The sequence below is a fragment of the Amphiura filiformis genome, chromosome 18, assembly GCF_039555335.1.
Source record: "Amphiura filiformis chromosome 18, Afil_fr2py, whole genome shotgun sequence".
In the NCBI taxonomy this organism is placed as follows: domain Eukaryota; kingdom Metazoa; phylum Echinodermata; class Ophiuroidea; order Amphilepidida; family Amphiuridae; genus Amphiura; species Amphiura filiformis.
In genome coordinates this window covers 35,265,961-35,532,440 of record NC_092645.1, presented here as the reverse complement: position 1 = coordinate 35,532,440, position 266,480 = coordinate 35,265,961, and the positions used below count along the sequence as shown (strand labels likewise).

General features: G+C 36.6%; 7 protein-coding genes across 10 annotated transcripts in view; 1 reads left to right on the top strand and 6 right to left on the bottom strand.

Annotated features, from left to right (window-relative positions):
- LOC140139116 (uncharacterized) overlaps positions 1–1,016 on the bottom strand; it is a 19,280-nt gene extending 18,264 nt beyond the window's left edge. Inside the window, exon 1 of the mRNA XM_072160898.1 lies at positions 719–1,016. Coding sequence (XP_072016999.1) covers positions 719–1,016 — 298 coding nt within the window. The remainder of the gene's footprint in view (positions 1–718) is intronic.
- Positions 1,017–42,492: 41,476 nt separating this feature from the next.
- Positions 42,493–149,377, bottom strand: LOC140140159 (3'-5' exoribonuclease HELZ2-like). Of its 2 annotated transcripts, none has more exons than XM_072162017.1 (40): positions 149,230–149,377; positions 128,662–128,711; positions 116,083–116,367; positions 113,730–113,795; positions 110,188–110,319; positions 96,203–96,433; positions 94,769–95,089; positions 94,346–94,428; positions 93,955–94,045; positions 93,061–93,139; positions 90,172–90,205; positions 89,418–89,681; positions 88,311–88,383; positions 85,904–86,043; positions 84,076–84,183; positions 81,588–81,728; positions 81,003–81,045; positions 79,180–79,411; positions 77,507–77,533; positions 77,124–77,331; positions 75,190–75,327; positions 74,136–74,620; positions 73,356–73,787; positions 72,161–72,376; positions 71,134–71,503; positions 70,627–70,776; positions 70,282–70,422; positions 69,739–69,834; positions 68,623–68,698; positions 64,105–67,639; positions 62,370–62,458; positions 61,458–61,619; positions 60,841–60,960; positions 60,384–60,700; positions 59,211–59,404; positions 57,647–57,749; positions 56,577–56,807; positions 56,157–56,310; positions 46,638–46,805; positions 42,493–45,490 (listed from the first exon to the last, which is right to left on the bottom strand). In XM_072162017.1, exons 2-40 carry the CDS (start codon positions 128,690–128,692, stop codon positions 45,387–45,389), a joined length of 9,870 nt encoding a protein of 3,289 aa, XP_072018118.1. In that variant the 5' UTR covers positions 128,693–128,711; positions 149,230–149,377; the 3' UTR covers positions 42,493–45,386. The 2 variants fall into 2 exon arrangements, with proteins under 2 accessions (XP_072018118.1, XP_072018120.1); XM_072162019.1 differs by having other exon boundaries at positions 81,588–81,725.
- LOC140140160 (serine/threonine-protein kinase Nek6-like) lies at positions 149,204–164,975 on the top strand. 3 transcript variants are annotated; one of them, XM_072162020.1, is made up of 6 exons: positions 149,204–149,315; positions 149,699–149,762; positions 157,174–157,499; positions 158,139–158,426; positions 161,097–161,324; positions 162,379–164,974. In XM_072162020.1, the coding sequence occupies exons 3-6, from the start codon at positions 157,184–157,186 to the stop codon at positions 163,182–163,184; spliced, it is 1,638 nt and encodes a 545-aa protein (XP_072018121.1). In that variant the 5' UTR covers positions 149,204–149,315; positions 149,699–149,762; positions 157,174–157,183; the 3' UTR covers positions 163,185–164,974. The 3 variants fall into 3 exon arrangements, with proteins under 3 accessions (XP_072018121.1, XP_072018123.1, XP_072018122.1); XM_072162022.1 differs by lacking the exon at positions 149,204–149,315 and having other exon boundaries at positions 149,438–149,762; positions 157,274–157,499; positions 162,379–164,975; XM_072162021.1 differs by lacking the exon at positions 149,204–149,315 and having other exon boundaries at positions 149,438–149,762; positions 157,179–157,499; positions 162,379–164,975.
- A 32,331-nt stretch (positions 164,976–197,306) lies between these two features.
- Positions 197,307–197,825, bottom strand: LOC140139115 (uncharacterized). Its single transcript, XM_072160897.1, has one exon. The coding sequence runs from the start codon at positions 197,823–197,825 to the stop codon at positions 197,307–197,309; it is 519 nt and encodes a 172-aa protein (XP_072016998.1).
- Positions 197,826–198,874: 1,049 nt separating this feature from the next.
- On the bottom strand, positions 198,875–199,642 carry LOC140139114 (uncharacterized). The gene has a single exon (XM_072160895.1). The coding sequence runs from the start codon at positions 199,640–199,642 to the stop codon at positions 198,875–198,877; it is 768 nt and encodes a 255-aa protein (XP_072016996.1).
- Positions 199,643–199,690: 48 nt separating this feature from the next.
- On the bottom strand, positions 199,691–200,215 carry LOC140139113 (craniofacial development protein 2-like). Its single transcript, XM_072160894.1, has one exon. It carries the CDS (start codon positions 200,213–200,215, stop codon positions 199,691–199,693), a length of 525 nt encoding a protein of 174 aa, XP_072016995.1.
- A 26,212-nt stretch (positions 200,216–226,427) lies between these two features.
- LOC140139112 (uncharacterized) lies at positions 226,428–253,797 on the bottom strand. The gene is made up of 11 exons (XM_072160893.1): positions 253,680–253,797; positions 249,808–250,116; positions 247,190–247,546; positions 245,849–246,142; positions 243,624–243,788; positions 240,504–240,833; positions 239,476–239,729; positions 235,880–236,026; positions 234,207–234,384; positions 233,717–233,758; positions 226,428–229,339 (listed from the first exon to the last, which is right to left on the bottom strand). The coding sequence occupies exons 2-11, from the start codon at positions 250,112–250,114 to the stop codon at positions 229,167–229,169; spliced, it is 2,247 nt and encodes a 748-aa protein (XP_072016994.1). The 5' UTR covers positions 250,115–250,116; positions 253,680–253,797; the 3' UTR covers positions 226,428–229,166.
- Between the last annotated feature and the right edge of the window lie 12,683 nt (positions 253,798–266,480).

The window sequence follows — 266,480 nt, the reverse complement described above, 5'->3', positions numbered from 1 at the left end:
AGAATTGCCAAAATTGTATAGATGAGTTGACCTCAATGTTTATCAACAAAGGCAGGGGACTAGTATATCGATATGCTTGAGTGAACCCCATGCAACCACTGTTCAATAGCCTTATTGTGATGTGGCGAGAGTTTTAAAAACACGAGCCCTGAACAAAATATGATGCTCGCGCATACTGCCAGGCAAAAAACAATAGAAATTGTGATGATGCACGCGCATACTGCCAGGCATTGACGTCAGAAGTCATACATTATTTCAGTATAGAACGAGTTTCAATCAGGATGCTTCGTCTATATTTATAAATAAGCACGTGACCACCTCCGCGCTGCCATAAACAGCTTGCAGATATAGTAATTCTCGAAGTGACGTTCTACATAGCGGGTGGTTTTGTTGTACATTTGAATGCAAAGGCGGTAAACAACACGAGACTACTGTACTGTGCAGCAAAATTATCTATTTTGTGATTATATATTTAACGTTTCCGTCGATAAATATTTTCCCGTCCGCAAATACTTTTAAAATGTTGTTTTTGATAACATATTACAAATTCGGAATCCACATGTGTAATAATTTTGCTATTCAATTAATACTTAAATTTGATTTGATTTGATTTGGTATGTCGTATGGGTCAAGTGCGTATTTATAAATACGTGTTTATAAACATAGTCGAAGTGTATTGACAATACACCTATCGCACATGTCAATGAATAATTATTACCTCGAGAAGTACGAGTCCATTTTTTCTCTAGTATCTCTTTCGCCTCGATGAAGCCACAACTCTTCAAAGCATCAATAATTGCTTGTCTCGTGGCTCTCAATCCATTTATTTGTCGCCAGAGTTGCAACACAGAAATTGCCTGGAGTTTGAAATCTCGGGTGTCTGCTCTACGATAGGCATTCTCAATATCTGTCTCTACTAAACCAAGCTTTTGAAAGAGATGTCGTAATTGGTCACGTGAAAGTTTGGCATTGCTTGCCAAATTATATATGTCATCATCAGACACCTTAATATCCATGCCACTGGAAAAGATTGTAAAATACGTACGTTTATTAAAGGGGGGGGGTAACCCTAGTACGAGGAACCCATACCGTAGTAGCTCTGCACAACGGTATGGGATGAAGTGTATACAAAAAGCTAGTGCAACGTTGCACTAAAAAATACAAGGCTCCTGTAGCTAAAATAGTTGCATGTTTGTCATAATATTAATTACACAGCTTCTTTTACTTCTTGTCTAAACTCTCATGCTTGTAATTGTAATTAATACCTCTTTATTTATCCAGAATATATGTCATCATCAGACACCTTAATATCCATGCCACTGGAAAAGATTGTAAAATACGTACGTTTATTAAAGGGGGGGGGTAACCCTAGTACGAGGAACCCATACCGTAGTAGCTCTGCACAACGGTATGGGATGAAGTGTATACAAAAAGCTAGTGCAACGTTGCACTAAAAAATACAAGGCTCCTGTAGCTAAAATAGTTGCATGTTTGTCATAATATTAATTACACAGCTTCTTTTACTTCTTGTCTAAACTCTCATGCTTGTAATTGTAATTAATACCTCTTTATTTATCCAGAATAAATAAAAAATTCATTAACACATGATCCACATCGGCGCACCAAAACTGAGATGGCACTTCAGTGCAAACTTAGATAGGGCAGCACCAATACGAAAATGTCATACCGTACCGATAAATGATGTGTCTGTTTTGCCCGTTATTTAAGTTTGTGTTGCGAACTAGGGGTAACCCTATCGGTTTAGGATATGGATTCTCTTCAAACTTACATACAATGTCAAATATTGTCCCCTTTATCCATCTATATGAGAAAACGGGAACAATTTAAGCATAAATGTGAATAATTAGCATATTAGCAAGCCAATACACTGGTACGCGTGAATTGCATTCTGGTCAGGCATCCCGAAACAACGGCCGAGTGCATGTCCCGGTTGAAACAGGAAGTGTTCGCCTTGGCACTGAAAACCGGCTCGCCCCTGTACACTTTTATACCCTCTATTCATACTGATTAATCATTACATATCACTGCGCTCATTATCATTCTTGACAAGATAGCCCATGCTGTATTTACTTCGCTTAATTATTTCTTTATTTTTAGCTATATCATGCACATTTTCACATATTTATGATTTTTCTTTGTTTTATTTTTAACTAATTTTTTAATGGGGGGGGGGGGTGCTCTCATAATTTTTTTTTCATTTCATATTCCTCGTATCATGCTTGACAATATAGGTCATGTTTCCTTATTTATTTCGCCTCTTATGTATTTCTTTATTTTTGTTCTTTGTTTTATATCATTATAGCGCCATCTATAGTTTGACATTAGGGGGCCTATTTGATGTATTTTTGGGGACGATTTGGTACTGGGGTGAAGTCTTCCGAATATATTCCGATTTCATTCTATGACTACCCAAAACTCCCGTGTCGTGTAAAATGCGACCAACTGGTAGCCTGTAACAAGATGGTTTTTTCAAGATTTCTTCGGAAATACATCGATTTGAAGTGTCAAATTGCAGGATGGTAATGAGAAAAATACGATTCATTTTATGATATCAAAAACTCATCAACAATGAGAAAAATCGGGGGGATGATGCTGTTGATCGGGCTACGGACCTTTAAAACGGGAGTAGACAAAATAAAGTCTGCTCATATATGAACTATAGCCTTCAAAAGTATATTATACGGATCAAATTTGCCCATTTTAGCCCCAAGAGTGCAAATTTTTGCGCGCTTCGCGCGAATTTCTTCCACTTTTGCACCATATTTTAACAGTTTAGCTTCAAAATGGCAAAATTTTTGGTACCATAAACTTATTCTTTCTCCAAAAGGTGCTGGATTCACTATACTTCAAGACATTTTTTTCATCCCCCCCCCCCAGTCAAAAAGAAATCTACGCCACTGTTTGGAGCAGTGGCGGATCTAGAGCAGTCAGAAGGGGGTGGGGGCAATTTTAGAAGAAAATAATAATATTTAAAAATGCCCCCTGAGAACATGGAGAAGTAAGAAACTTTTGCAAACTGAAGACCTAATTGAAGCAATTTGGTGGATCATTTTGGCACTATTAATGTGTAAAATTTTAGTTTAAAAAAGCCGAACATTTGTGAAATGAGCAGTCCATGGATTATTTCGTGGACGGCAAGTTTTCCCTATTATGGTAGGCCTATAAATTGTGTTACACATAAATTTGCAAATGTCGAAAGCAGAAGTGAAAGTGGCCATTTGTTTATCAACTACGCAGGGTGATGCCCCCCCCCCTTAGAACTTGGAAAATCTTGCAAAATGAAGACCTAATTGAAGCGATTTGGTGGACCATTTTGGCACTATTACTGTGTAAAATTTAAGTTTGAACAGTTGAAAAGCCGAACTTGTAAATGACGGTCCATAAAGCCTTCGTTGTCACGTTTCCCCATTAGACCTATTGTGTTAAACATAGGGCCTAAATTGGCAAATGTCGAAAGCAGAAGCGAAAATGGTCACTTGTTTATCCACTACGCATGTGGGTGTCTCATGTTCCCCCTGAGAGGGAAAATTTTGCACAACTAAAGTCCAATTGAAGACATATTTGGTGCATCATTTAAACAGAAAAAAGGACCCGAACTCAATTTGCAAGATTTCAAACTGACACTATACAATTTTAGAGACTCGCAATCACATGGATCGATGCTGACAAAATGTAATGGGCCCTACATACTGGGAGTAGATCCTAAATGGCAAAAGCCGAGAATAAATGCACAATATCGGGTGTTTCTCTATTCAAATCTTGCAATATCTGAACGCGTACGTTTTAAAGATTTTGTACGCATTGGACTTTGGGACTTTGGATTTGAAGGAGTCAGAAAAGTGCCTGAACGCGTAAATACGCGTGTTTTGTGCGTTAAAGTAAACCCTGGTGGCGGCGCCTGGGGAGGGGGTGGGTGGGTGATGTTCATGGGGGAAATGCCTCCAGTCATAACTCCCCCCCAATTTCCTCTAGGACAAACTCAAAATTACGAAATTTTCCACTTTTTTCGGCAATTTTGCGTTTGCCCCCCCTGAAATTCACTTTTGGGGGAAATGCCTCCAGTCATGCTCACAATCATAGACGGCACAGTTTCTTTTCTTTTAACATGATGCAGTCATGTCTACAGTAGAATTCATCTCGACCTTTGCAGGACTTAACCCCATTAAAAGCTATTAAACCAAGATAACACTCATTGAAACAGCTCAACTGATTAAATCGGATCTTCTCTGGTTGTGCACAAGTGACTGTTTTCATGTGCGATATCGCAATAAAGCTGGTATTCATAGCTTCAGTTGGGTAACCGATTATAAAGGAAACGAAAGGAAACAATGTTATGTGTGGCTTTGTTCACGAAATCAGACAATGGCGTGCTTTTTGTAAACCAGCATTCTTGAAAATGAGCAACATAATGATTTTTGACTAACACGGTTTGGAAATAATTTCTTCATATTTTTGGTGTTATCTGTCGTTTACATGTCCTTCCTAAAACACAAAAGTACGACCCTCTCCAAACACCTAAATTAGCTAAAAATTTAGGACATGTTACAAAACTATATTGTCTAGAATTTTAGAAGAGTACTTTTAATATTGGCCGGTTATTTTTCACACAGCGACGTTAACTAGGCAATGTACTATTACCTATAACATTAACTAAAACACCAAAGTACGAATATTTCCAAACATCTAAATTAGCTAAAAATTTAGGACATGTTAAAAACTATATTTTCTAGAACTTTAGAAGAGTACTTTTTATATTGGCCGGTTATTTTCACACAGCGACGTTAACTAGTCATATCCCCATACTGTTAACGTAGGGCTATTTGTAAAGGTCACGCGTCAATGGGAAAGAGCACTGTGTATTGTGTATAGGAAAACGGACAGTAACTGCAGTATGATCGTGTTTGCATACCGAACAATTTGGCACAATTTTTGGTAAAAACATTTTTGCTTATAATTTGAGAACGGTGTACCTGAAACAGTTTACAGATTTTTGCCGCATGTGAAAATGGTTTTAACAGCGGTTTTTTTAATTACTTGGCAATATAAAACGACAAAACTGACAAAAACAGGTTTTTGCATGTTTTCAAAAACCGAGATTTATTTAGGGCGCTTTTATAAACTTTTTACGGAAGCAGTTTTCAATTAGCATGCTAATTGTTTGCAGTGGCGGTGGAAGCATTAAAATTTAGGGGAGGGGACGAGCATATTTTGTTGGGACATTCAGACTATTTTAGCCCAAAACGAAGGTGGATTTTAGTATTAGATGGACCAGTACCCTATTGCAAAATGGCTAACTTCATAATTTTGCATAAACGAGAAATTGATTTCCCCTTTTCATAGTGGCGTCACTTCATGCAAGTAATCATTTATCATTGTCTAGTAAACATAATGATGATATGACTGAATAGTTTGAGTTTATTTATAAAAACGAACAGTAGTATGCGACACGATAATGATCAAGTCAAGTCAAAGTTCATTAATAATTTGTTCAGTAGGCCTATCTAAGCTGAGATCGCTATCCCCTGGTATACTTTGTTGCACAGTCATGGTTATGAAGAGGTTTTTTTTTTTTATATGTCCATATGAATTTTCTTATACTTTTCTTCTTACTTGGGTCTATTTCTCAATGACAATGCAAGAAATGTATATACCCCGGTTGTACAAAAAACATAAAATATGACTCTTTTATGCGCCATGTAGCTGGTAGCATTCAATATGTAATTATCATGATTTTGTATGAAGCATACTCAGGACATTGAAGGTAGATCTATCAAAATTATATTAATAAACTGAATTTTGGACAGGTGTAGTTTCGGCAATGGTCTAGTCAGGGAGGTCTAGTTAACTGCCATCAACCAACCACCAGGCAGGAAATACAGCATTGGGTTCGTAATGGTGTAGACATTGTCAGAGATCTATCATGCAATGTTTGTACTAAAGTATTATATTCAGAACTGAAGTCAGGGGCGTTAATCCGTACTGAACATGAATTGCTGTAGTTTGTTTAGCTCTCTTAATAAAACTAGGTCGCGAAAATATAACTTTTTAGGGATTGGTCTTTAAAAAAAACGTGGAAAGTTTGTATGTTTGCCCCCTCATCATGGCATATAGATCATCAAATCCTATAGAAAAAGGAAGAGCATAATCTCAGTTACAACATGGTTCATATTTTGTTACATACAGTTCGTCCAGATTTTTCACAAATGTAGTGTATCAGAACAGCTCTATCCCATGACCCCGCTCCATAATGCTGTATTAATATTCATCGACTTCTAAAAGGCATTTGATACCATTCACCGTTGAAAAATGTTCGACATAGAGAGAGCATATGGAGTCCCAGGGAAGCTAATGGCTGTACTACACATACAGCTTACCATAGCTCATGTCACATTACCTGATGGTGTCAGCAAGGATTTTGTGATCCAAGCATGGGTTCTGCAGGGAGATACTCTGGCGCCATTCTTATTTATTAAAGTCCTTGACTATGTTCTGTAAGGAAGGCCATGAGGAGTGGCTTTGCACCACTCTTGAACCCAGGAAGAGTTAGACTTCTCCGTAGTCCACTTGCCAATTGTGCACTACTCTGGCTATTACATTTAAGCTTAAAACTCTGATTTAATTAATGAGTGCACAATTGATAGATTTTCGCAACTGATCTTTTCAGTCACCGTACGCCCTCTGTTTGTTAGCTTCCCAAGTGGACTACTGACTTTGCCTTGAGAGTTGGCTAAAATTGGTGATGATGTAATGCATCTTTAAAAATGAATCTGGCTTGTGATTGGTCGCCCAGATCTCGTTATTGTTTAAATCCTCCCGACGCGTACTGGTACCATTATAACTATACATTGTACACAACTATCTAGGGAATGCGGCGCTTTTGTGCTGGTGGATGAACGTATGCATCTAGCGCGTATTGTACCACCATGCTTAGTCTTGTGGTTAGATTTTATTGATAAACAAGTATGATTGACAGTGTGTGAGTCCCGGGGTAAAGTTCTGCTTAAAAGTGAAAGTCCATAGTCGGTTTTTCGGATAATAAACTGGCAGATTCTAAAATTAGAATTGTTCAGTATTGAAGTGTCATTATAATTATGCCATTATGATATGTTGCATTCAATAATATAACCCTACGTAGGGCCTATACTTTACTTTTACTGTCACAAATATAATTATATAGCATAAACTTTTTCATAACCATTTTATACTAGTATTTTGATGTAGGCCTACTAAATATCAGTATAATTTCGAGTTCAACTGAATGCGTTCATCATGATTAATAATATTTTTATTTATCAAAAATCGACTATGGCATAGTCTAAGGAAGGGTATGCGAATAGTTCCGCTCACAATCACAGACATTGTATCACATTGCATCACAACCACAATATTGCAGATGATATTGCTCGTAATAGCCAATAACCTCAAAGATGCAGGAAGATGTATGAATGCAAAGAAGACCATGCAAGGCGATGCTTTATAAGGAAAACAAATCCTCAATCAAAACACTGGATGGGAGTGACTGTTTTCGGGTTTTAACATCAGAAACGCACTTAGCGGTAAGCACCATGGCAAACTAACACCACTAACAAGGACCTGGGAAAATGTTGCCAAAACTAACTAAGGAACAGAAGGCTTAGGTTTGTAGGTAACTGTGCCTGGACTTAACAAGAATCTGACTTACGACCAGGCTTTTAGTCATGTAGCAGCCCCACGGGAAACAATCATGAGGTCCCATAAAAAGGTTACATCAAGATGGCAGAGGATACAGGATAACAGTACTGGACCTGACATCATGCAGTGTACGCTTAAGTAAGCAAGTAAGCGCATAAGTAAGTAAGCGCATCTGTTATTAGACTGACCCACAGTCTCGGTTCGGTTCCATCTCTGGATAATGTGACAATTAATAATTACATAATTATAATTGCCCTGTAAAAAATATTGCCTTAGTCCTGTAACCCCCCCTTAGTTTTCTCCAAATACTCAGTACCAAAACCCCATTCCTCTTCCTCCACAAATCGACGCCACTGATTACACACACAGGTGAACCACTCATGCAGCAATATAGTGTGATGTGCCCTGAGTAATTTAATTTGATGATTTATCTTTGTTTACAAAGTTACATGAGTGATGACATTTTGGGGGAATTCCCCTCTCAAATTGAGCAAAACAAATTGAATCATATCTAATTTGGAATATTTGGAAACCCCCCCTGAGGTTGTAAAGTGAAGATGACATCACGGGATTCCTCTCAGGAAATTATGTCATGTGAAAGGTTAATGTTATAATTAAGGCTTGGAAATTTCCAAGATCACATTTGGCTATTAATATTTGGGATTTCCCACTGCTTGATATATAAGAAAATGTAAACACAATTATTCACAGTTTGTAGTGTTGATCTGGGCTTACTAGCTAATAAGCTTACAGTCCAATTCCTTCAAAGAAAGGAAATTGCGAACCAGAATTAATTTAAGTAGTCAATGCACTACTACCTGCCAGTGTTGTCGGAGAAGACCTAGAATACGTCAAAGAACGTACTTCATCCAAGAAAGGTACATAAATTCTTCTGTCGACTCGCTGAAGTCTGGTTCATGCATAGATTATCCAAATATATATGATGATCTATGGTTTTTGATACAACACAGCTGTCAAAATAAGTGGGGACAACTGCATCGCAGTCCTGCTTCCTGAAGATATTGTGTGAAAGGTGGAAATAGCACCAAGTTGGGAGAAAGCAGCGCAAGGAGTTAAGTTTAGAGAAAGCAGCAAAAGGAGATAACGGTTTGGAGAAAGCAATGTCATTTTTGTGTGAGGATTTCATACGCAAGGATATTTATAAACTCAAGTGTACACTGGACTTCGGATATTTTCGCAGGACAAGTGAATAAGGATATATTACATCAGTCGTCCAGAACATTGCAAGAACTTTATGATCACCAAGAAGAAGAATGCTGGCTAAGTACTAAATAGTTAAAGAGTGATTATATTTGATTATTGTGTATGTGCATTTGTTGTCATATAGTGTACCAATCATAACGTGCTTTCAATTAAAGACTTAGATTTTGTTAGCTTAAGAGCCAATCTCCCTTATTATGTACGGATTTGCGATACAAAAAAAAAATAGAATTGTCTCTAAAAAATAATTTTGGTACATATTAGCACCAACAACTCACATGTAAAATATGAGCGTGCACAGCGCCCTCGTTCAGCAAAAAAAAATTCTTGAAATTTCAGCCTCTCTGAGCCTTACTTGCAAATGGTAAACTTTGGAGGTGCATAACATCGTGCGCCATCATCATCCCAACCTGCATTTTGCATTTTTTTAAAGTACCAAATGGTTACATTACAAAAATCAAGAAAAAAAATTGGGATCTTGATGGCGCACAAAATCAGCAAATCCAATGATTTGATGAAAAGCGCCCTCGTGCAAACTTCAAAGCATCATAACGGGCTGCGCCATCAAGATCCCAAGTCCGAAGAAGTTTGAAATTAAAGACCTCCATGGCAAGTTTCATTTTTCAGCAAAAATTTTTTGGGATTTCGTTGGCGCACAGAGTTAACAGAGGTCAAAGGTCAAAATTTCCTATTTTTGCACATTTTTGCACGCCTGTATTATTGCGCGCCAACGTCACCTGACTCTCCGAATAGGATTTCATCAAAGAAGAGGTAATTCTCTGCAAGAACTGAAAAAAATAGCTTGGGATCTCTTGATCTTCATATTTTTCTGATTTTTGAAAATGGACTTAGCCTCATTTTGGAGGTCAATTTGACCTCTTTTTTCCCACTCGCTGCACAATGTGGGCTTTTACTGCATCACAAAAGATGCGCCAACAAGATCCCAATTTTATTTTTCATCGTCTAGCTTCTTTGGCGACCAGTAGACAAAGAACAAGCAACAGCTAATTGGGATCATGTGGGCGCACTAATATAAAAGAGGTCGAAGGTCACGCTTTGTGCCAAAGTGATGCATATTTGCCTATGTGCAGCACGAAAGTGGAACTTTGACCCACAATAAAATTGTGCGCCAACAAGATCCCATCTTACTTTTTGGATGATTGGATAAAGGGGCTTATGTATAACTGATAACAAGTAAAAAAAAAGTGGGATCATGTGGGCGCACTAATTCAATAGAGGTCCAAGTTCATACTTTGTGCTGAATTGGCATTACTTTGCCTATGTGCAGCACAAAAGTAGAACTTTGACCCGCAATAAAAATGTGCGCCAACAAGATCCCATCTTACTTTTTGGATGATTGGATAAAGGGGCTTATGTATAGCTGATAACAAGTAAAAAAAAGTGGGATCATGTGGGCGCACTAATTCAATAGAGGTCAAAGTTCATACTTCATACAAAATTAACCAATTTTTAGCCTAAAGTTGCCAAATTCAGCAACCTTTCACTCAAATTTTGACACTCAAGTATTTTGACAAAATTTTTTTTTACTCTCACCAACTACCATGATGGAATCGGCATCATCTGAAATGCACTCACACAAGTTTCTATGAGACATTGTCTGGTGATCCCCATTGAAAAAAAAATTCGGCACAAAGTATGAACTTTGACCTCTATTGAATTAGTGCGCCCACATGATCCCACTTTTTTTTACTTTTTATTAGTTATACATAAGCCCCTTTATCCAATCATCCAAAAAGTAAGATGGGATCTTGTTGGCGCACATTTTTATTGCGGGTCAAAGTTCCACTTTTGTGCTGCACATAGGCAAAATAATGCCAATTCGGCACAAAGTATGAACTTTGACCTCTATTGAATTAGTGCGCCCACATGATCCCACTTTTTTACTTGTTATCAGTTATACATAAGCCCCTTTATCCAATCATCCAAAAAGTAAGATGGGATCTTGTTGGCGCACATTTTTATTATGGGTCAAAGTTCCACTTTCGTGCTGCACATAGGCAAATATGCATCACTTTGGCACAAAGCTTGACCTTTGACCTCTTTTATATTAGTGCGCCCACATGATCCCAATTAGCTGTTGCTTGTGTTTTATCTACTGGTCGCCAAAGAAGCTAGACGATGACTAATAAAATTGGGATCTTGTTGGCGCATCTTTTGTGATGCAGTAAAAAGCCCACATTGTGCAGCGAGTGGGAAAAAGAGGTCAAATTGACCTCCAAAATGAGGCTAAGTCCATTTTCAAAAAATCAGAAAAATATGAAGATCAAGAGATCCCAAGCTAATTTTTTCAGTTCTTGCAGAGAATTACCTCTTCTTTGATGAAATGCTATTCGGAGAGTCAGGTGACGTTGGCGCGCAATAATACAGGCGTGCAAATATGTGCGAAAATAGGAAATTTTGACCTTTGACCTCTGTTAACATGGTTAACTCGGTGCGCCAACGAAATCCCAAAAATTTTTTGCTGAAAAATGAAACTTGCCATGGAGGTCTTTAATTTCAAAATTGTTCGGACTTGGGATCTTGATGGCGCAGCCCGTTATGATGCTTTGAAGTTTGCACGAGGGCGCTTTTCATCAAATCATTGGATTTGCTGATTTTGTGCGCCATCAAGATCCCAATTTTTTTTCTTGGTTTTTGTAATGTAACCATTTGGTACTTAAAAAAAATGCAAAATGCAGGTTGGGATGATGATGGCGCACGATGTTATGCACCTCCAAAGTTTACCATTTGCAAGTAAGGCTCAGAGAGGCTGAAATTTCAAGAATTATTTTAAGCTGAACGAGGGCGCTGTGCACGCTCATATTTTACATGTGAGTTGTTGGTGCTAATATGTACCAAAATTATTTTTTAGAGACAATTCTATTTTTTTTTGTATCACAACCCCCCTTATTCATGTACATAATAAGGGAGACTGGCTCTTAATCAAACAGTGTATTTGTGTTGTGCATTCATGTGAGTTCGGGTAAAAGGTGATTTTGGACTTGAGTCAAGTACGACTCGTAACAATAGAAAATTCAGTGAGCGCTCCCATTCCGTATTGGGTTGATTTTTTAATGTTGTATAGTCTACATTACCAGTCGTTATACATGGACCCGAGGGAGGGTCTAATCAGTTATACACACGGTCAATTTATAGAGATGGTTTTTATACGGATTCGTTTCCAAAATACTTCCCATTCCCAAATATTCTGAGCTTGATCTGCTTTTTGACTGGTAACTTCGAAAGTGTCAGTTCAATTAAAACAAAGATTGCAGTGCATCAAAGCAAGCATAGGCTTATTCACAATGTCCACCATTAAAATGAACAGATATTTGACAAAATCATGAAATCACATTTGTAAACAAAACAAGTGTAACTGGCCTTACCTTTATCGTCTTCCTTCCCTTTCAAAGAAAACTTTCAGCTTTTCAATTCATTCTTTTCTTCCTCCTTAATCAAATGAATTAGTTGTTTTCTTGGGTTTTTTCCCAGTTGCTGCAAAAACGGCAAGATTTTTTTCTGCTGGTGTGGGATTTCTACGGCTGCGCACTAACGTATATTGAATTAATGATTGATTTTGTGTGACGCGTAAAATTTATTATAATAACCACGCGAACTGCGATGAAACAGTGAACTTTGTACTGAAATATGCGATTCATAGCATTATTGCATGAATGATGTGGCAACAATAGATTCATTACAAGACATGACGTATAGTGATCACGATCACGATACCGCGGTTGAGGTTGAATTGAATCTGAGCATAGCTAGTGATCTGAGAAATTGAATTACTTTGATACACGGATTCAAAATTCATGTTTCAATAGGCCTACATTTACATTAATCATTGGAGTTAACGTAACCGACAATCTCAATAGTCAATATTCAAGTCAGGCGCAAATGGCGGACAATGGACATGAAGGACACTACTCCAACCGGAACGTGTAGGTAAGTTAAGTTGACTTGTTCTATCTACCCTTAGCTCTCGTGCACTTCATTTATGACAACTTCAACTTTAAATCTATTTGATGTCATACTACAATGTTTTCTTTTTACATATTTTGATAATTCTGTCTGTCAATCAAACGTTGACATTATCTTATTTTGTGCAGCTTGTAATCATTGACTTTCACATGAAAACGCACCTCTTTCAACATCTCCATCCAACTAAGAAATAGTCGGTGTCTTTGTAGTCAGTTTCTTGTCACATGCCTTTCGCCTATGAAACTATTAAAAATGAAAATTAGTGTATGTACATGAATCTCTCAAGTTCTACTTCTGGATCTTCACCCAGGGGGTCACTCACAATGTGGCCTGTACACCATCCGCGATAATCAACTTTTGAAAAGCACCCTAAACAAGGATTTAACCCTTGGCTAAAACGATACCCTAAACAGGGATTTTATTCCTTGCATCAAAGTTCATACCCTAAATTTCATTTTCGCGTAATAGTATTAGCAATTGCAATTTTGCTACCCTTTTTTTTTCTTCCAATTTTTCATGTTTTTGACACCCTAAACACGATACGCGCGTATCGTGCCTACCCACGAAAAACTACCCTTTTACGCGTTTTCATTATCGCGGATGGTGTACAGGCCACAATGGGAGTGAACCCCGGGGATCTTCATCTTGCCCTGTATTCCCTATATCTGTACTTCGTCAACTTACAATGATATGGTCTTCTCTAACATCTACTCCTGGATACAGGGCCGTCATTTTTTCGGGGTGGGTTTTGATTTCATCCCTTAATAATGTGTCGAGCGTGAAGCGCGGGTAATGTCCAGGAGCCTGCTTTTGGTCCCTCACGGTCGGGTCCAGGGGCATGGGCAACCGAGCCAGGTGAGGGGGGAATTTCCAAATCGTCCCACTAACCCGCTACTACAATGACTTCATCGGAACGAAGCGCGCAAAAGTTTGCCATTTCAATATATTAAATGGGATCAAGTGTGTCATAAAACCAGGTCAAAGGAAGATACACAATGAACATTTAATTGGTCAATATGGTCAAGTTATAAGTTAGAAAGGATGGAATTATAGCTCTCATGATTGACTGAGTTCAAGATGAAAAAAGAATTTCCAAAGGGGCCAAAATTGCAAAGCCACCTCGCTGATCTGCTGCTTTCAGAATGGCTTTACCGGTATAAAAGCACACTGCCGCCAAACAGCACACCATATCCACATTATTTTGAAAGAGCACAAGACATTAGAAGATAAGGTAATTAGAAAATAGGAGTTGAAAGTAAACACTTCCGGTAAAGCAAAAGAAAAACAGAAAAAGAATAAATGCAAGCCGGTAAGGGGCTGTGCAATAATTATGTGTACCCCGGGGTGGTGAATTTTCAAAATGGTCTGCCAAAAATCGCTTGCCCCCCCCCCCTTTGGCCGTGCCAAAATCCTTTCCCTCCTTTCGACATGTCAAAAATTCCTTGACCCCCTTACACATGCAAGATTTTGGGGAACCTGAATTTAAAACCATAAATTGTCTTATCATATAATGCGAGCGCAGCGATCAGGAAAATTTGCATATTTGAATGTGTTCCTAACGTTTTACTACACCTTTTTAGGGCGTAATATAGAAATGGTGCCCAAAATATCTGTGCCAAAAATCGCTTGCCGCCCCCCTTTCGACCTGCCAAAATCGCTTGCCGCCCCCCTTTCGACCTGCCAAAATCGCTTGACCACCCCCTTTCGACGTGCCAAAATGCTTGCCCACCTTTTGGCCTGTCAACATGCCCCCCTATAATTCACAAGACCGGGGGTACACATAATTATTGCACCACCCCTTACGTCCTCTGGTAACTCAGAACCTGCTGGTAATACCAGCAGAAAAGGATGTTGCGACCTCGTGCAAGAACTAGACAGGGATGAACCCACATAAGAAGAAAATACGTTTGAATTTCAATATCAAGTTATTAATGGATTACAATCAAACTTCTCAATGGGTTGTGGATTTACCCGATGTTCACGAAAAACAAAAGTTGTCGCGTTTTCCTATGAGCTTCGATCGAAGTGCCAAATGTGACCACTTTTAACTTCGATTATTTCCATGTTCAATTTCTCGGTGTAGGTTCACCATATAGGTTCACCATAACTCAGCATCTATGGGTAAGCAATTATGCTAATCAGAAAAGGATTTCACATTTTTTTAATTTTTTGGTCTATTTCCGATTTTAGGCATCATTTTTGTGCAGATCGGCGTGTGTGAATTTTAACTTCACTTTGAGGCCTTATATGGTCAATATCGCAAAAAATAAGACCAATAAAACAAAATAATTTTTTTCTGGAATGGAGTCTCAAGATCAAGATAAAACGAAACAAACTTTTTTGGAAAGAGTTTTTCTTTTTTTGTTATGATATACCCCAAAAATTGCCAAAAATTCCCTTTTTTGTGATTTTCTCCAAAATTGCCGTTTTTAAATTTAGATTTCGTGATGGAATAGATCTTTTCACTATCTTAGAAGAACTTAACTTTGGATCACACGTTATCAATTGCGTGAAGACAATTTACAAGGCATACGTCAAGGCTGTCCCGTTTCTGCACAATTGTTTATATTATCTCATTTTTTGATAATCTACTGCTCAGCAAACAAAAATGATTTACAGAAAATGTTTAAATGTCGGGTATTATAAAGGGTATAAAAACGTTTTAAAAACATTCCAAAAACATTTTTGAAAACTTGATACAAAACATTCTAAACAGAATGTTATTTTGGGGTTGAAAAAATATTTTGCGAAAAATGTTGCCCAAAATATTTTCAATAACGTTTTAAAACGTTTTCATGACCTTTATATAACCCGACATTTAAATGTTATTAAAAGGTTTTGAAAAAACCCCATTTTAAGAACATTTCTGTGTTTGCTAGGTTCAAACATTTTAACATAATGTTATTTAAGTATTGACGCAATATTTGGCAAAAATGTTTCCAAAAATAGTTTACAATAACATTTTTTGAAAACATTTAAAAATATTGTTGTAGTGTGTTTTCATACGAAACGTTTTAAAACGTTATCATGACCTTTATATAACCCGACATTTTAATGTTATTAAAACGTTTTAACCTAAACCAAAAGCCAAAATATAACTTTTTAAAAACGTTTTTGTGTTTGCTGGGTAGTCATCAGCACCCTTAAGTAGTCTAAAATAATGCGAGCGTAGTGAACAAGAACATTGGGTATGGCCTAGCTAAATATTTTCCCATATACCCGGAGGCATAATAGCTGTAACATCAGTGGTACATCAAAGGTTGCGAGCAGTGTCAACACATTAATCTCAAATAAGGAGTCAGTATTTGCTTTCATATCGATTTAGCTATATTAGTTTAAAATGCACCTTGATAAAAAGGTCAAATGTTCGATTTCATATCAATATTAGGGTAATCAAAATAAAAAATCATTCACCACTAATTGCAACAGAATGCATTTCGCATGCACCCTTCTTCCAAAAGCTAACATATAAACATATCAAAAGTCCCCACAATTCCAAGTAGTGGAACAGTGCCTAATTTGCATAAATCCAAAATGGCCGTTTATGCAGGGATGAAATTTCAAATTTGATCAAATCTTGCTAAAAATCATACCAATGTATTTCTCTCGTCATAAGGATTCAGAAAAAGTAAAGTTTGACATACCTCCAATGTACATTTCGTGAGTTATAAGGGAAAAGGTCATGTGTCAAAATTTGGACTCTACAGGGGGCAAAAAATGGAAAATTCTCCAATTTCGATAAAAAAAATGGTCCCATATTGTTCCGCTTGCAAAAGCATTTAATATAAAGAATAATTTACCATATCTCAGGTGGTTTGTTACCCTGGTAACATGACAAAGAAGATTAAATTCCATAGCGCCGTATTGACCTTGACCTATTTTGTGATGTTACCTATGTAACAAAACATTCAAAACAATGCCACTTTTCTCATTTTGATTTATTTTTGCCAAAGGAACAATTTGAGACTAGTTGGATTAAAATTGGAGCATAATTCCATTGTAAACGACTATGCACCCTTTGACCTTTTTGCTCAAGAACTATATGTCGGAGACTGGTCAAATTATACTTCTTCTGTATCCTTATGATGAGAGCAATACATTGGTATGGTTTTTAACAAGATTTAACCAACTTTGAAATTTCACCCCTGCATAAGCGGCCACTTTGGATTTATGCAAATTAGGCACTATTCCATTACTTGGACTTTTGGGGACTTTAATATACTTTTCTGAAATGAATGGTGATTAAATGGTTTTTGTTGCAATTAGTAGTGGGTTAAGCCCCGTTTTTCCTTAATTTGATTGGCCTATATTGATTTAAAATGTGTCATATCTGAATCATGACAAGTGGTACGAGCATACTCGAAAAGGACATTCGTTTTCATGGCAGATATTCTGTGTAGCCAGGAGTCATTCCCTTGTCAAATAATCGCACTCTAAAGCGTATACTTTTAAGTATACGCTTTAGAGTGCGATTATTATTAAAAACACATCAAAGTGTTATAAACGTTTAAACATTGTTAGTGTTTAGAGTTAATCTAAAAGTGGTTACCTTAAACACTAAAAATATTTAAAAAAAAATTAAACAGGTTGTTTAAGGAAGCGTTTATATCGTTAGTGTTTATAACCGTTCATAACACTTTGGAGCGTTTAAGTATAAACTTTTGAGTGCAATTATTTCAAAATGTTAGGTTTTATTTTGTATTTGTAATATGTATGAGTAGAGATTTTTGAAAATACCAGTAATTTCTAGATAATGTAGATATTAAATATTTTCAGTTGTTAATAAATACGTTCGTGTGTTTTAAAAGTGTTACAGAAACCTAAACATTTTTATTTACAGTGTAGTATTTAAGTAATGAATTTCCAGGCTACTAAAGTAACCGCACTCTCAATGTAGTACAGGGCACTATGGGTTTGGGATTTTCTTTTGATACATTAGTGGAACCAATGCTTTTTGGCATCCTTAAACCTGAAAGGATAAACATTTGATTGGTTCCATTTTTTCTATGCCCACTGTGGTTCCCACAAGGGGTCGAAGGTCACAGTGGGGCCAAAACTAGTCCCATCATGTTGTAATGTATCTTAAATTGTTTCTCTTATAACAGGGAATAAATAAGTCAATTGTCATATTTTTCTCCGGTGCTTAGTTCAGGAGTTAAAAGGTCGAATAAGTCAAATGTCAAAACTTTCATTATACTGAGGTCAAAATTTGAAAATGGTCCGATTTTATCGAAACTGGTGTCAAATTACTCCATTTAACATAAGAAATCTCAAACATTTATACTTAATTTACAATTTTGGTGCAATTTGTATTGCCATGGCCCCCTTCAGTGTTAATGCAGCCAAGGTCCAATAGAAATATGTACATGCATAACCTTTGACCCATGATATCATCGATTCCGAGGTTATACATTTCTCAAACAAATTGTTTTCCTATTTCGTTTGTCGAGAGGAGTAATTTGAGACAAGATGCGTTTTTAGTCGGTCACATTTTGAAAATTTGACCTCTATGCATGAGATATTTGACAGTTGACCTAATTTACTCTATAACCCTTGTGCAATATTACAATTGATTATTTTTTATTCATAGCAATGAGAAGAACAATTTGAGGTATATTACAACATAATAGAACATATTTTACATTTTGGCCCCCATTATGAGAGTTTGATTTTTGTTTGTCTGCTATGTGCACAGTGATTTTCATCACTTCCAGTGTACTTTTGTAATGTTTTCCTGGCACTTTTGTGGACTCTGGAATGGGCAATTTTTAGCCATCGAACTTCACCTGTTTTTGTGCCTACACTGCACACTCATAGAAATGACTTGTTCGCCTTGTTGGCGCAATTCAAAAGGAGTAAGTTTGGACAACTCAAAAATAGTGTAAAAGTTGCCAAAACAAAATTCATTTTAGTTGTCCGAACTTAAAAAATGCTGAAAAAGCTCAAAAAGTTCCGGCAACTAATCAACTTTGTTGGCATTACTTAAAAAGCTGATGTAAGTCGTTGCGTCAACTTTTTAAGTAATGTCAACTTCTGAATTCAAGTTCAGGGAACTTAGAAAAATAAACAAGGTTCAAAGAACCAATTAGTTGAGTTATTGTAACTCAACATGTAAGTTGATGTAACTTGTTCATATTAAGTTACTGGTACTTATTGTTTTGAGTTATTCCAATTTGGTACTTTGTTACTTAATTCACGTAATTGGATCATTTTCTGCACAATAAACAGTATTCAAATATTTATTTTTGTAATCAGTGCAAAATTGTGTATATACTATAGCACACCTCTAGAAAATTATGCTAACCTAGTTTCATTTTCTGAGTTGTAACAACTCAATAAAGTAAGTGCAAATGAGTGCGACCAACATAATGATATCGAGTCAGCGTTACTCAAAATTGTATTGGCAAAACACCAAAATAAATTAGGTCTTTTTTGAGAAAAAATCCATATCTTCAATATGAAAGGTCAAAATTTTCAATTGATCGTCGGCTTTTCCTCCCAGAATATATCATTAGATTTATAAAATTTACTTCGAGGACTGTTATATATCAAAAATGTGAAAAATATCAAATTTTAATAATTTGTCATAAAATTTGTATTATATCGTGCATTTCAAAAAATGAAAATTATTTGATATCAGAAAGACTTTCTTCGTATTCAGAATGCAATTCGATATGTCTGATGTGCCCTCATGTCCCACATTGGTTCTGTTCAAAACGTTTTAATAATCTATAAATGTCGGGCTTTATAAAGGTTATGGAAACAGTATGAAAATGTGATTATAAATCATTTTTGACATACATTTTTGCAAAATATTTTGTCAACCCTTGGATAACATTATCACATATATTTTGCAGCAAGTTTTCATAAACGTTTTGTGTTTGCTGGGCCCAGCAAACACAACAATGTGTTTAAAACGTTATAAACCCGTTTAGGTGTTGATCAAAACGTTTTTATAACATTTAGATGTTGATATAATGTTTTAAAACAAAACACTTCAACTTATTAAAATTTTGTCAGAATATTTTTGTAAAATATTTGTTGAAAACCGTTTTTGTAAGACTTTCACGGTAATATTATATCAAAATGTTGTGCAGCAAGGGTTCAAAAATGTTTTTGAATGTTATTAAAATGTTTTAAACTCTTTATGTGTTTATATGTTTGCTGGCGAATGTAGGAAGCCTAAAATAATTTTCAAACGCTATCTACCATTAAACTATCACATATCTAGCTCGCTCATAGGAGAATATGACATCCAGAAAGCTTACTTGGAGCCTAGCTTCATGCTTGGAACAAAGAGGAGAAAATAACCAAACAGAAACGGACTTTAGTTAACAAGGCCATGTTTTTGAAATTACTACAGGTACGGATTGCCAAGAAGCTTGTTGAGAAAGGTGTTGAGAAAGAAAATATCGCCATTCTCACGCAATACCAACAACAGTGTAAGAAAATTTTTGAAGCAATACGGATGGAGGACTTAGAAGGGGTAGTTGTCTCAACAGTGATTCGAAGTCAAGGTAATAAACTGACGGAGGAATATGCTGCCATTTATATTGTATATGTAGCGATGATATTGTCAGTGGCGTAGCCAGGTTTTCGGAACGGGGGAGAGGGTTTGGGCACAACTTGTAAATGTACCGACGGAATTTTTTCCCGACGGAGGTTGTGAGTTGTTGACCCAATTTCTTTTTGTCAGTGCGGCGCTCGAGAATCTAAAAAAAAGGGGGGGTATGATAGGGTGTAATTTTTCCAAAAACTTTCAGCAGGCAAAAAGGGTCACATCCAATATGGGAAGTATTTGCGTTACATGTATTCATTATTTTTGCACTCTAATTTGTCTATCTGTTGTTTATCTAATTTTTATTAATCCAACACCCTTCGTGTACCGACGGTCTTAGATGAATCGACAGCCATGACGGGGGGGGGGGGTACGCCAGTGGGAGAGGTACAAACTTTGGCCATCCAAAAGGGCGGAGGAGGGAAACAATTGTTGGCAGGTTAGGCCAAAAAAAAAGATGTTTGCGTTCCCTCAACCGACCGACCCTAATTTTGGAAAAAAGGTTTTTTTTTTCTATTTACTGTACAAAAGAATACCGACCCTATTTTTGGAAATTCCTGAAAAAGTTTTTTTTTCTTTTCAAATTTTTGCATTATGAAAAATGTATTTTAGAGCTTGTGTTCAACATTTTAGTTGTTTTGTAATGTTAGTTGAATCAGTTGACACCAAAATTGTCTGATTTTTCATACTTTGAGCCTTAATTAATACAAACATTAGAGTTTCCTAGTAATTAAAAAAAAAAAAAAAAAAAAAAAAAAAGAAATCCCGACCGACCGACCCATTGTTAAAATTCAATTGAGGGCAAACAAACAATTTTTTTTCTTGGCCTTAAAAGGAAAAATAAAATATGAATGAATGAACGAATGAAAGGAGGCAAAATTGGCACACATTTTATGTACATTTTAAATGAAATACATTAAAAGGCTTTAAAACAATACGCAAACGTTTAAGAATGCAAATTTTCCTGCTTGCTATCTATGTTCGCATCATATAATCTAGATCAATTTTGTCACAATGTTTGGAAATGTTTACCTCGTATCAACTCTCGTCTGAGGCATTTTTGGAACACATCTAATGAACGGGTGGGACTAGGGGTAGTTGCAACCCCTCTAGTTTTTCGCTATGTATAAAACGTGCGATGTCTATGATGCACTGGAGAAGAATTCACAACAGTGAATAGAAATGAGCACTAGAAGTATATGAGTCATTCATATGTGCCTTGATCTGCATCCTCGTATTCAAAATGGTCAAAAAAGTCTATCTAAAACATCTAAAATATCACGGCGGCCAGCATCCTACAAGGAGGAGGGAAAGATGTTCCATAGGCCTGATCCATTGTGCATAGTTATTTGAGAATAAGGTAAATAAATGTTATGCAAATAAATCATAAGTAAACAAATTGTTTTATCGTTGCTACTGTTCTCAATAAAAACCGTTTATCTTTTTTTTTGCAAAACCCGACAGGAGGAGAATGGGATTTTGTTATCCTGTCAACTGTGCGAACATTGCCTTGGTATAAAATTGAAGAACGACCAACAAGAGGCTGGAAAAGGGCTAATCTGGGATGTATCACAGATGAAAACGAAATGAATGTTGCATTGACACGGGCAAGAGAAGGAATGATTATCGTTGGTAAGTAATAGTCGACTTAAATACAATGGCGGATTATGCTACTTAGAATATTATTTGATGTCGAATACTTTTGCTGACGTCAAAAAGTATTTTACATTGAATAAATATACACTAAAAGTATCCGCACATTTAAAAGGGTATTTCGTGATCCACAGCCTCATCCCCCACTTTACTCAAAAAAAGTTGAGATTTTTATACCACTGGAAACCTCTGGCTACATAATGTTTATGTATCAAACATTTCTTGCAGATTAATTCGTTTAGCAAAGATATTGTGAAATTTGAATTTCGTTCTGGTGTACCAGAACGAAATATTATTACAACAAATTGCCTATGGAACAGTGTAATACACATAATCATGCATAACTCGCTAACGTAAAATCGGAATCAATATCAATATCTACTGAAAAATGTCATAAAAAGAGGATGCTAGGATCACGAAATACTCCTTTAAAACAAAAGCAATATCATAAAGACACTAAACTTAATTTACCAAATGAAGTAATCAATAGATGGAAAATCGTATCATGCACATAAAGAAGTTGAAGGTCTCTCAAGCTCCCAAGAAGAAACAGGTATAAAGCTAATTCTACATTGTGTTTAATGCCACAGCAAATGGTGTCCAGATTTATTCGCCAGATACAGATGTAATTGTCCTCGTCATATAGCCAATAGACTCTAATTAAACGTCTGTAAAGATACGTCTTTTGTGACAAGAGTTGCAGATACATGTAGGATAATCCACTTGTACCTATCTAAAAATGCTTTGGGCGCTTTCTAGATTCCACGCACTATCGGGGCAGACGTCATTGGATTGGTTGACAAGACAAAGCTGAAGTTTTGGCAGACGCTAAAAGAACTTGACTCAGACGATGACATAGCGTATACACTTTCACAGTTTGGTGTAGCAGAAAGACCATCTGATACAGTCGTGTATGCCATTGAAGCATTTAGTTGCAAGTTGTATTTGCCTCACACCGATTTAGCAACCTATGTGAGGCAAATGTTAGGATGTGCCTCTTGAAGAAGAGGAACATGATGCAGTCATGTCTACAGTAGAATTCACCACGACCTTTGCAGGACTTAAACCCCATTAAAAGCTATTAAACCAAGATAACACTAATTGAAAACAGCTCAACTATGTTAAATCAGATCTTCTCTGGTTAAATCCACACTACACATGTTTCTGTTTTACCTGTGCAATGAGCTGGTATTATAGTTTCAGTTGGGTGAACGATTATAAAGCAAACGAAAAGTAACAATACTGTGCGAGCCTTTGTTTACTAAATGAGACCATAGTCTGCTTATTTTTAACCAGCATTCTTGAAAATGAGAAACATAATGGTTGCAGACTTAACACGGTTTGGAAATAATTTCTTCATATTTTTTGGTGTTATCTGTCGTTTACATATCCTTCCTAAAACACCAAAGTGCGAATACTTCCAAACACCTAAATTAGCTAAACATTTAGGACTATATTTTCTAGAATTTCAGAGAGAACTTTCAATATTGGCGGGTTATTTTTCACATAGTGACGTTAACTAGGCAATGCCCTATTACCTATAACATACACTAATACACCAAAGTGCGAGTATTTCCAAACACCTAAATTAGCTAAAAATTTAGGACATGTTACAAAACTATATTTTCTAGAATCAATCAATCAATCAATCACTTACCGTCAAAAACCAAACAAAAATTGCACCAAGGCGCTATGAACGAGGCACAAAAAGTAAACAATTAACAATGATTATACAATGAAGGTGATACCTGTGATACAAGCAAAATAATATGCTACAACTACTACTGATCCATTCGGTGATGTATGAATGTGTCGAGTGACCATGTGACAGCAATCGCTGCAAGTGCCAAAGGAATGTACTGAACTGCACCAAACGTTATGTCTGTTCTATTGAGTCAAACGAATGCCAGATGGCAGTTAATCTCATTGTACCCTAGCAATCTGGCATCATGTCTTTTGGATTCGGTGGTATTGGAAATGTGGGTATTGCCACCAAATTTAGCCCCATATGATATTCACATCTCATGTTATAGTAGAAATAAATATCAAAACGGCGGTCATTTTGAAAAAACAAGATGGTCCGCCATCTGCCACACCTCAGATTTTTCCATTAAGACTTCTTGCTCTTTGGGACTTTAATATATAAGATATCTAGATAGGTGGGATGTTTATATAATTGAAATCCCACGGCTGACCACAGTCCCCATCAATATGTTTACAAAGTGTTATCCGTCATTTTTCAGCGTAGGCATAATTAATAAATATATATATAAAATAGAAATAACTAATAACTAAGTAGGTATTTATATCGATAAATAAGTAAACAAATAAATAAATATAATTAATTAATTAAAATTAGTTAATTGATTAATTAATTAATAAAAAACCCATAAAATGTGTCACTATTATTATTATAATCATAATTATTATTGCTTTTAAAACTTGCCCGTGGATTTATCTGGCCCGCGGGCCGCTTAATGAATACCTCTGATTTACACCTTTGAGGTATAGTGATACTATGCATTAAACATTATACAAAAAAGTAAAGCGACAAAAAAAACCTGCGCAATTTCTGTATTACGTTCCTGAAATAAATCCAATTCAGTGTTATTGTGTTATTGATGCAAGAAAAACAACAGTTGTATTTGATGACATATTAATATATATATAATTAAAAAAATAATGGAGCGACCAGATTTTAAATTCAAACTTGAGTCCGTGTTTCAGTGCATGGACTCTGATTTAATTATGGACTTGGTTTTCAAGTTGTGACTGCAATGAAAGTGGTAACGAACTTGTTTTAATTTTCCAGGTGACAAAATCCTACTACAAACAGACAAGCAATGGCGACGCCTTATCGATGGATACTACAAGAAAAAGGGCTGCATCATAGACGCCAAGAATTTTTTGAGTTAAATGAAACAAAATGGACGTTAGAATATAAATTTTAAGCTCCTTTATTCAGGGCCGGATTTACTATTGGGTCAGATGGGCCCAGACGGAGGACCCCCAAATTTTGAGCGCCCAAAAATGAAGATATGCGCCCCAAAATGAAGACATTTTCTTTTTTAGTTATAAGCAAATCATATTTTCAAAAAATATATTGTAGTCAAGTAAGTCCTATCACACTATCTGCTATGGGTCAAATTTGGACACCTTTTCTGCATCTCAAGCTTCTGTAAATGCACCCCATCGGGGTCTTTAAGCGGGCCCCTGGACCCCGCGCTGAAAGGCGGGCACTTTCACGCTTCAAAATCACCTCATGGTGAGTTGGGGCCTCCAAGTTTTGGCCTGGCACAGGCCCCACTCCCCAAAGGTGAATCCGAATCCGCTAAGAGATAAGGCCTATGTTATTAACAGTTGACCTTGTCAGCCATGAAATATCATTTACACCATCTACAGCCCAATTATGAATTCTCTTCATGCCCAAATTGCAGCCATTAGATCAAGGGCCAGCTTCAGCAGGGAGGTTAATCGCTTTCTGGGTGCTTCCTCGTCTGCAGCTTCTAAATGATTTTTTTTGTCTCTGCTGTTGATGCCCAGTTATGCCATGTCGTAAAAAAGTTACCTAAAACCGAAGATGAATGGATGCTCTCTTGTAAGTGCGAGTAGTGTGCTCCAATATCAGTAATATGGAAGAGAAAACGTCTTCAAACAATATTTTGATAAGACCATCTCAGGAATTATTAGTACTGTTGTTTTCAGTCGTATTATAATGCATGTATTTATGGTGTACAAGTATACTTGTTTTTCATCATGGACAGCTATTTGTAAATAGGTATTGATTGTATTGCTGTTTTAGTGTATTTGACAAATAATTTGTAAATAGGCCTATGCAAACTTATTTCGTGACTTTTAATTGCTTCAGATTAGCAACTGGAAAACGCATTGGCAAAAATCTCCAGGCTTTTATGTATTGGAATTCATATTTTCAACTTTAATGTTTAATACCTCCAACTCCAGAATTTCAAGACCTGCAGATAGGTCAAACAATATTGTATAGCTCATACATAAATTCTTGTCATGTGATTGACCAATTACTATTGATAATTATTGTTATTTTAAACGTCAGCTGCGAGAAGACCATTGCACTCTACACGTGTAGTCAATTGTCCATTGCACTCACTTGAAGCTACCATGACCACCTCGACTCATCATTTATAGGTCTGGGTGTTGCTTCTAAAATAAATATAGTTTATGGTTTTTTTTATTTGTTTTATTTATTAATATAAAATTAAGTGGAACAAAAGGAATTTATATTATGAGTTACACTAAGCCAAAAAAGAAACTTATAAAAGTTCAAGATATTACCAAAAGAAAAGTTGTGCATGGAAATGTAGTAAATTTGGATACAATATTGCTCCAATGCTTAGCTTTAATGTCAAGTAATACCAAATTGTTTCCTTTCTTGAAACAATAGAAATGTGCACTGACCCAGAACGGCGCCTTTTGTGTGAATCACAAAGTAACAAACATTATAAAGAGTCAAAATAACCTTACCAAGATGATAATGTCACATGTTTAAACAGATAATAAAGAGTCCCTAGTAACGGGTATGTCCACCGCGAGCTTCCAGACATGCTGTACATCTTCTCCGCATGCTTCCGATCAAGTTTGCGATTGTGACCTGGGGGATATTATCCCACTCCTCTTGCAATGCAGCGATGAGGGTCTGTCTGTTCACCGGTGGGTTGTCTCGTCTGGACACCCATCTACCAAGTTCATCCCAGACATGCTCGATGGGACTTAGGTCTGGTGAACGGGCGCACCATGGGAGCAGATCAATATCCTCGTCTTCAAGGAAGTTGATGGTCAGACGTGCAGTGTGAGCTCTGGCACCATCCTGTTGGAACAATATGATGTCTGGATGAGCTGCCATGAATGGTACCACCTGCGGCTGCAGAATCTCGTGTATGTAACGACGGGCATTTAGGTTTCCTTCCACAAAAACAAGGGGTGTCCTATAGTTCCGGGAGATTGCACCCCAAACCATCACATTCGGACCACCAACATTGTCGGTCTCTCTGATGCAGCAGTCTGCGTTTCGTTCGCCTTGTCTGTGCCATACCCGTTGCCGACCGTCACTTCTGTTAAGGCAGAATCTGGACTCATCGCTGAATAACACCGTGCTCCATTGACGCTGATTCCATCGTTGATGACGCCTAGACCAATCACGTCTCGTGCGGCGATGTGCTGGAGTCAATATCGGGCATCGGTTTGGACGATGAGAACCTAACCCCTGCTCGTCGAGGCGATTGCGAACAGTTTGGCCAGTTACTGGATTGTTGTGGGTACCAATTGTTTCTGATGCAGTTCTTGGAGCTGTACGAAAGCGGTCACGCAGGTGTTGCAGGAGAATGTAGCGATCTTGGCCTGGTGTGGTAACTCTTGGTCTTCCACTGCGTTCACGATCATTTACAGTTCCGGTTTCAATCCTACGGGCAATGAGCTGCGAAATTGCAGCTTGAGAGCATCCAAAGATTTCCGCTATCTCTTCTTGAGTCATACCAGCCTCAAACATTCCAACAGCCCTTCCGCGCTGGTCTTCTGATAGTCGTGGCATATCTGTTTCTTTAGCTATAGACAGACTCAGAAAGACTACTGTGTAACTCTGCAAAAAGACTTGCAAACTGAATCCCCAGTACAAACCCATACTTGCCTTACAGACCCATTCATGCGCAACAATCGTGAAGGTTAGGGGTGCCAATCTCTTTACATTTTTTGGTTTCATTCATTGATATGCATGCTACAGTAACTGCATCTTATGACTGTGAACTGTTGAAAAGAAGCTGTTCCATATCAGTGCACATTTCTCTGGTGTCAATAAAGCGAACAATTTGAAACTCAAGGACATTAAAGCTAAGCATTAGAGCAATATTGTATCCAAATTTGGTGATATCATGAACTTTTATAAGTTTCTTTTTTGGCTTAGTGTATATAAAACAAATATATGGTTTTATTCGTGCAATGGAAATACTATTTTCATTCGGTGAACTATGAGCTCGGCAAAGCCTCGTTAAGGTTATTAATTATTTTAAACTGTTGTGATTTGGTAGTTCACAGCATCTTACGAATGGTAGTGAGCTTTGGCAAAAACTGCATTGCTCAATTCATAGCGAGCGTGTAGAAGAATTAAAATATCACAGATATACTTGTATAGGTGCTGCGGTTCTTGAGTTACGTTGTAAAGAGGGCTGAAACAACAACACTTTTGTAAAACGTACATAACTCATTAACAATAATAAATTAAGCAAGTTTTCAAAGTATGCGATTTGTAGAATGAACTTTTGCAAAACATCAAGGTGTTATTCAATAATATATTGATCTAGATAATGAAAATCGATTTTTAGGTTGCTTCGACCAACAATACCTCATCTACCCTTAATGGAACAGGCATATTTCACCTCATGAAAATATTCTTACCATTGTACTCATAAACGTTCAATATTTGTATAGTATTGTTATATTTATGTTACAATTTCAAATTTTGACCTGCGATTTACTTTGAATAGTGTATTATTGTTGAGAAGATGTACTAAGTAGTTTTATTGTAAAATGCTTTGTGCCCTATACCATGTAACTGTAGAATGTAAATACCCATTATTTTGTGCAATACAACCAATTGGCTTTTATTACAATAATAAGTGTGCAATTATACCCAAGGTGCTATAGTGTATATTATATTAGTGTATGTTATATATACAAGTACTAAGAAATTATAAATAGTGTTCATCATTATTCCACGGTTTGTACATTTTGAGATATACATTTTTATAAGCGTTTGTATACCATCAAACTATTCGCCACTTGCACGGTTCCGCCATTATGCACTATATGCGGGGAGAGCCTCGAACTGGCAGCATCCATGAAAGGAAGAATTACGTAACATTACACAGAATGTTATGACTGGTTCAATTCCCATTCATGTATGCTGCCAGTTCGAGGCTCTCCCGCACATAGTGCATAATGGCGGAACGTGCAAGTGGCGAATAGCGTATGTTATAGTGTTCTTAGAAATTATAAATAGTGCTCATCATTGTTCCATGGATTGTATACCATCAAACTTGTAAAAATGTTTTGTAAATACATCATCGGAATGTTTAGAAAGTTACACAAGGATATTTTGCATGAAAGTGAATGCAACAATCGTTTATCATCTTTGCCATTCTGATATATGTCAATAATGTTATATTTTGGTACCGTTAGGCATACTGGCTTATATCGACTATGAAGGGAGGTCCGAGGGGCACTCTTGGTCATGTTGGTATGGGTCCGATTTCTAGGCGTAATTCAGTTGGATTATATTTTGGTACACTTATTACTATAGGGTCCACAACTTATAAGTCCCCCTAAATACCTTTTAAAATAAATCGATAAATATTGTGCAGCCTTATTTGTTTTACACATATGGACCAAATAATAGCGTCACATGTCATTGCGTTCATTCACAATGGTTGATTATGTAAAAAAAGAGACCGTTTTAAACAGTGTTAAAAGTTGCATCTGAGTCCATAGGAGTCAACTCTCAAACAATACAGCAGGCCAGGCATATTCATGTGTTTGTTAAAAAAACCTGACTGCTATGGACTCAGGTGCAACTTTTGAAACGGTCGCTTTTCTTACACAATTAATCATTATGACTGAACGCAATAATGCGTGACGCTATAAATTGGTCCACATGGGTAAAACAAATAGGGCTATACGTATCTTTTTACACTTTTACATTTTGTAAAATATTTTTCGACTTATTTTAAAAAGTATTAGGGGGAACTTACAAGTTGTGGACCCTATAATATCCGAAAGAATCAATTCAGTACTATTTTTATACGGGCTATTTCATCAGCTTATGCATTCCAGTATATGTAATGCGATCAAGCAAAATCAGTCTGAACTCGGAAATATTGATTTTGAAATATAGCTTAACAAAGGATATATTTCCTTTTGTTTCCTTTTGATTTGGAAACTCTTTAATTGCTCACATCTTTGGAACTGGTTGTTCAATTTTAATGGGGACGTTTTTGCGTTTGTTTTATAGTTGCGACAAAATCTACGTTTTGTATACTCCGCTGAGATTTTGCGGGTTCTCGTCGTCAATTTTGATTTGTCCATGTTGCTTTATCGGGGCTTGTTCTTCTTTTTTTGTTTGGCCAACATCAGTGGCGTAGCATGGGGGCACCGACCATGATGGGAGGGGGTGGGAGTTGGCAGTAGGCCTGATTGGAAGGCACAATCCGTTTTGTTTTGTACCATTCTACAGAAATAAAAGGTGAGATCCTTAAACTAAACGTTATAAGTAAAACTTTGGAGTTTAGAGTGTTGACTTAGTTTAACATGCTAGTTAGGCCAATTGCTACGGTCTATTCACAAGAAACGTTTAGAAAAAGTGACAAAGTGCATGGCTCAACTTACCTGCCACGCGGGGTAAGTTACAATAAAGTGCAAGTGAGTTGAGTGTAACACTGGAGCGTATGGAAAGGTTTGTCTACAAAACGATTCTCTTATGAACCATCTATGCATAGTTTCCACCTCGATACACCTGAGCACACAATTTCGTCCAAGAGCTTCCAAGCAAGCAGTAAATTGTCTCTACACAGTCTTTGATTACACTACACGGTTGAGTGTATAGCATCATAAGAGTTGTGTGAGCTTCTAGCTGGTGACTAGTGGAAAATAGGCATATGTGATTGTTCAAAACCTCAAGTGTTCCCTTCATCCAATCAGAAATTTTTATATCGAACGAAGCTAACACTTCCCCCTAAAAACACCTTTTTTTAATTACGTCAACAGATAACGCAATTCAATTCAGATTTTATATCATTAAATGAAAGAGCACACTTATATTGTCCATATACTAGTTTCATTTCAATAAGGAATGGCCTCAATTGCTTTGAGGTGCGTTGCGTTGCCGATATATTGATTACTTTTTGCCGCAACTCGTCGCATTTCCAAGTTAAAATGTATTTAACTCTATTGGGATACCGCAATGCAGAATTTTGCAGTACTATGCAGTGCGGCCAACGCACCGCATCTCACAGTATTAAAAAAAATTGCGGCGCAGTATGAATGGACCTTAAGGCGTTGGTCTTTTTCAAATTTTGGTACCAAAATTGTACAATTATTATTATAGTTATAATATTTAAAAATAGTGTCATGGTGCGCATGATGAAAGAAGGACTCATGGTGCGAATTTGTAAATACAGTTTTCTCTTTTGTTTCTTTCACTGCTACCTGAGATAGTTGACATCATGGGCTACATAAATATACATGGTAGCAATTGAACCGGAGTAGATTTTGGCGGGAAAAGGTCATCGAACTTTACACCGGGCCAAATTTCAAAGTTGCTCAAATTGTGTTAAAACCATTCCAAACCTATGGTAAAAGTGCAGCCCCCCCAAGTACACACTAAATATTGATAATGTTGAATAAAATGCGTTATGATTTTTGCATAATGCCGAATAGTTATTCGTCTGTTCAAGTGTTAAAATCATGTTACCGGGGATATGAATGTTCTTATATTACAGAACAGGCTTCAGACGGCACAGTTAACTAACACTGTGTACCTCCCTCTGTAACTCATTTACCACACTCAATAAATGAAGAGCTTATTTCCAAACCGTGTTAAGTCCACCCACCTTCAAAATTGAGATTTTGATGAAAATGGGTAGTGAGTAACTAGGGCTATCCAGCAATGTGTTTGTTTTTTCCCAAAATTAGTCAAGTTCCGAAATATTGACACACAAAGTATTGATTTTTTCCAATCCAGTTTTGTAGCAAACTGTGTTAAGTCCACGAACACTGCCCTTGTGGGCAGCTTGTAGGCAAGTAGCACGGCATAGGGCTTCCAATAGTTAATCGCCAACGTTTGGTCCTGAGACTAGTATACATGAATTTGGTTTGCATAAAAAGTTGTTGTTGTTTTTGTTTTATATTAGTAGGCTTAGTTTGTATGGGATTTCTGAAATATTTGATAGATACCTCCAGAAAGACATGAATAGGGTGGGAAGGGGGAGAGGGAGAGGCTGTGATGGTAGAATTAATGTTAGAGGATGGTGGTAGAGTTAGTTTTTGATATTATTATTTTGTATGATTATCAAAATGTGCTACTAAATTCAAGGTTAAAGGTATAAAAAAACTTAGGACTTAAAAACTTACGACTGTCAATATGAGATTAGGGTGGCAGCATGGGGGAGGGGGAAATATTTGTGATAATGTGTTAAAACAAGTGGATATTTCAGGTCATCACTTATTGTCAGTGAAATGATGTTTATTTAATTCTGAGAAATGCAATTCAACTAAGTTTTGAATTTTGAACTATTTTAAACGTCGAATTTTGGTAAAAATGGGCAGCAGGAGGGGTTCGAGATGCAAGGTGTTTTGTGGCAAAATTGTGTTTTATAGTAGAGAGAATCACATTTTGTATGTTTCTAATAAATTTGTTATCTTTTAAGACTAGTTTGAGAAAAATATGGTTAGTTCTGTGTTACAGATACTATGTTTTGTGTCAAAATGTGTTAAGTCCATGCCAGAAATTGCGTTTTGTGTCAAAACATGTTAAGTCCATGCTATTTTTAAAACAAATTAATTCATTAAAAAAAATCAAAAGTCTCTAGATTTTAACTTAACATGTTTTTATGGTCCTATATATGTCACCTTCACTTCACTGTAATTTTATAGAAATCGAACTTTTTTTCATTGCCATAAAGAAAATTCCTGATTTTCTTCAAAGTGAATCTTGTGGACTTAACACGGTTTGGAAATAAGCTCTTCAAATACATTTCACTGATTTCACTGTCAAATAATTGATATGCTGCCAACTGGCTCTGATCTTTGTTCTTTAAATTAAAGAGAAATCACACATAACATAATTTTAACAAACACTCAATAGCTATTCGACATTCTGCAAAAATCACAATGAATATGAAAGATGTTGTCATGCATTGATATATGGTATTACATAACAATCCAAAATGGAAATCCCTGTTGTTGTAGTAATGAAGTAGATATACGGTGCGCAAAAGAATTAAGGTACCAGTTATGTTCACCCTGTATATCCTAAACAAAGACAAATATGTCACATTTAAAACAAGCAACCAAAACCCGTACGCTATAGCTCTGATTTAAGAATTCATTTGTTGAAATTGGTTGAGAATTAAAGAAACGGTGATCTAAAACCTAAGGAAGGAACGAAATCAAAAGTTGCACTAATTTATGTTCTAATCAGTGATGAAAGCACGACGCTAGTTTTAATGGAAAGCGCGGCGCCAGTTAGCATGGTTAGAAAACGCTTTGTGTACAAATCAATAGGGCATGCAATTGGGCAAACTATATACAACTTTTGAATTAGCATCTTCCTTAGGTTTTTGGATCATCGTGTCTTTATTTCTTAACGATTTCAACGAATGAGGTCTTAAATCCGATTCCAATTACGACCTGTGTGTGTTTTGGATATACAGGGGCGACCAGATCCTAAAGAATGACCACAACCCCCTACATGTTCACATAGGGGGCAAAAATTAAACATGCTCCAAATTCACTAAAAAACATGTCAAATTATTTGTCTGGGCCTAAGGATCACAACAAATGTAACGCATTTTTGCGTAGGGCATTGTCGTAAATGGATGCACACTGTTCCTCAAGTTCAAGGGATTCAGGAAAAGAATAGTTTTTACTATCTGCGATGTCAAGTTCAGAAGATAGATGATAAATAAATACACATTTCATTGAATCCTGTGGAATCCTACATAATTTTGACTCTTTACTGTGTAACATGCTAACTAGACATCGCAGAGAGTGCAAATTATTCTTTTTCTGAAACCTTAACTACGCGAACAATGTCCCAACAAACACAAAAAAGTTTTAAAAACATTTTAAATAACCCAGCAAACACAAAACGTTTTCGACATCATCCGCAAAAGGTTATAAAAGGTTGTCAGAAAACGTTTAAATGTCGGGTTATATAAAGGGTATATTAAGAGTATAAAACGTTTTCATAACCTTAAAACATTTTTTGGTAATCTACTGCTCAGCAAACAAAAATGTTTTACAGAAAACGTTTAAATGTCGGGTTATATAAAGGGTATAAAGACGTTTTAATAACATTCCAAAAACATTCTTGAAAACTTGATACAAAACATTCTAAACAGAATGTTATTTTGGGGTTGAAAAAATATTTTGCGAAAAATGTTTGCCCAAAATATTTTCAATAACGTTTTCAATACGTTTTCATGACCTTTATATAACCCGACATTTAAATGTTATTACAAGGTTTTGAAAAAAAACATTTTAAGAACATTTCTGTTTTTGCTGGGTTCAAATATTTTAACATAATGTTATTTAAGTATTGACACAATATTTGGCAAAAATGTTTGCAAAAATAGTTTACAATAACATTTTTTGAAAACATTTAAAAATATTGTTGAAGTGTGTTTTCATACAAAACGTTTTAAAACGTTATCATGACCTTTATATAACCCGACATTTTAATGTTATTAAAACGTTTTACCTAAACCAAAAGCCAAAATATAACTTATTTAAAACGTTTTTAAAACGTTTTTGTGTTTGCTGGAAAGTTATGACCTCAAAAAAACCACCCACATATACATTGGGAAAAACACAATTCATGTGTGAACATACCATTACTCTCCTGTTTTTCTTGGCTGATAAATTTTTTTTGAAGATATTTCGATTTATACCGGAAGTGACCCCTTAATGACTTTGACCCCAAATCTGTGTACACCACATTGACACTGGGTAATAACAATGCATGTGTGCAAGTGGCGTCACTGTCCTACGTAATTTGTGGGAGAAGATGCATTTTAAAGGTATTTCGTTTTATACCGGAAGTGACCCTTTAATGACCTTTGACCCCAAATAAAAAAAATACCACATATACACTGGGTAACTGCAACTCATATGTGAACATACCGTTAATGTTTCCTTAGCTAATAAAAAAATTAAGTTATTTCATTTTATACCGGAGTGACGCCTTTATGACCTTTGACCCCAAATCTGTGTACACCCTATAGACACTGGGTAATTGCAATGCATGTGTGCAAGTGGCGTCACTGTCCTAGTCCCCCTTCCTTCACGAAAATCCTGCCTGCTCATCAGATATTGCTCCATTTTGTTCTTCATTCTAATGATGATTAGATGATCTTCAGAAGCACTTTACTTACATGACAAATCAGGCTGAGGGTCCGGTGATTGGCGCACTCTTTCAAATTTCTCTTCTTAGGCAGTGGAATAAATACTGCCCTTCACCAGTCTCTCGGCCGTTTCCTCTTTTTCCATATGATACAACATAGACGCCACATTAGGTCTATCCCTTCTTTCCCAGTTGCCTTCCACAACTCATTATCAATACCAGGTGACTTTCTCACTTAGCATTTTTCATTTGTTCCATAGCAAGCTCAACTTCAGATCTAAATGCTGGAGGTTCTTCCTCACTCGTTTCACACTGTACATACACCTTGTCATCTTGTGCCCCAAACAGCTGGGAACTACAGGGTGTATCAAAATTAAGTATACAGTTTGAAAAATGCCGCTAGATTAAAAAGTATGAGGTCTTTGGTCAAAATTCTCTAGTTGATAACTTAATCGACATCTTGTCCTCCTACAGCTGAAAAATCACTGGCGTGTGACCATTAATAAGGATTTGGTGGCTACTTTTGTGAACCAAGTACAAAAAGCAGTTGTGGGAAGACAATTGTACAGGTGTACAGATCATTTGTCCTCATTGTTAGGGTGCCAATCCTGTGCATGTGTGAGTTACATAACACGTGACTTTTGGTAAATCTGGGCAACTATCTCCTTACATATGCTAGGTTTTACTTGACAAGGAGAATAACAACATTAAAATGGATACTCCAGAGCAAAGGGCCTTCCTTGTTGCAGTGTACCATCGCACCCAGAGAAGTGCTTCGGAGATTCCGTCAGCAGTACCCAAATGCACGTCCCTCTTCACGTGGCGCTATTTACAAAAATATTGCGAAGTATCAGATAACTGAAACGAGTAGTAATCTGAACAGAGAACATTGTGGTCGCCCCCGAACAGGAAGATCTGCTACTAATATCCTAGCAGTCCGTAACACTCTGCATGCGGTGCAAGCAGGAGGTCAAATTAGCTGCCATCGAAATGGACTTGGAATACCGTCTGCAACCTTTAACAGAATAACTCGTTTATGAATTGCGATCTCATCCCTATCAGACGATAAAGAGACATCAACTTCGGCAAGCAGATCACGAACGTCGCACTGTGTTCTGTCAGTGGCTTCTTGCCCATCCTCTACGTTTCCTGGAAGATTTCATCATTGGCGATGAAGTAGACTTTGCAATGTTTTCACAAGTCCTTCTGCAGACCTTGATGAACTTCAGAGACTCATAATTGCACAAGTTGACATTCTCAGGCAGGACAGTGGTGTGAACGCTATGTTGAGAAGAGCCGAAATCTGCATACAGAAAAATTGTGGGCATGTGGACGACTAAGACTAAAACTTTCAATAACTGTAAACAGTAAAGAAAGTGGTGAGACTTTTTTTGTGTGTGATTTGTATGTTGTTTTGATGTTAATTGACTTCGCGCAACTGCTTTTTGTACTCGGTTAACAAAATGTAGACACCAAATCCTTATTATCGGTCACACGCCAGTGATTTTTCAGCTATAGGAGGACATGATGTTGATTAAGTTATCAACTAGAGAATTTTGACCACAGACTTCGTACTTTTTAATCTAGCGGCATTTTTCAAACTGTATACTTAATTTTGATACACCCTGTATACTGAACCCATCGCCTCTTGATGTCTTCACTTTCGGTAAGTGTGTTACCTTTCTCATCATTTATAACATCCATCCTGGGGTCCACTTCTTAGTAAGTTCTTTGGCGATACCAAAAGCTATTTTTGAGTTACCCTTACATCTTTGCATTTCCACCCACTTCCTTTCGATGTAACTTCTTTTGTCCTCCTTAACACAAGTGTGCCCATTCTTCTATTCTTCCATCTGCCTTTGCTCTCTTGTCATCAGCTAGAAACATCGGCTATGGTGTCATGCACAGATTTGGTTTAAAATGATACAGGATGTGTAGTTGGGTGAGAAAAACTTACCTGCCAAATTTGAATTTTTGCCAACAAAGCGTTTTTGAGTTATGCCACTTTTTGTCATTAGGAAACCCCATTGACTTTGTACATAAAGTGGTTTTGACACTAAGCCTCCTTCACTAAAATTGATAAAAGTTTGAAAATGGATACTATGTTTAAATATTATTTTGGTAGGATCGGTAAGATCGGGTGCTGTTTTTTTGGTTGGGCTAGTTTAGTTCCAAGGTCCCTTGCCATGAACATCAAAACTCCATCCTCATTTTCTTGAGTATTCTAAGGGGTCAAGGACGGTATTGATTCTCTTCATATTGGAGTAGCCTATCCCAATGGCTCTAAATCTTCATCATGGGACAAAGAGCGGAAGAGGAAGATTTACTTCTCAACGGTCATTAGGCTGGTGTTGAACATGTCATCATTTGTCAACCTTCCAACACTGGCCAACATGTTCCAGATCGGGGGCGAACTACTACATATTGGTAGATATCGGCTGCTGTGTGTCCAGAAATAAGCTGAAACAGGGCTGATCACCCGTAAAGCTGCTGGGACTGGACCAAAATAATTCCCAGCAAAATTCATGATTACGAAAACTACAAGCAAATCTTCGAAAATACCGAGGGTAGATGAGCGGCAGTCTACTATTGACTTCATGACGGACCAGCGGGAACTCGGCACACCATCACGAACTGTTGGCCCTGATTATTGTCGCATGTCTACCTTCAAACCTCTTGTAATATCTACTTATAATGTCCGTTCTGTAAATCAACAAGGGAAAATGCATCAGCTATTCATGGGCTGTGCTGATGCAGGTATTGACATTGCCGGAATTCAAGAACATCGTCTCATTACACCAAGCACAACCGATGATCTTTGGTCAGATGATAGGAACTGAGTTTTATTATTCAGTTCTGCTACCAAGCAAAGGCACGGAGGAGTTGGTCTGGTCATGTCCAAGCACATTCACAGATGTCTTAAGAGTGTTGAAGCTGTTTCCGAGAGGATACTATTTGTAACATTCCATGGCAACCCTCAGCTCAGCATCACTGTTGTATATGCACCCACTGAGTGCGCAACATCTTCTGACAAGGAGGAATTCTATTCATCTCTATCTGACCACCTGGATGGTATGAAAAGGCACAACATCCATCTCATCCTCGGCAATTTTAATGCCAGAATAGGAACAGACAGTCATCTTTCCCATCCTTGGGTCATTGGTCCACATTGCTACCATGATTCAACAAATGACAATGGTGAGCGTCTGGTCAACACCTGCCAGGAGTACAATCTCAGACCGGCCCAGATGAGATTCCCGCAACCCAGGAACCGTCTCTGGACTTGGACAAATCCAGCTGGATCAAACCATGCACAGTTAGATCACATACTAATAAACAGCAAGTGGGTAAATTCTCTCCGCAACTGTCGAGCATACAACTCAGTAGAAGTGGACTCCGATCATCGTATTGTGAGCATCTGTCTAGCTGCAAGTCTGCGAACTAGCAAAGGAAAACCTTGCAAGAGACCAAAATTCAACTGGAAGAAGTTGCAAGATCCTGATACAAAGGAGGAATTTCAGCTGGAGCTATCAAACAGATTCCAGGTCTTGAGCATGGATGACACCACACCCATCTCTGATAGGTATGAGACCTTCGAAACAGCGGTCCGTGAAGTTGCTGAGAAAGTTATTGGAAAGCAAGAGCCATGCGGACTACCAAGTTGGGTATCAGATGCAACCATCAGACTTAAACTTGAAAGGGATGAGGCCAAAAAGCGGTACTCCATTTCAAAGTCTCGTCAATCTAGAAAAAGATGGAGGAACTTGAACACCAGCCTTATCAAATCTGATGAGCTTGCTACCCTCAATACGCAGATGAAAGACCTGAAGCTGGCCGACGAGATGGGGAATTATACCACCACCTGGAAAATTATACACTCGCTTTCTGGGAAGAACTCAAGGAAAGGGGTGAAAATCTAATAGAGAGATGGATAAGCTCCAACCAGTGACCATGAACTGCTTGAGGAATGGAAGGAATATTTTAGCTCACTCCTTAACAACGACAGTGGCACAGCAGCTTCAGAACTTCCTGCACCAGCTGTTGAAGATCTTCCTATTATCACTGAGCCCCCAACTCGTGAAGAAGTAGTCAAAGCAATAGCAGCCATGCAGACCAACAAGGCAGCAGGATTGGACTGTGCTATAACTGCAGAAGCACTTCATGGAGGAGGGGATAGCATGATTGATATGATTCTCGAATTCTGTATGGAAGTATTCTCAACGCTGACACCGCCACGTCAATGGGTTACGAATGTAATCATTCCTCTACCGGAGAAGGGTGGCCTCTCTCTCTCGTGACAAACTACCGTGATATTTCGCTTGTGTCCATTGCCGCAAAAGTGTACAACAAGATCCTTCTGAACAGGATCCGACCCCACATTGATCCTTTACTGAGAAGCAACCAGGCTGGCTTTAGATCGGGTCGCAGCTGTGCTCAGCAAATACACATTTTGAGGAGGATCATGGAAGGCTTCAAGGAGTACCAACTTCCCTTAACAGTCACTTTTGTGGACTTCAAAAAAGCCTTCGACTCCATCAACAGGTCCGTCATGTTTTCAGTGCTGCGGCATTATGGAATACCAAAGGTTGTGGTCAATGCCATCCAGGTGCTCTACAAAGACTCCAGTAGTGCCGTTATGGTAGATGGCAGTATCTCAGAGCCTTTCCAAGTAACAACTAGAGTGCTTCAGGGTGATGTGTTGGCACCATTCCTGTTCATTCACCCATAGTGGGTAGGAGAACATGAAAACTAATATGAGATACTGTATTAAGATCACATATTAAGTATCATGTGAGAGTATACTCTTGTACTCCAGAAGACAGGATCACATATTAATGTGCGACACTATGGAATATAAAAAGCAGGATATGGATATGTTAAAAATTGAAATGAGGTATGGGGCTGGCTGGGGTGGCTACGGGCGTTATCTCAAGGACAATATTAGCACCCGATAGAGGGCAGGGCCTGAAGAATGAGGGAAATTATGGGGTAAATATTTAACGGAATAAACTGCATAATCATATTATTTAGATTTATTCCGTTAAAAATCTTATTTTAACTTATCAAATTACTAGTTTTTATATTCTATGGTGTCAAATATTTATTCACAACGTTGTAAATACGCATTAAATACGATTAATAACGACAGAGGGCGCTTTTTCATATTAATATGTGATCCTGTCTTCTGGAGTACAAGGGTATACTCTCACATGATACTTAATATGTGATCCTAATACAGTATCTCATATTAGTTTTCATGTTCTCCTACCCACTATGGGTGGTTCATTATCCTGGTAGACTACCTTCTGATGAAATCAACTTCTGGAATTGACGCTGGAATTGTTACCTACCCACGTCGGTCAAGCAGGTATCCTGCCAGGATGCTGAATGACCTGGATTTTGCTGATGATATTGCCCTGCTGGAATCTTCCATAGACCGGGCCCAGTCACAGCTTACTAGGACTGCAACTGCAGCAGCAGATCTAGGCCTTGTCATCAGCGCACCTAAGACAGAATATATGACTGCAAACTGTAACGCTCAACCAGCACTTGAAGTCTATGGTAGTACCATCAAACATGTCACAGACTTCAAGTATTTGGGTTCCAAGATGGGCTCTAGTGTTGGAGACCTAAAAAGAAGAAAATCACTAGCCTGGGTAGCTTTCTGGAAACTGGAGCGCCTTTGGAGAAGCCCGTCCCTGCCAATCGAAACAAAAATCAAGCTGTTTCAGACAACGTGTGTTGCTGTCTTTCTGTACGGGTGCGAGTCATGGGTAATTACCAAAGACATGGAAGACGGGGTCAATGCATTTGCAACATCTTGCTGCAGAGTCATGTTGAACATCAAGTGTGTGGATCGGATTCCAAATGAAACCATCTACAACCTGACCAACACCACTCCACTGGTTGCCAGAGTCAAGATTCATCAACTCAAATTTCTCGGCCATATACTGCGTCTTAAAGATGGCGAGCCTGTCAAAGAATATGCGCTTTATATTCCACCACATGGGAAGAGGAAGCCGGGACGGCCGCGCACACTATACTTACAATATGTCCAGCACCTCCTGGGAGATACTGAAGCCAAACAAAATTGTTTCGCTTGCCCAAGATCGCATTAGTTGGAGAAAGCTTGTAGTTGCCTGCTCCGCAGCCGACTGATGATGATGATAGAAATGCTTTTTGGATCTTTTTTATTACAAAAATGTTACCAAATAGTATTAGTGACTTTTTTTCCTATATATTGGCCAGTAATAAAGGGGATATTTGAAGGTAATGTTAGTACTTGCTCACATTTTCTTGATTTGATCTAGAAACACTGAAAGACCCAATTTCATAATTATTGTCTGAGCTAAACATAGGGCCAATTTTAACAAACAAGGTGTCATATGAAAGGTTATTAAATTTAGAAACTTTTCGTGCCAGCTTTTTTTTTTAATAAAGTGTTTCTATTTTAAGTTATGGGTGTTTCTAGATTTCCCTAATTTAAAAATAGAAAAAATGATTTTTCTCAAAAAAATAAACACTTTATCAAAAAAATCTGGCGAGAGAATTTAGATATTAGGCTTATTAACCACCCCACAAACTATGGAACCCATATCACATTCCCTCTAGGCTAGCAATAATTATTTGTAGAAAAAATTAGGGAATTTTCAACAAAATAAAAGGAAAACATAAGAAATGTTTAAATTTTCATGAAACATTAAAAATAAGTGGAGTAAAGACTATCTTAAATTGGTAATATATTTGATATGGATACATAATTCTGATTTGATATAGTGGCTATTTTCCGATGCTCCTACCTTACTGCTGAGAGATCCACGGCTGTTTCCGTTTCTTCTTTCTAGGGATGTACTTCTTTGCTGTGGACTGCGAAACTTTTTATCAAAACTCAGATGTCATGCAAGAAAATAGTCCTTTCCCCCAAGAACTGCCCAGCTCTAATTAGTGGTCTTTAACCTAATCTCTCACTCAGGGGCCAAGACTTCAAATGCAGCCGTTTCTGCCTATCTGCCTGCTCTGTTATGTCGTGGACAGTTAACTTCCCAGGGTGCTTCCTTTATTATGTAAAGATTGTAATTTAAAAAACTGCCATTTTTGTCGCGTTTTCGCTGGAATCGACCATATCTGTGGAGTGGGTGGGGTGCGGGTGTGAAATACACAATAAACACAGTACGCGATAGTGACGTACAAGCGCGTAAAAAAAAATACACAAATTGCAAAAGACATTACATTTGTTTTTGAAATTATTTTATTATTGTAAAGCGGGTTATAAAGATGTGTAAAATCTTTTACATTTTATGAAGTACAAAATGCTGTGATCGCTTAGTTGCTGTACGTGAAGTTTGGTTGACGTACATGACAGCGATGTCGGGTTTCATACATAATACTCTCATTATATTTCTTAGTTTGTGCTGAAAAAAGAAAAGAAAGGACGCGAGTATAGCGTAAAAAGTGGCCCAAAATGCAATTAAATAAGAAAATGCGAATTTCGCATTAGAGAATAAGAGAAAATCAACACCACTTGGTGTTTTTGGTTTCCATTTTGTTATGAAGGACAGATTCATGGGTTTGAGCAGTGGGCGAAACACTTCTCACCACCACCAACTGCGACTTGGGTTCAACTCTCCACAGTAGGCCTACTGTAACCATGATTCGGGTTCTTTGTGACTTTTTTGCCGGATTTTTGTAATTGACCGACTCCGATTATTTCAAATTTAACTGTTTTAAGGGCTTTTTGGCGACTGAAAGAGAAAGAAGGAATAGAGAGAAAAACAAACAAAGAAGTTGATTGCTCTAGGTGGGATTCGAGCCCGAGACCCCTCGTATGCCAAGCACTAGATCGGAGACACTTAGCCACGGGTCTTGCGCTGGCCGGGTCAACGGGGTGTGCTTATATATCACTTACGGTGATTGCGTCTTCACATCACGTGGGATGCACGCACGCACAGCGAAGTTGTTTGTAGTATTTTGTAGTGAAAGTTATGACGGTTCAAAAAGGTATCGAGACTTTTGGGACACCCTGTAGTAACAATAATAATAAAGGATTTTGTTATGCGCCTCTGTTAAGGTCAAAATATTATGCTCATGGCGAATTGACACAATAATGAAAAACAAACAAAATGAGTTCAAACACTGAAATGCATTCAAATAAACTTTTAAAAAAGTGTACAAGTACAATAATTTACAAACATAATACAAATCTTAAATCTACAAGTAAAATAACATGTTACAAATTAGGCCTCTATTTCATTAAATGAGTCTTTAAAAGCACATTTGAAAGCAGACAAGAAAGTTTGATGAATTCAGGAAGTTGGTACTAAAGATGTGGTGCTGTTGATGAGAAGTACTAACACGAGTATTATGTCACAATGACGTCATAACCTCAGCGGACCTTCGATTAGACAATTTTCATTACAGAGTAATATGGGCAAAAGCGACAAAACAAAAAACGTGAACCGGAATAAGAATTGCTGGGAAGAATCACAACTGAAAATAACATGCAAAAAACGTCGAATTATATTTATAATATTGCATGACTTTGAGTGTGGTAACAGAATATTTTTTTTGTATCAAGTGCAATATATTCTTGTATCACACAAAAATAAGCCATTTCAATATTATTATTATTATTTTCAGACTGACTTTTGACTGATAATTTTACATACTGAAACGGTACATGTAGTCTGATAAAAGTCCTGATAAAAGTCCTGGATAAATATAGTATTGAATACATTCTTTTCTGATTGTTATATTCGCTTTTATATACACTAGCTCGTGCGCCATTCAAATATATTTTAAAGTTTAATGGAATAGAAAATGCTCAGAAAGTAGCTCAAAGTTTACAAACCATGAACACTGTTTCAGATTTCTTTGGTACCCTAGCACATGAGGTCCTAAATTAAGCATACACTTTTTAAAATTGTAATAAGCACCAATTCATTTATGTAAAATGCACCAATTGGTTGTATTGCACAAAATAATGGGCAGACATACTTTTGTATAATACATTTTGTACAATGGGATATTGCATAGCAAGTCCAATGTTTCACACGACCACAATTTTTGTAATATAATAATATATACACATGTAAGTTATAAATATCAAAGTCAATCACATGTCAAAATCGACATTGTAACATTGAAAAATGAGGATTAAACACTATAAATAATGTCTGGGCTACCAGAAGCACTTTAGTTGGTTTCTTAAATGGTCAGGTTCAAAAGTTATGCCTGATTAACCAAAGCGTCTAGAAAATGAGTTGGCCACTTTCACCATGTTCGTGTATCTCAGTAGTTATATTACTAATAATAACTTGTTATCGTGCAGTGTGCATCAAACAGAACAAAAGAAAAGCAACGAAGTCTTTCTAATGTTTAGCCTTTTACTTTTTTTTAAATGCTGAAAATAAAAACATTACGTTTCTATATTGTCATGAACATTGCTCATATAACTGAGTGATATCGGGAAAGAAACACGTTTGCAAGGGCATATCTGGAAGTTTCCGACAACGTTTAAGAAACCGGCTTAATGTACAGAAACTGACTGAGTTTTACTTTTGTGACACCAATAATTTCTAGCATTTGTCATTAATCTATACGCCATAAATTAAAACAACTAAAAACCTACTACAAAATTTTACGTAGTACAACAAGATTGCTAAACACGAACGTGTCAAAAGTGGCCCAACGAGTTTTTGAGTGTGGTAGCAAATTTGGTATCAAATTACGACCTTATCAATCAAATTGTCATAACAAGATCAGGTTTTGGTGTAAAACGGGTTACATATAACTGCGGACTTTATGTGAGGTATTTATATTGTTCCATACCGGCTCGTAGAATGGAACAATCTATCTTTCACCTCGTAGACAGTTAGTCTACAGTTAATATTTGTATATTACCGATTGAAAGTAACTAATACTTGAAGAGCTTACAATTTATATCAAAATGTTGTTGGGAGATGTTTTTCTCTACCATATCAATATTTGGGAGACAAGAGCCCACAGATAAGAAACTCGAAGTACCATTTGTAAAGTTTCGCATTCTCTCTTCCTGCTTTTAGGTAGCTCATATACGGTATGTGAGTATAAAATTTACATTCTCACGTCCATGTTGTTTCAACCAGGGACCGTGTTTCAACTCAAAAAATGCTTGGCGTCTATGATGCAGCCCTTTTTCTTATAGTGTCCATCAATGAGGTGTCTCCATTGCTTGTCTGTTTGTAGTAGAAATTTGTCACCTGGAAAATCCAAACAAATATATATTTATCAGTTTGACTGCAGTCAGAATTAGAGCACTTTGGACCCAAGTCCTCAATTAAGTCCGAGTCCATTAGTCGCGGACAATGGCTATATGGGTGTGAAGTTGCTTACTAATGTAATCATTCTTTTTACTTTTAAGTAACAACCAGGGGTGTGTAAGTTCAGAATCCACCAGGATCCAAGAGGGCCTTGAGCAAATTGAATTATTGTATTGAGGTCAAAGGTCACACAATGGGATAAAAAATGTTAAATGCTTGAATCAAGTTATAAAATATCACAAATTACTCTTTGGGTCCTATATAGCAATCTATACCTTTTTGTATTTGTGAAGATACCCTTTTAATTCAATTTGGAGCATTTTGAAAATTTGACCCATGTACATTCCCAAACAAACACAAAAATGTTCTTAATAACGTTTAAATGTCGGGTTATATAAGGGTCGTGAATATATTTTTAAAACGTCATTGTAAAATATTTTGGGTAAACATTTTTGCAAAATATGTTGTAAACAGTTAAATAACATTGTGTTAGAATGGAGTGCATGGAGTACCAACAAAGGGACATTTACTTATTATGTTTTATATATTTCATTTCGAATTTGATTGATTGGTAGCTATTGTGGACCACGATATCAATAGCCCTGTTATGGAGTACGGACAGCTACGGAATGAACTACAAAAGGCTTTTAAAGAGCTGGGTTACCAAACATTTGAATCGGGTCATTGTCCATTACTGTTTGTAAATAACAGCCCAGCCCAATTGATTGTACACATAAATACACAGAACACAGAAATATATCCAAATCATGCTTTTCTTGGTGAAACAAGAATGCTTATATGTTCACTCTATGGATTGAACAATTAATACTTATGATTTTCATATGATTTTCAGTGGTTAAGAAGCAGTAGCGTAGCCAGAATTTTAGTGTGAGGGGGAACGCTAATTTTTTCCCATTTGCCAAATATTTTGTCCCACTGATATTTAGTCATTTTGAGGACACTTTACTCTTTGCCGTCGCCATTTTTTCATTGAAACATTCGGGGAGGGGGAGGGTAGTTAGCCCCCGGCTACGCCCCTGTCAATAAGCCATTATATACGCAATATAGTATATACGTCGACACTTACCAACGATAATCATTCCTTCTCTTGCCCGTGTTAAGGCAACATTCATTTCGTTTTCATCTGTGATACATCCAAGATTAGCCCTTTTCCAGCCTCTCGTTGGTCGTTCTTCTATTTTGTACCAAGGCAATGTTCGCACAGTTGACAGGATAACAAAGTCCCATTCTCCTCCTTTGGGCATTGAAGAAAAAATAGAAGGAAGTCACTGTTTTCATGGTTTTGTTTAATAGAATTGCAAAGACATGGCAGATTGTTTGCGTTTATTTGCTAATCATTTTTCAACAAACATCAAATTCCCCAAAGAGCTACAATACGTTATGGGATATTATCAATCTTATACTGAGAGACTACAGGAGCACGTTTCAAAAGTTTATCATTCTTATAATGTCCATTTAGAAATTACAATTTTTAAAATTTAAACATCAGAAATAATACAAGCAGAACAGAGCCGATAGCCCCGCCATTCAATAAAGCGTAATCATCTTTTAAAAACTCGCTCACTGAGTGACGGAGTCCGACAAAACGAGCTGTCACAAAATCAGTGGCGTAACGTGGGTCATCACATGGGGGGCATGGCACCGGATCTGAGGGGGGGCACTTACACCACCCCCACCCGCCCCTATGACACTACGCCACTGTAAAAAAATACTCGTTTTCTCATCTAAGAAGCAAGTTATACATGGAAAATTCAGAGAAGAACAAAAGCACATTTTTTCCTGTTAGGATTATTTTTAATTGGTCAAAAGTACATCAAAAGCTCGAAAATAATACATTATCTTAGTAAACTTGCGATATTCACAGCCACAATTGACACTTCTTGCAAAGTATTATAAAACCTATTCAGTTTGATTTGTTTGCTATGCTTGCAAAATTTCTTAGGACAGATTGATATATTCGTAGAAACTGGTGTTTTTCTATACCGCGCCATTTCATTTCCGGTGGCTGAAAATTTGCATATCCCATCATAGATTGAATCACGGCCAAACAAGTTTATGTACTGGAAGGCGCATTTTGAAAACAAATCCATTTATTAACTTATTTATTTATTTACAAAGTTACAAACCGAAACTGCCCAAAACAGAATATTTTTTGTTGCAATTATTTTGCTCTTTCCGGATGCTCTTTCCGATTGCTCTTTCAAGAGATGCAGTTGAGAGATGATGTTTATTGAGAGGTGGTAGATATCTATTGTTCATTTGGTTAATGTATTTCTCTTTGTCTATGACATCAGTAGAACGGCCTTTGTCGGCAGGAAGAACAATGACGGATTCATCACTGACAAAAATCTGCTAACTTTTGAGATTTTAATTAAAACTCTTGAACTTGAACTCTTAGCAATAACGGTAACCACACCCACTTGGCTCAAAAAGCAGTGCGCAAACAGTCGAAAAAACTTAATACTCAAAAGCGGGTAGTTGAAGGGTTCTAAGGGTCTTTTTATCTTTTCAGTTTCCGTAAGTCTTTTGTTCAGATACGAAAACGCAAGGGATTCAGTAAGTTACTGTAATCTGACTTCATTGTTAACTCTGAAGTACCAATCAGCTTATTTCAATAGAGGTGATTGCTTATGTCAATAAAATCGGGAGAGAACAGATTATGTTAACACCAGTGTTTTAATGGCCTAGCGCCCTCTCGTCTTTAACATTGGTAAATCTATATTAATTTGACAAAATGCATGCCAATCCGAATGACAAAGTCCACTTTTTTCTGTAAAAACGTTGCAAATAAGCCCTAAAATCACAAAAGGTCCGCTTATGAGCCTGTCGAACCCCAAAGCACGTATGCATGGCCACAGTGTCGCCCTTCCATCAATGTCTATCTCCCTATTTTGCTTCCTCTTGCCCCCCCCATGATCAGTCTCCCACCTCCTCCCCAGTCCCTACTCTCTCCTCTCGAGTTCTTCTCTTTCTAGTCTTTCAGTCTCTCCCTCTCCTCTCTTTCTTCCTCACCCCTCCCACTCTCACTTGTTCAGTCTCAAGTATTTCCCTCTCTCCCTCCCTCCCTCCCTCCCTCCCTCCCTCTCCGTCCCTTGCGAAATTTATCAGTATGATCCATGACTGAAAATAAGCTCTGCAAAAATAAACATTTAAAATAAACCCGAGCCTTGCATATAGACCCAACCAATTATCAGATTAGCTTGCCAGTGATACGAATGAATAGAATACATTATCTTTGCTCCAATGCAATTCTTTTGTTGTATTTCAATATAAAACATGATTACCAAATCACCACTTGTACGCGCCTCATTGGGAGATATTTGACTATTTTAGACGCTCGTTTCATCGCCAATATGAAAACCTTTTGCTTATAACTTGGCAAATGGTTAGTATATATTTCAATGCAAGACAATTTTTACGAGCCACTTACGTCTAGGCGTAAGTGCATATACACCAAACACAAGTCAATTGAACTCGTACAATTTACCGCGAATTTAGGACCGTAAAATTTAGACTCTTCTTTTGTCTAGATTAGCACCCAACCGCACATCTCAAGGTTTTATGTAAAAAATCTATATAACTTACCAAAACGAAAACTGAAATTCACGAGCTTCAAATTTTCAGTAACTAACAAAAGGCTAGAATAAAAGATTGGCCACACCTGGGAGACTACCACTTCAGAATAACAATGACTTACAAAAACTATTACGGTTACGGAAACAGAAACTGAAAAGATAAAACGACGGTAAGGGTGTGACTTTTATTCCCTATGTGAAGAGAATATCTGATAAAATTCATTGGGTGCATTACATAGTGAAGGATGTTGGTCTCCGCCAGAAAAATGTTAAGTTAGACGCGATCAAAGAGTATGCCAATTTGTGATCAACCATAGCAGAACACTAACAAGTAAAATCCTCCAAAAGTTGCTGTATTGTGAAAAACTAGTATCTAAAGTATCTTGAAACATCTATCACATGAAGAATTATTTACTATTAAATGAATAAAATGATTGCAAAGTTATACGTCAGTATGTAAAAACGTGAAAAGTTTCCTCCCAAACATCCGTCACACATCCGTCACCATGTCGTGCACGTTAATTACGGTCTCGTGCTGATCTATTAGGATCCGTCACACATCCGTCAATATGTCATGCACATGAATATCGGTTCAAGGACTTATTCTAAAACGCTTTTTTACGATAAAACCGACTCGCCACGAGTGCCCACGACATACATGACATATTGTATTTGATTATTTAATCCCGATCTTAATAGTTCTCACTCTCATGATTATAGCAAGTCACACATAATGTAACTTCTTTTTACAAAACGTCAATGATTGTATTCAGTTCACTCAAATTGGCACTTAAAAATAGCCCATTTGGGTGCTATGTGGGTCTCTTATCTTTTAATTACTTTGTTTATTACACCCAATGTTGGTGGAATTTATGTCTAATAACATCTTTAATTTGGGCTCATACTGCTATTAGGGAGTACATATCTTACTCCAAATCTCTAGCAGATCTTGAGCTGGATCCACTCCGCAGCCGGAGGGAAAAATATGCAGAGATTTTGCCACAAAGACAACTACCTCTGAGAGGTTCTCCACCTGGTTCCCGTCGGCTGAGTATAGGTCTGTCATGACCCTTAGAAACATGAGAAAATTCAAGAACTTCAAGTGCAAAACAAAAAGATTCCAGGATAGCCCCATGCCATACATGGCTGACCTTTTAAACAAATAATTTGGTGTTTTTGAGTGCAATTGTATTATTGTATTTTTTCAACTCATTTTGCTGCCAGGTTTTTGAATATTATCTTGTTTTTGAATATTATCTTGTGTTAATTTAGTTGACCCCCCCATGTTATCAGGTATTCAAACATTTTAGCAGCTGGTCTGCTCAGTGCAATTTTGTCTGTGATAGCTATTTCTTTTTCATTTTTATCTATTTTTTTTTCAAATATTTAAATCCAATTTTCTTGCAAGCAGCTGGTCTGCTCATTATGTATTCCCCCCCCCCGTTTCCAAATTAAGCCCCTTTTAAAACAGCTGGTCATGGTCTGTTCTGTGTAATCCCCCATGGTCTAATTTTTGTTTGGTATTATTAATTACATGTATTTCTAATGTGCAATATTTGATGTGTTTTTTTTATATTTTAAATGTTTCTCGTGTGCAATTTATTCTAAATGTAATTTGATGTTTTTACAATTTCTAAATGTGTCTTTAAAATATTATTTGATGTTTTTATACTATTTAAATCAAATTGTAAAATTCATGTAATTCAGCCATTTGGCTGCAAATATACTATACTATATACTACTAGAGAGATTGCGAAATTTACGTGAAACGCTATACGGGAACGCCAACTGCATGCTACATTAGTCAAAAACTAGTTAGTATGCCCTCTAGAGGGTGAAATCCATTGTAAATAAGTCAGCCGTAGAATTCCCGTAAAGCGGTTATGTTGCGGTTGGTAGCAAAAAATGACGTTCAAAATGACAAAAAAAACGCATTACAAAATGCAGAAAAAATGTTATGTTTGTCGTGTTATGAAGCGAATCAATGTATCCATATAGAACAAGTAGAGTCCGACATGTAATAAAATCCATTTTGGGGGTTACAATTTGACCTAGTATAGACAAGAAGAAGTGAATAAATTTCGATTTTTTTTCGACGCGAATTCGAACGGGCAGATTGGTTATTCATTTGTGTGTGGAGAATGCCGTCCAAAAATCATCTTACGAAGAGGCGTTTTAGGCAAGATCGTGTCGTCTTACGACATAATGCGGTATGAATGGTCTGTTTTGGACGGGGGACACCAGTTCGTGCAACGTCATTTGTCGCCATTGCTATTTAGTTGCATTAAACAGCTGTCATAGTGTTTTGCTTATGGATACTATTCAGCAAACACCAAAATGTTTTTAAAACACGATAATACATGTTTTTGGTTTTAGTTAAAACATTTTGATAACATATCAATGTCGGTTTATATAAAAATCATGAAAACTCTTTTTAAAAACGTGTTATACTGAAAAAAATAATACAACATTTTAAACAAAAATTCGAAATGTTATAGTAAAATATCATTTGCCAAACATTGTGTGTACTTAAGTCTATTATGTTAGAATGTTTTGCAGCAAGTTTTGAACAAAATGTTTTTTGAATGTTATTAAAACCTTGACCCTCACATAACCTTTAACCCGACATTTCCCGTTTTCTGTAATATACTTGTGTTTGCTGGGTAGTAATTGAACTAGGCATGTTATATTATCTATTTTCATTTTGCTTTAATAAGTAAACAGGGTACTATTTATATAATAATGGGGTTTGTTTCTTGTTGTTCGAATAATATACACCATGGCGACTTCCAAGGCATCCAACACCAAACTCTATTTAGTTTATTTAGACAAATAGCATACACGTGTGAACAATAGGCCCACTCATTTTCCAATGAGCCCGCAAAACCCAAATATCGCTAATCTGGACTGAATGCTTAGAGCAATATATACAGCCAGTCGTATTTGCATATCAATACCGAGGAAAGTGGGTTCGATGAGAGAAGATGAGAATCTATTCTCATCTTCTCTGGTTCGATGCACCCAAGGTGAATCAATGGGTGCTTCCTACATCTTTAGATATATCAGGAGGGTGAAAGTGCATAGGAACAATGCCGGGAACTACGTCACGCTATTGTTCGACTAAGGCTACATCATTTTTAACGCATGCGTGTTCGTCAATACAGCTTTAGTCTCCTCCACCTTCGCAACACGGTACGTGGAGTGACTGGAATCACACTGACGGCGGAGGAGAATACTAACTGGTCAGACAATCTAATTCTATCAAGCATATAATACCTGAACAATCACCGTCATTTGATCGATTTACTACAGAATATATTGTATACACAAAATATAATTTTAAAATTGTAAACCTGTTAACTTATATATTTGTGTACTAAAGTATAAGGACACGTGAATAAAATCATGTAGAAGACAAAATGGCCGCTAATCCGTCTATTGTCTAGACTTAGACTACATCTTCCGGTTTGTTATGTAATATTAGGATGCCTATCCCTTTGTATCGATCCCTGGATATATTTGTCTCAGCATAGTGCCACCATCAGCTTATTGCAATTGCGTTTAGATACAGTCTCCCGTCAGACTGTACGAGGCTATCACGAACATATTAGGAACGACGAGCGTTAGGACCGATACAAACTGGTTGGGTAGGAGACTAGTTTGGATGTGAACGCAGGGATCGATACAAAGGGATAGGCATCCTAATATTACATAACAAACCGGAAGATGTAGTCTAAGTCTAGACAATAGACGGATTAGCGGCCATTTTGTCTTCTACATGATTTTATTCACGTGTCCTTATACTTTAGTACACAAATATATAAGTTAACAGGTTTACAATTTTAAAATTATATTTTGTGTATACAATATATTCTGTAGTAAATCGATCAAATGACGGTGATTGTTCAGGTATTATATGCTTGATAGAATTAAATTGTCTGACCAGTTAGTATTCTCCTCCGCCGTCAGTGTGATTCCAGTCACTCCACGTACCGTGTTGCGAAGGTGGAGGAGACTAAAGCTGTATTGACGAACACGCATGCGTTAAAAATGATGTAGCCTTAGTCGAACAATAGCGTGACGTAGTTCCCGGCATTGTTCCTATGCACTTTCACCCTCCTGGTGAACGGCACTATGACGTTTTACCGCACAATGTCGTAATACGTAACCCGTATGGCGTTAGCAGTGAACGCCTCTTTGCAATATCTCTAGTGTTAGCAGATTGGCATGGGAATTTGCTTAATTTGTATATGCATGAAATTGAGTTCATGTTTGTTGACAAGCTTGGTTCCTATGTTTGTACCTATATGATTCGTCCTGAGTTCTATTTAACTACATGCATGCACTCCAGGCTATGGGATTCACTGATTATTGGGTTAAAACATAATCTGCTAGAATGCATGATGACCATGATATGGGAGATAAACATTTTTCGCCAGCAGTTTTGTAGACATAGAAGATTAGAGTATACTCCTGGCTCTATGGTGGAGTTCGTGGCCAAATCCGTTGTACTCAATCAACCATTATTTTATTGTTGTATATGTCAAGGGCTTTCAGAAAAATTTGGGTGATCAATCTGAATATGCCTAACTTTTTCTGTAGAGGGCGCTTTTCAAAATGGCCTCCAAATTAACTACTTTTGACTATATCTTAGCTCCAGAGGCTCATAAAGATATGATTTTGGTGTCTATACATATGTTTTCAGGGTCAAGGAACCCGAAAAAACTAATAGTATAGACTTAGAATATGAATAACTTTTCTATTGAGGGCGCTTTTCAAAATGGCCGCCAAATTGACTACTTTTGACTTTATCTCAGCTCTAGAGGTTCATAGAGACAGGACGTTGGTGTCTAAACATACGTTTTCAGGGTCAAGGAACCCCCAAAAAACTACTAGTGTAGATTAATAGAATATATATGATTAACTTTTCTATTGAATGTGCTTTTTCAAAATGTCCGCCAAATTGACTACTTTTGACTTTATCTTAGCATTATAGGTTCATAGACCTGACGTTGGTGTCTAAACATATGTTTTTATAGTCAAGGAACCCCAAAATACTACTATATTAGACTTGGACATTGAAGAGGGAGGGTCACCGTTCTCTGCAGAGTGCCCCACAGAGCTCCACAACATCGTCACCAAGCAGGTGATGACATAAGAAATCAGAAACGATGTACTAAATGGGTCTGAAAAAAAAATCTGTAAAACTGAGAGACACTATTCACAAAGGGAATCTCAAAACAATGGCCTTAATCAAAGACAAGCCCAAGAGGCAGAACAGTACTTGGTGCAAGTTATAGATGCTGGAAACAAGTCCAGTAATTTTCTGCAACTCAGAGTACATCAGTTTCACTTCTCAAAGTCAGCTTCACACCAGAGTCTGCCACCAACATGGTAAGGTTTGGAACCTCACATCTACCGTGCATTCTTCAATGCATATGCCACCATGCATGTTCTGGATAGGCAACTCAACGTCCAAACAGCGGATCTAAATCCACTAGACTATGATTTTCTACATGAGAATGGAAACCTTCTTTCTTCGACATCATGGAGATCATAGGAGCCATGCTGGAGTGTGGTGTGTCATTGTGGCAAATGTGCCCGTGTAACTTGTCCTTTTTGTGCAGCAATGGTAAAATGCAGTGTATTCTGCAATTGTCAGAAGACAGATAGCTGTAGAAACTGTAGAAATCTGCACAACTGACCTGATAGACAATATAATATGAACTATTATTCCGGACTATTATTGAAGATAATCACGTTCCTTACAAATCAAATGGCAAATTGGTAGGGATTTCTTTCAATCACAACCTATGTTTAACTGCCTAATGCCTAATAATGACAGTTTTGGAGGCTCCTGAGAATAATAGTCATGTGAGCTTCGGTCTGATTTGAATAGTATTGTATCATATAAAATGCATTTTAAGCATGGACAAAATCATGTATATGGATGTTAAACTTAATGAATAAGATAGTATTAATGCTCCCATTGGACACTATTAGACCTTACAAACAAAAGTATAGCCACCAAAACTATGACTCTTTGCTTATAAATAAGTTATAAATAACAATGTTAATTTTTGGCGGCCATTTTGAAATTCAAGATGGCTGCCTCAAAGGAGGTGCCAATGACTAAACAACTGGTCTTATTTGATTCCTTGGTAGTAAAAACATAGGTATAGACACCAAAATTGTGTCTCTATACACTCCAGAAACTGAGCTATTGTCAAAAGTAATAATTTTGGCGGGCATTTTGAAAAACGCCCTATATAGAAAAAGTTAGGCAAATTCAGATCAAATTCAGAAGTTTTTCTGAAAGCCCTTGACTTGGACAACAATAAAATCATGGTTGACTGAGTACAACAGAGATGGCCACAAACTCCCCCATAGATCCTAGAGTAGTAGTAGCAATGACTTTATTTATTTTACTAGAATAATTTAGGCAGATATTAAATGTGCTGGATATGTTTTTTGTTTGTGGATGAATTTTGCTATAATCAACGAAATATGATGTGTGACTCAATTTAAGTTCAGATTGACACCAAACACGTTCAAATTGTTAACATTTTGATGAAAATATGATATTTTCTTTGAAGTAATGTTTGGCATTTTGTCCTCCTATCAACAATATTTTAGTAGTATAAATAAAGACATATAACGACATACGCACAGTTTATGCGTCGATGATTTACGCATACACGAGAAATTTCAACCATCACTAATATTTCGATTCGTAAATAAAATTTCAATCAGATAGAGTCTTTGCTGTAAGTAGTAGTTAGGCTTAGTCTTTTACCTGGTGTTTTAGAAAACCATTGGGCATTACAAACGTGCAAAAAGTAGAAATTCGAGAAAGATTTTAGGGCATCGCTGTGGAAAAAAATTACTCATGGAATTAAGGAATTTTACTTGACAGGACCATTCCCTTTTAAAGGGCATTTCTATAAATCCTTATACGTACTATATCGTAAATATTGCCCTTAAGTAAAATAATATTAAGTACGGTTTACCTTGACTTATAATCACTGTTGATACGACTACCCCTTCTAAGCCCTCCTTCTCAATTGCTTTGGAGATTTTGTTACACTGTTGTCGGTATTGCGTGAGAATGGCGATATTTTCTTTCTCAACACCTTTCTCAACAAGTTGCTTGGCAATCCGTACCTGTATTATCATGAAAAACGTGGCCTTGTTAACAAAAGTATGTTATTTCTAGTTATTGTTGACGTAGTTTCATCCTCTGTTGTTACTTCATTTGTCGGCTCTTTATCTATCCTTTATTGTTTTACAGTTCCGTAACTTTACTTCTTTTTATAGAGTATGTTCCAATTTCATGTAACTTGTCTGCAGTTTGGCGAGGTCATACGCGCAGTTTTCAATTTCTACCAAAAGCTTCCAAGTTCCATTGGCAGCTATTGAACTATACTTACAGTTTGTCGTATTTCTGGCTCATTATACTTCGATTTCTCATTCCCTTCGTCAGTTTCCACATTAACAGTCTCTTCTTTACCCTTAATATGGCAGAATACTGTTGGCTGATGATCACCACCAACATCCCATGATTGAAAGACTTGCTTGTATTTGCTATTTGGAGCCCTGGGCCCAGTCTCAAGTGCCCCGTGGTAGAATTGTTGTGATGGGAATGCACATATTGCTGGGTGCTGGAAAAAATGTGACCATGATAATTATATAAAAATATTTTGCACTTTTATTATTATTCTTTCTTTGTGCATCGATATCAATATCTCTTGCTGGTGCATATCATTAACAATATCAGAAAATTATTTTACTAATTAATATAATTAGTCATTACAAATGTAATATTTATCATTCAATTAAATAATACGTCCCCGCACAGGCAGGTATGTCCGGATTTTTTTCTCTGGTTTATCTGCCTATGCATGTTATGTTTCCATTTCTAATTTCATTGTGCTAGTGTGCGATGTGTGATTCTTCTTTCCCCTTATTGTAAGTTCAAAAAATAATGAATAATGCTTCAAAAATATTACCGCGTTAATAAAAAGAACAAAAATTGTGAGTCGAGAATATAATGTAAAAACTATTGTTCTTGTTCAATATAATGGATGAGTTTGTCATTCAATTTAAATTAAAAACAATGCACGCTGAAGCAATAATGTTCTATGTGACTTAAATTGCAATGACCAGTAACACCTTAGACATAATGGTTACAAATGATTTGGTCCTATTTTTCAGTAATTTTATAGTTTGTGTTTGTGAACGATAAATCTTTAAAAATTAAAATAAAACTATTAGTTAGTCAAATAATAAACATTATTAGTCAAATAAGACACTTTCACTTTTTTCAGTGGTTAATGATTATATTATGGATCTAAAACATCTAAAAAGTAATTGAAAGAAGAATAATATCTTGTGTTCCCTGATATGTTAGGGTATAGGTGATAACCTTTAACATCTACTCTTTACGATATCAACTTCAACGCATTCATACAAATCCAATCGTCGATATCATGTTACTTACCATTCTGTACTGGATATTCAGCATATTAACATCTTCGTAGTACTGTTCAAGAAGTGATTTATCCAAACCCAATTGTTTTGCTGTTTGTTCCTGGATGATAGGTCTGTTGAAACAATAAGAACACAAATACTAATAATAGACTAGTCAATTTAAGTACAAAAATAGGTGCACTTACACAAAAATGAAACACCAATGCTTGCTAGTGACTCTAAACACCCTCCTGAACAACATATTCAAAAAGGAGAAAAAATGAAAGAGGCGAAAATGCTAATTTGCATGTATCCAAAATGGCTGCTAATGCAGGGCTCAAATTTCAAAATTGGGCGAATATGGATTAAAAAACAAAACAAAAAACCACATCTAATTGTATTCCTCTCATTATTAGGATTCAGAAAAAGTATAGATTGACCTATATCCGATGTGCAGCTTTTGAGTTATAAGGGCATAAAGGTCAATCTTTGGTCTCCATCATTGTAATGAATAGGGGACTAAATAAATGAATGAATAAATAAATAAATAAATAACAAAAAAAAAACTGAATGGGTTTTTTCGAGGTTTTGTCCACTCTGGCAGATCATACTTGACCTCCGTCTAAGATGGATTTTCATTGGTCACAATTAATTTCGGCGCGGTGAAATTCAATCCAATCAGACCTCGTCTTATAGACACCGTTGGCTTGACTTGCGTATAAGATGAACTCTCATTGGTTATAATTTGAGCTAGTTCAATTTCATCGCGGTGAAATACAGAATTTCAGCTCGTCAAAATTGATGTTCAAACTTTGAGCATGTCTTTCTATTGGTCACAGTGTGTAATCCACTGATTGGCTGGAAATTTCAGCGTGGCGAAATTAATTTCGGCATGGAGAAATTAATTTTAGCGCGGTGAAATTAATTTCGGCGCGGCAAAATTGAGCTATAGTTATGACTCTAATGACCAGGTCAATTACACCGCGGTGAAATTCAGAATTTCGCCGCGGCAAAATTCAGAACTTCAGCGTGCCAAAATTAATTTCAGCGTGGTGAAATTCAGAACTTCAGCTCTGCCAAATGAATTTTCAAAGTTTGGGTGTGTTTTTTATTGGTTACAACATAAAATATACTTTTTTGATTGGTTGAGAATTTCTCCACGCCGAAATTAATTTGGGCGCGGAGAAATTATTTTCAGCGCGGGGAAATTAATTTCGGCGAGGTGAAATTAATTTCAGCGCAGTGAAATTGAGCTAGTTAAGACTCTTATGGCCAAAGATCAGCCTTATTCAACCCACTATAATGCAATATTTGATTAATTTGATAATTTAATATCATTTAAGAAAAAACTGATTTGATTATACATGAAAACTACTGGAAAATGTAAACAAGCAATCACGGCTTTAATATGTTTGGTTCTTAGAAAAGTTTGGAACTTGAGAACTTGTTTACAGTGATTTAGTACTCCACCTACGATTTTGTATTTATTAGCTGAGATTGAGATACCGGGGAAATACATAAATCGTGTCAGGTTACTAGTTTGGAATCTACAATATTGCATTTGAACAATAATATCGAACATATAGGCTACATACCTTAACTGTTTATGATCACCTATAAGGACCACACGTCTTGGCTTTGTGGCTACTAGTGGTATCAGTGTTTCTGGTTCTGAGCACATCCCTGCTTCATCCACAATAACTTCAGCTATACTGCATTCACTGATTCGCAAACTCCATGCAGAGTTACATGTGCACAAAATGATATTGTACTTTTGCAGTTCTGCTTTCTGAAGATGACAAGAAATTTAAATTAATAAAACGAATGATTTTTATTTTTGATGTTGCTGTTGATAATAATTGTTATTGTTGTTTTGTAACAACAACAATAAACTAATGAGTACGATGATGGTAATGTTGCTTGTCGATGATGATGATGTTCACTAGCGGGATGCCAGAGCTCCGCGTCGGCCCGCGCTAGAGCGTTTACTAAAACAGGAGGAATCACTGAACAGGTAGAACCACTGAACAGGTAGAACCACTGAAAAGGTAACTTTTATTCATCTAAATCCGTCCTTTCTTACATTTCCATTTTAGCTTCTGTCTTTCTTTTTTCTTCTTATTTTATTCCCATTTTTGTATTGTTTTGATTTTCCGTTTCTATGTTATTTATTTATCTAATCCAGTTCCCATTAATTTTGAATGTCTTTTTTACATTTCCTTTTGATCTTCTTTCTTTCTTCCTTTTGCATATTTTGTTCCCATTTTTATATTAGCTGTGTAGCTTTTGAATTTCTTTAGTTTTCATGTTATTAATTTATCTAATCCTGTTCCCAGAAGTTTTAGCTTCCTTCCCTTTTCTTACATTTCTTGATTAGCTTATTTCTTACCTTATTCATTTTGTTCCCGTTTTCATTTTGTTACTGTTCAATTTGTTTTCATTTTTGTCATTTTTGCACTTGTCATCCCATACCCTTAACCATAACCCCGTAGTTGTAACCATCAGCGTGTACCCGTAACATTTTTCTCCCTCTTTATCATTTTCCTGGGGGGCTTGCATTCTGACCGGTTACCCATGCTCGATCCGAAAAAATGACTCTCTGTAGAGATATCATATTCCAAAAATCTCTTCTCTTCTAGTCCCGCTATACTTAGAAAAGTAAACCACGTTAAGAGTGATATAGTTTGCGTGTTAAAGAAATTAGACAAAGTATAGGACTTCAGTTGGTTTCGGTTTATAGAGTAAGCTGTATATAAAAAATAACTAACCTCCGCTTCATGTATTGCTTTTTTGTACTCAGCAATCTGTCTTTCTGTCGGAAATCTCTTGGTAGTAGGGTGGAACGTAGATTCGAACCATAGAATATTCTGTACATTCCGACCATTTCGTTTTCGAATTTTGTCATGGAGAGCATATTTCTCTAATTCGACATCGATTTTGTCAAGTTTTGCTTTGTCGACCTTACTGTCCATTCCATTGTAAGGATATCGTTGTGCTTCAAGTCCTTCACTATATACTCTTACAAATTTCAGGTGGCTTTGTACGTTGTCTTGCTTCATCTTAGTTTTAAATCGCGCTAAGTAATCTGATAAAACATAACAAAATAGAGCAATCATAATTACCGAATGGAATTATCAAAAACGTAAAAACGTTATATTATGTTACACATTGTTACCGTGAGTAACCAAAACGTATTGGATGATGATGGAAACTTCCTATACTTACGACTGACAATATCTACTGATTTGTTTGATGGTCCACAATATAGTAATTGTTGCTTCATAACATCGTTTATCTCAGTGAAGAAATACACCATGTATGTTCCAGTTACAGACTTCCCAGTGCCTATATGCGGAAATAAAACGTATTGACAGAAAATAATATTTAAAAAAATACTACTTTCCCTTAAATACACATGTACAATTAAGTTAATTTCTTCGTATTCTCTCGATATTTCTGAAAAGAACATGTGTTAAGGCACCGTTCAATATTTACGCTAGGGGGGATGGGAGTTTAACGGGGAAGCGGTTCTAATTGTTTCAGTGCTCAAGGGGGGAGGAAAACATAGGGTTTTTTTTTATCAGCAACTATCTTTCCATCTTTCACACCAACATTTACATATTTTGGACATTGCGGCTTTAAAAATTACGATTTTTCCATTTGAGAAAGTTTTCCATTTGAACGGTAATTGTGAAAGAAATTAAAAGTAAAAGTGATTTAAATGCTTCTGTAACCACCCGCTTCTGTCTGAATATATGTTACACAACGTCTTCTTAACCTCGCATCTTCCTCTTGATATCTGTTGGGTATGTTAAATAAAATGCACCCTTAGTTTTCCTTACCAGGTGGACCCTGAACAACGGTGAATGGTTTGGTGATAGCACTTTTGATAACTTCCTTCTGCTTCTCATTTGGCTTAGGGAACGGTGATCCTAGAACCTTTGCACCAAAATCGATCTTATCTGCTATTTCCATCATTTGTTTCTCAACTTCATCCAGTTCATCTACATTTAATAATATTTATTGTAAAGACAATTTGCTAAGAGTGATTAATAATATGCACGGTTAAGAGGAAGCTATTATCATGGTAATGTGATGCAAACATTACAGTATTTTCAGCGAATTCCTTTATTTGATTTTCTAAATTGCCTGTATTAAAGACCTTTTAATTGATTTGCTCATCCGGAGGATCGTACAAATCATCAAAATTCATTCATTAATTTCGGTACATTAAGGTTATTTGAAAGCCATGTATTAAAGACAATGAGCGACATACATTTGAATCGGGCTTCAACTTTGGCAATATTGCCGTTTTCCTCGTTTTTTAATTAAAAAAATATCTAATACCTTCATTTATTAATACAAGTATATTTGAAAACGTGAATATTTGCAACCTATTCCAAATATTAAAAGATTGGACTATCTCATTTTGGACCGTCTCATTAACCCGAGGTGGTTCACAATTTCCATACAGGAATATGTTGCAGAATAAACACAATATGGTTAGTATAGAATCATTTTATATAAATGGTAAATATGCAGGCAGCTTAATATTTTTGAAAAATAGTTTTATTTGCTTCTCCTGCGTTGTATCTAGTAATATACACCGCATGCCTACACGTAAAACATGCCATGTGAGAATCTAGTTTATTGCAGGAAATTAAAAGCAATGTTTTGAAGTTAGAATTTGGGCAAAATGCATACTTGAAATGCTGAAAGTAGTGACAAATGACCAAACGTTTGTTTTTGCATACCCTTTGTATCGTGAAACGGGTCTCCAACACATATATCCTGGATGAGCATCGGGGCTGTGATGATGTGCTCGAGGGCTTCTTCTTCTCGACTATAAAGATAATAAAATAAATAAAAGTAATATCAACATCAAACATATAAAATTATAAACCGTACTGTGGTGGAAAATAAATGAACTACACTCGTTTCATCAATCGGTTTTTCTTGTATTGCATTTGATCTATGAATTCAAATCAAGCTTGGACAAAGACAGGCATTGGGCTTCTGTGGGCAAATCATCATCATCATCATAAACGCTTCTCGTCAGCAGTTTGACATAGCGCCATCAATAAAGTTACTCGAAGTAGGTCTCTCTCTCTCGAAAGTTCAGTCGCTTTCTTTATGGTTAAGTCTTCTTTGATTTCTTTCAGCTCGGAGTGTATTAATGGAATTCCAGGCAAATATTAAAATAAGCTAATATTTATAAATATACACATAACTTATAGACATATACCATACACACGCTGCAGAGTGGATTAATGATTTTGCTTCCGCCCAGCGAACACCCGTACCTCTGCACCATAACACAAGCCCCACATAACAGTGTTGTGGGGCCAACAATTAAGAAATTCGAGCATTATTATGATTCACCCTGTATCCATCTAAATTTGTTCTACATCCGAAATAGTCTATGTTGCAGTGAAATTTCGTGCAGAATATTTGTTAAAATCAAAATTCTACTTTGGTGTGTAAAAGTGTTTAAAAAAATTAGGGTGCATTTTTTCATAACGGGCTAAGGGTGCTAAATCCAAGATGGCGACAAGTTAGATATAAAAAAAATCAACATGATTAAGTTGTACAATACCTCAAATTCTTCCTCTAATAAAAAAAAACAATGGTCGCATATTTCTAGGATGATTGGTTTATGATTTACATGATAAAACTGGCAAAAGGTTAACGACCCTTTGTACGTGGTAACATTTTCAAAATCCTCTGATTCAGGCAAAATTCAGATTCAGGCAAATTATTGTTCGTGTCATAACGAATAAAAAAATCATATACATTGGCATATTTACAATATAAATAAAACTGCAGGTTAAAGATCTACATCCATGACCCTGAGTAGCCCTGACCCTATAGCATTAATATTTGGCACCATAGTGATGTGAAACTATATTTTTGTTCCATGTATCAAGGTAAATAATTTGAAACCATTTTCGCTTGAATCACAGAATATGGGGAATTTTGAAAATCTGATCACTGTAAAAAAGGCCGTTGACCATTTGCCTATTTTAACCTCTACATCATTAACCATCATCATAGAGCTATGCGATTATTGTTATTGACTTATTTGTTCTTTATGATTAGAGGAAGAATTTGAGATAAAGTACATAACTTGATCAGATCATGTTGGAATTTTTACATTTGTATTAGCCGCCACCTTGGATTTGACTCCTTTATTCCCTCGGAAAAAATGGCGCCCTGTTTTTTCCAACGCTTAACAACCCAAAAGATACAGAATCAAGGAGAAATTTGCTTTTAATAGACACTCTCCACAAATTATTGTATTCACAACCCACCAGTCAACACTGAAATTAATAATGGCATAATGTATAGAACACATTGGCCCACTCTTCAAACAAGCCAAAATAAAGATGACATAGTTTGGCCTTATAACAATTATTGTTTACCGTGTATTCGTTTTATTTATCTAGGCATATCCTGCCACAGATACTTCAGTCACATAAAATAACTCACCAACTTGGAGAAGGCTTCTTTATGAACTCCACTGTGCACTTTGATATTCTTCCGGCTGTACATAATCTAGTCCATGGTGTAGGTTTGTGCACTCTGAAAGACACTTTGACTCGTTTAACTGGTTTAATTTGCGTGTCTTCTGCCATTGAGCTACTGAGAGGTGAAATACCTGGTGGGTTGTCGAGTAGAGTGACCTCTTCAATAAACGCGTGGGTTACCAGGGTGAATTCCACGTCATCGTAAGTATCGCCACGATAAGAAGAAGCGTGACAACGTATGCAAAGATACCATCTCTTCACACGAGATTCTGTTTTTGAAGAGAAACCAATTTTGTATGGGCTACACACTGATTGGCTGAAGACAAATGAACCTTCCTTGGTGTTCTGCCACATCACATCAATATCATTGATGATGATCGTGTCGTTGTTCTGTACGGCTTGGTATGCTGTTTCCATCTCAACGATTGGAATCCAAGAATCCTGGTAAGCTTTAATATCGCCTCTATCCGGCATTTCATCAACTAATCTTGTAAAGCACGACACGGGTGATTCTCGATGTTCGATACAGAATTCAAGTTCAGGTGAGATGCTTATCAGACCTATTGACGAAGAAAGAATTCCTTTGTTCAACCCAGCCTGAAGTTGAACTTGCAACACGTCTCCTTGGGAAAATCTGCGATTGAAGGTAATACTTCTTTCTTTAATGCAACGAAGTTCTGGGCCATGCTGAGGTTTTGCCGCAAGTTTTCTTGTCTGGTTAACTGTCCGTTTAAGCCCTTCTAAGTCGTTTTCTCTGATGCATTTAAGCATTTCAATCCATTTCGAACCGGGGATACCTACTGTAAATTGATCTGAACTAAGTGCTAGTTCTTCGTTTCTTCTGGTATGTTTTCTGCTTTGGACCAAAGGTTTTGTTGAATACACTCTCTCATTCCATGTCATTGTAACCGTGGCCTTGTCTTTATCGAATGTTGGCGGCTTGCATGGTTTCAGACAATTGAATTCAATACTGTTTCTCTGCTGTGCCAAAAGAATTGATGGGTGGAACGAATAACCTACCATCATATCATCTTCACTGATGCTCTCAATAAAAGAAAGTGTTTTGAATGGAAAACTCTGAACATCCAAAGCAAACTTATGCAACCGCGTTCTCCGTTCAAACTCTTTGGCTTTTGCTGATCTACTGTCACAATAAAGACAAATATCCCGTATCTCAGACTCGCTATATGGGGGCTTCACGTCTGAAATGGCTGCATGTATAAGCCGTTGTACTACCACGTCAATAAAAAGTCGAAATGGTGAGGTATAATGCGTGTACACATCTAGACCTAATTCAGCATGGCTAACTCTCTGCCCAAGAGAGCTTTCATCACTAACACGATGCTCACTTTTTCGCATTATTTGTCGCAATTGACGTAAAGCCGCTGCATGTTTCGGATGTTTACTATCACAACACAGTATGTTTGCTAATCCGTCCACTGTTCTAGCTTGTAGCAGGTCTTCCCAAGTTTGCTTTAATACAGGGACGATTTCCTTGTCAGCGTTTTGGTCATCATATGCGTCAGAAGTAGGTATTTCACAGTTTAACCACGTGGCTTCTGAACCCAGATAAAAACTGTACTTGAACATTTCCATGTTTGCTTGACACCAACCATAAAATTCTTTTAGAATCGGTGGTGGTTGGATTCTAAGGGGCGTACATTGCCTGAACTCTTTTAAGTTCGTTAGATATTTAGCAGCCTCATGGTTAGCAATGACCATCAATTCTTCTACAATCAAACACGCATGTGCACATGTGACTGAATTAGCAGTTTGTATATAGTTGTCGGTGTATTGTCTCAAACCAAGCCTTTGTCGGCGATGGGCAATTGCAACATTATGTAGTTGCAGAATCTTTTCTTCCTCGCGCGTACTAGGTGCCCCGCGATTTATCACTTCCTGGACGTCTTCGTAACAGAAATTGTGAGTACACTCAGTGACCGTTTTCCGAATTTTGTCCACCTTGATAACTTTGCCGTTCTTGTCAAATGTCACAAATAGGGAAAGAGTCAGTCGCTGTTCCCCTTGAACTAGACTGCAGAGATTTACAATCAAATCACGAGGAAGCATATAAACTGGCTCGTTATCACGCGGGTAGAACGACATAGCACGGTCTCTAGCCTTCCTATCACATGTGGTATTTTTCGCAAAGAAACTAGTAACATCGGCAATATGTATGCCAACAATGTATTTCTCGTCGGAAATTTCCTCGATGCTGAAGGCGTCATCAAAATCATGTGTGTCAGAAGGATCGATTGTGAATATTATATCTTGGTGTACAGGGTCGCGCCTGCATATTTCCCTCTTGAGGATATGTGCTGGATTATATGTTTCGTATATTTCTAGGGGAATTGCATACGCGCGTTTCAGAATTTGTAACGTATCGTTTCCGCTAAACCCTTGAGGCAGCTCGTCGATTACCATGCCAAGTGGAAATGTGCGATTTTCATTCCACTTAAACCACTGCACAAGAAACAGCTTATTTGGCCGTTCCTCGTTTGTCACTTGGACACTCTTAACAAATACAGGAGACGGACGTTGTTGCTTACGTTTCTGCGGATCTTTTGTGTACTGAGGAAGTCTATATATAGGTACCAACAATATCGATTTTCCTTTTCTTTCCTCTCCTTCCTCCTTTTTGACAAGAATATTGATCTTTGGCAGGGTATGATCCAAAGGCACCATTAGTCCATCCGAGTACGGGTCCGGGTGACAAACTATCTCTCGTTTTTCCATGTTGACCGCTCGGTTTTGAATACTCCGAACTACACCGTATGCACAACCAGTATCATCATCTATTCCCTTTTTGTCAACAATCACCTCGTCCCCATCCAGTGCCGTTTTTCGCTGAGTGTTTGTGTTGATTGAGATCATTTCGTTGACTTTTAAATTATCAACGCGAATAGCGTACATTTGCCGATCATAATTAACTCGAAATATGCACCGCGTTGGCGGTGTTTGCTCTAAGTCATCATCTTCCGGAACGAGGAAGAAGTCTTCTTCCTCTCCAGGGTTAGATTCCATGTCTTTCAGAACCGCTTTATCAAACCACCCATGTATAGGATCATAATTTCCTTCATCCGCTGTTTCATTTAACAGCTGGGCAGCCACAGCCAACTGATCTGACATGTCACTGTTGGAAAGAGGTTGTGACAGTTTGTCGTATTTTCTTATGCTTTTGACACCTGAGTGCAAGCTATGAGACTGAGCCAGAGTTTCTTCTAATGAGTAATCAGCTGGGTAGAGACTATCATGTGCCCGACAATGCATCAGAAACTTTTCCCAAAACCTGCGACAATTGCCAAAACTACAGAGAGAGACTGGGTCACCGACAACAATTAAAAGCGACTGTGTCCGGGTAAATGATGTGTATATCTGTCTAAAATCTGAAAGTAAGCCCAGATAATGGGTGGAACTTGATTCTACATCATCCTCATTCCGAACCAGGGTATTTCGACCTCTTACAGTGCTGATAATGACGACTCTATATTCCTTTCCTGTGCAAAATATATAAGAAAATAGACAGTAGTAAGTTTACCAGTATACAAAATAAGATATATACACAACAACGCATTCACCATACCCCCAAAAGCGGATTCTGAAAAAATTAATTTATTTGGCAATTTATCCATGTTTATTCGTATGTCATTGTTTCCATGGATAGAAGCATCTATTGGCAGAAGCGTTGTCATTCGGTGGAACCACATTGCCTCAGTATACACAAAAATGGTTCTTTTCTGTTTTTTGCTCGTTACGTCAGCTGACCTCTTGTTCCAATGTCCTCCGGACTTAATTTGATTTAGACGGTGGCAGTTTCCCATTATTTGTCCCCTCTTTTTAAGTTGACCACAATTATTTATGTGAATTAATATTGTCATTTTGGTTTGCATTTCGGCATTGTGTAATATGTTTCACCCATTACAAATTCTCATTGTTTTAAGATTTTAATTTATATTTTTCTGTTATACATTGTTTACCCAATTATTTATTTATTTATTTATTTATTTATTTATTTATTTATTTATTTATTATTTCTGCATAATTATTATGTTGCTTAAAATCATACATATTACATTGTTATATTACTATGCTGCCATCCTGTATCTGGGTTTAATTACTTTGTTTTATTTTGCAATTTTCCATGTTTCCCTTATGTTATTGTTTCCCTATCCTATTCAGCTAAATAAAAGCATGGATTATGTAGGATAACATTGCCCCTGTATACACCAAAATGGCTCTTTACTGTTTGTATGTTTTTTGCTCGTTTCATCAGCTGCTATCCTATTCCAATGGTCTTCAGACTTGATATGAAGTACACAGTTGCAGGTTCCCTATTTCCTTGCCAATTTTGGGGCTTTTCACCAAAAAATAACAATATATTTGCTATGATTCACAATTCTGCAGCACTATATAGCAACATTTCAAAGTTAAATACTGATTTTTTAATCACTGTCAACATAACTGATTATTCTTTACTTACCTTGCACATTTTGAACTCTTTCCACAGTCACATCACCCAATCCTCGTTTTCGAAGTTGTTTCCGTATTTTTCGTACCTGTTACAAATGGTACATATAATACAGCAGTTTAATAATAATAATAATAATAATAATAAAAAAAACTATCAGAATCATATATAGGCTAAGTTTTGGCTCCCTGTTACCTAAAATTTTATGTAAGAGCAAAAACTTACAAAAATATCATTGGTGGCCTTTACCATGGCTTGATTTCATTTAATTTTATTCGCCAATAAACATATAAAATACATATATTGCACATTCAAAAACACTACGTCAAAAGTACATTCAAATATTTAAAAACATTTGTTAAATACAGCATGGTTGAGCCATGATTCCAAGCATGTAATAGTCCCACGATAATAGTCGTAAGTTATTTGGTGGTACATTTGAGTGTGTAAGTACACCGGGTGTACCGACCACATTACCCAAAAGTTTTGCCCGCTTAAAATGGCCGCTTTACTGTTGCACACAAACCTGTGCTTTATATCAGACAACAGACCAAGAATCGCTCAAATTGGCTTGCTACAAGCTACACAAGATAATATGTCGAGGCAGAATGTCACTTGAAACTAATTGCAACATAATTTATACATTTATGCATTTATACATGATTACCAGAACACCCTACTAAAAGTCCTAAGAAAAAATCTCTGTAGAGGTAAGATGCCTACTTTGCAAAAACCTAAAATGGTTGCCGATTATAAATATTTTGCCATATCTTGGCTCTTGGATAACCTATTGAGGTGTTTTGCAAGTTTAGGACACAAGGAGTCATTTAGGATGGCTAAAAGTTTAATAAATGATAGCTCATTAAATTCATATAGTTTTAATCCTGCTAACCCGACCAGATCCGAGAGAAACAAGGCTAGAAGTAAACGACAGAGTCTGATTCTTCAACCAAAACATCCTACATGTATGTAGAATTGTAACTCCCGGGTCCGAATAAAATGCACACGAGCTTCCTCAATCATTGTCAATAGAGGATGTGTGGGATCTCTTATCACTTCCTCTTTATACAAGAAACAAGAATATAACTGCAAACAGAAAGGCAGTGATTAGAGAGTGGAAAGAAATACCTGTAACATGTACGGAGAAAATACGCCAATTTCTTCCATTTTCAAAGCTGGCCATTCCTCGATAAGTGATTCTACTCTCCAACAAACTTGCGACACCTTAAACATACAAATGTCAGTATCAAATTTTCAAATTAACAACCTATTTAAGAAGGTAGTGAGATCAGATATGCGTGAATTACTTAAAATGATCCCCGTTTATAACGGTATAAACAAACTTCCAAAATGTATAATTCAGGAGACCTATAACCAAATGTTTCATGCTTTCTGTATGACACCAGCTTTATCATGTTTAAATAAATTTCATGGGTAGATGTACAGGGTGTATCAAAATGATTGGTACCCATCAATTTTAATGTTTATTGAAAAGCCTGCCTCTTCCAAATACAACACTGGATACTCTTGAAATGTCCAGAATGTAATAGTTTATGAGTTGTTTTACAAGTTCAAGTTATTTGGATATTATGTTCAATTTTGATGTGTCAGGCTCATCGATTATCAATGAAAACTGATGGGTACCAAACATTTTGATACAACTTGTATTACCTCGGCCTCGTTCTCATAAGACGCATACGTTGCCTTGTCCCATCCTGATACAACACAAAACTCTAGCGGATAACGATAAGGTGGACTTGGCTGACCTCTGACATGTCCAACAGATATTGGAACTCGCTTTGATCCGAACATCTGATAATTTGAATTTAAAAAATAAAATTAGAGATTGTAATATCCTTTAATGGAAATGAATAATCATGACTGAGCTGTCTGATGTCGCTAATTAATCATCATTTTATTGTGTTTATTCAGCGTTATATTAATTCTATTTACCACAACTATTAATTTACTCGTGACTTAATATAGACCTATTCAAAACTAATTAAATCTACACACCTTTGATACGAAGTCCAGTATTTCTTTGTTATTTCTGTAATTCCTTGTTAACATAACACATCGTCTACATTCGTTTATGCCATTGTATAAAATGAGTCTTTGCAATAAGGAATGATGGAATTTCATTTGTCGCGCCGTATTGGAATAAACCTAGTATTACGATAAAAAAAAAGACACCGTGAAGTAACCAATTAAAGACACACGTTATAGTAGGTAGGCACAATAGCATTAGAAACGAATGTACAGACTCATCGTCAGGTACAATTTCAATATGAGTGTGTCATAATACATTTATAGTATTGTTAAAGCATTAATTCATTTGATTCATTGACGTAACCAGCCTTCAGCAATCGTTGTGTCTGCAAGGGGGCACTATTTTGACGTTTTTCATAGATATCCCTATAAAACTGTTTTTAAAATGTTTTGGAGGATCAAGGGAAGGGTTCTGACTGAGGGTGTAATGTCCCCACTTCTAATTACGCCACTTATTTGAATGCAACTTCTTACCGTAGGACCCATTTGTCTATGATCACCTGTCATAACAACACATGTTCCTGGTGTAGCTAAGGCGAGTGGAATGACGGCTTCCGTTTCCAACATTTGTGCTGCTTCGTCAATGAGGATGTGGGTGAACATGTATTTATCCAGAGGAATGTGAAAAGCGGTTGACGTTGTTGTGATTAGAAGCTGGCAAGCTGCTATCTCTTTTGGCAGGATTTTTAGTTGATTGTTTGAATCCAAATTCATGTATCGTGTGCATTCGTTGGGAATGTTTCTTCTGTCGTGTGATGGTGCGTAAAGTCTGTGCATTTTTATTTTCCCATCAGATTTCTTCACAAACTTATCAAAGTATTCAGTAACATAGAGGTCGGCGGCACTAGAATTAAATATATTGCAAAAAATATGCACAATACTTGGGTTATGAAATATGACTCTGAATAATAAAGGCATATAAATTATATCCATTTTGTATATAACCCTGTTTAGAATCGTATTTTAATAAAAACATGGTGAGCCAATCATAACTTGCACAATTTACAATTATAACTCTTATAAATCAAATATTTCAATAATTATAAATAAAGAAATTTGTTAAAATACGTTCAAGAACAGTAGTATTGAAAATGCAGTATGTTAATTTATGTCCTTTATCAAAATAAATTGGCAAAGTGAATCCCAGTACTGTTTCTGTGAAGTTTGATACCTAATTTGCGTCAATAGCCCATTGTTGTTGCAATGGTGAACATGTGAATGAAAACACATCGATGCAGATTCCAAAGATACACTGAAAAAAATACTCAACCATATTCAAGATGACATTTATATGGTTATGAGTGAAAATGTATTCCAAACAAACCAACTATTTCAATTTAATTTGTTTAAAGTGGAAGTTTTTAATATGCCAGTGTAGGTTGTTGTTGGTTGTTATAAGTGATTTAATTAGCATGATAGCGAAATATGTGAGACGCCCTGTATTTTTCTAACCAAATGGATGTAATAAATGTGATATACGATAGGTAAAAATGAATGTTACCTGTTTGAATGTGTGCATATTAGAATCTTGGAATCCTCTCTGTCAACTTCAAGGATATCCATTGCAGTGGTTGCAAAAGTATGAGTTTTACCAGAACCAAATGGTCCGTAAAGTAACAGTAACGGAGTTGTGTCGTCAGTACCACCTTTGTTTTGCATGAATCTTGCAGCACATGCTTGCCACTTGTCTAGACTCTTTGATTTTTCTTGAGGGTTCCTATTTGAGAAGGATTAAACATTAAATTTTAAACTATCACATAACTTACACCAGAAAGTAGAACATTGACTGTAAAAAGATGATGACGAAGATGACAATGATGACGACGATCACGATAACTGTTCTTGAAAGTTCCTATTCATATGGATTAAACAACATTTGCAACTACAGTTTTGTATCACGTGACATATAATACGAACTACGAACATAAAATCAAAATCAATACAAAATTAAGGAGTAAAGTAAAGGAGCAAAAAAAAAATCAAAATGATTCTAAAATAGATCGCAAATAAAAATAACAAAAACAACATAAATTCTTCTGTATGTCTATAAATTAACTTAGAAACTCGGTTTTGATTATTTACTTTTAAACACAATGGGCGAGAAAAAAGTCATAAAAGAAATAGTGGAACTCGGACCTAACCAGATTTTTTTGGTACCATTTTGAAAATGTTTTTCTTCATGTCGACTTTTATTAAATTTTGACTACATTTCGACAATAACTCAAAAAATTATGTCGGATATTGGTCAAACTATACTTTTTCTGAATCCTTATGATGATAGCACTACTTTGGTATGGTTGTTAACAAGATTTGACTAACATTGAAATTTTACCCCTGCATAAGCGGCCATTTTGGATTTATGCAAATTAGGCACTGCTTTTTTGGGATTTTTGATGTGTTTTTAAATGTTTCTCTGAAATGAATGGTGACTTTTCTTTTCTTACTTGACTAGCCTATGAGCATTGTGCGTGTTTAATCAACCAGTACGGTGCGACTTGTAATCAACAGAAAATTTGAAATTTTATATTGCAACCATTTATACATCCGTGATCATATCCTAAAACACGAAATTAGCTCCTCTAAAGAGTGCTTGAAAACACATTTTAAAATATCACAATATTCCTTGATATCTGCTTTTCATGAGACACCCTGTACAATACATAAAGATAATATAAAAATTATATATAATATCTCACATAATATCTGGATTTGGGTTTTCTGGAGGGAATAGCCACTTAACGTCCTTCAAGCGTTTAACAGCTTTGCGCATGGTGTCAAAGAGCTGGCGGTTCAAGACAAAATCAATGTCGATCTCGACTGTCTCTCCAATAGATAACCCGCCTTCCTCGACCCATTTTTTGTTAAGTTCTACGTATATCTCATCTGGATGTATTTGATACTCGTATTCTTTACTGGTGTAGATTCTAGCACTCCAATTGTGAGATCCATATTGAATAGATATTGAATTGGTGCAAGTCAGCACAAGTTGACTCCCCATGGAATCGTCTAATGGAGCTTTCTGAAGCTCAATGTGTCCAAAGTAACAATTACGTTGGTGTGGGTAGAGATAGGTTGATGGTGATGCGGTTATCTTTTGAAGAAGTTTCAGTGAAGTACGAATTTGAAACCTGCATTAAAGATATAAATGAAAACGAAATCGACAAGGACAAAGAGTGAAGATGGAGAAAGAAATATAGATGAAAAGAAAGGAAATGCCGATGGCAACGATGATTAAACATGTTGAAGAAAATTGCACATCAAATACACTTGTTTCAACAAAATAACAATATATCAGTCCAGCAAAATTTCTTTTATTTCATAAAGGTTAAATTAACAGATGAAAAGCTAATAGCTATTTGGCGAGTAAGATCTTAAAATCAGGATTTTGGTCACTTCTCAGCCACTTATTCTGACATATTCTCTCTTTAACATTGAAGCCTATAGCTTGCTAGTTAAATGCAAATATGAAAACATACCTTTTTAGTAGACGGAGTCGACTTTGTTCCTCCAGTTCAATCATTCGTAGCATATATTCACGGTAGTTTTTTTTATCTAATGTTCCATAGGTCTCCTGTATTTCTTTCAATGTGGTCGATACATTGGAAGTAGATTCTTTGAATTCTCTTTCAGATTTTGCAAAGGTTGTTGCTTCAAATGAGGGCAGGGATCGCGATGAGGTGCGAGAATCATATACATCCTCTGATACTACATGTACCTCAAGTTTTCTGATTAATTTGGGATTTTCGCCAAAGTCAAACACGATCCACTGCCTGTAATCTCCCAAGGTGTGGCGGTCAAACAAAACTTTGAATTTGTACTTTTTTGTACCCATTTCATCTTTCACGACATTGTCAAGATTTTTCTTTGTAAAAATCTGATGCTTGTATTTGAGTTGCTCGTCATAAAGATGAAAGTATCGACCATCATCGTCCAGTAACAGACCAATTGTTTGCAGTGTCTTCTGCAAAAAATATTATGCATTGAACAATATTCTTTAACTATATTTATACTATATTTTTTCATTAGCACATAATTAAATGCAACTTAAAGCAATAGTTGAATGTGATTGAAAAATGCATTGTACAGACTTGACATAAAGTTCGGATAATTTTTTACGAAGTGCCAAGACTAGATTGAAAAGGGTTTGCATAAACCGGAGGGCTAGTTATTGTTTGGTTTGTGCCGGAAGATGGTGGCAAATAATTTTGATAGAAAATGTGCTTTTCATGGGTTTACTTGATGGGTTTCATAATGTAATGAATTTCGGCATTTTTACAACAGTTGTAATCAATTTATTTAGGTTTGTATATAGGTATAGTTTTGCATTTCTTATGTCATAGTTTTGTAGGTCACAGGTCTTAGTTTTTCTCAGGGGTTTATGCTCTTGGATCTCATTAGGCCCTGGCCCGAGGCGGGCAATGTTGGTAACACCCCATCCACATCCCACCTCAAAATAAAAAATAAAAAAACACGTAAAATTCTGCGTCGAAATGTACTGTAATGATTTTTGTGTGTGTGGCATACACCTACCGTACTCGGTACTTCAATTTCAAATTCCCAGTCAACACTTCTGAGGTCTTTGTTCTCTTTGTTGGACATAGTGATGACTTTGATAACTTTGTCATCTAGTACGTGCACCTTTACTCCGGGTGGATCATTTTCGGTGAGCTATAATCAAAATGAAAAGAGCGTTCAAAACGTTAGTGTACCGTAAAGATTCATTTAGAAGCAGGGATGCTAAGCGTCTATAAGGCTAAAAGAAAACGTGTTTGTTTGTCCTCCACCTCTTTGAAAGAGGAGGATTTAAAAATTTTTTATCCCCTTCGGGCTTCACCAGTGGAAGTTCTATGTGACCACGGTTTCGTTTGGGTCAATGTCACTTCATTGAAAATGGATACAAAATGCAATGTATTTTGAAAACCATAACTTTCATATTAAAGACACAAACTGTTTTATTTTTTGTCACCCATTTTTATCCAAGCATTTAGCTCTAGGTGCAGGGATACTCAAAATCCCCCCAAAAAACTTATAAAAGATAATTTTTATAATTTTTTCGGAAAAAAAAGTAGAAAAAAATAAGGGGGAAGGTACTAGATCTGACGAGGGGGCGGTCGAGGGCAAACAAACATTTTTTTGGCCTAACGTTCGAAACTTGTGCCATTTGTGTGTCTCCCACATTACATTGCGGTGACTCAGAAGACGTAGTCTCTGTCACAGCCGGTTTGTGCTCATTCATCACTAAACAACAACCTGGCGGTAACCTCAAAATAACAATCGCTGATTGACATTTGCTTAAAAAGTTACCTTTTCCAGAGTCTTGGTTAGCAGCGACGTAGCTTGCGACCCGGCGGGGGGGGAGGCACTCAACATAAATGACCATACGGGTATGCTCCCCCGGAAAGGTTTCCCTTTTGGGGTTTCGCAGCTCCGAAAGACCCCCTAAATTTGACCAAAATGATAATTTCAGCTCTAAAAGACCCAAAAATTGCTCATTCCTCATATTTCTTGTTTTTTCAGGCGATTTTCAACCAAAAAGCCAAGAAAGACCCTTGATTTTGACTTTTCGCAGCTCCAAAAGACCCCATTTTACTTGTTCACAGCCCGGTTCGCAGCTCCGAAAGACCCCTTTTACCGGTACGCCGTCAGCTCCCAAAGACCCACCACCTCAAAATTCCGGGGGAGCATACCCACCAATTTTTTTTTGATGTGCCCCCGGGGCTTGCGATCGCTGATTGGTTTATGAATTTTCATATAAAAAGTTTTCAATTGGCTATGGAACCACGTGATGTCGGAATTAGGACGTGACTTATGTAAAAGTGACCCTAAACATTATGCCGTCCAGAGTTGTAGCTAACTGCAAGCACAAAATGTACAATATTCACAATATGTACAATAGGACTAGACTAGGCTGCGGCCACTAAGGTGCCAATCATCCAATCGCCTTTCATGACAGAGTAGCCGCAGTGAGTACTCACGTGCATTGTGTAAATTTATTATCACCGCATGGCTGTCCATCAACCACTAAAACCCAGTGATTGATTGATTGACAGCAGATTCAACCGAACACGTTGAGGGCAATCATCACTTTTTTACTTTTTGACAAATTGTGCATGCAGTTAATTAGTGTGTATACAAAGTTTCAGACCTCTCTCTCTTTATAAAGAAGGTACAGACTCCCAAAGATGAAATTTATTTAAAGGGCAACTTTTGGGTCCAAATTTAGACCCCCCTACTCAAACTTTAAATGGCTGCCACAGAAAATCCGTAAGAGCTACAGACCTCAAATTTGCAGGTCGTTAATATTTTTACAGGTACAACATATAAATAAAATATAAAGCAAATCTGAGAGGGTCAGGCGGGGGCCTCCTTTATATGATATGGAGTGACCCAATACTGACTGGTCGCCATAACGGAAAAGTGGCATTCCACTCTTATCATATAGGCCTATGCCTTTAGATACTTACCAAACTATCTTTGCAATCCGACAGGTAGTATTCGGCAAGGAGGTTTTCCAGTCTTGAATACAACTGAAGATCGTACACGTCAGCCATTTTTGCCACATGTTCTCTGTATCTCCCATTCCATTCTTCCAATTCTTCTTTACTATGAGCTTTGGGGCATGTGTTGTCCAATGGATGGTTGTTTGAAAAAGTGCAACTAATTTTGATGCCTCTGCAATGGAAAAAATAATATCAAACTTATTCAACTTTACAACCTGGGCAAACCAAAGATAATGTGATACATGTATTTCATACGCGATAAAGAACCTAATGAACTAAATATGCGACGAAATTGAAAAAGTGAGAATGTTTAGTTCCACGTAGCTGTTTTATATAGTATTCTTTACCTGTTGTGTTCACTCTCTGCCATAATACTGTAATAACAAATGTTGAAAATAATAATTATAATTAATAATGATAATAATAATAAAATAATAATCCCAGCAAACACAAAACGTTTTCGACATCATTCGCAAAAGGTTATAAAAGGTTGTCAGAAAACGTTTAAATGTCGGGTTATATAAAGGGTATATTAAGGGCTGGGGTATGAACGTTTGGACAGTATTTATTGTGGGACATTAGAGCACATCGAATTGCATTCTGAATACGAAGAATGTCCTTCTGATATCAAATAATTTTGATTTTTTAAAATTCGCAATGTAATACATTTTATGGCAAATCATTAAAATTGATATTTTGATATTTAACAGTACTTGAAGTAAACTTTATAAATCTGATGATTTATACTTAAAGTGTATGTAGGTGGGAAGAAAAAGCCGACGATCAATTGAAAATTTTGACCATTCGTATTGAAGATATGGATTTTTTTCCCAAAACACCAAAATAAAATAGGTCTTTTGGGAAAAAAATCCATATCTTCAATATAAAAGGTCAAAATTTTCAATTGATCGTCGGCTTTTCCTCCCAGCTACATACACTTTAAGAATATATCAATAGATTTATATAATTTACTTCGAGGACTGTTATATATCAAAAATTTGAAAAATATCAAATTTGAATAATTTGTCATAAAATTTGTATTATATCGCGAATTTAAAAAAATGAAAATTATTTGATATCAGAAAGACATGCTTCGTATTCAGAATGCAATTCGATACGTCTGAGGTGCTCTCATGCCCCACAAAAAATACTGTCGAAACGCCATAAACGCTCATTCTGGATCCCTTAAGGGGGTACTACACCCCTGTGGTAAATTTGTGACTATTTTTGCATTTTTCTCAAAAAAATAATAACACACTGGTAACAAAAGTTATGTATATTATTGGGGCAAGGAAAGCAATTACTACACTGAAATTTCAGTGACTCAAGACAAGCGGTTCAGTATATATGATAGGAAATGAGGTACATCCTAGCGGTACCTCATTTCTTATCATAAATAACGAACCGCTTGTCTTGGGTCACTTAAATTCCAGTGTAGTAATTGGATTCCTTGCCCCTATAATATACATAACTTTTGTTACCACTGTGTTATTAGTTTTTGAGAAAATGCACAAATAGACACAACTTTAACGAGGGGTGTAGTACCCCCTTAAGAGTGTAAAACGTTTTCATAACCTTAAAAAACATTTTTTGAGAATCTACTGTGTAGCAAACAAAAACGTTTTAGAGAAGACGTTTAATTGTCGGGTTATATAAAGGGTATAAAAACGTTTTAATAACATTCCAAAAACATTCTTGAAAAATTGATACAAAACATTCTAAACAGAATGTTATTTTGGGGTTGAAAAAATATTTTGCGAAAAATGTTTGCCCAAAATATTTTCAATAACGTTTTCATGATAAAACAACATTTAAATGTTATTAAAAGGTTTTGAAAAAAAAAAAACATTTTAAGAACATTTCTGTGTTTGCTGGGTTCAAATATTTTAACATAATGTTATTTAAGTATTGACACAATAGTTGGCAAAAATCAATTGTGTTGTTTGATTATTTGCGATATCTAAAAGTGCTTTGATAAAATGATGAAATATATGAAAGACAAAAAATATTTATATCTTACCTTTCACAATATTCATACTTCCCACCAACATTCGATGGCGGTTGTCTATACTTCCAAGTTCGTTCTGTGTCCATCGTTCTAATCTTATTTCTATGCTCCAAGTGCTCGCAGTGTTGCTGTATGTCCTCTAAATCATTGAAATATGCATTGCAATACGGACAATATAATTCTGGGGCAAAGGTTTCTGGTTCTTGGTGGATCTCACGAGCAATCCGCTTCCGATTCTTGGTTCCTATTTCAAAACAAGATGATATTTATGCATTTGATAGCCAATCTGAGGATGATTCGTGTATAAAGGAGTGTTATTGCTTTTGGATTTAGGATGTGGGGCTGGGATCTAGTAAACTTACCCTTAAAATATATACAATTGGTCAAAAAAGAGATCACAAAACATACAGAATTTTTATTTACGTTTAAAATTAAGGTAAAGTTGCTAAATTCTTGATAATTTGTACAAATGTTGCTAAAAAACAATGCCAAATTAGAATTTCCCCAGATTTCTTGAGTACATTATTTTGAAAAAGCTCTGTTTTTCTAAACCAGTTATAATCGATATTAAATGTTGGCCCTTGTATAACATTCAACCTTTCTAGTTTTATCCTTTGAGGTGTAAGGATGCAAAAAAAAAAGTTGGTTCCACTAATGCAGGAAAACTAGATGCTAACTCAAAAATCACCCTTTAGCGCCATGCACTAAATATTGGCGCGGCGTCTTTTCTTTACTAGGCGTTAAGTTAGTGTTAATCCCGTTTTAATTGTATAAAATGTAATTAGTGGACAAACTTTGGGTAGGAAGATTTTCGTACAGCATTTTTTGACAAACCTTCTTATGTATGATGTTAAAATGTATCTACACACTCTGATCTTTTCGGGTTGAAAAATAGCTAGGAAAGTAGATCTACCATATCCATGTTGAGCGGTGAGCCCAACTTTGACAAGCAAAAACATGGTAACACCTCAAATTTTTCTGGTGAATTTATTTGAGTCATTTAAAAAAAATCATATTTCCCCCTCCCAGGGGACAAAAACATGAATCGGGACATACGAATGTATTCTCTAGATCACGTATACGACTCAAACAAACACCACAATGTGGGACTAACAAGTCCGGGGGAAGTGCAGTGACTCTGGACATCTGATCAATATGGCAAACCTGTCAGAAAAATGGGAAAATATTTTATTTGCCAAACAAAACAGGGGATTTGCCATTTGGTCTAATACCATTTTGTCTAATACGGTATCCATTTCGTCTTCATACATGTCGTCTAAACCCATAGGTCCGTATGCACAAAAGAGTTAGACCGAGTCTAAAGTTAGACCTGGTCTAAGTGGAATTTAGTACTAGGAGAAAGGACATTTTCCTTTGTATTTTCTTTAGTTAATTTGTATTATTTTTGAACTTTGCATTTAAATATTTAGAATTTGCTAGCTAATCTAGGAAGGAAATAGGAGTAAGTGACCATTCCTGATGGAACTAAATTCCAGTTACACCAGGTCTAACTTTAGACCTGGTCTAACTCTTTTGCATACGGACCATTAGGTGTATACCCACTACGTTCAATAATCGTTTGATCCTATAACCATTTGGTCCGGTAACCATGTGGTCCGATAACCATTTATATAGTTTAACAAATACCAACGCCAGGGGCGGGACCCAAGTAGCAAATAATCCAAAACACTGCACTGAGAGTTTTGAATAGGGGTTGCCTGATTTGCATTTGATTAGAATATTTAATTTATAATTCTCTGTAATTTATTTGCTCAGAAAATGCAAACCACATGACCATTGATATATGTGAGCACAAAAAAGTAATTTTTATTTACCCTGCTTCATCATATCACCTGAGTCTCCACTCAATGTTCGACTCTGAAAAAAAGAAGACACATAATTATAATAATAATAATAACAACAACAACAACAACAACAACAACAACAACAACAACAACAACAACAACAACAACAACAACATAATAATAATAATAATAATAATAATAATACTAATACTAATAATAATAATAATAATAATAATAATAATAATAATAATAATAATAATAATAATAATAAAAATAATATTTAATAATAATAATAATGTCAAAAATGTTTTTTGTATGGAACTAACATATTAGCTCTCTTAAAGAAGTATTTCGTGATCCTAGCAAAAGAAAAAGCTTATTCCCAAAATTCCAGTTGATTCCGATTTTGCGTTCTCGAGTTATGCATGATCACGCCATATGCCACTGTTGTAATTTCGTTCTGGTACACCTGTGGTATAAAAATCTCAATAGTTTTTGAGAAAAGTGGGGGATGAGGTTCTGGATCACGAAATGCCCTTATAAGGGGTTAATAAGCGTTGTGATTTGATGATCTATTCACAACAATATGCGAGGGTCATTTAAAAACAATATTACCACTTCAGTTGCTGATGGGTGCTCACTGGTTGATGAAACACTTCCATCCATGTCACTGCAAAGTGATGCCGTCGCACGACTGCTTCCAATACCTGAATCTGATGACCCGGGTTTGTCAGGCTTTTCTTGTGAAGCCTGCTGCTGCAAAAATTAAAGAAGAAATGGCTTGTCTCAAGAGAGCTAGAAAGTACAAATTGTCCATGCCTTGTGTGTGAAAGTGATAATTGTGAGATATTTTCACAAAAGATGAAAGCTTAATAATAAAAGAAGCTGTTACGACCAACTAGGGCAGACACATTATGTGTTGTTTCAGAAAGTTACCGGCGCCAGACAGTTATTTCATCTTGGGAGAATATAAAATTACATCACACACTATTATATACTATATGCTTTTGCCTATTGTGCAAACATAATTATAAAGACAACTCTTTCTTATTTTGTGTACATTAACGGCGATGTTCCTGAAGGTACTAAGATAGGACCACGGGGGGTCACTCCCATTGTGACCTGTACACCATCCGTGATAATCAACTTTTGAAAAGCACCCTAAACAAGGATTTAACCCTTGGCTAAAACGATACCCTAAACAGGTAACACGCACCTGTTTTCACACCCTAAACAGGGATTTTATTCCTTGCATCAAATTTCATACCCTAAATTTCATTTCCGCGTATTAGCAATTGCAATTTTGCTACCCTTTTCCCCAATATTTCATGTTTTTGACACCCTAAACACGATACGTGCGTATCGTGCCTACCCACGAAAAACTATCCTTTGTACGCGTTTTCATTATTGCGGATGGTGTACAGGCACAATGGGAGTGACCCCCGGGATAGGACCCCTGCGGTTTCAAATTATTATCAATGATGCTGCAGTTGATGATGACTCAAGCTATATTGGAAACATGTTGCCATTTTGACTGAAAATTTAAATAGTCAAGGAAGTGGTAGTTTTCAAGATGATTTGGATATCTTTAAACATGTTAAAGGGCATATATTGCTCGGACAACATCACGTCATTGGAAAACTAATATTATGAGGACAATGAAAATTACTGGTTTTTGAGAAAATAAGTTGTTCAAAATTGATATTCCCCAAAAACCAATTGTAAGCGAGTGAGTTTCTTCGAACGAGACAGGTTTGTCATTGAAACTACAGTGACGTCATGATATGAACACGTACGGCCAACGTTGTGAGAAAAGTGTCATCAAAGTGTAAGCAGTAGCTGGTCAGTGTGTGGCTCAATTTCGGTAAAAATTGCGGCGTTTCTCGCTTCACTTGAAGTCACGTTTTTCATTGTCATTTTTTAGTGTGCGTGACCTTTTTTTTTAAACCTTGACCTAGTCGGGTCAAGTTCAAATTGGGCGCTATTTTTCGATCAATCATGGACATTTTATATTCGCAGATTGGCAACGTAGGCAGCTAGCATATATCATGCTGTAAATTACGAGGCAGTGAAGTGCGTTTTCTACACGATCATATCAATAGCAGGATTCAGTTCCTACGCAACTATAAGTAGGTTTGTCGATTGACTGCGGTACTTGTTCAATTGCATTATATTTCTTACGTGGCTTCCAAAATTTATTGATAAACATTTATTCATTTATTTGAGCTTGACACTTGTCAAGTTGACTTGTTAGTTATTGGACTGTGCAATTTACGCCTAATTCTCTATCCCCATTCTGTGACAGTGTGAGTGTGTATACACATAGCAACTTTCTTTAACGGGCAGCGATACAACCACTTCCGTTCAGATAATGATGTCATCAGTCTGTGTTAATGTTTCGCTTCGACGCTGAAAAGAGCCGTACGAGCCAGAATTTTACCAACACAATTGGTCTTTTTTCAGAAAAATACGAATAAAAAAATTGCAACAAGTGTCAACTTTTAGTGTAATGATCATTTTCTTTCAATGGAGTTAAACTTTTTCGGCAATATATATCCAAGGGATATTGCCGAACAAAAAGGCTGTGCAGAGGCTAACTAAAAAGGAAATGCCAAGCTATGCAAGTGCCAATTTGTTTCAATAAGAATGTACCTCTCACAGGCGTACAGACCGAGGGGCATTCTATTTCAATCAAATATTACAAAAACTCATAGTAATAATTTAGTAGTGGGACAAATTATATATTTATTTGGCTGCAAAGTCTAGAAATTGAGATTTTAAGGTTGAAAAACATTGTGACTGTATAATAGCAGTTTTATCTAAAATGAACATTCCGTATCAAAAAAGCATCATATTGTTAACATTGAAACCGGGGGATCAGTGATTATACTTCAGACTAATAAATGACTTCCCAACAAAAGCTCCACCACTGATTACATAGAATGGTTTTGAACGCAGAATTTTAGGTATTGATGCTTATCCAAGGGATGTGGGATGGGGACGTGGTATTGGCAGCATTGCTTGCATCGGTTCTTGGGCTAACGTTTAAATATCCTATTTTAATAACAGTTAGATTATAAGCTTATAGTTGCTTTGTACTTACTGGCTCGACTGGCTGTGGTAAAGGCTCTGCATATTCTTGCCACTTTTCACTTGGAATCTCTAGCTTTAGTATTGCAAGGACTGTACATATGACTGGATTTTTCTGTAACTAGCATGCAAGAGAGGAAACAAAACAAGATAAAAAAGTTATTTAAAGTTATTTTATACCGCATTACATTGCACATAAAACACCATATGTGTGTTGCAAAATTGGAACCTTGAACAGGCACATTATACACAAATCAAATAAAAGATAAACAAAACATGAATACGAATACAATTCAACACAGAAAAAAGAAGACCACACTTGTTTGAGTGGTCATACCTTTGAGCACAATTATTGATATGAAAGTTTGGCCAATTGTGCCAATAGCTGCACATGGTACCAGGGTAATATCACTGTGTCAAAGGATACGTTTCAACCATGAATAATGATCTCCAAATTAAAAAAAAACGCAATCAACCAGGAGGATGCGAGTTCATAAGGGCAATGTCGGGGACCGTAAGGTCATGACGTCACAGTCGATGCGAAGAGATAAGGTCCGACCAACAGCCATTTTGTTCATTATAACGAATGGTTCATGTTCTAACTAATTCCAGCGGACGGTCTGTGGCTAGTAAGGAATCGTCTTTGATCATGCGCAGATCTGGCTGGTCAGTTAGATATTTAATATCCCGAATTTATAATTTCCATCGTATAACCGATTTGCTAGAGAATATTTGTTACCATGTTTAATAAATTCGTATTTATCGTACAATAAAATGTGGCCAAATGTATATATACATAGTGTGTGGATCACAAGAATAATAATCTTCTGGACACTTGGCTACTAAGCATGTCGGGAAGGATATTGACCTATGTCAGTTATTATGTTAGAGATGAGGTCCGACCAATGCCTGTTTCATACTTTTGTCGCTGAGCGGCGTGGCGCACGCGCATTGCAGACAAACGGGCAATCGAAGCTTGTCATTGGTTGATACGTCTTGCCGCTTGCCGTAGCGGCATGGAAGTATGACGGGGCATTGTGGCCCACGTCACTGTGTGCGATCATGCGTGACAGGCAATTCCCGATATTTAATCAACGCTGGATCTCGTTGATCGATGACACACACTAGAGAGTTTGAGGAATGCAGTTCAAAAGCGCAAACTTCAACGTCTAGAGGACATCTATTCAAAAACAGTCTGCCATGAAAGCCCCCAAAAGTCTAAGTGAACGCAAAAATCTATAGTCAGCAGTAAATTATGATGAAAATTTGAGAGTTCGGATAGCAACGTTTGCACAGTATTTTTGTTGGACATGAGAGCACATCAGACATATCGAATTCCTTTCTAAATACGAAGAATGTCCTTCTGATTTCAAATGATCAAAAATTGATATTTTTGACATTTAACAGTCCTCGAAGTAAAATTTATAAATAATGATTGTATAATGATATTTAATTAAAGTGTATGTAGCTGGGAGGAAAAAGCATAAACAATTATGTAAATTTTGACCTTTCGTATTAAAAAATGTATTTTTAATACGAAAGGTAAACAATTTGACATAATTGTTTTTCTTTCCCAGCTACATACTTTAATTAAATATCAGACGTTCGCGTTGAAGTAAATCTGAGCAAGAAATCCAATCGATATATGTGAAGTTGTCGTAAAAGTTGAAGTAAATTTTCAAACTTCATTTCGCAAACTCTCTACTGACTGCCACACACTTCAGGTGAGTGGAACATGTTAGGCTATGCAATTTTACACCATGTAATCTGTTTAAATTTGCAACTTTTCAAATTGCACCAAATTTCGTGTAATTGGAAAAACAAAAACATTTTCAAATCACCTGTTCAGGATGACTGTTGATGCGTTTCAAAAGACCACCCATCGCCCGCTCTCTAAGTACTGGATTTGGAGTCGTTGTAATAAAACGTACTAGATATGACATAATTATGGCTGGTTCGTTGGTTCCCTGACTTCTTCTTACTGTAAACATGAAAATTATATTATTAATTATAAGCAATATAAAACATAAGTTATAGTAATTATCGTTACCATTACCAAAGTCATTGCACCATTATCATCAATAGTTTAAAACGTGTTCCTGGAGTGCTCAAATTAATAGTAGGCTTAAGAGCTCTCCCACCTTTGCAGAGTATTTTTGTGGGACCTGAGAGCACATCAGGCATATCGATTTGCATTCTGAATACGAAGAATGTCTTTCTGATATCAAAATTTTGATTTTTTTTTTAATTCGCGATATAATACAAATTTTATGGCAAATTATTAAAAATTGATATTTTAAACATTTGACAGTCCTCGAAGTAAAATTTATAAATCGAATGATAATATACTTAAAACTGTATGTAGCTGGCAGGAAAAGCCGATGTTCATTTGACATTTTTGACCTTTTGTATTAAAGATACACATTTCAAAGGTCAAAATTTTCAAATGATCGTCGGCTTTTCCTCCCAGCTACATACATTTTAAGTACATATCATTACATTTATAAATTTTACTTCAAGGACTGTTAAATATGAAAAGTAAAAAAAACACATACATTTTTAATAATTTGCCACAAAATTTGTATTATGTTGCCAATTTCAACATATCAAAATTATTTCATATCAGAAGGACATTCCTCGTATTCAGGATACAATTCAATATGGCTGATGTGCTCCATATCTCACAAAAAATACTGTGCAAATGTAGTTATCCGATTCCTTAAGGTACCAAAAAGAGTTCAATTTCATTACTAAAAGTAGCCCAATTTAATCGCAAAAGGAGACAGGATTTTATGGTTGGAAATTGCCCCTTCCCCCTATAATTCCAAGTCATTGATCGATCCATGGTTTCCGGGTCATGTGGGTCACGGATTTCTAAATTTAAAAGAGTTATCACGAATGGTTGTAAGCCCTATGAATATATTTAACCTTCACAAAATAATTGAGGCAATCCCAAGAACTTGGAAGTTACAAATTAAGGAAAAAAGGTTACGTTCTTGTGAGAGAATTCCCAGTTCATTAGTTGAGTTAAAAAACAAGAAAGTTAAACATATTTCCTTACTCAAAACAAAAGAAATATATAACATTTTAAGTAGGCCTACATGTTTCGAGAAACCAGTTTGCATCCAATACTGGGATAAACAATTAAATGTTGTAGACAAGCCGTGGAATAAAATCTTTCTATTTAAAATCCGAAATAGACTGATTAATAAATTAGGGCATTTTCAATTCAATGTTCTTTATAATCTCATTCCATGTAGAAGAAATCTCCACAAATGGAAACTTAGTGACATTGATATTTGTGACTTTTGTAATTGTAACTATGAACATTTCTTCATAACATGTTCAAAAAATAAATCGTTTTGGAAGCAATTTTCCGCCTTTATATGCCACATTCAAAATATTAGAGTGTTTAAATAAATATATGTTTAGAAAAAGTTATTTGTGGATGGCATATTGACAAATCTGAATACAATTTATCAAATATTTTGATTATTTTAGGCGCTTATTCAATTTATAAATCAAAAATCATATATAATGATACGAAAAAAATCATTCCAATTTCGAGTTTATTTATTCAAGAAATTAAAAACATTGACCAAATAATTTCAAACACGAAAAGAAAGTTAAAAATCGACATTGATTCAAATGGTTGGCAGTACGGTAAAGTGTACTGGAATGTTATGTAATCTTGTCTTAAACTATGATGTAATGATTATGTAATCCCAATCACAAAAAAAGGGATAATAATACATGTAAGCCCATTATGTATAGGCCTGTAAGATGATAACATGTTGTACATATTGAACATGAAATCCCAATCAAAAAAATATTGTATAATAATAATACATGTAGGCCCAATATGTAGAGGCCTGTAAAATGATAACATAATGTATTGAACATGAAATCCCAATCAAAAAATATTGTATGATAATAATACATATAGGCCCAATATGTATAGGCCTGTAAAATGATAACATGATGTATTGAATATGAAATCACAAATCAAAAATATTGTATGATAATAATATGAGTAATGTCAAATCAAGTGAAGCATGATATTATGTAATAATTATGTTATAATAATGATATAGAAAAGAGATAATAACAAGGAAATAAAGGCAATTTGCCTCACCTCTTTGAGGTTAAAGATAAAAAAAAATGTGGGTCACGTAGTTTTTACTTTTTGCTGTATTGTTCCTAAACTTGTATTACATATACATGTAGGTAATAAAATTATGTATTTACCTGTTTCAGTACGGTTTGTAGCTATGTGGTATAGTCTTTCTTCTTCTTCTGTGTTCATACTTGTGTAGTAAGCCTGCCAAAGAAACAACATTTGTAATTGGTACCCGACAAAATATAAAATAAAAATAAAATCATACAAACGAAATGAAGAATAAGAAGACTATAAAAAACGCTATAAGTATGATAAGATTGAACTGTGCGTGTTAAATCATATAACACTTTTTAACACTTTTATCATTGTATTCTTTTCATAAAACTTTCGGTAATTTTTCCATAAAGTGGGTAAAACGCATATTGATTTTCGTCTCAGCTCTTCTCTACCAACTTTGTTTTTTAACACTAAAAATACTCAAATACTCGTACAATTATAGCCATATACGTGTTTTCTATACAATTGTACAAAATCGCTGTATTAACAAAAAATATTGAAAGTGAGAATATAAACACCATTAAAATATAGCCTATATCCCAAGAGCTTCTCATAGAAGATGAAAACATGGGAGAGAAAGGGAGAGATAGAGAATCATGAAATCTACATGGATAAAGACTTCACAAAAGTAAAGCCGCCCATAGCTTCAGAACAGATGACTATTGATGATCTCACACCACCAAATCAGAGTCCCATATCATACCGGGTGTCCCAAAAAAGGTTACATGTAGATTTTGAAAATAATCTAAGTTAAGGTTAACAAATATAAATATCCTTTTCATGACATAATCTATGTACCTTCTACCCCTGCGAATGTCAAGTTCACAACCTACGTTCTTAGCCCCATTCCAGGCATTCCTGACCAAGCTCATTACGTGACAGAATGCAACACGAGGTTTATTATACCACCGTCACAGCCACCGTGCATTTGGCGGGACACTTGAGTAGGCCCAGCCATAGCATGGCAGATGCAGTAATTTATTCTGATAAACAAAGAATAAAACTTGCTCAGTTTTATTGCAAGAGTTCAGTCAGAAATGTATAAACAAAAAGCAGCGATTTCAAGTCGACAAAATCCAACCCTGTGCAATATCATCCTCCTGCTTTAAAACGCTCATTTGAGGTGTGAAATCAAATAGCAGGAACGCTGAATACAGCAACACAAGAATTTGACTTACTAGAATAAGAGCACACTCAGCGATCGCGAGAAGCAACTTCACTACCAGTCCAGTATTAAGACGGAATCGAAAGGACAGCTCGATGTTCTTATCATGTAATCTAATTGCCAGGTGAAGTTGTGCTCTGGCGTTTTCTTTTGCAACAATTAAGTGTTCCTTATCACCAGAGATTAACGTATGTTGTAAAGACGCCAGGCTTCTTTTCTTCAGATGATATGCCGTCGATTTCATGTCATCTTGTAATTTTTTTATCGTTTTTCTGATCTGTAGAAAAAAAAGATTTCAGAATATCGCACATCTTAATTTCATTGAAAATACACAATAATACATTATTCTTTTGTCGAACAGAGTTGATGACTAAAGATCGGATGTAAAAAAATAAAGTCAGTAAGGGGACGAAAAACTAACAACACTGTTCTTCGTGGCTGACTGTTTTGGGATTTTGTTTAGATCTGCTGCTTTAGAATCTGCTTGTTTGGGCCAAAATTGAATATATCTTGACTAAAAAAAACCAAACAAACAAAACCAAAACCAAAAAAAAAAAAACACGAAAAAACCAAAAAAAAACCCCAAAATAAATAACCTCCTTTAATTAAACCTAAATAATAAAGTCTATTTGTGGATTATATTGAACCATAAAAGAGGATGCTAAATTCACAAAATACCACTTAATTACACCTTTCGTAATTCGTTTCTCGACCTGTAGATTTATTATATTATTCTATCATGTTACACCCAATAATCAAATACTTACTGCTGGTAGCCGGTTTCGCAATTCACCAACGGAACTAATTTGAAAAGAAGGAAAAATAATTCAATAAGTTTCTGTTATGAAGTTTGCTCGTCGCTACACAAAAAGAGTTTTAAAGCCATAATATACGATTTTATAATATGTAATTCTTTTTTGGTTTTATTTTTCAAACCTGATTTTTGTTATATATTTTGTGATGTTTACACATGTCACAATTTAAACCTAAATTGAATCACCAAAATTCGTTGGTCAACAGTGTAATTTCGACATACGCAAAATAGTAAGTGGGAATTCTTTCATTTTACCTCGTTATTTCGGCATAAAATTGACAAAACACTTCCTGGCAGTTATATTACTTCAGAATATTCAAATTAAAATATGAAGGCGACCGTACACTATAGCTTTAAGCTTCTTTGGTAAATACTCATCTAAAGCTAAAAAAGCCGATACTTTGGAATTAGTAACTTCAGCAAGCAGAAAAACATTTAAAATCTCTCTGTTACAGAGACATCTTGTTTGGATTTTGTGAAGAAAGCGAGGAGAACCAGTTCATATTGTTAAGGGATGAAATCAAAACTGGTTCCCATTGTTTAGAACAATAGAAACCGGGCGGAACAGAACGGAACCGGCGGTCAAGCGTCGGTCGAATTTTGATTTCATGCCCAAGCTATGTATCATCAAATAAAAATATGGAAAGCATCCCAATCTGTTTCACTTAAAAAGAATTGCATATGAGAAAGTTGGTGTAAAAGAAGACGTTTAAATTGCACGGCAAATTTCTTTGGTAGGCAGCATCACATTCCCTTGTCCTGATTTCGTACATGCAGTTATGGTTATAAAAGAAATTTCCATTGAATAAATTAGGGGTTCATTCATATATTTTCATGACTAAACGATTGTTTATGCCCGCTTATCTGCGTGCTGTTGTTTTCTGCGTGCTGTTATTTTCCTCCACAACTAAAAAATATCGTCACTTTAGACTAAAAACTACCAATTTCTTATCCTTTTTAAAAGTTTTTCCATTGCTAATTGTAAGAAAACGTTTACTTGCTCAGTCCACCCTGATTGGACGCGCGAGAACATCGCGTACATCATTCGCGCTTTGCGTAAATAGCTCGCGAGCATACTCGCGTATATCCTACTCGCGAGCGTTCATCGGTTCTGACGCGGCTTGTTTACGACCAGAAAGCAGGGCATAAACGTTGTTTATGCCCGCTTATCGACCAATCATATATGCTGTTATATAACGCGTATGTATGAACACATCTACCAATAGCTGTACGCGATTCAACCGCGATCGTATATCGCGTAATTCCAACTACAACGCGAACGCACAACCTTGGTTACAATAATTAAAATACTAACCAATCACGAGTGAGTTGGCATGGTTCGAATCACGTCCGCGTTATGCATGCACAGCCGCACACGCTGGTGTACATCGCGCTGGGTACGCGAAGTATCGTCACACTATGACAGGCTGTCTTCATTCAATTTAAATTTCTTGTATAGTAATAGTAAACAGGGTGTCCCATAAAAAGCGCGCGGGCTCCAATGTGATGATATCTTAAAATGTGTTTTCAACCATCATTCAGTAGTTACATAATGTGAAACTGAAAGCTATATGTTAGCTATAATTAGCTGAAAACCAGAACTCATTAATTTTGATAGCATTGTTTTAAAGATACAAAGATCCTTGGAAGATATGATCTCGGATGTAAAAATAGTTGCAGGAAACACTATGTTATTTTCTGTTGACTTCAAGTTGAATCATACTGGTTGCTGCTCACTAAATGGAGAGTTTTTTGAGACTTGCGTGTACGTTCGTGGCTCAATCTGTCTCACTGGTCTCAAAATTGTTTTTGTACGTTAAATGTGATAAAAAATTCTTAGAGGAATTTTTTTTTTTGCGAATGTCAAAAACGACATAAACATTTTAGTAGGTTTTACCGTTTTTGAGATAAAAATTTAAAAAGTGCAAGTTTTCTTTTATTTTGACCATTAATTTACGAACTAACAGACCAATCAAAATTTGAAAGTCATTTATGAAATTCTCAAAAAAAAAAGTTATACAATACATAATCACTATTTTACAAAATGTTCGCGATTTTTGATACAAAATAAAACATTGATACATAGATGTAAGTGAAGTGGCCTGCATGCACCCGCACAAAAACTGAAAAAGTAGTCCCACAATCATCTTTACATTCAAGGACACTTTATTTAAAACTGTTTTATCAATGAACTCTGGTTTCAAGCAAAGTATACCTTAAATATGGGGCTTTCACGTGCAAACAGTGACTGAATAATGGTTGAAAACATGTGTTTTGCAGGGTACATGGCACCGTACTTCGGAACATGCATTTTTTACAGAGTGGAAAAGGACTTGAATTAAGTTTACAAAAGTATTCGTTTTGATATACTTATTACTAGCTAATAGGGAAAAGCGTTTGGATTTTAGAAAATCAGAAGAGATAAAAATCTCTGCACATGTTGGAATTCCGTAGGCTTTACTGTAATAGAGTGTGTCTCTGAAATGTTGGTACCGGAGATTTGGGTTCCTTTGTACTTGGAAGAATAATCTCCAAATTGAAACTCAAAAAACACAAAGTATGGGGTTTTGCCAATAGTATCTTCAAATTTACAAAGTTGTTTAGGAAATATTTTTTTAAACTCATTTTTGTCTACGAATGACGACGTTAGTTAGTCGTAATGTGTGTGTACCAATTGATTATCAGTGGACACAATTTGTTTTCATCAAATGATTTGAAAAGGAAAATATTGATAATGCATGATTCTGAGTTCCATTTTTTATTTATCCTTGCAAGTAAGCAAAGGAACCCAAACTATCACCAGTACCAATCTTTCAGAGATGTGAACTATATGGCCTCTTACTCAATCATATCAATTCTTCGAAATATATCTTCTATGTCGTGGATGGTTTCTTGGTCATCGTTAAATGGGTCATCGAAAACTGTGATGTGCAAGAAAAAACATGTGGAGTTTATGACTGTTTTCTTTGTGGATGTCAGTATTGTGATTTTGGTAAAGAAAGGAACATTTTTCTGACCAGGGAGTTACAATTCTACATAGGGATATTTTGGTTGAAGAATCAGACTCTGTTCTTTACTTCTAGCCTTGTTTCTCCCGGATCTGGTCGGGTTAGCAGGATTAAAACTATATGAATTTAATGAGCTATCATTTATTAAACTTTTAGCCATCCTAAATGACTCCTTGTGTCCTAAACTTGCAAAAACACCTCAATAGGTCATCCAAGAGCCAAGATATGGCAAAATATTTATACTCGGCAACCATTTTAGGTTTTTGCAAAGTAGGCATCTTACCTCTACATAACAGGGATTTTTTCTTAGGACTTTTAATAAGGTGTTCCGGTGACCATGTATAAATGACCATGTTAGAACATTTAGTTAAGCAAAAGAAAACAAAATGCCATAACAATCGCTTTTGCAGGTGATCTCCATGTACATTACCGCATGATTGCATGCATGATCACATCATAATGTTAGAATATCGTAAGAACCTCATTCGATCTTTTTGCATTCCGGGTTTACTTTATATGCATGGTTCACAATTTTTTTTTCACTGAATAAATTACTAAAATGCCCAAGATGCCTTCCTATACCAGGCCCCATGTAAAATGCTGACTTTCATCAAAATATGTCACCTATCATGCTCATGACGTTCATGCATTCTGAGGACGATCTGAATTTGAAACCAAAACAATTAATAACTGAATAAAGAGCAATTATCTACAAGAAAACAACTCACCTTCTTGTTCATCTGGACGCTCATCAATTGGATCCTCCATACGATGTTGAGTTTGTTCAGTGTCAGAGGCAAGTTGTTTATCCTCCTTTTGCTATTTGAAACAGAAGAGGGTGTACGCTTCAATATTATGAGCATTCGTAACCAAATATTTATAATAATAATAATAATAATAATAATAATAATAATAATAATAATAATAATAATAATAATAATAATAATAATAATAATAATAATAATAATAATCAGTATCTGGTAATTTAGAATGTAGTTAAGAATTTGTGAGCGAGGAAACAAGTTACGTTCAAGGTGAACATAATAATTATTATATAATGAGCAGGAAAACGTTGATCAGAGATGATACCTAACAAAATAATAATAATTTTTTTAATACTTGATCTTGCACATTCCGCAGCGGGAGAGAGATGTCATTGGCGCCTTCATCGTCGTCGTCAATATTGACTTTGGTGTGCGTCTCTGTAAAATATAGGAGTAAGATAATCGTATCTTAACGGCACTGGTTATCTTATATTATCATGACTTTGTAAATGTTAATCGGGTGATAGAAATCTCAGCTTTATTGCAAATGATGTAATATTGCGTCACAATTTGATGTTAACAAATTATATTAATTTAACTTATTTTCAATAGCATAGCATATAGCGTTACAGATATCCACATATTTACTGACTTGAAACATTTGATAAAAATCTGTTTAATAGTTTGAATAACTTGAAACCGATGGTCATATCAGCGGCCTAGGTATACTATGTGCAAAATAAATAGATACATAAACAAACCTTAATATTTTTCCTACCTTTATTTGTGCCAACCAATGAAATATATTCGTCATCTTGAATATGTATACCCAAGACGCTTGCATCTGTGAGCCAATGAGCTTTCTTAATGGCAGCTGACCGTAATTTATCTTTAACCTCATCTGGTAAAAGGAAAACGATAATGAAGCTTCCCTCTCCGACAGCCTCAAATCGTATATTATGCTTCTCGATCCCTAGGTTCATGGCTAACTGTGTACGAAATTCTTCGATCAAGTCGATATCACACTTATTACTTAGCTCGCTGGGATGATGTCGTATGTCTCCTCTGATTTTGACCTCTACTAAATACATGGACTCCGCTGTCGGTATGTAACAAACACCATTTAAAGCTGTTAACAATGCACATCGCCAGTCATTTGCTTCGGAAGGGGGTTGCATAAAATGTGGGGGTCAATGTTCTTTACACCATAATATAGGGGGCTCAAGTTTTTTAAATTTCATATGAGGGTTTTACACGTTAAATAATAAAATAGTGTAAACAGAAGTAAATTAGCTGATCATTCCCTTTAATACGAAGTACTGAAAATAAACTAATATCAACAAGAGGTCATAAAAAGTGCAGCTATACCATTTTCACCGTGATTTGGCAGTGACGTGTTTCGCTTTGAGCGAAGCGAGCAATTTGACGCTGCGCTCAATGAAATGCGCACTGACGTCACTGCCACATCAAGGTGAAAATGTACACCAGACAGTGGGATCATAAAAATAGTGTGGCCTAGTACTATCCCTCTTTTATGGATGCCCTTTCCAAAGAAATGACCACATTCAAATAAAATCAAATAAAGAGAAATTTTGAGTATATTATGTATCCTATAAAAAGGTTGATTGTATATATGTTACAATTTTAATTTCTCTAAAATGAAGCAAAATGCAATGTATTTTATGGCCTTATACCTGTAAAAGGTAAACAGAAGAGTACGAGGACAAGTCAAATTTTAGGGTTATAGTTACTAAAAAGTTTTAAAGGGTTAACACTCATGTCGTACTCTCCCCGGTCTTGTCCCTGGGACCCAAGGAGTTGGTGGTTCAAAACCGGGGTGGAGACAACTTTTCTCGTCAACTTCTTCCTTCCTTCTCTCCGTCCACTTAGGCAAAGAACAGAAGTTGAGTTGGGGTTAACTGTTGTATGTGTTTTCCTATATGAAGTTTTCTGCCACTTGAGTAATTTTTTGTTATAGGTTGTCGGCTTCAAAATATTCAAAAAATAAGGAGGCTAAGTTGTGATAGTACAATGTGTCATACAAATGTTAAATTTATATTATTCTCTATAAATCTCTCATTTTCTTCTAGTTCTTTTAGAAAGCTTAATATAGGTTAAAGCACAAAGAAGCAACGTTTCCAATTTTCATTGCATGCGCTCTGATGAAGAAAGTATCTCAAAAACTTAAATGTAAGTTAGTAACAGTACTCACGAGTTTTTGTGACTTCGTACAGATGTAAAGGATTGTTATGGCGAGTCAAATTTGCGTACTCATCAACATATTTTTTAAGATCATTACGTTCGACGAGATTAAGTAATATGGGGATAAATATTAGATTCATTGGGTCCAGAAGACGAACTCTTTCCAGACATTCAAGTAAGTCTGCTGTTGTCTCAATATCCTCAATGGTTCTATCAGGAATTCCTACTTGCAAACCAGGATCTGCAATTAAAAGAGCATCGGTTGTTACATTATGTGATTTTATTTATATGTTCGTTTCAACAGTCAGTGGTCGCATATTTGTAGGATCATTGGTTAATGAGATATAAGAGCAAAAAAGCAAACTAAAACAGTACCAACTGACCAGCAGGGAAACTTTGAATGGATCTTAAAAAGATTCAAGTAGTGTACATAACCAAGGAAAATAAATGTTAAAACTGTTTAATATATACAACAACATCAAAATTTAGGGTTAAAAAGACAAAACAACCGACGTTTCGGGAGCATAAAAACATCCCTTTTACAAGGTTAAAAAAAGTAGCACTTTTTTTTAATCTCTTGCAGTGCTAGCTACTAGTGCTACTTGTTTTAACCTTGCAAAAGGGATGTTTTTATGCTCCCGAAACGTCGGTTGTTTTGTCTTTTTAACCCTAAATTTTGGATGTTGTTGTACATATAACATATTAAACAGTTTTTAACATTTAATGAGATATAGTCATTTTTTCTACTTTGTGCACTTAACCCTCTATCTTTTTAACCAAATATCCTAGAGAGTCGTGCGATATGGCGAACTTTTCCTCTGGTCATAAGGAACAAAAAGGTCAGCGGTCGTATATCTGTAGGACCATTGGTTAATGAGATATAGTCACTTTTTTAATTTTGTGCACTTAATCCTCTATCTTTTAACCAAATATCCTAGAGAGTCGTGCTGTATGTCAAACGTTTCCTCTGGTCATAAGGAACAAAAAAAGTCAGTGGTTTCGTATCTGTACGATCATTGGTTAATGAGATATAGTCACTTATTGTACTTTGTGCACGTATCTTTGTATCTTTTTAACAAAATATCCTAGAGAGTCGTGCGATATGTCGAACTTTTCCTCCGGTCGTAAGGAACAAAAAGGTCAGTGGCCGCATATCTGTAGGATCATTGGTTAATGAGATATATTCACTTTTTGTACTTAGTGCACCTAACCCTGTATCTTTTAACCAAATATCCTAAAGAGTCGTGGAACACGAATCGATTGGCGCGAGGTTCATATTGGTGCGTATGCACCAAATATGTATCTTGTTACATAAAGTCTTCTAATTTGATAATGGAATGACCTTTCGCAAAAGTAATGTCGAAATTAGGAATTGGTGTTAATAATACGACGCACACCGACATCGCCCGGTTAATAATTACATTATACATCAGAGACACTGAAATGAATACCCGGGATCAATACACTTGAATGTGCTATGCACGATTTGATATTCAGCCGATAAATCTTTGGATACCGGGGTAGAAAATGATGAATATCTCCCGTAATTGATTTAGTCTAAAGAAGCCAGATTTTGTTCCTTGCACTTGAATATATGTGTTCAACGGATATGATAGTCGTTTGCTAGCGTCTTGAGAAAGAAGCGTGCGCCTTGAACTCAAAAACTGACAAAAATATTCTGATTTTATATGTGCCGAACTATAGCGCAGCGTAGGCTAGCTGCACTCACTCCCGTGGTGGCAGTCTAAAAGTAGATGACCATTGACCTCATCATGGCGTATACATGCTCACTCACACACAGAGAGGTCAATTACCAGGTTATTGTCAGTAGCCTTAGTCGGATATCCCTCAGCTTATTATGCGTCTCAAAGGTCGGAACAAAATGGACATGCGTGGCTGTGGATTCAACCTACCATGGCGATTTCTGCCATGAAGATATCGGGGCGATGACACTGTGCGACGGTAGTGTATCACTGATTTAGCGATTAAAAACCTTTGACCACTGACCTGACCTGCAGCACGTGAAACGCCATATTCATTTGTTTTTATTTCCTCGTGTGATAATAAAAATCATTCAATCTATAGTTATCGGACGTACACGTTGTTTATTACTGGCCTAAGCAGTTTGTTTTAAAACTACGTCTACGGCGATTTCGCCGTAGAAGTGATGTAATAATAGGATTAACTAGCATAGTAATTCGCTGTAGAAGTGACGTAAGGCTACCATACCAATAGATGAATACATTTTTTTGACTATTTCGCCCTGCACTACAACATTCACGCTGATCATGCTGATCACTCGAACCTGTAAGATTAGTATCCTTGAAAAGAGCGGTATTGTATTCAATCTATTATTGCAGACATACACAGGTGATGAGTGCAACCTGCTTGTAGTGCAGGGCGATATAGTCAAAAATTGTATTCATATATTGCTATGGTAGTTAATCCGATTATGACGTCACTTCTATAGCGAATAATTTAAAACAATTTTTGAATATATCGTACTGCACTGGTACATTCACGCGGTACCTCTGCATTGAACCTAGATGTCAAAGAACAGGGATAAAGACCTGGACCGTAATTCTATAGAATATTCATATCATGCTGATCACTCGCACCTGTAAAATTAGTATCTTTGAAAAGAGCGGTATTGTGTTTAATCTATGATTGCAGACATACACAGGTGATGAGTGCAACCTGCTTGTAGTGCAGGGCGATATAGTTTTAATTGTTTTAACCTTTTGCTGTGGTAGTTAATCATGTTACATCATCACTTCTACGGCGAATAGGTATTGGATGGGTTATCAATGAAGTGTTTCTCCGTTGGCTAAACCAGGAAAGTTGAAAAAGAAGGAGGGAGAACGGAATTATATCCTTGAGATAATCCCGTAGGTAATCCTGTCGCACATATTCATAGTCCTTTATTCTCAAGTAGTTACACATCTACGAGCGTGTTTATAGTGAGCCAGATTATCCGGTATTTAGCGTATAAGTACATCTTATACGGTATTGGTCGCCACTATAAACAGACCAATAGCGCTATTTGCCGCACATATTATACGGAACTGATATCCTTCGATATCGATGGATATTGCAGTACATTCATTCCGTATACGGCCACTATAAACAGACAGGGATTAACGATACCGTTATTCAAGGAAGTGGAGCAGGGTTATATAGCTCTCCGAGCTCAAATTTGTCACTGTAATAACACATCACCTACAAAATGGTACGGTACTGTAGCAATTATGTTTAAAAAATAGGCCGGTATCGTTTCCACGGCAAACTATTTGAAACTGGCATCATATTTGTGTCTCCCACATTGCATTGCGGTGACCTCGAACACGCTGAGTTCAACCACCTCGGATTCAGAATAGCGCTATTGAGCTCTATTGATTGCCACTATAAACAGTCGAGATAACGGATAAGTCACATTCCATTCTAATCCCGTATGCGTATAAGAATACCGTATAAATACCGTACACCACTATAAACACGCTCTACTTGAAAGTAGCCTTTGATGGTTTTGATGTGATGTGGGTTGCCGACTACGGTTGATTAATTTTCACTCCAGAATTGAAACCATATCCAATGTTTCTATAGAGAATCCCTTGAAAGTATGACACGTGTGTGTTAAGTACCTGATGTTGCTCTGAAGGGATGCCACACGTGGATACTATAAGAAAGAAATGTAGTTTTGTAAAGATTCCAAAAAAAATCCGCCCATTTTGGAACATATATTAATTATTTAAAAGAGTGTTTTAGGATTTTGTTAGAAAAGGGATGATTTTTGATCATCTATATTTTATTGTTTTATGTATTTTCCTGTCATTTCCTGCAAACCTAATAAAGATATTTTGATAATTGAAAATAGGCTGTATCATAAATCGTAGAGGTTGAAAGCGTAACCAAGCGTGCAAAATTATTATTTGCCATGGAACTTCGGTCATATTTTATTTGAAATAAACTGGATGTTAGGATCTGCATGCATGGTATGCATAGTATTGATGGTATACAGGCACTGACCTTTCCCTAAAACTAGTAAGCAGCAACTTGTGTATCACACCCGTCATGGGTTCGAACCCTTTTGTTGTATTTTATTGTTAAACCTAAATAGCGTGATTGCTTTTGAATGAGCGGCAACACACATATTTTGTTTGAGGATAGCTGGATCTATCTCCTTTCTTTACATCTTCTCTGGCTAAACATAATATCTTTTAAACTCAAGGACATTTGGCGCGGACTGGGAGGACCATTGTTGATTCGCCACGCCGTTGTGCTTCTTTCACTGGTTATAAGGTATCGGCAACACTGACCAGAGAAGATGTAAGAAAAGGAGGGAGAACGGAATTACATCCTTGAGATAATCCCGTAGGTAATCCTGTCGCACCTATTCATAGTCCTTTATTCTCAAGTAGTTACACATCTACTTGAAAGTAGCCTTTGATCATGTTGATGTGGTGTGTGTTGCCGACCACGGTTGATTAATTTTCACTCCAGAATTGGAAATATTTCCAATGTTTCTATAGAGAATTCCTTGAAAATATAACACGTGTGTGTTAAGTTTCTGTTGCTCTGATGGGATAACACACGTGGATACTATAAGAAAGAAATGTAGTTTTGTAAAAATTCCCACAAAATCCGCTCATTTTGGAACATATATTAATTATTTAGGAAGAGCGTTTTAGGATTTTGTTAGAAAAGGTATGATTGTTGATCAACTTTATTTTATTGTTTTATGTATTTTCCTGTCATTTCCTGCAAACCTAATACAGATATTTTGATAATTGAAAATTGTCTGTATCATAAATCGTAAAGAGGTTGAGAGAGTCAACAAGCGTCAGAAATTGTAATTTGCCAGAACTTCGGTCATATTTTATTTGAAATATAACTGGATGTTAGGGTCTGCATGCATGGTATGCATGGTATGCATAGTATGATGATATACAGACACCGACCTTTCCCTAAAACTAGTAAGCAGCAAATTGTGTATCACACCCATCATGGGTTCGAACCCCTTTGTTGTATTTTATTGTTAAACCTGAATAGCGTGATTACTTTTGAATGAGCGGCAGCACACATATTTTGTTTGAGGATAGCTGGATATATCTCCTTTTCTTTACATCTTCTCTGCACTGACTGAGCGAGATGGGTTCAATTGATGTTTTCTTTGCAAAACATTTTAGACTATAAAAAGGGGGATCAAAAAAATCAATTTTTGTTTTTCAGGAAATAAAAGATTAATGTAATTTTTACATAGAATTTTCAACGTTCAATTAAAAAAATATTTTGGCGTATATAAAATTGAAAATTAATTCTCTACCTCTTAAACGACATCAAATGTGCCACAATTGGGTATCACGAATCGTTATATATGATGTGCAGTAAATATTCATAATTATATTCTTTTATACATAGGATGCTTCAATTTAGACACAAACAATATTTCATTGAATACCCTCTCACTCTGCTATTTAAAAAAGGTAAGCATTAAAAGTGTTCTTATTTTAGGCAGCATTCCAGAAACACTTGGCGTTTGGCGAAAAGAGGAGTACATCGAAATATTTGCATTCGACATTACAAAAGGGGCGATTCAGGTGTTATAAACAAAATTGATTCATGTCCTTAATCCCATGTACCAGAATCGATGGAAGGCCATTATATGACTTTCAATATAAGCTAATGACTTTTACTGAAGCAATTTTTACTGGAAAACAAATGAGAAGATAGAGGGGGAAAGAGATTGTGTGTGTGGAGAAAGATAGTGTGGGGGTATGTGGGAGGGGGGAAGTAAGGGCAGGGAGAAAGTGAAACAGATGGGAGAGAGAGAGAGAGAGAGAGAGCATTGGAAGTGAAAAGGGAAGGGGGGGAGGAGAGCTTGAGATAGAGGAGATATCGTATGTAGGGGAAGCGAGGAGGGGGTAGGAGACACTTAAGGAAGAGGAGGTTATATTGGTGGGTGAGAGGGGAGCCTAGGTAAGAGGTATGGGTGGTGCTTACCGGGCATAATAAACTAATTCATAATGAAATCATCTCCATGCATCGTTTTTGTTTCATACAAACAAACAAAGCCCCACTCCACCCCTCAATATACGCGCATGTTTATGATTTCTAGGCCTAGAACTCGGGTGTAATATGCCATCTTCGACAGAGAGCATCAATTGTCGTCCGCGGGGATAGGATTTCCGATAATCATGATACAGGCTGAACGCTAGTCAGTCGATGCCTATTGTTCAACAAGACCCACTCAGTCACTTAGGCGCTTGAAACGATCGAATTCGGTGTTGAAATAAGCAAATTTTTTAGTTACACCTTTTCACGCAATAATTAATTTTCTCGGTCAAATGAAAAACAATAATTTTCATTTCTTCGGTAAATGTTAGAAGAAAACTATAATGCTTGGTACTGTATATTTTTTTCAAACCCTGGTGTTAAACTTAGGTGTGAAATTTAGGCTTCTAGTGTAAGATTTTTGATTTTCACAGGCTTTATTTTGCCCTGCGAGCTTTTTCTGGGGTTAACGTTTTTGCTTTTCAAAGTAACATAATTCGCTGACGAAAGATATTTCCCAACTTTCTAAAGCACATCATAATGGGCTATATGTCAAAGGTTTGTCAGAATTTCGGTTTTGATTGCATCATTTTTCAATTCCGACTACCAATTTTGTCAAAATCAACTCGCGAATGTACCCATGGATGGATGATTTTGCAAGCCACAATAGAAATATCGATTATTTCTGCTGGTTATATTAGAAATGAAGCACTGGTTGGACATTTTGGGAGTCGCAAGTGGAATAAGGTGAAATCAAAACGGATATTCTGACAAAACTATAATATATAGACCCACACGATGTGCCTTACAGAGGTGGGAAATATCTTTTTTTAGCGAATTATATTAGTTTGAAACACTAAAACATGAATTCCGCAAAAAGCTCGCGGGCGAAATTAAGGTCTATAAAAATCAAAAATCTTACAGTAAAAGACACAATTTCATGCCTAATTTTAACATCAGGATTTAAACAAAATGTATATCCAAGCACTATGTTTTTAACTGACATTACTGAAGGAAAAAAATTATTGCTTTATATTTGACCGAGAAAATTAATTTCAAAGCAAAAAGGTGTATTTCTGAATTATGCTGATTTCAACATGTATCGATCGACTTTTTGCGCGACTATGCATAACAAAAGAAGCTGTGACCAGCGTTCAGAGTTATAGAGGCCTTGCATGTGACGTATCATCCCGTAAATATGGCGGACTACTCAAATGCATTCAAAAGCATGATTGCAATCTACTGTGACAATTCGTCTGACACACATAACCCTGCACTAGGATCAAATAGGTTGATGACAACATTTGATTGAATGAACTGCACTCCCCCATAACTACGGTGAAGGACACCGGTTCAAATCCTTTGTTTGGAGCCAATCGATAAACTGATGCAGGGCCTCTATTGTATACTTATGGTTATATACCCTATAGAGGCCTTGCATGTGACGTATCATCCCGTAAATATGGCGGACTACTCAAATGCATTCAACAAAAGCATGATTGCAATCTACCGTGACAGTTCATCTCACACACATAACCCTGCACTACGATCAAATAGGTTGATGACAACATTTGATTGAATGGACTGCACTCCGCCATAACTACGGTGAAGGACACTGGTTCAAATCCTTTGGAGCCAATCAATAATTTCATGCAGGGCCTCTATACTGTGTCCTCCCAGCATAATAGTGTTATGATTGCAGACCAGATCTGCTCTACTTTTTAATACCTTGATTTTTGGTTTCTGAACAAAAGAGAAACCAAAACTTATGATTTGAAATGAGGGAGAGTCATCCTCATCATGTTCATTTAAATAAATTTTGACATGATTCGCATGATAATACAGGTAAAAACAGGTGATAGGTATGAATGGTTTTGGAATCGAACTACACAACTGTGCCTCTATCACCTTTAAGCTGTCCCATGTCTCATATCCCTGAATAAACCAATCGTAACGGTGTAACAATTGATATGGCAGTCGTGTGTTGGGCCTATAGAAATCAGTTCCAATGTTTTAATTTGGACACACCTCAGTGACCTGAATACATTAGTGTCCATTTTTGTGGAATATAGTATTGGCGAGTTGTGATTTACTTTGCACAGTTTTTAAACTACGTTTGATGATACTGCGGCATTCTGTGTGCGGTAGCATGTATAGTGTGGCGTAACATGATTGTGATCGGTGTCGGGACGGGTTGCTTGTTTTAGGGTGCGCTCATCTTTTCACATGGATTTGTGTCATATTAAAAATTGATCCGTTGTCCTATACTAAAACAATTTGGGGCTGATTCCAATTTGGTGGCAACTGGGGCATGTGTAAAAATTAGGGTTTGAAATGTTGTTTAAATTTCACGTTAAAACGTCATCAATTATGCCTTCCGAATAATGTACATTTTCCCGATTTTTGCCTTTGCCTTGTGATATTATTATCGTAAGGTGATTGAGGTTAAATGTATGAATGAATGAAATATTCATGTAATATGAAGGTATATGCTGGAATGTATCATTTGTATTGTTTTTCGTTCTTTCTTTTTGTTCACAATTCATGATAAGACACCCAAAATACCCAAGACAGTGTCAGTAAGTTATGGGTTACAGGTCGATAGTCTTAAGGTCATTAGTCCAAAAACCTAGTAATTTTGTTCTATACCCTAAACCTAAACCTAAACCTAACCCCAACCATAACCCTAACTTCGCTCTAACCTATAACCTAAGCTTTAATCCTAAACCTAAACCTAAACCGTCCTTCGGAGGGGACGTTAAGCCGTCGGTACCGTGTGCAGAGAGCCATACCTGTACATGTATCTCACATCCAGTTTCGAAAAGAGTAGGGTCTTAACCCCTAACTCTTCCCAACCCGTCCCGGTATATTCAAATGGACCCCAATGGAAATAAGCTTCAATAGAGGCTTTCTTGGGTTATCCAGGTTTGTCAAAACCCGATCAAATCAAAACCTAGCCCTATAACCCCAAACCTTATCTAACCCCTGACTCTCTGAATCCTAATTCTGACTTCCAACTCCTCAGCCATGCACACATTCCACCCCGCAACCCTTAATACTCCCACACGCAACCCCCCCCTCCCACACACACAGCACCCACATCCATAAATCTACACTCCATCGACTTCAAACACACTCCTATCCCCCGGGCTATCCCCAAATACCCCATTCTGCTAATAACTCGTCACTAAATTTTACTAATAACTCGTCACTAAAAACTCAAAAAATAATTATACAATGCTTCCAGAATATAGAATATTAGTTGTCGTTTCATTACTCGTCGATGGTCGATAGACGTCCCAATAAAGCGGACTAACTATGGAAACCAGAGAAGATGATAAAAGAGGAGGTCGCTCGCTGCCCACATCAAATAAATAATGTGTGCATCCGCCTATTGATGGAAACAATGATCTAATCCGATTGATCAACTAATACGATAAGTGGCTTTGCGAGTCACGACTGTCTAGCTCTAAACAGCGCATGCCCGGATATCAATTTGTTACGTCAGTTGACCGCGAAATATAATTTCTGTATTGTTTGGCATGGCCGACTGCTAAGGTTGACCCGAGATCCCTGTGAAGAAGACCCTCATTTTGGATCCAAATAGCATTTTTGGACACGTTTGGACACAAAACGGGAGTATATGGAGAAACTGACACGAGTTTGAATAACTGATTGCACTAGTTTTAAGTTTCCGTAAACTGCCGCAAATATTCAAATGCTTATCATTTAAATTTCTTTTCCTTTGACCTTATATTAATTTTACTGGAAAATTAATTATGCTTGACTTTCCATAACTTAACAAAACTTTTGATTTTTTTAATGGGAGTTGCGTTATATATGATGCTTTTTCACTTGTTTAAAAATCATGGTCACCCTGGTTAGTATTATTTGTTTTTAAAGAAAAAAAGCATGATTTGACTGCGAAACTGGGAATTTAACGATGTACTTCCGTGTGTGGAATATTTTCTCCACTAAGAGAACTACCGAATCAGTCGAGCGTGTGTCGGATGAACAGATTACCACAAAGGAAGCTTCAAGTGGTATTTTAAGTACCCATAACAAAGAAAAGTGAATGGAGGTTAACTGTGGGTAATCGGATTATATGTTCGAGCGATCTCCTCTTTTCTCATCTTCTCTGTGGAAACATGTTAAAGGACATCAAGAAAATTTTCTAATTTATTTATTTTGAGCTCTTTCGAGTATCGACGAGTAATGGATATATTCTGTGACTGCTAATGTGAGGCCGTCGTAGGTCGTACGGGGCTCAGACTCGGTGGGTGGGTGTAGTTCTGTCCTGGCAAGAATAAGTTTATGTTCGTTAAGTCATCCGACCCCGGGGCCCCCCTCCCAGGGGTCATTTGAGGTCAAATGACTAAAAACTGTCATATGGGCATGAAACTAGGTCCTACGGGGCTCAAACTCGGTTGGTGGGTGTAGTTCTGTCCTGGCAAGAATATGTTTATGTTCGTTAAGTCATCCGACCCAGGACCCCCTCCCAGGGGTCATTTGAGGTCAAATGACTAAAAACTGTCATATGGGCATGAAACTAGGTCGTACGAGGCTCAAACTCGGTGGGTGGGTGTAGTTCTGTCCTGGCAAGAAGAAGTTTATGTTCGTTAAATCATCCGACCCGGGGCCCCCTCCCAGGGGTCATTTGAGGTCAAATGACTAAAAACTGTCATATGGGCATGAAACTAGGTCATACGGGGCTCAAACTCGGTTGGTGGGTGTAGTTCTGTCCTGGCAAGAAGATGTTTATGTTCGTTAAATCATCCGACCCCGGGGCCTCCTCCCAGGGGTCATTCGAGGTCAAATGACTAAAAACTGTCATATGGGCATGAAACTAGGTCTTACGGGGCTCAAACTCGGTCAACATTTAGAGTTATAAGTTTAGGTCATTTTGGGTCATCCAAGGTCACCCAGGGGGTCATCTGACATTACTCGGTGATCGTCGATAGTGGGTCATAGAGCGTGTTTATAGTGGGAGCAGATGTGCGGTACATTGCGGTACAATTTCTACCCGGTTAGAGATTATCCGGATAATTGCCCACTATAAACACTAGCAGTATATGCATGTACGGTACATCGATATCCTTCTCAACCGAAGGATATTGTGGCGAGATATTCCCACTATAAACACATCAGTATAAATTGTGTGCGGTATTACCGGAAGTAGGAGCTTCTTCATGATGCGTAGGATGCGCGCAGGACATTCGGAACGATTCTCACCCCGAAGAGTTATCAAAACAGAAGCTACATGTTCACCGCCATGATCATATTGTTGAATGGGCTGTTTATAGCTCGTGCCACAATATTTACACATTCCCCGTGTGACCTTGGGGTCATTGCAAATGTGCGGTAATGTTAGTTGGTATATAATTTGTGCGGTAACTGTGTCCCACTATAAACAGCAAGAGTAATGGTACATATACAAGGATTATCGTGTACGGTATACTCAAAATGCGGTATGAGATATATCTTACAGGTGCGAGTGATCAACCTGTTGATACACACAAATTTGGTTTTCTTCGCTAACGTAGTGGATGTAGAAGTCTTTTTCGTTACAAAAGTGGGATAACTTTTTAATTTTGATGGACAAAATAGCAAGTAGAATGAATTGTCGGCATTGACACGATTCATTAAGGCATTCCGTTGTCCGGAATGCCTTAATGAAAAGTTGGAAGTAAGTACCGTAATTATTTATTTAGAGTGTTCAACATATCAAGGCGAAGTTGTAGCGAAATCATGAAATCTTCTTTGCCACTAAAAAGTGCGTGAGCTGAAATACAACATCAAATATACAAGCCAATTTACATAATTTTCTAAACCCTTACACAAGTGATGATGCTCAAATATAAAACTAGAGAGTTTGGCCATTAATATGCTCCATCAATTTTGAACCTATGATCAATATTGCTAGGCCAAAATTCACAGCAAACATGGCAGATTCCTCCCATTTCTGAGCAATTTGACAAAAGATTGCTCCAGCCCTTAAGGGCGTGTATCATTATGCACAACGTCAACCACCCAAATAATTTCATGAAATTTTCAGGCAAGCTAATGTTAGGCAATGTTTATCATTACAGAAAATTATGTGTCCGCCCTTTACTATTTATTTCATGATTATGAACATAGCAAATAGATGCATGTCATGTATTTCTTCTACACAAGTTAAAATGTGAATAAAAAAACACACCCAGAAACGGACAACAATATTGACAATATACCATTATCATTATTTTCCATGTGCAAAGGGGGAAGGCAAATATTTTTTGGCAGGCCGAGGGGGCGGGTGGCAAGCGAATTATGGCTGGCCGAGAGGAAGGGGGGAGAAGTATTTTTTTTGCTACAAAATGCGCGCCGTTGGGAAATTTTACCCCCGGGGCTCATAATTATTGCAGAGCCCCTTATTTGATAATAAATTCCAAATCGCTTAATTACTGGAGCAATGATGAAATACACACTTGCGATAAACCCTACGTCTACTATGACTATACGTAGGATTAATCGGAAGTCAGGTCTGCTCTAATAATCAAGTCAATGTATGGAAAAACCAGGATTAACCGACCACCATTTGCAACAGAATCCATATCACATTCATCCATCTCGCAAAAGCTCACAGAAAAACATATCAAAAACATATCAAAATCAAGGAAATTCCAAGTAGTGAAACAGTGCCTATATTTTAAGTCGGAAGTTCGCGTTTGACGATTCTCGCAGTCATGTCAAACGCTAACACATCCCTGAGTTGGTTAGTATTGCATACCTAAGACAGTGCCTTTGTTAGTTACGCGAAATGACGCAAAATTTGATTGAAAGGATCGTCAGACGCGGACTAGTTTCTTTATGTCTGGTTTTTATTTAGACCCTCCTTAAGGTCCGTGGATAACGACTGGTAAAATAGACTATACCATTATTAATCAACCCAATACACGGACCCTCCGAGTCTGTAGACATGTTGCCTTCCACTTCCCATGAATTTATGGGAAGTTCTCTTTTACCGACCCTGGGTCAGGCGAGCTTTCTATATATCACGTCCGTGGTCTCACTGCCTTGCCGTTTGTGTAAGCGGCTACTTAGCCTGACCAATCAATGCAGCTCTCAGCAAGCGAGGCGGTATATGAAGTGGTTATCATTAATAGTCTATTGATCATAATCAACGCGCGCGCAAATTGACAAGAGGACTGGCTCATACATGTTATGTGCTACCATATTTGAATTGATAATGGGGCGGGGCTATCATAATTGACACAAATTATCACCCGTACATAGTTTGAAAAAAAAGGACTTTTCTAACAAAATCAAACAGACTCGATGTCAGAGCAATAATCAGTTTTCGCGTACAACAAAACGAGTAGATTAATTGAGCCATCGTCAATACATAGTATTCCAGGCGCATTGTGGTTCGGGTCACATGTTGAGAGGAAGGTAGTTTAACTCTGAATATTTAGTAACGGATTTTGGAGAGAACTGGGGGGGGGGGCTTACATTACTTAAAGTATTGTAGTAATGTATTGCTCCGTTACCTGCCCAGAGACGGAATCGAGCTTAAATCCAAAATAGTCGCTTTATAAAAGGGTAACATTTCAAAGTTGATCAAATCTGGTCTAAAAAGTATGCAGAAAAAAGTGGAGTTTGACCTGTCTCGGACATACAGTTCTTGAGTTATAGGCAATAAGGTCAAAGCTCCAATTTTGAACCCCGCAGGGGTCAATAATTGAGATATGCTCCAATTTGAATCACAGTGGACAAACATTGAAATTCGGTACTGTTCCACTACTTGGAATTTCCTACACTCTTGGATGCATGTGAAATGGATTATGTTGCAATTAGTGGTATTTCATAGTTTAATAATTTTCATCACAATGCACCCCCTCTTCAGGACTGTGCAAGAATTTGCGGTGAGCGGTTTATACTCTTTTTTATACACCAATATATTACCTTGTTTAAGAAAATATTTTGCATTAACCAGATCTTCAGCTGTAAGTTTGGTCAGTAAGTGCTTTTTCATTATTTTGTACTGGATATTTCCATATAGATTCATAGACCCGTCTTCTTCTTTTACAGCTGGTACTGAAAATATAAGAAGTGGCAAATAACATACCATAATACCGGTTGTCATTTTATGTCATTTCAACCTACGTACCAACATGTGTACGTAAGAACAAATTCGATTTTGTATGACAAAAACAGGGGGATAACTTTTTATTAATAATTTAAGAACCACTAGACCTAGGAAATTTTAAATGAAATTCATACATTTTATATAAAAACTACTTTTCACTTTAAAGTTGTAAGTTATTGTTCAGAAAAACAAAGTTTAAATTGTAAGCCACACACGGACACATATCAAATACTCCAAAAAACCTCTATACTCAGTTCACACATCTTTGTGGGTACTTTTACCAAACACTCAATAGGTTCGATCTATACTGTTAATAATATATAATATATTAGGGTAAATACATTGTATCAACTAATGTTGTTGTTGTTGGTTTTTTTTTTTTTTGGGGGGGCACCGGGTCTGATGGGGGGGGACAAGGCATTTTGGGGCAAATTTCCTATGGGATGGGACGCTACGCCACTGAGTACCCTTGTCTTTGAAGCAACACATGTAAAACTTATATCACACACATGATTATGTAACAGCATTAGCATAAAATCAATGGTCTAGAGTCACCTGCTGAAATTGAGTCGTTTTTGTTAAGGGAAATAAGAGCCTGAAATGAGGTATTGTTGTATTTTTTATATTTTCTCGGGAATTAAAGTATGGAGAATGCTGCCTTTTGGAACAGTAATAGAACATAAACTATACCAGTTCATTAAACCATGTTTGTTGGGCTGTAAAGGTTTTAGTTTACTTAAAATGCGTGGTCAAATATGTCTTATTTTTGACAAAAACAAGGCTTTTCTTTCTATAAAAAGATATTGCCCAAAATAGCAAACGTGGAAATTTGACGTTTTTTTGCCAGTTCTGTTGACTAATCTCCAAACATTAAAACGGGAGTCTCCCTAGAAAATATTTTAATCCGTGATTAAAATATAACTGTTATTCTACTATTGTTACATTTATTCAAAAGTAGTGGAACAGAGAGAGAGAGAGAGAGAGAGAGAGGGCATCGTTTGAATGAGAAATTTATTTTTAAAACTTTTCTGTTCATTTCAGGTTGAGATCATTCATAAAAATTCATATGAATATTTAAATTAAAATTTTCATAGCATTTTGTAATATTTTAGGCCCTATTTATATGGAATTTTGCAATTTTCGTGCATTTCCAGCGTTTTGTATCGGTCATCCTACCTACGCATGCGCAGATTATTGTTTGATTTGCACCAGTTATCATCGCACTGAGTACCAGCTCTCACACGTGGCCAGTCATTATATTTTAATCTGTTTCATTTTGGAGATACTTAATGTCATTTGTAATAACTGCTTTTTCATTTTTCATATTCAAGCAATATTGCTTCTATTCAAGCATAATAATATTGCTTCTATTCAAGCCCTAAATTTGTTGAAGTTTCCAGACGTCCCATTTCCACCCAAGTTTAATGGGAAGTCTCATATTTTATCAAAAGCAAACTGAGGACCTAGTATTTATTCCTGCCCAAAACTAGCCATATGCACCATGTACTTTTGCTGTTCTCACGTTTCATTTCAAACACGTGTCTTTGCTGTAATTTAAAAGGCCTGCCTTTTTGCGTGATTTGGCAGTGTCCCTAGTCTATTGATGTTATGCTAATATTGCGACGTAATCATGTGTGTGATATAATTTTTACATGTGTTGTTTGGAAGATAAAGGTACAGTGTTTATGTAATCATTGAGAAATGCCATGAAAACAATCCACATATGACGTCACGAGTCAACTCTTATTACATACTGACTGACCCTTGTAGTTTTTACCACGGCGAATTTGGACAAATATTACCAAAGTTTGATTGCTTCGTATCATTTAAGTAGGTTTTTTTTTCAGCAATCGGGTATGTTTTTAGTGTAAAGTTGAGGGTCGTATTTTACTTTTGGTGCCAAATTCAGCCGACAGCAAGTGATCTATGTGATACAGCACTATCGATATGCATGGGAAAAATTGTTGTTGTGATACGATGGTAAAACGTATTGTGTGAGACATTCTGCACGTGGGCGAAGCTCATTAGCTATGCAAATTTTAAAGTGCGCATGTCTAGACTGCCAATCGAAATTCAGTACAGTGTCAATGGAGCAGTTTTGTTTGTGCCTGCGGAGTCGTGCACGACGCGGTAGTTATTTGGTACTGACTCTCAAAAAGAGCCAGACCTGATTTTCACTACAGAGTCAATTGACTTTACATTCAGAGTCGTCGACGCGGCATCCCTAGTATCGACCCATAATTCCACAGTGTATTGCTAAGGTAGCAGCCATTTTGCATTTATGCTGCTGCTGTCTGCTACTGTTCAGCATGCTGGTCATTCGCACGGTGTATCATGTATGGGTGTTTGGAATGTGTGTTTGGTTATTTTCATGCTGTAGGCTAACTTAGTCTTGAGCTGGATTCCACATGAGAATTTTAACTGACGGTGAGGTAAAGCTTAATAGTAAGCTTAAATTTATGTAACTGTGATGATCGTTCACACCATGTTCGCATTACTGGCCTGGGAATTATGACATATGTAGGCCTAGGCCTATTCAACTTTTTCAAATTGTTAATTCTAAATAAATTACCTACTGGAGTTCATAATGGAAATTTATATCTTGATGTACATGTACATGTATGTGTATCATATTTTGCGCTTTCCTACCAGGTCAGAGTGACCCTGTAATAGAGTCAGGGTGACTCTATAAACGGAGTCTGGGTACTCTAGAAGCAGAGTCCAGCCACTGCGCGACTCTATGTCTAAAATGACTCCATAATGGGAGTATGACTCATGTGTAGAGTCATCAACGGTGACTCTTCAGCGGAGTCAACAAATGACTCTTCAAGGGAGTCAGATGACTCCCAATATGAAGTCATTTTAGACATAGAGTCGCAGAGTGGCTGGACTTTGCTTTAAGAGTCACCCTGACTCCAGTTTGGCTTTGAGTGTAGTAGTGAATGGAGTTCATCATGTATTCTTGTTCCCAAGCCTGGTGGTTCATACAGGTTAGTCGCGGAAATGCGGGCTGCAAATGTTCATTCAAAGACAGACTCGTATCATATTCCAAGAATTGATGATTGCATGTATTTTGTATTCTTTCCTTATAAAATAATGTTAAGTCAATACAAATTGACTCATTTGTCTTCATGCGTTAAAAGGAAATGCACGGTAAGAAAAAATATTTATCCAAAGATCTAACAAATATGCATGATCGCCTGCACTGATAATCGTATTTGCCAAGTTGGTATATTTATGTATTTTCCACTTGTGAACAGAGGATTGACCTTTTATCTTCTATGAATATTCATAAGTAAAAATGGACTCAGTATTCACATATAATTTATTTGCTTCCTGGATTAATAACCAAAATTACCATTTTCCATGTTTTTAGGCAGATGCATGCAAATCCCATTCCTACCGCCACGATGATAGCGTATACCTGTGGATTTGAAGGAAAAAAGATTAGTTTGATAGTAACTCGATATAGTAGGGGGATCTAACTATAAAGCTAAGACCCTAAGTTGGGGTCATTTCAGGGGGTCTTCGTTTTATAGTTAGACCCCCTGCGCTATAAAACTAAGACCCTGAGCATGCTACGTTGGGGTCATTCCAAGGGGTTTAGTTTTATAGTTAGGCACCTTAAAACCCTCCTATAAATATATAAAACTAAGATCCTAAGTTGAGGTCATTCACGGAGTTTTAGTTTTATATTTAGACCCCTTAGCTATAAAACTATGACCCTAAGTTTGAAAGCCATTGGAGGTAATTTGCGGTCATTTAAAAGTGGGTCTTAGTTTTATATATAAAAACGGGGAAAATCTGTTGATGGATCCACGAGGATTTAACTATGTCACACTAGCAGAGCATAAAAGTAAAAACAAGGTAAATGTGACACAACATCCAATTGGGAGAATGACGCATTAGGTAAAGATAAAAACCCGACGTTTCGAAAAGAAAAACTTTTCTTTTTCTGGGGATATAAGAGTAGACATTTTTGTTGTTATAACGCACTGAACCGTAACGGCCTTAAAACTGCAGTACGCCCTCGATTTCTGAGAGCAGCGCAGATAAGCTATACTAGTGTTATAATCCCACCGGTTTTCTGACACGATCAGAAGAAATCGGGAGGCGCAGTAGAAAACGATGGTACGTCTCTGGTCGAAGTTCACTTTTCAAAGGGCGAACTGTTGTTACAAAAACTAAACGACTGGTAAAAAGTCTACTAAATGACCTCAAAAGGTCAAGTCGTTTGTAAAATAAAAATGGCGAAATTGCGGCAAATAATTGATAGTTTGTTACACCCGCACTTTACACAGGAAAAGAATTTTGAACTCAAGACAAAAAGTATATAAAATTTTTATTTTGCTGATATTTTCTTATGTTCTTCTGATGCTTTACATTAACAAGATTGCACTTACATTACAAAATCTTAAATCAAATACATACTTAGTTGTTTGAATGATTTGACATAATTAGTCCAGATCATAAAATCCAACAAAGTATTATTTTCCAAAGAAAATAAGTCATTTCAGAGGTGATTAATCCTTATGCTTGATCTTGCTTGATCTCGCAAGTTATGTAATGTACAGGGTGTCCCAAAAAAAGAGGCCCCTCATTACGCCCTCTTTACATCCTATTTCTGACAAGTTGATCATTTTGGTGTGTAAACAAACCTTAAGTCGTTAGTTTTAATAAACCAAAACAATTATATCAATCGGCTCACAACTTTTGAAGATATGCTCTTTTAAAGAAATGTACGGGTCCGTTTTTCGCTCTGTCCACGGAGAAGGTTGGGCTACCTCAAAGATTGAAAAGGAGTACACATACCATGCATGAATATCAAACATTAGTCAATGATAACTTTATAAAATAACTTTATTTATGGAATGGGCTTTACCGGTGGGTTTATGGGCAATGGATTTTGTTAATAGTGTCATTAATTTGTGGGTAAAATGGATGCCGAATGGGACTTATTTTGCTTTACTTGCAATTACTTATTTTTTCTTGGTTATTTATGCCTTTTTGTTTTATTATGTTTCTTACTTTCATACTTTGTTGTTTCTTGCTTTCTTTTTTTAATTTACAACATACGTCATTTCTCTTTTTAGGATAAAAGGTAGCCCTAAAAGGCTGTTTGGTTTGTCTTTGGTTCTTCTGACGTGACTTTACTGTGCTGCTCTGCCCTCTACCTGGTTGCCTCCTTGGCGAATCAGTTTCAGCCCTGGTCCTCATTGCATCAATTGCGTTGCGTACCATCCTTGTGCGCCGGATACTTGCGAATGCATTCAGTAATACCTTTGCGAAGTACTTGGATTTGGCAACAAAGGAAAACAAATCAAGTGGTGTGAGGTCTGGTGATCGTGCAGGCCACTCCACAGCATGAGTCATCCCAACCACTCTATTTGCTATCCGTGGACAGAGTGAAAAACGATTACTTTTATTCAAAAGAGTATATCTTCAAAAGTTGTGAGCCTATTGAAATAATTGTTTTAGTTTATTAAAGCTAACGATTGAAGGTCTCTTTACATACCAAAATATATTTAATCAATTTTTCATAAATAGGAGAAAAGAGGGCGCAATGAGGGCCTTTTTTTTTTTTGGGTGGGGGGACACCCTGTATTAGGAATCAATATCAGCCGTTTCAGACTAACCCGTCGAGCTCCCCTGACTAAAAATGTCTGTTGTAAATACTTATCGGCGAGCCTGATCTTCAGAACTAAGCTTACCTTTTAAGCGCCATTTCTTCGCAACTTTATGACAGGCGTTTCTGAATCCACATTCGTCTAACGCTTCCAGAACTGCTTGAAGGGTTGCATCTAATCCCTTGATTTCAAGCCAAAATCCCAAGACCACTGTTGCTTGTATGATGATATTGTTAGAACCAGAGTTTAATTTTCCCTTTTCAATTTCTGCATACGTAAGGCCTAACTTAAGGAAAAATATAGTTAGCTGGTCTGAAGATAGCTGTTCTATGACATCAAAGAACTGTCGTGGTTCTATCTGTGCCATGTCTGAAAGCAAAAATAAAAATGGTGGGAAAATATTGGGGCATGTAATCTTCAGAATAGTTACATTTGTACTTAAAAGTACAATTCCTGACCCCTGGGGACCACTGTAGACATTTAAGGTATGAGGGCACAAATAGGCTGCGCTATATAGCGGGCGGCTCCGCTTTGGCCTAGCTGGTACCCTTTTTAATATCCCAGGTTGGTTGCAACTGGGTGGTAAATGTCAATGCTTGGGTAAATAATGTGGTTTCCATTTGCTTTACAATACTAACCATTATCATAATTATTCAGTGCCGCCGAGAGCCATCAACGCACGGACCCCCTTTGATCAGAGATGACATGAAGGACTTCATACGTGTGTGTGTGTGTGGGGGGCATGTTAACCAGCAGTGGCGTATTTTTTTGACATTGGGGGATGGATGTTGGTGTAAAATCCTTGAACACATGTTGAACATGTTGAAGCGGAGCGAATGTAGCGCGTTATATGAACATTGAAGGGGACAAATGCACGTGAAGCTCGCAAAAAATGTGCAATTTGAAAGGCGAGATACCTTAAGGGATCTAAAATGAGCGTTTATTGCGTTTCGATAGTATTTTTTGTGGCACATGAGAGCACCTCAGACCTATCGAATTGTATTTCTGATATCAAAGCATGTCTTTCTGAATATCAAATAATTTTCATTTTTTGAAAATCACAAATTATAAAAATTTGATATTTTTCGAATTTTTGATATATAACAGTCCTCGAAGTAAATTATATAAATCTAATGATATATTCTTAAAGTGTATGTAGCAGGGAGGAAAAGCCGACGGTCAATTGAAAAAGACCTAATTTTTTTTGGTGTTTTGGGAAAAAAAATCCATATCTTCATTTTCAATTGATCGTCGGCTTTTCAACCCACCTATATACACTTTAAGTATAAATAAGATTTATAAAGTTTACTTCAAGTACTGTTAAATATCAAAAATATCAATTTTTAATGATTTGCCATAAAATGTGTATTAAATTGCGAATTTCAAAAATTCAAAATTATTTGATATCAGAATGACATTCTTCGTATTCAGAATGCAATTCGATATGTCTGATGTGCTCTAATGTCCCAAAATAAATACTGTACAAACGTTCATACCCCAGCCCTTAATGGGCCCACAAAAAGCAAAGAAAGGAGACCATAGTTGGCCCGTATAATAAAGCAAAGAAAATATGCCATAATTACAAGGAATCTTTTCTTTACTTTTTTACTGGCCCCCGAGGTCCCCTTTCTTTGATTTTATGTGCCAATTAAAGTATGTATGACAAATATTTTTAGTACCGTAAAATGGGGTAACTTTGGGCACTTTTCAAACCACTGCTTCCAAACAAAGCCAAATATATTCTAATTAACTCTTTTTTATGACATTAGGGTTCCTTCTACACCTTGAAGTTGAAAAAGATTTTTTAATAATTTTGTAAGGGTGTCCTAGGGGTTAAAAATAGCCCGACCAAAGTTACCCAGCATTTGGGGCAACTTTGGTCAGAGTATTACATTCCATGAAGAAAAAAAATTGATCTTCGCTGTATATGGGCAAGTTGTTGTTTTTTGTGACATTTGACCCCTTGTAAAATTAATCAAGCACACATCCTTGTTCACAAATATCGATTTTTCTTTTTTCTAAAAAAAATGTACAAAAATGATCATTTTTAGTCAAAAATCCCGATTTTTTCGTAAATTTCGAGGAAATTGGACATGAGCGACTATCATTTCTTCGAAATATATTTCTTAACAAATTGACACCAAATATGACTAAAAACAATATTGCTGTACGAAAATATGACAATTTAAAAAAATATATTTGACCGACCAAAGTTACCTCGCTGACCGAAGTTACCCCATTTTACGGTACATGACAAATTAAATGACTAAGTAGCCATTATAAATTAGTCATTTATTAACCATTTTAGTGCATGACAAATTGATGATGGATTGTGAATTAAAAATTAGTCATTTAATTCGTCATTTCATTTGTCATGCACTAAAAATATTTGTCATACTACATATTTGTCATTTATTAAGGGATCTGGAATGAGCGTTTCGACAGTATTTTTTTGTGGGACATGAGAGCACATCAGACATATCGAATTCCATTCTGAATACGAAGAATGTCTTTCTGATATCAAATAATTTTCATTTTTTGAAGTTCATGATATAATACTAATTTTATGACAAATTATTAAAATTTGATATTTTTCACATTTTTGATATAACAGTCCTCGAAGTAAATTTTATAAATCTAATGATATATTCTTAAAGTGTATGTAGCTGGGAGGAAAAGCCGAAGATCAATTGAAAATTTTGACCTTTCATATTGAAGATATGGATTTTTTTCCCCAAAAGACCTAATTTTTTTTGGTGTTTTGGGGAAAAAAATCCATATCTTCAATACGAAAGGTCAAAATTTTCAATTGATCGTCGGCTTTTCATTCCACCTACATACACTTTAAGTATAAATCATCAGATTTATAAAGTTTACTTCGAGTACTGTTAAATATCGAAAATATAAATTTTTGAATTTGAAATTGCGAATTTCAAAAAATCAAAATTATTTGATATCAGAAGGACATTCAGAATGGATTTCGATATGTCTGAAGTGCTCTAATGTCCCACAATAAATACTGTCCAAACGTTCATATCCCTTAATTTGTCATTTTACAGATTATTCATTAATTCGTCATTAAGAAATGAATATTTATAAGTGGTGAAAATATTTGTAATGATGAAAAATTAAAATGCTATAAATTGCTTCTTTTATATCCCAAGAACATTTTCATCATTTTTATCTTGAATGATCAAATATTTCGTACAATGACTAACTTTTAATTTGTCAAATTAAACCACTTTTTTGACGAATTAATCTTTTCAGTGTATAAACTAAGCAACTGTAGTGGTTTATATGATCTCGACCGGTAATCGAGTGACTGGGGTTCAAGTCCTGAATTGAACTTCCATCCCAGTACTAGGGATATCCACTGTCAACACATTTGCTGCTAGAACAGTTTCCCACTCATTGTGTGTGGGTGTGCACTCACCCATGTATTGTCTTATGCAAACACAGCTCCATGCACTAAGTCCCAAACCTGATAAATGGTGTACAGTACAATGCTGTTCCCCGATTAGGCCTAAAACAGATTGTTTCAAGAAATTCCTTATTCCAAAAGAAAACATCAACCAAACTCTTTCCTGATTGGTCAGTAAATAGAGAGGACCTCCATTTATCAAGGGATCAACTTTTTTTAAAGAAAAAATCATTGAGATGAGAACTACAACAGGTTGAAGTGTCAGCATTCTGTGCATCAGGTGTTGAAATGCAATTATCGCCGAATTTGGAATGATTCAGACAAGCAAACTTACATACTTATAAAATTTAACTATTTTTGAAGACAAAATGTGCAGATGTAAAGAAATTGGAGAATGTTTAAGCCTACCAAAACCCATCTCAAATTATGCACTTCTGACCACCATGTCCATTTCAGATAAGAGGGCCGGTCAAAAAGTTCGTAGAACTCGGTATGCTACTTTGTCGCACGGTATTGAATTTGGTCTCATTTGAAAGCTTGTTCCTTCAAAACATTACTGCAAAGATATTATAGTTTTGCATCACTGTATATGGGCAGGACACTCTTCAGAGGAAGCCTACCTCCATGAATTCACAGGTACTACCAGAAGTGAATACAGGGTCATCATGGAAATTACTCCCGACGGTGGTGAAAACTCAAATAAACTTTAACAATGTAGAGTTGTTGTAAATGGTAATGAATTCCTTGGTATTCAACAGCAACGAAATGGTTCTTAGAGTTCAAGAATGGAATGAGCGTCCTTGAAAATCATCCAAAAGACTTGCTGACGTCACCACTAATGATATATGCGCTGGTATATACAGTGGCATTAATAATGAATAAAGAGCCAAATAAGAAAGATGAGGTAGCCACAAAATATGACAACTCTGATGAATGTGTTTTCAATATTAATCCATTACAATTGGGTATTCCAGGGTGTCTTCTAGATGGGGTCCCGGAATCTTTATGCACAAAATTGATACCAGTTGACATATTCAGGTCCACACCTTCTATATACTTAGAATGAGGACCAAGGCAAGTTTAATCTATATGTGGCTAAAGGTGATAAGGCATACATTAATCACTGGAATTATGAGTGAATTTAGTGGAAGCACCTGGATCTCACACCCCTAAGAAGATCATCACTCGGTCACCGTAGTGCAAGGTCTTCATCGCTGTTTCTGAGATCCAAGGATAGTCTTGATGACAGATCATTTACCAAATGAAAGTACAATCATAGGCATATATCATATAATTTCGATAGCAAAATTGAGGCAAGCCATCATGTGAAGAAGGTTGATGGTAGGAATGTGGCTATTCTCGGATTGTGTCCTGTACGCTATTCTTAGTTTGTCAAGCTGCCATTAACGACAGAGGGGTCAGTTAATTAAAGTAACCATATTGTGGTTCAGGCGTGTCCTCCAGTTAGTGAAACCTATTTTAGAATTTTAAGTCCTAACTTCATAATATCAGGTTTGCTGGTGATCAATGCTGGTGAGCCTTCACTGAAGAGTGGCTCAAGGAGCTTTCGGAAGACTTCCATTTTGTTGACATAGAAGGTTTCAAGAAAAATTGCGATGGGTACATTAAGGTATGTAGTGACCATGCTAAAGAGAGAGATAGAAAGAATTTGGCTAGTACTCTTTCAAGTACCTTGTTCTACGAACTGATTGACCGCCCCTCGTATGATACCCTGCCCATCATGGCTTCCATGCACACACGGTCTATTGCTCAGTGTAGTAAAAATAACTTTTGAGTTGGAGGAAATTTCTCAAAATTAGTAGTGATTAATGTTACCAAACTTATGTCATGATGAAATATAATCATTTTTGATATTGATGTTAATATAAATTTTTTGATTATTATTGATATTGATATTTTTGAGTGGACGACCAGAACGTTGTGAAGAGTGGGAACACCAAAGTGGACTATACGACCCGCATGCTTTGATGTCGGCCGCCGAGTCACGTCATAAAATAAAATAAATAAATGTTGATATTTATACAGCACCTTTCACATGTATCAAAGCGCTTTACATTTATTCCGCTGTCATTAGAACATGTCAGCTGCCATACAATGCCTAATGCATGCTCATACCTTTGGAGGGCGCTTAATGGACAATATTCCTAACAGCTCCCCCATTTCACCCCTGGGTAGAGAGAGGCAAGTGAGGTAAAGCGCCGTGCCCAAGTGCACAACACGATGGCACCGCCGGGGCTCGTACTCGCAACACTCCGTTTGCGAGGTAGAGCATGTACCGCTTCGCCACCGTGCCCGCATCATCATCGCCGCAATCCACCGTCAGCTGCCGTTCCTTGCCGCAAGCAAATCCGCTGCCAGCCGTCTGACCTCGTTGCTTGTTGTCAGGCTCCGTCGAAACATCGTCACTCGCCGCCTAGACAACGTCCGGTTTTGGTCGCTAGTCTCCGTTTCCTGCAGCAGCCTTTCGTCCCTTACCGTCGTGTTGTCGCTCAAGGTCGTTCCCACTCGTCAGCGAATCTTGTTTTTCCTCTTTTTGTCGTCGCTTTGCCGTCAACATTTTGTGATTTTCACGTTCGTCACCTTTCGTTGGTTATCGTCCGTCATAGTGTGACCGGGCCTTAAGCTGCGAATTGCAATTTTGAATTTACCGTCACTCATCGTGAGTTGCCGTTAGTTGTTGCTGACGAATCCGTTAGCGACCGCAGACGGCCGAAATTATTCGTCGCGTTCGTCGGCAAATTTTCAACATGTTGAAAATTTTGTGGCGGCAAAAGAAGTAGTTGAGCAACCCTCATTTCTTTGAAGTTTCCATACCGTGCGAAGCCGTCTTTAGTCGTTTTGAGGTCGTCATAATTTCTTTGGTAATCGTTGTCAACGACCATTGACGAAAAAACAACGGCAAGTGACGTTACATCTCGAACCCTGACGACACATTGTGGCAAGTAACGAAATTGTAACGATCTTGATGCGACAATGACTTGCGAATTTTGTCCGGAGGGTGACGGATGTTGACCGTTGATGGCGGGTCGTTTGCGAGTACCTGCGGCATTGAAACGGTGGTCTGCGATGGGTTACGATTTTTAAACGATGGTCCACGATTTTAAACTTTTTGTGCGATTTTTGACATCTTTTGACGTCAGTTCGATTTCAATAGAATGTCCGGAACGATGCAATTTTCGTATAAAGAAATATCAATAATAATCAAAAATATTAATATTTTTGATTATTATTGATATTGATATAATAGTTTGGATTATTATTGATATTGATTTTAATATTTTGATTATTATTATTGATATTTTTATTAATTTTTTATATTAATATTGATATGTGTAATATTTTGATTATTATTGATATTGATATTAATATCTTTGATTATAATAATTGATATTGATGTTAATATTTTTGATTATTATTGATATAGATATTAATAGTTTAGATTACTATTGATATTGATTTTACTATTTTTGATTATTATTGATATTTATATTATTACTTTTTATTATTATTATTGATATGTGTGATATTTTTGATTATTATTGATATCGATGTTAATATTTTTGATTATTATTGATATCGATGTTAATATTTTTGATTATTATTGATATCGATGTTAATATTTTTGATTATTATTGATATCGATGTTAATATTTTTGATTATTATTGAAATAGATATTAATAGTTTGGATTATTATTGATATTGATTTTAATATTTTGATTATTATTGATATTTATATTAATTTTTTTATATTATTATTGATATGTATAATAATTTTGATTATTATTGATATTGATATTAATATCTTTGATTATAATAATTGATATTGATGTTAATATTTTTGATTATTATTGATATAGATAGTAATAGTTTCGACTTTTACTTTTTTTGATTATTACTGATATTTATGTTAATTTTTTGATTATTATTGATATGTGTAATATTTTTGATTATTATTGATATTGATGTTAATATTTTGGATTATTAATGATATAGATATTAATAGTTTGGATTATTATTGATATTGATTTTAACATTTTTGGTTATTGTTGATATTGATGTTAATATTTTTGATTATTATTGATATTGATGTTAATTTTCGAATGGATGACCAGAACGTTGTGAAGAGTGGGAACCTCAAAGTGGACACAGGCTTTGATGTCGGCCGCTGAGTCACGTCATCATCGCCGCAATCCACCGTCAGCTGCCGTTCCTTGCCGCAAGCAAATCCGCTGCCAGCCGTCTGACCTTGTTGCTTCTGGTCGGGCTCCGTCGAGACATCTTCACTCGCCGCCCAGACAACGTCCGGTTTTGGTCGCTAGTCTCCGTTTCCGGCCGCAGCCATTCGCCCCTTGCGGCCGTGTTGTCGCTGAAGGTCGTTCCCACTCGTCAGCGAATCTTGTTTTTCCTCTTTTTGCCGTCGCTTTGCCGTCAACATTTTGTGATTTTCACGTTCGTCACCTTTCGTTGGTTATCGTCCGTCTTAGTGTGACCGGGCCTTAAAGGATGCGGCGCAAACCCTCTAGGGTTGTGTCTGGCCAGTAATAATAGAAATGGGATGGGCATCTGAAATGACGTAACCAAACCGGAAGATGTAGCCTAGGTCTAGACAATAGGCGGATTAGCGGCCATTTTCTTTCCTAGATGATGTTATTCACGCGTCGTTATACTTTAGTACACAAATATAGAAGTTAACAGGTTTACAATTTTTGAATGATATTTTGAGTATACAATATATTCTGTTGTAAATCAATCAAATGACGGTGATTGTTCAGGTATTGTATGCTTGATAGAATTAAACTGTCTGACCATGGAGGTAGTAGAGAAGGAGTGAGCTCGCGTTAAGCTCATTACGTAAATCCTATTGTAAACACAATAGAGACAGATATACCTTTGATCTAATGATCATCGCCGATAATTTCTGCAATGACTCCGTCTCATGGGGGGTTCATATTTAGTGACAAGTAAATCACGTATGCGCAAAACATGTATTATGGATGCGCATACTGTTACGAGTCGTACTTGACTCAAGGCCAAAATCACCTTTTACCCAAATTCACACGAATGCACAACACAAATACACTGTTTGATTAAGCTAATAAAATCTAAGTCTTTAATTGAAAGCCAGTTATGATTGGTACAATATATGACAACAAATGCACATACATAATATTCAAATGTAATCACTCTTTAACTACTTAGTACTTAGCCAGCATTCTTCTTCTTGGTGATCATAAAGTTCTTGCAATGTTCTGGACGACTGATGTAATACATCCTTATTCACTTGTCCTGCGAAAATCAGTGAAGTCCTTTGTACACTTGCATTGATAATTAAATCCTTGCGTATAAAATCCTTATACGAAAATGGTGTTCTCCAAACACGTTTATAACTTCTTGCGCAGTTCTCCTATACTAAACTCCTTGCGCTGTTCTCCTATGCTAAACTCCTTGCGCAGTTCTCCAAATTTAACTCCTTGCGCTGCTTTCTCCAAACTTGGTGCTATTTCCACCTTTCACACAATATCTTCAGGAAGCAGGACTGCGATGCAGTTGTCCCCACTTATTTTGACAGTTGTGTTGCTCCTTTAACCAGACTTCAGCAAATCGGCAGAAGAATATATATTCCTTTCTTGGAAGAATAACGTTCTTTGACGTATTCTAGATCTTTTCCGACAACACTGGTAGATAGTAGTACTTTGACTACATAAAATATTTCTGGTTTGCAATTTCCTTTCTTTGAAGGAATTGGACTGTAAGCATAGCCCAGATCAACACTATCCACTGTGAAGAAATATGTTTACCTTTTCTTATATATCAGGCCCTGGGAAATCCCCAGTATTAATACACATGATGAGAACTTGGAAATTCCCAAGCCTTAATTATGGTATTAACCTTTCTCATTACATCACTTCCTGAGGGGAAATCCCATTACATCACTTCCTGAGGGAAATCCCATTACATCATTTTCAGGGGTTTCCAAATATTCCAAATTAGATATGATTCAACTTGTTTTGCTCAATTTGAGAGGGGAATTCCCCCAAAATGTCATCACTCATGTAATTTTGTAAACAAAGATAAATCATCAAATTAAATTATTCAGGGCACATCACAATACATTCACTTAGCTGTTGAAGTTGAATATTCCTATTTCATTTTTTCATTTAACATCAGATATATGATGTTTTTTAGATTAATATGTTGAAACATGTTGTTCCAGAATGTTTCTAAACAGTTTATTATGGAATGGTGCCAGGGGCGTAGCAAGAGCATCAGGGGCCCATGGACAAGGAGCAGTACGGGCCCTTTTAATCAGGGCGGGATTTACCTTATGGGGGGCCCTGGGCCAGGCCAAAATTTTGATGCCCCGAACCCCACGTGCCGAGGAAGGCATGTGCATTCAAGTCAGTGGCCATGTTTTGGTTTATATAATATAGAGGGGGACTAACATATTTTGTTCCGATGTTACTAGGACATTTGCGCACAAAGCACTCGAAAAAATTCAATTTTAGACTATTTCAGCCCCATATCAACATGAATTTTGCTATTTGAATGTGCGGGAAGCGCGGAAAATTTACAATTTTGCCCTATTTTGGCCAAAAACATGCTGTTATTGGGGTTAAAAGAAAGATGCAAAGGGCAATTTGGGGGCCCTGGACCCGGGCCCATCTACCTCAATGAAAAATACGGCCCTGCTCTACATTATCAGCCCTTATTTAATGTTCGCTTTTGTGCTCGGGGCCTCTGAATCCTCGGGGCCCATGGACTTCCTCCACCCTGTCCCCCCGCTTGCTACGCGCCTGAATGGTGCAGTTCACAACATTTTAAGGGGGTATAATACCCTGATTTTCATCAGTACCCCTCTTCTTTTTTTGTTGCAAATTTATGAAGTATATAAATATGTTCATCACCTCATGTCCTGATCTTATAAAATATCTCTACATACAAAGTGCTTTTAAACCATTTTAGAAAATCATTTTAGCCCTATATTATTTACTGTATCCTAGTAACTCAGATGTGTGTTTCATAACAAACCATAATGTATTCTAATCAACATGTTCAAGTAGAGTACATGAATAGAATACATTAAATCCTTTGTTATACTATCTATAGAAATGTACTCACTGATTATCATGATTATAACACTGAATAAATTAAATAAGCTCTTCCACATAGACAATTTAATACTACACCATGTATGTATGTTCTATAATGTGTTGTTAGGAAAAGAGATTAAAAAAGGCTATAAGGTCATCAATGGTCAGGTTATAGGTCACTTGGTTCAGGTCAAATTCAGGCATCCATTTTGAATACATGTGATAGTCTGTGATATCATACATGTCATAATGAGGCATCAATTTTGATATTTTGTCTGTTACTGGATATATAATGGAAATGTGTGAGGATGATATACTAAAATACCTTCGGATGTAAATGGTGAGTACAATTTAAATTGCCTAGTTGAGATGGATTGGGCAAATAAATATAAAATAGTTACCAAAATAAAAAAAATGAAGCTTACGGAAAACTACCTAATATGGTGGTATAGGTGACAAAAATACAATCTTTTTCAACATTGCTGTAGCGTGGTTGTGGTAACCTGTTACCTATGGCTTAATTAAGTTTCAGTGAAATAGTGTCGCAAGTTAAAAATACAAAATATAGCTCAACATTGAAAATAAAAGCATTTTAACCAGTTCGTTTTTTTATAGTTGTGGAGAAACAAGTACATTAAGTCATAAAAGAAATCAGGAACCACTTATTCCCATTTTACATATCAACTTTATTTCCCTAATGTGTTAGCAACACATATCCAGAATTGTAACGAAATCTGTTGATAGTAAGCTTTCCAAAATGAAGTGAATTTAAAACATCAGTGATGTACCACCTTTTGGCTTATACCATTAGAAGCATGTACGCTTCATTGATACCGATGCCACCAATTGAACGAGAAGATTTGCCCCTTCATTTTGCATACTACTTTGTCCAATTTTGTTCTCATTTCTTCACAAAATGCAAAAAAATGCAAAAAAAAAAAATGCAATGGGTGTAGTACCCCCTTAAGGACGGGTAAAATTGTTTCAAGCACTGTTTTAAAAATACGAAGATCTTATTCAAATAAATTGCGCATTGTAAGTTGAGGAATTCTCCCATCAAGCGAGATGTATCTCAGTGTTGCCCGGGTTGGTCCGATTTTATTTGTTTACCCAAAACTTTAATAATTGTTCCTCCCCGAGGTTTCTATATAAACCGCGTCCTGAGCCCTCCTTTTTAACTAGCCAATGAAAGAGATATAAAGCATAATGTGCATCATTTTCATAAAATTAGAATGACTTATGCTGTTTCATCATATTTATAGCGCACACAAGTGTGCGACCATGCATGTATACAACACAAAAGATTAGTGATAATCGTGTTACATAATCAAAACGTTGATCTGGAAACCTCAAAGGGCGGCAATTATGATTGTACATAATGCGTGCGAGCTTTCTCCTTCTCTACTACCTCCATGGTCTGACCAGCTAGTATTCTCCTCCGCCGTCAGTGTGATTCCAGTCACTCCACGTACCGTGTTGCGAAGGAGGAGGAGGCTAAAGCTGTATTGGCGAACACGCATGCGTTAAAAATGATGTAGCCTAGGTCGAACAATAGCGTGACGTAGTTCCCGACATTGCCTCTATGAACAGGCACCATCCTGGTCTGGCTTGATGGACTTGTTATAGCCATCTTCTTCAGATTCGTTTTTCTTTTATTATCGATTAATCAACCATGCGAGAAACATAATGTTTTAAATTTGAATGAAAATGGCGCGCACAATCAAGCATCATGCACATCCAGTAATCTATGGAGAATCCTTTGTATAGGTACTTTTGCAACTTTTGAAATCCGACCCTTTACCATTAAAATGCTTCTAACTTTTATCAACAAGATTGCAGAGCAACAAATGACTGAGGAGGTGTCAAAATTCGCAGTATTAAATGTGCTGCAAACAGCGAGTTTATCAATTTGCTCAATACACTGGTTTTTAAATCATGGCGACTTTTTGAAGTGTAACGATCTTCTTCTTTTTTTAGCAGTGTATTTTGTATTTTTAGGGGGGAAGGACGTCCCATTATAGGAAAAATTAGGGAGGACGTGCATCCCCCTGCTTCCGCAACTTATGCTTTCACATAGAAAGATTATAATATTATTGATTATCGCACATTATTTTGTCATAACAACTTACCTCGATCATTGTCATCATCATTAGTAGCCATCTTTTAACTTTAGATCTACCTGCCATAATAAAAGAGAAAGCAAACAAAATAGTGATGAATTAACTCAATATAAGGATCACTAAAATGCAAACAATCTATCATTTTTACAGTTCATACCAAAATACATAAAAATGTTGGTTCAAATATGTTTTAAAAGCATTTGTTGATAGAATTATGTTATTAACACTCAAAAGTTAGTGAAAATATTTCATTTTGTGTATAAGGTTTAAGAGTTCCGAAATCCGAACATCTCAAGCTTATTTTGAGTCGAGGGGAAAATAAAACAAAAAGGGGGGAAATGGCATTCCGTATTGGATTTTTAAATCTTTAAGGCAGGCTATTTTGGGGGCTCGACTTGGGCTTTTACTTGACTCGTCCATGAATGCATGGTGGAATGTCCGTTTCGAGTACATGCTTGCCATGATTATGCAGGCCTTAAATCAATAAATGATATCAATAATTGAACCTTTGACCTTGTTTATCGTACAATTTTAACAAAAACATTATCAAGTTGATACCAAATTAACGCTGACACTGCTTGCAACCTTTCCTTTTGTATACCATTGAAGCTTGTTATGTGCAATTAGGCCCTATAATTAGATTCGCTTGTAAAAAGTGGAAAATGAAACCAACACGTAAATCATGCACAACCATGAGTTTGCGTCAAAAGTATATCTACCAAAAAACGTTTCAAAACGTAAAAAGCGGCCAAAGTTTAAAAAATCTTTCCTGTGTGGCTTTTCACCCTTTTTTAAACTTGGTCCCATTTAGGGGCCGTCCATAATTTTCGCCATTTTCACTTACGTACAAAGCGTGAGAAGAGGGAGGGAGGGGGTAAAAATCCTGGGCATGTGTACGTAAGAAAAATGGCGATTTGTTTGAGCAATAAAAAAAATGAAAGTGAAAAATTATGGTATTTTCCAATATTTTATTCATAAGTTATAACCAATTGTTCAATTCGTTTGAACAATTTCTTTAACATGCCATGCAAACAATGATTTTCGCTTTAAGTTTGACATACTGCAGTTACTGTCCGTTTTCTTATACAAAATACACAGTGCTCTTTCCCATTGACGCGTGAACTCTACAAATAGCCTACGTTAAAAGTATGGGGATATGCCTAGTTAACGTCGCTGTGTGAAAAATAACAGGCCAATATTAAAAGTACTCTTCTAAAGTTCTAGAAAATATAGTTTTGTAACATATCCTAAATTTTAGCTAATTTAGATGTTTGGAAATACTCGTACTTTGGTGTTTTAGTTAATGTTATAGGTAATAGTACATTGCCTAGTTAACGTCGCTGTGTGAAAAATAACCGGCCAATATTAAAAGTACTCTTCTAAAATTCTAGACAATATAGTTTTGTAACATGTCCTAAATTTTTAGCTAATTTAGATGTTTGGAAATACTCGTACTTTGGTGTTTTAGGAAGGATATGTAAACGACAGATAACACCAAAAAATATGAAGAAATTATTTCCAACCCGTGTTAAGTCTGCAAACCACCATATTTCTCATTTTCAAGAACGCTGGTTAACAATAAGCACGTATTGTCTCATTTCGTAAACAAAGACCACACACAATTGTTCTCTATAGCGCTCGCTTTATAATCGTTCACCCAACTGAAAGTATAATCCCAGCTCATTGCTCCATTGTACGTTTAAAGCAGACACATATGTTGTGTGTATTTAACCAGAGAAGATATGATTTAATCAGTTGAGCTGTTTTCAATCAGTGTTATCTTGGTTTAATAGCTTTTAATGGGGTTTAAGTCCTGCAAAGGTCGAATTGAATTCTACTGCAGACATGACTGCATCATGAGTCTAATATGCAGCAGCACAGTGGTCCTATTTCACATTATGCTTAATTTATTTCATACCAAAATGCTTTAAAAAGTAGCTAGGATCGATGTGTGGATTGTCAATGTTGCGACAAAAGACATGGAACCTAAGTCCTAATTTTTACATGCAACAATGTGCTCTTATAGGTTTAAGACTGTTCGAAAGCGGTGCAATATGACGTAGGCTACCGTATGTATTATCAAAAACATGTCAAGGTTTATGTTTTATTATATTGTGTGATCATAAAGAGTAGTAGAGTATTATATATACTTAGCAAATTGACTGTGTGTCAACCTGCTACATATAGGCCCTACATCTGTACATAAGGCGCAGAATCGCACATGACGATGAAGAATTTAACAAAGTGAGTATTTGCTACAAAATACATTATAACGTCTATACGGAAAAAACTTCAATTACGCACGAACATTAATTCATTTGCTCTACAAAATAAACACTGACAACTAAGAAAACCAACAAGTAGCCTATAGATGACTTCGTATGGGTCTTTAGAAACTTTCATAAATGGGACCAAGTTTAAACAAATTTGGTGTCAAAATAATTGCACGAGTTTTTACTGTTCACCGACACCTTGTAGCCCCCTATATGTTTGTTGTAGGTTGTTGTATACTAGAGCTATGAACGTTTAAAATTGCTATCGATACTTTTGGGACACCCTGTACTTTATATGCAAATGACAAATAAGTTATATTGCATACTACACTCTGAGCCAAATTATGGATTGAAACACAATCTCTCTTTCATAATCTATGTGAGTGATATAATATTGAAGTTTGCTTGCAAGCTAGGGGGGGGGGGCGTGTGTAGGGGTGTTGGTGTGTGTATGGGGGTTATGTAATTTTGTTTGATTCAATTAGGGGTTACGTAAAATTGATTAATCAAAATAGGTGGTTAGGTATTTTTTCCTCTAAACCTCAACATTCTCCCGGCCCCGGCATTAATAATGAACGGTCCTTTAGATATCTAAAATAAAGCACCAAAATGATAATATTATTACCCCCCCCTCTTGGCCTCTCTTTGCCCCCCCTTGCACATGCCAAATTTTTGGGATCCGAATTCGCATATAAGCGTTTCCGTACTCTTTTCCTAAGCCTTTTTAGAGCGTTTTATTTAAAAGGCGCCCATGAATGTGTGACAAAAATTGCTTGCACCTCCCCCTTTTTGGCTCGCAAAAAAATTCTTGACCCTCCCCCCCCAATTTTACCCTTTCACCGGCACCAGGGCTCATATTTATTGCACAGCCCCTTAAAGATCCATTCAGTGATCCCAGCGCAAGCGTAAATAAAAATTCCTTTAAAAAGGAACAGGGCGAGCAAATGAGGAAGTGTCAAGATAAAAGGTGTATTTATTTTATTGTTTGAACTGTTTCTATAATTCGCATCGATCATAATGAGTAGGCCTATGGTTTTACGTACCTCAAATGACAAGGACTACAGTACTTAGCCCATGATCTTCCAATGAGACTGTACTCAGTGTATGGACAGTGTAGCCTATTTGTCTAATCATTGTGATTAAAACAGGCTTTCAGATTGGTGAGCTAGTGTGTACCAAGTGATAAGACCGGGCACGTATAATAAAAATACACTGGATAATTCATGATAGCCTATTTACTGGCAAAAGGTGGGCCAAATAAATCTTAGTTGATTCTTGAACACAATTTAAGCAGGAACCTTGAGGCAGAATTTGAATACTGTAACGTTTACTTAGCCTAACAGTCAATGAACGTTCATTGTTAGCATAATAAGTAGCTTTGGGTATCCTATGTTATGAAAAAAAGTGTTTACAAACGAATAACATCTGTTATACATATACATCTACTTGCTAATACACTGAAAGTCTAATAGAAATGAAGGATAATGAACAATTACAGAACATTTATTGTTGATTAAAGTAGCTATGGGTATACAATGTTTACAAAATAAGAGCGTTAATGTTTTGTACATGAAGTTAACGTCTTTGCTACATAGCTAGTTGTTAATACATCGAAAATGTGACTAGAGATTTACAATTTGATGACATTCAAAATAATTTAGTATTGAAGAATTTGTGATTAAAACAGGCTTTCAGATTGGTGAGCTATTGTGTACCAAGTGATAAGACCGGGCACGTATAATAAAAATACACTGGATAATTCATGATAGCCTATTTACTGGCAAAAGGTGGGCCAAATAAATCTTAGTTGATTCTTGAACACAATTTAAGCAGGAACCTTGAGGCAGAATTTGAATACTGTAACGTTTACTTAGCCTAACAGTCAATGAACGTTCATTGTTAGCATAATAAGTAGCTTTGGGTATCCTATGTTATGAAAAAAAGTGTTTACAAACGAATAACATCTGTTATACATATATACATCTACTTGCTAATACACTGAAAGTCTAATAGAAATGAAGGATAATGAACAATTACAGAACATTTATTGTTGATTAAAGTAGCTATGGGTATACAATGTTTACAAAATAAGAGCGTTAATGTTTTGTACATGAAGTTAACGTCTTTGCTACATAGCTAGTTGTTAATACATCGAAAATGTGACTAGAGATTTACAATTATGATGACATTCAAAATAATTTAGTATTGAAGAATTTCAACAAATTACAGAACTTTCATTTGTTGACATACTAGCAATATTGTTAACAATGTGAAAATCATGTTCATAAGCGTAACATCCTCTATATACATCTATTTATTAATGTTCATAAACGTATAACAATTTGATACATCTATGTCTTAATGCTCATAAACGTAACATCCTCGATACATCTATTTATTAATGTTCATAAACGTCCTTGATACATCTATTTCTATTTCAATGCTATTTTATCTCCGTGTTCTGACAATAAATTTGACCCGAATAACATTTGTAAGAGGTAGAAACCTATCAGGCGGCGAGTGGCATGATAGAGCCGGCAACTTGTGACACCGCCCAGCCGTATGGCATTTTCCAATATTTATACTCTGTTAATTTTGTGGGGTTCATTATCGAACCCCAACGGTTTTAGCTTGTATTTATATTATTTATTAACATAGGCCTATTTATTTGTGATATTTCAAGCGTTTTAAAATTTCAAAATAATCCCACTCAATTACACGGTTGACGATGGAAATTTACTGAATTTAGAGAATGCACTGCGACCTGTTCAAATATTTATAATATGTGACCGTACACCACGAATGAGCCGTAAATGTCCTCAATTGTATTCTGAGTTACAGTGTAAAATGGGCATGAAGGTCATATTCATAGGTATTTCAATTTGGTGCTACGTGTATCTCATTAAATGAGGTACACGTAGCACCAAATTGAGGTACCTATGAATACGACCTTCATGCCCATTTTACACTGTAACTCAGAATACAATTGAGGACATTTACGGCTCATTCGTGGTGTACGGTCACATATCATTATGTTAACATGTTTTAATGTCAACAACAGCCCTCACTTAACAGACATTAATTCTCAATCAGAATGATCCATAAGTGCTAAAGTAAATATATTTTCTCTTATCTTCTGCCTAAGTTTCCCCATTTAAGGGGTGGGGTATGAACGTATGGACAGTATTTATTGTGGGACATTAGAGCACATCAAACATGTCAAATTGCATTCTGAATACGAAGAATGTCCTTTGATATAAAATAATTTAGATTTTTGAAATTCGCAAATGATGATTTTTACTTAACGTGTATGTAGGTGGGATGAAAAAAGCCGACGATCAATTGAAAATTTTGACCTTTCGTATTGAAGATATGGATCTTTTCCCAAAACACACAAAATTAGGTCATTTTTGGAAAAAAATCCATATCTTCAATATGAAATGTCAAACTTTTTCAATTGATCGGCTTTTCCTCCCAGCTACATACACTTTAAGAATATGTCATTAGATTTATAAAATTTACTTCGAGGACTGTTATATATCAAAATATGAAAAATATCAAATTTTAATAATTTGTCATAAAATTTGTATTACATCGTGATTTTCAAAAATTGAAAATTATTTGATATCAAAAAGACATTCTTCGTATTAGGTATGCAATTCGATATGTCTGATGTGCTCTCATGTCCCACAAAAAATACCATCGAAACGCTCATTCCAGATCCCTTAAGTACTCTCTTTAATTTACTCAAGGTTGTGTTTGTATAGCAGAACAACAAGCACATACAGGCAAGTATTTGTCCAGTATCAATAAAACTATAATGAGGCTATTAATGTAGCCCAACTGTACGTACAATCTGGCAATACCGCTAAATCTTAAAGAAATGAAAAATATCCGTTGCAATTTTCGGATTTGCATAAAAGTAATTCTAGTTCATCCAAGTTGTAAAACAATTATTTCTTTTAATACAAACACATTCCTTGGTAAGACAACTTTATAGCACTGTTTGAATATCAACATGAAGTAGTAGTGACAAATTTAAATGTACACTATCGCCTCTGTAGTTTCCTGATTACATAGGCAGCACGATTATTTTATTTTTATTCTGCAACGCTGTGAGGAAATAAGTATGCCAAAACCCATCGCAATAAGAGGAAAATTGTTTATAAATTCAGTATATACAGATTCATGTAAAATCTATCATTTTGTCTTAAATACACGGCTTTTGGCTCAACCACTCGCTGGCTATGTTAGCACATCTATGACAAAGACAAAGGTACCAAAATCTGAATTTTTATGTTTTTTACAATCGTTCGGATAAGCAAATCACTGAATGGGCCTTTAATTGCTGAGAAAACATAATTGGGTTCCATGATACCATGACCACGGATGAGATATCAAATACAAATAACTCGAAAATCCGAACAAAATTACATGTAACGATCACGATATCCTCAAGCAAGAAAAAGTGCCAAGCTCAAAAATGGGTCATGGTAAAAACATAATGTGTGATTTGCATTAGAATAGATTTCTATCTAAATGTTAGTTTTCACTGATCATATTGTCCTCTTTTAATATCGAGCCAAACAAATCATGTAAAACAAAGAAAATTCAATTTCAATCCAGCGCCTACATTGCGTGTATTAGCTCGCCGATCGTTTTATTAACATGAATATTCAAGTTGGCTTAGCTTCACACAGCTAGGACGAACAAACAAGACGTCAGACGAATAGAGATATGCACACAGTTTATACGTCAAGACGTAAGACGAATAGCGATATGCACATATTTTATACGTCACTGATTCAATGATTCAATAATACACACGCACGCGATGTATTTAGCCACCACTCGATCAGTGAACTCTGAATAAAACCGGAGATCTCCGGTTTTATTATAAAAACTTAAATTTTACTGTAATAAATTTTTTTACTGTAATTAAAGTCATAATTATGGTATTTTAGTACAACATTGGGCATGACAATCATGCAAAAAATAGAAATTCAACAAAAATTGAGGGCGTCGCTGTGGAGCAAATCATACATTATGCCTTTGAACAGAAACCAAAATTAGTTGGTCTTAAAATTACATGAAATTTGGTTAGTTTATCTTTTTGTGCGTGAGATGTATTATACGGCTGATTTTGTCAGTTCATTGTCAATTTTCTATTTTTGGCTAATTATCCCAACATTGTAAAGTCAGCATAAAGGTTGGTATTATTTGGATGATGATAATTCATTCCAGAAATACAGCTCAACTGATCATACTTTTCCTACATTCGACCTTGCATGATTTTTGAGTTGACACAGTCATGAAAATAACTATTGATACTTGACAGACCATTAGTAGCCCAGTTCTGAACCTTTTCATTTATCATTCATAACAATAGGTATCTGATAGATCAGTGAAGATAAGAAGGGATTATAATATATCCGTAACCTTGATATTATAGTACATCTCGAGGAAAAAGTGCAATGGACATGTTTTCATTTTATGTTTCAAATATCCGCGCATGAAAATTGAGTATTTAACCCAAAATGGAAAATGGAACAATTTATTGGAAATCTGTTTTAACAGATTTTTTGACATCTTTTTCTGCACTGTATTATACCTAAATTAAGAAATTTGATAAATATTCAAAGAAAATAAAGGTCATCCAAAAAATGTTGATTTTTACACATTTTGGGGCAAAAAAGGAAAAATAAGCAAAAATATCAAAATCTGTTTTAACAGCTTCATTCATCAAGTCATAACAAACGGCCTACATGCTTAATTTCTAATAAAATATTGAAATTGTGAAAAATATAGGTATTTATTGATTTTCATGTTTTTCTTGCAAATATGCTAATAATATGCAAATTATGAAATTGCAAAATAAAGTTTCTATATAGCATACATCTTTCAAGTGTGATGTTCAAAATGACAGACATCAAAAAGAGATTCGATGAAATGTAAATGTGTAGTAACAATTTTGGCATGGACTGTCTGGTTAGGCAAAGTACGGTATAGGCCAGTAAATCTAGCACTTTTGGAGGCCAACTAAGGAACTAATTGCAACAGAATTTTTTTCACCACAATGCATTTCCTTGAGGTCCCCAATGTACCATATTAAAAGTCCCAAAATATCCAAGTATGGGAAAGGTGCCGAATTTGCATAAATCCAAAATGGCTGCTAAAATTTCAGAAAAATCTAAATTTTGACATACCTTTACTTCTAGATGGCCTATTACAATGATTTAACATTCTAGGAAGGTTTTTTTGGACACATCGAGTCTAATGGGATATGTTACAAAATGTTTACACAGCAGCATCATTAGCATATTTTCAAAATGGCCGCCAAAATGTAAATTATCTGTAATTTTACACAGGAAACACATCATTTCGTATTGTAGAATAGCTTGGAACAACTGCAACATTTTTTTCACCACAATAATCATTTGAGAACCCTTGAATACTATACTAATAGTACCAAAGTATCCAAGTATCAAAAAAGATGATTAATTTGCATAAATCCAAGATGGCCGCCTGCCAAAATTCAGAAAATGTAGATTTTGACATACCTTCACTTCTAAACATGCTAAATGGACTATTACAATGATTTACCTTTCTAGGAATGGGTTTGTGGACACAACCATTCTTATGGAACTGACCATTGAGAACACTTTGAACAAATCAACTGTTTCTTTCAGCTTAATACAATGTATTTGAGTTCCCCTGAACAACATTCTAAAAGTTCTTACATATATATATATAGAAAAGTATGGGAAAGATTTATTTGCATAAATCCAATAAATGTACCAAGATGGCCACCAAATTTACACAATCACAAAGAACACAATCTCATTGTTGGATCGTTACTCTTCACACACAAGAAAATCCATAAGTTAACTTGGAATGGAAGGACAGTCAACCAAATTGACCATACCTTAATCAATCGGAAACTCCTTAAAATACGTTAGAGTGTACAGAAGAGCTGATGTTGGAAGTGACCATAACCTGGCAATTACTACCACCTACGTAAAATATGACACCAGTAAACTGCTAGAGAATGATGTTTTGACATGCTTTAATGCTAAAATCGGTGGAAGGTTCCATGCATTGGCTGAATTAGATGATAATACTGATGTTGATGAAGAGTGGAATGTATTTGTTGAAACCGTAAATAGAGCATCAGTAGAACACCCTGGATTCAGAATGAAGAAGGCAGACTGGATCTCAACCGAGACAAAGGAGCTTATTGACAAGAGAAAGGTAGCCAAACCAGCAATGGATAGTGACTACCGTGAACTCAACACGCACACAAGAATTGCTTAAGAATGACAAAAAGACCTGGATGAGCAAGATCGCTGATGACTTGGAAGTAGCCTAAGTAAAAACAACATGAGAGAGAAGTCTACCAGCTGAAGAATGTTCTCATTGGTAAAACCAGCAGAAAGGCCTCGCAGATACAAGATGCCAAAGGAGAAAGACTTAAGGATGAGGCTGCTCGACTGCAGAGATGGGCTGAATCTGTTGAACACCTGCTCAACGCTGAAGAGCCTAGTGAGTTATTAAACTTCTCAAGGTTCAATCCTTGCGAAGAACTGAAAATTGATATAGAACCACCAACCAGAGAAGAACTTGACAAGGCACTTAGCCTGCTCAAACGAAACAAAGCACCGGGCATTGATAACATCCTCCCCCTCACTTCTCAAGAATGGTGGCGACAACATCAAAGAATGGTTGCTGATAATTTGTAAACCGATAAAGGCGAACCGAGAAAACACCAAGAGAATGGGGACAAGGCATAATCCTTCCATTACCAAAGAAGGGAGACCTTTCTCACTGTAGCAATAACTGTGGTATCACTCTACTGGACATTGCAGGCAAAGTTTTCTCCACAATCGTACTAAGAGTGAAGGATGACGTTGATGTACGTTTACAAGAATGAGGGAAAACCAAGCTGGTTTTAGGGACGCTCATTCCAGGATTAAATATTCGGCCTGAACCAAATCATGAACCAACCGCTACCAAGCTTTAATTAACTTCATCGTCGACTTTAAGGCTGCATTTGGCTCACCAACCATCTCTATGGGAAATCCTGCACATCTATGGCATCCCAAGGAAGATCATCAACATCATAATTAACTTTTATCATGCCACAACATGTGCGGTCAAATCAGAGAACTCCCTTTCCAAATTCTTCAGTATAGTCACTGGCGTAAGACAGACAGGGTGATATTTGGTCACCACAACGTTTTGGTCTTGCCATCGACTTCGTATAGAAAGCAAGAAAAGAATAACCCTCCTACCTAGGCGAAGCTTGAGGTACCCGGAGATAAAACTGGTTGATCTAGACTATGCTGACATAGCCCTCCTAGAAGATTCTGATGCCAAAATGACAGATACAACTGAAGCCATCGATTGGTCGTTCGAGCTCAGCACCTTTGGTTCCAGTGGGAGATGAAGGCCTCATCAAGGTTATGGATCACTTTAAGTATCTAGAAGCATACTTTAGTGCTGATGGATCATAATATACTAAGGAGCTCAATCATAGGAGTGGCAATGTATCTGGTGCTTTTATAGAACTTGAGAAGGTGTGGAAGGACCGGTATATCAACTTAGACACCAAGATGAAATTCTATAGTGCATGCGTTCTCTCTGCCCTTCTATATGCCTTCTGAATACTGAAACATCACTGAAAGAGATGAGAGTCCGGACTAGATGCATTTGATATGAGATGCCAAAGGAAAATTCTCCGCATCAAATGGACCCAGCATATCACCAACAACTTCATAAGATCATCAGTGACGAAACAACAGAAGCTCACTACCATCATAAGAAAGCGATGCTTTACAGTGGTTTGGCCATCTGCAGAGAATGGATGAGAGTCGCATCCGGCCCCAGAAAGCTCTACTTCTGGAATCCCTCCCATGGACAGAGTGTTATTCAGAGGGACTTGGATAGACTTGGCAACAGGTGGTCTGTTGAAGAAGCTGAAATTGCTACGGGCCACATGGTAGATTTTCCTACGTAAGGCAGCAGGTGCAGAAATGCACAATGCTGACTGGTAGGTAGGTATAGGTATTTCCAAAATTCAACACCGTCACCCATTAATAGTTTCATTACAATAGCTGAACTTTATATAATGTAGTTTGTGGATTCAAGGAATGTCTTGGGAGACATGTCAGGTCAGAAAACGATTTTCAGATTATCGCTGCCATGACATATGAATATTTCGTAATGTAAATGCTTTACATCACACAAGTAGGCTTTTTTATTTTCAAGTCAAAAATGTTAATGTATTGCATTTTGAAAAAGTATAGCAGTCTTCTTGGCATTATTCTTTCCCCACACTGATCACACTGCTTTCTGAGAAATGCAGGAGGATTCTACATTCTACAGGCTCATACAAATATTATAATTATATACTTCCTTGACAATAAAACCATCATACTGGTCATCATCGTCATTAGGAAGTAAAGATATTTCAAAGTTTATATTTTTTATTGATTTCGGCAGGTGGCCATTTTGGATTCATGCAAATTAGGCACCTTTTGCAACACTTGAATATTGTGGAACTGTTCATGATCCATTTGTGTAATCATTTTCCAACCTATCCCATAAGACCCGAATCATTGTGTTAGGTCATTTAGAAGTGAAGATATATGTCAAAGTTGACATTTTCTGAATTTTGACAGGCAGCCATCTTGGATTTATGCAAATTAGGCATCTTTTCTATACTTGGATACTTTGGGACTTTTAGTCTAGTGTCAAGAAACGTCAAGTTAATGTGTTGTGGTGACAAAAATAGGTTTCAATTTGTTCCAAGCAGAATATTGCTCTTCTATCATTCAAAAATAATGTGTTACATATGTAAAAAGATTTTGGCGGCCATTTTGAAAATATAACGATGATCTGTTTATGTAATCAATTTTTAACCTATCTCATGATACTTGTTGTGTCCAAAACCCCCTTCCTAGAAAGTTAAGGCATTGTAATAGGCCATTTAGAAGTGAAAATATATCAAAATCTAGATTTTTCTGAAATTTTGGTGGCCATTTTGGATTTATGCAAATTAGGCACCTTTCCCATACTTGGATATTTTGGGACTTTTAGTATGGTACTTTGGGGACCTCAAGGAAATGCATTGTGGTGAAAAAAATTCTGTTGCAATTAGTTCCTTAGAAAATGCTAGATTTACTGGCCTAGTAAGTTGAGCTGTAGCACACGCAAGTGAAGCAGTGAGTGAGAAATAACACTGAAACTATCTGACTACACGCATGGCTTAATACCGGTAAATCTTTGGACGCCCAAACAATACACACGGTAGAGCAATATATTAATACTTTTGATTTTATTTTAACTCGATTTTTACTTTTAAAAATGTTTTTATTAAAGCCATAATATACGATTTCGGTCAGATATCAGTCTGGTTATTTTTTGTCAAAAAATATGAAAATATTTATGATAATTATTAGTAAACAACTGTCAGGAATGGTTTATCATTTGAAGCAGAAATAATGAGGTAAAATGGTAAAATGAAAGAAAACACTTATTGTATCTTGTATCTTGTTCTATGGGAGATTTTAATGTCTTAATAAGACACCAAAGTTGCTTCAGACAATTAATTTGGCTAATTCCAATTATGTGTTCGTTGTGGCATGTTTACAAATCACAAATGCCAAAATATCCAGTCTGTGTTTAAACCAGACATGCAAAAAAAATCAGATTAAACAATAATTCGTGCTCGTAACCATGGTAACTTCTCACACGGAGGATGTTATTTATACACAGCCCCGTAGCATGACCAGAATACATGTACATTTTCATCCTTCATGTAAAATAATTATTGGAAACATGTTTCTCTTGTGACAAATCAATGTGTACGTACATGTACGCACTCAATAATATTAAAATTGTCGCATGCCATTAAGCGTGTGAAGGTCAAATTTATTTATATCACAGCATTATACTCTCAACATAAATTTTGCTTTGTATTCAACCTGTGTATTCATTTAAAGGAGGATTTCGTGATCCTATCATCCTCTTTTTATGACATTTTTTTCAGTAGATATCCACGAAAAAAGCTTATTTCCAAAATTTCAGTTGATTCCGATTTTGCGTTTGCGAGTTATGCATGATTATGTGTATTACACTGCTCCATAGACAATGTGTTGTAATTTCGTTCTGGTGCACCAGAACGAAATTCAAATTTGGCGCTATTTTTGCTAAACGAATTAATCTGCAAGAAATATTTGGTACATAAACATTATGTAGCCAGAGGTATCCAGTGGTGTAAAAATCTCAACTTTTTTGGGAAAAGTGGGGGATGAGGCTGTGGATCACGAAATGCCCCTTTAAGAAATAAAGGGTAATGCATTATCCTTTACACGCAAATAATGTGTCCGAGGTAGTAAAAACGTAAATAATGGGTGAGGCGCAGCCGAACCCATTATTTAAACGTTTACTGCTGAGGACACATTATTTGCGTGTAAAGGATAATGCTGCACCCTTTATTTCTATTCTATTACCAGAATATATCATATTTTTTCCCCAAATATTAAAGTTGTTTTCCTCAATGTGGAGTGAGAAAGTGAGAAAGGTCGTTGCCCTGTCCACTTTATTACTAATTAATGGTCTTTCACGTGACGCGTTTCAACAAATCACAGTGCGTGATTTTGAATAATGGGTCGTGGGGGTAATAGAATTTGAAATAATGTGCTCATTTAAGCGTCAAGCGGCAAGTTCGCGTATTGGCTGCCAACCAAATTATTTTTGTTAATTCGGGTATGCTGAATTCAAATAATTATTATGTCTGCCAAGCAGTATTTTGAGACCGTGACCGGCGCGTGACCCTCAAAAACACCCCCAAAACGACACCATAGGCCGGGCCCATATGATCGTGGGGGATTTGATTCGTCTTGTCGCGTGGATCCCAGAAATGTAAAGTTTGTACACACGTCAGACCAACCTGGCCTGCTTAGTAATGTAGACTATACTATTTATTAATCCATCCAAAACATGGAACCTCCGAATCTGAATGAAGGCAACCTTTTAATATTCGACAGAAAATTATTACGGGTTGTGATCACGGTGTTACGTAACAAAATGTTGAAAATTTAGCTAGTAAACGTCTTTGAGCAACATAGCTCCAGAAATGGAAGAAATGGATCTTTTCCTGCTTAAATTACGTACCATGACCACGGATAAAATATCAAACATTTGTGTAAAGCAACAAATAACTCGAATCACGGGCTCGAATCTATCTCATGATTTGATATGTACGCATAAAGAAAGACACTGTTGGGAAGACTGTGGTGAAACAAACGTGTGGCATAGATATTGCCAAATAACTATAAATGACCGACCTACACACACACACACCCACCCCCACACACCCACACACCCCACCCTCATAACAATTCCAAAAGCTACGGTAGGGGTTCGAACCTTCAACCTCTCGTACAAATAAACAAGGTTAACCACTACTGCTATGTATATTCGCTGTAGAAGTGATGTAATAATCGGATTAACTACCATTATTCGCTGTCGTAGTGCACGTTACAATATGACCGTTGCTAGGCCAACTGGATCACGCTTTCTTTGTTTCTCGAACCACTGATCGAAATGATCACAACACAAAGCCTATGGCATATCAAAATTCGGAACAGGTGTATGAGCCCTGGCTTGGAGCAGTAACCAATGGTTACTAACGTGCACTACGACAGCGAATAGCAAACACTTTTTGATTATATCGCGCTGCACTAAAAGCAACTTGCACTAATCACATGTGTATGTCTGCAATCATAGAGTGAATGCAATACCGCTCTTTTCAATGGTACTAATCTTACAATATGCAAGATTTTCGATTTTCACAGGCTTTAAATAGCCCAATGAGTTTTTTTTTTTTTGGTCAACGTTTTTGCTTTTCAAAGTAACACAATTTCGCTAATTTCCCAACTTTCTAAAGCTTATCATATATAGGGCTATATATCATATAGTTTTGTCAGAATTTCGGTTTTGATTGCACCATTTGTTTAATTCCGACTACCAATTTTGTCAAAATCAACTCGCGAATGTACCCATGGTTGGATGATTTGCAAGCCACAATAGAAATATCGATTATTCTGACAAAATTCTGGTGAATTCTACTCATGATGCAGTCATGTCTACAGTAGAATTAACCACGACCTTTGCAGGACTTAAACCCCATTAAAAGCTATTAAACCAAGATAACACTCATTGAAAACAGCTCAACTGATTAAATCATATCTTCTCTGGTTAAATACACAAAACATATGTTTCTGCTTTACACGTACAATGGAGCAATGAGCTGGTATTACAGTTTCAGTTGGGTGAACGATTATAAAGCGAACGCTTGAGAACAATTCTGTGTGGGCTTTTGTTTACGAAATGAGATAATACGTGCTTATTGTTAACCAGCGTTCTTGAAAATGAGAAGCATGGTGGTTTGCAGACTTAACACGGTTTGGAAATAATTTCTTCATATTTTTGGTGTTATCTGTCGTTTACATATCCTTCCTAAAACACCATAGTACGAATATTTCCAAACATCTAAATTAGCTAAAAATTTAGGACATGTTACAAAACTATATTTTCTAGAATTGTAGAAGAGTACTTTTAATACTGGCCGGTTATTTTTCACACAGCGACGTTAACTAGGCAATGTACTATTACCTATAACATACACTAAAAACACCAAAGTACGAATATTTCCAAACACCTAAATTAGCTAAAAATTTAGGACATGTTACAAAACTATATTTTCTAGAATTTTAAAAGAATACTTTTAATATTGGCCGGTTATTTTTCACACAGGGACGTTAACTAGGCAAATCCCCATACTTCTAACGTACGCTATTTGTAGAGGTCACGCGTCAATGGTAAGAGCACTGTGTATTGTGTATAGGAAAACGGACAGTAACTGCAGTATGTGTAGACATGACTGCATCATGGGCTATAATTATGATATTAGCATTCATTTAGCAACTTTCAAGGAAAGTATCAGGCTTTTTGAGCCCAAGTTGGGAGATTAATTTACAAGTGTGACAGTAAATGGCCAACCCTGAATTATGTTGACTTTTTCTCAACTATAATTAAAAGTTTTATTTTGCCAATTCTTATATTAAAGGAAATACATAATATTCCAATTCTGCACATAATAACAGAGGTCCATTTAGAATTACAGTCGAAAGGTGTAAAAAGTAACAACCAAACAAAGCAGACAATTAATTTGTTCAACATCTGTGTAAATTGATTATCGGCCAGTATTAATACTATTTATATATACTCAAAGACTAATCTATCAAATGCATATGGATTTCAAATCATGTTCAAATATATTTAAAAAAGGCTGAATGAATGCTATCAGGTTTTGTGTGGAAATAATAGCTCAAAATAGTTTTAATAAATTTAGCTTCCTATACCACTGTGTTATGTGTGATATCTATTCCTGCTCCGAAGGTGTTTTAACTGAATAAATTGGTACGTGTTATGAAACGACACATCGCTTTCAACATTACTTTTAGATAGCAACAACTGATTACAAGAGATATCATCATCGTACTACAAATTATAGAGGCCCTGCATGCTTTTATCGATTGGCTCCAAACAAAGGATTTGAACCGGTGTCCTTCACCGTATTTATGGCGCAGTGCAGTCCATTCAAATGTTGTCATCAATCTATTTGATCGTAGTGCATTTGTTATGTGTGTGAGACGAACTGTCGCGGTAGATTGCAATCATGCTTTTGTTGAATGTATTTGAGTATAGTCCGCCATATTTAAGGTATGATACGTCATATGCACAACCTCTAATATGGTGCTCATTTTTTGTGGGCAAAATAATTACTAGGTGAGCATTGTTGAGCAGGTTTAATTTACTGGTTGCTGGTTGGGCAACACAATTTATTGTTAAATTTCACGATTGACCGACTCAGAATCGATTACACCATCTAGAGGGCACACTAAGTTAGTTTGGACTATTGTAAAATGCGGTTGCAGTTCAAGTTTCCAGTTTCACGTAACTCTTTATGCCTACACGGCATTATGTATACTTATATACAACATTTTGTATACCGGGTAATACAGCTATGTAGCATGAAAAGAAAACGGGAAGCAGAAAATGGAAGTGAAATCGTCATGATAATGAGAGAACGGAAATATGATAAAGAAGCAGGTGTTTTTATAGCTTAGATAAGAAAGTACAGGGTGTCCCAAAAATTGCGCTACGAGTTTGAACACTCATAAATTTAGTATTATGCAACCGATAGTAAAAATATCAAAATGAAAACATAAAGTTCCAAAATATAACGAATAAACTACATTGACACAAATGACATGTTTAAAAGCACAAAAATATACATTCATTTTGTGATCTGACACATCACAAGATCCCTGATGTCACTGTTGATGTCCACTACTCTTCTCAACATCTCCCCAATTACACTGAAGTTCAATCTTAAGGTTAGCAACTATTCTAAACTGTTGCGATTTGGTATTGCACATTATCTTGCGAATGGTAGTGAGCTTTGGAAAAAATTGCATTGATCACTTCATAGCGAATGTGTAGAAAAATTCAAATATCACAGATATACTTTTATAGGTCCTGTGGTTCTTGAGTTTATATGTTGCAAAGAGGTCTGAAACAACAACACTTTTCTTAAACGTACATAACTCATAAACAACCAAATCAAGCAAGTTTTCAAAGTATATGATTTGTAGAATGAACTTTTGCAAAACATCAAAGTGTTATTTGTCAATAATATATTAATTTAGATAATAAAAATCGATATTTGACTGCTTCGACCAACAATACCTCGTCTACCCTTAACATGATTAATCAATAGGCAATTTATTGTAGACATTTCAACATGTCATATTACATTACAACACATATGGTAGTTTGTGTGCATAAATCAAGTCAAGTTATCTTATCAGACGTTTAGGCCCACACCGTCCAAAGCCTGGTTCTCTGGTTTGTAAAAATATTTTTTAGGACTGGACATGAAAGTCAGTGAGGTCAGTATAGAACAAAAGGTACGTGTGCATAAACGCACACTCAAGAAATGTCCCAGTCTCTATGCCCAGGTAACAGTCTAATGATTAAAGTCAGGTTTGTTTTTCAGTTGGCGCTTCATTTAGCAACTAGGGCAGGGCCAAGTTTAAATTGGGTTTGCATGGACATTGTTAGATTGAAATTTCCGTGAAGTAAAGCTAAAGAATATATCTTGCATGACTATAGGGTGGGGCGAAAAAACGCTTTTTTTCTCTCGAATCGACTTGGAACTCTTGGAGAATTTTACTAGGGTACATATTACTACTGTGCTGAGATATCAGTAGATCGAAGACTGTTTCGTCCAGGCAGTAGATTTTCACAAAATCCCTACTTATTTGCTATTTCTTACAGTTTAACTCTATAATAGGGAAATCGATAAAAGTAGGCATTCAGATGACAATATTTAGCACATTGGGGTACTTTGTTTTGACCCTCTAGAACATCACCAGATAGCAATCTGTCTCAAATTGGTTACCATTATTTTTTTGCTAAAGACAGGTATGTAGTTAAATATTATTGATATTTGAGTTGCTAAATTTTAATAAGGCGTACGGGTAGCATTATGGAGCATTTCCTCAGTTTTACTCTGTCAAATTTCATAATTGTTGGTCTTGTTGCATATGTATGAACTGCCGCATTACCTAAAATAAACGATAAATGATTTTCGAGTAGCCATGTCTTGATCAGAGGTCAAAGGTCAGATGGCCTTAAAAATTATGGCCAATCAGTTGTACATGACCTTTTAACCCCTGGTCAAGTCAGTGCTCCTCTAAAATCATATCTCATTATAATTTTGTGCCTCTACAGTTGATATCTATGTAAAAATACCAAACCTATGGCAAACTGGGGAAATACTCCATAAAGGTACCCCTACCACTTACTTTAGCAATTCTAATACCATGGATATTTACACACATATCTGTCTGTAGCGAACAATAATTGTAGCCATGTTTAGACTTTTTACTACCTAATGATGTTCAAGAGGGTCAAAACAAACTACCCAAAGTGTTTAATGTTGGCTATGTTGTCATCTGAATGCCTACTTTTCCCAGGTTGTTCTTACCAAGTTCTCTACATAGAGTTTTACAGTAAATAATAGCAAAGAAGTAGGGATTATGTGAACATCTACTGCCTGGGTGAAACATGCTTCGATCTTACTGATATTTCAGAACGGTATAAGTTCTTCGAGAGTTCCAAGTCGATCCGAGAAAAAAAAGCGTTTTGCGCCACACCCTAGTGTACATTATTTTAGAGAAGCAGTGAAGCCTATGGGGTATCTTAAGAATTATTATTTTGGGACAACCTGTATGTACATGACACTTATTTTGATGAGTTTCACAAGGAAGCGTAAGGTCTGTTTGGAAGAAAATGACTAATTGAAGCTTCAAGAGAAGTGTAAATGAAACAAGACGAAACAATATCACAAGAAAGGAATCGCCCCAAAGATAAGGGTAACATAATGAGATGTAAGAGAATGAGCTCATCAACAGTTATTTGAAAGCCTAATGAAAATGGTTACAGTTGAAAAATCGGATGAATCAATCAGATTAAGATTATTCAAGATTATCAAGATTATTTCGGGACAACCTGTATGTACATGACACTCATTTTGATGAGTTTCACAAGGAAGCGAAAGTTATTTGAAAGTCTGATGAAAAATGTTACAGTTTCAATACCGGATGGATCAATCAGTTTCATATGGAACACGCCGGTCTGTGGATGAACATGCTGAAGAAGATTAAAATCCATATTGTTCTGGGGAGTTGCCATGCAAGGATGCATGTTATCACCCAGCTGCCCGCCCATTGCTTATCTCAATATTATATTAAAATGCAGGTGATTTGAAGATACTGGAAAGAGTCGAAGAACCATCAATTGGAAGGGATTTGTTGAAACATCGATGTACGTACGTTTTTGATTTCATATGACAAGCACATAAACATAAAATTATATCAACGTTTAATGCACAAGATTGTCAGTATAGTAGGAATATGCCATAGAGATATATTTAAAAGGTGATAAGGCTGTTAAGAATGGTCGTTGAAGGTTTAAACATGATCACCATGAGAGCTGAAAGTACCGAAACATGTAACTCACACACATTTCTATATTAGAGTAGTGCATGTACACACCCCGACGCGTCGGAAGATGAATACATGTACATGTACACATGAATAAAATGATCCGCCATTAACCATATCATTTGTGGCGCGATCTGCCAGCTCAACGCCGTTAAATTACTTACCTACCGAAGCCGCATCTTGAACAATATTGACTTGAATCGAGCCTCGGAAAAGACTTCACAGTTACTTTCGATGATAGATTTAAAATGTAGACCTACTTTGTTTCAGACAGTGGAATAACTCGTAAAATGAAACCTAAATGGCATAGTTGGAAATGGAATCATTCGATTTATTTCAATCCAACTCAACCACGGACCGAAGTATAGTGATCACTACGTCATGTCTGACTCTATTGTTGCCACGGCGTTCATGCAATAATGCAAAGTCGCACCATATTTCAGTACAAAGTTCACGGTTTCAACGTGGTTCAGTGGTTATGAATCAAATTTTACGTGTCACATATTTTTAATAATAATGATAATAATAATTAATGCATGTTAATGCGCAGCCGTAGAAATCCCACACCAGTAAACAAAGAATCTTGTTGTTTTGGCAGCAACTCTAAAAAAAGATCTCATTTATTTGATTTAGGTGGAAGTAAAGAATCAACTGAAAAGCTGAAAGTTGTCTTCGAAAGGGAAAGAAGACGATAAAGGTAAGACCAGTTACACTTTTGTTGTTTAAAAAGCACAATTTCATGATTTCTATCCATTGATGTTAATCTGCATTTCAATGGTGGACATTGCGTTATCATGTTATGCATAATATGCCTGCGGTCTCTGTCACAATAATCTGCAGCCAACTTCAGTCTTCTGATCTAGTGTTTTCCGCAAGATAATCTAAGCTCTCCTCATTTTGGATGTTTACGTCCACGTTGCTACACCGCATGCTAACAGAGACTCTGGTGGTAATTAGCTTGATCTTTGAGTCTCTTGGCAGCTTGCTTTTCTAAACCTTGTCCAAGCTGTTGAATAAATTTCAAGCCAGTTTCTTATAGACGAATCCAACGAGCCTAGTCATGGTCAGGATTTGGTTGGCCATATTTGGGTACCCGCATGCACCAAACAGGTGTTGGGAGTACCCAATTGGGTGGATTAAACCCGCTTAAAATTCGACGTTAGATTCTTTTGTGTTGTAAACTGTCATCATTCTTTTGTCTACGTGTAACACGGGTGATAGAATGCAGTTTATAATACCCTTCAAGGCTGCATCATCCCACATTTTAGGTGGGATAGTTGGGTACCAGGGTCAAAAGGGGGGGTCAAGCGATTTTGGCAGGTCGAAAGGGGGGGGCAAGCAATTTTGGCACAGATATTTTGGGTACCATTTTATATTACGCCCTAAAAAGGCGTAGGAAAACGTTAGGAACACGATATGCAAAATTTCCGGCTCGCTGCGCTCGCATTATATGATAAGACAATTTAAGGTTTTAAATTCGGGTTCCCCAAAATCTTGCATGTGTAAGGGGGGGCAAAGATTTTTTGGCACGTCAAAAGGGGGGGAGGGGCAAAGGTTTTTTGGCACGTCGAAAGGGGGGCAAGCGATTTTGGCAGACCATTTTGGGTACACATAATTATTGCACCACCCCTAATGGCTGCCATTGAGAAGCAGGAATGCGTGAAATTGGATTCGTTTATAATGTTAATATCCTCCTTACTACTGGCAGTCAATGTACCTATTTAGTAATTCCATCCAGTGTTAAATCGAAGATCGAGTTTCCTTATACATCATTGTCTTAACTCTTCTTGGAATTCATATCTAGTCAAACTTTCTGTGAAGCAATTTCAATAAGATGTAATAGCTCTTCTTCATCTTTGAGGTTGTTGGCTAGGAGAGCAATATCATCAAGGTCTGTGATTGGGAGCGGACATGATTTGCCTAATTTCCTAGGTGAAATTAGGCCGCTCCTTATTGCCATTTATACAGCCTTCCTTAGGAAATTGTGATAATGGTACACAGAGCATCTCTCTGTCTAACCCCTGATTGACTCCGTTAAGGTTAGCAACTATTGTAAACTGTTGCGATTTGGTAGTTCACAGCATCTTGCTAATGGTAGTGAGCTTTGGCAAAAATTGCATTGATCATTTCATAGCGAGTGTATAGAAGAATTCAAATATCACAGATATAGTTTTGTAGGTCATGTGATTTTTGAGTTATGTTATAAAGAGGGCTGAAACAACAACACTTTTGTAAAACGTATATAACTCATTAACAACAAGAAATCAAGCAAGTTTTCAAAGTATGTGATTTGTAGAATGAACTATTGCAAAATATCGAAGTGTTATTTTTCAATAATATGTTGATTAAGATAATAATATCGACTTTGTGGCTGCTTCGACCAACAATACATCGTGTACCCTTAAGTGAGCTTTGGTATTCTGGTTCTGTGCATGTATCCTATGTCAGGCAGTCTCTCTGGGACTCCATTATGCTCTAAATTGTGTCAAACTTTTTTTATCCACCTTACATGGTGTCAAATGCCTTTTTGAAATCGATAAATATTGTTGTTCTTGCTCTCGTCAATTATCCTCCTTAGAGATATAAAAAATGTCTCAGGTCGAAAACCACTTCGACTAAATATCAGATAATGGTGAATTCAAATTAGTAGAAGTTTGCTGAATGTTACAATGGATGACAAACATATTTCCATGTAACTCGTTCATTCTCTCATTTTATGAGATTGGTATAAGGTTTAGAAGTGACCCCTGGTCATGTTTCTTCCCAAATCATGAATGCCTCATTGCAGAAGTTGAGGACTATGTCATCAAGATGACTACGTTTTAGGACTTGTGGTGGAATTTCGTCTTTACATGTGCTTTTCGCTAATGTCCTCTTTGGCAGCTTCATACGAACTCATTCTGACCAGTGTGAATAATATTCTCTTGGTATACTTCGATGGGTCTGTTCAAGAATAATATAAAATAGTACTATCTAGAATGTTTCGTTTAGGTAATGCAACAGATTATGTCAATGTCAATGTGCTTTGATGGGTGTTGGCATGTTTGGCTGAGTTACCTGGCAATGTAACAGCCTTTTGTTACGAGTCGTTAATGACTCATGGCCAAAAACACATCTTTCCCAAATTCACTTCAGAATGCACAACAAAACACACTGTTTGATTAAGTAAACAATATCTGATTCTTTTAATCAAACGAAAGGTATACAATACTTTTGTGAGTCAACATAAACACGTACAATTAATCATATACACTCTTTAGCAAAATTACTTACCCAGCAGCCTTCTTCTTGTTGTTTATTGTAAAGTTCTATTTCTCAAGGTTCTTGATGCTTATACTGATTCACTTGGCCTGCGAAAATCACTGTTCAGCGAAGTCCACCTTTGCATAAAATCCTTGCACAGTTGACTATCTCCAAAATGGTGCTCTTTTCACCTTTCACACAAGGTTTCCCCCTGTTTCCACTTACATAAACCAGACTTCAGCAAGTCCACAGAAGAATATATATTCCTTTCCTGGAGGAGGTACGCACTTTGACGTATTCTAGATCTTCTCTGATATCACTGGCTAAATAGTTGTAACTTGACTACTGTTACGAGTTGTACTTGACTCAAGGCCAAAACCACCTTTTACCCGAACTCACACGAATGCACAACACAAATACACTGTTTGATTAAGCTAACAAAATCTAAGTCTTTAATTGAAAGCAAGTTATGATTGGTACAATATATGACAACAAATGCACATACACAGTAATCAAATATAATCACTCTTTAATCATTTAGTACTTAGCCAGCATTCTTCTTCTTGGTGATCATAAAGTTCTTGCAATGTTCTGGACGACTGATGTAATATATCCTTATTCACTTGTCCTGCGAAAATCAGTGAAGTCCAGTGAACACTTGCGTTTATAAATATCCTTGCGCATGAAATCCTCACACAAAAATGGCGTTGCTTTCTCCAAACCGTTATCGCCTTGCGCTGCTTTCTCCAAACTTAACTCCTTGCGCTGCTTTCTCCAAACTTAACTCCTTGCGCTGCTATGGTGCTATTTCCACCTTTCACACAATATCTTCAGGAAGCAGGACTGCGATGTAGTTGTCCCCACTTATATTGACAGTTGTCATGTTGTGTTGAATAAAAAAAAAAAACAGACTTCAGCAAGTCGACCGAAGATTATATTTTCCTTTCTTGGAAGAAGTAGGCAGGTAGTAGTACATTGACTACTTAAAATAATTCTGGTTTGCAATTTCCTTTCTTTGAAGGAATTGGACTGTAAGCATATTAGCTAGCTAGCCCAGATCAACACTATAAACTATGTCAATGATAAAGGCTATTGCAGCCTGTCAGATCTGTATGCAGATGATAATAATTGTAACCTTTTCCATAAAGTCCGACACAATCCGCAGTAGACCCTATGTCTTACTTTGGTCCATTTCCGTAGCTCCGAAATAATAACCATAATTTCAGCATGTCGTTGAGGACAAAACAATTGCCGTGTGGGCAAACAATGGTATCCGCACTTGACGAGATCCATCTACATAATCTTCATCGCTCAAAGGCTGAACTTGTAGCACTGTAGGAATTCTCCATGGCCACACTTTGTAATACTCTCTGAGTACCCAGCTTAATTATTATTGCTCTCATTTTTGAGACATAACTACATCAACCACATATTACAATCACATCGATACAGGTCTGCCTAGAATTATTACTAACATTGTGTTTTATCCCCCATCTGGGATTTTCCAAATGTTCTATTAATAGACATTGCCATCATTGTTCACTATTACAACATACTGATATCAGGGGATTTTCCCCTTGACATAAATAGTCTTGATTACTGATGTTGTTATTGCATTCATCTGGGTTTTGCATGATTATAAAGGCAACTTCCCCTATTTCATGATACACCGTTATACAGGGTACATCACACTACATAAAATATTTCTGGTTCGGAATTTCCTTTCTTTGAAGGAAATGGACTGTACGCGCACTAGCTTGTCCACAACAACACTGAACTGTGTCAAATTGTGTTAACCATTGTCTTATACCAAACAAAAAGTCCCATTCTATTAATAGCCAATTACTTCATTCACATCTTCACAATACAATGTAATCTGGGAAATTCCTAAGAATAATTATAAACATTGACCTTTCACATTACATCACTTCCTGTGGGTTTTCCCAACATGATGTAATTTTCACTTAACAATCGTGGGTATTGTGCAACACAATAAACATTCTAGAAGATGGGATTCCTAAATATCCAAAATTAGATATGATTCAATTTGGTTTTTTATCAACTTGACGAATAAGAAGAAATTCCGAAAAAGTGTCATATCTCATGAAATAGCTCTTATATTAATTTTGTAATCAAAGATAAATAATCAAATTAAATTACTTAGGGCACATCACAAGCTATACATACACTTTACATATTATAGGATTTATTAAGTTGACTTAAATGTCAAAAATATCAATTTTAAATATTTTGCCATAAATGTTATATTATATTGAGGACATTTCTCGTATTCAGAATGCACTTTGGTGTGTCTAATGTGCGCTCAGGTGAGGTCCCACAAGAAAATACTGTGCAAACGTTGCTATCCTAGCCATTAAACAGTTTGTAAAGTTTGGTGCCCCGTGAAAAATGTCTATCAATTAACCTGAGAAAGTGGTTACCAACAGTGGTTTCAACATTTCCGCTATACAGTTTCATATAAACAAATGTATCATCCTGTCTATATACATGTACTTGAGATCTACATGAAATACACACTCAAATTTATACAATTTATAAATAATAAAAAAACCTGAGCAAGTTACTTTAATATCAATTATGGACTTTGAACCGAGTGGGTCATATCGTGTCACATTTCATTTAGTAAAAACAAACTGAAACTATTCATCATATCCTCATTATGTTTGCTAAACAACAATAAATGTATTTGCCACTGTGAAAAAGGGGAAAACCCTTTTAATGATTGCTGACGAAATCAACTTCTCGTAAAAAACACGTTTGGATCTAATTTAAGGCCAAATAAAAAAATAAACATGTTTCACGTCCCCTCCCGTTTCCTTTTTTGAGGTTTCTTCAATTATATTTTTTTTTTTTGAAATTCAGTTATCTTTTCAAAAAATATGTCTAGGAAGTAGAGATGTTTTCTATAGCCTTGATAATATACAAGAAACACTTTTGGAAGGTTTTGTCATAATTAGAGGGGCCTATCTCTCAGAACAAAAAATAAAAAGAGGCCTCTTCCTTTTTCCAGGCATTATTGTGTACGCTAAAACAGCTCGAATTATGGGTATTTACACCAATTTTGCGATAAAAAAAATAAAAATAAAAAGCCCCCTCTTCCTCCTTTTTTGCAAAAATCCGGACGTGAAACATGTTTTTTATTTTACTTGGCCAAATGTTTTCTTGTTCTTTGAATACTTTCCACAAATATTAATACGCAGCTTCATTTACAAGTACAGAAGTTTTGAAAATAATATACAATTCTAATCAAAACGTCAGAAAACGAGCTTAACCGATTAAGTCTATCGCTTTATACATCGTTTATAAAACTCTTATATGAAGTTATACCGTCTTCTATCAAAAGTCTCATATGCATATATCATAACTGTCATATCTAGAGAATGTCTGATTTTGTATCGTATTCTATCAAACTATCAAATATATCAAAACTACATTAAGTCTATCAAAACTTTTAGATATTTGTAAAACGACGTAATTATTTTGCACCTTGGTGGGATTTTGTTGATTTCAACACAAAATGATTCAGCCCAAAGTGGCGTGATAAAACAATAAATTAACTTTCTGCGTGACCAGGCGGCAGGCGTAACTGTTATTCGGGATACGACTTTTAAACAAATTGATATTAGATGAAAGTTTGAAAACTACTTCCATCTACTTCAAGATATAAGGCGTGTCGCTAGGGAGCATGATCTGCCTGTGTTTGCACTCAAATATTGAAAAGGTGACATACAAAATGCAAGAGAAATGGTATAGACGAATCCAATTTCACGCATTCCTGCTCCCCAATGGCAGCCATTAGCCGCGACGGGTACCCAACTATCCCACCTAAAATGTGGGATGATATGATGCGGCCTTGAAGGGTTTTTATAAACTGCATTCTATCACCCGTGTAACACGTAGACAAAAGAATGATGACAGTTTACAACACAAAAGAATCTAACATCGAATTTTAAGCGGGTTTAATCCACCCAATTGGGTACTCCCAACACCTGTTTGGTACATGCGGGTAACCAAATATGGCCGACCAAATCCTGACCATGACTTGGCTCTTTGGATTCGTCTATTGGTTTATAAAAGAAGCTGCAAGGCTTGATAGAAGGGGTGTCATTTCAACCCCATGTCAATGATTATTCTCGGGAGGGGGAAAATGCGTAAAACTTTGTTTTGATATAATCATTGGCTTATAATCATTGGCGTAACTCAATAAGTTTTTGCAAAATAAAAAAGCTTACGTAGAGTTTACTAAAAAGGTCGTGGTCAACAGGACTCAAGACGATTTACACTTTCGGCCCGTTGTGTATGGCAAGCTATTCTTTGTTTTAATTGATATAAAAAAAACCACAACAATTACAAACGATACGTAACAGCGAGTATTTGCGAAATTCGTCCCAGTGGCGTACGCAAGGACTTTCGCAAAAACACGTGTACAAAGTGTTGTAAGGCAGGCCCCTGCATATATATATTCACATTTTATTTCTATAAACAATCAAAATCATTACAACAAAAGACAAATACGATACATATGGAGGAAAAGGCTGGACGACCAAAAAGGCCTGAAAGTATCCTTTGAGGGCATCCCACCAGCGTATTGTTTTGCAATTAGGTTCATTATCTAAAACCATCAAAGTGCTCTAAATTTGCAATTAACATGTTTTTTCTTGTTTCTGTGTGTGAGTTTTATGTATAAAATTATTAAAAGTTCAGCGCAATTGGCTGTTTTATTCGCATACTGATACTTAATTTAGATATGTGGCATGACTAAAATAAGTATCAGAGTATATAATATCAGAGCCTTGTATACACACGTTTTAATTCACGTATGCTATTTTCCATTTTTTTCCCAGTCCAGTGGGTATGGATAGAAAGGTTTCTGATGGTGACATAAGTGATTTGGCACGCAATGCCAAACTTTTACACAGCCAATTACAACATCTCTTTCTACAGCTTGGATTAGAGGGTCCAGATATTGAGAATGCAACTTTGAGAGCAGGCAGCAGAGATGTCAAACTCCAGTCAATTTCTGTGTTGCAATTTTGGAGACAACGAAATGGAATAAGAGCCACAAGAAAAGCAATCATTGAGGCTTTGAAGAGTTGTGACCTCATCGAAGCGAAAGAGATACTGGAGAAAAAATGGACAATAGAGAAAAAAGTGATATTCACTTCTCCAGGTAAATACTTCACTTAAGGTGGTACTAAACCCCTTGATAAATAAATTTGTGACTATTTTTGCATTTTTCTCAAAGAATAATAACACACTGGTAACAAAAGTTATGTATATTATAGGGGCAAGGAATCCAGCTACTACAATGCAATTTCAGTGACTCAAGACAAGCGGTACGTTATTTATGATATGAAAAGAGGTGGAATGTACCTCATTTCTTAACATATATAATGAACCACTTGTCTTGAATCATTGTAATTTCAGTGAAGTACTTGGATTCATTGCTTTGTTACCAGTGTGTAGTTATATTTTGAGAAAAATGCAAAATTAGTCACAAAATTTATCAGGGGGTGTATTGAAACTCGTTCTCTACTGATAATAATTGTCATGGCCTTGATAATTGCCGCAATTCTGTGCGAAACGCTTGGTTAAATCTGTGTAAATGTGTAAATGTATTTGTCCCACGTCTGTGTGTATCATTGGTATCACAATTCCACACACGTTCAGATATTTTATTGCTTTTAATTAACTGTATTCAACAGTATGACATTCGAACTAGTATAGCTACTAGTAGTAGTAGGCCTGACTTTCTTTTACTATGAGGTCTTTATACTGTGATTAACGTTTACAATTTCACCTTTTTCAGGCATGGTACAGATCCAACCACATCAATTCCATGATGTCATAGACGAGCTATCATTAGCTCAGCTAACAAAACTATTCCAGCAGTTAGGCCTCAAGGACACAGAAATTGAAAACGCGAAATTGAGTTCTGGTTCTAACGATGTCACATTACAAGCAAGAGAAGCTTTTAAATTTTGGGTTGAAATCAATGGACCAATGGCAACCCAGGAAGCAGTTCTGGAAGGGTTAAAACAATGTAGATTCATAAACGCCTGCCATAAAGTGGAAAAGAAATGGAAATTGAAAAGTAGTAAGTCGTGTATATTAATATAGTTACCAAATAACACAAAATTGCTAACTGGTCCATGCATGTGACCACGGAGCACAAAAAGGAAAGTGAACCATTTCAAATATCAAGTTGTCTGTTTGAAAGACTACATGTACAACGGTATAAAAAATAATAACAACATTCCTAAAACCGGACTCTGTCTTCGATGATACCTGAATTTGTGGAAGGTTGTATTATTTTATACCTTTGTAGTCCTTCAAATCATAATTCACAAAAGTTTATTGTGACGATTAAAGGAAGATAGCCCGATTTCATCCCATGCTATTTTCACCTTTCTTGAATGACTTTGACTCCAAAATCGTACTGACCTTGGAGTTTCAATCCAGTATTTCAATCCATATTGATATGAGAGCCAGAAATGTGTATTTTAAAGCACATAGGCTTCGTGAATAATTAGATCTAGACAAAACACCTTTCAATCCTATTGGATGTTCAATTAAAATTGAACATTCACTAATCTTGGGGTTATATTTGACCACGACATGAAGATGCCGGATCACATTGTTCATATCTCCATATCCCTGAAATGACATACACTTGTGGACATTTGTAATGAGATTTTTTTCAAAAGCAATGAGAATTGAACAAAACTATGAGAATTGCAAATTTTGTCATTTCTATTAAACTTCCAACCCTGTGGGCATACTTTCTCATCCAAAGTCATGAGAAATACTACTTACCATGTAAACAACCTGTCACATTGTTTTAAATAATCAAATTAAACACGATAAATCGGATAGCACGCCCCTATCAGTCCCAGTACATGGTTTAAAGTTTCATAGAAATGAGACAGTTTTCAATTCTCATAGTTTTGTCTGATTCTCATTGCTTTTGAGAAAATTCTCGTTTTAAATTTCCACGATTATTGCTGATCTTTAATTATGCAAATCGGCGAAAGAGCGTTCTCCATCATTGTAGCCCGCTTTTTATGATGTGACCTTCCACTACTATCCAGGTCTTCAAACATAATCTCAAGACTCATCTTTTTGTCTGATGTTTCTTTTCTTCTTATTCTTATTGTTGCTCTCTCTCGCATTGTCTTCTATATTCTTCTCTTCCCCTCTTTTTAGCAAAAGCAGCGGGCACCCCCCGCTAGTGTAATCCCTTTGCTACCAAAACGGGCATTTTATTTTTCAAAGAAAGGGCACTGATTAGTTAATTATTGAATTATAATTATATATATATATATATATCGCCCTTTTGTACAATGTTATTTTATGTGCAAGTCGAATTTTTTGGCACCGTGTGTTGCACTGGAAGAGTGTTCTGGTATTCAATTGTATGATTTCGTTATCAGTGCTCGTCCTCAAAAACTAAAATTTTCTATACCCTGAGACTTATTAACCGGAATACCTGAATAATATATTCAGTTATATTTATAGTTTCAATGGTTTGGAGACAAAATTAATGCGGAAGGGTTATCTGTTCAAGCTCTATAACAGGTCATTAATTTCCTTGGATCGTACATGTCTTGTAAGTTTTATGTATTACTTAAGGGACCTGGAATGAGCGTTTTGAGCGTTTCGACAGTATTTTTTGTGGGATATGAGAGCACATCAGACATATCGAATTGCATTCTAAATACGAAGAATGTCTTTCTGATATCAAATAATTTTCATTTTTAACAGTCCTCGAAGTAAATTTTATAAATCTAATGACATATTCTTTTAGTGTATGTAGCTGGGAGGAAAAGCTGACTGATCAATTGAACATTTTGACCTTTTATTTTGAAGATATGGATTTTTTTTCAAAAAAGACCCAATTTTGTTTGGTGTTTTTGGGAAAAAAAATCCATATCTTCAATACGAAAGGTCAAAATTTCCAATTGATCGTCGGCTTTTCATCCCACCTACATACACTTAAAGTATAAATCATCAGATTTATAAAGTTTACTTCGAGTACTGCTAAATAGCAAAAATATCAATTTTTAATCATTTGCCATAAAATGTCTATTACATTGCGAATTTCAAAAAATCAAAATTATTTGATATCAGAAGGACATTCTTTGTATTCAGAATGCAATTCGATATGTCTGATGTGCTCTAATGTCCCACAATAAATACTGTCCAAACGTTCATACCCCTTCCCTTAAACAAATCGATATAAAGTTGTTGTAATCCATGAGCGTATTTGGGGGGGGCTTTGGGGCGCCAGCCCCCGGGGTAAAAAGTAGGGGCGGCAAAAAGGAGGGCGGCAGAAGATAAAGGGGCGGCAAAAAGAATAACTAAAGAAAAAGGGCGGGACTTAAGGGCGGCAAGGATAATTATCAAAGGAAAAAGGGCGAAAAATTATGGAAAATTAATGATACTACACCTTTTTGACCGTCAACAGGGCAATAGCTGTAACTCTAGGCGGTGTGGGTAATTGGGGGGCCTATTAAAAATTTTGTGAATTTTTTTAAAATTTGGATCAATCTTTTCGGGCTGTTGCTGCAATGGGCGGCAAAAGTTTCTTTATCCCCCCCCAGGGTAGGAGCGGCCACGGTACGCTACTGAGTACTAGGCATTAATTATAACCTAGACATGCCATTCAGTGAACATATCCTACCCAGGACAATGTGCATGATGTGTCACTGGATCTGTAACAGATAAAGTCAATGGTAATAATCAATGTATATATTATTTTTTTCAGCTTCAGGGCAATATTCAGAAGCAGCTTCATCTGGAAGGCAATCAGAACCGAGACATCAAAGATCTCCAAGTTCCTCTCAGCCAGCATACAAGGGTCCAACTATTCCAAGCAACGATCAGCATCCATTTAGAACTCAACCCTTAGCTACATCCTCATCTGGATCAGCATCATCGTCTCCAACCATAGATGTAACAAATTCAGCAACAACATCCCAACATCAGCAAGAAGGTATCAGTTGGTGTCGGGGTATAGGTGGGGTGGTGTGGGGAGGGGTGTGGTGTGGTGGTGGAAGTGATTGTGAGTGGTGTGGGATGGAGTGTGTGTTTGTATTTGGGTTTTTTTCTATCCCTGCAAGTAATGAAAAAGCCCCTTCCTTGCTCTCTTTTTGAAACAAACTTGGTCCCATTTGGTAAAGGTACATATTGAAATTTCATTTGAAAATCATATAAAACATTGTCTTAGTTAATAGTCAGAAGTAGCTTTCACGTGACTTCTAATGAGTAATAGAGTACTACGTTTGTGGACGATACAAGATATATTGCGATTTCCAAACGTAGCATCGAACGTACGTTGAATCTATTCAAAATCCCGTCACATGAGAGTGGTTTTGAATAGATGCCACGTACGTTCGCAATCTCTCTATTCTTTTTGGGTTGTTTGCCAATAAAAATCAACTCGGAAGCATCACAATTTTTTGGGGGGGGGGGGCGAAAAATTTCAAACTATTTTATCCCAAAATGAATATGAATTTTGGTATTTGGTGGTCTAGTTTGCGTGAAGCTTGAACTTTTTGCAATTTTACCATATTTTGTCCCAATACCAGTCCCCATTTTTGGAGAGGAAAATGCGCTAGTATTGCTTTAATTTTCATCCATTATGATTTTAGGGGGGGATCCCCCATAGAAATTCCATTCTATACATGTAGTAAATCAAAATGCACCTTTAATATGGGATAATATAGTCTAAAACTGAATATTGTTAGTAAACTTTTCGCGCAAAATATGCTCGTTCTCACCTAAATTTTAATGCTTCCACTGCGACTGCCGCCTGCAAAAGGTCCAGGTTCGTGATAAAAGAGCCATTCAAGTGCATTTAGGGCGATTTTAGGCTAATTGTACCCGGTGGGGAGGGTTGGCGGTTTTTTAACATATTTTGTACAGGGATATGCCACGCTTGGAGGGGGCGCTGAATTGGTGTAAATGAAAACAGACTCAATTTTCGAATGGTAAAAGTATAGGTAACCAGTTCTAAACAAAGATTTCGCTTTTATTTACCTTTTCAGATTCTTTGCAACTTGAGAATTTGGATAAATGGGAGAAGTTGGGAAGTGGAGCTCACGGAGAGGTTTACTGTGTGACATTCACTGGTAGATTTCAAATGGGGTTTAAAGATCACAAGAAAGCTGCAGTCAAACGTGTCAACCAAGACGAGTTTGGACCAAATGAAATTGGTTTCCTCAAGAAACTTAATCATCCAAACATAATAACGCTTCTTGATGTCATAGGACCTCAAAAAGACCCGAACCCTCCGTTTAAAAACGTGTACTACATCGTCATGGAGCGTGGTGATATGTCTCTGTTTGAATACATGGGAGATCGCAGCAAACCTCTGACACCTGAAATCAAATTTAAATGGGCTATTTCTATCGCAAAAGCCGTCAAATATCTCCACGATAACCGCGTGGTACATCGTGATCTGAAGCCGCAGAATTGCATTTTATTCAAAGATGACATACTGAAATTATGTGACTTTGGACTTTCACGGGACGCATCGTCTACAATGACTACCAGCAGCGGGCGCGGAACATACGTCTATACAGCTCCCGAGACAGATGTTGACAACCCAAACAATAAAAACAGGAAGAAGACGTTTTCGAACAAGTCGGATGTATATCAAGTTGGATGTTTATTGTGGGAATTGTTTGCAAGAGATACGCTGCCATTACCACCTTATATCGAAATGCCTGAAATGAAAGATGATCATCGTACCATCAAGTCTCTCTTAGAAAGATGTCTCAAGAGAGATCGTAGTTTGCGACCTGAAATTTCTTTTGTTCTTTCCGGACTCCTAGATTCTTCCTCCATGTAATGGGGCCTGCAAGGGGAATTTTCCATGATAATACAATAAAATAAGTAGTAGGTATTATGGGAGCGGGCCAATCACCTCGCCATTCCATAAATGGATACCGTGGATACTTTTCAATTAATGAGCCCGTAAAATCGTTCGCTTATCGAAGGAGACAAACAAAATGTATTATGAACTTTTCAATAAAACACTCCTTTTTTCATCTTAAAAGTAAGCTACAGACTTGATAATTTCAGAAAAGTAGAACATAAGTACACTTTATCCTGTCCTAAGTTTTAATTATAAAAATTATATTAAAAGTTCGATATATGATATCGTCATGTGAATGCTAAAAGTACGTATCTGCATTTTCATCATTTTGCAGAAGATGAATATTTGTGTTTCAAATGGTGTTTTTTGAATTGAGCCCGGGACCTCTCGCACCAGAGTCAAGACCTCTTTACACTCTTCACCAACAAGAAGAAAAGTTCGAAAGCCGTGGCCTTGTCAACTGTTGCAACACGTGATGTGTACTCATCTGCCGGTCATGTTTATGGAAAACAGCAGCCCACAAAGCCCCGCCCGATGAGTCAGCCGATATCACTTGGGTGGGCGTACAGCCGATATCAATTGGGTGGGAGAACCGGGATGGCATTCAAGCTCCTGTTAAGGGGCGCACCATTAGATTTCCAGGGGGGGCATGGGAGTTTTTTAGAAAAAAAAACTTCGCCCACTAGTGAGACGGAAAAAAAAATCGCCCACTAGTGAGACGAAATTTTTTTTGACTCATTGATGTGTAAAAAAAAATTCCCCCACCCAACTTTGTATAAAGGTGCACATTGAAATTGAAAAATAAATACTTCGCGGCCGAAGGTGGCGAAATTTTTTGTTTGCTGCCTAAGGGCATAACAACAATTAATTTTTTGACCAAAATTGTATATCAAACAGAGTTATATAAAATACACAATAATTGAACTTATTTAGATTGATTAATTGATTGGCAAATTGATGAATAAAACACTAGTAGTTAAGTATATCTATATTGATTGTTTAATTAATAACAACAACAACAACAATAATAATAATAATAATAATAATAATAATGATAATAATAATAATAATATTTTCACGAGGTGAAATGTGGACTGTTCCATTCAAAAAGGTTTTGCCAGGTCGAATGGAACAGTTCATATTTCCCCGAAAATATTATTTCCATTAAACGAATAAAAACATTATTTTTTTGTTTTATATAACTCATATGCTTCGACTATATTCATAAATACATTTTTATAAATACGCACGTGACCACCTCCGCGCTGCCTAACAGCTTGTATAGGCAGTAAGTCTCGAAGTGACCTTCTACATAGCGGATGGTCTTCCTATACATTTGAATGCAAAGGTGGAACAACCGAAGACTACAGTGCAGCAAAATTGTCTATTTTGTTCAACTTCGTGATTATTTTGTAAAATTTTCCGTCGTTGAATATTTATAGGGTCTATGATTTTTTTTCCGTCTTCAAATACTTTCAAAATGTTGTTTTTGATAAATTCGGAATCCCCCCATGTGTAATAATTTTGCTATTCAATAAATACATAAATTTGATGATACTTATCTCTCAATGTCAATGTCAATGTATGAGGATTTTGTCACGTTTTCTGGTCTTGGTATGTCGTGCTCATGGGTCACGTGCGTATTTATAAAAACGTATTTTTTAAATATAGTCGAAGCATACTGTCATATATAAATTCGTTTCTTAAACTTAATTTTATAAATCACCAGGAAAACAAAATAAATTTTAAAAACCTATATTTATTTTATAAGCAAAGCTCATGTTGTCATTGTATCTGGTGAGTGCACCATTGACCATTTTACTCGTGCGGACATTGTCTTTTTAGATAACGCTAAAATAGCAAAAACAAAATCAATAGTAATTTGCTATTCGAATGACAAGAATCCTTGAACTGGTTCTATTTTGGAAAAGTCGAGTTCCATTCGGCAAATTTGCGTAAAAGCGGGCAACCAGCTTTTTTTCAAATTGTGTACGTTGAATCGAATCTGTTGTCTGCCAAGCAGTATTTTGACCCACAAAAGAGTCCAAAATGGCCCACAAGATCGTACAGCGAAATTTGTTTGTTACAATAAACTTTCAAACGTGTCAAATTATTCGTCTGATCCAACGAATTTCAGACATGTAACGTGTGTGCGTGCACGACCTAGTTAAGAAGTAATGAGGCATAAAAGGTATAAGGTTGATTTGCTTGTGTACGTGGGTCAAATGTCAAAGTTTCTTCAATTGTCTAGCCTAGAGGTTTCAGAAAAGAATAGTTTGCAGTAACTGTGGTGACGGTCCAGTTAGTATATTACACAACAAAGAGTAAAAGATTAATAGAGTTCAATGGCCTTTGTATTTATTTACCATATCTTCTGGACTTCACACCGTAGATAGGGAAACTATTCTTTTCTTTAATCCCTTGAACTTCACTTTTGACGAAAAGCGGAGCCACGTTAGATTTTCACCCCCTGTACAACATACAAATTGATCTTGGACCTTTTGAGCCCCATAATTTTATATGTCATACGCGCACCCTTATACCCAAACGAATAATTTACGTTTCTAGTGAATGTTGAATGTTCCCCCCCCTATATGATCGAACATTGTAGAAGGGTTTTTGGTGTTATCGGGTCATGGGGTTCAAATACAGCTTGGCAGACAAAATATTCACCCAAATTAACACAAGTTGCTTGCCATCGGACTGAATGACGCTTAAATAAATACATTATTCCATTAATAGGTATTACAATCTTACTATGTTTACGACGATGCTAATAGCACTGCATATTAATCCATTTTGGGGTCATAATTGAGCCCAGGGAGATACAAGCTACATACTTGGCACATGCTTTCCTTGTGGGTCCCTTTTAGGAAAAAATCACATGTTAGCCAATTCAAAATCCAATGTTATGAAGGATCAAATAGTCACACAAGCTCTATATTTTGCTGTTGCCCTCCCATTGTATGTGCTTATATCACCTTAGGCTTAATTGGGTATCTAATCTACAGTACTACAAGTTAAATATCATAATAAATTTCCTGGGCTGTATCCTTCCAAATACTGCAATTAGATTAGTGTAATATAGTGTTATAAAGAGTCTAAAGAACATTTTGATCTAATTTTCCCCCATTGAAACCTTAAACGTTCTATACAAGCGACTGGAAATGAAAATGATATGCTTGCACATTGCTCTGCAAATTCCACTCCAAACACATTTTATCTTTTCAAAATCTAACTTACTAACTACATTGCCTCATTTCAAATATATAGTTTTAGTTTTGGTTTTGGTTTTGGTCACGTGGTTTCCTATTGTCCTGCCTAACCACTTGAATCACAAGATATCGAACTCATTGTTTCTACCTTTTGTTTAAAACTAAACATTTGTGGCAGGTAGTTTCGGTTTTGGTTTCAGTTTCTTATAAGTTGTGTGACAAATAAAATTACAGGATTTTCGAGTTACCTGATCTAAGTATACAAAAGAAATGTTTAAATTTCGCAGTGCAATATTCACGAGCAGAGAAGTCGAACAAAGCAGTCTACATTTGAAAGCATTGATTTAGTTTGAAAGCATTGACAAGAGACTACGAAATAGCCTAAGCTGATTTCACTGTGAAAATATATAGACCATCGAAATATTTCCACAGACATGACAATAGACACTTGACAGATTATGACTTCAGTGATATAAACACTATTATACACAACTCTATTTATGTGCATGTCGCATGACGGAAGATCAATATCATAGAAAGCTGGTTTAAACTGACTTTTATTCAATTTATTTATTGGAGAAGGGAGAGAGAGAGAGAGAGAAAAGAGATAGCCAGGGAAAGAGTTTGTGTGTGTGTGTGGGGGGGGGGTAAGGGTAAGGGAGAAAGAGAAACAGAGGGGGGAGAGCATTGGAAGTGGGAAGGGAAGGAGGGGGAGAGGGGAGCTCAAGAGTGGAGTGGAATAATAGGGAAGAGTCGATATCGAGTGTGGGGAGGGGGAGGGAGGAGGTTATATATAGGTGGCGGAGGGAACATAGGTAAGAGGTATGGGTTGTGCTTTCCGGGGAATAATCTAATTCATAATCAAATCATCTACATCATCATGCATTGTTTATATTTCAGACAAGTAAACAAAACACCCCCCCCCCCACCCCTCAATATATGCACATGATTTCTACATGTAGGCCTAGGAATCGTATATATCCATCCTTTATGTCTCAACGATGTCTATGCATAACTTATTTTATGGTGTCATGGAAGTGTGCCACCTACGGCAAGAGAGCATCAAAAATCGCCCGCGTTGTTAGATATCGATAATGAAAATGTTAGCACAATAGGCTATTATATACGTATGGTTATAGGCCATTATACTTTTGATTATATATACCCTCTTGTGTCCTCCCAGCACAATAGTGTTATGATTGCATACCAGTTCATCTCCACATTTTAATCCCTTGATTTTTGGTTTCTGAACAATAGAGAAACCAAAACTATATATTTGAAATGAGGGATTGTAATTTCTAAAAGCTCACTTTAGTTTCTTCTACCAATATGCATATCTATTCATGCTGACAACACCGCTCCGTTCTGAAGGATGCCACAAAAAAACGGTACAAGCTTCATTTAAAGTATTCTATGAAATTCTAGAAAATATAGTTTTGTAACATGTCCTAAATTTTAACTAATTTAGGTGTTTGGAAATAGTCGCACTTTTGTGTTTTAGGAAGGATATGTAAACGACATATAACACCAAAAATATGAAGAAATTATTTCCAAACCGTGTTAAGTCAACACTCATTATGTTGCTTCATTTTTGGTTAACAAAAAGCAGGCCATTGTCTCATTTCGTGAACAATGGTCCACATACCATTGTTTCCTTGCGTTTCCTTTATAATCGGTTACCCAACTGAAGCTGTATTATAGCAGCTCATTGCGATACCGCACATATAAAACAGACACATGTGCACAGCCAGAGAAGATCCGATTTAATCATTTGAGCTGTTTCAATGAGTATTATCTTGGTTTGATAGCTTTTAATGGAGTTTAAGTCCTGCAAAGGTCGAGGTGAATTCTACTGTAGACATGACTGCATCATGTGCACTAATGAAATTTGTAAAAGCAAACAACATTCGCATCTTTTACTATAGATTAATTGATAACAATCTGGTTTTGAAAATTTAAACACACAGAATATTAAACACTATATCAAGAATAATTATTTTTGGAATATATTAACAACAAATATATTATACTGAAACCCAAAGCTATTGTATTAATTTTGTTAGCATGGTTAAAGACTAGTGATATACGTAGGAACATAATTCGTTACATCTGCACTAAAGCTCCATTTTTCTGATTTATTTCATCATTATTATAGACCTAAATATATGAAGTTAATCAACTTATCCAAAAGAAGGTAATTGTTTATCATGTGTGCAAATAGCTTTTGATAGCAGACTTTTGATTAAGGGCATAACATACACCATCTTCTATCCTGACATCTAATTATTATCCTGTTGTGTGAAACTCCTAAATGTAGAACCAATTGTCCTGCCAGTTATTCTCTCCCACCAATTGCCAATTAATTTTCATGTGTAAGTTTTCTGGAATAGGTCTAGATGTGTAATCACATCAAAACATTTTCAAGATCATTAGCAAGATCTGCTAGATAACCTTGACCCTGCATGAAAAGCACTATCCACTATGACCACACACTGACACATGTACTGAGTATTATATTGTCCCCTGTGATTTATACTCTAATAAGGTCAATGTGCATAGGACCAGCAAATTTGCCAAATTTTCAATTTAGAAAGAAAGTTCCTAAAATATATACTGATTTTACCTTAGTAATGCAAAATCAACACAAAACATCTTTTGTCTTCACACACCAATTTTGGTACTTCTATTTGCCTTGACAACTATCTAATAGAAAGTTAGAAACAACAACAAATTAAACTTGAACCAAATAATAAGTACCGGCCAGTTGTGGCTGGCCGGTACAAAAAAAACCCCATTTTGCACCCTGATGTGGCAGTGACACGCGTTAGGTAGCTGTTGCCCCAGGCTGTTGCACTCACGTATCTATGCGGCGTCTTTAAGCGCGTGCGTGTGTTCGTAAGCGTTTTGAGCGAACGCTAGCGATTTGAAGCTGCGCCAAAGGACATACGCACTGACGTCACTGCTACATCACGGTATAAAATTTTGTAACACGGTCTACGAAGGGGGGGGGGGGTTGTTGCAACCCTTCTAATTTTCAATTATAAATGTCATATACCGCTAATGTACCAATGTATAGCTATGGATCTCCTCTATCCTGTGATACCAAAATAAGCACAATAAGTAATATACCCCACATGTCGCTATGACGTCATAATGTTAGGGCACCCATTCAAATTTGGAAAATTCTGGTTATGTACAAAAGTATAAGCAAATTTGATTTTCGGCTAAAAATTCTCAAAAATGCTTTTTTCACCAAATGTTGTCCTCAATATCAAAGGAAATGACTATTTCAACCTAAATGACAAGTAAAGAGTCAGTAGCTCTTGGAATAATTTGACTAGAGTGAATTGAAATGAAAATCATTGATTTTACCATAGATCATCTAAGAACATGGCCTATGATTTTACTGTAGAAACTAATAGTGGACCTCTTCGCCCTCCTATGGTCATCTGTGACGGCCAGTCCTCCCCCGGGTAAGGTGCTGGGGTAAAATGTTATCACTAAAATGAGCGTAACGGATGGATCTCCGATTAGCTTAGGTCGTTTGGGCGTTTTTTAACAACTTTCCTGAGCTTGATCCTCCACGGTCTCAGTACTTTGCTCGCATCATCGGTGTTTGCGATCCTTTGGGCACGCTCATAAATTACAAGCTCCATAGAGATAATATCCTTGTCAGACATCTTTTTCAGACCTGAAAAAAAAAATGCCACAAAGTATTTTATTTGATTACTAGTAACGACCGGAGGTACCGAAAGGGTAGTTTGAATGGGCCCCTTCAGGTTAAAGGTCATCTGAGGGAAATGTAACATAAACTGCCTCAAGTTATAACAAATAAGCAGCAAATGGATAAAAAAGTACAATAGATCCAATAGACTGATGACTCTGTACCAATCAAGAATCCTCAATATGACAGGAACAAATTCAAGCGAGTCATCAGGGGTCAAACAGTATCACTAACATACTAACGGTTGTTACTGTAGTGGTGGGGTGTAGGGTTGGAATGTGTAGGGGTTGGGATGGTTGTATAGACTTATAGTTTTATGTGTCAGTGTCTGTGAATGTTTGCATACTATTACTACTAAATAGTACGGATCCAGGTTTTTCTTCAAAAAGGAGACCGCTCATGCAAAAATCTCCACTTCGCTTCGCTGGCCCTAAATTTTTCAACAAATGCTACGCTTGAGTTCCTGACTTCCTGACTTCAAGTCAGGAACACAGGATCACGAGATCCTGACTTCATGACTTTAAAGTCAGGAACTCGTGAACTCAAGCCGCGCTTGTGTTCTTGAGTTCCTGACTTCATAAATAGATAAATAGTATTAATCAAACATTTTTATGAAGGCTAAACTAGTGGCGACCCAGCAAACACAAAATATTTTCAAAACGTTATAAACGTGTTTATAAACACGTCTTTGTTTTAATTCATTTAAATATCGGCTTATATAACGGTCATAAAAAACGTTTTTAAAATGTTTTATATGAAAAAAAACCTACAACAACATTTTTAAAATGTTGTCAAAATCTTATCGTAAAAATTATTTTGCAAAATATTTTTTCAACATAAATAACATTATGTTAGAATGTTTTGCATCAAGTTTTCAAAAACGTGTTTGGAACTTTATTACAACGTTTTAAACCCTTTATAAGACCCAACTATAAAGTGGTTTGAAACGTTTTGTGTTTTGTTGGGGAACCCGAGGGTAGGGCAGAGGGGACTTCTTATACTTGTCGTATGGTTCAACATAAACATGAGACATTCTAGCAAACATAATCATGTTTTAAACGTTTGTAAAACATTTTTTCAAAACGTTTAAAGTTGAAAAACATTTTTTCAAAACGTTTAAAGTTGAAAACCATTTTAATAACATCAAATGTCGGTTAAACATATTTTTATAATGTTGTCATCATGTGATTGTAGAATATTGATTGCAACATACAATTAAACAAAATCCTTTTGTCAACATTTTGCCGCCACAATGTTTAATGTCAACCTTTGACATTTTTTAAAAATGATATGTTAAGCCGACATTGAAACGTTTTCTTGTAACCATGTTGACCATGGATATAGGCACTCTGTTTTCGGTCTATATCTAGCCCAGGGTCGTATGCCACATATTGGGTTTTGTATCCTTTTTTTCTTCTGTTCTGCGTTGAGGACGAACTTCTTCATTGCATGAAACCTGCATTTGCTTGGTTTAATAACTTTCATAGTGCAAGTCCACTTAGCATCGTCACTTCATGCACACACTATACTAGTAATTGAAGTGTCATAGCTCAAAGTCCCATAGTACTAAGCTTGAATATGAGACGGTGTTTTGCATAAAATCTGTCCTAATTAGAGCCTCGAGCTTGAATAACAGCGGAAACTTAGATGTGATTACAATTGCAAAGAGAGGTAGGATTCAAATGAATGGAGATGTTCCGTGTTTCGATCCGCTAGTTAGCGGCTTGTTCCCCTGTGTACAGAATGTGACAATTAATACAATAAATGGAGTACACATTGCGGGAAAGAGGTGAAATGCAAGGTAAATACGGTAATGCTGATAGAGCCTTGAGGACCACCAATGTGCGTTTCGTCAGAGACATGAAGACAGGTGTTGCACCTCCTTCAATGACAACGAAAAGTACCAGGGGTGTCATATGGCTGTATGACATTGTAAGCGCGAACAGCATGGTCGACGATGTTCCTGTCTCTTCAGAAAGTGGTCAATGGGAGTTGGGTGAATACTTGTAACGTGGAATCATCATCAGTATGCTTCGACGATATTTATAAATACGTTTTTATAAATACGCACGTGACCACCTCCGCGCTGCCATAGCAGCTTTTAGACATTTAGTCCCGAAGTGACCTTCTACAAGCGGGTGGTCTTCCTATACATTTGAATGCAAAGGCTGAACAACATGAGACTGCTGTGCAGCAAGATTGTCTATTTTGTGATTATATTGTGCGCGTTTCCGTCGTTGAATATTTATCCGTCGTCAAATACTTTCAAAATGTTGTTTTTGATAACATATTAAAAATTCGGAATCCCCAATGTGTAATAATTTTGCTATTCAATTAATACTTAAATTTGATGATATTTATCTTCAGGGTTCCTTTCCCTTTCTGTTCAGTGGTCAATGCATGAGGGTTTGGTCACGCTTGCTGGGCTTGGTATGCCGTGCCCATGGGTCACGTGCGTGTTTATAAATGCATATTTATAAATATAGTCGAAGCATACTGATCATGTAGAAGCACGCGAAAGTTACGAAAAACAAAGTTGCGTCTATATAATTGGACCCAAGCAAGAGCTTGAGTGGTATCAGTCGGGTATCCGCGCTCATAGAAAACGTTCGTCACATCGCATTATCAAGATCATCGGTGTCACTGCAGATACTGTCTTTGAGGAGCTGAGTATACGGGATTCCCTATTTTTGCAGGTGGGTGACTGGAATTGAACTGTAAGTATCTATGTGAGTCGATTGTTTTTGTAATGACTTGTAGTGGTAATATGTTGGCTGTTGATGAAAAGTTTGAGGACCAAGAAATTTTATAAATGAATTTAAGAGACTTATTGTAAGTTTTGAAATGAGAGATGAAGTTGTCGAGATCCCTTTTGTCACCGGAGAATGCCCTATGACAGCATCATTTTGTAGAGGAGAGGAGATGTGAAGCATCTATGTATCCTTTTTGCATCCAACCGTGAGACATGCAACGCTATGACCGATTCTTGCACCCATGGCAATACCTTTAAGTTGATCAAAATATCCGTTGAACTGGAAAGTGGAAAGTGGAAAGAGAGTACTAGCTCAACTAGCCGAATCACTGTTTCGGTTGGTGGATAAATACCAGTAACTAAATGAAAGGAGAAGTCTTGAAGAACACGTAAAGCGTGAGGCTAGTCCTTTATGACATTAGGCAGACTCGTAACCAGTGTAGCAAGAATGGTGTCCTAATATTTAACCATTAGGACTGCTAGGCAAAAATGAGACAAAACCAATCGGCCTCCCATGAATACTAGGCTTGCGTTATCTTGGGTAACATACTTCGCTGTGTCAAGGAGTACCTTAATTCCTTTTGATAAGTTACTTGTTGGCATCAGAGATGAGATTCTGGTTAGTTTCAATGGGATCGTTGTCCAGTTTCAAGTATGTTTCAGTGTCAGACAATTGCCTGTTGGCTTCTTTGATATACAAATATTTTCTCCACACCACCACTGCCCCACCTGTATCAGCAAATTTGATAATGTAATCCTGATAGGATTTCAGATATTTGAGAGTTGTACATTCCTTAGAAAAAGAGTAATCTTGCTGTGGAGATGCGTTTCAATTTTCTAATTTTACGACACACATTAATGAACTATTCTTACGGTTAATGATATGGTATAAACATTTCAACTTAAAAAAAATTATGGAACACACATTGCGCCACCGTTGGACCAAAATATATCGCCATGTTATCTGGGGTGTCTCATAAAAAGTGGGCCTCAACGAATGTTGGGATATTTTAAAATGTGTTTTCACCAATCATTTGATGTGAAAGCCACGTCTTTAGCTAAGATTTGCAAACGTTATGCATAAGTTATAATACAAACTGATATGACACGCGAATGTTTTCCAAGGATCATATTATAATCATAATCATCATCAGTCGTATTCATCCGAATGTAGGGCAAAAGCCTCCCCAAGTTGGCACCAAAGATTCCTTTCATTTGCTTTTGGCATCCACCCAATTCCTATGAAGCTTGAAAACTCCACCCATCTGACTTTCTGTCTGTCTTGGTCTCTTGAGCATTTCCTTGTTTGCCGGTATTGTTTGGACTATAACTGTAAATTTTGCTTTTGGTAAAGCCCAGCATGTATTTTTCATGCTATGCTGTGATTCGTTAGTTTTTGCTCCATCTTCTTAGTAAGTGGCCATATTTTAGCTCCTCAGGTCATTGCGGATAGACTACCTTTTAACTCCATCCATGTGACTGTGGGTCATATTAATTACTTCGAGTTCCTTCCATGATCAACTGTTCCGTGATGAACTGGTTGAACATGATGTTTGCCTTTTTCATGTTGATCTTTCGTCTCATCTTGGTTACTTCTCTTGTTAAGATCACCATTTGTCTTAGATCTGTCTGTGATTGTGTCATTATCTGAAGGGTAGATGATTTAGATGATCTCTATTTTTGTTGATGTCCTTACTTTGCCAGTCCAGGAAACGTATGATTTCTTGACGTGTCGCATTTAACAGCTTCGGTGAAATGGCATCTCCTTGCCGCACTTCTTTCTGGATAAATATGTTATCGCATACTTAGGGACGCACCATTTGATACTCAGGGGGAGGGGGGTAGGAAGTTGGGGTCGGGGAAGAATTTTTTTTCGCCGCCGAAGGCGGCGAGGTTTTTTTTTTCGCAGCCAAAGGCGGCAATTTTTTTTTTTTTAATTTCATGCATTATACACAGTTAGGTGGGGAAAGGTTTTTTTTTATTTTTTTTAGTGTTGGTGGGGAAAGTTTTTTTTGCTCATGTAGTGGGTGAAGTTTAAAAAAAAAAAAATTCCTACCCCCACCCTGAGAATCTAATGGTGCGTCCCTTATTGAAGTGGCCTTGCTGTTGACAGTATTTTGTTATCTGGATGTATCCTGGTTGAACGCCTCGCTGTTTGAGCGCTGTGATGACTGCCTGAATCTCAATGCTATCGAAAGCTTTTTCATAGTCAATGAATCCAAGGCAAAATGGCTGAATTTACCCATCATGTCAGCAATTTGGCTGGATACCCAGCAAATACAAAAACGTTTTTAAAACGTTTTAAATAAGTTATATTTTGGGTTTTGGTTTAGGTAAAAACGTTTTAATAACATTAAAATGTCGGGTTATATAAAGGTCATGAAATCGTTTTAAAACGTTTTGTATGAAAACATACTACAACAATATTTTTAAAATGTTTTCGAAATGTCATTGTAAACTATTTTTGCAAACATTTGTGGCCAAATATTTTGTCAACACTTAAATAACATTATGTTAAAATATTTGCACCCAGCAAACACAGAAATGTTCGCAAAAAGTTTTTTACAAAACGTTTTAATAACATTTAAATGTCGGATTATATAAAGGTCGTGAAAACATTTTAAAAACGTTATTGTGAATATTTTGGGCAAACATTTTGTGCAAAACATTTTTTCAACCCCAAAATAACATTATCTTTAGAATGATTTGTACCAAGTTTTCAAAAATGTTTTTGGTATGTTATTAAAACGTTTTTATACCCTTTATAGAACCCGACATTTACATGTTTTCTGCAAAACATTTGTGTTTGCTGTGCAGTACATTACCAACAAATGTTATTTAATGTTATGAAAACGTCCTTTATATAACCCGACATTTAAACGTTTTCTGACAACCTTTTATAACCTTTTGCGAATTATGTCGAAAACGTTTTGTGTTTGCTGGGTATGGAGGTGTTCCATGGTAGAATAGCCGCTCCGGAACCCTACCTGTTCCCTTGGTTGGTTGAAGTCGAATATATTGGTGATCCCATTTGCGAGAACATTGGTGAAGAGTTTATAAGTGGTTGATTGACAGTTGATTGGTCTGTTATCTTTGATGTCCCCTTTCTTGTAGATGCGTAATATGAGGGCATTATTCCAGCTGTCTGGTTGGTCTGAATACATAGTGTGAATAACTTTTCCAGCCATACTGCAGTTACTGTCCGTTTTCCTATACACAATACACAGTGCTCTTTCCCATTGACACGTGAAATTTTTGGCTAATTTAGATGTTTGGAAATATTCGTACTTTGGTGTTTTAGTTAATGTTATAGGTAATAGTACATTGCCTGTGTGAAGAATAACCGGCCAATATTAAAAGTACTCTTCTAAAATTCTAGACAATATAGTTTTGTAACATGTCCTAAATTTTTAGCTAATTTAGGTGTTTGGAGAGGGTCGCACTTTTGTGTTTTAGGAAGGATATGTAAACGACAGATAACACCAAAAATATGAAGAAATTATTTCCAAACCGTGTTAAGTCAACAATCATTATGTTGCTCATTTTCAAGAATGCTGGTTTACAAAAAGCAGGCAATTGTCTCATTTCGTGAACAAAGGTACACATACCATTGTTTCCTTTCGTTTCCTTTATAATCGGTTACCCAACTGAAGCTATAATACCAGCTTTATTGCGATATCGCACATGAAAACAGACACTTGTGCACAACCAGAGAAGATCCGATTTAATCAGTTGAGCTGTTTCAATGAGTGTTATCTTGGTTTAATAGCTTTTAATGGGGTTAAGTCCTGCAAAGGTCGAGATGAATTCTACTGTAGACATGACTGCATCATGCTGTGCCTTGACTACGCTACCTCCATCCTTGAGAATGTCGACTAGTACTCCATCTTCTCTTGGTGCTTTACCTCTTCCCATGTTATAGATTTTTCAACTTCGTCCTCTCCAATTTGTATATATTCTTCCGTACTTTCAACGTCTATAATAGGTGGAGTGGAGATCTTAGTAGAACTCTTCTACACTCGTGATAACCAAGTCTTGGTCTGAAACAGGGCGTAGTCAGCTTTCTTGGCCGGGGGGGGCAAAATAAAATTTTGGGGCACAGATGAAACAAATTGCAGTTGTATCATACAATACATAGAGACTGTATGTCTTCGAGCTAGCCGAAAAGGGCCTTATTGGGATGATGTGCGTGTGTAGCGCGAAAAATGGTATTTTACACTATTTTCGCCCATTATCCGGCTAAAAAGGGCTTTATTGTTACAATGTGTGCGCGTAGCGCGGAAATTTTTTGTATTTTACACTATTTTGGCCCAGAATTTTGCTAGAAAAGGGGCTCCTTGCCCTTTTTCTTTTCCTTTGCCCTCCTGATTTTCTCTTTCATTTTTTGTCAGAGGGGCACTTTTTCTTTCATTTTTTTTCAGGGGGGGGCACTCTGCCCCCCCCCCCCCCCGCTGGCTACGCTACTGGTCTGAAATGATACTTCCATTTTCTCCCTTAAAAGGTTATAATTAGTTCTTATTTGTCCTTAAAGTCCTTATTATGCATTCTTGTAGCTTTTGTCGCTACCTACAAGAGTTGCCTGGATAATCCCGGGGGGGGGGGGTGTTCTTCGAAAAAATATTTACGGTGATGTGCCACGCAGACTTTCGGATGTTGACTTTCTCTATACCTACTTTTTGCTGTTTTTGCCACCCGTCAGTATACCAATTTTTCAAATTTTTCACAAAAACACACAAAAAGCACCCAAATATACCCTAATTGGGCGCTTTTAGGGGCACTTTTGCCCAAATGCACCCAATTGGGTGCATTAGTCTCCACTGAAAACCCACCCATCGGTACCACAAAAGCACATCCCCGTATACCTTCAACCAGGGAGAACCCCCTCCGGGGATAATCTTTGTGTTTTGTGCTCGAATTTCATTTTGCATAATTCTGTGCACTCAATACGATTGATTCCAGTTGTGTTCTTTCATTTCACTTCGCTGTTTCAGCATTTGTAATCTTGTTTATCTGTGGTTCCCCTTTCCCCAAGGCGCAATCTACGATTGCGTTTGTAAGTTTCTCACACCGTCATCATTTTCATCTATAGGTTTTCTGCGTCATCCTTCAGATCAAATGTGTTTCGCATTTCATCTGGAATTCTTCTTTGTTGTATTGTAGCTTATCCAGATTGATTGGCATCATTCTTGTTTGCATGAGTTTGTATCTTTCCAATTTCAAGTTAATAAAGATCCTTGTCTTACTAGCCTGTGTTCGCTTCCAGTGTTAAAACGGTTTAGAACTGACATATCCTTCACACTATTTGGCTCATTTTTCAAGATAAAATCAATTCAATTTCTATACATTCCATTTTGGCTTTGCCTCGTCCACGAGATTATTTTTTCTTGAAGAAGGTATTAGTGATTTTTAAGGGTACTTGCCCATCAGTTTCATTCAGGGGCGTGTTTGAAAAACGGCACAGCGCATTAGTAAAAAGAATAAAAAATACTAAAATTTTCACCGAGGTTCGAACCACTGCCAATTGCACTATGAATGCTAAAGATGCCTACTGTGCCACGGTGACTGTGGTTAACATTCGGCGATTTTCAAAGATATACATATCAACACGTTTCTAGTGTATTGAAAATCAGATTTTGGTAGGAATACGGTCATAGAAAGACATATGACTCTACTTGTCTGTTTGTTTTTTATTTAATACAAATTAATTTTGATGAATTGAACTGGTACGACTCTTAGGACTCGTGATAAACGACGATTAATTTAGTAATAATAAAATGAAAACGCTGGGTCATTCACGACGTCATTTGTAATTCATGTCAAAACCTGGGGAGGACCACACACATCCGTGTTGCATGTATACGTGCGCAATCGATACTCAATGATCCAGACAATAGCGTTTGAATATACCACCCTTATGTATGTACCTGCTTGATACATCTTGTCACTTGCGGGAAGATATACTATAGGCCTACCCTAATAGCTCACAATAGATAACCCACCGTAAATAGCTCTCTGCATTACCTTGCTGTGCCAGTATATACGCCTAGTGTACGCACTTTTGAACCATATTTTGTTCAAAAATGATAGGAAGGGACTGTTTTCAGCTAAAATGTTGGTTATCAGCAGATGCTTAATGATACCGGGAAGTGTTGCAGAAAGGTAAGCGTACTCTTTATTTATTCAAAATATCACATATCAATGAATTTAAATTGGAAATCCAAAAAGGAAATGTCAGGTCAAAATTCTCACCTTAGAATTATTGTGAAATAAAATCAAACCAAATTTAGGCTCCGCAAACAACGTCCAATTATTCCCATTGGTGTTTGCTACACGTGCATATAATAAATTATGATTTGGGGCTAATTTGAGAAGAGTTAATGCCTCGAGTTTCAAAATACACCGAGTGATGTTTTTGATCAAAAACATCGACAATTCAAGACTCTGTAAAAACAAATCAAGAATTATCTGGGATAATTGCAACTAAGTATAATGAAAGTTATGATCTAAGCTACCAGATGCATCATTAATTTCCTGACTATCATATTTAGTTGTGGGAAAAGATTACTTTAATGTTTTGGCGTGATTATTTCCCGCCAAAAATTTCAACCAAAAAGAGCATGTAGCCTTAAGTTCTTGCTTTCGGTGAATTCTAGAAGCCTGTCTCCCCTTTTAGTTCGCTCTCCCACACCAACTGTTCCAAGCACGGTTTCATTTGGGTTGGTTTTGGTTCCAAATTTAGCATTAAAGTCTCCCATGATTATTGTGTGGTTTGCTTTGCCATGGTTGACCAGATTTCTTCGTAGACTGCATCTATACATCTTCGTTTGGGTAGCTGGATGTTGGCAAATAGAATTGATGATTTTCAAGGTTTGTCTTTGGGGATGATGCCCAGTATTTCCGTATTAAGAAGCCGACTTATCCAGAGTTGCTGTTTTCTTTACTAAAGCATCTGTTCCAGAAGATTTTCCCCACGACGCGATGCCTGACTTCGCTTAGACCTATAGGATGTTCCATGATAAGATGAAGCTCTTTTTCCAACTCATGAAGATACACTCCAGATTTTGTCAGGCGTAAAAGTGGGTAACTTTGGCATACAGGGATAAATTTGGCAGCTTAACAAGTTCAGCTGTATAAATCTATCAAAAATTGATGTCATCCATATTAATATCTGATATATATAATTGAACTTGTGAAAAGTGACCCGCAAAGTACTTAGCCAATCACTGACCATTAGGCAATACACAAGTTATGGGAATATTGACCTTTAAATCTTCACTTTTGAACCCAAGAAGAAAAACATCTCGATCTGATCAATTTACAACACACACCCTTAAAACATGTTAAATCTATACTTAGGCCACTACCTCAAAAGCGCCCAATGAAAAACATATTCTCTGACATAACACAACCTTGGACATTCCCCTATGCCTTGAATTTTCCTCACATGTTTTTTTAAATTGTTTTAACTTGCCATCCATGCATGTGTGCTGTTTTCAATAATCCAAATACAAGATAAATCCTGACGTAATGTTCATATTGTTCCCGTATTATGTTGGTTAAATTGAACATTTTTGGCTGGTGTTCAAAATGGTAAATACTGTATTACTGCGCTTAGAAGGAGGTTAGGGTTAAGGTTAATTTTAGGGTTAGGGTTAGGGATTAGGTTATATTCCGCTCAAAGCGAAGATAGAAAACAATGTGCCACAACAACAATAAAAACAACAACAACAAAAACAAACACACCACCAACAACAACAACATCGTAACGTCGACATATATCCATACACATCACTCAACAATACTTTTATAACTCGCTATAATATATTGACAACTCTAAAAAATGTTGACGTACATGTTTTCTGTCTTTTATATAGAGCTACCCGAGTATAGGAACCTATACTGCAGTGATACTGTGGTTCCTTTTTTAATCTGACAATAGCTGTCACCGTAAAAATGTCATACCGATAACCGGCGCGTCTGTTTGCCAGATTTTTCCCGTTTTTTTAAAGTTTGCCACCGTCTGTGAGCTACAACTACCCGGTACTGATACATTCAGTTCAATTTACATGTACAGATGTACAACGGATGCATCAAAGCAAGCAATAATAAGCATTACACCATGTACAACCATTGAATATACGTAAAGAACAACATACATTTGACAGAAATTATGAAACAAGTGTAACTGACCTTAATAAGTGGTCTTACTTATTATCTCCCAAAGAGAACCCTGAGCTATCAGATTCTGAATAAAAGAAACCCAGATATATTTTCTAGAGTTGGTTTTGGATTTTACGGCACCGGCTGTGAACTAACGTACATGTACAAAGGACGCATCATTAGACTTCAGGGGTGCTGGAAGCCCGATGGGTACTTAATCCCATTATCACAATATGCTTATTCATCCTCGGCTTCGAGCAGGTATTCGAGGAAAAGGGTAAGGATTTCAGCCGACATCACGAACCGCGCGGACCGTGGCGTGTTAGGGTCCCAATTTGCAAAGGGTAGGGTAATGGCACAAATGACCTGCAAGTTCAGGATATGGATTTCAATGATAGTACTGTGTTAAACTCTTTTTTCTTGGTTACAGACCAACAAAATCTTGTATTCAAAAGCGGGAGTTTTTGCTGTTGTTGCTCATTCAGTGGGTGAAGTAAGGTCTATTTTTTACAAACATCCAGCATTCCCCCTACAAGTCTAATGGCGCGTGCCGCAATCAATAATGTTATTCAGTAACTATACTGTGAATTGACCTCTGAACCGCGTTGAAACCACGTAAACCTGCTTTGTACTTATACACAGTAGCGTAGCCAGCGGGGGGGGGGGGAGCAGAGTGCCCCACTGACAAAAAAAGAAAAAAAAGTGCCCCTCTGACAAAAAAAAAAATAAAAGAGGGCAAAGGAAAAGAAAATGGGCAAGGAGCCCTTTTCTACCGAAATTCAGCCCGAAAATACACAATTTTTCCGTGCTACGCGCGCATATTGCAAAAATTAAGCCCGGAGATTAAGCCCTTTCCATCCTGATAATGGGCAAAAATAGTGTAAAATACTAATTTTTTTGAGCGCTACGCGCGCACATCGTCCCAATAAAGCCTTTTGTCTCTATGTACCGTATTGTATGATGCAACTGTAATTTTTTTCTTCTGTGCCCCAAAAATTTTATTTTGCCCCCCCTCCCGACCAAAAAAGCTGGCTACGCCCCTGCTTAAATATGATGTGATTCTTTTCATGAATCAACCATGGCATACCTTGCTCTATTATTAACAATATATTCGTTGCTATATAGATGACACAGAGCGGTTAAGGTTGGATTTAATGAAATCGACTGGTGGTTTACTTTGTGCAGGTTTAATATATGCCATCCGGTTTCATTTTATGAAGATGCATATTTTCAGCGTCTGGAAGAAATACTTTTAAAATTGATTATCGAATGTAAAATAAGCAATTCAATATTGTTCACGATCTTCGGATAGGTAAGTAATTTATCAGAATTTAACCGCAGTGGCGGATCCAGGAATTTGGGAAAGGGGGACACATCCGACGTTTTGCCAGTGGCGGATTTAAGCTGTCAGCAAGTCAGCTATTCTGTTTTTGTTTTTTTTGTGGTTTTTTTTCTTTGGGGGAGGGTGCTTTCTCCTGCAAGGTTCTTTTTTAAGAACTTCTTATTAGATAAGTTTTAAATCATTAAGTGACTTTTGCTCATTTTGGCCCAGATATCCAAGGTCAAGGGCTCCCAGGAGCCAGAGTGTCAAAACAAAGGAACGGTCGTTTCTTAGTAACTAAAGCGAGTCTAGTCAGTCTACACTTTTGCGGTGACCACGAAGCTTCGCCGTTAGAACTTAACGGTCACTGACTGACAATGTATAATCAGCGACCAACAATGCATGACTCAACACTCAAAGCACTCGTCAACGCGAAGACTGGCGGCCACCACGCGACGTACCACTCTAATTGGATCAAATAAACTTCCTTTGAAATCGCTGATTGCACTTATGATATCTTGTTAACAAGCTTACAATCGATCGTATCATCTTGATCTTGCAGTATATTTAGTAAAATCAATGGAATAAAATTTCCCTGGTTATGTGATCGGGTGTTTGATATCACATTATATAATTATTTTTCATAGCATAATCATAGTTGTATGGGCGGAGCCATAGGCGGAGAGCCATACTTTAATTTTGTTTTGCAATATTTGTTCGCACGTTTAAGGGTTTATCAAGCCACTGTGTAGATTGAAAGTTGCAGGGTATATAGTATGTAATCGAATGAAGAAGTAGATAGATTTTCTATAATAATATGTGTTCAGGAGAGGAGATATTTAACAAAAACAAAAACACCCAAGTCCGTCAAATGCACGAATAAGAATACGTGTATAGTATAGGCCTATCCACCATTGGGGAATTGCCGCAGCTGATTAGAGTCGTTCATTTCGTGCGGTACATGATTAGAGTTGTTCATTTCGTGCGGTAAATAGCGGGCAATGGGTGTATTTTTGTTTGCTTTTGTGCTGCTTTTTGGAAACACTCGAGTTCGCTATAAAGTCGTTAATTTGTTTGCACAGACCTAGTCTCCTACACAGCCAATTTGTGTCGGGCGATCCAAACAAACATCGTGATAGCCACTAAGGGCGAATTTCTCGACGGGTGGCTTAGCAATTGGCTTGTCTAGCCTCAAGGCTTAAGAGGTCGTAAGACCAGGCTTAACTGAAAACGTATTTCCCGAAGCATGGCTACCATAGCCTCGAGGCTTCGTTAGCCCGTGGGCCAGGCTTGTAGGATTAGGCCCAGGCTTCAGTAAAATTTGCATTTCTCGAAATCAGTCTTCTGTAGCCGTAGTCTACGCAAGCCTGTTAGACCAGGCTTACAGCGGCTTTTTTCTTGGCCCTGCCTCAGAGCAGGTCTTAGGTCGTAAGCCTTGGTCTATTTCAATTTACAAATTATTTAAATTGTAACGCAAAGTTTATCTTTCATATTTTTGACGGTCTTTCAATTAACATGAGTAAGCAGTCGCGTAACTAGGGGGGGGGGAGCTCTTGCCCCCCTGAAAAAGGTAAATTAGGCCTACTTCTGAGAGTTATTAATTAACCTCATATTTGGTCATTTTAACCTTAAACACTCAATTTTGAGGTTAAATAAATTGCATTTATCCCACTTTTGTATTCCCACCATTGGCCTATTATGTCACAGCTTTGAATAGCTTAAATAATCCCCCCCATGTCAAAAAGAAATCTACGCCAATGTTCCGGGGACACATTCCAAGCAGATCCCATAACTCCTCAGACCCACTCCACCCCTTACAAACCCAAACAGCATGGACGACGCATGCCCCTCATTTATTATGTTTTCCCCCGCTTTCCCCCACCCCACCCCAAATGAAAATGTCTAGTTACGCCACTGTGGGTAAGTAATTGGTCGATTTAGTTGAACATTTCAGCATTTTATTTTAGTGTTCATTTGAGTTGAATTTTTTTAAGGAGCTGTTGCTATCATTAGACATGTAAGACCTACTCATTTTGAATGATGATTTTTTTAACAACGAATATAATTTTTTTAAATTCTTTCATCATCATCATGATCATCATCATCATCATGATCATCGTCATCATCATCATCATCATCATCATCATCATCATCATCATCATCATCATCATCATCATCATCATCATCATCATCATCATCATAAAGACCTATATGATACCAAGTCTTAATAGTTTGATACTTGTATATATCGTACTTTTCATAAGTAGGCCTATTACAATATTATTTTGGAGTGCCTATATTATTAGAGGTTGGACATCAATTTAATACAATAGAAGAAGGACAAAATTGGTAAAGATATAGTAAATATTTGACACGAAACAATAATGCATGCAGTATTAAAACTGAATTTACGGATAAGATGCATATAATATTGCTATATCTTCTACTTAAATAATTATAAATATTGTACCAAGACTACTGATATCAGCAGTAGATAACACGTTGGTTGCTTTTCTTTTTAGGGGAATCACAGATCCCTTTCCATTAGGCTTACAGTTTTACCCTTTTGGGATGCAAAGAAAAATCACGAGTATAAAGCATAGACGTATCATTCATACAAGTTGGACTCATAAAAAGTGGAAATAAAATAATATATAAAAGACACAAAAACAGACACAATATTCTTGCATCAAGTTGTGTACGGTATAAGCCCAAGCACAAGACCGCGGGTCCAGGCTAGTCTTTGCGCCGGGAACATTGCGATAATGAGACGGCAACCTTGTTAGTACGGTAAACCGTGAGGACCACAGCTTATGTACATCTACCTCCAACAGCCTATACAATTAAGTCGCTGGTTGAAAGGGACGAGGTTGTCAAGCGTTAAGCCTACACGGCCACTAAGACTAGGTTGAATTTGCGTTGACGAAATCCGGCTAGAGTTAAGACTAGGGCTTCGAGAGCGGGCTAGGCTTAGTAGCCTCAACTTCAAGGCCACCTTAAGACTACGGCTTAATAAGACTCCTGTCGGGAAACTCGCCCATACAGTCTGGCCCGAGGCACAGACTATCAATAAAATCGATACTGTAGTACAAACATGCTATATACAGGGTGTCCCTGAAAGAACTGCATCGTCAGAAACTTAATTGTTTGGGTATTTTAACCGGGGATTTTAACGCCACAACTAAACAAAACTAAATACTTGGTGTGGTTGAGCAATAAATCAGCTTCACATATTTTTGAATTTTGACAAAAAGACGAAATATTAAGATTAGAAATTTAATAACGTGGCATAATCACTGCGCATCATAATTTTTACTTCATTTACTGTATAAAACATACATCTTTTGACTCATTATGACACCAGATTTTTTTTTTTTTTTTTTAAACAAAAATCCTTCCAAACTTTACATAGAGCCAAAAATTTACAAGATTAAATTTTTTATTTTGGCATAACAATTTAGGGAATTTTGTTTTTGTTTGTTAACGTTTGTTTTAATACGCAATCACTCGGGCACACCCTTTCCAACGAAAAATGAAAACATTAATCTCAACATTTAATTTTGAGCATGGAGAAAGGAAATCATAATTTCCCTCCTGTTTCTCCCCATTTTCCCTTCTGATTTTCTTCTCTTTTTTTTCATTTTGCTTTTCACCTTTCCACATTCTCAGACAACCCTTGTTTACCAAAAGTAATAAATTTTATTTAATTAATGACGACACAGCATTCTGTCATCCCTGTCTAGCCCCGCTCCAAAGGTTTGACCTGGTTGTTAAACCGGCGCAGGCCAGATGTCAGAACTGCAAATCAAATGCAGCAAGGTAGAGGTTGTAATATCGTGCACATAGCTACATATACCTTGCTGTGTATAGTGAACAGAGCACGTGTATTTTGCTCACTGGCAATTGATACAAACAGAAGGTATCAATAAATGGGACAGTATGAATGGATCATTGTCGAAGTTTATGTTGTAATGAAGTCTGGAAGTCAACATGTGCGATGATGCCGAGTATTAGGGAACAAACCAAAAGATCAATGACGTCCTAAAAACGAGTTTCGTTTAGGGGTGAGGGGGTAAAAATACTCGATTATGTTTGTACGGTCTGAAGAATGTGTCATTATTATTATTATGTCAAAATTTTCAACATTTCATAATTACGTTTTTAAGGAACCGATGACCCTCTTTTGCAACATGGCTGCCAAAAGCATTCATATTGTAATAAGGAGGTCATTGGTTCCTTGTACAGTTTTTTAAGTTGCGTAGTTGTATTTCTCATGCAAGAAAACATAATTAGACACCAAAATCACCAAAATCGGACGTTGTTAACTATGTAATAACAGGATAAATAAGACAATTTGCTATAAAGAGATGAAAAATAGAAAAAAGGGTATGTTGAAATTGACATTTTGTACCCATAACCTGTACATTATTAGTCAAAATTGGGATTTTGGGACCATCAACTTAGTATCAAAACACAAAAATACAAAACAAATCTTATGTTCCTAGTAACATTATACTACATTCTTTCAGATGCAAAAGACTAGAAATTCATATCTGGTGTACACCTAAAGTTATTAGGTGTCAAAATTTGCCGATTTTAAGCGCCATTTGTGGCTGAACCACTTTAGGGGGGCCTAAAATTCTGTAGGGGTCTAGAAATTTCTCTTTTTTGAATTACTCATAGACATTGGCACATGGTTAATCCATTCTGAACATAATTAGGACCTATAAGTGCACTGTGACATTATCATGGGTCCTTCAAAATCAAAGATAATTTGATTGAACAGTACGAAGTGCTGATTTTGACCCCCCTGAAATCCCAACGAAATTCCGAAATCAATCTTTTTTTTTTTATGCATTTCAGACACAGCCAGTGAGTGACCACATTCAAAAAGAGGGTCACAACTGATTTGATTAAGAAGAAAATGCCTCTCAAAGAGAGCGCTTTGTCATTTGGACACCTTAAATTCACAATTTTGGTCAAGGTCGCCAATTTAGATGGCCCGCCATTCGGAAACGAAATTGAATTTGAATTTTTTTCTTGTGACCTCACCTAGGGGTCCATGAAAGGTACCCCTGAGCCAAAGGAGAGCAAAATCCAAGAGGGTGGGTGTACACTCAGTCTGTTTTGACATGGACTGACCCTATTATTTCCTTCTTTAATCACCCCACACTCCCCATCCACCATCCAGGCTTCGCCCATACAGGGTTCTGAAAAGAAACTCACATCTAAACACAACCACTACCACCATCACCCAACAACCTTACACACCAACCGCGTATGCCGAAAACCGCGCAACCCGAGAACCGCTCTAGTTATTAACTAAAATTTGTTGTATTAAATATCCAGATCTTTTTCAACATATACAAATTTAACCAAAAAGTTACACCTGTTGAACAGCTATATTTAACCTGCAAGTGTAGGGCCTACGTCAGTTCAAACAAGTCAATTAATGGGATACACAACATGAACAGTGTCTTGTTCTTTATCTTATATCATGTACACTGCAAACTATTCTTTTGATAATTTGCTATGACAAGACAATACATTTTTGAAGCTATTCGCGGTGCATTTCTTCACGGAGACGCTTTGTCATGTCTATGCAATGTACCAAAACATAGGGGGATTTGATATTGTGTCCCCTTTTAAACACATGAGGGATGTCCCCTATCCCCTGGGATTGGTGCCCCCGTCCCCGGTATTGATGCCCATGTTTGCATTTAGGGGCTGTGCAATAATTATTAGCCTCCCGGGGGGGGGGTAAAATTTCAAAACGGCTCGCCAAAAATCGCTTGCCCCCCCTCTCGGCCCGCCAAAAATCTTTGCCCCCCAATTTTACCCTCCCCAGGGCTCATAATTATTGCACAGCCCTTATGATCTCAGTATATGGCCAAGGTCATTCGACATTTGAGGGAAAGTTATTTATTTTAAATTTGGTAAATTTGATTCACTATCAACAGCAGCCGTAGCGATAAATTATGATTGTCAACGATGTGCTCAAAATACAGCAAATTTATTATAATAAACACGCTCATATTGCCACGATTCAGATCTATACATTCACACCATCAGGCGGCGGATGACATGATCGCGCCGGCAACTCGTGAAACCGCCCGGCCGTATGGCATTTTCCATATACTCGGTTAGTTTTGTGGGGTTCATTATCGAACCCCAACGGTTTTAGCTTGTATTTATATTATTTATCAACATAGGCCTATTTGTTTGTGATATTTCAAGCGTTTTAAAATTTCAAAATAATCCCATTCAATTACACGGTTGACGATGAAAATTTACTGAATTTAGGGACTGCACGTCATACACCACCTGCACACCATTGCAAAACCCGATATACACAGCTGGTCTGAAGGACGTTCTCTACACGGTACATAAGCATAGTCCACAATCAATATAAACTCAACAACACAGATCTTACTGTAGTTAACACATTTATCAACTATTTAATTGATCAATTGTATCACATTTTACTTTTTATTGTTTTTTAATATTGTTTGATCGCTACAACATCAAAAACAAAATCAATGTTGAACACCTGTTGCGTCAACTTGCGTGTTGTTGTCAAATAACATGTATGTAGATATAAATTATTTTGAGTAATCTAATTCTTTTTGAACAATCTGTAACAGTTTATCACATTATTGCATTATTTTTTATGTATAGCATGATACAATTTTTAAAAAAAAAAAGCAAATCTCTTCAGAAATATGTCAGATTTAATATGGAGTAACTACAGAATACCCTAACCTAACCCTAGTTATGCCCAGATTTACTACTAAGTGATTTGGAAACCATAAAATAAACAATTTAAAAAAACTTCATTTTCTCATGTTCTGTATACCGATTTTTTACCAGTTTAATATGATTTTAAAATATAGAGCTTCATATAATTATTTCAAAATGTATGTTTTGCCAATATTTTGCTAAAAATCAATATACTGTATTTATAAAATGTTCAGGTAATTGTATTTTGCGGATTTTCGCCTTGAAGCGTACTTACAAACTTCAGAGCTTTTATACTTCAGGGGGTCGATCTTTTGTGCGTAATTATAGAGGGCCAGGGGATTCACTCTATCATTAAAAAATTATTTGGAGTCAAAGAGCCCTAGGAATAAAAAATGTAGCGTAATTCACGCCAGATACAATTTCTTTATACGACAAAAATTAATTTTTGTAATCGATCAAAAAACGAACGTTTCATATCAACTTTAAATTTAGCCTGAATCCGTAAATATGGTACCTCTCGCCCTTTTTGGGTGGGTGCGGCGTGCCGCACCCACCCTGTATTCTCTGACTATTGACCTACTTTTTCACATGCCGCAGTGTTGAGAAAATATTCGTGCCGGTTATATCCCAAACACCCACAGAGGTGATAGATTACGGCGAGTTTTGTAATTATTACTTGATTTTGATATGTAAGTAATACGATAAAGTCGTCATAGGCAGTAATGTGTTTGTATTAAAAGAAATAACAAAAATAATTATTTAAGTAATAGAAATACTATTTGGAAATTGCAGTAAGATTTGCAGATGTTTTTATTTGAACAGTACCAGTTCACCAGTTTTGCTAGTTTTCCTAATCTTTGGGCTAAATTAATAGCATCGTGAAGGTCATATATATCATTTTATACTGACAGCTTCGGCATGTACTTAAATACAGCTTGTATGTGCATTGTGTTCAGTGTGTACATAGGCTATTTACTTTTCAAATCTTGTGACAAATAGTGCTTGATGATGCTTGTATAAGGTATTATAGACAAATTATTAGAATGCATGTGCACCAGTAGAAATGGCCCAGGTTGAATAAAATAAATAAACATATGAATGAATATTTTATTCCCTGGATTATTTTTGTTGGGACAAAATAATGATATAGTTTGACGCTTTGAAATACAGTTATGTTAATCATAATAAAGTTACAAAGTTAAAAATAATATCGAAATATTGTAAAATCAAACATTTCCCTCATAAGTTGCAATACAACATATTGAGGAAATTGATATGACAGATTTTTAAACTTTGATATGGAAAGATACCCCAGCCCTGTTGTCTCACCAGAGAAGATGAGCAGAAGTCTTTATATATGATAATAAAAAAAACAGTCTAGGTATGATTACGAAAATGTTTTAAATAACTATTATCTACAAAAGTTTTGTAACCATGTTTTATATAAAATGTTAACATAAAACGTCTTGTGTTATGATGTGAAGGGTTAATATAAAAACAGGGAAAATCTGTTCCAACTGACCAGCAGAGAACAAAGGATAAGCAATAGATCAGATTAAAATCAGGAAAATATGACACAACCTCCAATGGGGGAATAACAAACGTATAAACGTATAAAGTTAAAAACTCTTTTAACTTTGTTTATACGTTTTGTGTTATTCCCCTATTGGAAATCGATGTTGTGTCATATTTTCCCTGTTTTTAATTGTGAACTTGACTTACTCATTCTTTCATTTCTCTTGACAATTTTTCATTTGCCCACCCTATTCCTTTTAAAGGAATTTTTATTTGAGTCAAGGCTATTTTTACCATTATGCAGCGAACCATTGTTGAAGCTATTTCACATACATGTACAAAACATTCTAGAGAAAGAATGAGGACATATAGTGTTGAAATATATTTTGTTGATTTCGAATGATAATGTCATGAAGTCGTAAATTTTAAGGTCAAATTCCTAAAATCAAAACAAAACATTGCGACGCAGATAATTCCCGACTTACGCAATTTCATCATCACATCAGTGTCTTTATTATTTGTTTGAAACCTTTCCCAAACGTTCGTGCTATTTATGCATAAAACGGCTAATCTATCTTTACAAAACGCGTCTTTTTTTAGTAAACAAAATACTAAAGATGGCATTATGAGATTTATCTTTTATCATTTCTTCAAAATTCATGATCGCATTCCGAAATGAGTCACTTGTCGGTAAATCATGTATCGTATCCTTAAAGACTATGAATTACGAGGCTTAAGCTACACTAACAAGTGGCACAGTGGTTGCAACGGTTGACCCGTGGTGATAAGGCAACAGGCTGGATGGACGAGTGTAAAGCTGCGAAATGTGTAATTTGCATATTTGTATAATTAATGAGCTAATAAAAGTTAATTATGCAAATATGCAATTTAGAGGTCGGTACACTATATAATACAATAGAACATTTTCAGAAACACTTTCAGGGTTTAAGTCTGCAAAATAAAAGTATAATGAACATTATGCATTAATTTTGGCAAAATATTGCCAAACAGTACATATTAATGAACCTTTTCAGTTATTTTAGCTCATTAACTGTATTGATTATTTTTAAAAACAATAAGATACAAAGCAAATATAAATTTATATATTATAAGAACCGTATGTCTGATTTGCTTCAAACTGAAGGCGTTTTGATCAGTATGCCTACTCAATTAATCTATTTAAAACATGTTCAGAGCATTTCTTAATTTCCACAAAATGCCTTACACCCCACCTTAACCGGTTGCCTAGTTACACAACTAGTTACAGAATTAGGTGGAGACACAATGACTTTTGAGTGTCAACAGGTGTGAGGTCATCTTGAGATAACTTGAGATAATTTTGGAAGTATGTAAAAAAATCCAACATCTTAAACTTTCACATTAATTGATTTTTGTTGTACTTACAAGCCTTGGAGTGAAGGTGTTCGGCACCCCCATCCCCCACTTGTCCCTACTTTATATGTGTTTTATACGTTTTCCGTATTCCACACCTTGAAGTCTGTATAACCAGAAATTTGAAACGCTCAATTACTCATTGTCATTGGCAGGTTTCTGGAAATAGGTGACGGTGTGTGATTTTTGTGGTCAAAAAATATTTTGCTACAGCTCTCAGAATTGGGCCCTTCTTTTTGGCAGCATTTTCCAGTACAAATCTGGTGAGAAAACGTTGGGGCGGGCGTCACGTCCAGCAGAGAATATATACATCAAGCACACATTGCATGTGTACAACTTCTTTTGCGAAACCTTTACTCTAGGACAAGAGAACCCCATTTTATTTTTGGTCTAGCAAAAAATAGAACTTCTTTTCGAAATAGTGACATTCTTTTTGTTCAGGACTACCGCAAATTATTTTAATTTTCGAACCTTTTTATTTTATTTTAAGAAATAGCGAACTATATTTTCGAACTACTGAACATTTGGACTAGTGGGATGTTCCCCTTTTGCGAACACCACCCGGGACACCATTATGCAAATATATCATGATAAACGTTTTACTATTTTCTCTTTTGTTTTTTAGCCATGGTACAGATCGAACCAAGCCAATTCGATGATGTCATAAAAGAGCTAACACCAGCTCAGCTTACAAAATTATTCCATAAGTTAGACCTTGAGGACAGAGACATTAAAAAGGAGAAATCAAACTGTCGTGATGATGATGTCGATTTACAAGCAAGAGCGGTTTTTCAATTTTGGGTTGAAATCAATGGACCCGAGGCAACCCTTGAAGCAGTTCTGGAAGCGTTAAAACGGTGTAGATTCATGGACGCCTGCCGTAAAATAGAGAAGAGATGGAAATTAAAAAGAAGTATGTATTAATCATAATGAAATCCGAACAAAATAGCAGAAAATTGAAAACTGGTCTACATAGGGTTCACAAGTTCTAAGCTCTCCCCAAGACTTTTTAAACAAATCAAAAGGAAATCACGCTACTGTGAATAATACTAGTTCTACTACGTACGTGCACGTCTGACAATTTGCACTAAAATGCAATTCTTTGAAGTCCGTCTTATAGATGCTTATTATAATTGTTGTTATAGTTGAAATAATGATTATTAAACTTTTCCGTGTGACAATAATTTAAGAATTATTATTGATTCTTTTGAAAGCTTCTGAAAACAGTATTGACAATCATTTTAATGTCCATTGTATGGGTTCTTCACAAACAAATTACAAAATCAGTAAACGTCTTGGGTTGTACAAAGACAAAGGCAGGGGCGTAGCCAGCTTTCTTGGTCGGAGGGGGGGCAAAATAAAATTTCAGGGGCACCCACCTGCCCCCCTCCCCCCACAGGCTACGCTACGGGACAAAGACCATTCTCTGTACTGGGTGAGTTAAAATGAACTGTATATGCCCAACTTCAAAAAAAATACCTACTGACATTGAAATCATTTCTTATTGTAAGCTGTAAAATATGTTTTCTATTACTTGTGAAGAAATCATGTCTTTACGCCTAATACTTTCGAAGAAAAATGCGTTATTAGAAAACACACCAAAAACAATGTTGCGTTTGCTGTTAATCTACCCTCTCTCTCTCTCTCTCTCTCTCAGGTATCAGTTTCAATGTGTGTCTGTGTGTGTGTATGGGTGGGGGTGGAGGGGCTGTTGGTGGGCAGTGGCGTAGCCAGTTGGGGGACCGGCGCTCCACTAATCATGGACCGTCGGTATATCTCATGTCGTCGGTACACAACGGTCCCTATATAAAATAATTTGGGGTCAGCAATTCAAATTTTCTTGTGTAGCGGTTGTTCAGGAGGAATAATCTTACTATAGCTGATGCCAAAATCAGCGATGTGCGTCTTCCCTTTCATCGCATGTTGAATTGCTATATTAATTTTACAATCTGCGTTGGTAATGGCATGTGATGTTGTTACAAGCAAGAGTGGTAGGATTTGAACTGGTGGGTTGAAATCAAGGGACCCATGGCAACCCTTCAAGCAGTTCTGGAAGCGTTAAAAGAATGTCGACTCAATAACGCCTGTAGTAAAATAAAGAAGAAATGGAACTCAAAAGGTAGGCTTAGTTCTAAAGTTTAGGCCCGCCGCCAAGCTCTTCTAGCCGTCATGGGTATGGGAGTTTGGGGTGTGTGTGTGTGTGTGTGTATGGGGGGGTGTTGGGGGGCTCAAAGTGGGTGTCTGATCGGACTGGGTGGCAACTGGAAAGAGGGCAAAGTACAATACAGCTGAGTCCGCACTATAGCACCAAGGAAAATGACAAGGCATCTATTTCCGAAATATATGCATGATGCAAGGGGCCTTTCAAACCGCTGTATAAAGAGAGCTAGAGAGGTGGATGAGAACGTTGTTATTTCGCGAGAGCCATGTGGATTGCCAGGTTAGGTGTGAGTTAGAACCAGCCGGTTGAAATCAGAAATGGAAGAGGTACCCATATCCAAGTATAGTCATTCTAGAGAAAGATAGAGGGATCTGAACAACAGCGTGATATTTCGGGAAAAGCATGTTCTTCGGGTGGTTTTAAAGGTCATCAGAGGTCAAGGTCAAATGTCGTGGATTTCAAACTTTGTGTGCAGAATATTTGATACCAGGGGAATATAATGTGCGAAATGAAATTAAGATCAACCAAGGTCAAAGGTCATCACGGAGGGTTCGAATTCCAAACTGTGCCCGATCGGGCTCAAACTTGATAGTAGAATCCTTGATACGAGGGAAACATGTTGGCGAAATAAAATGAGGGTCATCCGAGGTCAAAGGTCATCACGGAGGGTTCAAATTTCAAACTTCGTCCCATCAGACTTAAACTTGGTGGGTGGAATCCTGCATTTGAGGGGATCATGTAAAAATATAATCAAGGTCATCCGAGGTCAAAGGTCATCAGGGCCTAATTTTAAACTTAGCCCGATTGACTTGAACTTACTTGAAAGTAATTCTCCATATTACGGGAGCATGAACAAAATCAAGCCGAGGTTACTTGAGGTCAAATGTCATACGGGGGTCAATTGTTGGAGTATTCCTAATCGAGCTTAAAAGTGGTAAAAAATACTCTTATATAACGTGAACATGTCAAAAAAGTCAAAAGGGACATCAGGGGTGAAACAGCATCGCTATCAGTTGCTCTCACATCTTCGGGTGAACTAGTCGACGTTATAAATTAAAAGTAAAATGTTCATGATACAAGATCGGTTTACTATCAAACTTATTCTTATTCAAATGCACAGGTATACTTCACCAACCTGACGATTGCATGCTGCCTGAAAATGGTAAGATTGTCATCAGTCCAGTAAAACTATGAAATGACCCACCACTAATTGCAACAGAATCCATATATGCATCCATCTTGCAAAACTATACGAGTAGTCCAAAAAAGTAGTGGAATAGTGCATAATTTACATAAATCCCAAATGGCTGTAATTGAAATGTTAGAAAAATCTGGTTAAAACCCAACCAATACTTATAGAGACGGCAGGTAGGGTCCAATATTAAATAAGTAAATATTTTGGGCAAACATTTTTTGCAAAATATTTTTTCAACCCCAAAATAACATTCTGTTTAGAATGATTTTGGAATGTTTTTAAAACGTTTTTATACCCTTTATATAACCCGACATTTAAATGTTTTCTGTAAAACATTTGTGTTTGCTGTGCAGTAAATTACCAACAAATGTTATTTAATGTTATGAAAACGTTTTATACCATTAATGTACCCTTTATATAACCCGACATTTAAACGTTTTCTGACAACCTTTTATAACCTTTTTGCGAATGATGTCGAAAACGTTTTGTGTTTGCTGGGGTTATATTACCTCAAATATTTATTCACTACGTTGAAAATACGTACTAAAGTTAATTATGACCACAGAGGGCGCTATTACTGTACTAAAATACGTCGTATTTGACTACGGGGTACACCGTACCCATACATGCTTGTAGCATTAATACTTTTCAAGATATGGATAATTTTGCAAATGATACCTTAATTTGTTTGCCGAACTGCTATTCTGAGAAATTAGTTTCCTGCTTTACACAGGATTGAATAGGGATTATCATAGTCCAACTGTTAATTATCGATTATTAACATATTTTTGAGAGTTCTTTCAAGGATTTGAAAGACCACCCGGTCCCAAGGTCAAATACCATGAAATTAAGAATTCCAAAATTGACTTTTTTATGGGAATGTCATCTTTAGAGGCCTATAACTCAAAAACATGCCTGGCGACCGGGTTTTGTTGGAGCTGGTCACAATTTTACAAGACGAAACGATCTAAATTTATCATCCAGTTCAGAATTCGAAAAACTTTCAATTGAAATTGAAAAGTAATAATGTATACCCATTCATTGATAACTTACGTAGATGTGATTCATAATTATAAGTCAACAAAATTAGATCTTGAATGAAAAGCACAGCACAATGTACGCAATATTAGGTACTCTTGTCTTTGTTCATTATGCTACTCTTTTTTATGCCAACCTTTTTTCAATATGTTGATTGCCGCTTCTAATATTTTTAGCATCAGGTGTAGAAGACGACGACTTGTCAATGGATCCCTTGGATGCATTAGCAAATTACCAGTACAAGCAACTGAAAGAGAACATGCTGGACAATCTTACAGAAAAAGATATGGCTAAAGCTAAATATTTCCTTAGAAAAGGTAATATTGTAGTGTATAAAAATAGAGTTCAATGCAAGACTTAATAACGTACTGATGTTGCAAATCAATTTGTAATACCGTTTAGATGTTAATGAGTAGGTATACTTTTGTTGCAGTTCAAATGACAAATATTAATGCACGCACCGTTTTATTTTAAATGTTTTTATCCAATTTTGTATTTGTTCCTGATCTAAATCGTTAACACTGATTTTTTAAATTAATGGCTTGAAAAGTTTTAATCTACATGCATATAAGTTTGAATATTTCTAATAAATTGTAATCCCATCTGTCCCAAAAATACTCAATAATGCTACCCCTACCCCTGAATTTAGCAACTCAAATATCATCAATATTTAACTAAATACGTGTCTTTAGCAAATAATAATGGTAACCAATTGGAAACTGTTTGCTTTTTTGGTGATATTCTGGAGGGTCTAAATAAACTACGAAATTGTTTAATATTGGCTATGATGTCATCTCAATGCCTACTTTTCCCAGGTTGTTTCTACTGTTTTCTCTATATAGAGTTATCTTCTTCTTCTTCTTCTTCTTCGGCCGCCGTCACTACTGACGATTGGCTACCATCTGGCTGCATCTCCTTATCTCCTTCTTCCAAGCCGTTCTGTTTTGAGCTAGACGCTTGGCTTGCACTAGGCTCATTCCTGTCCATTCTTTGATGTTGTCAAACCATTGTTTCTTCTGTCTTCCTCTCCTCCTTCTCCCTTCAACTTTTCCTTCTATTATCTGGAGTGTTAATACACTGCCACTTCCTCTAAGGATGTGACCAAGGTAAGTTAGCTTTCTTGTCACCAACTCTCCAAGCAGCTGTCTCTTCACACCAAGTTCCTCAAGGATGCTTCTGTTTGTTCTTCTCTCCTTCCAACTGATGTTTAGCATTCTTCTCCAGAACCACATTTCAGCAGCAAGCACCCGGTTCTCATCTGCTTTGGTCATAGTCCAGCCCTCCAGGCCATAAAGGAGTACACTCCATACCAGTATCTTGATCAGTTTCATTTTCAGTTCTGTTGGAAGGTTTCGATCATTCCACAAATCCTGAAGTTCGATCATTCTTCCTTTGGCCATTCCAATCCTGGCTTTGATGTCAGCCGTGCAATTTGCATTTGATGTTTTTACCGAGCCCAGATACTTGAGTGGTCGACCTGTTCTACTTCTTCTCCATCTATTGTGATGTTGTACTCTTTTTCTACTGCCTCTGCAACAAGAAGTTTTGTTTTCTTCACGTTGAGTTTGAGATTCATGTCTTTGCCAGATTCACCTATTGCTATTGCCAATTTTTCTATGTCCTCTACTGATGTTTCAAGGAGTGCGGTGTCGTCTGCATAACGAAGGTTTGAGATTGGTATGCCTCCTACTTTGATGCCATAAGTATCTACATAAGCATCCCTCATCGCTTTCTCTGTGTATGTCACGAAAAGATATGGTGACGCAATGCAACCCTGTCTCACACCTTTGGTCATGCTGAACTCATCTGTATTTTCACCATTCCACCTGATCTTTCCTCTCTGGTTTACATACAAGGATTGTAGCAGAGACACAAGATGTACTGGGAAGCCCATTTCTCCCATTGCGGCAAACATTTTAACATGGCTGACTGAGTCAAATGCCTTTGAATAATCAATGAACATGACAAAGACTTCTTCACCTATTCCAAGTATCTTCTCCATAAGTATCTGAAGGCATACCAACATGTCTCTGGTTCCTCGTCCTTTCCTGTAAGCAGCTTGTTCTTCTGGTAGTTCTTGCTCCAGCTTTGCTTTCTGGCGATGTATAATGATCATCAAGAGAACTTTGCTGTATGGCTGATAAGTGCGATGGTCCTGTAATTGGAACATTGCTTGGGGTCCCCAGACTTAACATCACAAACTCCTGTTTTTTTCCAGTCTCCTGGCCATTCACAGCTTGTCCATATGCTTGTGCATAGTTGGTGTAAAGCTTCTAGTCCATACCGTCCTGTGGATTTTATTAGCTTGGCTGGTACTCCGTCAAGACCTGGTGATTTCCCAGTATTGAGTTGGCTGACTGCATGCTCAACTTCAGATATGAGAGGTGGTGGCTCTACCTCTTCAACCGGTGTTTTTGGCATGGAAAGTGGTACTTCTTTATCTGGTTTTTCAAACAGTTTTCCACCATATTCTTTCCATCTTGTTCATGATATCTTCCGATTCACTGAGGACTTTTCCTTCTATATCCGTGATGCATGCTTGCTGTGCTGGAGTAGACTTGGCTTTTACTGATCTGATCTGTTCAAACATTGCCTTGGATTTTCCGGTTGCATCAAAGTCTTTAATCTGCTTACATTGTTCTTCAAGCCATGTTGTCTTATCTCTTCTGATCCTCCTCTGGATCTCAGCACGTAGTTCTTTATATCGCTGCTTCTGGGTTGGTGTGTTACTTTGTTTGCGCAACTTGCTCTTTTCCTCAGCTAGATCAAGTACTTCTTGGCTAATCCATGGCTTCTTGGGAACTCTTTTGGCTCTACCAATTGTTTGCTCAGCTGTCTGTGTCAAGATGGTTTTGTATGTTACCCACAAGGATTCAGGTTTAGTTTCACTTGATGTATTTTGGTTCATCGCTTCATTTCTGAATTGTTGTTCGGATTCATGCTTGAACTTGGCCTTGATGGTGGGGTCATTCAGCCTCTTAACATTCAGTTTGCCTGATCTTCTCTTTGGTTTGGTGCATGTTGGCTTCACTCGCATCTTTGCTGCTAGTAGTATGTGATCTGTATCACAGTCAGCCCCAGGGTATGTCTTTGCATCCAAGACACTCGATTTCCACCTTCTTTTCATCATGATGTAGTCAATCTGATTTCTGTAACGGTCGCCAGGTGATTTCCATGTGTACAGGTTTCTTTTATGATGTTTGAAGCAAGTATTCATGATGGCTAGGTTGTTGGCGCAGCAGAATTCAGCAAGCCTGTCCCCTCGTTAATTTCTGTCTCCTAGGCCAAACTTTCCAATTCCACATTTCTTGTCCTCGCCTTCTCCAACCTTGGCGTTCATGTCACCCATAACCACACATACATCTCCTTTCTTAATCTTGTCCAAAACCGATTGCATCTGTTCATAGAACTCTTCAATGCTTGCATCATCGTGACTGGATGTTGGGGCATAAGCCTGCAGGATGGTTATTGGTTTGAGCTTAGCAAGAAGTCTTACAGTGATGAGTCGATCGGAGATGGGATTGTAGCTCGCAAATGCCTTGCATGCCGCTCCTTTCAAGATTATAGCAACTCCATTTTCTTTCTTTCCACTAGGTTTTCCTGAGAACAAGATTTTGGTGTTTTTGTCTGGTTGAAAAGATCCTTCACCTTTCCATTTAGTCTCACTGAGGCCAATAACATCTAGATGTAGTCTATCTGCCTCTTCAAGTAGCAGCTCCAGTTTTCCATCCTGATTCATAGTTCTTACATTGCATGTTCCTATTTGGAAGACCTTTTCCTTCTTCCCCATCAGGTTGACATGAGACCGATTGGTAATGCTGCCGTCAAGCGCTATCCTTTATTATAGAGTTATACAGTAAGAAAAGGGATTTAGTGAAAATCTACTGCCTCGGCGAAACATGCTCCGATCTTACTGATATTTTGGCACAATAGTAGTATCTTAGTAAAATTCTCCGAGAGTTCCAAGTCGATCCGAGAAAAAAATAATTTTTTGCCCCCACCCTAATATATATCCACACGTGATTTGTCGTGCTAACTGTTGAGTCCTTCCTTCATACAGTTTGTTCATGGAAATAGCTCAACTACTAGCTACTACATCAATGCGATGCAGGCCAGCATAGCCAAATAGAGCTAGTGTACTGTTATAATGCTAACCTAGGGAATTTACTCAAGGGCAAGGTATAGACGAATCCAATTTCACGCATTCCTGCTCCTCAATGGCAGCCATTAGCCGCGACGGGTACCCAACTATTCCACCTAAAATGTGGGATGATGCGGCCTTGAAGGGTATTATAAACTGCATTCTATCACCCGTGTAACACGTAGACAAAAGAATGATGACAGTTTACAACACAAAAGAATCTAACATCGAATTTTAATGACAATAAATAAATAAATAAATAAATAAATAAATAAATAAATAAATAAATAAATAAATAAATAAATAAATAAATAAATATAAATAAACGCGTTTTCTTTGATCTTGGACCGTCTTTACCTGGAAAGAGTAAACTTTACGAAACATAGGAATTAACGAATCAACCGATGGTCTTTTAATTCTAGATCCTGGTTTGCGAGTGGGAATTCCGGCTGAGTCTATTGATGAGATTAAGTCAACAAAGGAGTTACTCGAATGTCTGGAAAGGGTTCGTCTCCTGGGCCCTTTTAATCTGATATTACTCCCCCTAATACTGGATCACATTAAACGTGGTGATCTTAAAGATTGTGTCGATACTTATGCACTTATGACGCGCAGTGACGATATAAAGCCTCTGCACCTATACGAAATCAAAAGAAGTCGTGAGTACTTTTGTTATTAGACTTGTTTTCTTTAAGACTAGTTTGCACTAGAGCACTGAGTGAATGCAATAAAAACACCTCTTCATTGCTGTCCTTTGTTAAAAAATAATTTCTAATGATTGTTTGCTACATTCGTACAGAACCGTGGATGTTTTTAGTAGAGGTCAAGATCAGAGGAGACATAAAGCATCTCAATGGGTGCACTATCGACGAATTTCGTACTCGGTTTGCCTCGAGCCTGGGGATCAGCGAGCTTAATGTACGATTTGAGGGTGCTGCAGAAGGAAGCTTCATTATTGTTTTCCTTTTACCTGAGGAAGTACGAGCAAAATTACGGTCAGCAAAAAAGAAAAAAGCTCGTTGGCTTACAGCTGCAAATGTCTTGGGGATACATATCCAAGATGAAGAATACATTTCATTAAAAGACGTTAATAAGGGTATGTATAATATTGTCACCTTAATAAAAATAATAATACAAGTCATGTTACTGCTGGAAAAAAAAAAGAAAGCTAACTAAAGTTTTTGCCAACTGTACATGATACAAGTTTGTCAAAACTAGGCATCATTGCCTCTCAACAGGGAACCTATAATTACTATTCGGGAATTGCCTTTCACTCAAGGCCACAAAATGTCACATCTAGAAGTGGTACAACAAGTCTATGACTTGAATTGACATAGGTCAGTCCTTCCCTGAATAGGTGCCAGTTTGTTTCCTACATTTGATTTCCCGTCTTGTAATTTACTTAGATATAAAAACACATTTGTCAACATATTTACCATTTAAAATTATAGGTAGATTATACAATATATTCTACAATAAATTGATGGGTGATTGTTGAGATATTATATTCTTGATAGAATCAGACCCGGGTCAGACCGTCTATAATGTGGTCACAGTGTGATCAACGGATCTTGAAGATATTCGCCGTAGAAGTGACGTAAATAAGAGGGTTAACTACCATTATAATGAATACAATTTTGATACAAGATTGCCCAACACTACATCGTTCATGCGGTAATTATGCATTGAACCACAGATGTTAAAGAAAGGCTGACTACTCGCACCTGTAAGATTAGTATCTTTGACAATTGCGGTATTGTATTCAATCTATGCAGACATACAAAGGTGATTAGTGCAATCTGCTTGTAGTGAGGGCAATCTATTCGAAAATTATATTCATCTATTGGTATGGTACGTAGTTAATCCGATTATTACGTCACTTCTACGGAGAATAGACATAGTTACAAAATATTTCACTCATGTTCTATATAATTGTTGTGAGGTACAACTGTAAATCATTACAATCAAGTTCATGTACCTCGTACCTCAGTGTTTTGTTTTGCATCGTGGGTTGAACAATAAATTAAGTTTAAATCGAAATGTACTAGAAACGTTATGGCCGTGGTCACGGAGGTGGTATATCATTAGACACAGACTTTAAGGTACATATTTCGAGGTGCATAACAAACACCAAATTGGTGTCATAATAAACACCAAATTGGTGTCGATGACCTGACATGCATGCATTCTTTTGTCGAGAGTTCATATGGTCTTTCAATTTGTGCCGAGTGTCCTTGGCAGACTTGACTATGCTTCAGTGGTCATGAAAGGATTCAATAGATAACCTCTGCCCCACTAATCCCAAGCTATTGTCTGAAATTGCACCTCGGAAGATATATTATAACAACTCAGTCCCTCAAATGATAGTCATATAACGACCAAAAGATAAATGACTGACTATCATTGAGGACTGAGTTCCGCAGTCTAGTATATCATCGCTGCTCACTACCAGTGACCGTAAGTTCCGCATTGCTCTTATGAACTCTCACCTCCTGCTCTCAATATGGTTTATAAGGTCCTGATATCCCGGCTGATATTCGGTTAATTTGTGAAAAACGCCGTTCAAAAGGGCCCAAACATAACCCAGCCACCTCCTTAAATAAGAAGCGGGTGTGCCCCTAAGCCCCCCTGGCCATGCTGGCCGATAGTGTAATGTAAATAATGGTCATAACCTGTAAATTAATTTCTTAATTTTCCGGCAGTCCAGTATCGAAATATTGCTGGAGAAAAGCTAATAATCATCAATATGTATATTAACTCTCAGCTCCAAGGCAAGATTCAGAGGCAGGTTCATCAGGAATACAACCAGAACCGCGACATCTAAGATCTACAAGAGCCTCTCAGGAATTATACAAGGGCCCAACCAGAGATGACCAGAAGGCCTGGCTGCTGGCAAAAACGCCGACTTTTCAACCCTATTATTTTAGGGCACACACTATGAAACAAAGATATAAACCATTTTTGGTTAAAACAGGAAGTGCCAACTTCCTGGTTAAAATCTGCTTGGATAGCTGATCTAAAAAACCCCCATTTTTTTACCGACAATTAACGAAGATTGGCCAAAATGATAGCGTTTCAGTACAGCAGCCGGTGAGAAGATATGCCTCTTCGACAAAATCTACTTAACTCATTTTCTGCAATAATTGCTTGATTCTTTTACCAATCGGAACTTTTGTAAGTACTCTAGAAACTTTTGAGCAGAACATTTTTATTTTACGGATCTATTGAAGGCTGTTTTTGGAACATTTCGAACGATTTTGTGACTGTTGTTTGATATAGTCAATATACAATAATACGTTACTTCATAGCCGTGGTTTGTGATGTGATCATCCGTGATCTTTTTGTACAAGACAATCACCCTTGTCAATCACCCATTTTTCGCGTTATCACGATGTTTTCATTTCCATATGGTCGGACCATGCTGTTAAATATTGGCAAACATGTCATAACATTCAAACACTTGTATTGTCTCAATGATGATACATTTGTGAAGTTAAACTGAACATTAAAACACGGCTGCCGTGCTGGTATGAATAATTAGAGACTAGCTCGTGTTATTGCTAGACAGAGAAAATCCAACACAAATCATCGTATGTTATGTGATAAAAAATATTATCAATATTCAAACTTCGAAAGATTATATCATGCCAATGAGAAAGTCTCTCCGAAATCATGCCTTGCGACATGGAACGGGCGCTCACTGAAAACTAAAACCACCTCAATTTCAGATTGATCATAGACCATAATGTAGCGATCGTGACAGTCAACCCCTGGCTGATCTGAACAATACATTGTCTCATTTTTATGTGTACCATCAACCTCGCACAGGTAGAAGAGGGGTGGAATTTGTCTTTTGTCGCACAAAGGATTTAATGTTAATGAAACCAAAATCTGACATTCCCCTCTTTTGAGCATATGGATTTCACAGTTGTCGCTGGTGACTCATCGCTCCTCAGGCTTATCCTCATATACATGCTTCCGCCATCTAAAGGAAATCAGCTGACAGTGAATGCGTTTTCAAAGACTTCGCTACGCTGCTCGAGATGGTGTCAGTTGACCCTACCAGGACCATGCTGGTTGGAGATTACAACTTCCACATTGATGTCTGTGATGATAAAAACGCCAGTGCCATGAAAGATCTTCTGGACTCTGCTGGTCTCCAGCAACATGTATGGGACCAACGCATCGACCTATTAAAGCGCCCCGTTCTTTGTGGGGCGCTCAATAAATGCCTATTATGTTATGTTATTAATCACCAGAAATATTGAGGATTTGGTTTCGGAGGTAGAAATTGTCCGAGGCCTACCGTCAGATCATTATGTAGTAAAATGCAGCGTTGATTTCTCGCGTCCCGGACCTGTAAAGAAATCAGTCTGTTACCGCGAGCTTCGCAAGATCGTAGCTGCCAAGTTCCACGACGACTTCAAGTCCTCGGTGCTATTCACAGCGGCATCTGATCCTTTTTTGCGCTGTATATCAATATGAGCAAGTGCTCAGTGAGCTTCTGGATCGCCATGCCCCTCTAAAGACGAGAACTATGTCATTGAGGCCGAAAGCGCCGTTGTACAAGGAAGATCTGCGTGCAGCAATGCGCTTAAAACGTTGCCATCATCGCAATAAGATTGCTGAATGCGATACCCGGCAGCTATTTAGGCTGGTGAATAAATGTGCAATCCAGAAACTGCTTCATCGCGTGTTCTTCCCTCGCAAAGTCCTTAGCCAACAAGTTCGCCGATTTCTTTCATGCAAATATCAATAATCTGCGTTAGGAAATTGGTAGCTCTGTTCCATACTCTCCATCGGTTGACATACGCAACTCTTGCTGCAGTAGTTTTAGATCTTTTAGTGCTGTCACGGAGGACACAGTCAGTAGATCAGATTATAATAATTTCATAGAGCATTTTAGTATAAAACGGTTGATTATAAACGTGTCTATCAACGAGTCGATATGAAATTTGTCACAGTCACCGGCTGAATACTAGCTACGTCTTATGATATATTTTGTACTTACGATTGTCAAGTCCAATTCAATTAACTAGATGGCCAAAGTTGATAATCAACGTTCTTCATATCATGAGAACACACACTCGATTTCTTGGAAATGGTTACTCAGTGATGGTACTTAATGATGTTGGTATGAGTATGGGTTCAAATACTCAGTCATTAAGCAATAGTTTATCTAAGTCTTTCAATTATTCATAATCAATATCGTGCAAAACGTTGTATGAAGGAGCATGTCATAAATCTTCTCTGAGAGAATATGTTCAGTTCAAAAAAAGCTCCTCAGTTGGAAAACTCCAACTGTTGTGATCATGGGCAAGCGAAACAATTTTGTTTGGCTGCAGCATCCTTCTGTATCTCCCAGGAGGTGCTGTACATACTGTAAGTACAGTGTCCGCGGCCGTCCCGGTTTCCTCTTCCCATGTGGTGGAATATAAAGGGCATATTCTTTCACAGGCTCGTCATCTTCAAGACGCAGTATATGGCCGAGAAATTTGAGTTGATGAATCTTGACTCTGGCAACCAGTTGAGTGGTGTTGGTCAGCTTGTAGATGGTTTCATTTGGGATCCGATCCACACGCTTGATGTTTAACATGACTCTGTAGCAAGATGTTGCAAAGGCATTGATCTTGTTTTCCATGTCCTTGGTGATTACCCATGACTCGCACCCGTACAGAAGGATAGTGACACAAGTTGTCTCAAACAGCTTGATTTTTGTTCCAATTGGCAGGGATGGGCTTCTCCAAAGGCGTTCCAGTTTCCAGAAAGCGGCCCAGGCTAGTGCTTTTCTTCTTTTTAGGTCTCCAACACTAGAGCCCATCTTGGAACCCAAGTACTTGAAGTCTGTGACATGGTTGATGGTACTACCATAGACTTCAAGTGCTGGCTAGAAGTTACAGTTTGCAGTCATATATTCTGTCTTAGGTGCGCTGATGACAAGGCCTAGATCTCACGGTATCTCACGGAAAATAACATCTTATTTAAATTCCAGTCAGGTTTTAGAGGTAAATATTCCACAGACACATGTCTTATCTATCTTCAAGATCATATCAGAAACCAAATCAGTGCTGGTCTGTTTATTGGAATGGTGCTTCTTGACAGTGTTAATCACTCTATTTTATGTCAAAAGCTAACTGCTCTGGGAATGAACTCCACTAAATGGTTTGAGTCATATCTGAATTGCAGATCTCAGATTGTTAATGTTAATGGCTCAGACTCCAACTCTATGGCTTTAACGTGCGGAGTTCCACAGGGGAGTATCTTGGGTTTTTTTTTGTTCCTTTGTTACGTGAACGACATGCTCCTTCAGTATGCAGACGATAGCGCTCTTTTGGTTTCCGATAAAGATCCGTTAAGAATTGGGCAGCAGCTTAGCAAAAATCTTGAAAGCTGTAACAAATGGCTCATTGATAATAAACTGTCTCTCTACATGGGTAAAACAGAACTCATTGTTTTTGGAACAAAACGTAAATTGAAGAATTGGCAAAATTATACCATTGAGTGTGAAGGGCAAACAATTCATGCTACCCCCTCAGTTAAATACTTAGGTCTTACTATTGACCAGTGCTTGAATGGTGAAGAAATGGGTCTTGGTGTCATAAAAACGTACATTCTAGACTCAAATTTCTTTACAGATACGCAAAGTTTCTTGATCAAAATATCAAGAAAATTTTATGCTCTGCTCTTGTACTTTGTTTGTTTGATTATTCTACTTCTTCTTGGCATGCTGGCACACATAAGCAGATGAGTAAAAGCCTACAAATTGCTCAAAACAAAGTTATCAGATTCATTTTAAATAAGAATTACATGTATCATATTACAGAAGATGATTTTAAAGATCTTAATTTCCTTAACATACAAAATAGGGCAAAACAACTCAGGTTGAACCATGTTTTTGATATTTTTAATGAAGTTGGCCCAGACTATCTTAGTTCAAATGTTACCAGAGTTTCAAACGTGCACCAATATAGTACCAGAAACAGTGCGCAATATTTTCGTGTTCCCAAATCCACTACCATCACTTCTGGCTCTTTTTATTATAATGCCATTCAGGATTGGGCCAACTTACCAAGTGCAATCAAATCAATTTCTGATAAACCAAGTTTCAAAAAGTCTGTAAAAACTCATCTTTTTAACCAAATTTAGTGTCTAATGATTTTAATCATGTTTAAATACTTTTTTTTTACTTTTAATATTCACTTGTATATATATCTCCTTGCATTGTTTTTATGTGTATTATATGTTATTTATCTTAATGCATTTTATATCGATTTACCATGTATTGTTGTGCAATATGGAGATACCGAATCAAATCAAATCAAATCAAATCAAATCAGAAAGTTAAGCAGTTGGGATAATAATTTAAGTGGTATAATTTACATTATATAATGATGGCACAACGGCTATTTTACATTTTATGTTTAAAGAAGATGAGAGATGAATAACTTAATATTCTTAAGAATAATAATGTTTTTTTGTTTTTGTTTTTGGAATATTTGAACGCAGTGAGGTACAGGTGAATATCAAACCGCGTTTTGCTATAGGCAGTAATATTTTGATGGTCATGGATATGTACCATTTCCCTCAGAGATCCAAACTTTTATTTATTTTACGTTTGATGCCTATGGTAAATCTTACATACATGTAAAACGTGCATGGTCTTATAGGACACATTTGAAGGCACCGTACATAATTTCTTTATTAGGCCGAATAAAATTAATGTTTTGGTTCTCGTCCAGATGATTTTTATGAATAGATGAGGAAGGGAGTTAAGGGTAAAATGATCATGGTCAGTTCGGTCTTTTCCAACAGTGCTCGAGGAAAGGATGAGGCCCTTCTTTTTACTTTAATGTGAGATTCTGAGGGATAAACCCCCTAGAGTACCACAAAAAGACTTGGAAGTGATCCTTGTTCGCTAATAAACTTATTTATATATATGAAGTTTTCATTAATCATTACAAAGTCTAAAAAAACCCAAAAAGTACTTGATGTATAATTATATTGATTTGAAAATGAGGTTTAAGCTAAGTAAAATAAAAAACATGTTTCACGTCCGGGTTTTTGAAAAAATGGAGGAAGAGGGGGATTGTTATTTTTTATCGCAAAATCGGTGTAAATACCCATAATTAGAGCTGTTTTAGCGTATACAATAATGCCTGGAAAATGAGGAGGCCTCTTTTTATTTGTTGTTCTGAGAGATATACCTCCTCTAATTATCACAAAACATTCCAAAAGTGTTTCTTGTATATTAGCAAGGTTATAGAAAGCATATCTACTGTCTACTTCCTAGACATATTATTTGAAAAGTTATAACTGAATTTCAAAAAATAAAAATATAATTGAAGAGACCTCAAACGAGGAAGCGACAGGGGACGTGAAACATGTTTATTTTTTTTCTATTTGACTTTAATTGTAAATATTTTTAATGTATATTATGTTTGAAATGTGTTCCTCTTAATAATTATAACAAATGTATATACTTTTATTGCATGCATTTATAAAATTGCATTTTCTTTTCGCCAGCCGATGGGCTGGTATTTGATTCGGAGATCGTCTTTGTGTTCACAAAAGATTAAAGCCTACTAGTATTGGTATGAATTATTTTATTTTACTTTTTGTGGTGAAAATGTTTTAAAGTATTGTTATTCGATTTGTAAGGAAAAGAAAGTATGTTTTGCCGTTTCAACGAACGAAAAGAGTGAGTATTGCCAAAGTTATGTTGCAAAAGTTATAGGTTTAATAGGCCTACATGTAAAAATAACTTGTTCTACAGCATATCAACATGGTCAACGAAAGAATATAATATCACCAATGACGTCATATCAGTGGTATTTCCATGGTCATGTACAGTATCCTTGACCACTGAGCACAGCATGATATGTTTGGTTGCATGTGAGTGCATTGATCATGTTGATAACAGATCTAATGTTGTTTGAATCAAAATCTTCATCATATGTAATGGACCACATTGAAGTCAAAGTAATTATCTATCCTATCCTGTATCGTTTTATGGATAAAAATGACTCAAAATGTTATTGATGAAACAATTGCTATCCTAAATATCAGTTTTGTCTTTTCAACGGGAAAAATCCGATGCAAAATAAAGTTTTTAGGGCCTACAATCCCGGACATAAGTCGTTCGAACACTTGTGTCAAAGTAGGACTGTTTGAGACCGTATTTCTGATATACTTGACATATTAAAATGTCGCTTTCTTTGACGTGAAGTCTGAACCATTTCCTACTACTACAACCTTCCCCTGCCCCACCAATCAATGTTGGATGTTTCTAGGGTTCGTGACCAAAAAACAACCAACAACATTGATCAGGGGAATGAAGCATATTTGAGGTACCTATGTTAAAGTGTTCGAACAATTATGACCGGGATTGTATTTGCGATGTCAAAAATATAACATCTAAAATTGGTTTTTGGCTCATATCTTTAAAACGAAAGCAGGTATTACAACCAAATTTGGCACACGTTATCATAATGATATGTGTCATGTTTTGTGAATTGCACAACATGATATTGATTAAATTAAGTGACCGGTCAATGAAAATGGGTAGCACACCATGTAAACCTGTGTGAAAACTGTTCTATTTTCAAGAGTGTTTTGCCTTCTAATTTAAAATGATTTAGTAGAATTGAATGATTTTTTCAGATATTATTCCTGAAAGTAAGAACTTTATATAAACAATAATATTTTCTATGCGGGATCTTTATATTTTAGGGATCGGTCAATATAAATATTGAATATTATAGGTTTTTAAATGTAAATTAGGCACTTTTTATGAGAAAAGACCACATTTTGATATTAAGTGTTAAAAAGAAATCATTTGCATTGCAAATATATTTCAATTGTGTACAATTTAATAAATATTCGATATTAAATGTCAAACGTCGTGCTAAATTGATCACTGATTGAGCCACTGGAAGTGAATTACCGCAGAGGCAAGATTTATCTTCAGTAGATAGGAGGGTTTATCTTCAGTAGATAGCAAACACTGCACAACCTGTACGTTTTTGGTTCGTGATCAGTAGAGTACAATCATTTCGACCCATATAAACAGAAAGCCAGAGATTCACAGACAGAGGCGACACCCCGAGCAACGTGTTTTGGGAATTTATCCTCAATTCAAATATTAAAGTGAAAAACAAAACAATCAACGTGCATTTTCAAGAAATTTGATGTAAATTTGATGTCAATGTCAAAATCCAAAATATTAATACATTTTATTCAGACAAAGTTACTTAATGACTCATCATTAAAAATGAAAAAAAAAATGTAAAAATATATCCATTTACTTATGATTATTTTATTCAACAGTGTTAAAGCAATTTAATGTGTAAATGAGAGGGGACGAAAATGACAATGTGTAATTAGTTGTCATACAGACCAAAAATCACATCATCATCATCATCATCATCATCATCATCATCATCATCATCATCATCATCATCATCATCAATACGTACATACATCATTATCATACATAGGTCTGGGCATACGTAATTATTTATTTATTTATCATTCAAACATACAACAAATCCGTATGCGAGTTAACGCATCATAAAGAATTCCTTCACAATCACTATATGTAGCAAGTCCTTCATTCAGTCTCGTTCCAAAACTAAGTCTAATCGTGAAATTTAAATATACCGTATGGACTTTGCATTTTAGGATGCGCACATGACGATAAGCCAACGGTATACCATACGCAAATCAATCCATACCATCGATAATCCGCTACTGTTAAAGATTTGATCATAGTGATTTCTAATATTCTATGAATATGGTGGTATATCGTTAACTTATGTGTTTATGGTGTACAAATCGACACAATATTTTCACAACAATATGGATTACCGATATGATCATTTCAGAAATTAATTTTTATAGCGCAATATTGTCAATTTAAATAACATGATTAATATGACACTTCTCAGTGAACAAAACCAAACCAAAACCACTGGTCTGCAATAGCTCAATCGGTTAGAGCGCTCTTGATATGCAGATAACGGGCGGGTTCGAATCAATCCAAGTATTTTTTTTTCCTATTTATTAATTGTTATAAATATTTCAGGAAAATTTTCTTTCAAATAACTTTGCAGAGCAACTGTTGTCAAACTCTTTTTTTTTTTCAACTAAAATGCAAAATGTCACTATTATGCACAGTTTATTGTGTCTTCTTAGTATTTTAGGCAGATTCTCCTATACTCCGTTTGTTGTGCTATAAGTTAATATTACCATGTTTACTAGTATTCATCCTTATGATCACCAGGACCTACAAGGATATGAATTTGAAAACATCTCCTTGCGCATTTACACATAGATTTTCTTAGAATGTGAATTTGCAGGGTTTTTATGGTATGGTACACATTTTCATTGACCGTTCCCTTAATTTACAATATTTAATACTGCCCATTTTATAAAACTGAGAACATATTATTGTGATAACACGTGCCAAATTTGGTTGTAATAGCTGCTTCCGTTTTAAAGATATGAGCCAAAAACCAATTTTAGATGATTTTTTTTGGACATCGCCAATACAATCCCGGACATAAGTCGTTCGAACACTTGTGTCAAAGTAGGACTGTTTGAGACCGTATTTCTGATATACTTGACATATTAAAATGTCGCTTTCTTTGACGTGAAGTCTGAACCATTTCCTACTACTACAACCCTCCCCCTGCCCCACCAATCAATGTTGGATGTTTCTAGGGGTTCGTGACCAAAAAAACAACCAACAACATTGATCAGGGGAATGGGGCATATTTGAGGTACCTATGTTAAAGTGTTCGAACAATTATGACCGGGATTGTATTTGCGATGTCAAAAATATAACATCTAAAATTGGTTTTTGGCTCATATCTTTAAAACGAAAGCAGGTATTACAACCAAATTTGGCACACGTTATCATAATGATATGTGTCATGTTTTGTGAATTGCACAACATGATATTGATTAAATTAAGGGAACGGTCAATGAAAATGGGTAGCACACCATGTAAACCTGTGTGAAAACTGTTCTATTTTCAAGAGTGTTTTGCCTTCTAATTTAAAATGATTTAGTAGAATTGAATGATTTTTTCAGATATTATTCCTGAAAGTAAGAACTTTATATAAACAATAATATTTTCTATGCGGGATCTTTATATTTTAGGGATCGGTCAATATAAATATTGAATATTATAGGTTTTTTAAATGTAAATTAGGCACTTTTTATGAGAAAAGACCACATTTTGATATTAAGTGTTAAAAAGAAATCATTTGCATTGCAAATATATTTCAATTGTGTACAATTTAATAAATATTCGATATTAAATGTCAAACGTCGTGCTAAATTGATCACTGATTGAGCCACTGGAAGTGAATTACCGCAGAGGCAAGATTTATCTTCAGTAGATAGGAGGGTTTATCTTCAGTAGATAGCAAACACTGCACAACCTGTACGTTTTTGGTTCGTGATCAGTAGAGTACAATCATTTCGACCCATATAAACAGAAAGCCAGAGATTCACAGACAGAGGCGACACCCCGAGCAACGTGTTTTGGGAATTTATCCTCAATTCAAATATTAAAGTGAAAAACAAAACAATCAACGTGCATTTTCAAGAAATTTGATGTAAATTTGATGTCAATGTCAAAATCCAAAATATTAATACATTTTATTCAGACAAAGTTACTTAATGACTCATCATTAAAAATGAAAAAAAATGTAAAAATATATCCATTTACTTATGATTATTTTATTCAACAGTGTTAAAGCAATTTAATGTGTAAATGAGAGGGGACGAAAATGACAATGTGTAATTAGTTGTCATACAGACCAAAAATCACATCATCATCATCATCATCATCATCATCATCATCATCATCATCATCATCATCATCATCATCAATACGTACATACATCATTATCATACATAGGTCTGGGCATACGTAATTATTTATTTATTTATCATTCAAACATACAACAAATCCGTATGCGAGTTAACGCATCATAAAGAATTCCTTCACAATCACTATATGTAGCAAGTCCTTCATTCAGTCTCGTTCCAAAACTAAGTCTAATCGTGAAATTTAAATATACCGTATGGACTTTGCATTTTAGGATGCGCACATGACGATAAGCCAACGGTATACCATACGCAAATCAATCCATACCATCGATAATCCGCTACTGTTAAAGATTTGATCATAGTGATTTCTAATATTCTATGAATATGGTGGTATATCGTTAACTTATGTGTTTATGGTGTACAAATCGACACAATATTTTCACAACAATATGGATTACCGATATGATCATTTCAGAAATTAATTTTTATTTTTCTTTATTGTCAATTTAAATAACATGATTAATATGACACTTCTCAGTGAACAAAACCAAACCAAAACCACTGGTCTGCAATAGCTCAATCGGTTAGAGCGCTCTTGATATGCAGATAACGGGCGGGTTCGAATCAATCCAAGTATTTTTTTTTCCTATTTATTAATTGTTATAAATATTTCAGGAAAATTTTCTTTCAAATAACTTTGCAGAGCAACTGTTGTCAAACTCTTTTTTTTTTTTTCAACTAAAATGCAAAATGTCACTATTATGCACAGTTTATTGTGTCTTCTTAGTATTTTAGGCAGATTCTCCTATACTCCGTTTGTTGTGCTATAAGTTAATATTACCATGTTTACTAGTATTCATCCTTATGATCACCAGGACCTACAAGGATATGAATTTGAAAACATCTCCTTGCGCATTTACACATAGATTTTCTTAGAATGTGAATTTGCAGGGTTTTTATGGTCCGGTATACATTTTCATTGACCGTTCCTTAATTTACAATATTTAATACTGCCCATTTTATAAAACTGAGAACATATTATTGTGATAACACGTGCCAAATTTGGTTGTAATAGCTGCTTCCGTTTTAAAGATATGAGCCAAAAACCAATTTTAGATGATTTTTTTTGGACATCGCCAATACAATCCCGGACATAAGTCGTTCGAACACTTGTGTCAAAGTAGGACTGTTTGAGACCGTATTTCTGATATACTTGACATATTAAAATGTCGCTTTCTTTGACGTGAAGTCTGAACCATTTCCTACTACTACAACCCTCCCCCTGCCCCACCAATCAATGTTGGATGTTTCTAGGGGTTCGTGACCAAAAAAACAACCAACAACATTGATCAGGGGGAATGGGGGCATATTTGAGGTACCTATGTTAAAGTGTTCGAACAATTATGACCGGGATTGTATTTGCGATGTCAAAAATATAACATCTAAAATTGGTTTTTGGCTCATATCTTTAAAACGAAAGCAGGTATTACAACCAAAAATTTGGCACACGTTATCATAATGATATGTGTCATGTTTTGTGAATTGCACAACATGATATTGATTAAATTAAGGGAACGGTCAATGAAAATGGGTAGCACACCATGTAAACCTGTGTGAAAACTGTTCTATTTTCAAGAGTGTTTTGCCTTCTAATTTAAAATGATTTAGTAGAATTGAATGATTTTTTCAGATATTATTCCTGAAAGTAAGAACTTTATATAAACAATAATATTTTCTATGCGGGATCTTTATATTTTAGGGATCGGTCAATATAAATATTGAATATTATAGGTTTTTTAAATGTAAATTAGGCACTTTTTTATGAGAAAAGACCACATTTTGATATTAAGTGTTAAAAAGAAATCATTTGCATTGCAAATATATTTCAATTGTGTACAATTTAATAAATATTCGATATTAAATGTCAAACGTCGTGCTAAATTGATCACTGATTGAGCCACTGGAAGTGAATTACCGCAGAGGCAAGATTTATCTTCAGTAGATAGGAGGGTTTATCTTCAGTAGATAGCAAACACTGCACAACCTGTACGTTTTGGTTCGTGATCAGTAGAGTACAATCATTTCGACCCATATAAACAGAAAGCCAGAGATTCACAGACAGAGGCGACACCCCGAGCAACGTGTTTTGGGAATTTATCCTCAATTCAAATATTAAAGTGAAAAACAAAACAATCAACGTGCATTTTCAAGAAATTTGATGTAAATTTGATGTCAATGTCAAAATCCAAAATATTAATACATTTTATTCAGACAAAGTTACTTAATGACTCATCATTAAAAAAAAAAAAAAAAATGTAAAAATATATCCATTTACTTATGATTATTTTATTCAACAGTGTTAAAGCAATTTAATGTGTAAATGAGAGGGGACGAAAATGACAATGTGTAATTAGTTGTCATACAGACCAAAAATCACATCATCATCATCATCATCATCATCATCATCATCATCATCATCATCATCATCATCATCATCAATACGTACATACATCATTATCATACATAGGTCTGGGCATACGTAATTATTTATTTATTTATCATTCAAACATACAACAAATCCGTATGCGAGTTAACGCATCATAAAGAATTCCTTCACAATCACTATATGTAGCAAGTCCTTCATTCAGTCTCGTTCCAAAACTAAGTCTAATCGTGAAATTTAAATATACCGTATGGACTTTGCATTTTAGGATGCGCACATGACGATAAGCCAACGGTATACCATACGCAAATCAATCCATACCATCGATAATCCGCTACTGTTAAAGATTTGATCATAGTGATTTCTAATATTCTATGAATATGGTGGTATATCGTTAACTTATGTGTTTATGGTGTACAAATCGACACAATATTTTCACAACAATATGGATTACCGATATGATCATTTCAGAAATTAATTTTTATAGCGCAATATTGTCAATTTAAATAACATGATTAATATGACACTTCTCAGTGAACAAAACCAAACCAAAACCACTGGTCTGCAATAGCTCAATCGGTTAGAGCGCTCTTGATATGCAGATAACGGGCGGGTTCGAATCAATCCAAGTATTTTTTTTCCTATTTATTAATTGTTATAAATATTTCAGGAAAATTTTCTTTCAAATAACTTTGCAGAGCAACTGTTGTCAAACTCTTTTTATTTTTTTTCAACTAAAATGCAAAATGTCACTATTATGCACAGTTTATTGTGTCTTCTTAGTATTTTAGGCAGATTCTCCTATACTCCGTTTGTTGTGCTATAAGTTAATATTACCATGTTTACTAGTATTCATCCTTATGATCACCAGGACCTACAAGGATATGAATTTGAAAACATCTCCTTGCGCATTTACACATAGATTTTCTTAGAATGTGAATTTGCAGGGTTTTTATGGTATGGTACACATTTTCATTGACCGTTCCTTAATTTACAATATTTAATACTGCCCATTTTATAAAACTGAGAACATATTATTGTGATAACACGTGCCAAATTTGGTTGTAATAGCTGCTTCCGTTTTAAAGATATGAGCCAAAAACCAATTTTAGATGATTTTTTGGACATCATAATACAATCCCGGACATAAGTCGTTCGAACACTTGTGTCAAAGTAGGACTGTTTGAGACCGTATTTCTGATATACTTGACATATTAAAATGTCGCTTTCTTTGACGTGAAGTCTGAACCATTTCCTACTACTACAACCCTTCCCCTGCCCCACCAATCAATGTTGGATGTTTCTAGGGTTCGTGACCAAAAAACAACCAACAACATTGATCAGGGGAATGGGGGCATATTTGAGGTACCTATGTTAAAGTGTTCGAACAATTATGACCGGGATTGTATTTGCGATGTCAAAAATATAACATCTAAAATTGGTTTTTGGCTCATATCTTTAAAACGAAAGCAGGTATTACAACCAAATTTGGCACACGTTATCATAATGATATGTGTCATGTTTTGTGAATTGCACAACATGATATTGATTAAATTAAGGGAACGGTCAATGAAAATGGGTAGCACACCATGTAAACCTGTGTGAAAACTGTTCTATTTTCAAGAGTGTTTTGCCTTCTAATTTAAAATGATTTAGTAGAATTGAATGATTTTTTCAGATATTATTCCTGAAAGTAAGAACTTTATATAAACAATAATATTTTCTATGCGGGATCTTTATATTTTAGGGATCGGTCAATATAAATATTGAATATTATAGGTTTTTAAATGTAAATTAGGCACTTTTTATGAGAAAAGACCACATTTTGATTTTAAGTGTTCAAAAGAAAGCATTTGCATTGCAAATATATTTCAATTGTGTACAATTTAATAAATATTCGATATTAAATGTCAAACGTCGTGCTAAATTGATCACTGATTGAGCCACTGGAAGTGAATTACCGCAGAGGCAAGATTTATCTTCAGTAGATAGGAGGGTTTATCTTCAGTAGATAGCAAACACTGCACAACCTGTACGTTTTTGGTTCGTGATCAGTAGAGTACAATCATTTCGACCCATATAAACAGAAAGCCAGAGATTCACAGACAGAGGCGACACCCCGAGCAACGTGTTTTGGGAATTTATCCTCAATTCAAATATTAAAGTGAAAAACAAAACAATCAACGTGCATTTTCAAGAAATTTGATGTAAATTTGATGTCAATGTCAAAATCCAAAATATTAATACATTTTATTCAGACAAAGTTACTTAATGACTCATCATTAAAAATGAAAAAAAATGTAAAAATATATCCATTTACTTATGATTATTTTATTCAACAGTGTTAAAGCAATTTAATGTGTAAATGAGAGGGACGAAAATGACAATGTGTAATTAGTTGTCATACAGACCAAAATCACATCATCATCATCATCATCATCATCATCATCATCATCATCATCATCATCATCATCATCATCAGTGCGTACATACATCATTATCATACATAGGTCTGGGCATACGTAATTATTTATTTATTTATCATTCAAACATACAACAAATCCGTATGCGAGTTAACGCATCATAAAGAATTCCTTCACAATCACTATATGTAGCAAGTCCTTCATTCAGTCTCGTTCCAAAACTAAGTCTAATCGTGAAATTTAAATATACCGTATGGACTTTGCATTTTAGGATGCGCACATGACGATAAGCCAACGGTATACCATACGCAAATCAATCCATACCATCGATAATCCGCTACTGTTAAAGATTTGATCATAGTGATTTCTAATATTCTATGAATATGGTGGTATATCGTTAACTTATGTGTTTATGGTGTACAAATCGACACAATATTTTCACAACAATATGGATTACCGATATGATCATTTCAGAAATTAATTTTTATAGCGCAATATTGTCAATTTAAATAACATGATTAATATGACACTTCTCAGTGAACAAAACCAAACCAAAACCACTGGTCTGCAATAGCTCAATCGGTTAGAGCGCTCTTGATATGCAGATAACGGGCGGGTTCGAATCAATCCAAGTATTTTCTTTTTCCTATTTATTAATTGTTATAAATATTTCAGGAAAATTTTCTTTCAAATAACTTTGCAGAGCAACTGTTGTCAAACTCTTTTTTTTTTTTCAACTAAAATGCAAAATGTCACTATTATGCACAGTTTATTGTGTCTTCTTAGTATTTTAGGCAGATTCTCCTATACTCCGTTTGTTGTGCTATAAGTTAATATTACCATGTTTACTAGTATTCATCCTTATGATCACCAGGACCTACAAGGATATGAATTTGAAAACATCTCCTTGCGCATTTACACATAGATTTTCTTAGAATGTGAATTTGCAGGGTTTTTATGGTATGGTACACATTTTCATTGACCGTTCCTTAATTTACAATATTTAATACTGCCCATTTTATAAAACTGAGAACATATTATTGTGATAACACGTGCCAAATTTGGTTGTAATAGCTGCTTCCGTTTTAAAGATATGAGCCAAAAACCAATTTTAGATGATTTTTTTTGGACATCGCCAATACAATCCCGGACATAAGTCGTTCGAACACTTGTGTCAAAGTAGGACTGTTTGAGACCGTATTTCTGATATACTTGACATATTAAAATGTCGCTTTCTTTGACGTGAAGTCTGAACCATTTCCTACTACTACAACCCTCCCCTGCCCCACCAATCAATGTTGGATGTTTCTAGGGTTCGTGACCAAAAAACAACCAACAACATTGATCAGGGGAATGGGGCATATTTGAGGTACCTATGTTAAAGTGTTCGAACAATTATGACCGGGATTGTATTTGCGATGTCAAAAATATAACATCTAAAATTGGTTTTTGGCTCATATCTTTAAAACGAAAGCAGGTATTACAACCAAATTTGGCACACGTTATCATAATGATATGTGTCATGTTTTGTGAATTGCACAACATGATATTGATTAAATTAAGGGAACGGTCAATGAAAATGGGTAGCACACCATGTAAACCTGTGTGAAAACTGTTCTATTTTCAAGAGTGTTTTGCCTTCTAATTTAAAATGATTTAGTAGAATTGAATGATTTTTTCAGATATTATTCCTGAAAGTAAGAACTTTATATAAACAATAATATTTTCTATGCGGGATCTTTATATTTTAGGGATCGGTCAATATAAATATTGAATATTATAGGTTTTTAAATGTAAATTAGGCACTTTTTATGAGAAAAGACCACATTTTGATATTAAGTGTTAAAAAGAAATCATTTGCATTGCAAATATATTTCAATTGTGTACAATTTAATAAATATTCGATATTAAATGTCAAACGTCGTGCTAAATTGATCACTGATTGAGCCACTGGAAGTGAATTACCGCAGAGGCAAGATTTATCTTCAGTAGATAGGAGGGTTTATCTTCAGTAGATAGCAAACACTGCACAACCTGTACGTTTTTGGTTCGTGATCAGTAGAGTACAATCATTTCGACCCATATAAACAGAAAGCCAGAGATTCACAGACAGAGGCGACACCCCGAGCAACGTGTTTTGGGAATTTATCCTCAATTCAAATATTAAAGTGAAAAACAAAACAATCAACGTGCATTTTCAAGAAATTTGATGTAAATTTGATGTCAATGTCAAAATCCAAAATATTAATACATTTTATTCAGACAAAGTTACTTAATGACTCATCATTAAAAATGAAAAAAAAAATGTAAAAATATATCCATTTACTTATGATTATTTTATTCAACAGTGTTAAAGCAATTTAATGTGTAAATGATAGGGGACGAAAATGACAATGTGTAATTAGTTGTCATACAGACCAAAAATCACATCATCATCATCATCATCATCATCATCATCATCATCATCATCATCATCATCATCATCATCAATACGTACATACATCATTATCATACATAGGTCTGGGCATACGTAATTATTTATTTATTTATCATTCAAACATACAACAAATCCGTATGCGAGTTAACGCATCATAAAGAATTCCTTCACAATCACTATATGTAGCAAGTCCTTCATTCAGTCTCGTTCCAAAACTAAGTCTAATCGTGAAATTTAAATATACCGTATGGACTTTGCATTTTAGGATGCGCACATGACGATAAGCCAACGGTATACCATACGCAAATCAATCCATACCATCGATAATCCGCTACTGTTAAAGATTTGATCATAGTGATTTCTAATATTCTATGAATATGGTGGTATATCGTTAACTTATGTGTTTATGGTGTACAAATCGACACAATATTTTCACAACAATATGGATTACCGATATGATCATTTCAGAAATTAATTTTTATAGCGCAATATTGTCAATTTAAATAACATGATTAATATGACACTTCTCAGTGAACAAAACCAAACCAAAACCACTGGTCTGCAATAGCTCAATCGGTTAGAGCGCTCTTGATATGCAGATAACGGGCGGGTTCGAATCAATCCAAGTATTTTTTTTTTCCTATTTATTAATTGTTATAAATATTTCAGGAAAATTTTCTTTCAAATAACTTTGCAGAGCAACTGTTGTCAAACTCTTTTTTTTTTTTTTTCAACTAAAATGCAAAATGTCACTATTATGCGCAGTTTATTGTGTCTTCTTAGTATTTTAGGCAGATTCTCCTATACTCCGTTTGTTGTGCTATAAGTTAATATTACCATGTTTACTAGTATTCATCCTTATGATCACCAGGACCTACAAGGATATGAATTTGAAAACATCTCCTTGCGCATTTACACATAGATTTTCTTAGAATGTGAATTTGCAGGGTTTTTATGGTGTGCGTACACATTTTCATTGACCGTTCCTTAATTTACAATATTTAATACTGCCCATTTTATAAAACTGAGAACATATTATTGTGATAACACGTGCCAAATTTGGTTGTAATAGCTGCTTCCGTTTTAAAGATATGAGCCAAAAACCAATTTTAGATGATTTTTTTTGGACATCGCCAATACAATCCCGGACATAAGTCGTTCGAACACTTGTGTCAAAGTAGGACTGTTTGAGACCGTATTTCTGATATACTTGACATATTAAAATGTCGCTTTCTTTGACGTGAAGTCTGAACCATTTCCTACTACTACAACCCTCCCCCTGCCCCACCAATCAATGTTGGATGTTTCTAGGGGTTCGTGACCAAAAAAACAACCAACAACATTGATCAGGGGGAATGGGGGCATATTTGAGGTACCTATGTTAAAGTGTTCGAACAATTATGACCGGGATTGTAGCTATAATATGGGCATAATTATACATGTAGGCCTATAGTATTGAACAATGTACCCCATTTGACATGCACTTATAGATAAATAAATACATTGTTGTCTTACTTTATTAATTTTTTAAACTTATTTATTAATTATAAATAAAATAACACATAACTATAGTGAAGCCACTTTTTATCTTTTTTATTTGATTCATAAAATTACCTTCAACAAAATGATGGAAGACTAAGAAAACACACAATGCAGACTAAGAATGGAGTAGGTAAGATGCCCATAGCTTCGTATGAGTTTAGGACTAACAATCAACACATTCAGAAAAATACAGTTTAAAAGTGAAGATTGTAGTGAGCATGGTGAGTATAATGTGCTTGCCACTATCTACTATATAGTAAACTATACAATGCGAATTAATATAAAATTATTTTAAAATAAAATGTGCATGTAAGATGAGTTTATATAGCGAATTAACTAAAAACTGCAGTGTATTTCTTAATACTAATAATAAGCATGGGTAAAAAGCAGAAACGACAAAAAGTGGTCTAGTCCGAGCCGACCATAAATTGCCGTCTAAGGCAACCAATTATCAATCTACACTACTCCGTTGTCTTGGTCCGACAGATGATATTTCATACATGCATCTTTGCCCTTCCGATTCTCCCTTCCATTCCTCTCTCTCTCTCTCTCTTTCTCTCTCTCGCTCTCTCTCTCTTTCTCAACCTTCTCTATCCGCAAATGTCTAGTAACATCGGAACAAAATACTAAAACAATATTATTTATCTCCGCGCTCAAGCATTACTTTGGTGCCTGTTACTTACAGGTTCGTACCTTAGCGAAGTAGAATACGTGATTACGTGTTGACATTAGCATAAACACAATTGCATATGGACACTGCATTATGAATGTTGAAAAGTAGTGGAGAAAATAACGAGCAAAATAGTGACCGTCCACGGCGAATGAGCCGTAAATTCCTCCCCCGGTCAATTTTGTTTTATTTCGTGTTTAAAACATAAACATCATAAACTTAAAAATGGTATATCATTTGACTTCAAACGATATCCAGAAGCGGGGTTATGGTTTGATAAACTTTGCTCCTTCAACAAAATTATAGCTTTTACGTTTTTACATGTGTCTCTTTTTCCACATTGCTGGCAATAAATATCAAACAGTCATAATTGGCGGTCATTTCAAATCATCCCCAAGTCAACGAGGTTTAAGAAAGTTCTCTCATTGTTAATTGTTGGTTATGCATACCTGTACAAAATACAATGCCTGGTAACCCACCACTTGAACAGGATTTAGCAAAAGCAAACAAAGACCGGAGCTATTAAAAGTTCTATAGCCATCTAAGGTAGAAGCTTATTATCCACTTCAACAATAGGATTATTGATTACTTCTTGACTATCAAAATGAGACGGATGTCGGGCCAGCTTAAGTTACCGACGAATATGACCTTCGTACACATTTTACACCGTAGCTCAGAATACAATTTAGGGAATTTACGGCTCATTTGTGCTGCCGGGTCACATTATAATTCCAAATGAATCGAAAATAAAAATATAGAGTCTGGCGCGGTTTTGCAACGTTTTAGACCGATAACACAGTGTTGATACTATGCTCTTTTAGACCTGGTATGATTAGGTAACAACTGATTATTAAAAAGGAAGATCCCAGTGGTGAAATAATTAAACATTTCTTCCGTATTGAACCATTTATTTTCAAAAGGTCATGTTTATGTAATCAAAGTAGCACACGATACATAAAAGAGGCTCTGGATTGAATAAGAAATTTGAATTTCAAAAGGTTCGTTTAATTTCAGCATGAGGCTTAGTATAGAAAATCACTCACACTGTTACTGTTCCGTAACATTGTATTTAGTCATTTTTGATGCAATCTTCTTTTTTTCCATACTACGAGCCAAATTTATCACCATTGACCTTAAATATGACATAACTCCAGAACGATACATCCTAGATAGTACAAACTGTACAAGTTGTGAATCTTTGTGACAAAAGAAATACGTTGGTATGCTTTTTAACATAATTAGAGCGAGTTTGAAAGTCGACCATTTTCCCAAAACCCTCAACGTTTGGGATTTGAGGCATTATATAGGGAGAAAGTACATATTATGCCTATTCCAACGGAATAAAAACAAACTAAAAAACAAACAAACTTTGTTCCTAATTTTTTCTTACATGGGTCTGAGATACTTTTAATTAGGACAGCCAAATATAGCTTTCTTGCACTAATATGTAGATCCTTGCTGGATTTGCACTGGTTCTCTCACTCACCAGGAAAAATCAAAAGGAGATAAAATTTCTAAATATGTGCATTTAGGCCTATCTATATTTTCATAATCCACCAAAAACTCAATTTTCCCAAAAATTGCGCATAAGACTATACCGTATTGCACTGACCCGACGAGTTATTGGTCCATGCTCCCCCAAAATCTCTAGACTTGAAAAGTTAACTAAAGAGATCTACTGGAAGCTAAAATAAAACCAATCATGAGATTAAGATTCGCTTCATGACATCAATAAGAGGTAAAACGAAGAAAATCAAAAGCTTACAGAGAAGATGATAGGAGGGAGGAGGAATAGAAGAACTTGTGACTGCTTCAGAAAATGACAACATACCAGATGGGTGCCGACATTACAGTTTCTAGACAAGAAGTCTGGAAACGTGACCTTTGACACAGTGAGTGGTCTTTGTGTATTTCAATTGAAGACAGCATACGTGTCCAAGTTTTTCAACCCAATTTTGTTGCAACTTTGTAGTGTTATTAAAATTATTGTATGAATTTCCATCGATAACTTTTTTCCGTCAATAAATACTTCTACAATTTAGTTATTGAAAATTTATGAACAATTCAGAATCTCTCAATGCGTCTCCTCAACAGTCCTGATCTTCAAATGTCCGCTGTCAACTTCCTCCTCCGAAACCACATGGCCAAGGTATAGTACCTCTCGAAGAAAGAGACGTATTTCTTGGCTTTTAAATTCAGTCCTGCTGTTCTTAGGCGGCTGAACAGGATCTGTGGCTGAATACAGCTCCTCACCCACCGTTTTCTCGTGGACCATACCACTATAGTAGTTAGGTGAAAAAGTTCAATTTGGTGACCACTCTCTGGCTAGTAAGGTTTGACGATTGATTCGACTTCTATGGACCATTTAGAAAAAAAATAGCCACATGTCCCTCGCGAAAATCCCGGCATTTTTCGCTAGAGGCCAAAATCCAAAATGGCCGCCGCCACCATTTTGAAAATATAAGTTTTGAACCAGAGCACCTATAATCATGCACAAAGACACTTTTTCGGATATGTCGAGTACAAGGATTCCGATTCTGACATTAGTTTGACATTACGGCATCATTTTCACCCAGAAATCCAAGATGGTGGCCGGCACCATCTTGAAAAATTTAGTTTTGAACAAGAGGACCTAAAATCGTGTACAAAGACACTTTTTTAGATAAGTCGACCACAAGGATTTCAAATTTGACATTACTTTGACATTACGAACTCATATTTACCCAGAAATCCAAGATGGTGGCTGCCGGCGCCATCTTGAAAAAAATAAGTTTTGAACCAGATAACATAAAATCATCCTCAAGAAATCCGAATCTGACATTAATTTGACGTTACAAAATAATTTTTGCCCAGAAATCCAAGATGGCCCCATTTGGTAGAGTGTAAATGTGATTTTTGAATGAGAGCAGAAGCATAAGTGTGTCATTTCTGCCTTATCTGGGGTTCATGTCCCTTATATGGGGTTTAAACTGCCTTATCTTGGGTTTACATACCTTATCTAGGGATAAGGCGCCTTATCTGTGGTTTAGACGGCCTTATCCTGGGTTTACGTTCCTTACCTGTGGCTAAGATGCCTTACCTTAGCATATCGCAGTCTAAACCCAGATAAGGCATATAAACCCCGATAATGCGCCGTAACCCCACATAAGCGACGTAAACCCCAGATAAAGCAGTCTAAACCCCAAATAAGGCGCCTCAACCCTAAATAAGGAACACCTTCTTGACTTGGAGATCTGTCTCTTCTATTTTGTCCTCTGTGTATTGATCCGGTGACGAATGGGTCTGATGACTCTTGCGTCGATGTGGTGTTTTACCCAATCCGTTCTACCCAAATCCATGTCGTCTCGGCAAAAAAAGTCTTACTTTCCGCACTCAACATTTCGGCCCTGATTTGGTAAAATGATCTAACTTGAAATTAAAATCGCTCTTTCGAGAAAAAGAGCTTTGAAGTTTGAACACTTGACGTTTTTCTTTTGAATAAAATAAATTTTTAAACAGATCTAATGTCTTAGAAAATATAAAAATCTGATTATTTGGTGGCATGGTGGTGATTTTAGGATGTCACCAATGGAAAGAGCGCCCTCACATTACCCATGATATGGATTTATCTCAAAATTTCCCAATTTCAAGTTAGATCGTTTTACCAAATCAGGGCCGATTTGTGCTCCAACAGATCCTGAGGATTATGAGGAGTAACTTCCTCTTCCTCTCGCATTTCATGATTTTTCACTTCCGATATGATTCCTCATGGTTGTGCCAGTCCTATTGACTCGTTCGTATCTCCGTGAGTTTAACACGTCGGCCAAGATTTTCATGAGCATAAGTTCTGTATGGTTCAGTTCTTAGCTCTTTCCTGGCTCCAACGGTCTCCTTCCACGCATGTCAGTCTTCTGAGCCGGTCTTGCTATGATCAGTGCTTCATGTCCCCTCGGGACTAGAATAGTTTGATCAGAGATCGGGCGCAACTGAAAACTCCCTTCCTGCACTTCTCCTTTCCCTCCAGCTTCAGTGCATTCGAGTACCATGCCAACTGCCTCCAGGAAATGCACTCCAAAAATGACTTTCAGTACAATCTCAGTGACGATAACGGATCTCTTTTGCACAGAGAGTTAAGATTTCGACCACAATGGTGATCTTCCATCGTGACGTCCAACGGGGGGAGGGAGTTGGTCGCCGGGTTGTCGAAATGTTTCGGTAAACATAATAGGGTGTGTACTTTCTACGCGTGTTGACAAGTCAATCCATGTAAATCCCCCAGCTCGTCCAGTGACAATTAGGGATAGTATGCCCCCAAATCATGTCCCCATTCTGATTCTGTTCAGGGGACAACTAGAGGGCTCTGTATGTTTAACTCTCCTACGCCCTTTGGATTTTTTCGGAATCAAGACGGATGGTGGGGCGCGTATATTCCACGCACTCCCAGACATTATTTGCAGCGTACTGGTTGAGTCTCCATAATTTTCGAATGTCTTCCATTCCTGTAAATCTCGCGCTCTAGAAATGATTCCGTCACCATATCAGCTAACTGCTTGTACTGCGTTATCCATGGTGACCATTTGAGCTCGGAAGACAGAACCGAAGGTGTTGCCTGGGAGTGTCATATTGGTCACCATCTCCGTTGTACAATGTTGTACCTTATCATATTTTGTGATCGGTCTGCTCCCTATGAACATCTCAATTCAACTTGCCCATTGTTGCCGCTTGTAGACATTACTCTATGCTCACTTTTTGTTACAAACGTACTTATTCTCTTAATAATACATGTATTCCGATTTCCGCTTCCCATTTTCTTCCATTAGGTGCGCATCAACCCCGTCTTGATCATTCTCTCGCCATGGAGCGTTTCGGAGTCCGCACATTCAGTCGGGCCAACTCTGTAACTACCCCTACTACAGACTCGTTTAAAATGAAAATTAAAGCCATAATCTTTTAATATGAAATTGGGTGGTTTTTTTTCAAACCTGATTTTTTGGCATATTTGTAATGTCCCAACTTACACCTAAATGGAATCAGCCAAATTTGTTGTGCTTGTAGGTCAACAGAGCAATTTTGACATAAAGTCATAATTATGACTTTATGTCTCCCATAGAACTCCATGTTAAACGACCAAAATAGCCATTGTTGTTTCTTACACTTTCCCTTGTTATTTAAGCTTAAAATGGACAGAAAGCCTTGCTAATAATAACATCACTGCTCTTCTCCATCTGACTCATTAGCTCAGTTGGCAGAGCATCGGTCCGGTGATCTGAAGGTCCCAGGTTCAAATCCTGGATGGTCAGTGAATTTTTTTCACTGGCTGTCATTTATGTATGTGGAGACTTGTGTTAAAAAAACCTTTCTCAGACTTGCTAATATTATTTCAGCATTTTGGGTAAAATCACGGATATAAGGAGGTTTTCCTCAAAAGCAGTTTTTGGCGAGATGCTCATCCTACATAAGCATCTCGCCAAAAACTGCTTTTGTTGCAAACCCCCATTTATTAGTGATTTTTTTGATGATTTTTTTGATGTGTTCTCAAAATTGGGCAAGTGGATGTAAGGGGTTTTGCAACAAAGCTCTTCATATACAAGCCTATTTACATAATATTTTCTATCACCTTTATACACAAGTGATCATGCTCAAAATATAAAACTATAGAGTTTGGTCATTGATATGCACTATAAATTTTGTAGCTGTGATCAATATTTCAAGGCAAAAATCCAAAGCAAACATGTCAGAATCCTTCCAATTCAATGCTCAATTGAAAATAATTGTCCCAGCCCTTAAGTTAAGTTGCTAAGTTATATGAAAACAACTTTTGCGGGTGAATAAACAATCGCCGCCGAAAATTCAGACGGCGTGAGGAATATTAGGTTTGGTTAAAACCTATTTACATATATTCTTCTGGTCATAAGGATTCAAAAATATATACTTTGACCTATCAACATAGTATATATTTTCTAAATTATTATTACAGAGGAAACACCATGGAAATGGTTTTAACACTCCCAAATGTTGACCCCTGTGTAAACGTTGACCCTGGATATCTCAAAGTGCTCAAAGATGCCCCATCAAGCCCATCAAATTCTTCTGAAACACACTTGAAGCTTTCACAAAAATATGATTATGGTTATTGTGTAATCAATAACATCAAAGCTTCCATTCTTCTTTTAAGATTTCAACTGCTTCTCTTAGATCACAGTTATCCAACGCGTTGATTATCTTGATTCTTGTGGCAGCTTCCCCTTCCTTTTTCCTCCACGTTTTCAGCACTTTGCTCGCTTGGCGTTGAACATCATTGGTGTTTGCGATCCCTTGGACACGCTCAATTTCAGTGTCACTGATTTCAAGCTCCTCAAAAGGTTCGCCATGTCATCGTTTTGAAGCCCTGCCTTGCTTGTTATATCACGAATATCCTTGTCAGATATCTTTTTCAGATCTGAAAAGTTAATTGTCACAAAGCATTGTATTTACTATAATGATTATAGACTGGTTCTATTTTTGAAAAATTGCGATCCATTATGGTTCCATTCATCAAGTTTGCGTAAAAACTGGCAACGCTGAATTCGAATATGTTATTTGCCAAGCAGCAGTTGGAGACCGTGACCCTCAAAAAGACCCCCTCCCAACATGACCCATATCCACAGGATCTTACAGGGGGCAAAAATTAATTCTATTCCAATAACTCTTTCAAACATGTCAAATTATTCGTCTAGTCCCATGGATACCAGCTATCTAAAGTTTATGTGCGTACAACCTTTGGGTCACACAAGGTCATTCAAAATTCGAAGTTGCTCCAATGTTGGTAAAAATTGAGGTAAATTGCTCCACTAGCTTAGAGGTTTCAGAAAAAGAATAGTTTGTATTATCTGCGATGTCTGGTTAGTATCTTACATAGCAAGAGTTAAAACGTCAGCAGGATTCAATAAGATTCAATGGCCTTTGTTTTCATTTATCCTCTATCTTCTTAACTTCACATCCAAGATAGTGCAAACTGTTCATTCCTGAATCCCTTGAACTTGAGGAATAGTTTGCCTCTATTTTTACAAAAATCGGACCAACTTTAATTTTAAACCCATATACGTATGTAGAACATGCAAGTTGATCTTTCACCTGCTGAGCCTCATAACTTAGTAACTAGTATAGATCCTACGCACATAAATGTTACATTTTTGGGATCAGACAAATAATGTCATATGTGACCCAGCAAAATGTACCTTAAGTCGGAAGCTACATTAGCCTCATTTTGCTAGTACCAAATGCATTCTAAACCAATTAATCCTATTGTTGTAGAGGATAATAAGCGTGTACATGTCTATAGAACTGTTTGTTATACAGATTCAGTCTTTATTTGCTATGGCTAATCCCTGTTCAAGTGGCATGAGCGGTGGGTTACAAAAGCATTGCATTGTATTTGTATAGATATGTATTAGCCACCCACTAACAATGAGAGTACATTCATCATGTTCATGAACCTTGTTGACTTGGAGATGATTTGAAATGACCGCCACTTCAGATGGTCATTATTGTTTGATATTTTCTGCCAACAATATGGAAAAAGAGACACATGTAGCAGCCGACATAAGGTACCTTTCGCTGTAACGGGTCACATATGTAAGTGAATTTGGAGCATGTTTAATTTTGGCATTTTGGGGTTCTTTTTTAGGTTGATGGGTCTCAATACAGCTTGGCCGACAAAATATTCGAAATCAGCATACCCAAATTAAAAAAAGATTGGTTTCCAGCTTTTACGCAAACTTGCCGGATGACGCTAGGTAAGTACATATTTCAAAAATAGAACCAGTTGTTAGGGGAGCAAGAAGCACCTCCTTTGCTCCCCCAGAAATAAACCAAACCAACTTTTTAGGTTCCTGAGATGACCTCAAAACATAATCAGGATGTTCCCAAAATATAAACTGACCCCAAGGGGATTTTCCAAGATGGCGTCCAAAATGACCGCCAAAAATATTTTTAGCTTAATTAAAGAGCCCAGCATAAACTGTTGATATAAAGAAAAAAAATAAGAGTCATTGTATTTTCAAAATGGCGCCCAAAATGGCCGCCAAATGCAGGTAATCACTATAAATAACTGTATTATATACTATTTCTGAACCAAACTAATCTTTTTAGCTTAATTAAAGAGCCCAGCATAAACACAAGTTCATATAAAGAAACAAGTCCTAAGGGTCGGTGTATTTTCAAAATGGCGTCCAAAATGGCCGCCAAATACTGAAAAAAAAAGACTATAAGTTATCATATATCAGGAATTTTCTGAACCAAACTATAACTCTTTGGCTTAATTTCGGGCCTAATATACTTCTAAGATAAAGTAAAGGTAAAAAACATCACAGCCATCAGTGTACTTCTGTGGTGGCACCTAAAATGGCCGCCGAAATTAGCACCAATACTAAAAATGACTTTTAAATTCTCAAATATCATTGCAGCTGCATATTCACTCAAATATAAAGTCAAACTTGAGACATCTTTTGACACTGTATGACAAAAACAATTAAAATATTTAGCAAGTGTTGTTTCCTCCCTATTACAAGTTTACATCAGTAATGATATTTAAATAAATAAATGGAAATGTTCTATAGCGGGTGTTCGCCGCTTTCTACTCACAAACATGTTAACCCTTGAACTATGAAGATTTTTTTATCCGTCATAAAAAAAACGCACGTATTTACGCCCAAACGACCTAAGCTAATTGTAGATTAATCCTTTGCGCCCATTTGAGTGATTAAAATTTTTACCCCAGCACCTTACCTGGGGCTAGGACCTCCCGTCAAAGATGGGGGGAGACAGAGCTGAAGTCCACCATTGTTTTGTACAGTGAAATCAATCATTTTCATTTCTTGTGAAATTATTCCAAGAGCTACTGACTTTTTACCTGTTAGTTTGGTTGAAATAGTCACTATACTTTTGTATATAGCCACCCAGCTAACACACTACGTTTTCACGACGTTCGCCTTAGGTTGTCAGTTACGCTGTAAACACGTAAATCTGTGAACTCGTATTCGTGTTGTGACAACGTTATTTTCGACGTTGATTTTTGGACGTTGATATAACGTCATTATGACGTTTTTCTATGTTGATGCAATGTTTGACCAGAATAATACGTTCAGAAAACGTTACACAAATATGTATCTAAAACGACATGGAATAGTTTGGATGTTGACACCATGGAATGTAAATTCTTCCATTCCAAGGTGATGGTTGTCCAGCCAAAATTTTTCCATCGTGTCGTCTGACGATCACCTTTAGGCGTGAAACTCAGAGTAACGACTTCTATTCCTGAAGTTCTAAACTTTGAATTTGTATACGGTCTCCCTTTTTGGGATTGAGCATCATTGTTGCCGGATATTAATATAATGTCATAATCAGGTTGTCTCGACATATAAAGCACATGGTTAAAACGTGGTTTGAAAGTCATGAACTGACCCAGATACAATGTTATCTACGGACGTCGTTAGTACGCAAATTTATGACGTTGTTTCGACGAATAAAGCACGTTATTACAACGCCGCATAAATGTCATGGTCTAACCCCGATAAAATGTAATCTACGGACGTCATAATTACGTTGATTTGTATTCGTTTTGTGACAACGTTATTTTCGGACGTTGATATAACGTCAGAGTGACGTTGTTTCGACGTTCTCAACTTGACGTCAAAACAACGTCATAATGATGTTACATTAACGTTCGGGAATAACGTTGTCACAACATGAATACGAGTTCACAGATTTACGTACTTACAACGTGATGCGACTTTATATAACTTTTATACGACGTTGTAACAACGAAAAATTGTTAGCTGGGCAGAATGTCCAAAATTCGCATGGGCACCCTCACATTATGACGTCATAGTGCCATTATGTGGGGAATGTTTGTACTTATTTTGATATCACTGGATAAAGGAGACCCATAGCTATTAGGTATAATACCTTGGTTCCAAATATAATGGTATATGACATTTATAATTGAAAATTAGGTGGTTGCACCCCCTTCGTAGCCCATGTTACAAAATATGGCTCAGTAGGTCTTTATATAACAAGTATTTTTTTCTCATTATTGAACAGGTTAACATCAGCAATGACATAAGTAAATAAATGGACATTTTCTATACCGGGTGTCCACCGCTTTCTTCTCACAAATATGTAAACCTGTTAAAAATTATAACAAGTATTATTTTCTCACTATTGAACATGTTAACGTCATTTCAATAATGACATAAATACATAAATGGACATTTTCTATTGCGGGTGCCCACCTCTCCACCTAAGTAATAGTATTTGCTCGTCTTTCTAGCATTTTACCAGTCATTGTCAGAGTCTTCCATATCTGAGAAGTCATATTCCATGTAGACAGTGTCATATTCTTCTGCATCAACATCTTCCTCTTCTTCCTTGATATCTACTAAGAGTTCCTCTAGGCGTGAAGGAAGAACAGCTTCCCCTCTCCAAACGGTAACCGGTTATATGAACTCTTCTGGCTGCCTTATCCAGCCATGCTCTATCGTAGGAAGGACTTCAGGAATGGGGATGTGAGCTACTTTCCACTGTGCTGCTCCATAATGTGCACGTTTAATATGCGGAATGAGTGACTTTTTGCAAGGTAAAATTTTGCCAGGTCTATCTTTGACTTCCTCATGATTATGTCACCTTCACCCACCATCTTCTTTAACATAAGGGCCCGAACCGAACATTCCTGAAGTCCCTGATTGTGGATGAGCTAGGTAAAGGTGTAGGGTGTGTGTAAGTGTAAGATGTTTATAGGCGGGGGTGTTGAAATGTTAAAGTATAATAAAACACATACCTGAATCCGTGGCGCTTGTTTTTGATTTTGATGATGAAGCACCTAGAAGTATAGAGAAACCATATACACCAAGGTCAAACTACTAAACTCGGAACCTTTTGAAAATCTTTACAACTAGTTGCCATAGACCGAGTGACAAACTCTAATGAGCTCTGACATCATCACTCAATTTACATCTCGCCGTCCACAGCCATGTCTTATCTTCTTAACAAACGTTGGAAGGTATTTTAATAGGCCTATACCGCTAATATCCTGTGACTCACAACAGTATAGTAAGATCATTCCACTCCTTGCTATTAACACTATTGCAGTTTACCATGTCTGAACCTAAACATGATCAGGACGGTGCGAGTCCATAAGAGGAATTATATATGTAGTGGGCATGGAAAGGAGGTCACAGGCATACATATTCTTCGTGTTTTCATAAAACATGCCTGTGCCATCTAGTGCTATAAAATGTTTTTAAAAAGAATAGTGACTTTACCCCTACCTTGTCTCCGTACAGCACACATTGTACTTGCAATTGTTGAATCTTCAAAAAGCCTTCGCTTTGCTTGATCAGCACTAATCAACCCATGTAGCTCCGAGTGTACACCGTTGTTCAACTTCTTAAGGGTAAAGGTACACTTGGCGTATGTACCGCCCCGCAGCTGTTCATACAAGATTTCCTTTAAAGACATAAGTGTATAGAAAACAAGTTTATACACAAAACAGCAAGTAAAATCAATTTTAAAGAAAAATAGATTTGGAAGAGGAGATTATTAAGTTTATTTTATATTGCTTCTACAGGGCGAGTAAACAAAATGCAATACTGCAAAGAATCCATCTTTATTTGAGTACCAGCTTCAACTTTTTAGGTTTGAAAAGGTTATATAAATGATATATCATGGACGTATAATAGAGCACGAAGTGCGATGGACTTGCAACTCCGTTCGTCGATGTGAGGTCAGCGATCGTCACGCTTGCAACATGTGGACGTAGATGGCAACAGCATTTTTCTTTAATTAGCATAAGTCTCCACAGCACTACGCATATTTTTTTACGTAGCTTTTAGTACTATCGTGGTGGCAGCAGCATTTTTCTTTACTTTTCCAATATGGCGCCGCCCTTGAATCAATTTGTTGCCTGTTGGCGACGCCATCGGACGCCAGAGTAATACACAGGGAAAGCCGACGCTGTCGCCACCTTTTTGTATTGCGCTTGTATACGAGTTGCAACGGCCTGGATATCCATTAGTGACCTTGTGAAAAAATTAAGTAATTAGCATTTACCGTTCTGTTTTTATGACACATTTTATAGCGATACCCAATTGATATGTTTGTCCACGAGTCATCTACATTTTTAATGTCAGCACACTTTGTAAGGTATATTTGGAGCAACTGCCATTTTCTTAACCTCATTGACACTGAAGTATATATACTGGAGCACCCAAATTGTTATTGCCTCTGGTCTTGTTTAAGTAGAAGAAGCATTGTTTGTTGTTGTTTTCATATTTACCTTTACTTAAAAAACGTTTATTCTTTATAAAAGAAACATACACATTTGTTGGCGGGTTTTTCAAATGTCGAAAGAAAATGTGTGCAAATTGAAGTGGAGTGAATTACAAAATATCCATTAAGTTCGACATATTGGGAATGGTAAAATTGAAGCTGGAGTCGGGGAGGTATGAAGGAGTAATTGAGTAATGTTAGAAAGTTTGTTTGAATTGAAAGAAGGAATTGAAAGAACGAACAATTCAACCTTGATTTAGGTTAACTTCAGTTTCAGATCTGGTGTCTTTATTGCGCAATGCGTGTTCTCATTCAAAAATTGTGCCTCGTGGACAAAACGTTAAATTGCGTATCGCTGTAAAAAAAAACCCATAAAATAAATTAAACGGTAGTTGTGATTCACTTCATTTTTTCACAAAAGGTGATTATTGAGTGCAGCATTTATATTAAAAAAATCAACAATGGGAAACTTTAAACTTGGTTCTCACGTAAATATCGATTCTTTGCCCTATGTCACATTTTTTTAACTTACCCTGTATGTTTGATTCATTACGACTGGAACATTTTAATTTATATGGAACGTTTAAAAATAAGCATTCTCTGTCACTGCACTGTAGTTCAGGAGTCTCTGCGAACATTAAAATGAATATAAATATGAAAAAAAAGTTCCTGCCTTTTTTTCTGCGACTAATTTCCACTTTTGTTTTTGCTTGATTGTCTTCATTTGGCAAGAGATACTCTTTCCATCTAAGTAAAGCACAAAGGGTGTCATTTCTCCACACTGGACTCCATTCACCTTTTCTTCTTCGCTTTCAAGACACTGAAAAGAACAATCAAAATACATGCTCAAAGAAAAAACAAAGATACCAGGATCAGATTTTTATGCAGGAAAGAGTCGAAGTCAAAACTAAACAAATCCAAATGATTGTCTTTACGGTCGACTGCAACTATTCTAATACGATAAAAATGACAAACAAGTGTGACTTTCTCATGGAGCTTTCCCAGCGCATACATCGGATCTAACCATCAGTTAGTTTTAGGCTACTTTAGCCATCGAAACTTATTGTTAAGATGGTTACTACATATTGAGCACTGGTAGTGGATCTACCAGTCCCGAGTTTGAGGACAGTACTGTCACACAGTGTCATCGCCCCGATATCTTCATGACAGAAATCGCCATGGTAGGTTGAATCCACAGCCACGCATGGTCATTTTGTTCCGACCTGTTTAATAGTTTTTAGACGCATAATGGGCCGAGGGACATCCGACTAAGGCTATTGACAATAGCCTGGTGACTGACCCATGTGTGTGTGAGTGAGCATGGTATACGCAATGAGGTCATCTGCTTTTAAACTGCCTCCACGAGTGGCCTACGCTGCGCTATAGTTCGGCACATATAAAATCAGAATTTTGTCAGTTTTTGAGCTCAATACGCACGGTTCTTTCTCAATACGCAAGCTAACGACTATCATATACTTTCAACACATATGTTCAAGTGCAAGCAAAAAAATATTACGGGAGATATTCATCATTTTCTACCCCGGTATCCCAAAATTTATCGTCTGAATATCAAATCGTGCATAGCACATTCACGTGTATCGATTCCGGGTATTGATTTTTGTATCTCTGCTATACAAAGTAATTATGTCAGTACATGCGTGACGCCATTTTGTGATTCTTTAATTACCGTACAAGTAAAAGTACACGAAATATCGACTAATAATATTTTCAATGTAAGTTAATAAAATAAGCATCTAAATGTGGTGATAATTGTTATTTTAATTGCATATGATAAATGTAAATATTGTGTCCATGTTAACTTTTATGTGGCTTTACATGTGTTGTTGAATTTAAACTGTTGTGATTGTGGAGCTGCTAGGCGGAGCGAATGTCATTTAGTTTTTCACAAGAATGATTGACAGCTGTGGGCAGGCAGAACTCTGTTCTGTGTTTGGTGTGCAAAATTGTGACTCTCGTATAAATTCATACAATAGGGAACAATCTATTCTACAGAGCCCTATATAGCGATCTATGGTCTCTTCTCATTCATATCAATTTGTAAGCGCTCTTTAGCAAAGTTATAGTTCATTGAATTTACAACCATATGACAAAACAGGCGAAAATAGTAACTTTTTGCACAAGATTTGCAACTTAGAGAATTGGCCATTGCTCATTCTAATGACGATAGTATATGGACAATATAAGTGTGCTTTTTCATTTAATGACATAAAATTTGAAAAATATTGTAAGGAACACTTGAGGTTTTGACTTTTAAAACCTACATTTCGGTCAAAAAATGTGCTTGGATAGGTGAATTTCAACAGATTTACCACATTCGCCTTGCTATAACATTGCGTTATCTGTTGACCTAATGACAAAAAGTGTTTTTAGGGGGAAGTGTTAGCTTTCGGTTGATTTTGTTCCCTTGATTGGATGAAGGGAACACTTGAGGTTTCGACAAAAACCAATCACAGAGGGAAATTGCCAAAAACGGCTTGTGCACCCAATCAGACCCGGTTTCCCCAATCATGGTCGACCCCCCCCCCTCCCACATGATGACCCACGCTATGCCACTGGTCCTCAACATCGGTATAGGTAGCTTTGCTCCAAAGCCGATCTATTTTTCATCCAATAAAAAAATGAAGAAACCATGCCATCTCCCTTCTGAAACTATGGTCTGATGGCCGGCCGTGCTCGGTCAGTGCAGTGAAATTAGTATAACAATGTTTGATGAGAAGTTCGAACCTTCCCCTCCCCCATTCCCCCTTAACCAATGTTGGGGAGACTGGAGAGCCCCATGGGAAAAGTGCTTTCATCAACATTGAACGGGGGGAAAGTGGTGGCAATTTACATTTAGTATGCCAGAGTGCGCCAACATTAATTTACTTGATTGTAGTTTCAATACGAAGCGAATCAGTTTGTTTTGCATTAATTTCAGCTTATTTTCAGCTTTACAGAAAGTGAAGACATTGTATAAAGGCAGTGCAAAGGGTCTTCCGGGTTCGTTCAGTTACAAAGTGATCTAGCATGTATAAGAAACTTACAGCCATATTGTAACATTTGCTGAGGAGGACGCCCTCAATATCTTTCAAAACTTTGTTATTTTACACGAGTGTACTGCATGTACTTTATTAAACTAACATACCCTCCAAAAATCAAGACTTTAGGTACTGTGGTTTTGTCAAAATCCAAGATTTTGAATAAAACACAGGAACCGTCGTTTAATTATTACGATGGAAACATTAGTCGAACGCGTACACGATATTTATAACACATAGTCACAGTACGCACATGTCGTGTGGGATACACACATCAAAGAATCGTGCCGTAGCACAACCGATGAAGTGACATGCGCTGGTAGTAAATTCCGATTTTCTTTGCTTTACCACAGATGTTCGGCTCAAATTAAAGGGGATGATCTTACAGTAAAAGCTAACATTTTATGGAAAAAAAATTCTAATCTGTTTTTTTACGGAAATGCTAAAATATGGCTTTAATCTACTACACACCTTTTTGATTACTGACTTTGCAACAACACTTTCACCCCAAGGTACTTGACAAAGTTGGTAGGATTAATAATTTTACCATCACAAGAACCTAAAATTACTTCAGTTCTATTAAAAAGTTCATTCTGTCACATTCACCATATTTTGACCCAGGTTTTTACATACTATGCAATGCAACGATCATTCTGTGAGATCTGGAGATTTCCCGATCCAGAAAAAGGACGGACGGACTTTATTATTGTGATACAACTTTATTACATAAGAGGTGATTTCCATCCATCTTTCATGAAATGTAAGCATAATATAAAACAGATAAATTAAAGTGCTTTGAATTATTACTGAACATGTTCTTCAGGACTGTTATTGAAAATAAAGACGAATTTCATAGTTCTAGTCCAATAATACTGCACTTACTGTGGACGTTTCGGAATCTGTCAGATTCCTTTATCAACACTGATGTTGTTGTGACGAGCTTCTGTGTACAACTCGTTGTTGCTTAGCAACTTGGTTGCCAGTTGGTTTCTTCAGGAGATCGTTTCTTCAGGAGATCGATAACTCACGTATTTGACGATCTCCTGAAGAAACCAACTGGCAACCAAGTTGCTAAGCAACAACGAGTTGTACACAGAAGGTCGTCACAACAACATCAGTGTTGATAAAGGAATCTGACAGATTCCGAAACGTCCACAGTAAGTGCTGTTTTATTGGACTAGAACTATGAAATTCGTCTTTATGCTTTGAATTATGATTACGTCATGGTTACCTTTGTCTGATCCTCTGTTAGAATATAAACCCGTATGTGAATCACGCTTGTATCTTTTATACAAGGAGGAGACATATATGGCCTCATCTGCATCTGTAGGGTTTGTTGCCATCCAGTGATGTACGAAAGAAGAACTGAAAAACGGCTGAAGTGAGTGACTCTTATCTTTACATTGCTTTCTGTGACATGAACCGTTAACGATTTACTAGCATCTGATTCAGTCGCTCCGTCAAATAAAATTTTCCACCGAGAAGCTGGTATTGTATAAAAACAAAATTGTTCTCAATTGTTATAACAGTCTATTCATAGCATATCCCCAAACATATCCAGTAGCGTACCGAGCAAAATTTCTAAGGGGTAAAAATCGTCCCTCTAATCCGGTCTCGTTATGAGTTTACACGGACAAATGTATACACATTTGCACACAAATTTGCCATTTTAATTTTAAAACGGACAACAATTTTGGTTGCACACACATATTTAATATAATGAAGATAACACATCACAACACCAAATACCTACTTTCTCAACACAACACCTGTGCACCAAATTTTTAAACTCAAATAACAAAAAGAAGTCCAATTATGTTCTACACATTTTTGATACATTTTACTTTTCAATAGCCCCTAAATTATTGCTTGGCAACCAAGTAAATGAAAAAGTTGCAAATTCGAAAATGTACTTATAAATACCCATTGAAAATGTTGCTTTAGTTGCTACTACTTGAGAGTGCTGATCATCTTTGATCAGTTAGTTCTAATAAAATAATATGGAACAGATAAATGCTTCTCATTTTTTTCATATTATAAATTTACTTGGTTACACAGTCAGTCTACTCTGAAGTACAAAGTACAGACGCGGACGCACACATTGTGCCGACTTTGAAGGCACGCATACCTGCAGCAGAGGCGCAGCACTACACACTGTTAACGCGCTGTATACGCGCGCGTTGTCACTTTGTACTTCAGAGTGGACAAACTGTAGCATCTCACGATTATAGAATTCGATCCCATGACAAAAGTTCTTACTTTTTGCAATCTTGGACCAAACTGTTATATTTCTGGCTGTGATGTTTCGAGCTGAATGCGGTAGAATTAAGGTTACTGGCTTGAGAAATTTTGCACTGTGTGGTTCGATGCACACTGTTGGTCCCAGGACAAATTGGTTATTTTGTAAAGGAGGGTGACGATTCCCATCCACATAAACTGAAACGGTGATATCAACAGTTTTCTTCACAGGAATTGCCCCTTCTGGAATGACTAGCCTGACACGGGTATTGGGAACTTTTACTTCTTTTCTCTTGTGACCCAGAGTTGCTGAATATTTGGAATACCTGGAACTGCTACAAGCGTCACCTGCTGAAAATCATTGATTATAACATTAACTTCATCTTATAATTACCGAGGCATTGTAGGTAATATACTTTTCTGAAGGAAAAATGATATTACGTGGGTTTTGCAAACATGAAAGCAATTGTGAGTAATCAAAGTGAAAGATGAGAAGATATTGGCAACACAATTCACAATGCATTGGGTTAATTTATAAAGTTGATGCAAACTTGTGGCACAATCAAAATTAGACTGTCACAAGTCAGCTATCACCGATCATGTTGCCTCTACTAATACCATCAATTGGGAAGATTCAACAGTTATTGACAGAGAAGCTGCATGAAAAGACCACTAGGTTGCTGAAAGAAGCCACCTGAATACGTCGAAAAGGAAAAGACACTCTGAATAAGAACGAGGAGCCTTTTCACTCAATAATATCCAGGTGGTGGGCGCCGTGCATTCTCTCAATTCAGTAAATTTCCATCGTCAACCGTGTTATTGAATTGAATTATTTTGAAATTTTAAAACGCTTGAAATATGTTAATAAATAATATAAATACAAGCTAAAACCGTTGGGGTTCGATAATGAACCCCATAAAACTAACCATGCTAACCGAGTATATGGAAGATGTCATACGGCTGAGCGGTTTTGCCGGCTCTCTCCGCTCCGACCATCAATGCCACTCCCCGCCTGATAATATCTTTGATCAACTCGTCACTCATCTACGGCGATTACTGCCGCATATCGTGAGAGATTTCAATATTCACGTTAACCAAGTTACAAAGACTGATACAGTACACTTTATGCATTCATTAAAGACTGTTGGTGTGCACCAATTTGTTTATGGCCCTATTGAGGGCATACTTTGGATTTTTTTTTATTGCAAGACCTGATGATAACTTTGTGAAAAGCTGTGTCGTTCTACCAAGCTTAGGTTGAAAAATTGTTGAAAAATTACGTAAGCAAAAAGCTCGATGCTGATGCTGAACAAGAGTAGAACCCACCTTTTCGAGAGAGTGGTAATACACAGGAAAAGCAACTTCGGCAATTTGAGCCAATCTTTCAGCACCATGTAAATAAGATCAAATGCGGACTATCAAACAAATGTTTGATAAGACCAGAATAATGACAATTTTATTGCAAAATTATCACCCGGCAAAGAAATAATGTAAGCCATTTATACATGCACAAGCTTTAGCAGGACTTGTGACCGCAGGGACGTCAATCTGTTCTAAAAGTGGGGGGGGCATATTCAGAGCTGCTCCTGAGTCCGGACGAAATGACGCAAAGCTTGACAGTTCTGAACTTGTTCGACGGCGAACCCGCTAAAAACTTACTAATTAGTGAGACTGCGATTTCCAAACGTAGGTATCGGACGTCGATCTATTCAAAACCACTCACCTTTATCAAAGCGAGGTCACGTATTTAGCCAGTTTTGAAGATTTGCACAGTCAAGGATAATGAACATACGAAGGAAAGTCTAATTATTATTATGATCCTTTTTCGTTTGAAGTGTTAAAAATTGAATAATTTATACGCGATGTTCATACGCAAAGATTGGTCATTGAAATGTGTGTGATACTTTCCGTAAAAATCACATTGCGATTTCACATTTTGGACTCCAACGTAGCATTAAAACGTACGTGCCACGTTGAAATATCATGCTGATTTTACCTCGTGTCGAGCTAAAGGAAACGTAGAGAACGAGTGTTTCCCTACCAATGTTATAGTCAAAATATCATGTGCTTTTTGTACAGCTGAGGGTGGTGCAATATAGATTACTGTTTTTGTTTTTATGGTAATCTAATCTTCCATTATTATCTTGGGGGTGCTATGCGAAAATCTTGAATATAAGGGGGAAACCCAACGTCTATACCCCGGGACTATAGACCTACAAGCAAAATGGCAGGCTCCCTTTGCTCGGACCGATATACCATGCACGATGCAGTCAAAATCGCTATATATATTGTGCGCAGCACAGTACACGTATTATTGTATTTCTATTCTATACCCGATAAATGTTGGAGTTGCCTATAGCATATGTGACCAGCTCCAACAAAACCCGGAACAAGTCGCCAGGCATGTTTTTGAGTTATAGGCCTTTAAAGATGACATTTCCATAAAAAAAATCAAATTTTTGAATTCCTAATTTAATGGTATTTGACCTTGCGACTAAGTGGACGTTCAAATCCTTGAAAGTACTTAACCTACTAAAAGAGATGTATTTAATCAATGATTGACAGTTGAACTATGATAATCCCTATTCAATCCTGTGTAAGGCAGGAAACTATTAGCCCAATTACTCAGAATAGCAATTTCATGAAAATATCAAGGTATCATTTACAAAATTATCCATATCTTGAAAGGTATTGAAAGGTAATTTTAAAGCTTATTGTCTCATGCTTACATTTTTATGCAAATTATGAAATGTCAAAAATGCGACTTGTTCTTGGTTTTGTCAGAACGGGTCACATATGTTTAAAATTCAATTTGGCTACCAATGTGGTCCAATGGATTAGCACGCTGGACTTGAGTATTCTGTATGTAGCTGCGGCGTGTGTTCGAATTTATGTATGACGTAGGGAGCAGTGACCCCGGGCTGATTGCATGCAAAACAAATCGCCAGATGACTGACTATAGGACATCGCGCCACCACACGAGCGTTGGTTAAGTATGTGGCCTCATGCGATGCATACCTACGTAAAACCGTACGTATTAACGTACGTAAAAACGTATAGGTCTACGTCGTTTGGTAAATCGCAATCTCTCTATTGTTATGAACTCCCGTGGCCGAGAAATTCTTTCCCACAAATCGATACCTTCTTGCTGATGTTGGGATGTTGTTGCTGAATTTGTTACATCTATGGTTGGAGACGATGCTGCTGATCCAGATGAGGATGTAGCTAAACGTTGCGTTCTAAATGTTGGACCCTTGTATGCTGATTGCGTTGCAGAAGAAGTTGCTTCCGAATATTGTCCTGGAGCTGAGAATTAATTAATACACACATTTATGGTTATTTCTTAATAACCATTGGCATGTTTGCTACCATTGATATATTATAATTATCTACTCACTTCCCTTTAGTACTTCATGCAGGCTGGGTATGGGTATGTTAACTGAAAGACATGTATATTGATTTGTTTAAGTAAATATCTAATTCCAAAAACTTACAATAATACACCAAAAGGTGTAAAAAGAAATAAATGAGCTGTTATAGAGCTGGAACAGACAACACTATCGCAATAAGTTTGTCAAAATATTTGTTTAAATGGCGTAACCTGACCGACCCTAAAAATAGGCCCCGACCGTAGACTTTTGTTTTCAAAATTGTTTTTTAAAAATTTAAAAAAAATCCAAGGCCAGCTTAAAATGTGTGTACAAAATTTTTTAGGCCTATGGATCAGCAATAATCTGGGTTAGAAAAACATGTGCCCTGTATACGACTGCATTGTTGCATGCATCAAAATCAAAAATTCGCCTGATCATCCAGAGATTATCTATTGGTTCAGGAATATAGAGACATGTATGGGCAATGAGATCCGACATCTTCATGTCGTGGTCAAAGATAACACCACGAATTGTGAATGTTCAATTAATAGGATTGAAAGGTGTTTTGTCTAGATCTTAATATTCATAAAGGCTATGAGATTTCAAATACACATTTCTGGCTCCCATATCAAAATGGATTGAAATACTGAATTGAAACAAAGTCATTCAAGCAAGATGGAAATATCATGGGATGAAGTCGGATCCTCCTCCTTTAAATCGTCAGAAGCTGTAGAAATCATTACGTTTCACTACCTGGAGAGAATTGATCAAAAATTGAATTCCCTCCTGAGGTTGGTATCTGTCATTGTGTTGACTACATCACCAGGCTGTCATTATAGCTAGAGGCAATATATGGCACACATAGGTCAATGAGCAAAACTTACATTGTGTGGTAGGCCTATTTAGTTCCCAGGATGTGAGTTTTGACCGAGGCAATTTGTGGTTAAATGTTGATCCCTCACTATAGTACAAGAGTTATTACCGTCGATTTGGTTGACAAAGGAGGTGAGACGTGATCAAATTTCTCCAGCTAACAAAACGTAATGTTATGATTTGAAGGACTAGTACAAGTGCTTAAAATGCTAACATCATTCCCAAAACCTTCGACAAAATTAAGGTATCATCGAAGACAGTCTATGGTTTTGGGAATTTTTGTTTATACCGTTGTCGTGATTGTACATGTAATCTTTCAAACAGACAATTTTGATGATGATGTTTGAGATGGTTCTCTTGGTCCTGGTCCTATGTATAGATCAGCCACCCAGCAAACACAAAAACGTTTTAAAAACGTTTTAAATAAGTTATATTTTGGCTTTTGGTTTAGGTAAAAACGTTTTAATAACATTAAAATGTCGGGTTATATAAAGGTCACGATAACGTTTTAAAACGTTTTGTTTGAAAACACACTACAACAATATTTTTAAATGTTTTCAAAAAATGTTATTGTAAACTATTTTTGCAAATATTTTTGCCAAATATTGTGTCAATACTTAAATAACATTATGTTAAAATATTTGAACCCAGCAAACACAGAAATGTTCTTAAAATGTTTTTTCAAAACCTTTTAATAACATTTAAATGTAAGGTTATATAAAGGTCATGAAAACGTTTTTAAAACGTTATTGAAAATATTTTGGGCAAACATTTTTCGCAAAATATTTTTTCAACCCCAAAATAACATTCTGTTTAGAATGTTTTGTATCAAGTTTTCAAGAATGTTTTTGGAATGTTATTAAAACGTTTTTATACCCTTTATATAACCCGACATTTAAACGTTTTCTGTAAAACATTTTTGTTTGCTGAGCAGTAGATTATCAAAAATGTTTGTTAAGGTTATGAAAACGTTTTATACTCTTAATATACCCTTTATATAACCCGACATTTAAACGTTTTCTGACAACCTTTTATAACCTTTTGCGAATGATGTCGAAAACGTTTTGTGTTTGCTGGGCAGTTAGCAATTTCGTGCAATTTGGTAACTATATTACGACTTACTACTTTTTAATATCCATTTCCATTTCTTCTCTACTTCATGGCGGGCGTTTATGAATCTACATTGTGTTAATGCTTCCAGAACTGCTTCCAGCGTTGCATTTGGTCCACGGATTTCAACCCAAAATTTAAAGGCTTCTCTTGCTTGTAATGTGACATCGTTAGAACCAGAACTCAATTTCGCCTTTTCAATTTCTGTGTCTTTAAGGCCTAACTGCTGGAATAGTTTTGTTAGCTGAGCTAACGATAGCTCTTCTATGACATCATGAAATTGACGTGGTTCAATTTGTGCCATGCCTGAAAAGAAGTATAATTGTAAAACGTCAATCATAATATAAAGACCTCACAAAAAGAAAGTTGGGCCTACTACTACTTGTTGCTACTACTCCTCATTCCAGAAACAACTGCAGAACTATTTTTTTATTAAAACATTTATTATCTTGTTTTGCCAAATGAAGCATAGCTAAATCTTAATCTTTTAGTTAGTTCTTGCGACTTTGATGAAAATCTGTGAAGAAGAGTGAATCAAATGTTTCCTCTCACAGAAAAACAAATTCACGCGAAGCACGAGAAAATTTGCTAAAATTGCCAAATGTGAGGTTAATTTTTCTTCACTAACTGTGACCTATTTTTTTCACCCTTGACACCATGTTTTTCTCTGGTCCAAGGTGGATTTTCTCCCAAAAAACTACCCAGACCCCCTTGATATCTAATGGTACATCCCTAAGCTTGTTTACTTGCGGATGTCAGAAACAATTAATATAGTTTCAGGCCTGCAGGATTCCAGCCCTAGGCACAATTTTCAGTTTCGCTCAGAATTGACAAGGCTTGTTCAGACGGTCGCAAGTAAAGTCAACTTACTGTCAACAGTAACTACAGTCAAAGGTAAACTTAACAGTAGTGCCCGCGTAAACGCACTTACAAGTAGTTACATGCAAGTTACTTTTCGACGATTTTACATGTAAGATATCTTACACGACCTACTTTCAAAAGTAGGCCCAAGGCCCATGTGAACAAGACTTGGTGCAGCAACTCGCAAAAAAAATATTGTAAGTGTTGACCATAATAGGACTAGACTGTGATTGTGCATAATCAAACTAGATACTATTAAAAACAAACTTTGGCATAATGTACCAGTGAAGGTCACGTTTACTTGTGAGTCGGGCTTACAAGTATGCCCCGTGTGGACACATACTTGCAAGCAGTGTAATTCAAATGCTGGGTCGAAAGTACTTACAAAAGTAGGCTACCGTCTAAACACACCTTACAGTAGAAATCGAGTATTCGATAGGCCTACGACGTAGGCCTACGTCTATCACACACTTTAATTAATAAAGTATTTACCTGAAGAAGTAAAGTATTTCCCTGGAGAGGTTGGGGTCAATGTTTTCTGTATTTTCCACTTTTTCTCCAGATTCTCTTTCGCTTCGATGAAGTCACACCGTTTCAAAGCATCAATAAGTGTCTCTCTCGTGGCTCTCCGATTTAGTTTTCGCCAGAATATCAACATGTCTACATAGATTGACTGGAGTTTGGCATCTCCGGTTTTTGCTCTAAGGTTTGCATGCTCAATATCTGTCTCTCCTATTTCAAGTTCTCGAAAGAGACGCTGTAATTGGTCGTGTGAAAGTTTGGCATCGCTTGCCAAATAATATATGTCACTATCAGACACCCTATAACCCGGGCTATAACCCATAACCCCTGGAACAAATTAGAAAATACGTACGTGAGTATAAAGTCTGCTCATGAACTATATGGCCTTCAAAAGTTCAATAGACGGAACAAATTCAATATCAATCAGTTAAAATAAAGACTAGACAAAACTGTGGTCTAAGACAATGGACACAGCCGTGCTGTGACCCCTTAATGACATTTGACCCCAAAATCTATGAAAACCCCATAGACATTGGCTAATGTCAATGCATGTGTACACGTGACATCACTCTGCCATGTTATCAGTGGCAGAAGGGGCATTTCAAAGGTTTTTCGTTCTTGGACCTGAAGTGACCCCTTAATGACCTTTGACCCCAAATTATAAATACCACGTATCCACTGGGTTACATCAATTCACGTGTGAAAATACTGTCACTGTGCTATGCTTTTTCTTGGCTGATAAAATTAAGGTATTTGGTTTTATACCGGAAGTAACCACTTAATGACTTTTGACCCCAAATCTGTGTATGATTCATAGACACTGGGTATAAATAGCAATGCATGTGTGTACGTTGCGTCACCGTCCTACGTAGTTTGTGGAATAAGTAGCATTTTGGCATTTCGTTTTATACCGGAAGTGGCCCCTTAATGACATTTGACCTGAAATAAAAAATACCACATATACATTGGGTATGCAAAATTAATGTGTGAACATACCATCACTCTTTTTCTTATCTAATAACTGGTTTTGTTGGTATTTGGTTTTACACCAGAAGTAACCTCTTAGTGACCTTTGACCTCAAATTTGCGTATGATTTACAGACAATGGGTAATAACAATGCATGTGTGCAAGTGGTGTTACTATCCCATGTAATTTGTGGGAAAAGTACCATTTTGAGTTGAAATAACGTTTTTACCCTGAGACCCCAATGTGACCTTTGATCCCACGAGTTTATGTGACATGTAGTGGCATGGTCAGTGACAGGTGTGACCAAAATCAGTGTAAGCATGTGAGTGCTAGAGCAAATGTAAAGGTCGACAGAAGAAGGAGAAGAAGAAGAAGAAGAAGAAGAAGAAGAAGAAGAAGAAGAAGAAGAAGAAGAAGAAGAAGAAGAAGAAGAAGAAGAAGAAGAAGAAGAAGAAGAAAAGAAAAAAAAAAAAAAAAGAAAAAGAAAAAGAAAAGAAGGGGAAAAAAAAAGAAAAAGAAAAAAAAGAAGAAGAAGAAGAAGAAGAAGAAGAAGAAGAAGAAGAAGAAGAAGAAGAAGAAGAAGAAGAAGAAGAAGATAGAAGAAGAAGATGAAGACGATGACGACGATGTGTGACCCCTTAATAAGATTTGATCCCAAAATATATGAACCCTCCATAGACATTGGCCAATGTCAATGCATGTGTGCACGTAGCATCACTCTGCTATGTTATTTGTAGCAGAAGAGGTATTGGACCGGAAGTGTCCCCTTCATGACATGTACACTGGGTAACACCAATTCATTACATACCGTCACTGTGCTGTGTTTTTCTTAGCTAATAATTTTTTTGAAGATATTTGGTTTTACACCGGAAGTAACACCTTAATGACCTTTCACTTCAAATCTGTGCATGATTTACAGACACTGGGTAATAACAATGCATGTGTGCAAGTGGCGTTACTGTCTTACGTAATTTGTGGGAGAAGTAGTATTTTGAGTTGAAATCTCGCTTTTGACCCCTGTGACCCCAACGTGATCTTTGACCCCACGAATTTCAAGAGACATGTATGGGCATGGTCAGTGATAGTTGTGACCAAGTTAGGTCATTATATGCTTTAAGAATCTTCCATCCTATACTTTATTTTTTAAAGCCAATTATTCTGGATATCTGGCACTCTCAAACTGAAATTGGTGACCAATTTCACCCGATATCGGAGGTCTTTGCATCAGCTTACAGTCCACGATCACCGTACATGATGTAGCGTGTAGATATTGTAACACCGTTTAGCGAACCCACTTTTTAAAGGGTTACAAAATGTAATCGAGAAAATCACATTTTGACCAAAAATCACATTCTTGACCAAAAATCACATTGGTAAAAAAACCCCACATTTTTGACCAAAAATCAAGATTCTCAAAGCATAATACTCCCTTTAGTAATGATATAATCGAATGGATCCTTTCGCACGATATCTTTTAAAACTCACAGCTTGAACAATATCTTTGTGTATCACAAACATATAACAAACAGGTCAAAAAGAGCTATAACAAAGGTGCACTTTGTAAATAATTGTGGAATGTACATGACCTAATTTTCATATTGAGTTTGAACATGATGCTCACATTCAAGATTCCACTTCTCTTCTAAAATGTCGTTGGCCTCCAGCAAGTCACATTCCTGTAATGTATGTAGGATATCTCTCCTGGTGGCCTTAATGTTATTAGTATTCCGCCAATGCTCCAGCACTTTCGTTGCCTGTAGTTTAAAATCTAGTGTATCAGCCGCTCTCTTAGCATCGTCAATATCAGCTCTGTCTATATTGAGTTTTATGTAGAGAGTTTGTATGTCTTCGTAAGCAAGACTGGCATTATAAGCTACATCAATGATGTCTTTGTCGCTTAATTCTTTGTCGTTTAATACCAAAGCCATTTCTATAATAATGATAATAATAATAATATCTATTCGAATTACAAAATAAAATACTCAAGATAATAAAAGAAATTTTAATTTTAATGGGGGGGCAGGGGCAAGGGTTCAAATCGATGGGTTCCAGCCCCCTGCCCCCGCTTGAGACTATCATTATATTGAAAGAAGGGGTCAAGATATATTATGTCCTGTCTTCATTGCATAAGATACTGGAAGCACCCTGTCAGTGGTGGACAGTGTTGAGTGAAGGTGACAGTGGCTTCAAATTAACTAGCCTGCGAGACAACATTTAACTAGCCTAAGGGACAAAAATTTAACGAGCCTGAGAGACAAAAATTTAACTAGCCTGAGCTACAAAATGAGCCTGATGGACTAAAATTAGAAGAATAATTTGACATGCTCTTTAGTGAATTTGGAGCATGTTTAATTTTTGCCCCCTGTATCGTCAGGGGTTTTAGGGGTCTTTTTTAAGGTCACGGGGTTCAAATACAGGTTGGCAGACAAAAAGTTCAGCAAAAAAATTCAGCACACCCAAATTAATAATTTGGTTGCCGGCTTTTACGCAAACTTGACGCTTCATGCTTGGGCATTTCGTGATCCACAGCATCACCCCCCAGTTTTCTCAAAAAAAGTTGAGATTTTTATATCACTGGAAACCTCTGGTTACATAAAGTTTATGTACAAAAAATGTCTTGCATATTAATTCGTTTAACAAAGATATCGTGAAATTTGAAATTTGGAACAGTGTAATACACATAATCATGCATAACTTGCAAACGCAAAATCGGAATCAACTGAAATTTTGGGAATAAGCTTTTTTCATGGATAAAAAAAAAAAAATGTCATAAAAAGAGGATGCTAGGATCACGAAATACTCCTTTAAGTTAAATAAGCACATATTTCCAAAATAAAACTAGTTTATAACTCACAAACGCAAACTTGGAATCAACTGAAATTTTGGGAATACGCTTTTTTCGTGGATGTATACTGGAAGATGTAATAAAACAGTTACCATAGGGTATTAAATAAAAGGTACTAAATTTAATGCCCACGTGACCCATGGGCTCCGCCATACCAAGACCACCAAGTGATTAGTAGATGTGCTACAATGCTAAGAGATAGGAATTTTTCAGACAAATATCATCAAAATTGCTGAAAATTTAAAAGGCAACTTAATTATACATTGCGGGATTCTGTTTTTTAGTATGTTTTCAAGAACTAAATTTTGAAAGTTTTGATCGACGGAAAAAAAGTTATCGACGGAAACTCTTACAACAATACTACAAATTTCCTAGAAAATTTGGACATGCATCCCGCATTTCCAATTGCAATAGAGGTTATCCGTGTTCTATAAGCTGCATATCCTATCAGCGACTGTTATACCTTCTTTAGGACTTTCAAAAGAAGTACCTGCATGTGCAATATCACTGTTTCAAAATAGCCCGCCAAAGTCATGCAGGTAACTCCGAGGTCGTGTATTGAATTGGTTTGAATGAGGAATACTACAGGAATCAGCACCTTTTGTTAGAAGTCACACATAAGTAAAGTGGATAACCTCTATACACAGGAAGAAGACCACCCGCTGTGCCAAAGGTCACTTTTCCAGACATCCTGTCCAGACGCTGTAATGTCAGCGCCCATCTGGTCACGTGGGCATTAAATTGAGTGCCTTTATTTAAATGCCCTAAGACGACTGTAAAAAGAGGATGCTAGAATCAAAAATACTTCTTTAATCCCCTAGCCATTTTCGCTAGCGCCGGACTTTTACGCCATGGTCACTCACAAAAGTATATTCAAGCCATGAGGTTTGGAACAGAATATTAATTATAATTAAATTACTAATTTTCAACAACATGTGGCGTGCTTTTTGCCCAAACCAAAAGAAATTTCCAATATTTGGTCTTCTAACTAGATACCCAGCAAACACAAAACGTTTTTAGGGGGCTATCATTTTCTTCGGAAGGGGGGGGGATTCTTAAATTTACAAAACGTCGGCGTCAATAAAATTGCGACCACCTTAATTCGGCAACAAAAAATTATGCCCCCCCCCCCTTACCACCACCGATACACCTTACCCTCTAAACAGGCTAAAATTGTATTGAAATCAGTCTTTTTGAATCAAATAAACACACTATAATCTGTGGTCACGTGACTCCATACATTTTGGTCTTCAAAAATTTTATGACCCCCTTATATTTGGGACTCCCTTTCGAAGAAAATGATAGCCCCCTTAAAACCTTTTAAATAGGTTAGGTTTTAGTTTTGGTAAATACGCTTTAATAAGACTAAATGTCGAAATGTCGGGTTTTATAACGGTCATGAAAACGTTTGTATGAAAACACACTACAAGAACATTAAAAAAAATTAAAATGTTATTGTAAAATATTGTTTGCAAATATTTTTGCCAAATATAATAGGGGGCCTACTTTAATCCTCTGGTGATAAAGAGCATATCGTGTACTCAAAATCTCCTTTGTGGTATCAAAATAGCACATTATTGGCTATATAAACTGGTTCAAATGTACCTCTTTTTGAAGCACAACTCAGTATGATCAACACGTAGAGAGTTTACGATCGTTCATGATATTCTGCAAAGAGCAAACCCAAACTCTCACATTTTTATACTCATAGATCATTCTGTCACATTTACTTATGGGGGAATTCTAAAATGATTTCATATCACTTTATATTATCAGGGATTCCCCTAATGGTGCAATGCACTGAACATTGAGCAATATGGGAACCCCCTATATGATATTAATAAATCTCAACGAGTTTGTTTTCTGTAACGAAAGGGATTTCCCCTAAAACATGGCATAACACACAAACTCTTGCATGATAGGCCTATTTCTAAGGTGTTTCCCCTTGTCTCATATTTCTCATGACATATAGCTTCAAGGAGTTGTGCAATAATTATGAGCCCTGGGTGAGGGTAGGGCCTAATATTGGGGGGGCAAGAAATTTGTCGCCAGTCGAAAGGGGGGGGGCAAGCGATTTTTGGCACACATTCATGGGGCGCCTTTAACATAAAACGCTCTAAAAGGCTTAGGAAAACAGTATAGGTATAGAAACGCTTTAATATGCACATTTTCCTGCTCGCTACGCGGAGCAACATATATCTAGACCATTTAAGGTTTGCAAATTGGGATCTTAAAAATTCGGCATGTGTAAAGGGGGGGAGGGCAAAGATTTTTCGACGGGCCGAGAGGGGTGTTGGAAAGCGGAAATTATTGCATAGCCCCTAACTAGGCCTACTATCGATTTTCACGTTCATTTTGGCCTCTAGAGGCTTTCATGTCAGAGTGGTTTTGAATATTATTATTAAATCCTCTGTATAATCCCCTAGACTGAAGTTTATGCCTTTGAACTGCATTTCGCAAACTCTCTAATATGTGTCCATTGGTGTTAAAATAAACATGAATGAAGAAATTTAACATACCCGGAAACACAACACAAAAACAATGTCCACCATTGAATACAGATTTTAATCTGTATTCAATGATGTTAAAACATCAATTTGAAATCATGAAATCACATTTTTAAACAAAACAATTGTAACTGGCCTCACCTTTATCGTCTTCCTTCCCTTTTAAAGACAACTTTCAGCTTTTCAGTTCAATTCCTTACTTCCTAATAATCAAATAAAAGAGATATTTCTTGCTACAATAACGATACCGGTATAGGCCTACATTTACTATTTAGATCAATTCATGATTTATATTGGGAACTTGATTCAATACCACGCAGACCAGCCGTGTTGCATTTTTGCAGTGAACTTTAAACTTTCAGTTCAGGGCGCATTATACCAACTAATCATTCTGTTTCAGGGCGCATTACACCAAATCACTGCGCGAAAGGTGCAATGCGATGAGTTCCGGTAAAAAGTATATGGCTACTGGAGACAATGTGGTGTCCTTAGGGACCATGTCCTTCGTGAGGTTTGCATGTTCTGATTTAAATGAAAGATGCTAACCCATTAATGACTAAAATAGATATGAAATTATTCAAATCGATTTCACAAGAAAAGTAGGCCCTGTCCGAATTACTGCTAACGGAACAAGTTTTAATATAGCGGCGTCGCTTTTCAACATTTTTTAATAAAAAACTGAATCTGTAAAGTTCCCCAAAATTGAAGCTTAAATGAAATTTCAGTCCTTAATTAATACAAGGATGACGTTAAAAAGTGAAAAATATTGTCACGCCTGCTAGAAAACGCCGCTTAAAAAAGTTGATTTTTACGTGCTTTTTAATGGAGAAGTTATTTGGTGGTTCACGCCCTTCATACACACAAAATGCAATAGTTCGTTAAAAAGTATGCCATCGGGTGACTAGAGCCTAGCTCGGCGCTGTTGGTGAGTACAATTTTACAGGGGCGTCCAGGCCGGTACGCAGGGGTGGGGGGATTGGGGGTGCGGGGTGCGATGTGCAAAACTACAAAAAGTCCCAAAATAGGCTATGACAATTTGTGAGCGTAATTTGAGGAAAAGTCCACTTTTTACAAAATCGCCCCCCCCCCTTGGAAAAAAGGTCCACTTTTTCAAAATCAGCACCCACCCCCCAAAAAAACCTGCGTTACGGGTCTGGGGGCGTCGCTAGATCAATCGGATTGGGGGGGGGGCGTGTACAGCATATTTTGCCGACGGAAATATTTTTTGCCTAATAAATTGTGAATTCTCGCTATTCGCAATAAGGGCGCCGCCAGCGGTTTGCGATGTAAAGCCTCCAGCATACTTTCCTGCCGCTCGCCGCTGCGGCAAGCGGCAGGGCGTTTCAACCAATGACTTGCCTTTATTGTGTCCGTTTGTCTGCAATGCGCGTGCGCCACGCCGCTCAGCGGCAAGCGACAGGGTAGTATGAAACCAGCATAATCGTGATGTATCATGGGAAAAGGTCGACATCCAAGTCCGCGCAATACGAATATTACCATGCTATTAGGTCTACATAGGAACACGTGACAATATTTTTAGTTTGTCAATATAACGGTATTACACGCAAATCGATAGAGAAAAAAAATTAATTGTGCACATTTCAAATCACATTATTAAGTATTATTGAGTATCGATTCGCGTGTAACACCTTTATTTTGACAAACTAAAAAATATCGTCACGTGTTCCTATGTAATAGCATGGTAATATTCCACACCACTCCACGCCATACATAAATTCTGCCAGTCACATTTCCCCAATATGAAATTTTTTTAAAGTAAAATTTCAATTTTAATTTTACTTCATTAAAGTTTGGCGGAGGCGGGGTTCGAACTCACGGCGGCGGACTGCTTTGGACACACTATAAACCCATCAGCGCCTTAGACCACTCGGCTACTTGTCTTGTTAGAATTCATTTGGAACTTATTCGAAGATATAATCGCAACTTCAACATAGGCCTACCACGTGACAAGCAAAGGCAGAAAACGTACCATATTTTGGAATTATATTTCAAATAAAAACATTTATGTGTATTATTAGCGCTCAATTGTTGTTAACTGCGTGTTTTATACAAAAAAAATCAACGATAAGCATGATAACTGGGCGTCTATATGGACAATACATTATATCGATTTTGACACGTGCTTGTGTCTCAGTACATTTCCATGGTCAGTAAAATACTATAGAGAAAAACCTACCATTTTTCTTGTATACACGTTCGATGTTTTTATCAATTACATAAAAAATCCATTTTAGACCCCAAATGTTTCTTCGGGAAATAAAAGATTAGAATACCATAAAAACGAAACAGTAATCTTTTGCCGGGTCTAATGTTATTTATACATAGGTTTTTTAACGTTTTTTCTATCCTTATTAAAAAAAAATTAAAAAAATATTTTGGCGTATATAAAATTTAAATAAAATTCTCTGCTTCATAAACGACCTCAAATATGCCACAATTGGGTATCACGAATAGTAATATATGATGTGCAGTTAATATTCATATTTTCTTTTATACAGAGGATGCTTCAGTTTTGACAGGAAAAATATTTTCTTGAAAACCCTCTCACTCGGTTATTTCAAAACAGTAACCACGCTTCCCTAGAACGTGCAATAATTTAGCATTAAAATTTTTCTTATTCTAACAGCAAGCGTTTCTAGAATGAATTATGGCGAAATGTGGTGTAGTAATATTCGTATTGCGCGGACTTGGATGTCGACCTTTTCCCATGATACATCACGATTACATCGCAAACCGCTGCATGGCGGCGCCCTTATTGTGAATAGCGAGAATTGTAGATCCCAATTTTTTTTAGCCAGGGCGCTCATGAATCTAAAAAAAGGAGGGGTGATGATCAAATCAATTTTTTTTCTAAATTTTTTATTAGTAGGCCTAACTACTTTTACATTTATTATAAAACGAAAACAGCCCAATGGGCAACAACCTAACAACCACACATTAATTTTTAGCCTATATCTAAATCCGCCCCTGTGGAAGAGGAAACCAGGACGGCCTCGCACACTGTACTTAGGCCTACAGTGTGTGTCCGGCACCTCCTGGGAGATAATGAAGGATGCTGCACCCAAACAAAATTGTCTTCGCTTGCCCAAGATCGCAATAGTTGGAAAAAGCTTGTAGTCTCCTGATGATGCTATGAATTTTATCCTAAATTATGAATTTTATATACCCTAAGTTACTAACAAATTATTGGGGGGGGGGGGCGCTGTACTTGGGGCCCCCACCAAAATTCTTTGGGGGATGGGAAGGCGGGGGCAGGCCCCCGGTTTCGGAGCCACTGGTTAATGTAAATATAATGCGTTACTTTCTGCTTACTCATCGGTGAAATAGATTTGACGCAAGAAGTCTTATTTAGCGTTGCGCAATACTCCTGGGTACCTCGGGGTGTTCAATTCTCAAAATGGTCTGCCAATAATCGCTTTTGACATGCACGCCAACCCCCCCAACCCCCCTTTACACACAAGATTTTTGGGAACCCAAATTCAAAACTTAAATTGTCTTATTATATAATGCGAGCGCATCGCGCAGGAAATTTTGCATGTTTGAACATATTCCTAACGTTTCCCTACATCATCTAGAAACGGTGCCCAAAAGTGCAAAAAATCGCTTTCCTCATTTCGACCTTCCAAAAATCACTTGCCCCAGCCCCTTTATTAAAAAAAAGTATTAGGGGGAACTTATAGCTTGTGGATCCTATAAATCAAATGTATAGGCTTGGAGTTTTTCTTTGGAACTCTCTAGAGAAAAAAAAACTCAAAAAAACTCAAAGTCCGTAAAACATTTCCGCAAACAACTTAAACAAAATCTTATCTCTAAGCTCAATGATTATAGGCCCTTCTTGAGCACCATCATGTAGCCTATGGGTCTTTTTATCTTTTCAGTTTCCGTAAGTCTATTGTTTAGATACGAAAACGCAGGGGATTCAGTAAGTTTACTGTAATCTGACTTCATTGTTAACTTTGAAGTACCAATCAGGTTATTCATAGAGGGATGCCTGTGTCAATAAAAGCGGAGAGACAAGGTTATGAAACACCGGTGTTAACACCGGTGTTTTTAATGGTCTAGCGCCCTCTCGTCTGACATTTTAAATTGATCTACATTAATTTGACAAAATGCATGCCAATCCGAATGACAAAGTCCACGTTTTTCTATAAAAACGTTGAAAATAAGCCCTTAAATCACAAAAGGTCCGACTATGAGCCTGTCGCACCCCAATGCACTTGTGCAGGGCCAGTGTCGCCCTTCCCTCGTATCAATGTCCATCTCCCTATTTTGCTTCCTCCTGCCCCCCCCCCCCCACCCATGATCAGTCTCCCCACTCCCTCCCCGGTCCCTACTCTCTCCTCTCGAGTTCTTCTTTTTCTAGTCTCTCCGTCTCGGTCTTCCTCTCCTCTCTTTCTTCCTCACCCCCTCCCACTCTCACTTGTTCAGTCTCAAGTAGGCCTATCTTCCTCCCTCCCCCTGCCTTGCGAAATTTATCAGTATGATCCATGACTGAAATTTCGAAAATAAGCTCTGCAAAAATAAACATTTAAAATAAACCCGAGTCTTGCATATAGGCCCAACCAATTATCAGATTAGCTTGCCATTGGTACGAATGAATAGAATACATTATCTTTGCTCCAATGCAATTCTTTTGTATTCCACTTCAATATAAAACATGATTACCAAATCACCACTTGTACGCGCCTCATTGGGAGATATTTGACTATTTTAGACGCTCGTTTCATCACCATTTTGAAAGACTTTTGCTTATAACTTGGCAACATGGTAAGTATATATTTCAATGCAAGACTATTTTTACGAGCTACTTACGTCTAGGCGTAAGTGCATATACACCAAACACAAGTCAATTGAAGCCGTACAATTTACCGCGAATTTAGGACCGTAAAATTTAGACTCTTCTTTTGTCTAGATATTAGCACCCAACCGCACATGTCAAGGTTTTATGTCAAAAATCAATATAACTTACCAAAACGAAAACTGAAATTCACGAGCTTCAAATTTTCAGTAACTAACAAAAGGCTAGAATAAAAGATTGGTCACACCTGGGAGACTACCATTTGAGAATAACAATGACTTACAAAAACGGATACGGTTACGGAAACAGAAACTGAAAAGATAAAACGACGGTTAATTAGTCTTTTTTTTATGTTTGGTGGTTTGATAACATCTTTGTTTTGTTTTTTACATCAATTATCAGGCCTTTAAATTGGCCTTGCTGCCTTTTCCGCATTATAGTTTTTTTTGTCCTTTGTATTTTATTGTAATTGATATATTTCGTGATGTTGTTGAATATTTAGGCGACGAAAAAAGAAAACCATGTTCTACGGGCGGACGGACCTTTCAAGTAGGGTCGGTCGGTCGGCCTTCTTTTTTTTTTTTAAACGACCCAAAAAAATCAGCAAAATCTGTAAATTTTGGCAATTTGGGGAAAAAAAGAAAAAGAAGGCACAGACTCCCAAAGATGAAGAAATTTATTTAAAGGGCAACTTTTGAGTCCAAATTTAGACCCCCCTACTCCAACTTTAAATGGCTGCCACAGAAAATCCGTAGAAGCTACAAGACCTCAAATTTGCAGATTTTAATATTTTTACAGGTACAACATATGACTAAAATATAAAGCAAATCTGAGGGGATCAGGTGGGGACCTCCTTGATATCATATGGACTGACCCTTATAATATCTTGATCCAACATTTCATTGACTCGTTTTCTGATCTGAGCTTGAATATGTGGAGCATATGTCTTGATTTAATAGGAGGGTGACCGTTAGTGTGTATTTCATGTTTCACACTGAGTACCATGTGGACCATCTATTTTGAATATGTTAATTTAGGGATTCAAAGTACTTTGAGGTGATTCTTGCTGTTCAAAATGCGGCAGTTTTACAAAGGAGGAACGAATTTTCATCGAGGAGGAAATTTCAAGAACCGGAAAGGTGCGCTCTGTCCTGAATGCATGGCCGAACCAGTTTCCGAATACCAGACTTCCTAGTCGCCGACACATATATAATATTAAACAAAAGTTTCACTTACATGGAACTGTTCTCAATCGGAATAAATCTAAAAGTGGGAGACCACGAACAGGAAGATCAGCCAATCACATTGCCGATGTTAGAAGGGATTTGCAAGCTAACCCAAGATTGAGTACTCGACGGAACATTATTGTCCCCATATTCCAAGGACAACGTTCAGACGAATCATCACTCATGATATCGAATGGCACCCTTACAAGATCCTTAAGCGTCATGGTCTGCAACCAGGAGATCCAAATCGGCGACTTCAGTTTTGTAACTGGTTAGTTAACAGAGCACGTCGCTTTCTTGATACCGCTGTTGTTGTTGACGAGGCAAACTTTCAAATGGACGGGTCTGTCTCTTCTCAAGACGTACGGATGTATGCACCGAAAGGCAATCCTCCGAGAGACTTTGCTTTTAACGTTCCACATGACAAACGCAAAGTTAGTGTTCTCGCAGCCGTCACAGGAAACAACCGGTTGATAGGACCGATATTCGTTGACCAGAACATAAATGGAAACGTTTACCTCGACATAATCAATGATCAACTAGAGCCTCAACTGGTCCAAATATTTGGACAGCAAGCGAACGGGGCCATCCGCAGGGCGTGGTTCTTTCAAGACGGAGCGCCAGCCCACCGTCTTATCGCCGTTAGAGACAGATTGCAGGAGTTGTTTCCGCATCGTGTTGTCGGCCTTGGACATCATGTGGAGTGGCCTCCGAGGAGTCCTGATCTGACACCTTTGGACTTCTGGCTTTGGGCCGGGGCTTTGGGGTGATGTCAAGGCGTCTGTGTATGCCGAAGGTCCGCCAAGGAATTTGCGGGAGCTGAGGAGACGTATTACAGATGCGTTCACAAGGATCCGACGCACCAGGGTTACTTCAAGAGCAGTTCACCATATGTACGATCGTGCGATGAGTTGTATTCGCGAGCAAGGAGGCCACGTTGAAGGACGATAAGAACACTTTAAAGACAGAAGCATTTTCACTGTGGCATGCATAAATATGTGACTTTATGGAACCATGATAAGCAGTAATGAAGAACAGAACTATTCTTATCAGTGTCAAATATGATTTTACTTGTATTCTTACTTTTCTAGTGCAATATTTTTAATTTCATGACAATTTGAGACAAATAACTCGTTTCCATTGAAGCACTGCTACGGTTTACATGTGTCTATATGAAGAAATAATTTCCGAAGAGAAGTTAGAGACATTCCTGACACCTATTTATAAATTTATCTTGTTATATCTCTATATAAGATTTATGTTATAGTGCAATAACCATCATGAAGACTCGGGTATAAAATTATGCACATTATCTAGAATGCGACTGCAAACAAACGTTAACTGCGCAGATTATTTAAAGCTACTGTTACATATTCTGTTCAACTGGAAGGCTACATATTCTGTTTGAAAAAGAAATATTTATTTAAATATGGTTAATTTACAAGAGAAATATTGACAGAACTTTCATGCGTACTGTTATTTTTCTTCCTTTGTTCCTAATCCATTGTGGTGTGAACCAGCGACCACCATATATCGCGTGATCATCCGCTCCATTTGACTTACGTGATGTGTGCAAAGTGGTTTTGACCCCTTGCTTCAAATGGCCGCCATTTTGTAATTAGACCATGGATGTTAATGCCCTTTTCAGCAATGACAGTCCAGACATAGAGGTTTACAAATATGTTCAACTTATTTCAATATGTGTTTGCACTTTTGAGAAATAAGCCATCAAAAAAGTGTGAACTTTTTAATGGCCCACCCTGTATATTAAACCGAACGTTTTGGGTGTTTTTCCCTCCCGGAAAAAAAGAAGAAGAAAAAAAACTAGACTTAGTTGTGGTCTAAGACCACAAACACAGCCGTGTTGTGACCTCTTAATGACCTTTGACCCCAAAATCTACGAAATCCCCATAGGCATTGGCTTATGTCAATGATGTGTGCATATAGTATCACGGTGCCATGTTATTTGTGGCAGAAGGGACATTTTGAATGTTTTTCGTCTTGGACCAGAAGTGACCCCTTAATGACCTTTGACCCCAAATGAAAAAATACCACGTATACACTGGGTGTCATCAATTCATGTGTGAATATACCGTCACTGTATGTTTTTCTTGGCTGATAAAATTTTTTGAAGGTATTTCGTTTTATACCAGAAGTGACACCTTAATGACCTTTGACCCCAAATAAAAAAAACACCACATATACATTACGTAAACATAATTCTTGTGTGTACATACCGTCACTCTCCTATGTTTTTCTTAGCTAATAAATTTTTTTGAAGGAATTTGGTTTTATACCGGAAGTGACCCCTTAATGACCTTTGACCTCAAATCTGTGTATGATTTATATACACTGGGTAATAGCAATGCATGTGTGCAAGTTTCGTCACCGTCCTATGTAATTTGTGGGAGAAGTAGCATTTTGAAGGTATTTCGTTTTATACCGGAAGTGACCCCTTAATGACCTTTGACCCCAAATAAAAAAATACCACATATACATTAGGTAATCATAATTCATGTGTGCACATACCGTCACTCTCCTATGTTTTTCTTAGCTGAGAAATTTTTTTGAAGGAATTTCGTTTTATACCGGAAGTAACCCCTTAATGACCTTTGACCTCAAACAAAAAATACCACATATACATTAAGTAACATAATTCATGTGTGCACATACCGTCACTCTCCGATGTTTTTCTTAGCTAATAAAATTTTTGAAGGAATTTGGTTTTATACCGGAAGTGACCCCTTAATGACCTTTGACCTCAAATCTGTGTATGATTTAGACACTGGTTAATAACAATGCATGTGTGCAAGTGGCGTTACTGTCCTGCGAAATTTGTGGGAGAAGTAGCATTTTGAGTTGAAATCACGTTATTGACCCCTACTTGACCTTTGACCCCACGAATTTCATGTGACATGTAGGGGCATGGCCATTGATGATTGTGACCAAGTTAGGTCAAAATCGGTGTACGCATGTCAGTGCTAGAGCAAATGTAATGGTCGACAGAAGAAGAAGAAAGAAAGAAGAAGATCCTGTAAGAAAAAAGACACAGCCGTGACTAACGTCACGGCTGTGTAAAGAAAGAAAGAAAGAAGAAGATCCTGTAAGAAAAAAGACACAGACTAACGTCACGGCTGTGTAAAGATGCGCATGGAGCAAAAATGACACAAGTCTTGTGATCTCCTTTATCGATCCCATTCCTCGTGTGTCAGCTTTATTTGTCTGCATATATGAGTGCAAGCACCGCTAGGTTATGCTCCCCTCCAACACATGAATGAATGACATTCGGTGCGATTTAAGTCAATGATGGCTGGTTCAATCTTAATCTGGTTATTTAAATTACTGCACGCTTGAATCCTGATGACCTTGAAATTTTTCATGGATAAAATGGGGACGGTAAAGTAAAGTGTCCTTAAAATGACTAAAAATTGGCCAAAAAATGGACACATGGGGACAAAAATTTGCCTTTGCCCCTCACACTAAAATCCAGCCTACGCTACTGATGCTGTCTAGTGTTATTTTACACGTTAATTGATCAGCCTCAATATTTTTATAAAATATTATGGTGATGATACATGTATGTCCTCCAATCTCTTGCAAAAATATGGGAACATTGTTGGAAAAATATAGGAGAAAGCTTTCTCTGTCATCAAAAAGTGTGTTTACAAGAAGATTTGTGTGGCAACAGAGCTTTGATCCAGTTCTAACTTTTAAGATAGGCTATTCGGACTGCCCTATACAGAGTCAGGACTGTCTGTAACCTCTTTGGATGAAATTAATAATACTGGATGGATAGAGAAAAACATGGGAGAGAAACATGGCAAAACACAAAGGATAGTTTCTTGTAGTAGTAGTGTTTAATTCACATTATTCTATAGTGAAAGACATATAAAGGCAGTAAATGTCTACATGTGACCCACCACATCAAAACAAAGCAGTTGTCTTAAAAAAAACCCAATTTTTAACCAGGTTAAGGACTTGGATAGCAACGTTTACACAGTATTTTTTGTGGAACCTGAGAACACATCAGACATATCGAATTGCATTCTGAATACAAAGAATGTCATTTTGATATCAAATAATTTTGATTTTTTGAAATTCGCGATATACTTAGTAATACAAATTTTATGGGAAATTATTAAGCACGGTGGTCCAATGGTTAGGGCGCGAGCTTCATAATCTTCATAATCGAAAGGTTGTGGGTTCGAACCCCCACCGCGGCCAGTGTGTTGCGTCCTTGGGCAAGATGGCTTAATTCCCAATTGCTTCACTCCACCCAGGTGTAAAATGGGGAGCTGCTGGGGTAATCACAATCTAAGTCAGCTGAGAGTACCTGCGCATCAGTTGCGGACTTGTGGAAGCGGAAATGATTCTGATATATCCTAATGGCAGCGGAATAATTGTTGAAGTGTGCTGGTACTTAGGTGTAGCGCACGTTAAATCACCGACATTTATTTTTATTTATTTTATTTATTAAAATTTGATATTTTTTTTTAATTTTTGATATTTAACCGTCCTCGAAGTAAACTTTATCAATCTAATGATATGTACTTAAAGCTGAACATCAATTGAAAATTTTCACCTTTCATATATTTTCATAATTTTTGGTGTTTTGGGGGAAAATCTATATATCTTCATTTATTCTTCAATACAAAAGGCGAAAGGTTTTATATAATGGACAGCGTTTCATCCCGACTATACACTTTAAGTACATATCCTTAGATTTATACAATTCACTTCGCTGACTATTAAATTTCAAAAATATCAATTTGTAATAATTTGTAATAAAATGTGTATTATATTGTGAATGTTAAAAAATCAAAATTATTTGATATCATCAGGACAATCCTCATATTCAAAATGCAATTTGATATAACTGATGTGCACTCAGATCCCACAAAAAAAATATGTGAAAACGCCGCTATCCGAGCCCTTAAAGAACTGTGTTTTTGGTTTCAAAGTGACATCGCACAAATAAGTAACAGATGTTGTATATTAATTTTGAATAATATGACAAATATGGTGCAAATTTCTTATTACTTTCTTCATTTTTTTCATATAAGTTTTCTTTATTATCTTTATGGGTTTCCAAACACTGCCATATTTCAATGTGATGTGTCACATATATGAGGCACAAGGCATACAAATATTAGTATTCTAACATGCCACTGATGCCAGCATATATTTTTGCATTATGAACAAACTTAAGGGGGCAGACATGATCACTCAAAGTGGGAAATTCTAGACATTGTTTTGAATTTTATCATTATTAAGTAATGATGATTAGTACATAAAAGTATACATTTACAGAAAGGAAATGATACAAGGAAGCCAACTAGCAAAATTTCACAATTTTTTTCGTTTAAAAAATATTGGTCAAAATTTGACTTTTTTCAATTTTGTTATGGTGGCTGAAGAAAAATTGGCATGAAAGTCAAATTTGGCATTTTTCTCAAACACTGCTCATTTTTGCAGAAATCTGTCATGCTAGTTGGATTCCTTGCATCAATTCCTTCTGAAAATGTATACTTTTATGTACTTACCATCATTACTTTTAAAGTTACAATACAAAACAATGTCTAAAATGTCTCACTTTGAGTGATCCTGTGTGCCACCTTAACATCTGCAAACAAAAAGCTAATATTATAAATATTTGTAATACAATAAATTACATTGTACATCTAAATATACACAAAAACAATTTTACAAATTTAGAAAATAAGTAAGGCAAAATGATTGACTATGTCTGGTCTGAAGAAAAATGAAAATTTCATGCAGATGCAGTATACAATTTTAAAAGTGCAATCAGGAGCAGGCGTTGAATACGTTTTGTGTGATAAACCTTTAATATAGCGTACAAAGATATTGTCTGTATGGTACTGAGTTAATTTTGAACACATTTGAATGTGATTTCCAGGGTTTTTTACTTCATTGTTTTACAAATAAAAAATAAGATAATTTGAAGAAATTGAATGAGATCTTTTTACCAATGCATGCATCAGACCAGAGACACACTCACATATTAGACAAGAGACAAGCTACATTTCGCATATTTTGGTTAATTCAATCAAGCAAATATACCTAATATAATTGTAGGCACTTTGTTAATACAAATATCGAGAGCAAATAAATGGAAGCACACAGTGTAAGGCACTTGTTTAAGTGTAGAGGAAATAGAGTATATTGCTTTAATAAGGCATACTGTATTTAGTCAAATAGTCGCCCCCTCAAATAAACGCCCCCCACCACTTTTTCCAACCAAGATGTTTCAAAAATGCTGATATTTCCATGCCATCTTGTGTAGTAAGCTTACCAAGTTCCCCACATGGTCGATAATAGCGTCAATAATTGGCGAAAATCTGGATTGGAAACCCGAAAGTGAGCCAGAAGTCAGTGTTTCTAGTTCATATTTCGTCATTTTAGCGTTATTTATCGTTCTAAAATTGACCTTGAATAAACGCCCCCCTTGGGAAAATGTAACGCACCTGGGGGCGTTTATTTGATGAAATACGGTATTCTGATACTAAATCAAAGCCTAATATTTAACATTTCAAAATGATGAAATAGTACTTGCTTTTACAGTAAATTAACATCACACACTGTATATTTGAAATCTTAATTTTCCTTATCTTGGCATGTCAAGAGAATTGCACCAGGCTATTCCAGTTGAAATCCATACACCCCCTATGAAAGACCTAACCTAAATCTCCCACACAGGGGGTGTAGATTTCAAATGGAGTCATCCATTCAGGTAACACTATTTGAAATTCACACAGCCTGTGACAGTGTGGAAGATAAAACCGCTGTCCTCCATAGGGGATGTGTGAAATTCAGCTGGAATAGCCCAACTGCATTTTCCAATTGCAAGTCAAAAGAAGACTAGCATTATGTCTTTAG

Bases quoted from the DNA above. Each gene is read 5' to 3' on its own strand.
- LOC140140159 (XM_072162017.1), bottom strand. From the start codon at position 128,692: ATGGCTACTAATGATGATGACAATGATCGAG. The intron at 94,046-94,345 runs GTATTAAAAAAA...TGTTTCAAATAG, and splicing joins TGCGGAATGTGCAAGATCAA to CAAAAGGAGGATAAACAACT. The intron at 60,701-60,840 runs GTAAGTATAGGA...ATGTTTTATCAG, and splicing joins ATCAGTAGATATTGTCAGTC to ATTACTTAGCGCGATTTAAA.
- LOC140140160 (XM_072162021.1), top strand. From the start codon at position 157,184: ATGGATAGAAAGGTTTCTGATGGTGACATAAGTGATTTGGCACGCAAT. The intron at 158,427-161,096 runs GTAAGTCGTGTA...TATTTTTTTCAG, and splicing joins GAAATGGAAATTGAAAAGTA to CTTCAGGGCAATATTCAGAA. The intron at 161,325-162,378 runs GTATCAGTTGGT...TTACCTTTTCAG, and splicing joins ATCCCAACATCAGCAAGAAG to ATTCTTTGCAACTTGAGAAT.
- LOC140139115 (XM_072160897.1), bottom strand. From the start codon at position 197,825: ATGGCCAAAGGAAGAATGATCGAACTTCAGGATTTGTGGAATGATCGA.
- LOC140139114 (XM_072160895.1), bottom strand. From the start codon at position 199,642: ATGAATACTTGCTTCAAACATCATAAAAGAAACCTGTACACATGGAAA.
- LOC140139113 (XM_072160894.1), bottom strand. From the start codon at position 200,215: ATGGGGAAGAAGGAAAAGGTCTTCCAAATAGGAACATGCAATGTAAGA.
- LOC140139112 (XM_072160893.1), bottom strand. From the start codon at position 250,114: ATGGCTTTGGTATTAAACGACAAAGAATTAAGCGACAAAGACATCATT. The intron at 246,143-247,189 runs GTAAATACTTTA...ACTTCTTTTCAG, and splicing joins GAAATACTTTACTTCTTCAG to GCATGGCACAAATTGAACCA. The intron at 239,730-240,503 runs GTAAGAACTTTT...ATACAATACCAG, and splicing joins TTGGTCCAAGATTGCAAAAA to CTTCTCGGTGGAAAATTTTA.